Genomic DNA, 288,358 nt, shown 5'->3' with positions numbered 1-288,358 from the left:
TATTACGACAAGATTGATGATTATGGTAGCAATAATAGTGATGACCAGAGGATAATATTTTGCTGTGGCGGACAATAATGATGCACCCTATGAACATAAGGATATATCCTCTGCTATGCCGCCCGCGGTGATGATTTGTTTTATGATGATGACGGTGATAATGACAGTGATGAAGGTGCTGAGATTAATTATGATAATAATCCTAGTTTTTATGATTACAGTGATTATGATTATGGTGATTGTGACGGCATGACAGTGGGGGAAGGGGCATGTTTGTCGAGATTTAATTTCATTTGAAAATTAAAGGTAGGTCCTAGACTGAACAGTATCATCGAGTGTTTCTCACCAAGGCGAACTTCTACTTCAAACTAATTACGGAGCTGCAACTCTCTTCAGTTGGTTCGAGATTCGACCCATGAACCTCATATACAGAGAACGAATGATCAATAACCAGGTAACATAATGGTATACGATGTCAATTATGGACGAATTTTTCTCCTTATGTCTATTTATCGTATGGTTGACATCACAATGAGGGAAAATTTGATTGCATGGTGACTTAAAAAATCCTAGGTTTGGGATTTTTAAGAGGAAGGTAACACTTATGCTGGATTTTCCCAACAAATATGATTTTTGAAACTTGTAAGAATGATGGTTGAGTGAACAGGAATTGTAAATTTAGTAAGTGCTCCCCCCCCCCCCCCGGGGTTACCTGTTACAAGCGAGAGGGCGAGATAAGGTAAGACTTGGTTGAAAGGGCATTCATCTTCTTTTTGTCATTTTACAAATAAAAATTCTTATGTATCTCCACCCCCCTCAATTTCCTAGACCCCTCTCACTTCCTGGATGGTAGCCTATTCAAAACTTATTTCCCACTGAAGTGACCGGTGGCTGATAGTCATTTTTTTTCTTTTTATTGAATGATTACCAAGAAATTGACTTGATTATGATAATTTATGAAATACTTTATTGAAAACTGAATGTTTGATTGATTACGTTGCCCATTGAAATAGTTGATTTATTGATTAATTGTTGATTGATAGGAAAAGTTGATGCCCCAATTATCATAATTAAATAAACATTCTGCTCTGGACTTCACGCGTACATGACAATAAAAGTCAGTCACTCAACAGAAGGGGAGGGCGAGAGAGAGAGAGGGGGGCTAAAATGTTCTGTTGACCCTTATTCCATCAACTTACTTCTCCCACTTACGTCCAATCTCACCCCCTATTTTCTTGACTCCAATGAACACTTTGCTGAGAGCCACATGATAATGTTGAAATGCTGCCCAAAATTTTTGTTCCATTGAATAATTTATGAAACTTGCTTAAACATTCATTACTGGTCACGATTGATCAATAATTCATCACAACGCCCTTAACATTGCAAGTTCCAAAGCCAAATTATTTGCCCCTCAAAAACTGAGAAAAAATGGAAGGCCGCTAATTCCAGCCCAGCCTAATTTTCATATACCCTTTGTTTCAGTAGGCAGTGTTCGCTCAAACGTGATAGTATTTCAACTTTTTGGTGTCATGAGAAAGTTGATTTTAATGGCTTCCATAACATGTCTTTCCCCCCCAAAGTGATATATTTTTTATTTGGCAGCCATTTCAAAAGTGTATAGTTTTTTTTTTGGGGGGGACGCACTGTGGTAGAAGAAGGGAATAGTTACAACGCCCGTAAAAGAAACAAAATAATAAAATAACCAGAGAACCAAATAAACGAAAATCCCTACTCCACAACCCGAGCCTCAAAATAGAGGCTCTTTCAAAAGTCAGGCAAATGTAGAACTTGTTCTTGTACAAGTGACTCGACCCTGGGCCTGGCCTGGTACTTCTCCAGTACCCAGGCAGTAGAGTCGAGACGACGGTTGGCCGTGGATCTACCGGTAGTCAACGGGGGTCAGCGCCTGTGCGGTCGGAGGCAGCCGGACATGCGCAAAACAATTCCACTCACAAAATTTACGATTGGAAGCCAGCATTAAGAGAAATGTAACAAAGTCGGGTACAAATACATATTTCTGATACCGGTAGCTATAAAACTGTAATGCATGACTGCATGATTACGACCCTTTATGTGATAATCGCTTCTCTCCAAGTCGGATCTGACTTTTAGATACAGGATAAACTACTCATTTTCGTTTCACGAGTCTTATTATGGTATCGGCTAAGTGAAAATAAAAGATCAATACAGTCGAGCCATGTAATAGAAAAATTACTAGGAATTAATTACGTGCAAGTCTAATATCTGAGTTCAGAAAATTTTGAATACATTTAGAGCCGGGGGGGGGGGGGGTACTTACGAAATAAGGTATACGGGGATGTGCCGCTGAAATGGGTCGCTCTTTTGGAAGAAACACGGGGTATGGTTTTATGCTGGAAAATCCCTAAACATGCATGGCCCCAATTTTAAGATACTTGTTTTTAGATACATGGGTTCATGCCCCCAATTTTTAGATATTGGCCTTAAACATGGGTCCATATTCTCAAATTTGGGGTGATAACCTTTTTTTGGTCAAGTTTTAAGCCCTAATAATTGATACCTTTTAGCAAAAATGACCCGTAATGGGTATGGGTATTGATCCCGCATCAGCCGCACACCCCCGTCCAAACCAAATCTAAGTACCCCCGGACCTGCCCCCGGCGTGGTCGCCTGGGCGCCATGAGTTGCAGACTGGCGAGTTTGAATTCGCTCCTTGCCCGCTTTCCAGACCATAATGCGCATGCTCGTAACTTCGAGAATTTCTCGGAAGTCTCTTCGGGACGGAATGTATGAATGCGGAAATAATAACACGAATTCTTGTAATGTGATCGAGGCGGTCTGATACGGTTATTATCAATTTCCACTTTACAAATAACTATGGAGCGCAAGTTATCCCGACCTACAACTAGCTACACGGCGGGTCATTGCTTGCTTGTTATTGGTGTTGAACGCGACGATGTTAACATGTGCTTTGTAACCTATGCAATTTTGGTAGAGCATGATGAAAAACACCCACAACCCAAATATGGTGGGAATCGGTCTGTAGGGCCCCAAGACATGACCTCATGATTCAAGATTCAATCTTTATTTCGCAAATAGGATAAAAATGTATAATAATAGTAAATTAGTAATGATGATGATGAAAAAGAAAATGATGATAGTGATGATGATAAGAATGATGATGCATATGATAATGAATGATAATATGAAAATAGTAATGATATTGTGATAATAATTATAAATGTATAATAATAAAGGACATCAGTAATTACAATTTCCTTCAGCAAGAAATTCTTCCACATTGTGCTGCACTCAACCCAGGTGAGGTGAATGGGTACCCGACAAGATTAATTCCTTGAATGCATGAGCGCTGAAATGCAGCTCGAGCCAAAGCCGGGGTAATAATAATAACAACGCGCCTCGGAATAGAATATTTATAGATAGATGGCGCTATATAAATGCCTATTATTATAACAACAATAGTAATAGTAATTGATATTTTGCAATATTTCACTTTAACTCATATCCTTTGTGCACCATCTATGAAGTTTGTCTTTTTGGTTTTTGTCTCACCTGCATAGCAGAGTGAGACTATAGGCGCCGCTTTTCCGACGGCGGCGGCGACGGCGGCGGCGGTGGCGGCGTCAACACCAAATCTTAACCTGAGGTTAAGTTTTTGAAATGACAGCATAACTTAGAAAGTATATGGACCTAGTTCATGAAACTTGGCCATAAGGTTAATCAAGTATTACTGAACATCCTGCCTGAGTTTCATGTCACATGACCAAGGTCAAAGGTCATTTAGGGTCAATGAACTTAGACCATGTTGGGGGAATCAACATCAAAATCTTAACCTAAGGTTAAGTTTTTGAAATGTCATCATAACTTAGAAAATATATGGACCTAGTTCATGAAACTTATACATAAGGTTAATCAAGTATCACTGAACATCCTGCATGAGTTTCACGTCACATGACCAAGGTCAAAGGTCATTTAGGGTCAATGAACTTTGGCCAAATTGGGGGTATCTGTTGAATTACCATCATAACTTTGAAAGTTTATGGATCTGATTCATGAAACTTGGACATAATAGTAATCAAGTATTACTGAACATCCTGTGCAAGTTTCAGGTCACATGATCAAGGTCAAAGGTCATTTAGGGTCAATGAACTTTGGCCAAATTGGGGTATTTGTTGAATTACAGCCATAAATTTGAAAGTGTGTTGGTCTAGTTCATAAAACTTGGACATAAGAGTAATCAGGTATCACTGAACATCCTGTGCGAGTTTCAGGTCACATGATCAAGGTCAAAGGTCATGTAAGGTCAAAGAACTTTGGCCACGTTGCTGGTACATGTATTTGTTGAATTGCCATCATATCTCTTTAAGTGTATTGGTCTAGTTCATAAAACGTGGAAATAAGAGTAACCAAGTATCACTGAACATCTTGTGCGAGTCATAGTATTTTTCAAAATCAGCACTGCTGCTATATTGAATTGCGTGATGCAGGTGAGACGGCCAGAGGCATTCCACTTGTTCCTCTTTCCTTCAATTTCTGTAACCTTCATTTACCCATCCTTCCATTCTTTTGAGCAAAGTATGGTCATATCAATAATCTTTGCTCTATTTCTGTAGATAATCTTGAATGAGCAAGGAAGATTAATGAATAAATTTAATGCTATGGTTGCCTTTTACCAAGCATATTCTCTGAGAAATTGGGAGATAGAAAGAGAGGGAGAAAGAGGTAGAAGAGAGAGAGAAAGAAGTGGTCAAGAGGTGGCGAGTGCAGATGAGGAAAAGAAACTGTGATTTTAAGGGCAAGGAGATTGAGAATGGGAGAGATAACGGTAAGCTAAAAACATGTAATGATATACAGTATGTGTCTATGTGTGTACATGCATGTATGTGTGTTTATTAGAGTACCCCCTTGATGAGAGAGAGAGAGGTGAGTAGATGAGGAACAGTTGGGGGAAAAGGAGATGAAACCAGCAAATTATGGGTGTGAGTCACACTTGATATTATGCATACAGTGCTCTCTCTACATCAGCCATCCTCCACCCTCATTCTCCAATCCTAATAAATCACACATAAGCCAGAATTAATTTAGAGGAACACTATTAAGACAAGCTTCCTGAACTCTATTTAGCTGTATTATCTTATTTTGGAGCTTATTGTTGTCACTTTGCTGGACATATGGTGGACATTCAGAAAGGTTATAGTAGGATCGGACGCTTGTCTGGTGGGCGTACTCCGAAGATGCTTCGAGAAATCAAGGCACCAAAATTGGTGATGGTGAGTGTATTGGGCTACTGCTAGAGCAGATCACATTGAGATACACTGGAAGTATGTGCATACTGTACAAATACACTGTACCTGTTTGACTTGTATACTCTTGATACAGTGCATTATTGATTGTCCATGTTTCTTAGTTCAACAGATGATAATGTTTTCTACCCCCGTCACACTTATTCGGAATCAGCAGGAATCGAGCAGAACCAGCTGGAATGAAGAACTTTCAAAATTCGTGCCACATTCGGGAGGGAATTTGAAATTTTCACTACTTTTGCAAAAATGTCGTTCAAATACTTAGAACGTCCTTTGATCCCGCCTTGAATGATTCTTGCACATTCCGGGTGTATTGACTGTCAAATGCAGCTCGAATACAGTCGGAACACAGGAAGAATATTAAGAATGCTGTTAGAATGTCGTAAGAATATGTAGAATGCAGTCAGAGAGCACGGCACTTCGAATGTCATTCAATATTTCTCCACTTCGAATGCACTTCGACAGTTTTGAACATGAGCAAAACATTCGGGCCGGTCACAAGAATGGACCCGAATGTCTGGAATGCACTCAGAATGCAGTCAGAATTTTTAGAATGCGCTTCGAATATCCAGGAATGTACCAAGAATTTTCATTCCGACGGCATTCCGGCTCATTCCGCCTCTAGTGTGACGGGGGTTTTAATGAAGTAGGCTTGCATGTACATGTATACCAACAACATGAAACAACAGGTGGCTCGTTTCTGTTTTTTAAAGTCACAATCTTGCAGTCCACAGAAATCCTTTAATGACTCATAAGCCGCTAATTAGTATGAAGGGGTAATTAGGTGATCTGTCAATCGACAGATCAACTCTTAATTTCGTACGAATTTTCTTTTTTATTTATTTATTATTAGGTGATCTGTCAATCGAATTTTCTTTTTTATTTATTTATTATTTTTCTTTATTTGCCGCCCTTTTCTTGTTAGCACAAAATCTCCAAATCTACATGATCAATTATCTTCAGAATATCATCAGATATGGGGACGTATCATGTGATGTGTATAAAACAAGTTCAAGGTCAAAAGGTCATCATGACGTCATCTAGACGCCATTTTGTAAAATCACGTTATCAATCATATCTTCATTATCAATTTTAAAAAATTAACAATATTTACATCACATTAACTTCAGGTCAAGGGTCAACTGTCCATGTCATTAAAGGTCATGTAAAGGTCACGATGCGTGCGAATGCGCGCGTCAAAATTTTAAAATGCTCAAAATCACATTTTGACCAAAGTAGAGTACGAATCAGGTCATTTTAAGCATTTCAAAAATTTGTGCGCGCGCACGGTTACACGCGCGTTCTCGCGCGTAACGGCACTATAGAGCATAGGGTCGCCATTTTCTTTATATCAATGCATTGATAATATAATTCTGAATAATTTGATACCTTGATCAACCTTTTACGACAAGTAATAACGGAATAAGCCTCCATCAAAGTTTACAGCACGCACGCGTGCGCGCACTAACCATAGACAATATATGTGCAAAAACATGCCTATACAAAATTCATTATAGCTCTTTAGATAGTCCGTTGACCCCCAATTTTTTTTTTCATATTCCAATAGTGTATAAATGGGAGATATGATTTCATGTCACATTTGACCCTTAATTTTATCATGACGTCATCAAAGTGGCGTCGAAACTCAAAATTCCCACTTTGCTACCTATGACGTCATCATAGTTATGCAAATTTGACACTAACTCCTCAAATATTGGCCAATTTTCGCTCAGTTTTCAATATGTTGTAGCTGAGGACATACTCTTTTTAATTTGATGGCTATATTTTCTTTTAAAGGAATGGATCATCCTGAAAAATGGCAAGTTATAGAGGCATGTCATTTTCGCTCATTTTGTGTGCAATCTCTATGGAAAATGACTTTTTCTCAAAACTTGATTTTACATTCTTCTATTTCGCGAGCCATATCTTCATTTCTTTTTGTCGGTTTTCTCTGAGCTTGAAGTATGTTGTAGGTGAGATTGTAAGCTATCGCAACTGTGGTCTTCATTTTCTGATCAGATGCCGAGATCATGCCCGTATTTCACTTGCAAAATTGGATTTGAGATCCTCTCAATTTGCATATGTGTAAAGTCTATGGGAAATAGTGCTTATGTGTAAAGTCTATGGGAAATAGTGTAGCTCAGTTGATAAGGCATCAGACTTGCGTTCTTAGGGTCAAGGGTTGGAACCCAGGGGTGAACATGAGATTTTTTTTTCTTTTTCTTTTCAACATTTCACAAATGGTCCTTCATGACCATTACAAGGTATATAAGTTAAAACATTGCACAATAAAATAGTTTAAAAAAATCCTTTTAATATAATATGCACATGTACCATGTGTATCATTTACACCTATTTTCCAAAGTTTCTCATTTTTCTCTTTTCAAGAGTATTCATCATGTTCTTTTTCTTATAAAAGTTTAGTTTTCAATATGATCATCGTATTGATGTCAATAAACATGGTAATTGTATTCGCGATCATGTTTTCAAATTACTACTTTTGTGGGCTGGTATCATCTTCAATTTCCTCACTCCCTCATCTTAAGAAAATCAACCAGATACAAGTATGTACATGTATAAAGTACATTTCTTTTGTGATAGGATTTAAATAAAATATTACTTTTTCATCTACTTAAGATTTTGTGGATTTTGATAAGATACATGTTGTCTGATACAGATTACATGTATTAGTTGTTTGATACAGATTCTTTGGATCTTTCAATTTGGCTGACTTACTGCTGCTGCTGCTTCTTCTTCTGCTGCTTATGTTGTAGATGATCATGGTGATGATGATGATGATGATTATGATGATGATGATGTTGATGGTGTTGATGATAATTGTAATGGAGATGATGATGGGACGATATGGCAATGGAATATGTTCATGCATGAAGTGGGTCAGAATTATTAGGACTGAATATAGAGAATAATTTTCATTTGAGTACATGTATGTTAAACATGGTAATTAGCTCGTGATCTATATTTGAAATGAGGCTATTTTTGGATTTTTTTCATGAATTTAATAAATACAACAGGATTTGGAGCACCACATTTTGTGATTTGGCAATGGAAGCCAAATTTCTATGTAACTACATGTATGTATGCATCTTATATCATTAACAGGTCTTAATATATACATTTTGGTATTTTTAAGGCAAGCCTTTTTTCCATAGGGCACACTAGTTAACTTTTCTCAAAGTTCTCAAAGTCAAATATCTCTTTTTATAACAATGTATTAAAGGTGAGGCTTAATGGCAAGTTAGCCCTAGTGTTGGGTTAAGCTGATACCGGTTTAGATCCATCTCTTTCACTGGTGTCATACTAGACAATCATTTGGAGCGAACACAACATGAAATTTTTTATCAAAACACGAGGGGCCATTTAGATCATCTGCGGTAATTGCGAGGTACATCGTCTCCCTATGGACTCGCAAATTGCGTTGTCATGGGAGAAAGCGCACGCTGCACAACGATCGAGGCTATGTGCTCAGATAAAGGACTTCCATTTTCTACATGTATGCCATGTTTACGCTGAGACTGTTTGGATCTACAGTCCAACAGTGGATCACGTAGTGTGATCTCGCGATTGTGCTAGACTGTCTAGGGTGTATTTTCCCTCATGATTACTTCAGATTCGTGCTTTGTCCTTTGTGCCGAGACCTTTTTAGATCAAACGACTTGTCTAGAAAGACCTGCGGTAACCTCCGGAGGCACTCCAGAATTTTGGCAGATCTAAACGGGGTATTAGTCAACGTTCTGTTCATACAATGTTTCCGCAAACTGAATTAACTCCACCAATAGTATGAGACTTTAGTGGGGCAATTAGTGGGGCAATTCCAGTGCTCATGCCTGAAAAAAACAGGCTTAGAGCTCATGAGAATAGAGACCCAGCCAAACCAAGAACAGTGCTCCATGCATGCCCTAGTCATAACAGATCTATCGTGGATGTCCAGTCAAAGATAAGCATTTGTTAAAAGCTTCCACTATACATGTTGTCAAGGCTTTAAAAATTTGTGTAAGAACAAATATTTCTTTTATCAGGGTAAGGCAGGAATTTTGCCTGTGTTAACATGAAAATAATATGGAGTTAAGAAACTGCCATAAGAAAGGGTATTAAGTTACGTTATAATTAGGTGATCCGTCAATCGACAGATCAACTATTAATTTCGTACGAATTTTCTTTTTTATTCATTAGGTGATCTGTCAATCGACAGATCAACTATTAATTTCGTACAAATTTTCTTTTTTATTTCTTTATTTATTTATTATTTATTTTTTTTTTTTCCGCCCTTTTCTTGTTGCCATAAAATCTCAAAATCTACATTATCAATTATCTTCAAAATATCACCAGATATGGGGACTTATCCTGTCATCTGTATGAAACCAGTTCAAGGTCAAAAGGTCATCGTGACGTCATCTACGCGCCATTTTGTAAAATCACATTATCAATCATATCTTCATCATCAATCATAAAAAATTAACAATATTAATATCAAATTAACTTCAGATCTAGGGTCAACTGTCCATGTCATCAAAGGTCATGTACAGGTCACGACGCGCATGTACGCGCGCGTCAAAATTTTAAAATGCTCAAAATCACTTTTTGATCAAAGTAGAGTACGTTTCAGGTCATTTGAAGCATTTCAAGAATTTGCGCGTTCACACGTTTTCACGCGCGTGACGTCGTTACGCATTGTGAAATCGCTGTTTCTTTTACGTCAATGCATTTATTATAAAATTTTGATTAATTTGATACCTCGATCAACCTTCTACGACCAGTAGTAAAGGAATTAGCTTCCATCAAAGTTTGAATCACGCGCCACGCGCGTTCACAATAGGCCAAATATGTGCAAAAACATGCCTTTACAAAATTCAATATAACTCTTCAGATAGTCCATTGACCCCTCAATTTTCTTTTATATTCGGATAGAGTATAAATTGTAGATGTGATTTCATGTCACATTTGACCCTAAATTTTATCATAACGTCATCAAAATGGCGTCGGAACTAAAATTTTCCATTTTTGTGTTATGACGTTTTAATAATTTTGCAAATATGACTATAACTCCGTTAATGTTGGTCATTTTTCGCCCAGATTTCGACATATTGTAGCTAAACCTATACTCTTACTAAATATTTCCTAAAATTGTCATTTATATTAATTATTTATCCTTAAAAATTGATTATTTATAGAGGCATATCACAATGCCAATTGTCACTGTCATAAGGCAATTGGAGATAATATTCATTCTTTGAATGATGAGAGTATGAGAAGCTTTGTGGTCTAATGGATAGCGCACATGCCTTGCAAAGCAAAGGGTCCTTGGTTCGAAACTAACTTAAATTTATTTTTTTTTTGCTCATGTATTTGTGTGTAACCTCTATTAGTACTGATTTTTCTCAAAACTTGATTCTACATTCATGGATTCCGGCAACATTATTTTCACTATTTCGTGTAGTCACTTGCGAAATTGCATTTGGAATTCTCTAATAAAGCAAGATCTTTTACACAACCTAATTTTTTGTCTTTCAGCTGTATTTAATACCCGGTATGTTCTTTCGTTATTAAAAGTCCGTTTATTATCATGATGATCATATTGATCTGCATTGACATGGTTATAATGATCGAAAATTAGATCGTGATCATGAGAATGACAGACAGATCACCTAATTTGTCCTCAAGACGAATTAAAATTCTAGTTTATTTTTCTTTTTCCACCCTTTTCTTGTTCCACCAAAATCAGAAAAAGTGCTCTATCAATTTTCATCAAAATATGATCAGTTATGCAAAGTTATCATGCAATGTGTACGAAACAAGTTCGACGTCAAATAGTCATCGTGACGTCATCTACGCGCCATTTTGTAAAATCACATTATCAATCATATCTTCATCATCAATCATCAAAAATTAACAATATTAACATCAAAATTAACTTCAGATCAAGGGTCAACTGTCCATGTCATCAAAGGTCATGTACACGTCACGACGCGCATGTACGCACGCGTCAAAGTTTTAAAATGCTCATAATCACTTTTTGATCAAAGTAGATTACGGTTCAGGTCATTTAAAGCATTTCAGGAATTTGCGCGCTCACATGTTTTCACGCGCGTGAACGCGCGCGTAACGTCCGTATCCGACGTAGAATCGCACTTTCTTTTACGTCAATGCATTTATTATGAAATTCTAAATAATTTGATACCTTGACCGACCTTCTACGACCAGTAATAAAGGAATTAGCCTCCGTCAAAGTTTGCATTAGGCGCGCAAGCGCGCGTTCACAGTAGGCCAAAAATGTGGAAAAACATGCGTTTACAAAATTCGAAATAACTCTTCTAGTAGTCCGTTGACCCCTAAATTTTCTTTTCTATTCGGATGAAGTATGAATTGTAGATATGATTTCATGTCACATTTGACCCTAAATTTTACCATGACGTCATCAAAAAGGCGTCGGAACTAAAATTTTCATTTTTTGTGTTATGACGTTTTAATAATTTTGCAAATATGACTATAACTCCGTAGTTGTTGGTCGTTTTTCGTCCAGTTTTCGAGATATTGTAGCTGGTTCTATATTCTTACTAATTACTTTATATCCTTATCATTTTCTGAAAGAGATCATCATTAATAAGAACAATGTATAGAAGTATACCATTATGTTAAATTTGCACTTGAAAAATTCAATTTGAGGTTATGTTTTACCGTTGCCTTGCAAATGTATGGCAATTACTATGGTCTGATGGTTAGTGCATCTGCCTTGTAATGCGATGGTCCCTGGTTCGAAACCCTTCAGAATATGTTGTTTTTTTTTTTTTTTGGGGGGGGGGTCTCATTTTGCGTGTAACCCCTATAAGCCAGTTTGGAGTTCTATTCTGGGCATGATAAGAAGAACTTCATTTGTACTAAAGTGATATGATGGTTTTCAATATTTAACGAGATATAAGGACCAACTATGATGTCTTGATTATTCTTTTAAATTGTGTGTTTTATGAGATCAACAAAAAATAACAATGCGTGCACTAGCAACTGGTATTTCACAGTTGGCCAGGTACATTGTAATAACAGCATGCTAACGTATTCAAAATAAGAAATGCAACCTCTACTTTCATCAGTGGTCATTGGTTTGCTATTCAAGTCACCTGGTCTATGCAATTTCTGCATCCGGCTATGTAAGGCAGCTCAAATAACATCTTGCTTTAAAATCTCCGTATCACAATGAAAGAAATGTAGGCAAAAATTGCCCATGAGGGAACTCCGAACTGAAGACTTGCTACTGATTTTATGTTCTCAAAACTGGATTCTAAATCATTGTGTTTTGTCAACATTATGGTCACAATTTCGTGTTGTCACTTGCGAAGTTGGAATTGACATTCTCTAAAGAAACAAGACCTTTTTACACAACCTTCTAAATCCCTGTCTTTCAACAGTAATCAACATGTTCATTCGTTAAAAAAGTACGATTTTTTATCATGAGGATCATATTGATCTGCATTAACATGGTGATCATGATCGAAAATTTGATCATTATCATGAGAATCACAGACAGATCACCTAATTCGTCCTCAAGACGAATTAAAGTTCTAGTTAGATGATATGTCAATCGACAGATCAACTATTAATTTCGTACGAATTTTCTTTTTTATTTCTTTTATTTCTTTATTATTTATTTTTATTTTTCCGCCCTTTTCTTGTGACCATAAAATCTCCAAATCAACATGATCAACTTTCTTCAAAATATCATCAGATATGGGGACTTATCATGTCATCTGTATAAAACAAGGTCAAAAGGTCATCATGACGTCATCTAGACGCCATTTTGTAAAATCACATAATCAATCATATCTTCATTCTTCATATCTTCATCGATTATCAAAAATTAACAATATTTACATCACATTAACTTCAGGTCAAGGGTCAACTGTCCATGTCATCAAAGGTCATGTAAAGGTCACGACGTGTGCGTACACGCGCGTCAAAATTTGAAAATGCTCAAAATCACTTTTTGACCAAAGTAGAGTATGAATCAGGTCATTTTAAGCATTTCAAAAATTTGCGCGCGCGTTCTCGCGCGTAACGGCACTATTCAACATGGGATCGCCATTTTTTTTCATATCAATGCACCGCTAATATAATTCTGAACAACTTGATACCTTGATCAACCTTCTACGACAATTAATAACGGAATTAGCCTCCATCAAAGTTTACAGCACGCACGCGCGCGCGCACTAACCATAGACAATATATGTGCAAAAACATGCCTATACAAAATTCATTATAGCTCTTCAGGTAGTCCGTTGACCACCAATTTTTTTTTCATATTCGAATAGAGTATAGATGGGGGATATGATTTCATGTCACATTTGACCCGAAATTTTATCATGACGTCATCAAAATGGCGTCGGAACTCAAAATTTCCATTTTCCTACTTATGACGTCATCATAATTATGCAAATTTGACTCTAACTCCATAAATATTGGCCAATTTTCGCTCAGTTTTCAATATGTTGTAGCTGCAGGACATACTCTTTCGAATTTGATGGCTATATTTACATTTAAAGGAACGGATTATCCTGAAAAATGGCAAGTTATAGAGACATGTCATTTTCGCTCATTTTGTATGCATTCTCTATGGGAAATGGCTTTTTCTCAAAACTGGATTTTACATTCCTCTATTTCGCGAGCCATATCTCCATTTCTTTCAGTCGGTTTTCTCTGAGCTTGGAGTATGTTGTAGCTGAGATTGCAAGCTATCGCAAGTGTGGTCTCCATTTTCCGATCAGATGCCGGGATCATGCCCGTATTTCACTTGCAAAATTGGATTTGAGATCCTCTCGTTTTGCCTATTTGTAAAGCCTATGGGAAGTGTGTAGCTCAATGGGTAAGGCATGAGACTTGCGTCCTTAGGGTCCAGGGTTCGAGCCCAAGGGGCAGGGGTGAACATGAGAAATTTCTTTTTCTTTGTTTTTTCTTTTCAACATATCACAAATGGTCCTTTATGACCATTACAATGTATATAAAATAAAACATTGGACAATAAAAGATATTAAAATCCCTTTTAATGTACAATGTTCCTGTACAATATGTGTATGACCCACACTTTTTTACACAACTTTTTCATTTCCCTCTTTTTCAAGAGTATTCAACACATTCTTTTCGTAAGAGAAGTTCAGTTTTCATCATGATGATCATATAGATCTCAATAAACATGCTGATTGCCTTCCTGATCATGAAATCAGAGACAGATCACCTAATTCGTCCTCATGACGAATTAAAATTCTAGTTCATTCTCTTTTTTATATTAATTTTAGGATGGGAAGGTAGGTGGTTGAGATAATACTTTGTTCTCTATTTATTTTAGGATGGGAGTCTATTAGAGGTTGTTGAGATCAGTGTGACTGAACAAGAGAAAAGAACAGGAAATGCTGCTATGGGTATAAAAGATGTTTTCACTGTCTATCTGGTGGAAACATGGTAAGTAATCACCTAGTCTTGGTTTTGATTTTTTCAGTGCCATTTTTCCTTGTCTCATTAAAGCTAATTATAAGATTTGTGAAGTCCACCCAAAGTTCATGTCACTATTCCCATCCATACACATACTAGACTTGCCCCAGAACAGTTTTGATAGGAAGATCATCAAGTACCTGATCAAAATACTTTTTATATGAAGCTTTCTCCCAATCATGAAATGGGCTGAAAATTTCAGGATATAATCTTTGTCTGTAGCTTTCCGATATCCAATCACTAAATTTGTAATGTTTCAAAACAAGACTTGAAATAGCATTGCTCACCATCAACATCAAGAACAAAGATAATGACAGTGACTTGTGCCACCACATCAGGTTATTGCATCTGGTCGGGCAATTGCACAACCCAACTATTCGAGAAAAGCCCCCCCCCCCCAATTCCCGAAAGGTCGGGTCTAATTTACCTGATGTTTTGTGAAAATTATAGCAAAATTTTCGAATGGTCGGGTAAGCTAGACCCGATCTTTCCGGAATTAGGGGGCCCTTTTCTTGAATGGTCAGGTTTTGCGATTGCCTGACCCGACACTATAACCCCATGTGATGTCATTCCAACAAATCCTATCTAAAAACCTTGGTGAAGGATAACAGCCATCTCGCGACGAAGTTTTCTTCTTTTTTCTTTAGAAAGGGCAACTGATTTAATAGGTCAACATTTTTGTAGTGTAATTTGCTCTCTTTCAAAGTTCTTTCTGTAACTACAAGATTGGTCTTATTTTTTGTGATCAGTTTTTCTTTACTCAGCCGTGGGTTAGGTAATATAATAATAATAATAGCTGGATTTATAAAGCGCTTTTTGCCTGAGGATACAAAGCGCTGCTATTATTGCCCCGGCTTTAGCTCGAGCTACCATCACCGGCGCTCAGTGCATGCAAGGAATTACTCCTGCCGGGTACCCATTCACCTCATCTGGGTCGAGTGCAGCACAGTTTGGATAAATTTCTTGCTGAAGGAAAATACGCCATGGCTGGGATAATATGGAAATTATTATTAAAAAGTATAAATTGCGGAAAATATTTGATCAATTTCAATAAACTTTTATATAGGTACATGTAACACAGTAGTATGCCTTTTACAATTCTCCTTGATTTAATGTATGACATAAAAATTGATATTTGTATTAATCAACCTGAAAACTCAAATGACATATCTGAATTTTCAAATAATTAGGGGTACATCATGGGCTGGTGGTTATGGGTCCTAATTTCACATAAATGGTAATGGATTTAAATCCCATTCATAATAATCTTGCTCTTCACAGGTGAGGTGAATGGGTACCCGACAGGATTAATTCCTTGAATTTACTAAGCACTGGAAGTGTCACCTTGAGCTAAGGCCTGGCTAATGATAACATTACACCTCAGAGTTGATCATTTGTAGATAGACGGAGCTATATAAGTAAAGGAATCTGTTAAAATGTTCAACTGGAAAAACACTCCTTGAAAATAGAAATACACTCTACATGTGTTTTTCTCAGTTGTTTTTAAATATCAGTATTTTCCCCTCAAATTTATATATTTTTCCATTTTTGTTTTCATTTTCAATTTACATGTATATATGCATACCAGTTTACTTTGTTCTAGTTGTCACCTACATATTTTAAAGTTCAACATTTTTATTGTTCATTTTGTTTTGAGGGACCGTTGTCATCTCGAGAGGTAATGAAAATATTTATGATTCAATCTTGATCTTTTAATGCTTATCCTTTATGAGAAACAATGAAATAAATCAATAATCCCTTTTAATTTCTGTATCATTATTTGCTAATTATGAAAAAAAACTTACATTTTACTTATATTTCTTATAACCAGTTTCATACTCTACTATGAAATACATTATTTTATTAAATCCATTCATCAAAATGGCTTTCCTTTTTTTTCAAAAACTTCAAACTAAGAAATAAAATACATATTTTTGTTAACACTCCATGGTTGCTTAATTCATATGATTTATTGAATAATTGCATGCAATTATTCATACATTTTAATGAAATCAAATATTTTACTACTTTCTTAGAAACAAAATTTGAAATATAAAACTAAGTATCAATTTGTAGCAAGAATATGGGAAATAAACACAGTCTAGTTTGTACAATCAATCTGAGCAAACAATATTCAGTTATCCAAGTTTTACTATTGAGGAGGTTAATACCCCTTTCAAACTGGTCTCTTCTGCGGCGAAATTTGATGGCGAACTTCTCCGGCACGCATTTCTTACTTCCCCGGCGAAGAAAAAAATGTACCCTTTCGCACCGACATCTCTTATCTGGCGAAAATCCAGGAGCGATTTGCTTGGGCGGAAGTAAGTGCAGACCTGGTGTCAATGAAGGCGTGCTTTAAAAAAAAATTCTGATATCGCTCACAATTGTACTCTTTCCTTTAATTAATTGCAGATACCTAATCAATAACATTAGTGAAGTTTTTGAGATGACAGCTGGTAAAGCAGAAAAACGAAAAGAAGATTGTAATATTACTTCTTACTGATTACAAAATGATGTGAAACAATCAAATATTGGTTGAGCATCTTTTGTAGTTATAAAGAACATTGGTATAAGGCAATAAATCATATTAATTGTGAAAATACTATGTTAATTATCTCTATTTCTCCTAATGCTCTTCACAAATTTATTAACTTGACAAGAAATAAAAAAAAAAAAATCATTTATCAAAATTCATTAGACTACAATACAAATGAGATAAATGAAATTTATATACAATTACATTCTACTCACGAAGTCACATATTACTTAAATCATATAACATTATACTTAAGGGATGGTCCGGGCTGAAAATATTTATATCTTAATACATAGAGTAGAATTCACTAAGCAAAATGCCGAAAATTTCATCAAAATCGGATAACAAATGATAAAGTAATTGAAGTTTAAAGTTTAGCAATATTTTGTGAAAACAGTCGTCATGAATATTCATTAGGTGGGCTGATGATGTCACATCCCCACTTTCTGTTTTCTTATGTTATTACATAAAATCATAATTTTTTCATTATTTCATACTTGTTTTAATAATATGTCTCCCTTATAATGAAATAAGTTGCAGCAATAAATATCTAATGCACTAAATCAGTTGTCAATCCAATTTTTCTAGTTCTTGGAGGAAAAAATTTGAATAAACTTAATTTCATATAATAAAATACAAAAGAACAAGTGAGGATGTGACATCATCAGTCCACCTAATGAATATTCATGACGACTGTTTTCTTTTCACAAAATATTGCTAAACTTTAAAATTCAATGACTTTGTTATTTGTCATCCGATGTTGATGGAATTTTCGGCATTTTGCTCAGTGAATTATATTCTATTTATTAAGCTATAAATACTTTCAGCCCGGACCATCCCTTTAAACATTGAGAAAAGGTTCTGAAAGTTTGTGAGGGTTCATGAATTTTTAGTGCTAGATTGTTCTAGAAATGTGATGCAAGGGTGATGGACATGTAGATCTAGTTCATGTCAAAGTGAGTTTTGTTTTTCTTTCCATCAAGATAAGTGAACATTTTGAAGAAAAACAAATCATGTTCATGTCCTTTACCTGTGCTTTGATAAAACAGTTCAAAATCTGCCTCATTTTCTCCTCTTAACTGTACATCGGATCATGACTAATGCTTTGTCATACCTTCTGACTTGGCCACGTAACTCGCATTTCAGCATACCCTAATAAACTGAATTACATGCGTGTTGATTACCCATTACTAACATACTTCTGCCAACATTAAATACATCTTGATTTGCCTTCATTGATCTTTCTAAAAACTTAAATTTATATTGAATCCAGAGGTCAAATTATTGAAAGTAGTGTTTGTACTCTGACTATGTATGGAGTCATAACAAATGGAGAGAAGCTATTAAGACAAGCTCGAGATGATTTCAATTTGATTGATGACCTCTTTCTATCATACTAGATTATCTTTTGATAATCCACATTGCATTATTTATACACATTTGAAAACACCCCTTTTCATTGTAATTTATTGGTAATTGTGATCAAAACGATGAAAGTGCAAATGTACACTATTTATTTGAAAAACATACATTGTAACCCTTCATATTCTAAGATTATTTCAATGATTAATATGTTAACAACATGTAATATATATTAAAGAAAAACCTCATGACAAGTATTTATAAGCTCAACTTGCTGGATAGATAATGGTGGTTATCATAATTTATTAGGTAATCATTGTTCTTGGTCAACACGGTTTGATCAGGGTTTGATAAAAATATACCACCCTTCACCCAGGTGAGGTTAATGACACGAACTTGAAGAAGTGCTATAGAGGGGCATTGGTTTTTATGCTAAACAATAGGGTTTAAAGAGTGCAGAATTTGAAAGTTACAGTACATGTATGTGTATATGTTGAAACCCAAGTACCCATTTTTTAAAGTGTAATTTAGTATGAATTATAATTTCTATGTAGATTTCATTATCATTTATTTAATTCACTGTCAAGATTATGATTATCATTATGTAGTTGTTGTTATTGTCTTCACCATCATCATATTAAACAGCATGAGAAATATTTCATTACTAACTGGAAATTGCATTGTTTTTGTATTATTACAGCCGAGTAAAGGATAACTCTAACAACATTGCTAAGCTTACTATGGATTCATCTTCCCTATGGAGAAGATACAGTGAGTTTGAACTGTTGAGAAACTATCTGGTTGTCACTTTCCCACATGTTGTAGTACCTCCCCTACCAGAGAAAAGGGTAAGTAAGAGAACCCTCTGCGGCTGTGTTTACTCACACTTTTCTACCCTAGAATCATGCTTTTCAAAGATTAAGTCCAAATTACTTGTACGCATGTGGTCAATCAGTTTATTAAAAGGAATACTTTCAACCCACAAATCAGGGTTGGCATGTTTTAAACGGTGTGTTTTAAAACATGTTTTATTAAACATGTTTTAAAACACCAGTTTTTTTAACCAAAAAAACGTGTTTTAAAACACTGCATAGGCTTTTGTGTTGTAAATTTGCATGGATGTGATTTTAGATGAATGTTTTTTTCATACTTTTATTTCTGAAGAGGTGTACTATTTTCTAGATAACTAATTAAAACTCTTTCTCAACACCACTCTTTTTTCTTTTCTTTCTCTTTCCCCCTTCATTCTCCCTTTCTCCATCTCTTTGTCATTTTCCTTTCTTCCCAGTTCAATTTGTGCATCAATCCATATTAATTAAGAATATTCTTATTTTAACAAACATATCTCATTGTTGTGCTCACTTTTTGGACAGGGAAAGAAACACTATTTAAAATAAGCTCAAATACATAGTAGTACTTGAATGAAATGGAAGTGTTGCACAAGCATAATAATTTACAAACCTCCGCCTTGACTCCGACATGATCAAGGTCAAATGTCAATGAACGTAGTATTGTATCATTAAATGAATGGTGTTTTTTTATGAATAATTATTTTATAGTAGTTTTCAAAGTCAGCACTGCTGCTATATTGCATCACGTGATGCAGGTTATACAGCCAGAGGCATTCCACTTGTTTTTGTATGCACTTGATCTAAATTCCTCAATTGCAAAAATAAGCAGTTCAAGGGCTTTATTTATAACATGTGTATGTACATGCAGTATGAGTAATAAACTTATAAAATGTCAACTTTAGTGGGTTTTTTTTTTTGGCATTCAATTTCCATGATTTAGTAATTTTGGGGGAAATATGAACTTTTCGTTTGGAAATTCAGTAACAAAAATTGTAGTTTTCTCTTACTTACTCCAAAAATGTATTTCAAACATCAAGAGCTTAAATCAGACTGTGTATGGTTTAATTGATTAACGAAAATTTGCACCATTCGTAAAAAAAAGACGTTTTAAAACAATAAAAAACGTTTTTTATTACAACCCTGCCGCAAATATGAAATGCCACCATTTTGCGGTGCCTTTTTGAGATAATTATGTAGATTCTTGTAGTTGTACATTAACATAAAAGTGGATTGACTGCAATGGATGTCAATCGTGATTCTATCACGGATCTTCTTTTGAATTGGACCTTTATTACATAAATACCAAGTTTCTTCCTTGGTCAGTGTGGTGGGTGGGCTTTAAAGACAGAAAGGAATACAAGTGTGATGGAACTCTCTCTTGAAATAATCATGTCTACAAATTACAATTATATTTGTGGTTCTTGTTTGTGGTACTAGCCTAAGAATTATGATTCAAATGTATTAAAGTAGAACAATGTTTCCCTCTTTCAGTCTTTTTTATAATGTACCGTACATATTTTACAAATTTAAAATGGCCCCATACTGTAATGATTGAACTGTGACTTGTTTCTTGCCAAGAAATGATGGATCCATTGTCACCCAGTATTTCTTTCAAGGTTTTAGTTCTTGTTTCGATATTGGGAGAAGGTTGATGAGGATTAGACTTAAAGGTTGTAAGAAACTGAGAAGAAGTACAAAGCCGTTCTTGAAGTAATTCTTCTTGAAATGTCATGGAATTTCGATGAGCATTAAGCTAGAGGAGATATATGCACACAATAATGTAGCTTGCATTTTAGAGAATTAAAGTTAATACAGTGCATAAGTATATGATCTGCAATCAAAATCTGTTGAATAATTTTTTATAAATATTTGTAAACATATTTGTAAACATATTTGTAAACATTCTGAATATATGGTGTTGCTTTCCAATATAAATTCAAGCACAGTTTGGTATCAAGACAAATTGTTTACATTGACTATTTATGTTTCTAGTACATGTAGATAGACTGCTTTGAAACAGATCCTCAAATTTTAATGTCACATACTGATACATATGCTGGAGACATGTAAACACACTTCCAAAACTCCTTTGCATGCATATTAAGTTGATATTGAATATTGAATTGAATTTGAACTAATTAAAAAATGATTGTGAGAGTTGAAATCCCAGTTTTAGGCAGGCCTTTGCTCTATAAAAAACCATTTGCTTTCAGTCAAAATCCTAAATGCCAGTCTATCCCTCAACATTGACAAATTACTTTATGGCTCGAGATGATTTCATTAGTAGGCTGTGCAACAGAATTATGGATTACCTATGATTTCGAGCAGGTTTGTTTGATACAATCCCCCCCGGGCACTCGATATATAATGCGTGGTGGGTGTGTGCTGCGGAGAGGACCCCCATTTTTACACTCAAATTTGCGTTCCAAGGTATAGCACTTTTATCTTTTTGAGAAAAAGAACAAAGAAAGCTGCTCCAAAGCATAGCATTTTCTTCTTATCGAGAAAAAAAGAAGAAAGAAATCCATTCCAAGGCTTCGCATATTTTTTGTTATGCCGTTCCAGCCACATTGATCCGCTACAATGAGCTGCATTTTTGGTGAAAAGCGGCCCGCAGAGCGCTGTCTGACCATCGCCTCTGCGTGAGCGCACCCAGCGCCCGTGCCGCCGGGCTAGCTGCATGCACGTAAGCCCTAAGGGGGGGGGGGCACTCAGTATATAATGCGTGGTGGGTATTTGCCGCGGAGGGGACCCCCATTTTTACACTCAAATTTCCGTTCCAAGGCATAGCATTTTTATCTTATTGAGAAAAAAGAGCAAAGAAAGCCGCTCCTAAGCATAGCATTTTCTTCTTAAATCAAGAAAAAGGAAGAACGAAATCTGTTCCAAATCTTCGCATATTTCTCATTACGCCGTTCCGGCCGCATTGATCTGCTACAATGAGCTGCAATTTTGATGAAAAGCGGCCACAGAGCGCTGTCTGACCATCGCCTCTGTGCGAGCACATCCGGCGCCCGTGCCGCCGGGCTAGCTGCATGCATGTATGCCCGTTCCATAGGGATGCATATGCACTCACACGCAGGCGACCCGTTCCAAGGACCCCCGTTTTCACAAAAATTTGTAGTTCCAAAGCCCGTTCTGAGGACCCTCCTTTTTACAAAAAGCCCGCTCCAAGGCCCCCGTTTTTTGTCTCGCCTGCGGCACATACCTACCACTTTTTGGGTACATATTCCAAGTCTTAAACAAGTCTGTTTGTAAAATAATATAATGTTGTTAAATGTTTTTCTTCCCTCCTGCTGCTGTCCATTCTTTTTTTTCTTCTCAAGTTTGATGGGGATGTTTCCTTTTTCATTTGGGTAATCAAAGAATAGAATAGACTAGAACAGGAATGGTTTGTCTCGCCTGCATAGCAGAGCCGGACTATAGCATAGGCGCCGCTTTTCCGACGGTGGCGTCATCAACATGAAATCTTAACCAAGGTTAAATTTTTGAAATGTCATCATAAATTTGAAAGTATATGAACCTAGTTCATGAAACTTGGACATAAGGTTTAATCAAGTATTACTGAATATCCTGCCTAAATTTCAAGTCACATGACCAAGGTCAAAGGTCATTTGGGGTTTATGGACTTAGACCATGTCGGGGGAATCAACATCAAAATCTTAACTGAGGTCAAGTTTTTGAAATTTCATCATAACTTAAACAGTTTATGGAGGTACATGTAGTTCATGAAACTTGGACATAAGAGTACTGAATATCCTGCCTGAGTTTCGAGCCACATGACCAAGGTCAGAGGTCATTTAGGGTCAAACTTTGGTCATATTGGGGGTAATTGCTGAATTGCCATCATAACTTTCAAAGTTTATGGATCTAGTTCATTAAACTAGAACATAAGAGCAATGAAGTATCACTAAACATCCTGTGAGTTCCAGGTCACATGACCAAAGTCAAAGGTCATATAGGGTCAATGAACTTTGGCAATAATGGGAGTATTTGTTGAATTACTATCATAACCTTGAAAGTTTACGAATCTAGTTCATAAAACTTGAATGTAAGAGTAATCAAGCATCATTGAACATCCTGTGTGAGTTTCAGGTCACATAACTAAGTTCAAAGGTCATTTAGGGTCAGTGAACTTTGACCATGTTGGGGTATTGTGGAATTGCCATCATAACTTTGAAAGTTTATGGATCTAGATCATGAAACAAAGACAAAATGGTATTAAATCAAGTATCACTTATTGTTTGGCACAAATCTTAGGTTACATGATCAAGGTCAAAGGTCATTTAGGGTAAATGAATATAGTTTTCTATTATCATAAGAATGTTCTTTTGTGAATAATTATTCATTAGTCGTATTCAAAGTCAGCATAGCTGCTACACACCCTCTCGTAATCTTTGTTCAATCACTGACACATGCAGACTTCGCATTCCCTTGTCAAAACTTTCCTCTGCCGAAAAACGTTTTGCTGTAGCAGCTGCGAAGACTTGGAATGCTATCCCTCTTTCAATAAGAAATCCTTCCAGTGTTCTTGGCTTCAAATCTTCCCATAAGTCATACCTTATTCCTCAATAATTAATTTCCCTTTTTATCTTGAATATTGTGGTAATTATTGCAAATGTTGAATTATTATTCATACATTGTACGCGCTATGGTACTTTTTGTTTTTAGCGCCTCTAAATATCCATTATTATTATTATTATATTGAATTGCATAATGCAGGCGAGATTGCCCGAGGTGTTCCACTTTTTTATGATAACTGGCAGCCAGTGACTGAAATATATACATGTACATGTATGTTTACATAGCACAAGAGCATACAAAAACACAATACAAAGAATAGATAAAATTGAATTAAAAAAATATGATAGGCACTAAATACATGATAGCATTGCCAAGTATTCAACAACCATGCTCGTATTATTTTGTATTCTCTTTTGGAATCACTTCATCTATATGGAATCCACATTGAAGAAAATCAGTGATTTCCTTGAAAGTTTATTGTGATGTATCATGGAATCTCCTTCTCAGATGATGGCAATGTGGCAGCAGTTATCCACAGTAGATAACTTTGATGCAGACTTTGTAGAGCGTCGTCGTATTGCTTTAGAGGGCTTCTTGCAGAGAGTTGCTGCTCATCCATTGCTATGTCAGGATGAGCTGTTTCATGGTTTCTTACAGGATGCAGAAGGTTGGAAAGAAAGGGTTCACTCCACTGGCTTCCAAATAAAGGTCGGAAAGAGTTTTGCAAGTCCTTTTTTCATAAGTTACCATGCAGATTTCACTATGTTAGTCAAGATACACATTCTTGTAGAAACAGTTCTGATGTAATCTATAAATCATTGTGAAAAGGTCTCTTGTAATTGCTGATAAATAATTAAACTAATTATTATATTGAATCCTTGCCATATGAACTTTGATAGTCATGCATTCACTCACACATGATATGATGGATGACCCTCTTTTCTTATTTCATACCAGAATTTGCATAACATGTGTAACATCTTTCACATGAAGACAAACAAGATTTATGCAATCCCAAGATATGACTCAGGCAGACACACCTGTATTTAAATTCTGTATACATGTACATGATTGTATACATGTATTTGAAATTATGATTTGATATTGATTTATACCTTCATGTTTTGAAGCTGTTTTATAACATCATAATCTGTTTCAGATTTTATCCACCTTTAATATTGATATCTTTGCTTAACCCTGTTGACATTTTCCTAATTGGCAAGTTAATGTTGTTAAATGTGCTATTTGTATCATTAACATGATTTTTTAACACTTTTCTTTCTTGTGAGGTTTGTAATAGCATTTTATTTTACTTCATTCATTAACAGCAAGATTCTCGCCTCAAAAGCCTGAGTGCCTCATTTAGACTCAAGAAACCAAACAGGTATACTGTCTATTGGTTCATACAGTAAAATAGGACACTCCAGTCACACATCAAATCAAAACATCAATGTATAGTCTCCACAATGCATGTGAAAAGAATGTGGGATATTATAAGGATCAATGACCTCAGGAGCATTGTTAATGATAATAACCAAAACAAAACATTTATTAGGCACTTAATACAATCTTTTCCAAGTCCATGGCATATATCTTAACATCAGGCATCATATGCCTGCTATCGTATGCAAAACCTACAACTCTCAAATTCAGAATAATTTTTCAATTAACTTAAATGAGGACTGGTCCCGTATGTTCTGTCAAGGACAATAGTTTCCCTGATTACAATTTATTTGATAATATTGACCTTGATGAGTCGAGCATTTAATACTGATTTATTGAAGAAAAAGAGATAGCAAAATACTAGGAGAGTTTATTTATTGGTTAAGGTTCATAGGAAGGAAGGAAGATACAATGGATCGATAAGTTAAATGTAATTTCACAGGAAAAGGAAATTCCTGAGAACCATTTCTTGTATGTGTTTAGTCCTATTTTACTATCACAAGAAGTTCAGTATGAAGGCTGTTTCCTCCATGCCTATTTTGTTAACGCTTGATTTGTTATAAAGCTTAGTCACTCAATTGACCAAATTCTGTGATAATTGGACATTTAATACTTTGGTGAGATTATGAGAGGAGGGAAGTGGAGTAGACAAAGAAATTATAAGAAATATAGATCTTATATGATCCTCCATAGCCAAATACTGAATTATTCAAATGATTGTATCCGGGCCCAGTAATCTAAAACATGCAATCAATTGTACAGTTAAGCATTACTGAAAATCTATGACAAACCTTGTATTAATAACGATCGATTGTAAATGATAATTGTGTCTCATAATGTTACATCCCCAGGTCTAATTCCTAATAGCTAGCCTTGTTAAGTTATCTATTCCCTTTAGAAGCTATCCTTGTAGATGTCAAAAATATATTCTGATGTGATATCAGATGTGAAGAGAAGAAAATAAATTTGCTTTGTAGATATTTTGTTATATTTTGTTATGATCTTCAAGTATTTGGTTCCGCAAAATTGTAAAATAGCCTTAAAAACGTAATGTCCTTAAGCTTTTCAACACGCCCTCATCGGAGTTATATCACACGAACAAAAAGAATGCAAGAACAAAACAATATATAATAGAACAGAAAGAGCTTCAATTAACGGCTGTTACTTCATTGTAAGCCTAATTTGTTTACCTTGATACCCAATCACAGCCCGTCGTTTAGCGTCCATCATCTCTTTCGGTTCTATTACATATTGTTTCTTTCTATCATTCTCTTCATTTATGCGATTTTACTCTGAAGAGTGCATGTTGAAAAGTATGTCCGTTTTTAAGCTATTTTACGATTTATAATCTTCAATGGATTATCTTCATATACAAAGTGTGTTTACAAGATTATACGATATCTATTTTTTTTTTCTATTTCTTTGTCTTGAAACTATATGTTTTATTTAAAGACAATTTGAAGAACTGAAGAGCTATGCCACTGACCTACAGAATAATGTCACATCAATACTGAAAATCAGATCTGTAAGTATTTTAATTACCATGTGGTATAGAAACCCGCCCTTGTTGAAAATTAGTCATTATCCTATCCATGCATCCAGTATCTAGGTTGGACATAAATAAACCATTATTTTCAATTCAGTTGAAGAGCCATCACCATCCCTGAGAGATATCTATGTTTGGGCTTATTATACATGAGAGTGATACAAGTTTATTCCACCTCCACAACTCACATATATAGTTACACATTGTAAATTAGCTAAATTCTTTCTAATTTCAAGAGTATGTTGTAGAATTCAACTCTCTTTCTCAGGAATGATGTTGACAATTTGAAAATGAAGAAATGTTTCTGATATATTAAAGGGATGGTCCAGGCTGGATATGTTTATATCTCAGTAAATAGAGTAAAATTCACAAAGCAAAATGCTGAAAATTTCATCAAAATTTGATAACAAATAACGAAGTTATTGAATTTTTGATATTTGCATTATTCCGGTAAAACAGTTCTAGGTATGTCTTCATGAATATTTATTAGGTGGGCTGATGACGTCATGTCCCCACTTTTTCTTGTGTATTTTTTTATATGAAATTAGGTTTATTCAAGAATTTTATACCAAAAACTAAAACAATTAGATTAAGTGCATTAGTTATTTATTTCCGCAACTTATTTCATCATAATGGAGACACATAATTTACACATGCATAAATAAAATGAAACAATTATGATTTCATCTGATAACATAAGAAAAAGGAAAGTGGGGATATGACATCATCAGCCCACCTAGTGAATATTCATGACGATGTGCAGATAACTGTTTTTTTTTATACAAAATATTGCTAAACTTTAAAATTAAATAACTTTGTTATTTGTTATCCAATTTTGATGAAATTTTCAGCATTTTGCTCTGTGAATTTTACTCTATTTATTTAGATATACATGTATATATTTTCAGCCCGGACCATCCCTTTAAGTCTCTAATGGAGACTTAAGATAATTTTGAGCTTAGATTTTTCATAGTAATGTTAATATGCTTACCAATTGAAACCAATGTTATCCTTTTCTTTCCACAGAGACTATCAGATAGACTATATGGATTACATAAGATCCATGGTAACTATGGGCGTGTCTTCAGTGAATGGAGTGGTATAGAACAAGAGATGGGGGATGGTTTACAGAGTGCTGGTCATCATATGGATGTGTAAGTCTGTATTAGCCTCGCAGTATCATTCAGTACATTATATGATAGCTTGTTTTTACAAAGCACTCAAATTCTGAAGGGGAAAATTTATTCAAGAAAGTTCAAAATAATTAAGGTCAGCTAGCAAAGAAAAATGTTTAAGTTATAAAATTGATAGGACTGTATGTTTATATTGACAACTATCCTGTGGCCATAGACATTATTTTTCCCATAAATATACTTATCTTTACTATGTGGCTTATTAATAGATGATCTCAAATGTTCATTAGAGGCACATTTTGGGGTCATTGTCCAATTTTTTTGTTCAGCTTTTGTTTTCATGATAACTATTTTTTCTTATTTACAGAGTAGTTTCCTATTATTTGTTTTTTTGTTTAAATTTAATTGTATCAGAGTTTTGGGTTGTTTTGGAGGGTCATTTTTGTTGATGTGTATTAAAACTTAACTTTGTTTTTAAATTGTACTTTAATGTTAGGTATCATCTATTCTGATTTTTGTGTTTTCTTCTATTTTAGGATCATGTTTATATTTGCAGTATGAGGGAGCTCCAACTTGCGCTTTAAAGTGATTTTGTTTTTCTTTTTGTTTAAGGTACAAAGATTATATTGATGATTATATGGCAGAAGAGGAACAGATAGCTGATCAGCTTAAAGAATATATCTATTTTGCTGACTCACTGAAGTAAGTACTCCTCAATGCTGTGTTGAATTAAATAATATCATACAAGCTTTGTACACCTTTGACTACCTGTTGGGAGTAAGCAGTGGTTTTAATGTTTATAGTTGACTTTATTCAATCAAATTTCTATCCATGAATAGAAAAGTAATGTTGATAAAGTTGCTGCACCTTTTCCAAAGAATCATAAGAAAAAAAAACCCTGATGTATAAAGAAAATATATTTGTTGTACTTTTTTATTAATTTTCTGATGTTGGCTAAGTGTCTAAGTGCTGAATCAGATTTAAAAGAAATGAGTTTACAAAAGCAGATAAAAAATTGTACAGGTACTTTAGGAACATCTGCAAGACCAACATTTATCAGTTCTTTAATTGTTTAGGTATTTGTTTGTGCCTGATATTAGTGCTTACTGGTTTAAAAAAATGATTTGATCACTTTTCACCTCAAGGGAACTTGACTGCTTCACCATTCCCATTGTCCCTTCTTCTCTCAATTGTCATTCTTTTCATTCACTTCACAGTTTATCAACTTTCAGAGATCATTGTTATCATTTTTTAATCATCTCTAATGTGTTTATGTTTTTTTCTGTATTTTCAGGGCAGTATGTAGGAAACAAGAAATTCTACAGTTTGAACTGGAAAGATGTGAAGATTTATTGAATTCTAAGAAACTGCAGAAAGACCAAATAACTGTAAGAAGGGATTTCAAAAGGGAAAGGGAAGACAAATTTCTTTCTGTTGTGAACACAAACATGGTAACATATTTAGAAAGAGAAAGAGAGGGAAGAGGGAGAGGGCTTTAGTAGTGTTAGTACAAACTGATATCTACATGTATATTACAAAGAAGTAGTAAAACAGAGCAGAGCATAGAGCAGAACATAAAAAAGAGGAACAAGACAAAGAACAATAAATTGAGAATAATAGAAAAGAGAAAAATTGAGCCAATCATTGATTCTTAATACACATATATAGTGCTGGATGGTGTTAATAGCCCAAATGAATCAATAAATTGCATGGCTTGTCTGTATCTTATAGAAGCTTTACATCCATTATAAACTATATTGAACAAAATCTAATGAGAAACATCTAGACTGATGTCATAAGAGATATGAAGAAGTAAATTGAGCCATCCTCTTACGGTGATATCCACATGATAATAGTTTGATACTTTCTTACTGATTGCCAACAATGTGTCATGCATCTCAACAGAGACCTAGAATAAAGATAGAGGAAGGTCCTGGTATGATTAAATTAAAGTCATTGCAAATTATTTTTTTATGTTTCCTAAAATTGAGACTACAGCATTTGACTATTGATCACACAAGCAGACTTGTCATTCATTTATTGGGGGCGAGTGTATATGGTTATGATTATGATGATGTGTGCTTTGTTAGTATAGGATTATTAAACCTCACTAAAAGTTACAGGGAAAGAACAATTAAATAATTCAAACTTTCTGTAAAGTAGGAAATGAAGGTATACGTTTAACTGCTTTCACTTTTTGATTTAAGGTATTTTATTGAGGAGACGATGTTACATTTTATTGTGCATGATAAAACAAAGCAATATCACGGCTGATTGTGAATTCCTTTAAACTTCACAGAATATGTGTAAATTGATGTGAAGAGAATCTGGGAATCCTTGAAAGATTGTAAGCTCCTGAGATATAATGTGATGTATAACCTCTATGCGCTCTCCTTGTAAAGTAATTGAATTTCCTCTCAGCAATACTCTTCAAAGACGGGAAACAAAAACAGTGATGTATTGGCAATATCATACTATGTGAGCTCATTGATTATACTTATTTCAATCAATTCTTCATAGGTGTCATATTAGTCAATGTTCTGTATTAGTTTTAAATTAGAGAGAAAGTTATTGACACAGCTTTTCTTTATTTGCTCATCATCCTGTACAAAACATTTATTTTTAGAAAAAAATGAGAGACCTTTAGATTCTGGAAGCATTTAGCTTTCCTTTACTGTCTTTTCCTATCAAGAAAGTTTTTTTTTAAATTATTTCAGGGTAAAGCACCTCAGAAGGTGTTTTCATTCCGAGGGATGACCTCTAAGCTGTTTGGTCAAGATAATGCAGAGACCAAAGAATCCAGAGCTCAACTCATTTCTGATCAGATAACAGATGCTGAAGACGCTGTAGAGAAAGCAAAACAAAATATACAGTAAGTAATATTGCCCCATGTTAGCCAAGAAAATATATAGTTATTGTCTCACCTGCATAGCAGAGTGAGACTATAGGCACCGCTTTTCCGACGGCGGCTGGCGGCATCAACATAAAATCTTAACCGAAGGTTAAGTTTTTGAAATGACAGCATAAATTACATGGACCTAGTTCATGAAACTTAGACATAAGGTTAATCAATTATTACTGAACATCCTGCCTGAGTTTCAGATGTCATGACCAAGATCAAAGGTCATTTAGGGTCAATGAACTTAGACCAATTTTGGGGAGTCAATATCAAATTAAACTAAGGTTAAGTTTTTGAAATGTCATCATAACTTAGAAAGTATACGGATTTAGTTCATGAAACTTGGCCATGAGGGTAATTAAGTATCACTGAACATCCTGTTTGAGTTTCAGGTCACATGACCTAGGTCAACGGTCATTTATGGTCAATGAACTTTGGCCATGTTGGGGGTATTTGTTGAATTACCATCATAACTCTGTAAGTGTATGCATCTAGTTCATAAAACTTGCACAGAAGAGTAATCAAGTATCACTGAACATCCTGTGCGAGTTTCAGGTCACATGACCAAGGTCAAAAGTCATTTAAGGTCAATGAACTTTTGCTATGTTGGATGTAATTGTTAAATTGCTGTCATAACTTTGAAAGTTTATGGATATAGTTTATGAAATGTGGACGTCTAGGGGTAATCAAGTATCACTGACAAGTCTTTGGTCACATGATCAAGGTCAAATGTCATTTAGGGTCAATGAACATAGTATTAATTATATGAATGGTGTTTTTTTGAATAATTATTTTATAGTAGTTTTCAAGGTCTACATAGCTGCTATATTGAATCGTGTAATGCAGGTGATGCACTCCACTTGTATATTAACTGGCCTTGAGGGGAACATCAAATATATTTCCCCTGACAGAATAATGTTAGCCTGAGTCTTGAGAAGAACCGGGCATATATTTGATGTTCCCTAAAGAGGAGCCAGTCAATATTTTCATTATTACCTACAATTATTGTAATGTCTAATTCAGGCTATTATTTGGAACAATTTAAATGCATGTTTACTTGTCACTACATCTAATTTCAGGTAATTTATGAACTTTATCAAATAATTATGGCTAGATTAAACAGAAAGGAAAGAAAAGGTTCTGAAAAAAGACAAATCACCACCACTTCCTAAAGTGGCATGTTAAGTTAACAGTTTGCCCCCCCCCCCCTTATTCTAATTTCCTCATGATGCCTAAAACACCTTTAACAAAATCTTCCTCTTGCTAGGCTAATACAGAGCTTCTTTTCTGCTTGACTCAAAGTCTCAAAGCTCCTTACACCTTGCTTCCACACTGTCCTCCAGCTATTTATGTTCCCAGCAAATAAATGTACACCCATTATTTCTCAGAGATACCAACATCACATTAGCAGCTGATGCTTCAGCTGATCCTTGAAGCACACTGGGGGTATAATACACAACCTGAGGCAATGAAAACCCACAGGATGAATATTTTCTGTACCATCAAACCTATTTTAATGAAAATCTTGTTTATCAAGTGTCAACAGATCAGGTTATTATAATATATTGTCATGGTTACCTTGCTTTTATTTCAGAGATTTCACTGACAATGCACTGAAAGAGGTTGATAGATTTAAAAGGCAGAAGAGTAGAGATTTGAAGGAGATCTTTATTAGCTATGCTATTCTACAAATCAAGATGGCTAAGAGGGTAAGAGGAGTATAGTTCTAGCCTAAGAAATAGTAGCAATACCCTTTTTTCTACATCAGTGGAAATAGTACTAAGGAACTCAAATCAGTGAGAACAATATTGCCTTAATATCTCTTTGAAATGGTATTTTGAGAACTATTTCCATTTTGTCTTCATTTTATCTCTGTAAGACACGCGTATTACTGAAGCAATATCCAATGAGAAAGTCTTTTTTATAGCACTGTCGTCTTATTCATCCAGTGAAAATCCTCTCCACCAATGTATGCTAGCACAACTGTACATGGATTTTTTTTTTTTTTTATTATTAAAGGTCAAGTCCAACCCAGAATAATGTTGATTTGAATCGAGAGAAAAATCAAACAAGCATAATGCTGAAAATTTCATCAAAATTGGATTTAAAATAAGAAAGTTATGACATTTTAAAGTTTTGCTTATTTTTTCACAAAACAGTTATATGCACAACTCGGTGATATTCAAATGAGAGAGTCGATGATGTTCCTTTGTTTTTTTATTGTTTGAATTATACAATGTTTCAATTTTTAAAGATTTGACCATAAGGACCAACTTTACTGAACCATAAAATGATAAAACGGTAAAACGGTAAAAATTGTATTTCCACATGTTCAGGGAGGAAGAAAACTTTGTGTCACAGGAGAATGAGGAAAAATTAGAATATTTCAAAATATAGGATACAAATGAAATAGTGAGTGGATGACGTCATCAGTCCCGTCATTTGCATACCGACCAGGATGTGCAAATAACTATTTTGTGAAATTAAAGGAAACTTTAAAATGTCATAACTTTCTTATTTTGCATCCAATTTTGATGAAATTTTTAGTGATATGCTCATTGGATTTTTCTCTTTTTATTCAAATCAACTTTTTGTTGGGGTGAACTTGTCCTTTAATGACGAAATTTTAATATTTCGTTTGATTTCAATATCGTATCATTACAATAACCATTTCAAAGACAATATTAGTAAAAAAAAGTCTAAATCTAAATCTTCTAAATCGTAGATTTGAATAGTCAATTAGAACTTTAAATAAATACATACTGTAGGTATTCATTTGATGAATACCACATTCTGTATTAAAAGCAATAAGTGGTTCTTGAAATGATAAAAGTCTAATATAAGGTCCTCTCTTTTTTTCTTTCATATAGGGAATCACAGTATGGACTAATACCAAAGAATGCTTTGACAAGATGTAAACCATCCTGTATTATAAACACATTACTAGTCATTCCTCATGAGTGATAATACATCAGTCAATTAACAGTCATCATTATTCCAGAAAGTCTTTTAAAGAGTCTACCAACTATTCCTACAATTAGGTACCCTTAATCACTTTTATAGAGAAATAATCCTCTACATAGACTTAAGAAGTAATTTGATAAATGATCTTCTATTATTACCCTCAACTGTTTCAATTTTAAATTCTGTTATGATGTGACAACGAATTCATGTGCAAGAACACTGAGTGTATTGATGGTCATATATTTAAGATAATTCATAAAATATTCATGCAAATAGCGACTCAGCAAATAAGAACTAAGACAGAGATATTTAAAATGAAACAATGTACTTCTTAAGAAATGCTTTGCTGGTTCAAAATCAGATGAATTCATCAACAATCTATTACATCTTACCCAGACAACACTTTCAGACCTTTGACACTTACAGCCTGGCACACACTACATTATCCGTTTGAGATAAAATCTTGGGAAATATGTAATATGAGCATGTGATTTGAACATCCCACACTGTAAAATGTTAATAACTTAAATAGTGGTATGAATATTGAAATCCAAATTCAAGTTTCCGTGTAGGACTAAAAGAATTCCATTTCATAGTGATGTCATAGCAATCCTATCATCAGTTGCTATTTGAAGCTGATTTGGACCATACTCAACTTGCAGTAAATCAGAATTTCGGTTTTTGGTATTTCTAGGATTATTCCAACTTTCAAATAATTTTTTTTTTACCTTTCCAAACTTTCATATTTTATGCGAAATAAGATTTGTTAAAAATTAGGTCATAGAAGAGTTCCATAGCCGGCATTACAGTCTGATGTTAACTTAATACATTGTACAATGTACAAAGGAGATAGAAGGGTATTGAATCCAGAGATCAATCAACATTAATATTGACGTTCCACTTAGTTTAAAAAAAAAAAGAAGTGTGAAGAAAATTCATTGTAAAAAGGATGAAATAAAGAAAAGGATTTATTATCATGTTATCATTTGAATAGGACTTGATGATAGCAGTAAAGGAAGGTCCTATTGAACTAGGGTATTGAGCTGTATTATATCAAATAAGATATGTTGTTTGATTGTGAATTATTGGTTCTACATGTGTAGTATCAATGCATTTAAAAGGGGGAAAAATGAAATTGGCAAATAAAGAAAGCTGTAAGAATAACAAGGGTCTTAATACATGCAAAAGATCATTCAGATTTCAACAACAACAACAGAGCAAAGCATTGCATAAGAAGAAGATGATGTCATTGATGTAAGATTATTGTTCTATGTACTTGTTCATTAAGAAAAAATGATGCCCCATTTTGAGGTGGAAAAAATTTACACAAAGATGTGTTTTGCAACAGTTATGATGTTACTTAACAGTGGATATATATATACAATATGCTATCAGTTTTTAGAACAAGCAATGGGCAGAGATTGTATTTAATGCATTATACATACGCAATTACAAATTGATGTTGGATTGTATATAGAAAGAAAGACAGCCCTATGGTGTAAATTGACATGTTTGCAAATGAAATGCAAATGGCGATCATACACATTCTTTGATATTTGTGATATTGGTGGCAATAATTCTTAAAAATTAACATTATTTCATACCTATTATCAGTGAATATGTATGCAAAGCATCTCAATGCTAAGTGATCAAATGATGTTTTTTTAAATGAAAGTCATCAGTACATTGAATTGTAATTTATGGTGTAAAAGTGTACTGTGATGTTTAAAATAAATTAAATTATGGAGGCATTTGTTTCAATGTAAATTGCATCCAGTTTCTATTTTTTTTGCAAGCAATTGGGGAGGTTTTCTTCCCTTATGAAAATGACATTGATGCTTTGCCATTGGGAAACCCTTAAACAAATTTTTACGTAGAACATTTAACAAACTTCTGCATCCATTTTCATATTTTAGGGGTAAGTGACTGTTGCATTCCAGGTTATTTTAGCATGTTAAATACCAAGGGGCCTAACTGGTTTGTGATGCTGTGTTTTTGTATTCAGTTGTTTTATTCAAGTGAGTATGTAATTACTATATAGGTTAATCCAAGTGGACTACATTCAGATTATTGTGACTGATTTTTTTGAATTATTTCATTATGATTATATAGTTTTATGGTGAAACATTCAAGATTTATCTAAGCGGTGGTAGGGATGATATAGAATCTGATTGTGATACTACTACAAAAATGTTTAAGCAAGAAGGATTCAAAATTATTTGGTTTTACTAATCAAAAGTCAAAAGGAATATTTGTTACAAATTAACAGCAACAAATTATTAATTTTGACCTAAGGATTTGAAATATTTGTGTTAAGGCATATTAATGAAAAGTCACACCCTCTGACTGCATAATGTATGACTTTGGCCCAATTTGGTAAAAGAAGATCAACAAAAAAGATGAAAACATATTACTTGATATTAATGGTTAGATGTATTTTTTAGAGTTTATTTTAGTTTTTTCTGAAGAATCTGATAGAGTATATGACAAAAAAGATTCTTCCATACACAGAAGAATTTCATATCTGGATCAGTTTAATTCTAATACAAGTAGTGTTTCATTAGTATGGTCATTGCTTACAGCACTGCATCTTATCAGGAATCAATTTGTATTTACAAGATCTAAAACAGATATCCAAGATTCAACCATTGGATTAACACATTGCTGAGCATGTGAATGGCAAACAGGCTTAGCTTATGTCCAGGTACTAATTTTTTTATATGCAATGATTGTACATATTTTCATATTGTTGTATAATTATTATTATTATATCAATGAGATTTGAAGATGAATAGATATTTTGATCTATTATTCTCAGCTCGTTCTAAACAATCCAAGCAAACATCTTTAGGTTAAGATAGAGGCTTCAGACTACACCAATGAAAAGGATCCCCAAACCCAATGTTTGATGGCCTAATCTTCAGAAGAATGAACAGACAAATCTGTTAGAATGTCCTGTGCCCTGTAACGTCTCTGATGGTATAGAATTATCATGGTAGAATGCACAAGTTGGAAAGTCATGTCAGTGACACACATGAAGAGGGTGCAGTGAATACGGTAATCACCACCAAAACCAGCCTTTTTAGGTTCTGATTGGTGAAAACATTACAATCCATTTTGAGCACACTCCAGTGTTCTTACCAGAATTGAAGCCAAATCAGCATGAGATTGGAAGGATTTCACCTCCTATTGTATACATTTTATTGTTAATGGTAAATGTACCATATTATAACTATCTTGGTAATATTGCTCAATGTTTCCATTAGAGATATTTACACAGTAAAGTTACCCTCAATGGTAAGTTTGTTTGTCCCATGACTGACAATCAGTTCAGCTTCTCTGTGTCCAGATACATCTAGAAATCCTCTGCTTCATGGATTTAGATTATGATGGTAATAATACAAATGAAGCATGAATCCAGTTACCTTGAATTTCAAATTTTCATTTTGATTAAATGATGTAAATTGCTTCACTTTATTGAGTTTTTATTATGGGATGGACTGTACTTGTTTACTTCTTACTTGCAGCATATTTGTATTGTCTCATTCATCCTTTCTCACAAAGTTATATTTTTGAAAGAGTTTTATGTAGATAGCCAGTGGAAGTAGTTATGATTTGAAAATTTATTTTCTATTAGTGTCTCAATATTATTTTCATAATCCTATATGCTTTGTCTCTATATTTCATTGTATATATTAGACCAGTTGGGTCATTTTGTTGTTCAGTTTACCAGATGAAATTACTTGAATAAAATGATGAAATACATAGGGAATAGGGAGGTGAAGGAGAGTAGAGGAAAGAGAGAGAGGGGGGGGGGGAGGGGAATGGAGAGCAAGGCAGGATGAGAGAGATTAAGAAAGAGAGAGAGAGAGAGGGATTACAGTGCTAATTTGTCATCTGATGACATTTATTTCCAGCATCATTTGTATTTTCTATTCAACTTTTCTGTTCATATTGAAGATCATAAAGTGCCTGTTTGATTAAGTGCATAATTTTATGTGTGAATTATCAGTTTTTGATTACACTGGTCATATTTATGTGTCACATTTCACTATAGTTTATGATTATTTTTTTATTCAATTTATGCCACACTAATCACTGTGATGCTTTGTTGTTATTTCTATGTAACGACAAATTTTGACTGAATTTTCAGCTTAGCTTAAATGACATATTGATTGCTTGTTCAAATTCATACATTTTTTTTTTTTTTTTATAAGTTACTATTACTAAATCATTTGTATTGTTGATATAAAATTGCTCAAAATTTTGATTGATGTCGTTGTGGTAAATTTGAGAGAGGTAATCTGGAGTATCTTAACAATTCCATGATGACATTTTCTGTAGAGTTGATCCATATTACATTCAATGTATAAGAGGTCATTTTGATTTATGGCAATTTTACCTTGGATGAATTGTAGGGCAGTGTACTATTCAACCTGGGCTTCATAACACAAAGGTTTGCTATGAATTGCAAATATGAAAGAACCGCACTGATTGGTCCCTGGTCAGTATTTAAAACCTAATTCGCATGTAACATTGATATTGATTGGTCAGTTCATTTAGCGATTGATCGCTAATCTTTGTGTTTCGGAGCCCAAAGAATGCTAGTTTTCTGATTTATAGGGCGTCTTTTTTTTCTTTTTTTTTTGGGGGGGGTAAATAGACACATGGTTCCTAAATGTGCTTTATAATGTAATTGTGATATTACAAAGCTTTTAAAGATTGATATTCTTATGTTCAATATTCCAGACAACGACAAAACAATTCATTATGCTTCTATAGAGAGTGTTTATTCATGGGGTGGGGTAGGGTAAGGTAATCTGTATGTCTATGTGCGTCAATTCAAATAAATGCCACAACTGGTGCAATACCTTAATATAATGTCTTGAATTTTGCCTGATTTTACCCTCTTATTGATAAGGTATATATATATATATATCTATACACACACATACACAGTTAAGGCCAAAAGTTTACGTACACTCGTGGAATTCAGTGAAATTTGTTTGCTTGCCAGACATCGTAAACTTTACTATATCTTCAAAAATATAAATATTACCATGATGAATTTGGTATGAAATGAAAGAGCGTATTAAGTTCTTTCAGATGATTGGGATGCCGTTTCGAGTAAAGCATATTTCAGGTGGAATTTTTTTGAAGAAAAAAATAATATTCATGCCAAATGTATTCTATTGTTATTATGATTTCAAACACCGTTTCATAGAAATATACAAATGTCAAATTTATGATTTATATTACATTTTCTATCATATGTCACCACTGAACAAAAAGTGTAATCTGAAATGTTTGTGTTGCAAAGTAACTAGCACAAGTATGAAATGTTTTTGTCAAGTTTTTATTTTTAATTTGTCTAAAATATGAAGAATTTTTGGGTGAAAAAATGGCACCTAAATATTTTCAGCTCCTGATGACAAATCAATGTGATGAAGGTGCATGACATACTCATTTGTTTGATAACAAATTCGTCATGATAGCACAAATATTTTATAAGATACAGTAAATTGAATGATGGTTGGCAAGTGTCAACTTTTCCTTTGAACTTCCTGGGTGTATGTAAACTGTGTATATATACACACACACACATTTCATCACATAAAACAGAAGCTGAGAACCATCAATGATTTCTTTTAACTAAATCACAAATACAATAGGCAAATGGCCTATCATTACCGATAGAGCATGAGTGAGTAAAAATTATTAGCAGAAAGGATACCAAAAAGTCACTTGTCGTGCAATGTCTGAGTTTCAAAAAGAAATGATGAAAAATTCCAATATCTGCTCTTTAATTCAATGACAGGATATGGTCAAGAATAACAAAGTTCTGTTAATGTGAAATAAGTCTTGAATTCGAAAAATTTGATAAAATGAAGAGGTTTTACAAGCTACTAGCTGTCAGATTGTGTTTTTGTACACTCTGTTTTGTTGAAGATGATCAGCCATTTATAAAGTCTTTTGTTAACGGTGTGAAAACACAAGGAGACTTTAAACTAGGCAAGTCATTTGTCAGTTGTTTCTATAATTAGTGTATGAATGATAAATCATAGATAATTCAATTGATTTTTCCATGCCAAATTTCATATAAAAAACATTAATCCTGCTATGAGATATGACTGGTATTATGCTTGATCATTGGCATGTTTTTATGTTATTGTTAATATTGGAAACATGACTTACTGTCTTACATGAGCTCACTTAGTTAATATGGCAAATATCATTCAAATCAATGCTTACTGTTAGATGTTTAATTAACGATCTACTGATCGACAGTCTGGTATCCTTGACCCCCCCCCCCCTGTGTTGCGTGAATCTTTGTGTTTAATTCTTAAAATTTTTATGTCAGGACCCCCCATTTTTCTTCTCTCAGTTCTAAATTCTGATACATACTCAAAGAATTGCCTATTTAATTAATGTTACTATTGTTAGAATTTTTGTGATATGTAATCGTATTGTATATTGGAATTGATATATTCTCTTTTTCTTCTTATTTATATCAACATGATGTCTTAAGCTTAGAGCTTGATATTGATGGAGGCCTCAAAAGGAAAACCAGACAAACAGTGCAATAAAAGAGACTTATCTTTAGTATTCTTTCTTTTTTTATCTGTCTCTGTATAATATTTTCTTTATCCTCCCTTTACTATTCTTTCAGCATGTGATTTTTTTTAATCTTCCATTTTCTTTACTTCCATTCTGTTGATATTTTTTATATTTTTCTTTCTGTCTTTCTTTTATCTAAAAAAATATTTAGAACAGTTGAACGAAATTCACACCGATAATGTTGATCACAAGTTGTGTATAACTTTATGCCTACTTCCAAGGTAAATTCCACAAAATCACATAGATTAAGCGCTATACACAGATTTTATTTATTTTTTTATTTTTTATAGTATTTATTAAATCCATTCATTTCAAATAATACAAGTAATGATACATTGCAAATATTATAATACGGTATACATCAAACAAAACACAGTTTATAAAGGAAAATAATTATTCTTAATACATACAATATTGTACAGAAATCATATAGTATACCCAGTTGTCGTGTGTCCGGACAGGTTGTGTGTCCGGACGATCAATTTTAGAAAGTCATTTGGAAAAATTTACAAGGAAAGTTTTATCAATTTTTAGTACAAAATGTCAGGAAATATTATAGAGAACAAAATAGAAGATGATTACAACTATTGATTTCGTATTTGTAGTGTAATCCAATGACAAAAAAGAAGGCTTCAAAAATATAAAGTGTCCGGACACCCGATCCCCCATCCTATTTGACATATTCACATTGCAGGCGGTTAATAATACCATCATAAATCAGTCAATTATAGTATACGGTAACTAATGAAAATTTGCTTAATTACTTAATGATGAATGATGAAACTACTAGATGAAAGTTATAACATAAATAAAGAAAGGATCGACTCGCCACGCACCCACAAACACACAAACGAACCCCCAAACACCCGCACCCCCCCCCCCCTGGCCGGCCGCGAAATTATTTTTCCCACCGAGTTCTGGACCGACATATGAATATTCATGACTTGCGTCTTCGGATTGGGAGTACGCATGCGCGTGGACTTTGCCTCGACCAGTGCTGATCGTAAGCATTTACGTTGCTCAGAATGAATTAGCATCGTCAAATTACCGGTACCCTTACATAGTTACATAGGCCTTATAGGCTTAGATCTATATACATCCAATTCTTAAACACTTATCAAACTAGCTACCATTAATGGCAATACATGTGCTAGGGTAGGGCTAGCGCATTAACTTTACCTCAAATCTGGACCTGTCTAATGCCTAATACTAATACTAGGAATAGCCGACTAATGCCATGGTTAACTTCGAACTTGTTAATTCCGAACTTTACGTTTGATTAGGTTTGGACCAATATTAGCTTATTTACCATGGTTTAATATGTCTAGTCCGTATACAGAACCAGTCCTAGATCTAAAATAAATATCTTAGTTCTATAGTCTAGTCTCTAGATCTAGACTCTGATCTACGCGCTATCAGCATGGAACCACTAGTGTACCAAAGGGGGGGGGGCAGACTGCCCCCCTAACGAGTCACAACTGATCCAGGGGACGTGCCCCCCCCCCCTTGAGAAGCCAAATTAATAATTTGAAATGTCAAAATGCAACGAAAAAAGACGTATGTCCCCTCTTTTGAACGTGAAGATCTTTTTTTTCTTGTCAATTTTTTTTCAGCTACGAAATCCTTAATTTTGGGTGAAGACGGGGATCAAGATCACTGAGTTAGTCGGCTATTCAGTGTTGTAGTCAAGGCTCAAACCTCCAAGGCCAAGGCTTTAATACCCAAGGCCAAGGCTTCAATACCAAAGGCCAAGGCATGGAAACCCAAGGCCAAGGCCTGAAAACCTCAAGGCCAAGGCATTTCAAACTTACGATATACAGAACAATGAACTAACAATACTCAGGCGGCAGACATCACACATGGTACAATGTATGTGAGCGAGGGGACTGAGCGATAAAAAAATTAACCTTTGTACATTTAAAACAAAAATAATTTCATGATAGAGACATATTAAAATAATGATATAGTTACCTGTGTACACATAATCCATAATTTTTCTATAGGCGATTTACATTGCAATAATTATTATTACCACGGTCATCTGATCCTGGCATTCTCAACATATGTTTTTCTCCACTCCCTGGGACAGCGGCAGCAGAAAATTATTATGGGGGGGGGATGTCAACGCCAAAAAGGCACCCATTTATCAAAATTAGTTTTTTTTGTGCAAACAGATACATGTATTTTCAAAATGAGATTATGAACTGCGTGAAGTAATTGTGTGTTTTATAGAAATTAAGTTGAGCAAAGGCTTTCTAAAGTGATTTTTAATTATAAGATAGATATTTTGCTTTAGGTTTTACTTCTCAGCGAGAAAGCATAGCGAGCAAGCGGTTTTGAAAAAAAATCAATTCTGATGTTGTAAAACTTGATTTATGGTCAATTATGGGGCTAATCATTGTTGAAATTTCCTTGCGTGATGTTGCCAGCGCGAATCACCAGCTCAAACTTCTTGACATGTCGTGTAATAAGACATGGAAATTATTTTATTCTGAGCTGGTTTTGTAATCATGAAAAAGATGTGTATCTAACTAAAAACTAACTTTGCGCTCGCTAATTCTTTTTATATACTGACCAGTAAAGGAAGCAGTTAATTAAGCAGTTAATTACTGCATTTTAAATAAGATACATAACTCACCAATAAAACATAATGCGAGCGCAAAGCGCGAGCTCAAAAATTTGTGATATTCCAACCTGAAAACTGGACATTCTAAGCATTTTTTGTGAACGGGAAGAGAACGAGTACAATAATTGATGCGAGTGCAGGAAGCGAGCCAAATATTTGTGATATTTCAACCATAAAGCAACATTCTATACATTTTGGTAACCATTAGCAGTTCTGTACTAAACAATAATTGATGCAAGCACGATTCAAAATCTGTGATTTTCGAACCTAAAATGTATTATGTTTTATTATTAAAGAAGGTATTTCTTTTTTAAAAAGGGCATATTTCATTTGGAAAAAAAAATCCTACAGGGATTTTTTTTTATTTGGGGGGGGGGGAGCACAAAGCGCAAGCTAAAATGTTTAAATGCTTAAACTGAAAATGAGTCATTTTTAGGACTCTTGTTAGTTTTCATATTTTTTTCTGCTTACAACCACTTTTATTAAACAGTTAATTAATCATTAATTATTAATACTTATTGATAATATTAATAATTATTAAATTAGTTTTTGTTAATTATTATTTCTTGAAACCATATTGACACAAAAACAAATACGTTGTTTATTTCCTTGAAACTGTAGAGAAATGAGATTCGATGTTGAACGATATATGATTAAAAAGAAGTAAAAATTTTTTCCCTTTGTTTTGTCAATCTGACCCAAAACAAATATAAAATTTAGAAGAGAGATAGAGAGAAGAAGTCCCACCACCAAGAATAAACTTAGACAAGGGGGGAAAGGGAAAGGAAAAGATGGAGTAAATGTGATATTATTTTTTAAACAATCTATTGCAAAATTAGCTTTTCTTATAGAAAGAGGGGGACAAATTTTGTTCACTCGCTCGCTTCAATCGCTTTCTTCTTTTTTTGACAGAAATTTTGCTCTATATATGCCATGCTTGGCCCCTCAAAGTTTCTGGCTCATCATGCCATTGACATAACCCATTTGGATATGACAAAATTGGAGACTGTGTTCAAGTTTACCAAATCTTTTCAGAATATCATTAAGACTTAAAACATTCTTGTTGGCCAAAGAAAATAATACAAGGAAAATCCTAATGGAATAGAAATCAACCTTGTTATCGTTCTTTAGAGTTAGCTATGTTTAAAGTATGAAAATTGTTGTCAAAATTGCAGTCAGATGTAAAAATTATTCTCGTCATCAAAGCACTATTATCTTGATCATGACCATTATTATTTACTGTCATTATCATCATATGATTACAACACATTACCAATACATAATGCTATTTTTCATAACTGATGTATTCTTTGTTTGAATTTCTTGATAATGGTGACAATTACAATTGATGACACTGCTAGTACACTTACTACTGCTGCTGCTACTTTTACTGGTGATTGGTAGTATTGACCATTAGTGTTATTAAATATATATAAAAAAAAAACAATTGAAACATTTATAATTACTTATTTAAAACAAATGAGAGTACAAAATACAAAATGCCTTGAAAAAGCCTTGAAAATGCCTTGAAATTTCAAGGCTCAAAATCCTCAAAGCCAAGGCTTTGAATAAGTAGCTAGGCATTAAGGCGCCTTAAGGCCAAGGCCGAGCATCAAGGCACTACAACACTGATTAGTACTAGGCATTAATTAGACAGGTCCAGATTTGAGGTAAAGTTAATGCGCTAGCCTAAGCTAGTCCTACCCTATCACATGTCTTGCCATTAATGGCAGCTAGTTTATTAAGTGTTTAAGAATTGGATATATATATATATATATAGATCTAAGCATATAAGACCTATGTAACTATGTAAGGGTACCGGTAATTTGACGATGCTAATTCATTCTGAGCAACGTGAATGCTTACGATCGGCACTGGTCGAGGCCAAGTCCACTGCGCATGCGTACTCTCAATCCGAAGACGCAAGTCATGAATATTCATATGTTGGTCCAGAACTCGGTGGGAAAAATAATTTCGCTGGCCGGCCCCGAGCTAGAGATGGCAGTGTTCAACATGGCCACCTCCTGCTGCAATGCCCCACAACTTTCAGAAATTTTTGAAGAATCGAGGAAAGTACAGAAGGAGTTAGAACATTCATCAGGACCATCAAACAGTCAAAGCTATCAGGTTGGGTTTCCCATGATTCTTTCAACTGTTGGTCGAATGTGAAAAACCAGTTAACGGTACCGGTAGGCTTAACGTTAGGCTTAACGTTAACGTTAGATCTTTTTATTTAGACTAATTAGTTTGCCCGAACGTTATCTTGCCAGTCCCATCCATTGTTTTTCTCGTAAAAATAGCCGTAACGTTAACTTAGTCATCTTATTCTTAGTTTTTCTGACTTTTTTTTTTTTGGGGGGGGGGGTACCGTATGGGCACTAGTAGTATTCAACTCTGCATAATTCAAAGATTTTGACATATTCCCCAAAATATTTAGAAATAGGTTAGGGAATTTATCTTAATTTCATATTTCCAGCAGTCTAGAATCCAGGCATGCCAGGCCCAGGGTAATCTGTTGTGTTGTTTGATTAATTCCCTGTGAGTGTTTGGTCTCATCTCAAATGGTCTAGTCCATAGACGGATGGGACAAGGGCAGATTGAGAGACAGGGCCATCTTTCATCGCTAGGTTGAATACTAGTGTAGTGCCGACGGATTGAATACTAGTGCCAAAAACCGTCGCCGTATAATTCAATCGCCCACGCACACATTCAACTGATTGAAGAAAAAAATAACGGAAAAAGAATAACCAGCATTTGCTCTTGGAAATAAGATGGGTCTGAAATTCAGGTAAATTCTATATTTCTATATATTTGAGGAAACTCTCCAAACGGGTTGAATACTAAATTACTACTAGTAGTGCCCTTACGAGTTACGGTAGGATGGGGGATCGGGTGTCCGGACACTTTATATTTTTGAAGCCTTCTTTTTTGTCTTTGGATTACACTAAAAATATGAATTCAATAGTTATAATCATCTTCGATTTTGTTCTCTCTAATATTTCCTAACATTTTGTATGATGGGGGGACCTAAAGCTACGCACTTTGTTTCCAAATGATAAAAACTATGCCAATTGTAATATTTGAACAATTATTTTTCACTAATTTGTAATAAATATTCTAAATATCCTTAACCAAGAAGAAAATATCACAAAACTCACTAATACGAAAATCCCGCCGTGTTTTCCGAACACCTCTTAATTTCGCCGCCCGATGTAGAAGGGGTCCTAAAGCTACGCACTCAATTTATCATGCAAAGAAATAGTATTTCCTGTGCCTCAATTTCTAAAATATGTCCGTATTATTATAGGAAAATATGAAATCAAAGTGAATATAACTCCGAAATTCCAAACATTTGCTGGTTTTCTCTGCATTCAAGGATTTATTGCAGCCTCTGTAGAAAAATTGAATAGGGATCGTTCGTCACAGCTTCACACACAGAGCTAGAGTGCGCATTTATTTTGCCATTGGAATTGCATGCGCGATGAGTGGTGCGTAGCTTTAGGACCCGCGTAGCTTTAGGACCCCCAACCATACTAAAAATTGATGAAACTTCGCTTGTAAATTTTTCCAAATTACTTTCTAAAATTGATCGTCCGGACACACAACCTGTCCGGACACACAACAACTGGGTATACAGTAGTTTGAGGCACATTGTTTAAAAATTCACCATCTACTTTTGTTTTGATAAGTTCAAGTTCAAGCTCTTCATAGGACGATCTCGGTTGGAACTTAGGACTCAGTCATAGGAGCAGATTTTTTAGTCAAAGAGTAATTTCTGACTGGAACAAACTGCCTACAGAAGTAGTGGAGGCAAAATCAGTGGAAATGATTAAACATCTGTTGGATAAATTCTGGTGGGGGGAAAGATTTAAAACCTCCATTTCTCAACGCACGTAAAGTTTCACAAGTTTAAACTGTTTAGACCATCAATTACCAAAGTAAAGATCGGAAAATCTACAGGAGACGTCCTTCATTTCCGTACCTGATGTGATGTGATGTGATGAAGGATTTTTGTTGTCATCCACACACAAAACAAATGGGCTTCTGACCTCAGTGAGACAAAATTTTGGGTGGAAAAAATTACAATTTTGTTGGTGTTTCTTTTGTTCTTTTGCGAAGCAAGTCTCTAATATGGGATATTGTCTCCCCTATTGGAGAGAGTCTCCCATATTGGCCGTGCGCCTCTACTGGTTGGCTCCAGTCACCAAATACAGAGACCGAACTAAGTTCTACTTCTAGCTCGATCCACACACGTACATGACGTATTGCGAGGTTGTACCTCGCACCATGAACCGCGTTTGGCAGTGGATTTCTAACTAGTGGGTTGCGCGTGCTGGGATCTCACTTCTGGAGTCCACAACACACGACTTCAATGGCTTGATTTTTCTGTACGCGGCAGCATGAAATGAACCCTGGGGGGAGCTCGATCTGCACTCACACATGCATGCGAGGTCACTCACACGTATGGTAGGGGGCACTCACACATGTTGCGAGGTTATTATCAGTATACTACTAACCTCGCACTGCGAACCGCGTTTGGCAGTGGATTTCTAACTAGTGAGAGTAGTGGATCGCACGTGCTGCGGATCCCACTTCTGGTGTCCACAACACATGACTTCTATGGCTTGATTTTTCTGTGCACGGCGGCATGTAATAAACCCTGGCCTTGGCTTGGGCACTCATTCAATGAACAAGATTATGATATAATCTCAATTCAATTCAATTCAATTTGCATTTATTTCATTCTCGATAAAAACAATTATAAAGCAAGGTATGAGAAACAATATATTTACAAGCAAGAGTAAAAATGAAAATGAAATGGGGAACTGCATAAATAAAGCCAAGTGGCCTTGTGTAAGCGCAGTTCCCAAAACATTAATAACATGACATGGTATAGAGAAACAATAAGATAAAGAATTAAACATGATGTATAAACAAGAAAAACAAACAATAAAAAGGTGTCAATCTACAAGACAAAAATAACTATACATATTTAAGATATAGGAACTGCTTCAATCTTTTTTTGAATGACCTAACAGACTTGCTTTCAATTACATCTCTAGGGGTGGAGTTCCAAATTACAGGGAAATTATGTCTTACACATTTCATTACGTTATTTGTTTTAACTGGCCATAGGTGAAATGAATCTTTAAAACGAGTATTGTGATTATGTATCCGGTGATTAAGGGTAAACATTTTATGGATATTAAGAGGTAGTTTATTCTGGAAATAAAAGAAACCAATTAATGCAATAGAAAAATAATACAAATCATAAATATTAAGAGACTTTATTTTCCGAAAGAGTGGGGCAGAATGGGCTTGATAATGACATCCCATACATATACGAAGGGCTTTTTTCTGCAATTTAAATAATTTTGCTAATTTCGTGCGACTGCAATTGCCCCAAACAACAACACAATAATTAAGATATGACAACATGAAAGAATTGTATAATAGCAATAATGCAGAAGTTGGAAGGGAGTCTTTTAACCTATATAGAATACCAACACATTTAGATACTTTTGGGGTGACTTTTTGAACATGAGTGTCCCATTGCATATTATAGTCTATATAAACACCTAGAAAATTAACACTATTTACATTTTTAATTGGAACTTTGTCTATTTCAAGCAATAAATCATTAAGTAAATTAGAAATGCAAGACTGCCTATGGAAAAAAGTAATATAATTAGTTTTACTAGGATTTATTAACAACCTGTTTGATTTGAACCATTTTGTAACTTTATCTAATTCAACATTGATATCATTTTGTATATTAAGATTATAAGGTTGGTTGTATATTAAAGTAGTATCATCGGCATACATAATATATTCAAATTTATTTGAGGAATATATGAGATCGTTAATGTAAATTAAAAACAATAGCGGGCCGAGAATAGAACCTTGCGGTACACCATGGGTGATACTGGAAAAGTCTGATGAGCTATTATTAAAAACAACATATTGGGATCTATCAGAAAGATAACTTTTGAACCAAGAAAGTGGCAAGCCCCTAACCCCATAGTGTTCTAATTTAAAAAGAAGTATTTTGTGATCGACAACGTCAAAAGCTTTAGAAAGGTCCATGAAAATTCCTATGCAAAATTTATTAGTATGAATGGATGTCAAAACTTTATCTTGTAATTCTATCAAAGCGTGTGCAGAAGAGTGATTTTTTCTAAACCCGTATTGTGAATCTGTGAGAATTTTATTGTTTAAACAAAATGAATACAGTCTATTATAAATACACTTTTCAAGCAACTTAGAAATAGACGGTAGAATAGATATAGGCCTATAATTATCAAATTTATGAGGGTCTTCTTTTTTAAATACTGTAGTTATCTTAGCTATTTTCAACTTATCAGGGACCGATCCTGTAGAGAGAGAAAGATTAAATATGAATACCAATGGCTGTACAATATAGAAAATAATTTTTTTCAATAAATTAGTACTGAGATTATCAAATCCAGTGGAATTGCTACTACTTAATGAATTACATATTTGAATTACCTCATTTTCTGTTATAGGATTTAAGAAAAAGGATTTGTCAATATGATCAATGAGAAAATCTTTATAAGAAGTGTCATTATGAGAATTAATTATAGATGTGGTTATCCGTCTGGAGGAGTTTATAAAATGTTGATTAAATTCAGTCGCTATGTGTTCTGGGTCACAAACCTTTTCACTCCCACTAAAAAAGAATTCAGGTAAAGACGTTTTAGGTTTGTTTAATAGTGAGTTTATAACTGACCAGGTCTGTTTTGAATTGTCTTTGTATTGCTTTAATTTATTAGAAAAATATTTCTTTTTTGCATGCTTTAACATAGTATTCAATTTATTTCTATATTTTTTGTATTTCCTTTCATTATCTAATGAATTATTTTGGAGAAATTTTTTATAGTAACGATTTTTCTTTTTAATGCATCTGAATAAATACTTTGATATCCATGGTTTATTGAACATCCTTTTGGTAGGTTTAGATTTGAGCAAAGGAAAGTTTTTATCAAACAATTGGATAAAACGAGTTATAAAAAACGAGTATGCATCATTAACATTTGTAATATTATAAAGACTATTCCATTTTTCCTGGTAAAGGTCATACTGAAAATTTCTTATATTATCATCTGAGTATTTACGAGTAAAGCGAGTTGTATTAGGTTGATGGGAATTAGCACTAGAACATTTGGAGATCAGAAAAATTGGTAGATGATCACTTATGTCTGAACATAGACTACCAGAGTCAAAATATGAATCCAAAACATTGGTGAATATATTATCAATAAGTGTAGCTGTGTTTAGTGTAATACGAGTTGGAGTTTTTATAATTGGGAATATACCTAGTACAGAATTCAGTCGGAGGAATTCGTTAACAGTATCATCATCTTTGAATAAGTCAATATTAAAATCACCAGTTATATAAATTTTTCTATGTTCAGTGCATAATTTGTTAATAACACTATCGTAAAATTCAAAAAATAAATCATAATTTGATCCCGGTTTTCTATATATGACACCAATAGTAGACATTTTTTGTTTTTTATCTAGAAAATCAATAAATAAATATTCACAGACTGAGTTGATTTCTTGGTTAAAAACTATATCATTCCTTATAGTGTACTGTATATTTTTTTCACAAAAAGTGCAACGCCCCCACCTCTTCCGGATAATCGGTTAACATTAAGAAAATTAAAGTCATCTATGTGAAAATTGATTAAAGTATTATCATTTATCCAAGTTTCAGAAATTGCTATAAAAGAAAAGGAATGAGTAATCAGTGATAGGAATTGAGAGATATTGTCAAAATTCTTTGGTAAACTGCGAGCATTAAAATGGATAAGACTTAAGGTAGAATTGTTTGAGAATTTCCCATTAAACTCTGAAGGTAGAAAACATGAAGATTCAGAAGAATTAAATACGTGCAAGTCAGGATCAATATCTTCAAGAGGGTCAGACCTAGGTTCCATAAACGTAATTTATAGGGGTAGCATAATAATGGAAATGTATTGATCGGTAAATTTGAAGCAACATTGTAAAAGGATGTATAACTATATGTATACATATCTCAAAAGTAATGCATAAACTATCTTTGCAGAACATCATTTTTAAGTAGAATACACCTATGTAAAAAAAAAACACAATATAGCAACAATAAGCAAAGTTTGATGATAACAAAATTGGGGGGGGGGGGCAACAAGAAAGCAGTTCTATATGCACTCCTATATGTGTATACAACAGGTTAACAGTTGGGGATGACAAATAAAGATAAGTATAAAGCACACTTTTTTGACGAGTTTAAAAGTGCATTGAGGTTTCAATGTCCATTAACTTGGCAGTATATTAAAACAATTAAAGATCAATGACATAACGCATTTTAACTCTAGAAACATCATCAGCATGTACATATAAAATAATTGTTGAGAGAAATAGTTATTCCATATGATTATGATATAGATACCTTCCTTTGTATCTGAATATAATTTGAAAATTCAAATAGTTCATAATATATGATGGACACAAAAAAAGCGTATACATCAATAGTTAGTATCAAGTTTTATATTCAGGCTTGATGATGAAAAAAATCATTAAAACAGTTATATTGAATAACATATTTATGAGTGAAATACTCCATGTCATTAATACAGATATTAATAATGTTTTGTCAAAAATCTTTTACAATGTATGTTAAGCACTATTATGATAGATTATATTGAATGCCAAACGATTTTCAGGGAACAAAATGCATATACTGTATGTACTCATTTCTTAAAAGTCCTTTATCCACTATTGATTCATTGCATCTAGAAAACATGAAGATAACATTAATTGATTCATGATTCTTTAAATGATGAGAGAAAAAACAGATAAAGATGAGATATAAATGTATTTCTATATATACATCTCTTTGCATATCATATTGATAGACTATAAATAAATCTTTAAAAGAAATATTAAGAATGAAAAAGAGTGAATAGTGAGCCATATTTATAAATCATGGTATCAATAATAAATAAACATATCTAGATAATTAAAGAGTGTATTGTGTATGTATTGATTTTAATATAAATGATTATGATTAATATTAAGGAAATATATCTTGATAATAAACGAGTACATTGTGTATGTATTTATGTAAGAGATATGGTTCATAATGAAGTAACATATCTTCATGATTAAATATTGTATTGTGTACATATTTATTTTAAGTTATGAATTATAATGCAGAAATAATATTTTGATGATTAAGTAGTGTATTGTCCATTTATTATAATGTATATGACTCATGATAAAGGAACATATCATTCATGATTAAAGAGGGTATCTTGTACGTATTTATTTTAATGTATATAGATCATAATACAGAAACACATCTCGATGATTGTATGTATTGTGTATGTATTTGTTTTAATGTATAAGAATAAAGGAACATGTCTTGATGATTAAAGAATGTGTTGTGTATGTATATAGCACTATATTCTTTTGAAAAAAAATATATATCACTGCATTTACAATGACATATACCATACAGTAAAGTTATATCATTGAAATATAAATATAGGTGTTATGTTTAGCTTTTTTAATTGATTATTCTTTACTATCAGTGAGATATACGAACAGTGGTAAATGCAATACCTATTAAAAAAAAAACAAGTACAAGGTATATGTACTATTGAAGTATCAATTAAAATAAAAGAACTAGACGTTCAACTTCCGCAACATTATGATACGAAAATACGAAAAGTGATGTCTCAGGGAACAAGTGAATTACACAAGAAAAGTCTCATGGATTATTTAATGTTGAGCATCTATATAATCTTGTTCTCAGTTAGTATCTCTATGTGTGGCAAAGTAAGGTTGGATTGTTTGGATTATTTTCTCTTTTTCTTTTGGACAAATGCTAGATTTTTTTACACTGTCAGTTTCCATTACAGCTTTTCATTATAACTTGGCTCTTAAGTAAATTTGATTCTTAAAATTATTTTTTATTTATGAAACGTAGAGCTTGAAAAATGAAAATTTTCTTGCCATATTACTTTCCACCAATAGAGGGCGTACACAAAAATATGCCCAAAATTCAAATTTGTGAGCACTCTGGTGAATACAAAAAATTATTCCCAAGTGTCTTAGGAAAAATAAATTGCAACTGTATGGAAATCAGTAATTTTGGTCACAAAAGGTCAAAGGTCAACGTTAAAGTTTACATGCAAGACTCTCTTATGACACCTAACTCCACAACCGTCAGTCACTTTTCAACAAAACTTGGATGGTAGATACATGTACTTAGGTGACCTGCATGTTACACTGCAGTCAGAGGTCACATGGTAAGGTCAAAGGTCATTTTCAGGTCAACATTAAAGTTTACATGCAAGGCTCTTATGACAAGTGTTATTCCATCCCAGTCACTTTATTTGAAGTTTCGATACAATTCTGTTGCGTTCCCTCGCAAATCACAATATTTCTGGTTATTTTCAAAAGTGGGCGAGACACAAAATCGCTTTTGCCTTGTATTATTTTACATCCGATTTTGATGAAGTTTTCAGCTTTATCCATGTTTGATTTTTCTCTTTTTATTTAAATCAACTGTTTTCTGGGGTAGACTTAATCTTTAAAGGAGAATGAAACTCTTGGAGCAAGTTAGCTTTTGTGAAAGCAGATAAATCAAAAAATAAGATTAAAAAAAGTTTGAGTAAAATAGGACTAGCAATAGAAGAGTTATGAGCATTTGAATGTCGAGATCACTAATGCTATGGAGATCCTCCCATTTGCAACGCAACCAAGATCTATGATATCACAGATGACCAACTCTCCCCTTTTGGACACTGAAAATATACCCCAAAACATCTCTTTTTGCTCATTCTAATCATATGACAAATGATTCATCAATGATATAATGTTGTGAAACCTCTGTACTTGTCCTCTCATAAAGAGAACACCTCACCTTGTGATAGATTCTATATAAGTGAGAATGTAAGTGAAATAAGTACTAAAGCAATGAGGGAGTTGTACGTGAGTGACATCACAGATCTTGGTCGCATTGCCAATGGAGGATCTACATGGCATTAGTGATCTCAATATTCAAATGCTCATAACTTTCTTATTATTCATTCAATCTTCCTCAAACTTTCAACAATATGTTTCTTTGATTTTTCTCTTTGATATGGATTCAGCTGGTTTCAAGGGTTTCATTCTCCTTTAAGAGCCAGGTTATATGATGAATAACTGTAATGGAAACTGACAGTGTAAAAAAATGAAGCATTTGTCCCAAAGAAAAAGAAAAAAAAATAAGCCAAACATTGCCAACCTTATTTTACCACACATGGAGATGTAACAGAGAACAAGGTTATATCATAACCTTGTTCATTGAATAAAAGTGGCCTAGCCTAACTTAATCAGTTAATTTAAAGAGGCGCTGGTCAGAAAATTGGGACTGTCCCACCCATGGGTGCATTACATGCTGCCGTTTACAGGAAAATTGAAGGCACGGCGCATGCAAAATTGCAACACTTGCATGGCCCTTGTGCAAATTTAAGAATAGCTTTGATAAATTCAAGTCCTTCTACGAAACTTACCGAACTATGTGAAGTCAATTCCCCCTAATATCATAAAGTCAAATAGCATCATTTAAGCGCTGATTTTTCTTGTTGACAAACTATGGAGCTTTCTTCCATTTCCAATTTTTTTTGTCTAATTAGCTAAAGAGGGCGCACGATTTATCTTCATATCAAAGACATTTAAGGGAAAGACTAGGCACAAAAACTATTTTACACATATTGATGCAAAGCGTTATGCGAAGTCGGCAAGGAGTCCAATCTTTTTGGGTGGAACGTTTGTTGATAAACTTCTTCTGTATTGTGACATATTGGCAACCATTCTGCTTGCGATTTGAATTTTCATAGGCAAAAGCTCCTGTTACACAGTCACATTCTTAATATTGTTTTTTTTTCTTTTAAAATGGCCCATTGGGCACTTTGCATTTAGTGTTTGGATATCAAGAAGCTACATGTACAGTCAGAAATTATATCCTGACATTTACAGCACATTCAATGCTCGAGAAAGGGTTTTGTTTAAAAAAGAAATAAAATTCTAGGTCTATGTTTTTTTCTTTTATCAGGCACCTGATTCTTATATAATATCACAAAATTTATCCACTATATTATATTGTAGTTTATATCTTTCACATTAAAACTGTTTAATACAAAGCATTTATATGATCCATTCACAAATTTGAATAGTGATATGCACTTTTGAGGGAATTTATTAAATTTATTATATTGCTGATTACCCTTCATCTGTATTTCTTTGAACTTTGATTTCATGATTTTACCATGGATGGTTTTGCTGGATATTTCAATTCAACTTCATCTGCTTTGTGTTGTGGATTAAGAGAGAATAGTTGAGATAGAAGCAGCCAATGAAAAGGTTCTTTAATCTGCAAACTTTTTTTCAATACAATAAATAAAGTATGCATTCTTTTTGTATTTATTATATTTTTGAAAGATGTATTTATTCTCTCCCTCTATCTTCTTTCTCACTCACACTCACTCACCCCTTATGCACAAATATATTCAACAGGATAACGTGAAGAAAGGAATATCTCAACTTGAACAAGCAACTCACATGGTGAATGAACTTGGTCTTTTTAGCCGTAATGAAGAGATTGAAGAGTGTCCTACTGCTCATATAAGGTACTAGTTAGGTATTAGTTTATCTAACAGCAATTTTAAAATTGATGATGCTCCCCTCCCTCCCCCTTTTCCCATATTATTAGAATGTTGTACTATTTTGTAAGAAGTTTAAGACTAATATAATGTTTGAAGGTCAGAGTAATTATTTCATCCATGATTTGTTTTTATTTTGCTGTTAAAGTCAATGTAACATTTTCATTCTTTAAAAGGGGTAAAAATGCACATTTTTCTTTCTCATTATTTTTCATTTGTAGAGAAAAAAATGTCTACTACTTCTTAGGAATATTCAATGAGTTAGTAATTATCTGGTTCATTATATTTTCAATTATTATTTTAGGTAGTTTTCTATGCAATATGACTGGGATTTATTATTAATTTCATTTAACTTAAGACTTTTGTTTCAAACCCTGTCTAGATATCTACTTCTACCTGCATTCCTTGGTGATATGACTCTCAAGTTTCAAGATGATGATAGACTCAGTATCATTCAGAAAGCCAAGGCTTATTTCAGAGATTACATCAGGAGATGTAGGGATTATGGTGTAACAAAAGAGGTATTTAAAAGTCAGTCTTGGCAAATATTTGTCATTTCACTTTCCTATAATTATTTATTCATTTTGGTATAACAACATTTCGCATGGCAGCCTTAGGGCTAAATTGTGTACAATTTACATGTACATTATTTGCACAATAGTTCAACACAGCATACAAAACTTATTCAATGAATATTGGTGATAGACTAAAGAAAATCAATTTGAAAAAGGTTGTTATTTTAGGAATTTAATCATATTGTCTGTTAATATTAATATAGTATACAGTAGGTCATACAAGTCATGCAAACCAATCAATCACCTTAGCTGTAATCATATGATGACAACCAACTGGCCTGCATGAAAAATGGTAGGGGAAGGCGGGGTAAGTTGTGACACTTTTTGCATTTTGCATGTTAGAACTGATATGACTAATAATATTTTAGAAATAAGAACCTTGCGTTTAAATTTGATTCTTGGGAAATATTTTTCACCTATATACAACGTTCTACCCCCACACTGAAATTCATTGTGACCTTAGAAAAAAACTATGTCAAATGGCTCAACTTGCCCCATATGTGGGATAAGTTGTGCCACAAAAACTATGTACAAAATGTATGCAGGAAGAAGCAGTATGTCAATTTTTTATTTCAAGTCTTTTCACTTGGGAATTCTCTATAAATACTAACATCCTTTAAAAGTAAAAGAACTGTAATGTGAATTTACACCTTTCTCCCTGCATAGCAATGGCTTTTCAAGTTTTTTTTAATTTTTCATTCTTATTACCATATGAATTACCATGGCTCAACTTGCCCCATGTTGGCTGGCTCAAAGAACCCCAGTCCGAAATTAATGCGATATTTTCACATCCACACATTTCTTATGCATCCATCATTTATAAGACTATGACAAGAATGAAGACCCATACCTGGACTAACAATATCGTTCTTATTTCTTTATTATATTTAAAGACATGTGCGGGTAAAAAGCACTCCTTTATTTTAAACCCTTTTTTACTTTTTTGGCTGAAATTTGTATTTTTCCGACTAAAAAAGTACCTTTTGTTTAGTGCTGTAGCCGAACTGCCGAACCGAACGGAAGTTCGCCGAACTTGGCACTTCCGAACCGGACCGAACCGAACCGAACGCAAAGGACTGGTTCGGTAGTTCGGTTATAAAAAAAAAATGTTAACTTACAATGCATAAGTCTGATGACTACATAAATTTAAGTATAAAATAAAATTAAAAAAATTATTGGTTAGTGATTGTGCACAAAAAGAATTCCACTCAATATATTTTTAAAATCCACTATGATAGCTCCCATCTCGTCTTTAATTGAAATGTTATGAACTTAAGAATATTTTATAAACATGAATATATTTTTTCTTGATAAAATGAGGGGGATATTTTGAAGCTAAACTCGGTATAAAAGTGTGGTGTAATTACGTATTGCCGTAATCGATCGTGATCGTAATCGGACCTTATCGTTTTTATTTAATAAAGAAAAAGAACAAGACATAAATTCATTCCTCGTAAATGACAAAGTATGACAGCTTCGGTCTCGTGTTTGATTAAATCTTTATCATTTTCAATATATATCATTTTTTTTATAAACATGAATTTATTTTTTCTTCATAAAATGTGGGGACATTTTAAGCTTAACTCAGTTAAAAAGTGTAGTTGTATAATATTGCTGTAATCGGAGGTACATTTAATTGTTCTGTGTTTAAAAAAGAAAAAGACAAGACATAAATTAATTCCTTGTGACTGACAAAGTAATCGTAAAGTATATATATTCTGAAATTTCCATATTGATATAAAATATAAATAAATAAGAGACGAAGGAATGAGGTTGAAAAAACAGAAAAGATAAAAATTCAAACCAAATGAACGCAAGTTCTCTGATCGATGTTGCGGAAATGGTTGGTAAGGAAAGTTGAAACAAGACGTCCAAACAACCTGCTCTCAGTTGCTATTATACAGGTAAAATTCGTATTCCGAACTTGAAACGTTTTTCCCTTGTCAATATTTTCTAAAAAGTGGTTTAATCTGGTCAATTACTGAAAATGAAATGATAAATTATCAGTTCCGTATTACTATTAGTTCTGACGATCAACGCCGAGTGATTTCACACTAAAATACACAGTACAGTCCCATGTACTCATTTTCGTGTTGGAAATATGTTTGAAGTCACGTAGCGTCGATCTTTCTGGACCAAGAATGGACTGATATTTTATCTTTTTAAAGTAATTGATTGACCAGACTTAACCACTTTTCAGAAAATAGGGACTTTCTAAAACATTTCATATTCTTTGGAATGTGAATTTTACCAATATAATAACAGTTGAGTGGAGGTTGTTTGTCTACTGTTTCAAGACATTCCCGATCAACACTTTCCAATTTGAGAAGCTGCGTTGGCAATGACATTGTAATCGATCATGATCATAGCTACATGAAATAATCGTGAAAAAAAATATTCTGATCTTTGTAATTCTGTTTCTGTCCTGATTCTCTCATTATCAATAGTTTTTTCTTTTGATTTTTTTTTATTTTCATTTTAAAAATGAAAGTAGCAATGACTTATTTTTTGTTTAAAGATTAGAACAAAAGAAAGTTATGCAACATTTTTCATAACTATTCTTTTTAGAAACAAAATTTATTATAAATGCATGACAAATCAGTACCAAGTTAATCTGTTCGTGGTTTGGCGAACTTTTTTTTACATGTTAAATTTAAATTGACATTTATTGCCGAACTCCGAACCGAACCAAAGTTCGGATAAAAATTGCTGAACCTTACTGAACCCGAACATGCCGCCTGACTTGCAGCACTACTTTTGTTTCAAAGTCGAAAACAATATGGTTGGGTAAAGGGTTATGTAATGGGTCATCAATACATGACACTACCACAATGTCTGACTCATTCATTATTGGCCTGGGGGTGGTGGCTCAACTTACCCCTCCTTCCCCTATTGTTTGGGTTACTGTGTACAAACAAGGAAACAAAAATTGTAAACATATATTTCTCACAATATGAGTGGAAAATGAAATAAAGCTAAAGCTAATACTATCTTATACTCACAAAGCAATGATAAATTGCACTATAAGCAGGGTAATATGATTAACACAAATATTTTTTTTTTAAAGTGTAAAAATAAAGTATGTGCCACTAGTACAATCATTTGAGCATATAATATGATATCTAGGGCACTTTTGATGCCTACCATTTCATTTTTAATAAACAGTATTTGAGTAGTCTTTAATGAAGGACAGTGTGCTCTTTGAAGAGTGCTTGTTATTGCATTTTATTTCTGAATAGTTCCTAGCATTCTGCAGCTTACGGGAAGTGCTAGTGAGGAGTCATTGATGAAATGGGGACATTTACTTTGTAAGATTCAACCTGTCCCCCATGGTATCATGGTAGCTTATAATCTTTTGCCTGGGATTTCAAGGGAGCTTTACATAATAGAGATACACTTAATAGTAACAATTGATTTGAACTTTTCACAGGGTTCTTGAGACAACAGTTCACTTACACAATATTGTTACATTTCAAAACATCAACAAAATTCTTTAACAATATTTACTTGGAAAACCATACATGAATTATGACAAGGATACAAATGCCATCCAAAAATGATTAATACAAAATGTATTGTTTTTGCCATGTATTTTTCCATATCATAATAATAATAATACATAGGATTTATATAGCGTCTTTTCCATTTTTGTTAAATGCTCAAGGCGCTTTAGGAGAGCGAAACAAAAGTAAAGAGAACTAGGAGAAGTACAAAAAAAAAAAAAAAAAAAAAAAAAGGTAAATTAAAAATGAGGAAAAATGCCTGTCTTCAAACCTAGTACCTGCTGGTGAACAAATGCAATTTTAGGTTGCCCTTAAAGGATGTTGCAGAGTTTGAGTTCTTCAGCTCCTGTGGTAGTGAATTCCACAGGGCTGGTCCGGCATGAGCAAAGGCTCGATCGCCCCAGGATTTTTTAGATAGTGGGATTTGCAAGAGACTAGATTGGGATGATCGCAGTGTGCGTGCAGGTTGATAGTGGTGTATAAGAGACTTGTTGTAATCGGGTGCGGATCCATCCATTACTTTTCATAGTTGACAAGTTTTATTGAACAATGCTACATGACTTTTACATTTTGCTGTAATTTTTTTTTAAATATTCATGCGTAATGAGGATCTTAGTTCCATCGACTTTTTAATTTTTTTCATTCCCGTAGGTTTTTAGGGACCATTAATTATTATTAAAATTCATCATTATCTTCGTCATCATCAAAATCATACTTATCTTTAAATTCATCATCCTTTAAAGGGATGGTCCGGGCTGAAAATATTCATATCGTAATACATAGAGTAGAATTCACTGAGCAAAATGCCGAAAATTTCATCAAAATCGGATAACAAATAATAAAGTTATTGAAGTTTAAAGTTTAGCAATATTTTGTGAAAACAGTCGTCATGAATATTCATTAGGTGGGCTGATGATGTCACATCTCCACTTTCCATTTTCTTATGTTATTACATAAAATCATAATTTTTTCATTATTTCATACCTGTGTGAATAATATGTCTCCCTTATAATGAAATAAGTTGCAGCAATAAATATCTAATGCACTAAATCAGTTGTCAATCTAATTTTTCTAGTTCTTGGAGGAAAAAATTTGAATAAACCTAATTTCATATAATAAAATACAAAAGAACAAGTGGGGATGTGACATCATCAGCCCACCTAATGAATATTCATGATGACTGTTTTCACAAAAATGTTGCTTAACTTTCAAATTCAATAACTTTGTTATTTGTTATCCGATTTTGATGAAATTTTCAGCATTTTGCTCAGTGAATTCTCCTCTATTTATTAAGCTATAAATACTTTCAGCCCGGACCATCCCTTTGATATCATCATCATCATCTTCATCATCACCATCATCATCAACATCAACATCATCATCACCATCATTATGCTAATCAGCATTAATTTCAGTCTGTCTTGATCATACTGGCCCAGTCTTACAAAGAGTTGAGATTGATAAGATCGATCGCAACTATGGACGGCCAGCAACGTCAACATCTATTATGCATGTTCAAAATATTTTCTAGCTATGATGTATATTCATGAATTCATTGTTTTTTTGAAAATTCACTGTGCTTCTCTTTGTTTATAAAGGACACAGTGCAAATTTCCTGTAGAAAAGATTATGACACCGATGGATTTCCATAGATTGATGATTGATTGGATGAATCGTAGCTCTTTGTAAGATGGGGGCCCTGATCAACCTTACTGCTTTCCTCCCTTAACATTTCTTTCCAGTAATCTTTCTTTTTCATTTTCTGCATAAATGCCATTCACTTCCAGATCCCATGCTCATTTCACAGGTTTCCTCCTCAACATGGGGCCCATCCATCTTCCCTACTTCCACAAAAGCTAAACAGTTTTATATTCTTATAGGAGATACCAGAAGAACCACCTGAGGAATCTGATCCTATACCAAGACCTAGTGGCAGACCTAACCTTGCAGCTATGCAGAGTAATAGAGAAGCAAAGATAAGACGGTATAAGGAAGCCAAGGAATTGAACCAAAAATTGACTGACTTAGGTGACTGGGAAGTAATAGAAAGAAGAGAAGAAGATGTGAAGGTGAGGATAGATAGAATTGGAAACAGATGTATATGTATTGTCTGTGATATGTTTCATGCAGTGATTATTATCATTTTGGCAAACCCATGTACATCTTTTTCATTCAGAGCAATTCATTCACATTGCGCTGCACTCAACTAGTGAGTAGGTACCTGGCTGCTAAAGCTGAGTAAATTAATATAAAGAGATTATTTCTAGGTAGATGGTGTAATACATGTACATGTATTAATGCCTTTTATCATTTTCATATTTATATCTAGAGGGAATTCTTTCTCTTGATGCTCAAGAAGTGGGTATCGACATCTTTGGAGCAGCTAAACAGCATTCAACAAGAAATAGAAATCTTACAGCACATGGCCAAGATGAAGAAAGGAGAGAATCAATGCCAGGATGGTAATTCAACAAAGAGAAAAGAACCACCTCCCAAAGAACATAGGAAGGTAAGTGACCTTGAAACTTTTTTTTTGTCTCACCTGCATAGCAGAGTGAGACTATAGGCGCCGCTTTTCCGTCGGCGGCGGCGCCAACGTCATTTTGAAATGACAGCATAATTAGAAAATGTATGGACCTAGTTCATGAAACTTGGACATAAAGTTAATAAAGTATCACTGAACATCCTGTGCGAGTTTCAGGTCACATGATCAAGGTCAAGGTCATTTAAGGTCAAAAGTTGGGGGTATTTGTTGAATTACCATCATAACTCTAAAAGTTCATTGGTCTAGTTCATAAAACTTGGACATAAGAGTAATCAAGTATCACTGAACATCCTTTGCGCATTTCATGTCACATGACCAAGGTCAAAGGTCAATGAACTTTGGCCATGTTGGGGGTATCTGGTGAATTACCATCATAAGTTTGAAAGTTTATGGATCTGATTCATGAAACTTGGACATAAGAATAATCAAGTAATACAAGTATCACTGAACATCCGGTGCGAGTTTCAATGGACTTTGGCCATGTTGGGGGAATTATTGAATAACCATCATAACTCTGAAAGTGTATGGATCTAGTTCATAAAACTTGGACGTAGAGTAATCAAGTATCACTGAACATCTCATGCCAGTTTTCAGGTCACATGACCGAAATCAAAGGTCATTTAAGGTCATTAAACTTTGGCCATTTTGAAGGTTAGTATTAGATTGCTGTCATAACTTTCAAAGTTTATAGATATAGTTTATAAAATGTGGAAATGGGGGTAATCAAGTATCACTGACAAGTCTTAGGTCGCATGATCAAGGTCCAATGTCATTTATTGTCAATGAACGTAGTATTGTATCATTATATGAATGGTGTTTTTTGTGAATTATTTTATAGTAGTTTTCAAAGTCAGCACTGCTGCTATATTGAATCGCTCAATGCAGATGAGACTGCCAGAGGTGCTCCACTTGTTAATACACATATTCCACTTTACAAAGTTAACTGTTGTACTGTTGATTGTATATAAGTTGATGTTTTTATTTATATTTCAGCCCATGAAACCGTTCATATTAACAAAGGATGCCCTCCAAGCTCAGGTATTTGGTGCTGGTTACCCAAGTATACCAACCATGACAATAGATGATTTCTACCAGAAAGAGATTAGAGAAGGAAAAATACAACTTGGTTCAATGTAAGTTAGAATAGAATTTAGAAACATTTGCTATTGGCAACTCACATTTAGAAATAGATATTAAAGAGGCACCCAACTGAGTAGCCGTGGTGAAAAAGGATACCCATTTTGGAAGAAAAACGGAATTCAATAGTTTGCACTGCTAAGGCTCAATATGAGGATGTTCTATATTAAGTGCTACCATTTATTGCCCTGTGTTTCAATGAGAAGTCCATTGAAGAGCTGAACATATGAAAAAGCAAATACAGTCCGACATCTCTTATCCGGATAAGGGATTTATCCGGATTTTGGAGACCCAATGTTAAATACACGCAGCTGCCTCCCCAGTGGCAGCTACACGTTTTCTATTGTAGTGGGCATACAGACAGTATTCACTGCAGTGTCAGTGCGAATTGTAGGCGATATTTTTACGGAAATGATATTGATCGATGGTTAAAACTCTTGGATAATTTTACCTTCTAAAATGATTGAGGTATATACATCGAGCATACCTCAAAAGAAAGGGAATGACTCAATGAAACTAAGTTCATCGCGGCGGGTATCGCAGCTTCGCTATGTCAGCCATTGTTATACTAACTGTAGGCTCAAACATGAGAGATGGCGCTGTCTGTATTGAGTCCTTGCACTAGCTAGGGAAATGTGTTGTTTTTCCCTGGGAAACAAAAAGAGAACATGATGAAATGTTTGCGCTGCTCCCTGATTTACTGGAAAATTACCCTGTCTAACTTCTTTTGGTGATTTGGGTTAGACATTTTCATGAAAAATAATGTTGTTGGAGGTAGACTATATTGGAAAATATCAGGTTTGGGCGGTAAATACCGGTAAATACCGTCCGGTAAATAAGATGGGCGTCCGGTAAATATGTAAAAAACTGGAAATATGATTTATAATTCTTTTTTTTTCAATAATTTTAGTTGTTTTTAACCTCAAAAAATGAAAATAGTGTTCTGAAATAATTAGAATCACAAAACTCATAGTAGAAACACACATAGGATCTAAGTCCATGCATACGTACACAAACTCAAATTATGTTCCTGGAAATTGAATAATCATATTAAAACATAAACAAATATTTCTCCCGGGTTTTAACTTTTTACATGCCATTGTATCTCATTGCAATATGATTTTTGTTTTTAAATGTGAATAAAGCTCAGTATTCTACTGTATGTAGGGAGTTTTAGTGTGTACTAGTGGTTGCTGGTTTTGAATTTTGATATTGCTTACAGTAAAAGATCTTTTTGTAGCATAAAAAATTACACAACTCGGATTATGCTAATACAAGTTTATGCTCATTAATACATAAACTTGTAGGTATTCATGAATATGGTAATTATTGACTGACTTAATGAAGAACATTCATATCTAAATTAGATGTATATTTGGGATCTTTTTAGTATTTTATTGTATTTTTTCCAGCATTTCATGATAACAGACATAGATAACACCCGAACACAAACATAAACACACACACTAACAAACAAACACACACACTCACACAAATGGTACACACCAGAGCAACCATACTCACCACCTTTGTTTTTATGTTCAAAATTTGACAATCCCTATAGAAAAGTGAGTGGAAAATTATATTTCCCGGTGAAAAGTGGTAAATACCAGAAAAAAGCGGTAAATACCAGTAAATACCGCATGACGAAAAACATCAATTTGAGAACACTATACCCCAGTTTTTCTCAATCAATTCTCTTCTCCAAGTACGACAAACCCTACTGCCCCAAGCATGCTATAAAAACACCAGTTTCTTGACCTCGGTCCGAACATGTCGAAGATAACACAACATGCAGCCCGAGCCAGTCCGTACAGCGAATGCCGCCATTTTTTATTCACTTACTTTCCTTATTTCGAGGTTGATTTTCTTCGTTCGAAATTGAAAATGGACTAACATTGAATTTCTGAATACAATATGCCTTTGAAAACGTGATTAAATATCGGAATACAATAATTTCATTCCGAAGGTCCTTCTACAGGCAGAGAAGTCTTACGTAATAGCACAGCTGTTGTGTATCATTTCGTCCTTGGCTCAACGCTCATAATCTGGCCTGTGGAGGTGAAATTGAGACAGCAGGGATTACCTGGCCAAGCGGGGTTGATCAGGCGGGTGTTTCATAAAGCTGTTCGTAAGTTAAGAGCAATTGGTGATCCTGTCTTGCGGTAAATGGTACAAACCATTGGCGATGATCACCAGTCGTTCTTAAAGTCGCTCTTAACTTACGAACAGCTTTATGAAACGGCCCACAGGGCTTGGAAATGATTTTTTAGATTTCAAATACAAATTGGGGTCTAATACCGCAGTTTGCAATCTGAACTGCGGTGTCTCTGCAAATGGGGTTTTGACGTAATGGCTTATTTCCCGGCGTCCGGGAAATAAGCCTCCGAAGCTGGAAATATGTCAACCCTGGAAAATATATGTAATCAAAGTTGAGTTTGCGTATAGGATTGAGTTTAGATTGAAATCTCAGTTCCTCACATACTAGATTGAATTGAAAAAAATAAAAATAAATAAATCTCAGCAAGTGTGCCTCCGAATAATAGAGAGATCCGGATAAGGGGAGGCCAGATAAGAGAGGTTGGACTGTACGTGATTTAGGAATTATGTCCTGGCATTGAAAACTCTACAAATGGATACATTGTATATTGAAATACTGCAAGAATGCAAACAAATATTTGCTTCACAATGAATGTGATTCATGGAAATAATACTGTGTGTAGCTGTAACAAGTGAACAGAGTATGTTGCTCATCAGCATTTTGATGGTTAGATTGATAGACTCTATCTGTCTGTGTGTACATTTTAAACCCACCTTTGCCTTTTGCTTCAAATTAATAGAATTTTCATATTTTAATGCTTCCAGCAAAGACTGTATGTTTTAAAGAAAACAGAAGAGGAGAGAAACTGTTCTAGAGGAACTGTTACAGAGGAACTGAAATAGTAATTGTATGCTCCTCTTCATTTCTTGAAGGAATCAACCACAGATGAGTGAGAAAGAAGAAGTTGAAGCAATTGATATAAGGAAAGAGAGAGAAATAGAACAAGATGATCCAGAAGCTCTCAGGAAATCAAGAGAATGGGATGAATGGAAAGACGGTAAGGTATTATGGGTAATAGAATTAATGAACCAGGAAGAATGTTTTAAGCTCATCCGGCCCGAAGGGCAAGATGAGCTTATGCCGTGGCGTGGCGTCCGTCGTCCGTCCACAATTTCAAAATGCTACTTCTTCGCCATTTCAAGTCCGATTTCAATTCTGTTTGCTTTATATGATAGCACTAGGTGGGGATTCAAAACTTCTACACAAAATTTTGAAATTCATTAAATATGCTAATTTATGCACATTTTTCAAAATTCACAAAAAATGCTTCTTCTTCTTATTTGTTGACCGATTTTAAATTTTTTGCTTCCATCTGGTAGAGCTTCATGAGGTTCACCAAACTTCTACACAGAATTTTGAAATTTTGACCAGAACAATTTTTATGCTAATTTATGCATATTTTTAAAAATTCACATAAAATGCTTCTTCTTCTTTATTTGTTGACCGATTTTGATTTTTTTTTCTTCCATCTGGTAGAGCTTCATGAGGTTCACCAAACTTCTACACAGAATTTTGAAATTTTGACTAGAACAATTTTTATGCTAATTTATGCGAAATTAATTTATTCATATTTTAAAAAATTCACATAAAATGCTTTTTTTCTTTAATTGTTGACTGATTTTGTTTTTTTTTCTTCCATCTGGTAGAACTTCATGAGGTTCACCAAACTTCTACACAGAATTTTGACATTTTCAGTAGAAAATTACTTATGCTAATTTATGCGAAATTTATTCAGAAATCACAGAAAATGCCTCTTCTTCTTTATTTGTTGACTGATTTTAATTTTTTTTTCTTCCATCTGGTAGAACTTCATGAGGTTCACCAAACTTGTACACAGAATTTTGACATTTTCAGTAGAAAATTATCTATGCTAATTTATGCAAAATTTATTCATAAATCACAGAAAATGGCTCTTCTTCTTTATTTGTTGACAGATTTTTATTTTTTTTCTTCCATCTGGTATAGCTGCATGAGTTTCACCAAACTTGTACATAAAATTTTGTCTGGAAAATTATTGATGATAATTTATGCAAATTTATTCATAAATCACCAAAAAAAAAATTTCTTCTTCATTTGTTGATCAATTTTTTGTTTGCTTTATATGATAGCTCGAGGTGGTGATACAAAATTTCAACACAGAATTTTGAGATTCATTAAATATGCTAATTTATTCATATATTTTCAAAACTCACAAAAATTACTTATTTATTTGTTGATTGATTTTGATTATTTTTGTTCCATCTGAGAGCTACATGAGGTTCACCAAGGTTCTACACAGAGTTAAGAAATTTTGACTAGAAAGTTATTTATGCTTAATTTAAATGAAATTTATTCATAGATAACAAAAAATGCTTCTGTGTCGTTTCTTCATCAATTTCAATTCTATATCCTCAATTTATGTCACCAATATAATTCACTACAGTGTCAACTGGGCTGAAATTAAAAATTGTGTTAAATTTCGTTGCGAGATGCCGGATGAGCTCCTCATCATTGATGTGCTAGAACTTTATTATTATTATGTAAAGGGTAAGGAGTATGCAGAGAATTTAGATAAACAACATGGCCCTGGGTAGTAGGGGTGCTGTGTATGTTTTACACCATAGGCAGCATCCCATGGAAATATGGTTGGTATGCTAAAATGTCAAAATTTGACCAAAATCACCTTCATTTTGGAGGGAAGACCATTTTTTTGTAATTTTTTTTCTTCCAAATCAGCAACAACACTCTTCTTGAAAGAAATTGTTCTCTGGCCCTTGATATTTTGCTTAATCATAGAAGTAAAGAGTATTCTACTCATATATTTCTATACATTGAATGAAATTTTAAATTTTGATTTGTTGTTTTTATTTGAAACTCAGTTTGGTTGTCACATACTAGAACCCCACACCTTTTATATTTTAGAACCCCTTCCCTCTATTGAAAATGTGTTGATCCCCTTTAATTCTCTTTGTGTAGTGTAGTTTGTAAAAAAATTATTGCAGTTTTTTTTCTCATTTATTAAAAAGGTCATTTCACAAATTGATTACACTCTGACAGTTGTATGCTGTGTATATGCAGTATTGTAAGTCATGTAGTATTAAATGTGTATTTTATGATATGTAGTTTGAATTTATCTTTTAATGTCCTCAAGTCAAAAGTAATATGTGTATTTATTTTTCAGACCATAAAAGAGGATGGGGAAACCGTGAGAACAGAAGCTGATTGGAGCCTGACTAGTGGACTAAATCATGGTCTTCATGACTCATAGTTACAGAAGAGAAAAGGACATGAGAGATTATCATCTCATCCAATCAGATCTTCACTGATGGACTACAGACCTTTCTCGGACATCATCCAAAGCCAAATGAGATGTAACATTTGATGTATGGAGTAATAGCTTTGGTTGAGAGTAATTTTGATCGAATGCTATCTGTCCAGTAATGGTTTATGAATGTCACCAGGATAGAATAGAATAGAATGGTAATGCACATGGATTATTTTCAAAATTGTGAATACCAAAATGAATGTGGAATAACAGATTTTCTGTGGAAGAATTAAGAGAAGTGGTATTCTTTTAGAGATGGTTGGATTTTACAGTATTCCAATCATTCTAACGATGGCAAAGCAATGAGATTACATGGGATGTATCTAATGCAGCCTTTCTATGACAAGAAGACAGACATCATTGATGGAGCCCAAGCCCAAATCAATTGCATGCTTCATATGATGTGATATATGATTAATAATGTAATCAAATCTATAAGATCAGATTATGTTCTCAAATTTGATTTAGGAATTGATAATGATGAGTCCTAAACTTTCAATACATTTTGTACAAATCAAAGTTAGATAACAGACTTAGTTTCTGATTTTGTTATATTAAAGGGGGAAAAAACCTGAAATGTATTACTATTCTGTCAACATGATTTTTCATTTTAGATCATAATTTGATTTTTTTTTAAACAAAATAAAACTATTAAAAGTAGCACCCTTATGCTGCCTACATCAAGTCTATGATGATTAACTTTAGCAAAATTGTTTTTCTTAGAATAGGATTAATTATTTTCATTTATTTTCAAAATAATTTAGGTATCCTGTTGAGAGCCCCCCCCCCCCCCCCCCCGCCCTGTCTACATCAGAGAGATTGGATGGTGTCTTTAAAAGTGCATGATTTGGTAAACTGCAGAATACAACTATCTATTCAGACCTGTTATTGGAATATGTCATTTGAAACATTAATTATAAAAAATGAGTTTATGGCATTGAATTTTAAATAGGAATATTGATATATTTGATTATATTTAAAAGTATTAAATTTGAAATAAGAAAACACACACATTCTTGGCCATCTATTCACATGCATGTGATTAGAAGTAAGTTCACACATCCCCTGTGTGAGGTTAAAAGAGGTCATTTCCTGATGATGTATTTGAGGTGAATGTGAATGCTATGTAACTGCTATGTGCTTTGATTAATGCATAATGCTCTCATTTGTTTCAAACATCATCACACGGTGGACCCGCCCAAATTATTTTGTCCAATCTGGCATTTCTCTTTCCTCAGGTTAAGGTGATGTACATAAGTTTATTACTAAGGAATGATTTATTTCTTGCCACCAAACAACTTAAAATTTCAAGCAAAAAAGCACAAGGGGCATGTGTAATAAAGGACTTGTAATTATTACTATTATATTTTAATGGCTGCAGCCAGTTAAAATATAGATCACCATGGTAGTTTTGATTAATGGCGAAAGTTAACATAAGTGTAAGTTTTTTGTTATATTTGGCACACTGTAATCCAGATTCATAAAATTATATTCATCAACCAGTTCCACTCAAATTCAAATACGAGGCTTTAACTGACATGAGAAAACGTTCTTTATTCCACAATCATGAAAATTTACCTGCTTGTTTTATAAGGTTTTATTTGCTATGCTGCAAGCTCCATCATGCCTTCATGATGCTTGTACATGTAGCTATTACAGCTTGTTTTATAAGGTTTTATTTGCTATGCTGCAAGCTCCATCATGCCTTCATGATGCTTGTACATGTAGCTATTACAGCTTGTTTTATAAGGTTTTATTTGCTATGCTGCAAGCTCCATCATGCCTTCATGATGCTTGTACATGTAGCTATTACAGCTTGTTTTATAAGGTTTTATTTGCTATGCTGCAAGCTCCATCATGCCTTCATGATGCTTGTACATGTAGCTATTACAGCTGGCGCTGTTGATGATGCAGAATGTCTACACACCAATCAGATTAACCTTTTCAATTATTTAAGAGGCTTGAACTGTTTGACCACAATAGAACTTTAATATTTATTGTTTATTTTGTGAGAGCCAAAAAAGAGTTCTAAAGTTTTTATTTTACTGGATACATATGGAATATATTGTCATTTGTTAATAGTATTACAATACAATAAATATATGTGACTGAAATATGAAAAGTTCTTTAATTTTCTGTCTTCAGATCATGGAAAATATATTTGCCAAATCCTTATGCCTAGGTCACATTTTACCAATAATGAACCTTTGTAACCTGTAAACACTTACTTTCCATATCATAAGAGCCTCTCTCTAGAGCCAAACTGTTATACAATTATTCTACATTCACAGGTCCGTCTCTGGCCTTGTAGCCTCTACTGTTGTGTTAAGCGTTAAATTTGAAGAAAAAAAAAATCAAAATTTATAAGCCTGCATATCTATTGTAGATGGCATTGCACAATGGTATGGAGGTTGTGATAATTGTACAATGATCAAGTAAAATACATGAATTGCATGATTTTTGTTGATATCGTGATTTAAATTTTTATGTAGAAGCTAAGAGGATCACAAGGCAGCAACACGTCTGCATGATCTCCAAACAGCTTCTAAAAAGCCTACTTTGTTTTTACTCTGAGCAAGAATACTTGTGTATGATGTGAATACATTCATTATTTATGTAACCATCTATGATAGTCTGTATCTTGTGGAATGTGCCCTAAATATTATCATAGGAGAATCCAACCTATATGGAAAGGGTGAATGTTTAAATGAAATCTGCAAGTCATAAAGAAAGTTGTAATCTGTAAACCAAAGGGGTATCAAATTGGCCACTATTGTGATGAAGGGTAGGGACAATATTCCATTTGCACCATAAGATATTCAAATGCAATATTCACCAATTTTAATGAGAATTATATTTTATTTTATGAGATATTACATTATGGTATTTTTTTTACAAAGTAAATAGAAGAGGAGTCCCTGCCATATGTCAATATCTACTGAAATGATAGTTTTCAAAACTGAGTGTTTAAATTCTAACCTTTACATTTCTTGTTTTGCCTTCCACATCAACCCATTTCATTGACTATGTTGGACTCCTCTTTAACTACAATACATATACATGTATACCAAATTTAGATACCATCATCATTGTAAACTTCCAGTAGAGTAAGCTGATCATTCTAGTATTGTGTGTACAGCGCTTTGTAACCAAAAGGAAAAGATGCTATATCAAATGACTACTGTAATGCAGGGCTCCACACTAACCCTTTTTTTCTAATGGCCCCACCTGATCATGTCGGACCAGTAGTCAGTTCTTTCATTTTCTACTAGTCCAAATCTAAAATTTACTGGTCTCTAAAGATAAAGAAAAACATGTAAAAGGCTGGAGTTTATTTTGCTATCGTTTTATTTCTTATTGTTACCCCCAGAAAAACAAAAACTTACAATCAAATGGTACACATACACAACATAATTCATTAAAGCCATTTCTCAATTTTGTAGAGCATTTTTAGTGAGACACCAGAGCCTTAATTTACAAAAGAGATGAAAATATCATTTGTATCAGTAAGAAAAAATATTTACTTGTCATTTCGTTCCACCCTGACATCAGGTTTGAAAGAAAAAGAAAACGCAGATGAATAATGGAAGGATACTAAAGATTTGACGAAAACTGTATATATACAGTTTTTATGTTTTTTACACATTACTTGCTAGAAGCTACCCCATAGGAATACCTCCTAAATCTATAATGCTCCACAATGACTGAAGACATTTTCTCATCTGATCAGGCTTGAAATAATATGTCTGATACATGTTGCATCATAAAATCATTTTTAATTTTTTCAGAAGATTTATATATGACATATGGGGTAGCAGGTGGCATGGGATGTCAAGAAGTTATTAAACACATAATACAATCATAACCGACTCTAATGGATTCGTACCAGACCATTTATGTTTCTTTCCTTTTCTTTTTTAATTAAAAACCAATTTGATGTCTGGGTGAACCTTCCTTTTCAACATGGTACACAACACAATACTTCATAACATAAACAGAAATTCATTCATTCATTGCCTTTAGATATATTTCTTCATTTATTCCTAATTTAAAATACATGATTATCATCCATAGACCTCCATTTATCAGGATACATTTCTTAAAACCTCTACTCATGGCCAAAATTCATAAAGGTTTCAATCATGAGTCTGTGCATCAACCACAATATGGCACAGTGTGTCTGCGCTCTCAGATTCAACTCTCAAAAGATTATATTTTTCATTTAGTTTTGAACACAACATTCTGCAGCACTGGGGCAAACGAATTATCCTAGGTTGGTTAAATGTTTGGAGCCTAGCTCATATCCAATTCATACACAGAAATTTTGTTGGGTGTACTGTCTTTTGCATATGGTTGAACAGGCCTTACAACTATTTGAAATGTTCATGAAGGTGATTGCAACCTGTCTCCTACTAAGATGATCTTATGATGAGGAAGATACCATTACAATTCAGTACCCAACACATTCAATGTACATAACAAATCCTCTTAGCATTGGGTATAAACCAAGGAAGTGTTTAAAAAAAATTATCAACCTACATGTATTGCCATAACATTAAATATGCCACAAATGACAACACAGTATTTGACACATATAGAACAAAGGTCTTCCATGTCTTTCCTCCAAGACCAACATGTATTCACAGTCTGAGGAAGTACAGTAGATTCTGCTCAACCTTTCAAGTCCAAGAATTGTTTTTAAAATCAAAGCATTTTTTTTTTCAAAACAGAATTCATTTACATCTTGTAAATGGAAGTTTGGCTAGGTCAAACAGATTTCCATGGTCCCAAGATCTGTCTGCCTGCCCATCTGCATAGCCTCACACTGATTCATATCTACCCCCTACCCCTTCAAACTTTGTTTGGTAGGAGTATAAAAACCTATAATATATGATCATGACAATAATAATATGTAAACATAACACCAGTGCCATTTGTGAAATGTAAAAGGTTGAAATACTGAACACAAGTTTACTTCAAGTTCAAATAAAAAAAAACCCAGGGTTTCAAAGCATGGTTGCAAACAATCTTCCCACTTTAATTTGGGTCTCTTTGTCTAACAATGCATGTACATCAATAAGTCGTAGTGTGAATGAATTTGGAACCAAAACCCACACCTCAAATATAAACTACCATTCTTTTTACAAAGACAAGATGAGCGTGTGTATTTTTTTTTTTTTTTTTTTGGGGGGGGGGGGTACTTTGCAGTACATTATATGTAAATAAATAAAGTAAGATATATGATTGTAGAATACAGGGAACAAATCAAACTTGAAATCAATAAAGAATTACAGGAAAAAGGATGAATAAGCACACAATGTGAAGTCCTAATAACAAGTCCTTCATCTCCATATTTTCCCACTCTGTTAAATATATACAATACTTCATGATTTTTAAACTAGATTATAATGCTATCCCATCTCTTTTTAATTATTCAGCCATAACTTTCAATAATAAAAATTGAGATACCATAAAGTAAGCATTGTCAACAGGAGTGTTTTTCATGAAAGGATCCGACAATTACCTTAGTAACAGTGCTCAGCCAATTAAGGATGCAATCTATCAAGGGCTTCATCTTATTTCAGAATAGGATAAAAGATACCACATTTTATTTTCAATAGACATAGAGATAATAGGTCCCTTCATTCAGTCCCATTCATGTCTTTTAAAATGTAAACTCTCATTCACATTTAAACTGACACTTTCATTTCAAATAAAAATGCAGATAAAAAGATTGATATTCATTAAAGCAATAGTCTCAGAGTATTTCATATTTCATCTTCAAATACATTTCAAAAGCCATCCAATTGACTACAAGTCCCAAATGTTGAAGTGTTCCTCTTGTTCAATAAATTTGTCGGAAAGGATATCAATTTCAAGACAGTATTTAAATGCATTTGAGAAGTCACCGTGATTCAGTAGTAGTGACGCATTTACTACTGTAGTGCATTTACAACAAGAATAATGATTGTGACAAAGATGGCTGAAAACATTGTCTAATAGTAAAAGCATTCACTTCAATAAACTATCTACTTTTATGAATATCAACCAGTAAACTATGGGTGGTGTTTCATAAAGCTGTTATATAAGACTGGTCACCTGATATTGGTGCTAAATCAGATTCACCTTCATTTTTATTCCCTTGAGCTACAGACGAAATCCAATCTTCACATTAATATTCACATCTTATACAAGCATCTGAATGAACAATTCAAACATTGTCATACAGGTTACAGGAAATGCACTCCCATAACAGGTGAGAATCAGCAGTCATGTATAACAGCTTTATGAAAGCTTGATGACTATGATGAATCCTGCTGCTCCTTGAGAAACTGATAAACTGATGAGAAATCTTTGAGTGAATATCCTTGGTTGCACATAAGACGATATATTTGATTACTAAGTGAACCCAATGGAATAGGTGACTTGGTGTTGATAGCTGCTGCATTGGATAAACCAAGGTCCTGTAAACAAAGAGAATGAACACAATCATTTACAACGACATTTGACAAGTTGCACTCTGTAAACTCACATTTTTTTTTTTTTTATACAAAACAAAGATTTTCAAGCCTCTGTTATAAGTCTGCATAGGGTACCTGCTGCATAAATACAAGAAGACCAAGAGATTTGTTTCTTTGTCTCGAGGGCCATACCAAATATGACTGCACTTCACATTATTTCCGAATCATGATTGAAAACCTTGATGCATTAACAGTTATGTTTGCAATTCATATCAGCTCTAAACAATTATGCTAAAGATAAAAATTGTACAGAATTATATACAATAAAAATATTTCTGTCAAATGCTTTTTCAGGAAAATTTATAATTGCAAAGAGCAAATGAAGATCATAAAAATGACTGAAAAATGCAAGTCAATTTATAGTGTGTTCCCAATTGTTGTTTCTTGTGTGATCTACACCAAGAAAAAAGTATATGGAAATGAAATGAATATAATTTCAATCAAGCCTGAACTATTTTAATGAACCTTGCTCTACATATAAGCATTCTGGTGTATGCTTCTAAGCATTCCTATCGAAACTAGACTTCTATACCAGAACTTGAACTATGCTTTGACAAAGTAGAAGGGTGATTCCTACCTTTGCCATGAGAGCAGTACCAAATCCTCCTTGATAATTATTACTTGATGGAACTCCTTCTATTACCCCTGGAACAGGATTGTAGGTATCTACAGACCAGCAGCGACCAGTGCTTGTACTTAAGATATCGGCTAATATCTTCTTATCTAAACCTAACCTGTAATCATAAGAACAGTATAAAACAAACTTTTTGAAATTGTCCCTTGTTATACTGGGATTAACAATTAAAAAAACTGATAAGCTAATACTCAAATTCAAATCAAACTCAGAGTAATGAGACCCAATCAGATGTCCAAGGATTACTGCAATCCATTTTCTTGCGTACTGAAAATTAGAACTACTTTCAAGAGAACTTGAAAAAATTCAACTCTTACCATCATGTGAAGCAAATAAGGCAAAGCTCTTTGCCAAGACATTGATGCTTTCAGATGGCATTTTTTTCAACTTCCAATTGTCTGTTGCTGTTTCTACATGCATACATGGATTGTCTGACCCCAGAGCATCCGACTTAAAAAACCACCAAGAGCAGGTGAAGGCACCTCAGTGTAACAGGATTGTTGCAGGGAAAATGTTATTGGGGCCATTCTTTACATTTGTTAAGTAAAATATTTCTTTAACCCGAAACTGGAAATATAATCAAGAGAATACAACTCTATATAATCATATATGTTGTCATTATGACACTTGAAGGCCAAACATAATGGGTCTGATGCATAAAAAGTAGCAATTGCTTCAAGCACAAGCAAATGCTAACCAAGCGAAAGATCATGCCTCCGCAATTGCTTTATTTCATATGCATAACCCTTTGCTTTTGCTTAAACCCTTTTCTTGCCTTCAGAAGGCAATCGCTAGTGGTTTCAACAATAGCGATATCAGAAAAGGCAGGACAAAGGAGTGGCAGTGCAAATTACCGCTTCTTTCATAGAACATTTTTGTCTCACCTGCATAGCAGAGTGAGACTATAGGCGCCGCTTTTCCGACGGCAGCGGCGTCTTAACCGAAGGTTAAGTTTTTTAAATGACAGCATAACTTAGAAAGTATACGGACCCAGTTCATGAAACTTGGCCATAAGGTTAATCAAGTATTACTGAACATCCTGCCTGAGTTTCATGTCACATGACCAAGGTCAAAGGTCATTTCGGGTCAATGAACTCAGAACAAGTTGGGGGGATCATCATCAAAATCTTAACCTAAGGTTAAGTTTTTGAAATGTCATCATAACTTAGAAAATATATGGACCTAGTTCATGAAACTTGGACATAAGGTAAATCAAGTATCACTGAACATCCTGCATGAGTTTCACGTCACATGACCAAGGTCAAAGGTCATTTAGGGTCAATGAACTTTGGCCGAATTGGGGGTATCTGTTGAATTACCATCATAACTTTGAAATTTATGGATCTGATTCATGAACCTTGGCCATAAGGTTAATCAAGTATTACTGAACATCCTGCCTGAGTTTCATGTCACATGACCAAGGTCAGAGGTCATTTCGGGTCAATGAACTCGGACCATGTTGGGGGAATCATCATCAAAATCTTAACCTAAGGTTAAGTTTTTGAAATGTCATCATAACTTAGAAAATATATGGACCTAGTTCATGAAACTTGGACATAAGGTAAATCAAGTATCACTGAACATCCTGCATGAGTTTCACGTCACATGACCAAGGTCAAAGGTCATTTAGGGTCAATGAACTTTGGCCGAATTGGGGGTATCTGTTGAATTACCATCATAACTTTGAAAGTTTATGGATCTGATTCATGAGACTTGGACATAATAGTAATCAAGTATCACTGAACATCCTTTGCAAGTTTCATGCCACATGACCAAGGTCAAAGGTCACTTAGGGTCAATGAACTTTGGCCAAATTGGGGGTATTTGTTGAATTACCATCATAACTTTGAAAGTATATTGGTCTAGTTAAAAAAAAACTTGGACATAAGAGTAATCAGGTATCACTGAACATCCTGTGAGAGTTTCAGGTCACATGTTCAAGGTCAAAGGTCAATGAATTTTGGCCATGTTGGGGGTATTTGGTGAATTACCATCATACATGTATCTCTCTAAGTGTATTAGTCTAGTTCATAAAACGTGGATATAAGAGTAACCAAGTATCACTGAACATCTTGTGCGAGTTATAGTAGTTGTCAAAGTCAGCACTGCTGCTATATTGAATCGCATGATGCAGGTTAGACCGCCAGAGGCATTCCACTTGTTTCCTTACATGTGGCGTCAAACTAACTTGTTTCTATTTAATAAATTTATGTTTTGACATTTTGTTTGCATCTACTAAGAAGAAAACATGTTCATGTAGGCTACTGGACACCATTGGGTTCTCTCTCGGGTGCATAAACATGATTAAAAAGCACGTACGCCTTGATGAAAGCTGCTCTGACGGAGCTTGAAAAAAACCCAAGCTAAATGTGCGCTTAATGCATACACTTTTTAGCAATAGCTTAATCGCCAAGGAAATGCTAGCAGTCAGCGACTACTTGAACTTACTAGCAAAAGCATTTGCTCGCTCATTTTTATGCATATGGAATTAAGCAAAAGCAAATGCTACTTTTTATGCATCTGACCCAGTAACAGAGGTAATAAGAAATACTGTACCTTGTACCAAGATTCATGACTTCAGATACACCAATCATGGAGATGGCCAGTAACATGTTATTGCATATCTTTGCTGCCTGCATCATAAAGAAAATTAACATCTCAATATATATAACCATTGTTGAAGTAATGATATCATAATCTCAAAACACGGTCAATACATGTAATTCAAAACGCTTTTATAAGTTCATATAATTTTGGTGTGTTATCGTTAAGTGGTTCTGACTCTGGTCTTTCAAACAGAGGGTCATTTTTCAAATCCCAGCCCTGGCACGTTTTCCATCAGCAAGATATTCATCCACATTGTGTTACACTACAGCTAGAAGAGGTAAATGGGTACCTGGTAGGATTAATTCCTTGAATGCACCGAGTGCTGTTGATAGAGCGGAAGTTCAACCTTAAGCCTGGGTAATAATTGCTGCACTTTGTAACCTCTAACAAAAAGTGCTATATAAATCCCAATATTATTGTTGTTATAAAGCTTTCTAAGATTTAGTAATCAACTATATGTACAATAGTATATTTTCTTTTGCTTTAGACTTTGCTTCAGAGATTCAGTCGATGTACATGACATCATCATTACAACCACCATCACCACCACTAATTCCAATTTGTGGAAAAGGACAAGTACCAAACAAATGTAAAAAAGAAAGGCAATAAATCCTCATACCACTCTCAACATACCTCTCCTGTACCTACTGCTCCTGTATGCCACACCTTTTTACCCATATTGAGTAATAGTTCCTCAGCAGCAACAAACTCTTCAGTCTTACCTCCAACCATGAATGTCAACATACCATCTCGAGCAGCATTCACACCTATGATTACCAACAAAAAATAAAATTTCACACTTCAAGAATCCTTTCACAATAACATACGCGAGCGTCGCGTAACGTTGAGGAAGTACAATAAGAAACAAGATGGCGGCGTAAACATCGGGCAAGTCTCTTCCGTCTTTTCACAATATTTTTTCATTTTTTTGATGAATTCTTGTTTTAAAAATAACAACGAGAGCGTAGAAATGTCGGAAATGAAGTTTTATCCCATGTACATGATTTAGAGCTAGATCTTTTAGAAGGATAGTAGAACTGAAATATATTACACTCGGGTTGTTCTGTGAAAAAACAAGATATGTATATAGCTTGAAAATCATTTACAGTATGCTACAAAATTGTTCATTCAATAGTTATACAGAATGTTAATCTTTTCATATAAATGGTAAATACATAAGTCATAACTCACTCTGACAAATAAAATACTACATTGAGGAAATCCTAGTGAAGCTAATCAAGTGCATTGGTCATGCACCTACTTTACTACACCTCTATCTGTATGTATCTAATATTTTCAGGTTATCATGTTGGCACAAATATACATACCACCTGACACAGGTGCATCCATGAATGTAGCTCCTTTCTTCTCTGCTATTGCTGCTACATCTTTAGATACCTGAGGGTCAATCGTACTGCTATCTATCAATAATGTACCTGGCTTTACTGACCTGTACATGAAGAAAACAAATTATCCTCAATAAATAAGGAGTGGGTAACAAGAACAACAATAGTCTGCTTCCTTTAGACTTTTGAAGATGTGGTTGACAAAACCAAAGAGATTACCTTCAAATGCTGTACTTAGTCATACAATGTAAAGAGTAATGTCATTCCCATTTCATGGTAAAAAAAATAATGCTTTTTTGTGCCAGATGCGGAAATGAATTTGAATTGAATTAAACTGGCCTTTCAGTTCTAAATAACCTACTTGGCAGATGATGAGCGATATCAGTTGTCTAGGTTCACAGCTGAACAAGATATAACTTCCTTGACCCTCAATCACATAAACAAATTTTGGTCAAATTTCCATAACATATCAATAATCAAACTTAAGTATAGTAATCGGAAAGGTGTAAAATATGTTGTTGTTTTTTCTTTGTGCAGTGCATAATGAACCAATCCACTTTATCTTTTTTTTGTGATTTCATAATACAGTAAACAAAATATCCCTTAGGTACATTTTATAATCATTATTTTCATATCAGATTTGGACAGTCTCTTAAATAAATAAATCTTTATGATCATGAAAGAATGATAGGACCTTGTTTACTTAAAGGGGAATCCAGCCTTGGTCATAAAATGTTGTGTTGCAAAGGAGAAAGTTTGAAAGAAATCCGAAAAAAAAAAGATCCCTAAGACTATGTAGATTTCAAATTGGCAACTGGCTAAGTAAATTATGACAAGTCATAACTTTGACTTTCCCATAAGCCATGTACTTAATTATCAGGAGGCAGTAATCTAAATATATCCAGGCCCCAGGTAGTAGGCCGATATTGTTTTATGTCCTTATGAAAGAAGAATATAATTTAAAATGAAACTTTTGAAAAAGTGACATTTTAGCCATTTTAAGTATTGAGTACATGGAAGAGTAGTCCTTGCCTCACATCACTATGACATAACATATGCAGCCAATTTAAAGTCTCCATGGGCATAGTGATTACTAATTTTTACAATTCATAACTTCATTATTTATTGCTCGATATTGTTCAAACTTTCACCTCTCAATTTGTCTGAGTTTTCTGTGTAAACAACAAAACAAGTTATGATGTTATTGTCAAGCCTTTAAAAGGGAACAAGTGCCTTACGATAAAATTCCATTTTCTCCAGTATAAACTTCCAAGACATTTGGACTAGAAGGCAGCATGGTGATGATACGATCAGCTTTCTGAGCTACATCAGCTGGAGTATCTCCAACCTGGGCACCAAGGTCAGCTAGATCAGCTACAGCTTCAGGATAAACATCATTGACAACAACTGGATAGCCCTTGTTGATAAGATTCTTAGCCATGTGAGCCCCCATGTTGCCTAAACCTATGAAGCCTACAGGTGCCATGGATGCCTTTCAAGTGAGATAACGGGAAAATGAAAATTAGATATGATAATCTACCTTTGATAAATGTCAGCAATGATACATATAAAGCTCGTAGTAGCCAACTCTAAATTAATTGTAATATCAGAGTCAATTTGCAATTATCTTTAATTTTGTGCTCATTAGAACACATCTTATTTTATTTTATTTTTACAATGTACTCTCATATAATGAAAATACACACTAAAAACAAAAATACTTTTTATAAGAGTAAATAAAGTATAAGAATATAAAGGCAACGTACTGCATCTCAACAAAATGTCTTGTTTTTCTTCTTTACAAGTACCTTGGTAAAAAAAAATAATAAAAAAATCTTGAGCAAATAAATTACTTACCATACTCTTGGCTGGTACCATCACAACGATTGGAATAGCAAATAAAAGGGGAAAAAGAAGAAGAGAGAACTAAAGATTATATGAAATATGCAACTTAAAGGACATCTACAGGCCTATCTTTGAAAGCCACCAATTTCCTTTATTTAGATTGTTAGGGGGGAGGGCAAGAAAAATTGGCATATGCAAAGGAGAAACACAGTTGTTGTTTCAACAATCAAGCAATTAATTAAGTGTTTAAGTGATTTCAACTGCTGAAATTGATCATTGTCTGGTGTGTCAGTATCTGTCTGGTTACAGCAATTTGCCATATTAAATCTAGATCTATTAAAATACTATGAACTATATTCTGAACTTTGGTTTAACTTAATCTTTTGTCTCAGTTTGGGTTGAAATCAAGGGATGCAAACTAAAACTGATTAAAATTTGTTTACAGTGTAATAATAATTATTTATAATTAAAATTTAAATGTAATTTGTTAAATAATAATTTTTATCTATAAATTGTTCTTCAAAATGGCATTTTGTAAGATTGCTCATCGAAGCTACGTCATAACGAAGCGGTTCAAGGGTCAAGCCTATTGTATTTGTGGTGTTTACGAATGGATTGAGGGATCTACACCAGATTGGTCTGGTAAGAAACCTCAAATTTTTCATATTTAGAATTAACAGATATTTCGTACCTTCATATGCATTAGGCGTATAAAGGTGTATAGATAAATAAAATCCAACAAATTTTCTACAAGAGTTCTAATTATAGAAAGAGTAACATAAGGGAAATTGTGGCTTCATATCATTCGGTAAGTTTCATAGGAAACATTAATGTCTATAACAGGTCGTAATCTAGTGTCTACATGTAAATAATAAAAAAATACCATGGAAGTTTTGCGGGTGTTGTGCCTTGTACTTTCCTGTGCACGACGCCCGAGTTGGAGTCTTCAGGGGCGTAACAGGGGTCGGTGGCCAGGGGGGGGGGGGGGGGGGGCAAGAGCCAAAAATTTCCCGGTAGTATCATGGTATGAACAGGATTTTTTCTGATTGTACCTCAAGCATTAGGGCGAAGCTCAATGCATGATAAGTACAAAAAAGAGGGGGCACAGCATGGCGCGTGCAACAAAAAGTTGCTTAATATAATTCCTGAGCGAGCGAGAAAAAAAATCACCTTTTCATGAGAATCTAACTTTGAGATTGATTTTGACATGGTATTCAGAAAATAACATATCTTTACTTCCATTCCTTTTCTTTCAATTCATCTGTTCTTCGTTCTCGGTTGTGGAACTTTTGGGGGCCAGTGCTATGCGGATCGGGTCCGGGGCAATTGCGGCACCAGGATTTTAACCTCGGGGAGGCAAACGAACATTTGGAGGGCGGGGCAACACACAAATATTTTGCCTATGTCTCAAAATCGAGCAAGAAGTGCAAGGTATTATGTAGAACCTACTGACTTGAAAAGGGACCTGTTAAGGACTAGACAGGAATAACCGTCGTTTCTGGGGATTATTTAACAATTTCTGACATTTTACTATAATCCCCATTCACCTATGAATGGGTGAGTGGAGCCAATAACGCAGTTCAGCGGAACAACCAAAATACAGAGACTGAAGCTTTTGGTCTAGTTAAGGACTAGCTGTTTGCATTGGGTCATGAAGATGATATCTCACCAAATAAATAATGCGAGCGCGAAGCACAAGCTGAAAATTTTTGGTATCCTGAGATGATAACTACACATTCTACAAGCACTTTTTGTAATCATGAACGGGATGGCTATCTATTGATGTGAGCGCGTAGCGCAAGCTGAACATTTTTTATTTATGAAAATTATGAATACGCAGGATGTGTACCTCGCTAAAACGTAAAAGTAAAACGAATAATGAAAACTCTAGTCTCTAACTTAGTCTAATTGCGAGAAACATATCGACTTGAACATTGGATTTTTAAGCGCCATGTGAACAGATAATTTACTTATCTCAGTCAACAGTGCGAGCGTGTTGGGAGCCAACACAGTGAATGGACATGATGGATGAGAAAGTTTTCAAAACTTAAAGAACGAAAGAGCTGTTTTGCTTTTGGAGCACTTTCCAGCTTTTTTCTTGTCTTGTTGGGTTAAGTCGGCCTTGCTTGGCTTGACATATATGGGCAAGTCCAAGAATTCGCGCGCGTTACGTATGGGACATTTCAGAGGCTTTAATGACCTGAAAAATAGTGTTAAATGACTTTGATTAAATTGAATACCCTCATGATGGTAGACATCTAGGAGAAGAATAATCATGCAAAAAATTGTGTCATATGGCCTTGACCTTTTAGAGAGAAAAGATGTGCCGTTACGTATGGGACGCAGAAAAAAGACAATTTTTATAACCTTTTTTTTAAGTTGAGAATTCTCTGAAAGTATTTCATTTGACAGCTTGTAACTTAGTGTGATAGAAGTCTGTACACTCTAGTATATCTATGGCAAGTTTCATGTCATAAGCCAAAACCCTCTAATTACAGACTCTAATTAATGACATGTTACGTATGGGACAGTTACGTATGGGACATTTTGTCCCCATAGAGAATGTACATAATTTTCCCCATAATTTCAAAAATCCAAATAATCAAAAATAGGGAAATATCAAGAGTTTTTTTCTTTTAAAATGTCCTATTGGGACATATTTGATATGACTGAAAAGAAAATTAGCCATTTCAACATTTTTTTTTCTTGTTTTTCATGGTTTCATGAATTTCTTATGTATTTCTATTGTTTTTTATTTTTTTCATATTGTTCCATTTTCACAGTTTTTTCACTTTGATTGTTTTCATCAATCAGTATTCATAACAAATTAGTCTTTAAACACTAAAGAAAAGGTAAATAATCACTTTTTAGAGCACTCTTGAAATTGGTTTTTCTCCATTCACTTCGTACACAAATCTCCCCATTGACATTGTGTGTAAATGTCCCATACGTAACATGTTGTCCCATACGTAACAATTTTTTAATTAAGTTTTAATTAAAAAGTAAACTTTATTTTTGAAATTTTTTATGATATAACAATTTCCTACTTAATGAATTAGAACTTCCCAGAGATACAACAATACAAGTATTGTATTATGAGAAATAACTTAAAAAAACATCCTCAAAATGTTACGTATGGGACATTCCATCCTTGGACAAGACCTAATTTGCATATTTAATTAGATGACACCACTTTTTTCCCCAAAAAGTAATAAGATGTTATGGGGTCCATGTCCCACCTATGACTAAATCTTACAAGTTTTGTTTTGATTTTCTATGAGTTTTTATAATTGTCCCATACGTAACGCCCATTTTACCAATTATGCAAATTAGGTGCCCCAAATTAGCATAAATATGTATATTATCAAATTTTTCTTTATGAAATTTAAAAATTCAACATTTGGGCTTTCTTACCCCACCAAAGATAACTTCTTAAATTAAAGATGAAATTTTGCCTTCTCGGTAGCCAGGCGGCTTCTAGAGAGTAAAAATCATTTACTAACGTAAGGTTACTCTCATAGTCATACGAAGCCAGGCTCGCGTCCGTAACGTTGGGGAAGTACAATAAGAAACAAGATGGCGGCGTAAACATCGGGCAAGTCTCCTCCGTCTTTTCACAATATTTTTTCATTTTTTTGATGAATTCTTGTTTTAAAAATAACAACGAGAGCGTAGAAATGTCGGAAATGAAGTTTTATCCCATGTACATGATTTAGAGCTAGATCTTATAGAAGGAAAGTAGAAATCTCGGGGGTGAAAGTTTCAGGTTTTGGCTGGCTTTGTGTGGGTCTATGAGATAGAAGGCCTGGCTTCGTATGAGAGTAACCTTACGTTAGTAAATGATTTTTACTCTCTAGAAGCCGCCTGGCTACTTCTACTAACTGAGTTCTAGGTAGACCAAAAGCTTCGGTCTCTGTTATGTTGGTTGTTCAGCTGAACTCCGTTGGCTTCACTCAACCAAATACAGAGGAGAATTAAAAAAAAAAAAATGTTAAAAAACTCCTCGAAACAGACGGCTGCCAGCTGTACTCTAAGTTCTAGGGTGACCTTTTCTTGGACTTGCCCACATGCAGACTTGCTGTACTCCGCCAACACTGCTTTAGTAGGATGTTTATGACAAAATTTATATGATGGTGGGCCCCAAGTCTGCGCACCTAACAATTTGAGTTAAGATTTAACATGAATTTCTTCTTATTTCACAAAATCTTTTGGTTAATAATATTCCTTATATTATTATTAGTAAGTGTACCAAATTTCTCATTAAAAAATGAAAGAAAATATAGGATTTTCTTGAAAAAACCTCGGGCTGTCATTTTCAGATTAAAAAAAAAAAGGTTCCCCATGTCTGCGCACTCATTCACTTTGCACACGATTCGGGGATTTTGATGAGAAAGGCTGCATTTTGAGGCCTTTATATGAAATGCCCTAAATTCATTATTTTCCATCATTTTGAGTCGAATTTTTTTATGAATACCTGTCTAAGTATTGCATGTGTAGAGTTCGTGCTCGTTGCGTATCTAGTTTTACTAGAATAGAAAAGTAGAATCGCGCAGAAACGCGTGTGCGCTGATATTGATAAGGGGGACTGCGCAGACTTGTTGGGGGAACTTGCCATACTACACAGTTTTCTTTCTCGAAATTTCAACACCTGGACACCCAGATTCTGATTCAGAAACCATGGAACTTTGGAAGTGGACCAAGAAGGAAGGCCAAGCCCAAGAAACCGCGAAATATGGCCATTCTCTACACAAAAAGCAAGGGATGGGACCAAAGCAAAGAGTTCGCGAATAATCGGGAATATTTCCCAAAACTTTGGTAGATCTAACTCTAAGTTAGAGTGTTAGACCCTAATTTTCAGAGATCAAAATTCTCACCTGATGTTTCTCTGTGGTTGCAGCATTCCAGTAATCTAGATGATACCAATGGAAAAAGTCTGGAACTTCGAAATACAGTAGAAGTTGCGGATAACATTTTGTTTCTCTCAATTCAACTCAACTCTCGAAGGGGTATACCAACGAACGTAGAGGGCAGCAACACACAAGCGTGTTGCATGCTCTAAGGCAAAGGCCAAGGAAGGTCAACTCCGCTCGAATTTTGTGACCACTCTAAAAATAAGGTGGGGTTTTGGGAAATTTGTCGAGTTGATTTTTTTTCATTTGTTAATTTCAAATATTTTTTAAGGAACAATTATTAGATCGGTGATTCTGGCAATAAATATTAATAATATTACTTTGATATTTAAAGAAAATATTTAGCTTGAATTATCATGATTTTGACGTTTTTCTTCATTTTGGAATATTAAGTCTATGACGAGGATACCTCTTATTTCTTATTTTCTTCTGCTGAACTTCGCTGCACCACTAATAAATGCATACAGGCTTCACGGGCCTAATCACTAGAGGCAGGCCATAGATATTCATTCGAGCCAACCCATTGCTATTTTTTTTTATTTTGATATGGCTGATTAACAAAGTGTATGCATATGATTGTCCATCTAACACTGATTCTATTTTAGGTAATTATTGAACTTCCTTTTCCCAAATTGGGAAGAAATATCACCAATTTTGGACTATATTTTGACTGGCGGAAGGATTAGGGCTATTTTGCTGTTTGAGGTGATGAATCTGCTCCCCCCGACGGTGTCTTCAAACACGCCAATTTATTTTTAAAATGAGCCGGTCGAGGGACCCTTTTCTGGTCAGATATGGATTGCCAGATATATATCCTATCCACTGGTAGTAAACATTCGACCCCCGAATTTCACCCTTATTTTTTATGAATTTTTTAAAGTGCCAATTTAACACACGAGTCTATGGGGAATGATTTAGGCCTGTGATACCTCTACACCTTGACCATAGCCTATTACAAGGGGAATTCCCTAGTGGATGAAATACCTGCCCAAACTCTTCAGTAGCAGATTGCTTTCACTAGTATACATGTTTCAATCATCAAGAGGTCCAAAAAATGAACTTCATGGCTATATACAAGGCTACATAGGGGGTATAACAGGTAACAAATTGTGATTAGTAACTCTGTGTTTGTGTACCTAGGCTAGGCCGTGTAGGCTGTGTGTTTGTCTCTGTGATTCGTGTTGTCGTGTGTTTTCGTATACCGACGAGCGCTGATGTAAATCGTGTATAGCACCCATCACAAGATATAGTACACATTAGATAGGCCTTGCATCAATACTTGTGAAATTGGTTCATGGGGAAGGGAAGGAGAAGAGAAAACTTTATAATTTGGCTGAAGAGTGGTGGGTGGATTCAATAGGGAGGGGGGGGGGTAGAGAAAAGCATAGTTAGTATGTTGGGGGGGGGGGCTGAGAATGAGTGCTACTGCTATCTTGTTCAACTTTTACTGACTTCTAGCCAGACTAGCCCCCATCCATTTAGAATACAAGCCATCTAACCCCCCTCTCTCCCTGTCTCTCTCTCTCTTACATCCCTTGGCTTGGGCCCTTGTCATAGGAAGATGTGAATGTATATAGTGTAATAAACATAGCAGGCAAATTGTATCAGAAAAGAGACGTAATCCGAACTCATGCAAAAATAAAATTATAAAAACTTATGTATGCAGCTATAAAGCAAATAATAAAACAAAGACGTAACAATTAACTACGCAAATTTAAAGAATGAATGTATATGAGCATTCTCCCGTCCCATGAGCCCCCCCCCCCCCTATCAGACCCCAAAGCTGAACAAACTAACACACCAACAACAACAAACGGGAGAAATAGACAGAAAAAAAAACACCATATATACACATAACGGAGAGATAGAGAGAGAAAAAAAAAAAAAAAGCAAAGGACAGGAACAATTCAAAGGATTAAAAAAAAAAAAAAAAAAACACGAACCAATAACAGACAGGACAGAGGTCAGTTTACAGCGACAGTGATCGATCGATTCCATGCACGGGCAGACGAGGGGCACCCCTCCCTTCCCCATCCTTTTTATTTTGGTTAATGTTTATAAAACCTTTAATATTCCCATTTTTTATAGTGTCGCGTTAACGTATTACGCTCTAATGCAATTTTCTTTTCTTCTTCTTTGCTAATAAGTAACTTTTCCTTTATCTCTTCAGGAGTTGGTGGTTTACCCTTCTCTCTCCCTTGATATATTAAATATTTGATTAGCAAAATGATATGATTAAGTAATTGTATGTTTTCGGTTGTTTCCTCGAGACCAATATGGATTTCCATCCAGCTTAGTTTTTTGAGAATTGGAAGGCCAAACAAATTACTACTCCGTTCCCACAAATCTCCTACTTTTTCACATTCAAAAAATAAATGCTTATATGTTTCTTCGTATTTTACAGAAGGAACATTTTTCACTTGCTATAAAATGAAACCTGTATAAGTGATGATTCAGAAAGATGATATTGTATAACATTTTAAATTGAAATTCTCTCAATTTGTTATCCAACGTACTAAATCTAGGACGATAAAATGTTTTCTCAATTTCTTTATTTGACAGATTATATAATAATGCTAAGTTATGAAAACTAACTGGTTGTTCAGCAATTTGTTTTATACACCCTCTATATAGATTTTTGGAAGTAACTGAGTCGAATTGAATTTTTTTCTCATAAAAGACAAATTCAACATTCAAGCCGTCCACTGAAGTATTCCTTTTTAATCTGTCTTTCCATTCTCTGGGGGTATGTGCAAATATTTCTTGAATAACTGATACTTCCTCCTCGTCCAATCCCATACATCTGAAATAATTATCCGGCTTAAGTGCTCCCTTAACATCTGTAATGTGATGAAATTTAAAAATATTTTTGAGGAACAGATTTTCATAAAAAAACGTTTTTCCTTTCTTCAAAATACACTTATTATTAAAGAAAATTTCATTTCTTTTACTATTTGTATCTTTTTTAATAAAAATATTCATATCAGACCAAATACATAACATTTCTCGGTAATATTTTGGTAATTTAACATCGACCATATCAGGGGAAAAATTGCAGTAAAATATTAAAAGACCACCAAATGTTCCCAGGAGAAATTTAAAATATATTTTCCACTTTGCTCTCTGGTCACCAGTAACTAATCTTTTAATCCACATCACTCTTTGTACCATTATAAATAGTTTGAAATTGAGCATTTTTAGCCCACCTTGTCGGTAATCCAGATATAAAGTATTTATTTTTATTTTGTCTTTCCCCCGCCATAAAAAGTCAAAACATGTATCATCAATTTCTTTGAAAACCCAGTCTGGAACTGAAGATAGGGAGCTCACATAAGTCAATTTGGAAAACGCATACGTTTTAAGCAAATGAATTTTTCCTATCAAAGTGAGATCTCGTTGTTTCCACCAATTTAATAACTTTTTGATTTTGCTCAAAATTTCTTTGAAATTCATTTCTTCAGCGACATCAGGATTGAGTGAAAAGTAAATACCCAGTATTTTCACAATATCAACTCTTTTACCGAATGGAAAGCTGTTCCCCGGTGGAACAGGAGGCCCTAGAGGCAAAATGAAAGTTTTATTTTTATTAATTTTCAGTCCAGATATTTTCTTGAACTTCTCAAGGATTATGTCTAATCTATCTATAGAGTCTAAATCTTGCACAAATATTGTCATGTCATCAGCATAAAGAACCTGCTTAATTTCTGTATCGCCAAAGCAAATACCCCTTACTGAATTATCGTTTCGAATAGAGTGAGTTAAACACTCTATACACAATATAAAAAGATATGGGGACAGGGGGTCCCCCTGCCTTAGCCCCCGCTCAACATCGAAATAGCCAGTTGATCTCCCTCCATTGAAAACGCAGCAAAGTGTGTTTGTGTAAATTACTTTGACCCAATCCCTAAACATCGTTCCAAAACCGAATGAACAAAGTGCCTTTTGAAGAAAAGCGTGTGAAATTGAATCGAAAGCCTTTTCAAAATCGATTGCTAATAATAATAATAATAATAATAATAATATAGAGTATTTCTAAAGCGCCAAATCCACATTGATTATGTGCTCAAGGCGCTGAAATATACTTGGTATATTATTATTACCCCGGCTGTAGCTGAGCGGCCAAATAGGCGCTAAAGCATTCAAGGAATAAATCCTACCGGGTACCCATTCACCTCACCTGGGTCGAGTGCAGCACAATGTGAATAAATTTCTTGCCGAAGGAAATTACGCCATGGCTGGGATTCGAACCCACGACCCTCTGTTTCAAAGTCCGAAGACTAATCCACTAGGCCACAACGCTCCTATTTTAATAAATAACCCGATTTATTAAAATGTGAGGTATGAAATATCATGTCTTTAATTAATCTTACTGCTTCACCAATATTTCTGTCATTTAAATACCCTACCTGGTCAACTGAAATAATGTTACTCAGAATCGCTTTTATTCTTTTAGAAAGTATCTTAGTGAGAATTTTATAATCTACATTGAGAAGTGAAATGGGTCTGTAATTGCTAATGACTGTAGGGTCTTTATCCCCCTTGTGTATTAGTGTATAAATTACTGCTTGCCTCTGAGAGGGCGATAATTCTTTATGAATCAAACTATCATTAAGCCCGTTAATAACTATAAATCACCTACAACATGCCAAAATGTAATGTAAAACTCGACGCTCAGTCCATCATTCCCCGGAGATTTATTAAGTTGCATTTCTTTTAAGATTTCAATACAATCACCTTGGTTTATTTTTCCTCCACAGTGATTACTCTGATTTTTTGTTAGTTTGGGTAAGCTATTGGGAAAAAACGTATTATCGTCGCATAATCCTGCCTCAGATTTAGCGTATAATGATGAATAAAACTTTCGGATTTCATTTAAAATTTTAATTTCATCACTAATTATATTTTCATTCACCTTAAGTTTTTTAATTACACATTTTTTCCCATTAGAATCTGTCAATTGTTTAAAATATGCGGTTTCCCTTTCCCCACTTTCAAACCACGGCGCTCGAGATCTGATTTTTATACCTTCATTAACATAAGTATAAATTGCTTTTAATTCATTTCTTTTCCTGGTTAAAATGTCAATTGAATCCTTATTTTTATTACTTGGTCTTTGTTGCAGTTCTTCTTCTAATTTTACAATTTCCTTTTCCAACTTTGTAATCTTTTCTCTTCTTTCTTTTGCCTTTTTCTTTGAGTACTTCCTAGTAAAACTTCGGATTTCCATTTTAACATAATCCCATAAAATTCTGCTGTCCATAATCTCTATTGATAACATCTGTTTCAAACGAATAATTTCCCCCTTCATACTTTTAACATATTCTTCGTCCTTACATAAACTGTTATTAAATTTCCAATAACCAGTCTTAATCGTTGATTTGACCATATGATTAAAATTAATATTCTGTTAATATTGAGTTATATTGCTGAGTGATCAGGTGATAATGAAGGTATTATTTTACAATTCAACACTTTCTCTTCTAAAATATCTGAAACCACCCAGTAATCCAATCGACTTTGCATATACGGATTTCCTTGATGATAGGTATATTGTTTCTTGGAATCATTTTTAACACGCCATATATCTAAGGCCTTATAATCCGTAAGAAAATTTTCGAACATTGAACTAAGTTTAGATTACTTCTTGTTTACGTTTTTTCCATCATAATCTAAATAAATATCCCTAACCATATTGAAGTCTCCTCCTATAATAAAAGGTTTATTTTGGAACTCCTTTCTTCCTAAAATCTTAATAATAGAATCCAAAAACTCAAGTTGCTCGTGCACTTTACTACTAACAGGGAAATAAACATTTCCCAATATTACTTCCTGATTTTGCAAAGATCCAATAATAAAAATGTATCTACCTCCTGTATCGATGATTGTATGTTTTATTGAGATATCAAACCCTTTATCTACTAAAATCATAACACCTTTACCGTGGTTTGTACCGTGACTAAAAATACAAAAGCCATCCCACATGGAACTCCAATTACTAACAATATCTTGAGTGCTAAAAGTTTCCTGGAGAAAAATAATATGCCCTTTTTTATCCGTACACCATTTAAATATATTTTGCCTCTTATGACGTTCTCGAATTCCCTTAACAATTAAAGATATGAAATTGCAGATTAAAGAATTAAACACGGGGGTATGGACAAGATAATAAATCGTGGGATGAGAAGTGGAAGAGCGCCGCACCCTGTCCGCCCGGCCTATATACATGTAAATCTGATCATGATCAAAATGCCACTGCCAACTGACCCTGAAAGGAAAAAGGAAACGAAAAACAAAGTGCACATAAAACAAACATCAACAAGCAAGACTATCAAGGGAGAGTGTCTAAAACGAAAACCCTCTTACATGTCTTAGACATCTTCATGATGTCTCGCCAACCCCTCTCCCTAACTTGAGATTTATTTTGAAGGTAAGTCAATAATGAGCAAAGGAAAATAAAGAGAAAAAAAAAACATGTGGACTACAACATTATCCTGAGGAAATTGCCTCTCGACTATATTCATGCCCTAAATACCGGCGACCCACATACAAAGATATGGATTAAAAGTTCAATGTTTACCCAATTGATTCGCAACTTCTATATCTACATTCTTTTGAAAACCTTCTCCTTTAGACCGAAAAGGATAATACAAAAGGACCACTATTGGAACCTTAAACCTTTTCGAAATTTGCATCTAAGATTTTTTTTTTTTCTTTTCCTCGTGTCAGAGGTATTTATTCATTCAATTGCCAAATCAACATGTATTTACATCCAGGGTCTTAGAGACAACATCCGAGATGTTGTCTAAAAGAATTTCATATTTAAACACATGCCATATAGAATAACTGTTATATGGTTTACCTTGGAAATAGTTAATCATATACATCAAATAGATTGCATATTGAGCATACACAAGGACTGTATTTATATCTGTTGCTTTTTCATGTGTGAAATCAAAACCAACTATTAATAATTTTTCGTTTAATATAATTTTTTCTTTAAACATTAAATTAATCAAATTCACAATACGTTTCCAGAAAAGCTTTACGCTTGGGCATTCTAAAACGACATGATAAAAAGATTCTGTTGTTTTACAGAAAATACATAAGTTGTCTGTTACAATTTTCCACCTCCACAAGTTGTATCTAAACGGTAAAATCCTGTGAAGAGTTTTGAAGTTGAGTTGCTTTATTTTATTATTTTTCAACGTCTTAAACTTAAATTTCAATGTGTCTTTCCAGTCAAAATCAACTGCAAGGTTCAATTTACCTTCCCAGAATGTTAAAGCAGCCGGTTCTCTTTTCTTAAATTCACACAATAAACTATAGAAATTGCGAGACTTCATTGATCGTAGTCTAATAAAATCAAGCGTTCTAATTTCGAATACGTCGCTTCCGTATTGTGAATTTGATTCATCGTTATCTGCATAACTTATGTCTAGAATTCTTTCGATCCAAATTTTTGGTATCGCATTTTTCAGTTTCGAATACATAAAGTCAATTAACAAAGAATTTAAGCCAAGCACTCGACAAATATGTTCTCTTGGCCGAAATCGTCCATTTTCTACAATGTCATTAATCGTTATAATGCCTTTTTCAAACCATCTTTTAAAAAATAAAGGTTTTCTATCATGTGTGATATTACTATTGTACCACAAAACTTGATTTTTAACATTTACAATATCTGGAAACTGAATATATTTAAGTTCACTCCAAGTTATGAGACAGTCTATATAAAAGTCGGGTACCTTTTGTTTTACGCACAACTTCAACATATCTTTACTGAAACAATTTGTTTTCAAAATTAATAAAATAGGACATATTTTTTCAATCCAATATCTAAACATAAACTTCCACGGTGCATCATTATCATTTTCAAAGAATCTACTCAACCATGATAAATGTAAGGATTGGAATTTAGATTTCAGATCTATCATTCGCAGTCCTCCCCTTATAATATCATTAATTAAGACTGCTCTCTTGACTTTTTCTCGTTTTGAATTCCATAAAAAATTATACATCAGTTTATTGAGATCAACAATTAGTTTCTGGGGGATGGGTAATACAGAGGCAACGTAAACAAATTGAGAAATTACTAATGATTTAAGAATCAAAACTTTACCATAGTAAGTTAAATTTCTCATTTTCCAAAAATTTAAAATTGATTTAACTTTTTGAAGTTTCATAAACCAGTTTAGTCGTTCAGACTCTTTTTTATCACTTGTTATATATATTCCTAAGTACTTGACAGGTTCATCATTCCATTGAATACCTTCAATGAATGCATGTTGTTGTTGCATAGTGACAGCATTTGTTTTCATTACATTTAGGCTTGGCCCAGCAAAGAAACCAAAACGTTTTACTTCTCCAAGACATAAGTTGGCAGACTGAATGTTGTTTAAAAAGAGAACAGTGTCATCTGCAAGTTGAGATATCTTAAATTCTTTTGAAATACCAGTTACAGTAGATTCTACAGTGATACCACTGATATCAATATTCTGCTTTATTTTTAATGCCATAATTTCTACAACAAGAATAAACAATATAGCCGACAGAGGGCAACCCTGTCTAATTCCTCTTTTTATTTCAAATTTTTTCGAAATCCAACCATTATTCATGACACTCCCTCCAACATTTGCATAGAGGACCTTAATCCATGTAATAAAAGATTCTTTGAATTTAAGTTTGTATAATATTTGAAATAAAAACTGATGGGTAACCGTATCGAAAGCTTTTCGAAAATCAAGAAAAAGAAAAATGCCTGGGTGATTATTATATTCACAATATTTAATAATATCTTTAACCAAACGTAGATTTTGCATAGCAGAGCGCTGTTTTAAATAACCTGATTGATCAAAAGAAATCAATTTATCTATAACACCTCTTAATCTTGTACACAATACTTTTGCTGCAATCTTATAGTCTGTGTTGAGCAATGATATAGGTCTCCAATTATCTAGACATTGTTTATCACCTTTCTTGTACAGCAAAGTTAATATAGCTAATTTCTGAGTTTCTGATAACTGTTTTTTAATAAAACCTTCATTAACACTATCTATTATAAGGGATTTAACATCGTCCCAAAAATATTTTAAAAATTCAACAGATAAACCGTCACTACCTGGTGACTTATTGTTTTTCATAGAAAATAAAGCATTACGACATTCTTCCTCAGTAAGTATACCTTCGCATGACAATGCTTCTTGTTCTGTTAACGTAGGTAATACAGTTGAATCTAAATAGTCATCAATATCAGACGATTCAACTTCATTGTTTGTTTTAGAGTACAAATGTTTATAATATTGAAATATTTCTCCAAGAACAGATTCCTGGTTTGTAATAACCCTTCCATTCTTTTTAATAGAATTAATTTCTTTTCTCTTTCCGTTTCTCTTTTCACTTTCAAAAAAATATTTGGTTGACTTTTCACCATGCTCTATCCATTTTTGTCTGGATCTGATGAAAGCTCCTTTGCATTTATATGTTAACCATTGGTCTAGTTTAATTTTTGTTCGTTCTAATTCAGCTTTATTTTCATTAGATGAGTTTTCATCAGTCTTATAACTCATTGAATCAAATTCAGATTGCAATTGGTTGAAAGTTTCATTATTTTCTTTCTGTTTTTGTTTCGAATACTTGATAGTGTATTCTTTAATTTTTATTTTACACATATCCCATTTCATTTGAGGATTCATAATAACATTTTCCAATATAAATTTTTTAATCAAACTTTTCACATTTTTTGTATAATAATCGTCTTTTAATAACGAATTATTCATTTTCCATAAGCCACATCCTTTTCGAGGACTATTAGTTGTCAATTTTAAAGTAATTGCACAATGATCACAATTTGGAGCAGGTTTAATTTCAACCGTTTGCACACAGCAGCATAAAGAATCTATTAACAGCCAATAGTCAAGACGGGAAAATATGTTTAATGACAATTGACGCCAGGTGAATTGCTTTTTGTAAGGAAACATTTTCCTCCAAACATCAATCAGATGGAAATTTTTAATTAGTTTCTTAAACACCTTATTTTCTTTATAAGCATAAGACACACCTCGCGTATCTAGTTGGGCATTTTGAACGCAATTCCAATCTCCGCCTAGCACCAATGAATCATTGACTTGTAACACTCTTCGTAACCATTCTGTTAAATGACTATAAAAAAATTCTTTTTCATTATTTTTTGTTGGTGCGTAGACATTTACAACAAGATAAGAGTTTTTATCATCTTTCAATCTTATCGCAAGAACTCGACCATCAAGGTGCAAAAACTTTTCGATCTGTTCAAAGTAACCTTTACGCACAAAAATAGCCACACCTCTAGAGTGGTTTGTGCCATGATTGAAGAAACATTGGTAATGTAATTCTCGACTCACTATCGATTCCATTTCAAAGGTCAAAAAAGTTTCTTGTAACATTATTACATCTGTTTTCTGTTTAATTATCCACAACATAATTTTGCTTCGTTTCAGTTTATTTCTGATCCCTCTTACATTGAGGGATAAAAAAGACATATTCTGTTTTCGTTCACTCGTACCGAGGATTTTTTTTTTTCCATGTCCGTGTTTGGTGATCTGAGTTTCAGTTTACTCACTTTGCTTTGGTCAATTTCTTTCTTTCCGATTTCCTCTTTTGAACTTTCTGCTGGGGTGTGCTTTTTTGTGGAGAAGCTATCCGTTCTTCCTGGGTATTCTGACCTGATGAGAGTGTGCTGGAGTCATCAGTGGCGTAGTCGGAGCTTGATGGCGATGTTGATTTTGGACGTAGAAATTGTGAAAGAATTGGTTGGCGAGTAATCTTCGGTCGAACAGTAGTTGCGTCATCGCTACGATGAGTCATCACCGCTGGTGTCCCGGGGATTTCCCGCTCATCCGTTTTGTTTTGTGTTGCGTGCTGTGTTGATGTGCTTACGTGTTGATGATTGCTTGAAGTGGTTGGTTGTGTTGAAAGGTGGTCGATGAGTGGTTGATCTCTTGTGTTGGTCTGAGCATCGTTTGATGTAGCTTCGTTGTTAGCATCGACGGTATGACAGCTAGTGCTCTTATGCCCAGGTTGTTTGCAAATTCTACACTTGATATCATTTGTGCAATGCGATGAGTGGTGGCCATTTTCTAGGCATTTTGAACATTTCTTTGTTTGCTCGGGCTGACCGGCGTGGAAAGCTCTGCCCCGAAATATATTTGCGACGTTGATCATTCTCGGCAGAGGTTGTGATGGTGGCTCTATATAACATACACGGTCTCCATTCAAACAGTTAATGAGTTGCCCATTTACTCGTAACTTCTGTCTGATCACTTGACTCTTTACGTTACATTTCAATTTTTCAAGGGATAATTTCACGAGGTCATCCCCGACAGATAAGGGAATATCCTTGATCGTTACCCTGGTTAACTCCTCATTATTTGTTTTTGTGAATGGGTTCGTATCGTACACTGGTAGACTTGTTTGCCTCATTTGCAGACCACTAGTGATGAGCTTAACCCTGTCTTCTTGCGTACCAAGGTAGATTCTCCATAACGATCCTATTCGTTGTATTCCTAAAATTGCGTCACTAGCAACAGACTTAGACAAGGCATGATAGAATTCCTCACCTGTAGGCATGTTGTTGTTAGCCGGGATGTCACGGGCTTGGATGAAGACGGGTTTCGGCCCATTGGGTACGTAAGCGTCCCGGCTGCGAAATTATTTTTCCCACCGAGTTCTGGACCAACATATGAATATTCATGACTTGCGTCTTCGGATTGAGAGTACGCATGCGCAGTGGACTTGGCCTCGACCAGTGCCGATCGTAAGCATTCACGTTGCTCAGAATGAATTAGCATCGTCAAATTACCGGTACCCTTACATAGTTACATAGGTCTTATATGCTTAGATCTATATATATATATATATATCCAATTCTTAAACACTTAATAAACTAGCTGCCATTAATGGCAAGACATGTGATAGGGTAGGACTAGCTTAGGCTAGCGCATTAACTTTACCTCAAATCTGGACCTGTCTAATTAATGCCTAGTACTAATCAGTGTTGTAGTGCCTTGATGCTCGGCCTTGGCCTTAAGGCGCCTTAATGCCTAGCTACTTATTCAAAGCCTTGGCTTTGAGGATTTTGAGCCTTGAAATTTCAAGGCATTTTCAAGGCTTTTTCAAGGCATTTTGTATTTTGTACTCTCATTTGTTTTAAATAAGTAATTATAAATGTTTCAATTGTTTTTTTTTTATATATATTTAATAACACTAATGGTCAATACTACCAATCACCAGTAAAAGTAGCAGCAGCAGTAGTAAGTGTACTAGCAGTGTCATCAATTGTAATTGTCACCATTATCAAGAAATTCAAACAAAGAATACATCAGTTATGAAAAATAGCATTATGTATTGGTAATGTGTTGTAATCATATGATGATAATGACAGTAAATAATAATGGTCATGATCAAGATAATAGTGCTTTGATGACGAGAATAATTTTTACATCTGACTGCAATTTTGACAACAATTTTCATACTTTAAACATAGCTAACTCTAAAGAACGATAACAAGGTTGATTTCTATTCCATTAGGATTTTCCTTGTATTATTTTCTTTGGCCAACAAGAATGTTTTAAGTCTTAATGATATTCTGAAAAGATTTGGTAAACTTGAACACAGTCTCCAATTTTGTCATATCCAAATGGGTTATGTCAATGGCATGATGAGCCAGAAACTTTGAGGGGCCAAGCATGGCATATATAGAGCAAAATTTCTGTCAAAAAAAGAAGAAAGCGATTGAAGCGAGCGAGTGAACAAAATTTGTCCCCCTCTTTCTATAAGAAAAGCTAATTTTGCAATAGATTGTTTAAAAAATAATATCACATTTACTCCATCTTTTCCTTTCCCTTTCCCCCCTTGTCTAAGTTTATTCTTGGTGGTGGGACTTCTTCTCTCTATCTCTCTTCTAAATTTTATATTTGTTTTGGGTCAGATTGACAAAACAAAGGGAAAAAATTTTTACTTCTTTTTAATCATATATCGTTCAACATCGAATCTCATTTCTCTACAGTTTCAAGGAAATAAACAACGTATTTGTTTTTGTGTCAATATGGTTTCAAGAAATAATAATTAACAAAAACTAATTTAATAATTATTAATATTATCAATAAGTATTAATAATTAATGATTAATTAACTGTTTAATAAAAGTGGTTGTAAGCAGAAAAAAATATGAAAACTAACAAGAGTCCTAAAAATGACTCATTTTCAGTTTAAGCATTTAAACATTTTAGCTTGCGCTTTGTGCTCCCCCCCCCCCAAATAAAAAAAAATCCCTGTAGGATTTTTTTTTCCAAATGAAATATGCCCTTTTTAAAAAAGAAATACCTTCTTTAATAATAAAACATAATACATTTTAGGTTCGAAAATCACAGATTTTGAATCGTGCTTGCATCAATTATTGTTTAGTACAGAACTGCTAATGGTTACCAAAATGTATAGAATGTTGCTTTATGGTTGAAATATCACAAATATTTGGCTCGCTTCCTGCACTCGCATCAATTATTGTACTCGTTCTCTTCCCGTTCACAAAAAAATGCTTAGAATGTCCAGTTTTCAGGTTGGAATATCACAAATTTTTGAGCTCGCGCTTTGCGCTCGCATTATGTTTTATTGGTGAGTTATGTATCTTATTTAAAATGCAGTAATTAACTGCTTAATTAACTGCTTCCTTTACTGGTCAGTATATAAAAAGAATTAGCGAGCGCAAAGTTAGTTTTTAGTTAGATACACATCTTTTTCATGATTACAAAACCAGCTCAGAATAAAATAATTTCCATGTCTTATTACACGACATGTCAAGAAGTTTGAGCTGGTGATTCGCGCTGGCAACATCACGCAAGGAAATTTCAACAATGATTAGCCCCATAATTGACCATAAATCAAGTTTTACAACATCAGAATTGATTTTTTTTCAAAACCGCTTGCTCGCTATGCTTTCTCGCTGAGAAGTAAAACCTAAAGCAAAATATCTATCTTATAATTAAAAATCACTTTAGAAAGCCTTTGCTCAACTTAATTTCTATAAAACACACAATTACTTCACGCAGTTCATAATCTCATTTTGAAAATACATGTATCTGTTTGCACAAAAAAAACTAATTTTGATAAATGGGTGCCTTTTTGGCGTTGACATCCCCCCCCCCATAATAATTTTCTGCTGCCGCTGTCCCAGGGAGTGGAGAAAAACATATGTTGAGAATGCCAGGATCAGATGACCGTGGTAATAATAATTATTGCAATGTAAATCGCCTATAGAAAAATTATGGATTATGTGTACACAGGTAACTATATCATTATTTTAATATGTCTCTATCATGAAATTATTTTTGTTTTAAATGTACAAAGGTTAATTTTTTTATCGCTCAGTCCCCTCGCTCACATACATTGTACCATGTGTGATGTCTGCCGCCTGAGTATTGTTAGTTCATTGTTCTGTATATCGTAAGTTTGAAATGCCTTGGCCTTGAGGTTTTCAGGCCTTGGCCTTGGGTTTCCATGCCTTGGCCTTTGGTATTGAAGCCTTGGCCTTGGGTATTAAAGCCTTGGCCTTGGAGGTTTGAGCCTTGACTACAACACTGAATAGCCGACTAACTCAGTGATCTTGATCCCCGTCTTCACCCAAAATTAAGGATTTCGTAGCTGAAAAAAAATTGACAAGAAAAAAAAGATCTTCACGTTCAAAAGAGGGGACATACGTCTTTTTTCGTTGCATTTTGACATTTCAAATTATTAATTTGGCTTCTCAAGGGGGGGGGGGCACGTCCCCTGGATCAGTTGTGACTCGTTAGGGGGGCAGTCTGCCCCCCCCCCCTTTGGTACACTAGTGGTTCCATGCTGATAGCGCGTAGATCAGAGTCTAGATCTAGAGACTAGACTATAGAACTAAGATATTTATTTTAGATCTAGGACTGGTTCTGTATACGGACTAGACATATTAAACCATGGTAAATAAGCTAATATTGGTCCAAACCTAATCAAACGTAAAGTTCGGAATTAACAAGTTCGAAGTTAACCATGGCATTAGTCGGCTATTCCTAGTATTAGTATTAGGCATTAGACAGGTCCAGATTTGAGGTAAAGTTAATGCGCTAGCCCTACCCTAGCACATGTATTGCCATTAATGGTAGCTAGTTTGATAAGTGTTTAAGAATTGGATGTATATAGATCTAAGCCTATAAGGCCTATGTAACTATGTAAGGGTACCGGTAATTTGACGATGCTAATTCATTCTGAGCAACGTAAATGCTTACGATCAGCACTGGTCGAGGCAAAGTCCACGCGCATGCGTACTCCCAATCCGAAGACGCAAGTCATGAATATTCATATGTCGGTCCAGAACTCGGTGGGAAAAATAATTTCGCGTCCCGGCTGGGCGTAGCAGATTGGGCATACATTGCGTGTACTCTTCTGGCAAAAAAAAAAAATCGTCAAATATCTGTTGAATCGTTGAATGTTCCAAAAAAGATCTCAACACAGTAGAACAATAATTCCTTCAATGGTAATATAATCGTATTCTCATGAACTTCGGTAGTTTACTTTCTTCGTAAAAAGATAAGAAAACACGAGCTATCTTGGAAGTCTTCGGTTCGTCTTGACGTGACCTTTGACCTTTTTTTTGCATCTAAGATACATTCATTCTAATTCAGTTTGATTTTAAAAGAGTATATGAGATGATTGAGATCCCACCAACGATTCAATTAAGATTTTCAAACCATGATCAGTAAGGTTATGTAATCATGGTTACCTATTATCCCCGGGGGGGCCACTTACATTGACGAGTGGATACCATGCGCGACCAGAAAAACACGTAAAAAGGATGTCTTTTTCAAGATAGGGCACGTTACGTACGTAACGTGATAAGGGTGTCAAAAACACAAAAATAATGCAAAAAGGGTATCTATTTCGCTAGGAAAGCTACGTGTTTAGGGTCAAATTTGCGGGGATGATAAAACAAAATTGTAATGTTTTATAAAGGATGTCCTTTTTGCCCCAACACTACGTGTTTAGAGTCCGATTAGCGCAAGGTGTGAAAGCTGGGGCCGTACTAAACCAAATGGTGTGTAAACTAAAGGTAAAATACCGACGGAACAAACAAAAAAATATCGCTGTACTTGTTTAGGGGTTCATTTTAGGGAATACTTGCCAATTAAGAGTATTGTTTTGTTTCCATACTTGTTAAGGGTAGGGTTTCACAGGGACTCGATTTTAAGGCGCGCGAGAGCGATCGCGCGCTACATGCGCGCCTTAATCCATTTTAGGTAGCGCGATTAATAGCGCGCCTCGCGATCGCTGAGCTGTGCGGAAATGCCTAAAGTCGCCCTCGAAATCACCCAAAATCATTGCCGAGGGATAACAACTCAACGGCCCACTAACGCCATATGTTCGAGCTCCGCTTACCATTTAAGAATCATCCAATATCCACACTCAAACTCATGAATAAGCCTTGAAAATAGCGAGGAGCGCAGTTTCAAATTCCGAAGTTGCGTCTTTTTTTCTGTACCACGTATTTCCATACACATGGTACCAGGTATGGGAAAAAAAAATCAACGCAACGGTCGGGAAACAGTTGCATGTATAGGGGTCCATTATGACTACCACGCACCATGTGCAATTTCTAATGCACATGTTTCCCCTACACTACAGATATGATAATCACAATTCAGAGTCTAGTAACCTAGCATTGGTGAGTTGTCATTCGGCTTTGCTTTTCAAAACGGCCTATTAATATCCAAAATAAGTTACCTTATTTATTAATTATAACTAAAAAACCATTTATTTTCTTTTTCTAGGGGATGAGGTTAATATCAGAAAATAAATCATCAAACAAAGCTCCATCTATTTTACAAGGCCGGCGGCAGGCTCACGCACGAACGCATTGGCGCATGTAGCCAGTCGGAGCTCTGTCTCTCTGCCAGAGCTCTGGGGGACAATTCGCTCAGTAAAGGCCTCAATGATGGTGATTTTCTGTTTCAGACAGAGTTTACATTTCAGGTATATTATTCAAAACTGCCAATAAAGTTTGATGATTTCTTCATTGTCATGTATATTTAAGTTCTTAATGAATACATTCTCACCGAATTTAGACTCCCCCATAGAGAAATGCAATTTTCGTGGAGATCTGCGTTTTCAAAGAACTTCAGGAAAAGTTAGGGTATGTGGGCCTTTATTACATGTACATGGCTTAGTACGGGGTATTGTACTGGAATAGACAGAGTAGAAATTAGATATTGAATTCATTTATATCCAAGTCCAACTCACAGTCACACACACACGCACAGTGCCACACACCCACACACACCCACATCCAAGATTCTAAGCATGAAAAAATAACTTAAAAAATCATACAATATTTAACAAAAAGTAATAATTCATTAATAAGTGAACAGGTATTCCTGAAAGTACAAAAAAGTAGCATTTAAAAAGAGCCCCCAAAATGCAAAATTAGCCCCAAAATTTGACCAAAAAATTAAAATGGAGCCCCCGAAAAAAAAAATTGTCAGTGACTTAACTTCTAGCCAAAGTCAAAACCTCACTCAAACAGGTTTTACAATCTAATTACAATACATTGTAAAACAATTATAAATATTGCATATTCGATTGTTTCCTTCCTTTGGTTGTTGATTGTAACTTAGTACATATATTTCCACCATCTGTTTTGTTAATTGGACAAAAAGCTCCCCTTGTATGTTGAAGAAGAGCTTTTTGCAGTGCTCCTCTACCGCTCTCCTTAAAAGTTCTAGGAGAGCTTTTTATTGCTCCCCTCATAATTATAAAACTGAGTCCCTGGTTTCAGACGCCAATACTTGTTAAGGGGTGCATTTTCAGAATATGGAAAATACGTGTTTAGGGTGCTTTTCGAGACCACATGGTCGCGCATGGTATCCACTCGTCAATGGAAGTGGCCCCCCCGGGCTATTATCTAATCAAATATACCACTGAATCTTTAAGCAGACATTGCATTCACCTAAAAGGTGTAGGAAGAGAAAAGGAATATTCGTATACTTGTTTCGAATTAAATTAAACGCATGCTTGACGAGATTCTCCCCCACCTCATTTGCATTATACAGACTTATCATTTGCATTATGTTTTAACAATCTATTGAATACACGTGAGGCGTATTATAACACACCCTCGAGAATTATTGTGTTTTGTCTCTGAAATATTTGCTTTTCACTCGACCATATATCATTATTTCTTATAATACACTGTCGGATTATATTGAACATGCTGAATCATTTGGAATCTTTCATCTTAAACATTTACAAGGAATAAAGGAAATTGCAGTCGTTTTTAAATGACATTAACAAGAATAATCAATCGCGTAAAAGAACATACCAGAGGACTATTGTTTACTGTACGACGCCTTTAAAGTATTAGCGTCTTATCAACATTCATTCCAGACGTCCAGTTCAAAATTAGATTCTAAAGTTCTGAAGAATGTCTCTTTAAGTAAGCGCAAGTTGAATTTTTCAAATCAACAGAATGGAATTTACACATTACACCAATTGCCACTCTAACCATTGGATCTTTCTTTAAAATATGCATGTCAATCGCACAACATATCTTGCAGAAAAGGGAAAGAGGGGGAGAGAGAAGAAAGAAAGGAGTCATGCTGTAGCAATTGACATTAACAATTATATACTCCAGCGATTCCTCCTTCCATTCCTCTCCTTACCCTATCAAAATATTTTCTACCAATTACGTTGATTACATATAATAATCAAACCTATACGATGCAATTAAAAAGAAGAAGAAGAACAAGATTCCTCTTGAGTTGTATCATCTCTTTTTCCTACGACCCATACTATAGAATTCATTCTTTTGAACTGGGTGTGTCCATATATACGCTTCATTTGAAACATGACTGTGATGAGGTCATTGATTTCAAACTACATGGTATCAACATACAAATAGGTTATTGCTGTATCAGAGGCGCTTCTTCAATATATAACAAGATATGCAAATCAACCGCAACCTCTTATCAACTACAATCTATAACTGACCTAGTTTCTTTTGTTATTTATCAACGAATGTAGTATTAGATTTACACAAATATGTCTTTAATTGCTGATAAATACCATGCAGTTTGATATCAATGACTATACGCTGCAATTAAAAAGAGCAATTAAGATTCCTCTTAAGTTGTATCATCTTTTTTTCCTATGGCCTATAGAATTCATTCTTTTGAACTGGGTGTGTCCATATATACGCTTCATTTGAAACATGTAAATGTGATGAGGTCATTGATATCAAACTACATGGCATTAACCTACAATATATAATATATATGGACACACACATATTAGGTTATTGCTGTATCAGAGGCGCTTCTTCAATAAATAACAAGATATGCAAATCACCCGCAACCTCTTATCAACTACAATCTATAATTGACCTAGTTTCTTTTGTTATTTATCAACGAATGTAGTATTAGAATTACACTAATCTGTCTTTAATTGCTGATAATTTACATGCAGTTTGATTGCCAACATAAATAACATAAATTATATTCCATCAAACTAGATAATGTGAAACAGAATTAATATATTTCATATTTTACACGAAAGTGTCGTCTCTCGTCTCAAGTGTGACATGATGAGCGGAAAAGACCCCCACAAATTTTGGGAATGAGTTTTTCTTCATTTCCCTCCTTCATTTTCTACATGTACTTCCTATTACCTTTTTCTTTTTCTAAAAATCATGAGTCAATATTTCATAAAAGTATCAAAAATCGAAATAGTCATCAATGGCATTTTTTTTCTTCCATTCCTCTCATCCTTTATTTCCATTTTACACGTAGTATTATGATCAAATAAACTTTAGATGAAGGTTTTCTATTCATTATTTTTCAACATTAACCTAGTTTGAAAAAAAAAACAGCAACAAAATTCCAATCAGTTACAATCTGTCGTCTTAAAAAAAAAACGTTATGAATCAATAACTTTCCTATGTAGTGTGTGTGTGTGTTTAAAATATAAGCTTAAGCTTCAGTTTGTTTGCAGGTTTAAATAAAGAAAAAGGGCTTCATCCAGCTTAAATAACATGCCTTACATGCATGTATGACCTAAACTGATCTATTAATGATTATGTATGAAACAAGTAAATATATTTCATATTTACTTCAACTCTTCTTAAAGGCGTGACATGATGAAAAAAAAACACCACACACACACACATAGGCCTATACACAGAGGAATGTGTTTTCACGCTAATTAATAAACTTCTTGAAAGTCACTACATCGACCAATATATAGATCAAGAAATTTAAACTTCAAATTCTTCTTCTCTGTCCATTCTTGTCCTCTAAATACATTCGTCATTATTATTATTTTTCCGAATAACGTACAAACAGCAAAATTCCATCCGATGTGGTATGATCAATTATAACTGACATGACATTCAATTTTCCCCTCATTTTTATTTATTTACAAGAACCAAAGATTGTGTCAAAATTATACTCCAGTCTGTTTCTTGTTGTATTTCATATATTTTTTTTTCTCTGATTAATAATAATTAAAGTGCTTCCTTTCTTCACACCCATTATTATTTTTTTATCATTACTTTTTTGTGTGCATAATTCCTTGAGAGTATATCGTGTTCTTCCTCATGGACAAGTGACTTATTCTTATTCAATCAATAACTACCTCGCCAAAATTTTTAAACAAATTAAAAATCATTATTTTGTTTGACTAATTCTTATAGCTTTGAATTAGATGGCATTGCCTTGAATCCAGATGGTTCCGATTAAAAACGATATCGGCCATTTAGAACGATATCTGCCGGCGGATACGGTATCCGCCGGTGGAACCGAATCCGCCGCTACACCGGCCGTGGATGTAGCCTCTTGTCGAGGCCCTGGCGGCTGCTTCCCGAGCGAAGCGAGGGATTCCCTAATTCACGAAGCGAATTAGGCCTGGCGCTCTGCTTCGCTCTCTCCCTAGCCTCTTGTCGAGGCCCTGTCGGCTGCCGAGCGAACATTGCGAAGCTCAATATTGTGGCGGCCCTCCTTCTTGGAACGGGTCCTGGATGCTGGGGGGCCGGCCTGTCCCTTGCCTCTATCACCTTCATCCGTTGATGAATTACTAGCCATTCTTAATGCGAGCGGTTTCCTTATATCTGTATATATGGCGTAATGTAGAGACCCGGGCGTGTTCCGTTTTCCCAAAATATATGGGGGTGGAGTGTTGAGGGGTAGTGTGAACAGGTGAAATATAGAATAACAGGGGATTTCTATTGGGGCTGTATAATCTCTATGGGATTCCATAGATCACACAGGTTGGAGACGATGATTACATTTGGTGTATGACAACGGTCATATTTTAATTATACATCATTGTTCAGCAATTGTACAGGTTATCACCATTAACACCGTCACCAATTATCCAGAATTGTATTTGCAGTAGTAGAAATTAAGCGAGCAATGTTCATTTTCAAACCTTTTCTTGATTCAGCCCAGTTTGAGAGGAGCGCAGGGAGTTCTTCGTCCGACTCCGACCTCCGCCAGCGTCGAAGTGACGAACTCACTGCGAAACTCCGCTATTTATAGTCTCCGAGAGCTGCCTTACGCAGTGCGTTGCGTAAGTCGATCATTGAGTTCTAACGCACCAAATGCTATAGCGCCATCTACGTTTACTGCATTATAACTAAAAACCGTAGCGGACTGGTTCGCTACACAGCCCCCCTCTTCAAGGAATGTGTCCTCACATTTGTTTTATCCTCACATTAAAAGAGGGATTCCAAACAATTTGACAAAGCAACCAAAATGTATTGAATTATATGCATCGCTGTATTAATCATACTGAGAGTTATGTCCTCTTACATGCACTCCTTATATGGATACTATGTACAATCAATCTCTCTGCAGCTTCCATAACTTATTTCTGTAAGCTCTCATTGATAGCAACATTATCATCATTCTCATTAGCTGTATGAAACGTGTTCACTCTGTGGACATTAACTCTGAATATAAACATTACAGCGAGTGCTTCTATGCAAAATTATTTTCATAAATATCTGTGAGTCGAGGACACCTCCTTGAACAATATCATCCGAAAAGATAATGGTGTGGTGTTTCACAAAACAAATAAATGACTTATACTACGACATAAATATGGCGAAACATATATATACAAGTCCAGTATAGATTGGGTTGTTTTCCACATTGGTTCAACAGTTCGTGTGGATTAATGCTTCTATCTGATTAGTTCATTCTTCAACCGTCAGAATCCTTGCGTCTTCTGTTATGCCACGCAGTAGATCCATAGATCGATTTATATTAACAGTTTGTCAGTTTTAGAATACAGCTAGAATACAGTTCCACGTCTGTCTTCAGATGGAAAGTTATGAGTGTTCAATAGAAATAGTCTGGAGGTCTTCTCCGCCTTCTTGGATAGCGTGAAGGGTTGACGTCTGAGTCACTAGAATCATCAGGTAATGGAATTCCTGGTTCTACTGTAGTCTCAGTAGAAGCCTGAGTAGGTTGTCCATCGTCCACAACATCTGGTTCACGATTGGTAGTCACCTCGTCTGTTAGGTCGGCTGGCTGAGTCCTCCAGGCCTCCGGTACATCAGATCCGTTGTAGAGCTTCAGTCGGTCAAAGTGGACCACTCTCAGTTTGCTCCTGGGGGATCTCTGGATACGATAGGTCACGTCGGAAAGTCTGGACACCACTCGATAGGGACCTTCCCATTTGGGTGCTAATTTGGGGCTGACTCCCTTCTTCCTGGCATTGTTGCGGAGCCATACGAACTGTCCAGCTTCATAGAGTTTCCCATCTAATTTCCGATCATAGTTCCTCTTCTGGCGTCGCAGTTCAACACCCTTACGTACCTGGGCCCTTTGGTACGTCTCTTCCATTCTCTCCCTCAGCTGCTGAGCATAGTCAGTCCACTCACTTCCATCCTGTTTGGAGAACTGCAAATCGATAGGCAGTGAAACCTCTCGGCCAAACATCATCATGTTTGGAGTCTCCTTGATTGTGTTGTGCGTGGAGCTTCTGTATGCAGCTGTGGCGTAGGGTATGTACCTGTCCCAGTCCCGCTGGTGCTTCTCTGGATCCAGTAGGGTTGCAAGAATGTTGATCAGTGTCCGGTTGAACCTTTCAACCATCCCATCACTCTTTGGGTTGTACGGTGTCGTCCTTGTCTTTCTGACACCCAGTAAATGACAAACTTCTTGGAAGATGTTGGACTCAAAGTTCCTGCCCTGGTCACTATGTATCTCATTAGGAACTCCATAGCGGCAGATGAATTCGTCCAGAAGCTTCCGTGCCACTGTTTCAGCCTTTTCATCTGGTATTGCATATGCCTCGACATACTTGGTATAGTAGTCAGCTACCACAAGAATGTACTTGTTCCCGTCATCAGTAACTGGCAATGGTCCCATAATGTCCAGGGCGATCCTCTCCATCGGATATCCACTCTGCCTCTGCTGTAGCGGAGCTCTTTTCCCTGGTGCTGCCTTCTGTCGGCGAGCGCAGTCTGGACATTGCCTAATGAAGGATCTGACATCTTCCTTCATTCCTACCCAGTAGAAGCGTTCCTGTACCTTGTGAAGAGTCTTTGTCATACCAAGATGTCCTGCCATGGGAGAAGAGTGTAGGTCCTGTAGCACCTCCGGTATCAGAGATTTAGGTAGTACATAACGCCACCTGACATCACGTCCATCTCCTGATTTCATTTTCATTTCATTTCATTTCATTTCATTTATTTCCACAAAATTAAAATATATACAAAGCAATATAAAAATACATTTTGAAATAGTGGTGGACCAAATTAAAGCTCATCAGGCTTGTTTGGATGGCCCAAAATAAGATTCATAAGCGCATACATAATACATAAAACATAATACATACATAATCATAAAAATACATTCATATGGCATAAGACAGGACAGGAAAGAAGGAGGAAAGAAACAGAGAGGCTATGATTATTTGTCAAGAGAAAGGGGTTGGTCAGTGTAAAGTAAGTGTCGTTTGTAGTTAAAGTTGAAAAGTTTACATGTCTTAGCTGTCTGAAGATTAACAGAGAGATTGTTCCACAGTATAGGGCCCTGATAAAAAATGGTTGATTTGGCTAGCTCTGTGCGACACAGAGGAGGATGAAATTTACACCTATTTCGTGTATTATGGGAATGAATGGATCGATTCAATATAAAATAATTCAAAAGTGACGGTGGTATATTACCATGATAACAGTTATTCATGAATGAACCAGTTTGTAAAGAAATAATACTATGAATTGAAAGAATATTCATTTTGGAAAATAAAGGGGAAGAAGGGTGTAAATGATGAGAATGAGTTATAACTCTTAGTGCCCTTTTCTGTAGACGAAATATACGATTAAGATTATATTTTGATGAAAAGCCCCACACTGTGGAACAATAACTTAAATGAGAAGATATTAAAGAATGATACAATAATTTAAGAACATTTCTGGGCAAAAATGATAATTTCCTAAGAATTCCAATATTTCTAGATATGGTACCACATAGATGACTTATATGATTATTCCAAGACAACTTATCATCAATAATAACACCTAAGAACTTCGTACTTGACACTCTATTAATAATACGATCATTATAATGAATATTTGGGATGTTATTACTAATTTTACGTGTACCAAATATTACATAGTTAGTTTTATCTACATTTAAAATCAACTTATTGGCACACATCCATTGATGTAATTTTATTAATTGGGTGTTCATGGTATTGATAAGTTGAGTTGGATCAGGATTGGAAAGAAAAATACTGGTGTCGTCTGCAAATAATATGTAATTTAATAAGGTTGAACATTTTGGCAAGTCATTTATGTAAATCAAAAACAGAAGGGGACCAAGTATAGAGCCTTGGGGCACTCCACATCTTACTGTTTTGTATTTTGATTCCACACCATCTATAACTGTATACTGTTGTCGTTCATTCAAATAACTTCGAAACCAGTTTAAAACAATACCTCTGATCCCATAGTAATGTAATTTATGAAATAAAATTGAGTGATCTATAATGTCAAAAGCTTTTGACAAATCAATAAAAACTGTTAATGTATATTCTTTCCTTTCTATTGCTTGTGTAATTTTATGAATCAATTCCAATATTGCAGAAGATGTGGAGTGCCCACATCTAAAACCAAACTGAGTACAGAAAAGAACTTGGAGTTTATCAAAAAAAGAAACAACTCTATTATACATACATCTTTCGAGTATTTTAGCAAATATTGAGAGTACAGAGATTGGTCTATAATTATTAAGTTCACTCGTATCACCTTTTTTGTAAACTGGGGTTACTCTGGCTATTTTCATTAAATCAGGATATTTGCCAGTAGATATACTACAGTTAAAAATATGACTAAGATTTTCACAAATGACTGGTAAACGAATTATTTTCTTTACAACTTTGATACCTATAGAATCTTGACCAGAACTTGTATTGCTTTTCATTTTTAAAACTATATCAATAATTTCACTTGGTTTTATTGGTTTGAGATATAGCGATTGCAAATTGGGGTCATCTAGATAAGAAGCAAAATTAGTGTTAGAATTATTAGTGTGTTGAGAAGACAATTTAATACCAATTGTAGCAAAAAAATCATTAAAGGCATTTGCAATTGTTTCTTTATTAGTTACAATTTCACCATTCAGTTTTATAGCATTAATACTTGAAGATGAGCTTTTATTTTTTTCCAGAATTGTATTAATACATTGCCAAGTCTTTCTTGTATTGTCTTTGAAATCATTGAATTTCTTGAAATAAAAATTACTCTTAGCTTGCCTAAGCTTTAAGGTTACATAATTTCTGAATCTTTTATATGTTTTCTCACGATACTGTGTAGGATATTGTAAAAACTTTTTATAGAGTTCTGATTTTTTCTGGCAGAGCTTTTTTAAATTATGCGTCATCCATACTCTTTTATTGCATATCTTTTTCTGTTGACGTTCTTTTTTCATAAAGCATTTATTATATAAATTGGTAAAATTTGTGAGAAATGAATTGTACGAACTATTTACATCATCAGTTAAATTAAATGACAGATTTTGAACTTCACTATAAAACATATTAATTGTGTCATCATTGATACAGCGTACAGTATAAATAGATTCATGTGGCACACTTGTTAACGAACCAGTAATTGCAAAAACAGGTAAATGGTCGCTTATATCAGATATGAGAATACCAGCATTGATAAATAAATCTGAGTTAACAAAAATATTATCCAACAAAGTGGCAGACGAAGTTGTAACACGAGTTGGTGCACCAATAAGCGGCTGAAAAGAATAACTAAGCATCAAATCGAAAAAAGCATCGATTTTAATATTTTGTGAAACTTTTAACATATCTAAGTTGAAATCACCCATGATGTAACATTCATAATTATTCATAATATTGTTTTGAAAAACATTTGTAAAATCTTCTAAAAAACCATCAACAGATTTGTCAGGAGGGCGATAAATGACACCAATCAATTTATTTTTACCCTTTTGTGGAATTTCAATGAATAACGATTCAAAAGTACTGTATTGTGTAGCTAAATCATTAATTTTGTAATGCACAGACTTATTGATATACATTCCAATTCCACCACCTTTTTTACCAACTCGGTGTTTATGTTCAAATAAATAATCTTCTAATTGAAACATTGATAAAGGAGATGAATCATTTAGCCAAGTCTCGGATATTCCAATAATATCAAAGTGATGTTCAATTTCATTTAAAAATATGTCTAAATTTTCAAAATTTTTATTAAGACTTCTGCAATTGAGATGTATAATAGAATATGTTTTACCTAATGATCTGTTATTTTCGTTAAATGTTTTTACAGTAAAATACTGGTCTGACAAATTAATAGGATCAAAAGGCTCATCATTATTCAAGGATAACTTTGGTGTGCCATTATTAATCATTTCATGTAGGAATGAATCTGAAAACTTATTTCTACGGTCATTAAGAGACATATGGCATGTATCATAGAATTGTTCATCATTAACATTATTAAAAGGAAAAATTTCACTTAAGCATTTATTACATAAAAAGTTATTGTTTGTTACATCATTTCCGAAGCTAAGCAAATCATGTTTCAAATCATAAATGTTTTCTGTAATGCTACAATTTGAACATTTTACCCAATAATTATCAAGATTCACTGGAGAGGAATCACAGTTAATTACTGACAGAGACATGTACGAATAAAGTTTTGAAACAAGCCAAGTAATTGGAGAGAGGAAAGACAGAAGAGAAAAACTTGAGAAAAGAGAGGAAATGAAGAAAGATACAACATTATAAAAAGCATATCACAACATATAAAATCAATCTTTGTAGTAACAGAGCAAGCTTGTGAGAAATACATGGAAATGTGAAAAAAGTTCAGTATCAGTTCAATAGCAGTCAACATATAGGAGTCCACCAGGGTACATATAAATAATGCATTTCCCATGTGTATGATTCAGTTGGAAGTGTTTGATTCATGCATGTATTTCCTTTTCATTTGTTTACATTCACTTTGATATGTTTATAGTTTATTCAAGTCTTCTTCGCAGGTAATCAGCTTAGTCATGGTCTTCCCTCCTTGGGCTGGTAGCAGGGCGATGATACGACCATCTGATGACCAACACTGTACAACTTTTCTGTGTTCACGTGTTTTCTTCAACAATTTCTGATTTCTTGCAGTAAGATCTTCTACGATGATGATACCCGATCCCTTCAGGAGTTTTCTTTTTTGCAGAATTTCTTTCCTTTTCCTATAGGAAGTCAGTTTGACGATAATTGGGCGTGGTGGCAATGGATTGTCTGAGGACTGGGACCTTAATCTCCCTGTTCGATGCGATCTATCGATATCTTTGCTTATGTCAATCTGTACTCCTAGTTTAGACTGGCAAATGTCAGACACAACAGTGTCAGTATTTTCACCATTTATTTCATTTTTCCCTAGGATCCTGATACATGACCTACGAGAATATTGTTCCATATTGTTTATACTTCGATCAAGCATTTCGATTTTGGATTTTTGTGTTGTGTTGGTTTTTGTTAGATTCTGAATTTCTCTATTCTTGATATCCATATCTGTTTGCAGATCATAAATGGAGCTCTGCATTTTGTCCAAGCGCTCAATTAACTCTGACATTTTTTTATCAACAGCTCTACTGACAGCGGAATCAAGAATCTTAAGGAACTCTTCATTCTGTAGGAGGTCTTTAATCACTTGACACGTTACAGCTGCAGTTTGTCTAGTGTTCATTGAGCTTGAAGATGGGGATGGACCGGCCATTGTTTAGAATAAAAAGCCTAAGCTTGTTATATTGGAATGCGATTAAGTAGGCTTTCACTCTCAACTAATCTTGTTCAGTACAATATAAGGTGAACAATGGTTATTACATGCAGTAGTCAAATTCAAATGTAGGGAAGTGCAATGAACTTGAAGGTCACTTTCAGTGTTTATAAACAAGAAGAAGAGTTCGAGATCACTGGAACATCACTGTATCATATGCATGGGACTGTAGATCAAATTCAGACACACAGAAGGTTCCACATCAACATGATTTTTCCTGGCTTATACTCCAATAATAAAGAAAAAATGTTCACATTGTTAATTAGATCAATCTTACAAAGGTGATACTCACAGTCCATTTGTCTATATGGTAAATCAATATGGTAAATCAATTCCAAGATTTAGTCGAAAAAAGGGAGAAACTCCAGCAGGATTCAACACAACACTCAACACTCATCACACTATATAATGTTCCCACCTCCTGTAGAGAACACCATCTTTGACATCTAGCTGGTCCCAGTGATCCAGGAGAACCTTGACCTTAAAAGGATATGCCGTCGCCTCTTCCCGGGATGGCTTCCTCCCTTCCACCAGTGCATTCCTGACTGGATTTATGTTAGGATCTTCCTGTTGGGCCTCTTGGATGTCAGCTAGGTTATCATTCCTCAACGTGATGACGTTGATATTCCTAGTGTCTCCTCCGTAGATGCAGCCTCCTTCTCGCTTACACTGCCTGCATGGTCTTCGTGATAGAGCGTCAGCGTTGCTGTGAATCCTTCCAGCTCTGTGTATAATCTCAATGTCGTAGCTTGATATGACTTCCAGCCATCTTGCCAGCTGACCTTCAGGTTGCCGGAAATTCATCAGCCATCTCAGAGCTCCATGATCAGTCCTCACCTGGACGTGGCGACCATACAAATACTGCTTGTAATGTTTGAGGTACACTACTACAGCAAGTAGTTCCTTACGGGTTACACAGTAGTTTCTTTCTGGTTTGCTTAGGACTCGGCTTCCATAGGCAATGACCAGTTCCTGGCCATTCTGTATCTGGGAGAGTACACCACCGATACCATCATTGCTGGCGTCTGTGTCCAGAATGAACCTTCCCTCCTCGGTAGGGTATACCAGTATTGGAGCCGTGACTAGTCTATGCTTCAGTTTCTCGAAGGCTTCTTGGCAGTCCTGGTTCCACTCAAACTTCCGTCCTTTCTCTGTCAGTTGATGCATAGGGCTAGCAATTCTGGCAAAGCCTTCAACAAAGCGACGATAGTAAGATGCAAGGCCTAAGAATCCACGGACCTCCCTCACTGACTCGGGTCTGGGCCATGTCCTGATGGTTTCTGTTTTGTCCTTCTCAGTCGATATACCTTCTGCAGAGACGACGTGCCCGAGGTATGAAACAGAAGTCTTGAACAAGTTGCACTTCTTTGGCTTCAACTTCAGCCCTGTCTGTCTTAGACGTTCAAACACCTGCTGCAGCCTCGCCATCTCCTCATCAATGGATTTCCCGAACACGATCACGTCATCCAAGTAGACCAATAGCGTCTCCCAGTGCAGTCCTCTTAGTACCTGGTCCATGAGTCTTTCAAACGTTGCTGGGGCGTTGCACATGCCAAAAGGCATAACCTTCCAGGCATACAGTCCCCCATCTGCTAGGAAAGCTGACTTCTTCTGTGCATCCGTGTCAAGCTCTACCTGCCAGTACCCACTAGCAAGGTCCAACGTTGAAAACCATTTGGCTCCAGAGAGTGCGTCAAGGGTCTCGTCGATCCGAGGAAGAGGATATGCATCCTTGATGGTAACATTATTTAGTTGCCTGTAATCAACACAGAAGCGTTGGGAGCCATCTTTCTTCCTGACTAAGACGATGTTGGCTGCCCATGGACTGTCTGAAGGCTCGATGAGTTCCCTGTCCAGAAGATCGTTGACCTGCTTCCTGATTTCATCTCGCTGTCCAAATGGATGTTTCCGTGGCCTCTGTTTGATTGGTCTGGTCTGCCCGGTGTCAACTGTATGCTTCACCAGGTTGGTTTTCCCCAGATCATAGTCTCCCTTAGAAAAGACATCCTGGTATGTAGTCAGTAGCTTAGCAATAGGTGCATGGTACTGCTCTGGCACCTCTTGTATACTCCGCTCGTACAAATCAGTCAGGTACTCTGGTAGATCAATCTCCTCACTGGAAAGATGAGATGCTCGGATATCTAGTTCTGATACTGCCGACAAATATCCTAGCTCTGTCCCCTTCTTTATCACACGTTGTGATCCTGTAGGGTTGTATACTCTAACTGGGACTGCTCCATTACTAGTTCTGACGAGGGTCCTGGCCAAGATGATGCCTTTCTGTGTAAGTTGACGTCTATCATTTGATGCTTCAACCATGCCTGTAACGTCATCTGAAACCCCGTCCAGTACTTTTCCTGTAATGATGCCTTCTCGGCCTGCCGGTATGGTGTACATCTCAGTAGCTATGATGCGAAAGCAAGTTCTAGTGTTGTCTTCATGGCGACACTGAACTGAACCCCACTTGGTTTCCATTGTAGCAGTCTCCAAGTTAAGCCTTGCTCCTAACTGCAGAAGATTATCCATGCCCAAGACTCCATCGCTACAGATATCAGCGACAATCAGGGTGATCCTTGCCTTCCCCTGGCCTATTATCACTTCTGTGTGGATATTTCCATCCACCTCTAGTTGTGAGCCATCTGCAAGCATAACCTTCTCTGTAGTAGTTTGAATTGTAGGCTTCTCTTGTAGTTTCGCATAGCCTGACTTGGAGATGTATGTATCTGTTGCTCCTGTGTCTACCAGAAAACTCAACTGTGTCCCACTGATAGTGACTGGCACATACATGCCCTTCAGAATTCCTTTGTTGATTTCTCCATTGTACCTGGTTGTAACTATTGGCTGTGTGGCATTTGGTATTGAGGGGCTGGTGCTTCCAGGTTCCACGGCCGCGCCATGCCCCCCTGGGGCGACCTTACTTCGTTTGTTGAGCTCTGATATTGTTGCTCGGCTTGATGAATCTGAGCCTCGTCTCTTATCCTCTTTTTGCACTTCCTCTTCATGTGGCCTTTCTTTCCACAATAGTAGCAGCTACCATCAAACTTGTCTGAATTTCCCTGCTTCTGCTGTTGCTTGTCACTAGGTACCACAGTCTGAGGTTGTGGCTGTAGTGCAGTCCTGATGGCCTCTACCAATTCTTCCTTCAAGGTAGCTACCATAGCTTTCACTTCTGAAATTGGTTCGGAGGTTGATTCATCTTCCTCATTCTCCTTTGTCATTGCCCTGCTGTACTTAGGTTTCCTGCTGCTCCGCTGGTCTTCAGAATGATGGAAGGCCTCAGCTACCACTGCAGCATGTACCATATCATCCAATGTCTTACACTGGTTGTTGAACACTGCCTCTCTGAGCTTAGGTTTCACAAGGGCATCCATGAATTGTCCCTTCGCCAATCTGTCACGGACATCAAAATCCAGCTCTGGGTAGGCCAATGCAGTGAGCTCTCTGATGCTTTGTGCAAGCTCCTTGAGTGTCTCGCCCTCCTGTCTCTGTCTTTGCTTCAGCTCTAGTAGATGATTCTCAGCCTGTTTATTGTCTGAGAACCGATTGGCCAGCATTCTCTTCAGATCATTGAAGCCTACCATATGCCTTTGTTCCCGTAGCAGCCTTAGTGCCTGACCTCTTAAGCATGATGCCAGGATCCTCCCCGCTTCTTCATCATCCCAGCCATTCACTGCTCGGCATGAGTTGAAATGTTGGCTGTAATCAATCCATGATGAACATCCATCATATTTGTCTGGCTTGATAAAGTGGGTACCCCTAGGCTTCTGTTGGGCATCCTGTGATGACCTTGGTTTTGACGTATGCCCATGTTGGAGTGTATCTTCCAATGCTTGCTGGATTATGGCCTGGAGCCTACTGTCATAAATTGGAGGGTCTCGCACAGCAGTTGGTTGCACCGCTGGTGATGCCGTCTCCCTGGCAGCATTTTGTACTGGCGAATTAATAGGAATGCCTCTCCTATTCTGCCACGTAGTGTTGGATTGGACTTCCTCCTCCTCAGTTGATGATGCTGTTTGTGTAGACCTATCTGTGCTCCCCCGAGTGGTCAGTTTTCTTCGTCTTCGCCTTATAGGTTTACTCTGCTCATTAGAGGATGATAAAAGCAGCTTCTCCATCTGTGCTTGCATAGATTTAGCCTGTTGCATCATCATAACATATGCCTTGGCTTGCTGTTTCATTTCGTCATTAGCATTGGCTTGATGCTTCATCATTTCCTCCTGAGCCGTGGCTTGATGTTTCATCATCTCTTCCTGAGCCTTCGATTGGTATTTCATCATTTCCTCCTGGGCTTTGGCTTGATGTTTCATCATCTCGACGATCTCCATTAGAGCCTCGGTCTTCTGCCTTCTTCCCCTACTGGTAGATAACTTGATTCCGGAATGGGTAGAAACTGATTCATCCCCTGAAGTATTGCTGCCATCTGTTCCGGATGTCCTCACATTCTCCATCCCACTTCTGACACCATTTGTGTGGCGGCCCTCCTTCTTGGAACGGGTCCTGGATGCTGGGGGGCCGGCCTGTCCCTTGCCTCTATCACCTTCATCCGTTGATGAATTACTAGCCATTCTTAATGCGAGCGGTTTCCTTATATCTGTATATATGGCGTAATGTAGAGACCCGGGCGTGTTCCGTTTTCCCAAAATATATGGGGGTGGAGTGTTGAGGGGTAGTGTGAACAGGTGAAATATAGAATAACAGGGGATTTCTATTGGGGCTGTATAATCTCTATGGGAAGGCTTATACTGTATAAGTCAATCGGATTCCATAGATCACACAGGTTGGAGACGATGATTACATTTGGTGTATGACAACGGTCATATTTTAATTATACATCATTGTTCAGCAATTGTACAGGTTATCACCATTAACACCGTCACCAATTATCCAGAATTGTATTTGCAGTAGTAGAAATTAAGCGAGCAATGTTCATTTTCAAACCTTTTCTTGATTCAGCCCAGTTTGAGAGGAGCGCAGGGAGTTCTTCGTCCGACTCCGACCTCCGCCAGCGTCGAAGTGACGAACTCACTGCGAAACTCCGCTATTTATAGTCTCCGAGAGCTGCCTTACGCAGTGCGTTGCGTAAGTCGATCATTGAGTTCTAACGCACCAAATGCTATAGCGCCATCTACGTTTACTGCATTATAACTAAAAACCGTAGCGGACTGGTTCGCTACAATATTCTGTATTTTTATAGAATACTTGTATATAATGATAATTTTGTAAATTATGCGTAAAATCAACAGTGTCTGATTGTATGAGACTAAAAAGGAAAATATGAGAGGCTGCGTGTGAAAAATCTAATTTATTTATTTTATTTGCCAGATATAACGCAAGAAATACAAATGTGAGTGTTTAGAGTATAAACATACCTCAGTTGCATGATGAGTAACAGAAGAAAATGAAAATATGAAAATTGCTGCAAACATGTCCAAGTGGATAAAGTATATAGTACTTTGCAATAATAATAACATAGAAAAAGGTGTGAATCAATTCGCAATGGAAAAAATACTTTTACAGAAATAATGCTAAATATGACAACGATCATAAACGCTGGTCATATTTAAAGATGATCACTTAATTTATGGAAGTTTATATAAGAATATAAGGTTTAAGAAATAACATAAAAATATATATGTTCAACATTTCAAAGTTAAGGAGTATAGAGATTATATGCTATGACATAAGGGCCGAAAGGGGCCTACCCTAAGATTTAAAATGCGCCTCTTCGTATATGACTTTCCATAATCTTTTCTTTAATGAACTTATCTTCATTTGTAATGGTTGTGATGGATTCGTAAGCTATAGGCTTGATCTGTATCTTAAATTCAATATTAGCTGCAGGTTTTTTGTTTTGTTTCACTGTTTCAAATCCAACAATTAATTTTCATTGATTAACTGATAAATCTCAGCAAAAAAAAATAATTATAATGAAAATAAAATAAAAATAAATAAATGATTTAGCATGTTTAACATCTTAGTTTAGTTTGTCTTGTTTTTTTTTGCTGAATGTTATTGAACACGTTTTTTACCTTACATAATTTCTTTTAAAGAAATTTGTTGTTTATCTATAATGAGAAAGCATGAGGGGTCGGCTAAAGAGATATAGTGCCGCCCATTTCAAGTATTTCAAGTTTATTTTTTTAATAGAAAAGGGGTGGGGATAAGACGGAGGGAGAATAGAAGAAAACATATTAAAAAAAATATTTGGCCCTATACATTACCCACGGGAATAATACATGTACCCCGGAGAAGTTAAAATGACATCCGTTTTTGGTCGTCCTGCCGTGCAAAAAGATGACCTGAAATTGATGACAACTAGCCCCCATATAAAAAATAACTTGGCGCCATCCCAGATAAAATGCATCAGAGTGCAACCAAAAAAATGTTTAGAGGTGATATGTCAGTGTGGCTTGCCGTAAATGCATTTTCTCTCAATGCCGACGGTGGCGGGCGGTGTGCAAAGAAGATCATGCCTACGTAGGACATGTCTGGAGGTGTCTTTCCAAGGACCATTCTTCGTATCGCCCAAATCGGCTTTGTGAAACAGTTGAGCGATATGGTTCTACCAAAGACCCTTTCATGCAACAGGCCCAGGGCCTCGACATCGACAAGAGGCTAAGCGCTACCGTGGATGGAGCGTGAATAGCACATTGGGTGATTTCAAGTACGGTGTCGTGCGAAGTCTTGTGAAAATTACATGGATTTTATTTTAACGCAATTGCTGTGGACAATTTTAGCCAGATCAGTCATATTATGGCCGCCCATATTATCATGCCCGACATGTTATCTTTAGTGAGATCCTTTAAGTTATCTTCAGTTTGTGAACGGACATTTTCAGCTGTATTTTCAGTTCAGTATTCTCGTGCAGTTGAATCAACAGTCCCACGCGTAACCAACTGCGTCGGCATGTGCCTGCAGCAGCAGGGCCAGCGTGATCGTGACGAGTTAAACGCAAATAGACTTGGACTCAAGCGTCAACTTGTACTTGCGAGATCGCAAACGTCGTTTATCCATACATCTTCATTTAATTTTTTTTGGGATGCTAAAAACAAAGTAATTTATCCTCCTCAAAACTCTGGAGAAGGAAGACATCATGCTGTAACTAGTGTAAGTTAGTAGCTAAATTACCCCCAATTTCCCAAATTAAGAATAAGAATGCGGTCGGGACTAGCCAGGCGGCTTCTTGAGAGTAAAAATCATTTACTAACGTAGGCTTACTCTCAATGAAGCCAGGTCTTCCTTCTCATTGACCCACACAAAGGAAGCCAAAACCTGAAACTTTCACCCCCGAGATTTCTACTTTAAGATCTAACGTTAGCCTAACCCAGAGAGCTCCCGCCCGCGCAGCGGGCGGGAGCCCAGAAGCTTACCGTGTATTTTACCATTGTCACCGGACTAGGGTGATTTATGGTCTAAATATTTCTCCAAATGAATTGTGAAAACAGAAAGTATACAATTACCACGATTATATGGATGAAGGTCTAACGAGTGGCAGATTCCTGACATCTGGGCACAGTCTGGAACCTCAAAAAAACGAAAAGTTCTCTCCTTCTACCCCGTCTCGATCGGCCATTTTTGTTAAAAATCGTAACAAAATGGCCGATCGAGACTGGGTAGAAGGAGAGAACTTTTCGTTTTTTTGAGGTTCCAGACTGTGCCCAGATGTCAGGAATCTGCCACTCGTTAGACCTTCATCCATATAATCGTGGTAATTGTATACTTTCCGTTTTCACAATTCATTTGGAGAAATATTTAGACCATAAATCACCCTAGTCCGGTGACAATGGTAAAATACACGGTAAGCTTCTGGGCTCCCGCCCGCTGTGCGGGCGGGAGCTCTCTGGGTTAACGTTAGCCCTAATAATCATGTAACCTACATGTCATGGCGTCATGACATGGGATAAAACTTCATTTCCGACATTTCTACACTCTCGTTGTTATTTTTTAACAAGAATTCGTCAAAAAATTGAGATAAATATTGTGAAAAGACAGAAGAGACTTGCCCGATGTTTACGCCGCCATCTTGTTTCCTATTGAACTTCGCCAACATTACCCGACGCACGCGTCTGTAACGTTGGCGAAGAACAACGGTCAATAGGAAACAAGATGGCGGCGTAAACATCGGGCAATTCTGTTCCGTCTTTTCACAATATTTATCTCATTTTTTTGATGAATTCTTGTTAAAAAATAACAACGAGAGCGTAGAAATGTTGCAAATGAAGTTTTATCCCATGGATGTACATGATTATTAGGGCTAGATCTTTTTTAGAAGGAAAGTAGAAATCTCGGGGGTGAAAGTTTCAGGTTTTGGCTTCCGAGAAAGATAAATCTTCCCATCTTCTCCATTCCCTTTATTATCTCCATCCCTCCCACCATCTCCTTCCCAATATCTCCATTCCTCCCACCATCTCCTCATCCCTCTCATCATATCTACCCCTCCCACCATCTCCTTCTCATCATCTCCATCCCTCTCATCTCCAGCCCTCTCATCATCTCCATTCCTCCCACCATCTCATTATCTCCTCCCCTCCTCCCACCATCTCCTCATCATCTCCATCCCTCTCATCATCTCCACCCCTCCTCTCAGGCGAGTTCAGGTCACATGATCAAAGTCAAAGGTTATTTAAGGTCAATGAGCTTTGGCAAAGGCCTTTGGCCATATTGGAGGTAATTATTAAATTTTATGGATATAGTTTATGAAAAAACAGCATTACTCCAAAGTTTCATAAGGAACTGCAAAAATTATTTGATAAAAACAAAACCCTCTTCATAATCTGTTATTTGCAATATTGTATTGACCACCCTTCTGTTTTTAAAACCCAAACAAGCATGGTTTGTTGTTAATCTCCCCCCCCCCCCATGTACCTGGCAATTCTTTGTATTTCCCCCTCTTTTTCTTTGTTTTTTTATTGATTGATGTGTCAGTGTTTAGTATTGTCTTTTTTTTAATACCAGTAATAGAATATAGATTTAATTGAAATGAGAGTGATGAAGATAAAGAGAAAAGGAGACAATGAGAAGATAAGGATGGAGATAAAATATGATTTGAAAATATTACAATTTACAGTATGTAATATCTACATGTTTTTTTTATTTATTCAAAGTTCACAATTCATTTTTATTCATGTGTACATTTCAAATTTAAACAAGTTAATTATAAAGTGATGCATTTTATATTGAATAAACAATAGTTGGTAAAAATACAAAACACAAAACTGGTTACTCTATTCTTTCCTCTGTAACCGGAGACCGGGGATAGTTGGAACATTTTGACAAAAATGGCTGTAAAATCCAGATAGATTTTATTCGAGAAACAATCAATATATCAGCTTGAAGCATATATCTAAGGGCTTCAAATTTTTAACTCTATTAGTCTAGGTGATTGGTGAAAAAAATGTTCAGAAAATGGTACAAGCATGAAAATCGGCACAAAGGTAGAGTAAGATATTCTAAACATTTTTAGCAGGGGGTGCCAACGTGAGTTCACCAAACATAGCAACGGTTGCTAGGTAACATAGTTACCTTAGTAATGAGCTTAATTGGGCTTGAGTAACATTGTCACAAATTTTAATCTTAAGCATGTTACTTTGTATCACAACAGTTTTGATCCATTTATTCATAGCAACGGTTGCTAAGTGACCCTCTTCCGTAGCAACAAATTCTTTATCTTAGTTCAGATCATTATAATTTACTCAGAATAGCTCAGAAATTAAATCTGGCCCATAGATTCCTCACGTGATGAATGTTTCCATAGGTAGACCCAATGAGCACCATAGCAACCGTTGCTAAGTAACATTTTCCACGGTAACCAATTCTTATAGAGTATCTTTTTTATGAGTATAATTTCTATGAATCGCATCTTTTCTATTAAAGCATTGATACATTAATCACAACAACCCAAGAACAATTATACCATGTATACAAGCCCATGCGAAGTACCAGTTGCTATGTAATATGTTTTCTGTGGCAACCAATGGTTAAATGCCGCATGGTAAGATTATTGATGTGTAAATCATAGAGGTATTAATAGATGCTTAAAAAGTAAAACCTTGCACAGATTAAAATACCTCATAATAAGGTTCATATTTCCAAAGACGGTGTCTATGGGTTCCATATTATTGGTATAATAATACTCATTGCATGTTAAAAGAACCTCAATCTTTATCCATTTGGAAACCATATTATATTAACCTAAACATATGTAAAAGATCAACCCTTGGATCAGAATTCCACAATATCAACATTTAGCAAGAGGTCACTCTTGGAGAGGAATGGTTACAAGAGCTCCCCAGGAGGCCACGGTTACTTACAACCTAAATATCTCTGATCTTGGAGAGATAACCACAAAGAGATGACCACCAAGAATTGATTGAGTCAACTAAGTTTAAAATTATTTCAAACACCAAAATCTTGCCAGAAGTCAATTTTAAAATGAGTGCTTGAATACCATTTAATTTTTATCCCTTGCTAACAGTAGTCGTTCGCTTGAAAGCCAACACACTTTGCCTTGGTTTACCCACTCCCTTCCGTAGCCTGTAATGAAATCGAATTAGTTCTCCGTGCCTTTCCCAAACCGAATGTCACGGGCAGGAGTTGATTTTGACCAGGCGTTTTGACTTAATCAATCCTGCGCAACTGCGGGATCTATCATGACGTGAAAGATCTGTTAGAATTGACCATTCAGTTCCGTTTCAAGGATCCTGCGGCTACATGATCTATCATGACTTCTGCAGAAATTGATTTAGACCTGTTAGTTCTGATTCCAGGTGTTTTGACCTGGAACAATCCTGCAGCTCCACGATCTATCATGACGTGACAGATCTTGCTAGAGTGGATTTGGACCCGTCAGTTCCGTTTCTATATAGGCATGCTGGCCTGGATCCTGGAGCTATATGACTTGATCCTGCTGAAGTTGATATGGACCTGTCCATTCTTTTTCCAGGTGTTTTGACCTGGAACAATACTGCAGCTCCTAGATGTGTCATCACATGAAAGATTTTGCAACTGTTGATTTGGACCAGCCAGTTCTTTTTTCAGGCATGCTGGCCTGGATCCTGCAGCTCAGGGACCTATCATGACTTGAAAGCTTGCAGAAGTTGATTTGGACCTGTCCGTTATTTTTTTAGGTGTTTTGACCTAAATCAATCCTGCAGTTCCAGGAATTTCAAGCATCACTTGAAAGATCTGTTAGATTCGATTTGGACCATTTAGTTCCGTTTCCAGGCGTGTTGGTCTGGATCCTGCAGCTACATGCATGATCTATCATGACTCGATCCTGCAGAAGTTGATTTGGACCTGTCCTTTCTGTTTCCAGGTGTTTTGACCTGGATCAATCCTGCAGCTCCAGGATCCATGACTTGAAAGCTCGTGCAGAAGTTGATTTGACCTGTTAGTTCCAATTGCAGGTATCTTGCAGCTTCAAGATCGATCATGACTTGATAGATCTTGCAGGACTATGCGCATCTGACTTTGTCACCTACGTATATGAAGCAATTGTGAATATCAGGTTGGCTCGACGCGATTCATACTCGGCCACAGAACAGTAGCATGAAGTTCTGATATGCTTCTTCCTTCCATATACATCTAATAATTCTTGGCATGTCCAAATCAGATAGAAATGACTCTGCTGATGGCACTACCACCTTGTCTCGCAATATAATTTCCTTATGGAGAGAAATGTTTCTTACACTTTCTTGATATATTTCTCTGTTGCATCTGATATTCTTTGTCGAGCATACTGCATGTTTCAAAGTGGTCTTGCTTTTCCGTTCTCATGATTAACACAGACAGTCTTAACTTAAATTTTGGACTAATATACCCTACTTTGAGAAGGCATGTGCGACACATAAAATGTACGTTCGATTAATTCGCTAGAATTGTACCCGAAGTCCCAAGCTATTGGAAACTTACAGTGTAAATATTAGTAATTTATTTCCTTCATCATCTAGAAAATATTGCAAAATATCATATAAATTATGTAAATGACTCGAGCGCCCAGCATTATGATCCGAAAAAACAGATACATACAGACACAGTGGCAATTGCTCTAGTAAACTTGGGATTAGAATCATTTTTTTTTAAGATGCTGAAATATAATGGGCAAGAATGATGAAAGAAGTCATCCTAAGGAGGTTTGAAAGCTCTGTACCAACACCTTTACATTGCTTTCCATTTTCCAACCATACTTTTTGATGACCTGGTACAACATACAATATATTGCATATTACCGCTTCATCTTCATGATTTGTAGGATGCGGCGTTAATGATTGATGTCAATTACAGAGATAACCATTCCTCTTAAAATATGTTGTTGTACAATCGACAATTGTACTGCTTCGTGACATATTCACAAGTGGTACATGTACAGTCGATGCTTGAAGCTGTTTCAGGTCTACTGTTCATGCTATACAGTGAACAAACAGTCAATGATGCTTGAGGCTGTTTCAGGTCTACTGTGCATGGTATTTACAGTGCACATACAGTCAATGATGCTTGAGGCTGTTTCAGGTCTACTTTATAAGCTATACAGTGAACATACAGTCAATGATGCTTGAGGCCGTTCCAGGTCTACTGTATGTATGCTCTTCAAGTCAGTCAAAAATGTCAAAACTTTACTGACAAGTAAGTGTGTGGGCATTAATCGTCATTGCTTCCCAATGATGCTTTTTCATTTGGCAGCGATTAGTTCATATCAATCAAATTTCAGCTTCCCTTTGCCCTAAAAGTTCATTGTCTTTTCCATTGTTCCATGTACATCCACTGCAATACCCTGTCTCATTTTCATATCAGGCGAGATCCTATATGATCATTAAATAGTAAGCACATTCAATGACCCAGTGATGATTTTTGTCGGTGTGTTTGCTGTGTCATGTATGAATAAATAGTATGAAGAAAAATATTCAAATCATGTATATCAAAAACTAGGTTTGTTACCTAGATACAATTATTATGCAGATATTATATTATTTGGACTGCTCTGTATTTTTCAGGCTTATGAGATATTTTTTACTCCCAGGTTTTATATTTTGACCAATTTTCTAACCATTTTCATTCAAATATTATGATCAGATGTTGTATTTAGGAATATTATCTATAATTGCTATGGAAAATGTGTTGCTTAGCAACTGTTGCTGTACATGGTTGGAACGTTGCTTGATATGTGATTGTAAAATTGGCACTTAGAAGTCAAAATAATGTTTTTAAAATGTAGATAACACCCCAAAATGGTGGTTACTAAGGTAAATTGTTACCTAGCAACTGTTGCTATACAAGGAGAGATCAGGTTGGCACCCCCCGCTAAAAATGTTCAGCACTGTTTACTCTACCTGTCAGCCAAATTTCATGCTTGTACAATAATTTGAACAATTCTTGCTATTTTTTGCACCAATCATCCAGACTATTATGGTGACTGAAAAAATCCACCTTGAACAAGACCATCGCAAATGTTCCAACTTACCCCAATACGGGGTAAGTTGGAACATGGTATGGGGTAAATTGGAACACTGCATGGTCAATTAGGAATTATACTAAAACTACTTAAAACTGTAATATTAAATGGTTTTAGCCTATTTGCTTTATTTTTTCAAGTTCAAAATGTTTAAAGTGTGGATTTGTTGAACTTTATGTTTTCTATTATAGAGCCACTCACGCAGGCAGACTGTGTGGTAGAATTCTGCGTATCTGTGTGCGTTTGATAAATACATGCAATTAAGTGTACTACCAGCAATTTCATGTACTTCTGCATCAAATTTACAAGACAAAAAATTAATTGTTTATATTTTTTTCATTAATTAATTTTGCAAATAACTTAATAAGCATATGAAATTTGCCCTAAATTTGTTTTTTGTGTATGTTTTTGCCTTTAACTCTATTTATTAAGCTAGTAGAATGCTAATTTTTGGTGAGAGTATCAATTTTCAAATTTATAACGAATATCCACCAAAATTTTTTCAAAAATATTATTTCTTATGTATTTTTTTACATTTTTGTCTCGCCTGCGTAGCGGAGCGAGAAATAGGTATCACTATTTCCGGCGTCGTCGTCGTCAACAATTGTGTTGTACACCCAATAACTTTCTATAGCTTTGAGGTGGGATCACCAAATTCATACCACAGGTCCATCTTCTAAAGGCACAGGTCAAGTTCGAATATGAGTCAAATTTGAATAAGGTCAAAGGTCAATGAACTTTCCATGACTGGCACTGTGCTATGTTGTACACCCAATAACTTTCTATAGCTTTGAGGTGGGATCACCAAATTCATACCAGAGGTCCATCTCCTGAAGGCACAGGTCAAGTTCGAATATGAGTCCAATTTGAATAAGGTCAAAGGTCAATGAACTTTCCATGACTGGCACTGTGCTCTGTTGTACACATAATAACTTTCTATAGCTTCGAGGTGAGATCGCCAAATTCATAACAGAGGTCCATCTCCTGAAGGCACAGGTCAAGTTTGAATATGAGTCGAATTTGAATAAGGTCAAAGGTCAATGAACTTTCCATGACTGGCACTGTGCTATGTTGTACACATAATAACTTTCTATATCTTCGAGGTGGGATCACCAAATTCATACCAGAGGTCCATCTCCTGAAGGCACAGGTCAAGTTAGAATATGAGTCGAATTTGATTAAGGTCAAAGGTCAATGAACTTTCCATGATTGGCACTGTGCTGTGTTGTACACATAATAACTTTTTATATCTTCGAGGTAGGATTGCCAAATTCATACAAGAGGCCCATCTCTTGAAGGTGCAGGTCAAGTTCGAATGTGAGTTGAATATGATTAAGGTCAAAGGTCAATGAACATTCCATGACTGGCACTGTGCTGTGTTGTACACACAATAACTTTCTATAGCTTCGAGGTGGGATCGCCAAACTTGTAACAGAGGTCCATCTCTTGAAGGTGCAGGTCAGGTTCGAATGTGAGTTGAATTTGATTAAGGTCAAAGGTCAATGAACTTTCACACCACTTTGTTCCTCTAATGACATGAACTTTATAATTTTATACTTTTTAACACTAACATTTTACTCAGAACTCAGTACTCTCTATACCTGAACCAGATTTTGTATTTTACTTGTTTATTCTTTAAAAACTGTTGTTATTTAATTAATGAGCTATAATTCTTGGCACCATTTATAATATTCACACAAATTTGCCAATGGTACAATAGAAAAGCTGTCAAAGTTTCTTAAATGTTACCCTTCAGATTTGCTGTATGTGCATGTTCTGGTAATACTGTAGACTGTACAAAACAAATTGAGAAAAGTTATGCCCCTACCATCATCCAACATAATGCTAAAGATTGGCATTTCATTACACCTTAGTAATTAATTTAATTTTACAATTTTACTCACATTATTATCAAGTACATTCTTTTTCACTATCATTCATTTCCTTACTTGCATGGAAATAATTATAGCTTCATATTATTAACAGCATTCTTAGTGTTATCTGATTTTCTAGGGATAAAGTAGGCCTATACAATTAATACATATGTAAACTGTCAGAACCACAATTCACCCCCTAAACTGCTGACAGCCTCAGAAGTCATATAGCATAGTTTTGACATGCAGTTTCTTCATGACTGCAATTTGCAGGCGAGACAACGCTTGGCGTTTGCCTTGTTTATTTGTATTTCTTTGTTTTTTCGAACCTTTGTTTTTTCTGATGAACTTTGCAGGGACTCTTTTGCGATCATAAATAGCATAAAATAAATCTATTTGAACCAACAAAAGTAAAAAATAATCATACATTTATGACTTTTGGTTGAAAAGCACAATTTGCTTTGACCTTGTACATGGAATCATGTTTTTGAGCAATTTTGGGTCCGACATGCACATACAAAATGTTGCGTAATTTCGAAACTGCGCACATACTTGAAAGTAAAAAGTCAGCGAGCAGTGTAGTAAAAAATTTTGCGCGACGGCGTAGCGACCAAATTCCAAATATGACCTTGCATGTCATTGGAAGTTAATTTACAACAAGGGGAAAAATTAATTGTATATGTACTTACCCTTCTCATTTTGATTTGTCTCTTGCAGGAATTTTACTATGCAAAGAAAGATATCAAACACAGCTATAGAAAGATGTGGTATATCACAACTTTTGTAAGTTACTCCTCTTCTTTTGAATTATGAAAATGATGAATAAAAATAGTGAACTTGTTCACTTTACTCGAGAAACTCCTACATGTATCTCTTCAGTGAAAAAATTACTAAATATGTCATGTCCATGTATAATGCAATTGAAAATGTGACGAGGAATAGATTGAACACAGTAAATAGAGTTATAACTACTATTATTTACATGAACATTGCTGATTCAAGTGAATTTAAGTCTGCATGAGGTCACTTCATACTTGTATTAAGTAAAGCATATTTTAGACAAGACTGCAAAGTATGAGTTATTTAGCTGTTTGACGTCATCAAAACAGAATTGTGTTGTCCCTGTAATTATATATGGTATGCTTTAATATGTTGTATGCCTGATCATTTTTTCCTGTGACTTCTTATTCTCAATGATGTGCAATAAGTCAATTTTGTATGTTGTTAACATTGCACATTGTTTCGACAATATACATGTAACATTTCTTGTTTTATTTATTTTACTAGATAAAAGGAATGATGATTGATGATGCCATCGTCCAGCTTGAACATGTGAACAAGAAGGCAGCAAAGATAGCAAGAGAGGTATATCTGCATATAGTGCATCCCAGAAAGAAAAAAAAAATCTGGGGCCACATTTCATAAAAATTGTTTTAAAAAAAAATTTAATAACAGAAGGACGTTACTGATATCATTAACTTTGGTTGGCTGTTAGTAAAGTTGATGAGAGATTGTAACTTGTTCTTATAACATATCTTTAGGAGTGGTACCCTGATTTCAGAAAATTATATCATTCTATCACTTCTATTTTACACTCATCAGTGAATTATTTTCCTAGCATTGCATTGCAATTTGCTTCAGTTTCTTTAATCGACGTCTTTAACGCTAAAATTGAAAAGTTTGTTTTCCCATTTATGGTGATGTTTAATTTGCAATAACTGTTTATTCTTGGACTAAGCAATAAATTAATCTTTTGTTGTAGTTTACTCTTCATGGATAATGAATTCTGATGATGGTGGTTGTGATGATAATATTGATGATCACGATTACAGTAATAAATAGAAATGAAATTTGTCATGATGATGAATAAGATTGTCTGGTGTTGATTCTTTTGATAATTTCGTCCTAATGATGACCTTGAAGATTCATGTCCAAGTATATGTTTGAAGGTATGAACAATCCCAGTATTGGTTTACAGTTCACCCGAAGTTCGTTAAGCGCTGGGTAGTGAAGTGTCTTTATGACCGTGAAGTGTCTTCACGCATCGTTATTAAACCCCACTGCACAGCTACAGAGAAGCAACACATCCCCTCGTCTCTTTCGTTAACTGCGTCGCTAAGAAGAAGAGCGCTACGTCCAAACAGCCTGCGCAATTTAAGTCCGCTATAGTAAGTTTACATGCAAGACTCTCTTATGACACCTAACTCCGCAACCGTAAGTCGTTTTTCAACCAAACTTGGATGGTAGATGTACTTAGGTGATCTGCATGTTATGTTGCAGTCAGAGGTCACATGGTAAGGTCAAAGGTTATTTTCAGGTCAACATTAAAGTTTTCGTGCAAGTTTACAAGTGTCATTCCATCCCAGTCATTTCAGAATGAAGTTTTGATACAATTCTGTTGTGTGCCTTCGAAAATCACAATATTTCTGGTTATTTTCATAAGTGGGCGAGACACAAAATCGCTTTTGCCTTGTTAATGCTTTGAATTTGATACCCAATTCCATCATGAAAATTCTTGTCAATAATTTTCTGTAAACTTTTCAGAAATTTTGTGGAAGTGAACATTTACAAAAATTACACATAAAACTTTTTTTACATCATTTTTTTTTAAAGAATCAACAATGAATTTTTAAGTAGATGCTTTGGAATTGGCAACCACTGGCATTGTTAAAATTCTCGCTGAACCTTATATAAAATTTAGCTCAAAAATTGTGGGAATTTTATAGAAATTTTACAAAAAATTTGCACGAAAATTTTTCACATGAATTTTGTAAATAAAAAACATCAACGATGAACTGTCTAGTAAAAGCTATGCTGTGAAATTTAAGTCGCCGGTGCACAATTTTGAGGGAGCCCATTTCGGTAAAATCGTCTGAAACTTTTGAGGAATTTTTCAATGTTTATTACGCTCCTCAAACTTCACTTTCGTAATTCCTGTCTTTTATGAGAATTATCACTATCATCATCATCATTGATAATCATCCAATCACAATTATTATCACCTTTGTAATAACCATTTTGGTCATGGTCAAAATTTGTTCTTGTGTAATCTATGATCAAGATTATCAAGGAGATCACATCTCAATCTGTTTAAATAGGTCTATTTATCCATCTATTTATCTACGACAGACCATCTAATTCGTCATCATGACAAATTAAAATCTAGTTCTATTATTGTTTTATTCTTTTCTGTTATCATGGAGTTCCCATTATCCTCACCATAGTGGATATTCTACGGCTTTGCCAATTAGATCCATGCAACAAAAGATCAAATTTAAAATAATAGTCAACCATAACAACACTCGGAAATAAATACTGAAAAATGGCATGCCCAGTTTGACAATTGCTTTCCTGCTAAACAAAAATTACAATATCAAGCCAGCTGCAAATCGTAATTTCACCTCTGTAAAAATTAAGTATAAACAGCACTTCCGAATCACGTTTGATCAGCGTTTTATAACACAGTTTGAAAATGCTGATTCTGTCTTTGAATTGGAAGAGTAAATACACCCTATTAACAATAATGGACATAGTCTATGAAATGTTCCTCTTCTGTTGTGTGTAACTCTCCAAAATCTCATCTTCATGCTCTAAATTTAGAGAAATCTTCCGTCTTATATCTAATGTGATATTGAGCTTGAACTGAAATGGGACAGGTGCACGTGCAGAAAATAATTATTAATATAATATTCATAAATAAAATGAAGGAAATTAGGAGCTTGTAAGGTTTTGATTGTTATAATACGATTTGGCAATTTCATTTTTGCTTTGGGCTTTTTAAGATTTAACATGTTGGAATATGTGGCAAAAATGTGACGTTTCAAAAAACACGTATGGTGAGTTGGTGCATTTGCACCATATTTTGCCCGATTTCATCATAAGGTTCCTGATGAAAAGTGATCCCAAATATTTTGCTTTCAATGATATCATTTTCATTTGTCCAGGCCCTTCTGGAAGCCCAAGAAGAAGCAGTGAAAAATCACAATGTTGAATTCAAGTCCAATCTACACATAGGTGAGTTTATAACAGTGTTGGAAATACTTTTTGATTGGATTTATTGTTTTCTTCTGCATCCATAACATTTGTATAATACATTTTTCACAACATAATAAACATGATATGTTAGCATTTTTGGCATGAATCATAAATAAAGAGTACTAAAAAGATAATTCCAGACAAAAATGATTAACTATATGGGCATTTTCACCACAGATGGACACAGAGGCAAAAAAATAAAGTTGATATTCATGTCAAATGCTTTATGTTTTTTAATAAAACAAGACCTGAAGTTTCTGAGACAAAATTTTTTTCCGACTCTGGCAGCCATTTTTTATTTCAAAATGGCTGCCAAAGTATGGATACAAATTAGTGTTGAAAATAGTATATTGATACATATTTTGTTTTGACAGATTTTTAAAGAACAGGTTTGATCATGATGTTTTCGCCTTTGATTTAGCTTGCTATTATAACACTTTTTAAAATCCCACAGAAAGAAACACCAGTAATTCATTCATCTGATAAAAAAACATTGATGAAGTATGTGATATGGTATGTAATGTCAGTTACCGAAAACATGAACTTTTTTTTCTCATTTCCTGGAAAAGAGGATATATTATATGAAACTTGGTAGATTTCCTCTCTAGGTAACACCCCTCCCTTCTACACCAAAATTAAAGATTACCAATTAACAATGAAGCAATAGGGTACCATTAAATATATGTAATGTCAGTTACCGAGATGTAATGTCAGTTACCATGATAAAACGTTGGTAACCAATATTGAAATGCAAATATGTGGTCAATTTTATGGTGATGAAATATTGTATACCGGTACTTGTTATTTAACCCTAAGAAGACTGGGGGGGGCTGATTCAGCCCCCCCTCGACATTTTTCGCGATAAATCCACTGCTCGAATGTTTTTGACCGCGTCGCTAGCTGACTTTTTACCTTCAAGTCTCGAGCAACTTTTGAGACCAAAATTACGCAACATTTTGTAAGTGCATGCAGACCCAAAATTACTCAAAAACGTGAATTTGTGTACAAATCCAATGCAAATAGTGTTTTCAGCCAAAATTCATAAGATGTATAATTATTTTTCCTTTTACTGCTAAAATCAATTAATTTTATCTTGTATAGAGCCAAAATAAAGTCCCTGACAATTTCCATTGAAAAAACAATAAAAAACAAAAAGTCAAAAAAACAAAGAAATACATAAGAAATTTAGAAAATAGAATACAAAAGAAAATAAATGTGATGTTGAAATTTTTGAAAAATAAATTTGATCAGATGCCTATCTAGAGTATGTGAAACAAAAATTAGCATTTTAGGGTCATTATTTTATTAATTAGATCAAACTTATGATTTTACGCATAAATTAGCATAATTAATCAGCAATGCAATTTTCTGCAGAATTTGATTTTATAGTTTTGTAGATAATGCCATGGGTAATGCGCGTGCCAATTTTCATTGCGATCGCGCGATCGACGGCCGAGATCATAAAGGGGGGCTGAATCAGTTGCATTCCCATCGTGCAAAAAAAAATTACTATGAAATTGTTTTGTACATGCACTTTACCAAGTACCTAATTGTTTGTATCAGACAATTTTTTGTTTGGTTTTCGGGGGGGGGGGGGGGTAGGGGGTACTTTTCCCAACCTATTGCCTAAATCTGCAACATTTTTTAAGCTTAACACTGTGATGAAGGGGATTTCCAGGGTCCCTTTTTTAGTTTTTAGGATTCTTTTGAGCATTGCCTCGCTAAAAGTAAATTCCTGGATTTTATACCTGTTAGTAGTGTGGATGTGTGATACAATTTTCTTTTTGGTTTACAAGTATAGATGAAAAGTGAAATTTGACAGTTCTGATCAATGTTGCATGGATCTACTAAGACGGTGGTGTTTTTTTTTCTAATTTACAAATAGTTCAGTTTCAGTTTAGAAGCTGGAGTTTATTTTTTGTTGACAGCTTGTAAAAGAAATTAGCAAAGAAAATTATTAAACAAATTATAAAGAGAATTGAAATCCAACAGATATGAACAAGCATTGCTTGCACTGACCAGAATAGAAATCACTAAAACTACATGGCTGCATGAGATTCGGGGGAGGGGTACATGTAGCCTAGGGGAGGAGACCCTTATTCATTTTGCCTTTTTTGAGGGGAGGGGGAGGTTGGAGAAGGAAAAGGTTTAAAAAGTCAATATAAAACTGATGAATATATTATGGGTGTATAGTAAGAAAAATCCATGTGTACAGTCAATGCAATATTAAATTACTATAGGAAAACATGTAGCTGCTATGACCCCCCACCCCCCCCCCCCCCCCGGTAAGTAAAACATACATTTTTTATCTTTTGATAATTAAAAATGTGAAGTATTATGAAACTCTTATGATTTTAAAAAGCCTTACATATAAGTACCAAGAAAATTATGCCTTTGAAAATCATATAGCACTGGATAATGTCAATGTGTATCGTCAGTTACCGACAAGTAATGATAAAAATGTTCAAATCGAAGAAAGGAATTAAGAAAAAGAAAAAGTTTTTTCATTGAAATGTTCCTAAAAACTCGGGTATACTTCCACATCAAGCTCACTTTCATGTGAAGCCCTGCACAGAAGATACAATGCCATGATTACACACATTTGACTTCCATGTGTTATCTCTATGGCAAATTAAGTGTAATGTCAGTTACCGTAATGTCAGTTACCAGTATGGTTGTGGAAAAATTATCATAGTCCCCAAAAGACAAAAACGAATTGTTTAATATTTTGACACATCTTAACCTAGTAACGGAGGTATATTTACATATTCAAATTATTTCTCAGACTACTCAGGGACATGAGATATTTCAACTTTAATGAACACCCTGAAATTGCATGTCCTTTTGCGTAATGTCAGTTACCGACACATTTTTGCTTGCTGATGCGTAAAAAAATGTGGTTACATAGGAAAACTTAGTATCAGAGTATACAGCAAGGTTCACTTTATTAACTCTATCAAAAGCAAGCTCCCATCATTTGTTGTTTTAGAGATACACACAATGGAAGGTGTGAAAACATTGTGCCGTGTAATGTCAGTTACTGTGAAAATGCCCATATGATATTCACAATTTGCAGGATAAGGATTGTCATCATAAGCAGATTGCTTGAAAAAAATGACAATCCCAAACTTATACTAATTGAATTAATTAATACATTTATAAAGCAGAATGGGCATATATTTTCAAATACGAAACATGAACTCATGTAATATTATAGTATGAAGATGAAGATGATAAAGCTGAGGGTGACGGTGATATGATGATGTTGATGATGATGATGATGAGAGCGACTTGAGAGCGACATGTGATTTTAGCCTAATCACAAGCCCAGATCATCTCTAAAATTCCTCAAATGGAGTAATTTAATTATAGATGATAGATGTAGACTGGGAGCAAAATCTCATAGGGGCCCTATTTAATGCATTTTTTCAACTCACACAACAGAAAAGGTTTGACACCACATTACGTCAAACCCTCGTTGGAGAGGCGACCGCACTAGCTCAGGGCTTTGGTGCGGTTGTATACCCCGATAACAAATCCTCGGAGGAGGAACCATGGACTAGGCGGAACCTCCCAGGCCCCCCCCCCCCCTTGAGATCTTGGCCGTTGATGGCACAATTGCGCCGAAATTTGGCTTGCAGGTTTCTGGGACCTAATCTATAAAATTGTATAGTAATTTATTTCATGCACATTGACATTAAGTGATTATACTAATTTATGCATAATTAGTACAGTGTGTGAAATCACATTTTCCCTCTAACTCCCTAAATAAGGCTCCAAATGTACTCATTTTTGGTATGAAAACTTTTTGTGGTGTTCTTAGCAAGTGTACATGAAAAAAATGCAATATCAGATCAATTTCTTAAGTATTACAATATTTTTTGGCAATTTCTTATGTGTTTCTTTGTTTTTTGACCTTTTGTTTTACTTTTTTTTCAATAAAATTTGTTTGGGACTCTTCTAAGATCATAAACAGTATAAAATAAATACATTTAGACCAAAAGTAAAAATGATCATACATTATGATTTTTGGTTGAAAACACAATTTGCGTTGACTTTGTACACGAAATCACGTTTTTGAGCAATTTTTGGTCTGACATGCATAAAGTTGCGTGATTTTGGAACCTCGAACCCGGGTGACACAAAACTGGTCTAAAAAATTACGGAAGACTTGAAAGTAAAAAGTCAGCAAGCAGTGCGTTAAAAAAAAATTTGCAGTGAAAATATTGCGTGAATCGTTGCAAGGCTCTTATGACAAGTGTTATTCCATCCCAGTCATTTCACAATGAAGTTTCGATACAATTCTGTTGCGTGCTCTCGCAAATCACATTATTTCTGGTTATTTTCATAAGTGGGCAAGACACAGAATCGCTTTTGCCTTGTTGTGGAAATAGCAGAGATGTCCTTGTGAGCACTCTACCAGCTGCATTTCTTCTCTGATCATCTTCAAATGTGGCATGAAGGTCCATTATGGGAAAGCAAAGCCGCCTATTAATTTTGGTGTGGGCAGAGATATCGTTGCCATGGTAACAGAGTTTTTGTGGAAATAGAAGAGATTTCCTTGTGAGTGCTGTACTAGCTGCATTTCTTCTCCAATTATCTTCAAATTTGTCATGAAGGTCCGCCTAATGATTTTGGAGTGGGTGGAGACATGGTTGCCATGGTAACCATATTTTTGTGGAAAATTTGGTACATGTAAAACCTGCAACATCTGTTTTTTTGGCACACAGAAGCAATATTAAAAGGTGAAGCGAAGATGCCTGTCATTTTTGGTGGGGGGTCTTAGGGTTAGGTTTACAAACTATATCCAGATTACTCTATAATTTTATTCCCCCACATGTGATACTGGACAATACTTTAGGTTCTGCAGAGTCACGCTGCTACGTCATATTATTGTCATCAAATTTGGTAGCCACAGGCGAAATGTGGGCAGGGTCATTGTCGCCATGATGATTGCATTTATTTGTCAAATTTCTGTGTGATCTCTATATATCGCAATGACGGATGACACGGTGGGTTCGGGGGATACATGTGCTCGGCTGCGCGACCCGCCGGGCATCTCTAGTTTGCTTGTCCGGCTATTGGTTGAATAAATCCTGTGGACTGCGGACTATGAAGACAAAATCAAAGAAAGGAATGGAAAAATTCTGAGCTCTTATTGGCTGTCAGAAGTTAATGGTGTGCCAGTCACTTTTATTTGTAAATCATTAAAAGTAATACAAGCATGCATACAAAGTATTAATGTTGGTAAAGAGTCATGGTTACGAGTTATGCGAATGTCACTTCAAGCATGCTCAGATGGGTAAAGTTTCTTGCAAGACTGAGAGCTTTTAATACAACTATACAAGACCTAACAAAATAAATTCTCTTAACTTGGAGAAAAGGAATATATTGGGTGAGAGTTGTTATTAGTACATGTATTCACACTTTACTTTTCCTCTTTTATTTATTTATTTTTTCTCAACAGCGGAAGCTCTGGTGGGTAAGGGTAAATACCAGCATGCTATCAGATATCATGCAAAGGGTAGAGCCAGTATGTTAGACCTGGTCTACTGTCATCTCTTCATCAAACTCAAGGAAGGAACACCACCTGACAAGCCAAAGTTGACTGGATATGATCAAGCCCAGCATTACATTGAATGTAAGAGGAACAGAACTATCATCTCAGGGCTGTGAATTCTTATAACCAAAATCCAGTTACACCAATAAATGCTATACACATACTTACTGAATCGATGACTACACAGTCTAAAAGAGAGGGAATCTTAAGAATCTGAACATTGGCATGTTTTCCTTCAGCAAGAAATTTACCGGTATCCACACTTGCTGCACTCGACCCAGGTGAGGTGAATGGGTACCCGGCAGGAGTAATTCCTTGCATGCACTGAGCGCCGGTGATGGCAGCTCGAGCTAAAGCCGGGGTAATAATGGCAGCGCTTTGTATCCTCAGGCAAAAAGCGCTTTATAAATCCAGCTATTATTATTATTATTATTACATGTGCCTGTTCTTGAAACTTTAGGTAGAACTTCTGTAAGTGAAATACAATGTCACATGTTACGATTAATCCAAGCATTACATGGAAATAAAAGGTAACAATTGTACTTTTTAAAGGGACTGTCATTGTACGATCATGAAGAATGGTTTCTAGTCTTATTTTCTTCAGCTTCAGATTCCCTCTGCACAGAAATATTTATTACAGGAGAGCCAATGAGTCTGAAAGGAATTTTCTACATACTGAGTGGTACAGTACCAATCTTATGTGAACCATACATGCTGATACAATCTTAATTAATGTAGTTTGACCAATACTCCCCCCCTAAGAAAGTTGTATTCAAGTTTGTCATTTACTCCCCCAAGAAAGATGTATGTAATTTGACCACTAATTCCCCCAAGAAAGATGTAATTTGTATTTGTATTTTGTATCTTATTTATTTAATCGCGGTTAAAAAGCCTGCTTTCAGCTAGAAGCTGCTTTTCAGCAAGGCCGTGGACATTTTCTTCAATATTATTCATTGATTTTTGCAATACCCAATGAATGGAAACATTTTCGTCAACATCTTGTTGAGAGTAGAACAACTCAAGAAGATTTGTTGTATAATTTAAATGTTTTTAAGGTATGCAAGTTTATCCATAGAATTTCTGTTGATAAAATCTTAAAGTCCCCTACTTCGCAAACAAAATGGGCATCCATTTTAAATGAACCGGTTAATAATTGGAATAGATTGTATATGATTCCCTTTAAATGCTGTCTTTCAACAAAACTCCGCTACTTTTAATATAAACTTTTCAATCGGATAATGGGGGTGAACAAACATCTTTACTACGATATTGGCTTGTCTGAATCTAATTTACGGTATGTACATTTTGTTCTTCCTCTGTTGAAAGCATTTCACATCCGTTTTGGGACTGCCCTGTAACTCAACAATTTATTCAAAACTTCCAAACCTCTTATTTGAACAATGACGTGTATTTGAAAAAGAATTTTTTTTTTTTTGGTTGCCCTGACGCTCAATACTTTACTGTAAACCGTTATATTCTTTACGCTAAATATTTTATTTTTTCGACACGTAAGGGAGATCGGTTGTGTTTTAGTTCTTTTAAGAGCGTATTGAAACGCTATTGTGAAATTGAAAGGGTTCTCAGTCAAAACATCATAATTTTTTTATCAATAGATAATAGTACGCATGTACAGTTGTTGTAAACTTGTTCGCTTCATGATTTTCCTGTAAATTGAATTACTTTCGTGTTTGATTTTGAATAAAATCTTTCTATGAAAAAAGTTTTATGCATTTTCAGATCACGCATTTAATTTTCTTCACTTCCATCACATAGAGATTTCTTTCCCTGCAAGCTTGAATTGACAAAATTTGCAGCTTTGGACTATTTTTTTTCTTCATATTTTACTTCATCCTTATTCGGCGAAGTTTTCCATTTCTCTCTGCATTCAGATTAAGTTTTCTTGACAGAGCAATCAAGGTCCAATAAGAGCCAAAGAAATAAATCAGAAAAAAAAAACAAAGTGAAGAGTTGTGTATTTCCATCCATTGGAGCACTGCATAATCCCCAGTTACATTTTCGTCTTCTAATTAAAAAAAAAAAAACAAGAATTAAAATTAAATTCATAAATCTAGAAATGAAAAAAAAAAAAAAAACTTTTATAATAGAAACCTAGTAACAGATTCAACCTTCCTGACACAGTTCTCTTGGAATCTATGGGGACAGAGCCCCCCCAATACAAACCTAGTAGCAGATTCAAAACCTTCCTGACACAGTTCTCTTGGAATCTATGGGGACAGCCCCCCCCCCCCCCACTCAAAAAAAGGGGGGGGGAGGGGGAAAGGAAGAGAATGAAAAAGAAAAGGAGTAGGAAATGGGGAGAAGAATAAAAAAACAGAGGAAGAGAAGAAAAAAAGGGAGAGGGGAGGAAGAAAAGAGAGGAAGAGGAGTAAAAAAAGGAGAGGAAGAGGGGAAAGAAGAGAAAAAAAGAGGGGGTAAGGAGAGAAGAAAAAGAGAGGAGGGGAAGGAAGAAAAAAAGAGGGAAGGGGGAAAAGGAAAAGAGAAAGAAAAGGAGAGGGGAAAAGAGAATGAGGGGGGGGGGGGGGGGGGAAATGACTAGTCGGGTCCAGTCCCTAAATATTTATAGTGATCTACGCCACCTCAATATCAAGTTTCAAAATGATGCTCGATATGACAAAAATTTTCAAGCATTTTAAGACTAAAATATAGATACAATAAAAATCTTTGAACAAAGATTACGTTGCAACTACTGATGATCAAGTTCTCTTATATTTGTTGCTACAAGTCCTTTTCTCTAATAATAATAATATAGGGTATTTATATTGCGCACATATCCACCTTGTTAGGTGCTCAAGGCGCTCCTATATTACCCGGCTAAGCTAGGCGTTCATAGCGCACACAGTTTTTTAAGGAATAACTTCCTACCGGTACCCATTTACCTAACCTGGGTTGAGTGCAGCACACTGTGGATCGGTTTCTTGCTGAAGGAAATTACGCCATGGCTGGGATTCGATAAGCTCATATAAAAAAAAATAAGATGACTTGCTTGCAAGTGAACTAGTAGAATGTGATTTTGTTGAATTCAATATATTGATTTCTCGGACTTCTCCTCCATACTCTCTATGCCTATCTGTATCCCTTTCACTCATTTTCTTTAACCCTAAATAGACTGGGCTATTTCGACGCCTAAGAAGACTGGGGGGAGGGGGGGGGGGCTGATTCAGCCCCCCTTATGATATCGGCCGTCAATCGCGACGAAAATTAGTATGGGCGTTACCCATGGCATTATCTACAAAACTGTAATATCAAATTCTGCGAAAAATCTCATTGCTCATTAATAAATGCCAATTTATGCGTAAAATCATAAGTTTGCTCTAATTGATAAAATAATGCCCCTAAAATGCTAATTTTCGTTTCACATACTGTAGATAGGCATCTCATCAAATTTATTTTTCAAAAATTTCAAAAAAACATTTTTTTTCTTATGTATTCTATTGTTTTCGAAATTTCTTATGTATTTCGTTGTTTTTAGACTTTTTGTTTTTTATTGTTTTTTTCAATGGAAATTGTCGGGGTCTTTATTTTGACCATGAAAAATATAAAATTGATTGATTTTAAGCAGCTAAAGGAAAAATAATGATACATTTACGAATTTTAGCTAAAAACACTATTTGCATTAGATTTGTACACAAATTCACATTTTTGAGTAATTTTGGGTCTGCATGCACTTACGAAATGTTGCATAGTTTCAGAACCGCGTACCTTGGGGTCACAATTTTGGTCTCAAAAGTTGCGCGAGACTTGAAATTAAAAAGTCAGCGAGCGACACGGTCAAAAAATTTCGAGCAGCGGATTTATCGCGAAAAATGTCGAGGGGGGGGGCTGATTTAGTCTTCTTAGGGTTAAGTCACATCATTTATAAATGTAAGATCTCTTTCTCTTCTCTACACTGGTCAGTTTGTCTAGGGAGATATAGACACATGTATAAAGAAAAACCACGAATTCATGAATTTATTATGCACTTTATTCACTTTATTATTTTTCATGAAGATAATCTGATCCTTCAAAAGATCAGATAATCTGATTACATGCAGATACTTATAAATAGTAAAAGCAAAACATGTAGATAAAAAGTGAATGTATGACATCAACTCGCTTCATCAATATATTATTATCAACCGTTCTAGTACTGAATACATTCATGACATCAACCATCCTACCTTTAACAAGTTATTACTTGTTAAAGTCAGAACAAAGACTTTTCAACTGTCCCCACTTTTCGTCTAAACTCTGATGTTTGGAGAAGGATCCATGAGCTTGTTAAAGTGTAAAACCAAGGAGCTTTTGTAAAACTAATCGTGGATCTAAAGGTCGCAAGAAATTAACTTTGAAGCACAGTATATTATCAATGTCTTCACAGCTTCCATTTGAACTTCCTATACCAGTTTTGATTCAACAAAAAAAGTATACCCAACATTTTAAGATAAGAAATGGAGACATTTACAATCTTGAGAAAATTGTACTGGCGAACAAAAATTTTCATTATGACTTTACATGGTTTGTTTGTTGAATGATAGAGGTCAATCGATAATAAACTTGTAATTGTTGTACCTAAAAATAAATTGATACTTTTGATTGACAGAGACATGGATTAAAGGAACAACACCTATAGAATGTCTAAATTTGCAAAGATTATACTTATTTTTAAAACCAAGGATTGGAAGAAAAGAAGGAAGGCCAATTAATAGTTGTGTACATACGAAAACCAAAAAAAGGAAATATAATTGAAAATAACCTGTCCTTTACAATGACGTTTATTCGGCCAATGGTTCACTCAGTAGTCTTGGGATACAACTACAAGATCCTTCTGAAAATGTTACCCATCTTGTTTGATTTACATTTGATATGTACAGCACGTCCCACAAAAAGGAAACCCGTTTTCAGGGAAAGATTTCACAAAATGTTTTTACTATAAATTTGATACTCATGGCAAGACTAACATCCTAGCAAATCATTCATGCATGGCAGATTACAGCCAATAAATTCTGAGGCATGTCAGAAATTATTTGCGAAGAAACTCACGTGTGAATCTGAATCCACACTCATTTGAGGAATCAGTGAGAGAATCTTAATAAAGAATACAAAAGAAATACTAATGAGCCAATTGTCGAATAAGCAGATGGTTGTATCATGAACCAATCCTGTCCAATTTTTTCTGCGCAACCTGATTTTGACATTAAAATTTCAAACTCGTGAAGCTCATTAATACGTGAAGTGTTCGACCCCTATAAAGAGGAATAATTGAATCATATGATCATGTAAATGAAATATCATAATCATTTGCATTTGAAGAATAAAGACATGGGATGGATTCCTGGTCTTCTTTTTTTCTGGGAAGCACTGTACATAGCTGGATTTATAGAATTATACAGTGCATCCAAGAAAACAGGCAATCGAGATTCCCATGTCTTTATTTCTTCAAAGGAAAATAAATCATGATATTTCATTTACATAATCATACAATTAAATTATTCTTCTATATTTTGATACCTACATGTAATAAGAGACGAACACGTAACACATTAATGAGCAAGATGAATTTGAAATTTTAACATCAAAATCAGGTTGCGCAGAAGAGTTGAACAAGATTGGTTTGTGATACGGCGACCGTGCTTATTTGACGATTGGCTCATTAGCATTTCTTTAGTATTCATTGTTAAATATCTCTGATTCCTGAAATTAGAGTGGATTCAGATTCACACGCGAGTTTCTGCGCAAATAATTTCTGACATGCCTCAGTATTTATTGGCTGTAATCTGCCATGCACAAACGATTATGCTAGGATGTTGGCTCATGTTATAATTTGATCTCAAAAGTTGCGCGAGACTTAAAAGTAAAAAGTCAGCGAGTGGCACAGTAAAAAAAATTTGTGCGGCCGATTTATGGTTAACATTTTTCACTTTCCTCTTGCCTTTTTTTAACCTTTTTGAATAATTTTCCCTTTTCTTTTCTTACTCACCTTCTAATAAATGAAGCAAATAATGAAGTCACTGTGACTTGTACAATATTTTACTTAGTTACTGTGACTGTTTTACTTAATTATACTCGCAATGTTTCTGAACTTGTATTTTTTCTTTGAAATCCATTGATCTGCATATTTTGAACTATATGAACAAATGAATAAAACAGCAGACTTGTTAAATTTGAATATTGAACTCTTTGTGACTTATTGTTCTGCAATATTTTAATTAGTTAACGCCATATCTTACCTAATAATGTTTGTAATATCTTATGCTTCCGAACCAGCTGGTATTATTATTTTTTCTAATATCCATTTATCTGCATCTTTCTATCTGTCACCGCTCCAACCTATTACTCTTTTGACTGGTTTCCACATTACCTTATGTTCAAATTAACATTATCACACTTTTAGATGTTTGTACGTGCTTCATTGATCAACATATTACTTTCTAAATTTTTCTTTCACTTTTCCTCGTACATCTTTCATGTTTAATAAGTAACTGATTTAACATCTTATTTTGTTTATAATAATCTTATGATTATTGTACTCTCCTGTTACATTCATGTACACTGGTTTTACAGTCTTCAGACTATTTTTCTGTTTTTCTTGTTACAATAAATACCAAACATCCAGATTGTCCTGCTGAAGTTCCCATGAGGGTTGTTAATTATAAAGCTAAGAGATGTTTTAGATCACCCAGTCCATCAACATCGGATCGCATTTTCTTCCACAGCACAGTGAAATCATTGGCAGCGCTGGTGGGAAAGCACAAGAAGGATTATAATCAATGGACAATGTGTAGATGATGTATCTTGGACAGGTTGAATACAAACATTTACATAATCATAATAAAATGCATAAATCTTCTACAGTGGATTGTCCAAAATTAAAATGAGTAGTAGCTCAGAGGTAAAGAGTTCAGCTCATCAACAAAAATTGTGGAATGGATCCCAGCTGAGTCAGACCAAAGACCCTTTAACAAGGTTTTTTTTTCGGTTGGCTGCTATGACTTATAAGCATGATTTCACTTGTGATTTTATTGGCCTCTGAATTTTCTTCATTACTGTATTTTGTGCTTACAATATCATATTCAAATGTCCAAACTCTGTTATAACTCTTCTATAATAAATAATTGTCAAAAGAAAATGTACTTTATTATTTCATGTTAGGCCAAGTGTCTTGAACTTGCCCCACAGAAAGGTTTCTCATTTGGTTTATGAGAATGAGAAACTACATGTAGGCTTCTAAAAAGAAGAGCTCCGGTGAAGTGAATCGCTTTCATGAAGGGACTCATCCACAGTCGGCCCGAGAGACAGCGGGTCACAATGATTGGGGTAGACAGACATAAATATATATATACATTAAAAAAAATTTATTTTGAAAATGCTGTTAGCTAAAATTTGGTTCAAAGAAAACACAAATATTTAACACTGCGTTAACGAGAGGTTAAGTTTGGATTGACGATGGCTGCACTTTTTCTAGCAGACGCAAACGTCAATATGAACTTACACGGGATTGTAGCTATCGTATGGCAGAACTTCCTGGAATTTTCTTTCATTATTCCAGCTTTATTTTTCCATCTACCTTTCTCTCTATTAACAATTATTAAACAACAATTTCTTTAGAAATTTATGTGAAAATGCATATCAAATGCATCTTTAATTTGGATAAATTAAAATTGTCATATATGATCATGAGTTATTCATTTGGTTACTTTTTGCCATAACGTAAAAAAGACATAAAGGAGAGGAAGAAAACTAAAAACGTCTAAAAAAAAAAAAAAAATAGGACAAACAGCAATTAAAAAGAATTGATTTGGGGATGGATTGGGGAACTCTTCTATAATACTCACAATTTTTTCCCCCTTTTTAAATGGCTATAGTTCCCATGATTACAATTGTCAACTCTCAATGCTTCTAGGTTATCCTTATCCTGCCATTCAATATATAATAGATACAGAGTGGGAGGGGCTGAAGATAACACGAAATGAGATAACACAGTTTTAAGAATAGGGGAAGGCAGGGTAAGTTGTGAAACTTTTTTGCATTTTGCATGTTAGAATTGAAATGACTAGTAATATTGTAGAAATAAGTACCTTGCCTTTGAATTTGATTCTTGGGAAATATTTTTCACCTATAAATAACTTTCTACCCCCACACTGAAAATCGTTGTGACCTTTGAAACAAGTGGAATGCCTCTGGCCGTCTCACCTGCATCACGCGATTCAATATAGCAGCAGTGCTGATTTTAAAAACTACTATAACTCGCAAAAGATGTTCAGTGATACTTGGTTACTCTTATTTCCACATTTTATGAACTAGACCAATACAATTACAGAGATATGATGGCAATTCAACAAATACCCCCAACGTGGCCAAAGTTCTTTGACCTTACATGACCTTTGACCTTGATCATGTGACCTGAAACTCGCACAGGATGTTCAGTGATACTTGATAAGTCTTATGTCCAAGTTTCAAGAGTCAGATCCATCAACTTTCAAAGTTATGATGGTAATTCAACAGATACCCCCATTATGGCCAAAGTTCATTGACCTTTGACCTTGGTCATGTGACCTAAAATGTGCACAGGATGTTCAGTGATACTTGATTACTCTTATGTCCAAGTTTTATGAACTAGACCAACACACTTTCAAAGTTATGGCGGTAATTCAACAAATACCCCAATTTGGCCAAAGTTCATTGACCCTAAATGACCTTTGACCTTGATCATGTGACCTGAAACTTGCACAGGTCTTGCACTATTATGTCCAAGTTTCATGAATCAGATCCATAAACTTTCAAAGTTATGATGGTAATTCAACAGATACCCCCAATTCGGCCAAAGTTCATTGACCCTAAATGACCTTTGACCTTGATCATGTGACGTGAAACTCATGCAGGATATTCAGTGATACTTGATTAACCTTATGTATAAGTTTCAAGAACTAGGTCCATATATTTTCTAAGTTATGATGACATTTCAAAAACTTAACCTTAGGTTAAGATTTTGATGTTGATTCCCCCAACATGGTCTAAGTTCATTGACCCTAAATGACCTTTGACCTTGGTCATGTGACATGAAACTCAGGCAGGATGTTCAGTAATACTTGATTAACCTTATGGCCAAGTTTCATGAACTAGGTCAAAAACTTTCTAAGTTATGCTGTCATTTCAAAAACTTAACCTTCGGTTAAGATTTGGTGTTGACGCCGCCGCAGTCGGAAAAGCGGCGCCTATAGTCTCACTCTGCTATGCAGGTGAGACAAAAACTGATGTCAAATGGCTCAACTTGCCCCATCTGTGGGGTAAGTTGAGCCACAAAAACTATGTACAAAATGTATGCGGGAGAACCTGGGGCAGTATTCTGAACATTGTCTTTTCTCCATATTTTATCATTACTCAGAGATATGACAAAATCGGTATTCTGGTGGATGTCATAACTTTTGTCACAAAAATTGTCATAAATTTTGTCTCATCTCTATAGCGCGCACCAAAAAATATGCGGCTTTAGATGTGCGTAATCCTTTTATACAAGCAAAAGATATGACAAAAGTTATGACAGGGGGGTAGCAGTCATAACTTTTGTCATATCTTTTAGTACCAAATATCCCGATACCCTGCCGACTGAATGTCAAGCATATAATGATATTATTTAGATTAGATTGTGGTATTAGTTTCATTCATCATCCATGACAATTCTCAAAATTATTTTTTCATGTTACCATTAGTTAGGCCCTTAATATTAATTCCTGGTTTTCTTCTCTGTTTTCCTTCTTTTTCTACTTCTCCTCTAAAATCCTACACAGCTCCCTGTCTCTCTTTGTAATTAGGCGTATCAATATTCGTGTAGTTGCGCGATGCCAGCAACTGTATTGGGGATACGCCCTACCTGTCACGGGGCCTTCCTATTGGCTAGAAGGGCTCCAACTGGGAACTAACGATGATTTTGATTGGATTGCTTCCGGAAAGATGGGCGGGGACTTTGAGAGATATGACAGGGAAAAGACAATGTTCAGAATACCGATTTGTGACAATCATAGCGGTGTCACATCTCAGAGAGAAATGACAAAATTTATGACAAAAGTTATGACATTGTTCTAGAATACCACCCCAGGATGTCAATTTTTCATTTAAAGTCTTTTCACTTGCTAATTCTCTATAAATACTAACATCTTCTAAAAGTAAAAGAACTGTCATGTGAATTTGCTCCTTTATGCTTGCATATCAATGGCTTTTTATGTTTTTTAATTTTTTTTATTATATATTACCATAAGAGTTACCATGGCTCAACTTGCCCCATGTTGGTTGGCTTAAATTAGCCCCGTCCGAACTTTTTGCGATATTTTCACATCCACACATTTCTTATGCATCCATCATGTAAAAGACTGACAAAAGTGAGAATCCATACCTGGTCTAACAATATTGCTCTTATTTCTATAATATATTTAAAGATATGTGTGGGTAAAAAGCACTTATCTATTTCACACCCTTTTTTACTTTTTTGGCTGAAATTTGTATTTTCCCTCTAAAAAAGTACTTTTTTTTTCAAAGTTGAAAACAATGTGGTGGGGTTGAGGGTTATGCAATGGGTCATCAATAAATGACACCACCACAATGTCTGACTCATTCATTATTAGCCTGGGGGTGGTGGCTCAACTTGCCCCTATGCTCAACATACCCCGCCTTCCCCTACTGATTTGGGGGTATGTTAGGGGCGTGTTTAATCGGAGAGATAACACAATATTTAATACCAAAGTTAACACGATTTTCAGAATAAAGCCCCAGATGCATATAGGTAATCCAAGTCACTACAAGTAAGCACGACAATCTCCTTACTTAATCATAGTAACAGACTTTTCAAGGTCACGTGACTTGCTTGATGCCTTGTATAAGATGGTGTCCGGTATACCTGCCAGCCTAGCAACATTGAGTCCATAGCTACAAGATGCTACACCTTCAACCAGCTGATAAAGGAAGGTTAACCTCTCTACATGATATCCAGCATCATCTGTAATGTGTAGAGAAAATTTGGCAATAATGTATCAAAAATATTACCTGTAAAACAATGTTTGAACAGTGGGAAATCATTTGCTCCTTTGATATTTGCTTGGGTCTTCATATCTCACACGGCACATGGTTGGAATGAAGATTGTAATTGAGTTATTGGTTCAGAATAATTATGTTAAAATAGTGATTAGGGCTTATTTAGTTTTGGAGGTTAGATTTTATGTTCAGCTTTACATGCATGATTTCCATCGGAGCAATTGTCGCCGCAACAAATGTCATGGAACAGTTTGAACATCACTCGATGACAAGCATATCAACCCGCAAAAATTGTTGGTATGGAACAAAGGTTAAAACCTGTAGTATAAAATAGTACAAAATATTACAAACAAGGAAGAGCTAGCGTCTCTGCATTAAGTAGAGTACGGAAAGAGTTTAAGGCATGTTTTTATAGCATTCTGGATGGCACTTGAATATATATTGAGATTTATATTTGCCATGGCACAGAGGGACGAGACGACAATATCCCATACAAGATGAAAACATGATAATGAGAGATTTCCAGCTTATTTTTTTAATGACAGATTTTTTTCTCAAAAATATCAGCTTTTGTCTGGTCCCGTATGTCACAGCGCATATTAATGAAAATATTACATCATTAATGGAATTGTGGATCTCTAATTTTTTTACTGAATAAAGAGGGCATAACTGGCCTTCCAAAATTGAAAATCCAAAAAAGATTCTCTGTTGTGCATTTATTTTTTATGTTACACAACTTTAAAGTCTATAAATGTCCCGTACGTCACAAGTCAAATAGCTTGGACCTGCCCACTTAATGATATAATTTAACAAATGATGTATCCAATTCATTCCATTTGTCCCAAATATGTGATTTTTTTTAGGGAAAACGATTATTTGTACACTTAATGTTTTTTTCTACTCTAAAGGAGAAATATATTGATTTTGAACGTATGGCCTTATTACATATCAATGGAAAGGTAATAATTTGGGGATTATCATTAGGCCATTTGAAAATCTCCTTGGCATACTGTCGACCAGTTTCTCACATTCGCAAGATCCAGGGTGCTCCATGCTTACTGAAGCATAACTTTCAGGGCTTCTTTGTTGCTCAGGGGATTTGATGGCCGATATCCCTCCATTCCATCCCAGATATGCTCTATGGTGTTCAAATCAGGACTTTTTGGGTGCCATTTGAGCACATACATGTATACTTTCTCAGCCAAGAATGCTGTCACACGGTTTGTCATATGGGCATTTTCACGGTAACTGACATTACACGGCACAATGTTTTCACACCTTTCATTTTGTGTATCTCTAAAACAACAAATGATGGGAGTTTGCTTTTGATAGAGTTAATAAAGTGAACCTTGCTGTATACTCTGATACTAAGTTTTCCTATGTAACCACATTTTTTTACGCATCAGCAAGCAAAAATGTGTCGGTAACTGACATTACGCAAAAGGACATGCAATTTCAGGGTGTTCATTAAAATTGAAATATTTCATGTCCCTGAGTAGATAGAGTAATAATTTGAATATGTAAATATACCTCAGTTACTAGGTTAAGATGTGTCAAAATATTAAACAATTATTTTTTGTCTTTTGGGGGCTATGATAATTTTTCCACAACCATGCTGGTAACTGACATTACGGTAACTGACATTACACTTAATTTGCCATAGAGATAACACATGGAAGTCAAATGTGTGGAATCATTGCATTGTATCTTCTGTGCAGGGCTTCACATGAAAGTGAGCTTGATGTGGAAGTATACCCGAGTTTCTAGGAACATTTCAATGAAAAAACTATTTCTTTTTCTTAATTCCTTTCTTTGATTTGAACATTTTTATCATTACTTGTCGGTAACTGACAATACACATTAACATTTACCAGTGCTACATGATTTTCAAAGGCATAATTTTCTTGGTACTTATATGTAAGGCTATTTAAAATCATAAAAGTTTCATAATACTTCACATTTTTAATTATCAAAAGATAAGAAATGTATGTTTTACTTACTCGGGGGGGGGGGGGGGGGGGGGGGGGGTCGGGTCATAGCAGCTACATGTTTTCCTATAGTAATTTAATATTGCATTGACTGTACAGATGGATTTTTCTTACTATACACCCATAATATATTCATCAGTTTTATATTGACTTTTTAAACCTTTTCCTTCTCCAACCTCCCCCTCCCCTCAAAAAAGGCAAAATGAATAAGGGTCTCCTCCCCTAGGCTACACGTACCCCTCCCCCTAATCTCATGCAGCCATGTAGTTTTATTGATTTCTATTCTGGTCAGTGCAGGCAATGCTTGTTCATATCTGTCGGATTTCAATTCTCTTCATAATTTGTTAAATCATTTTCTTTGCTAATTTCTTTTTTAAGCTGTCAACAAAAAATAAACTCCAGCTTCTAAACTGAAACTGAACTTTTTGTAAATTAGAAAAAAAAAAACAGTTTTAGTAGATCCATGCAACATTGATCAGAACTGTCAAATTTCACCTTTCATCTATATTTGTAAACCAAAAACAAAATTGTATCACACATCCACACTACTAACAGGTATAAAAACCAGGAATTTACTTTTAGCGAGGCAATGCTCAAAAGAATCCTAGAAAGTAAAAAAGGGACCCTGGAAATCCCCTTCATCACAATGTTAAAGGTAAATTCCAGTTCTGGTAACGATCTCAAAATGACTTTTTACAGAATCTAATATAATGACCACCCAAGTGTCTGTTTGTATGAATAAAAAATATGTGCCAAAGGATTCTGGAAGAAATTGTGTAATTGCTGAGAAATAAGCAAAATAAGCGCGGATTCGGTCACTTCCGTCGGGTCTTTATTCCAGCAATAATAATACACTGTCCCACGTCTGCATATCTGTGTTGGTGATCTTCAGTGTGATCGTATTTCAGCTTAGATTTTATGATTTCACAAAGTTCAGTTTATGTAACTGTACCAGATCTAGATCCACGATGATATAGTCATACTTAACCTTGGTTTTAAAGACTTTCTCACAAAATTAGTGTTTTACTGCAACTACTTTCATTTAGCTTTAAGCTTAAAAAATGTTGCAGATTTAGGCAATAATTTGGGAAAAGTACCCCCTACCCCCCAAAAAAAAAAAACCAAACAAAAAATTGTCTGATACAAACAATTTGGTACTTGGTAAGTGCATGTACAAAACAATTTCATATTAATTTTTTTTTGCACGATGGGAATGCAACTTCCTTCATAATTTCATATAGTATTCCTTGTGAACTATATCTTTTAAAAGTCAATAGCAAGCTCCTTCTGGTGTGACTTATAAAGTGAAAGACTTGAATAACAAGTATAAAATATTTCTTCACCATATAATTGACCACATATTTGCATTTCAATATTGGTAACCAACGTTTTATCATGGTAACTGACATTACATCTCGGTAACTGACATTACATTTTCCACTTGGTAACTGACATTACATATATTTAATGGTACCCTATGGCTTCATTGTTAATAATTGGTAATCCTTAATTTTGGTGTAGAAGGGAGGGGTGTTACCTAGAGAGGAAATCTACCAAGTTTCATATAATATATCCTCTTTTCCAGGAAATGAGAAAAAAAAGTTCATGTTTTCGGTAACTGACATTACATACCATATCACATACTTCATCAATGTTTTTTTATCAGATGAATGAATTACTGGTGTTTCTTTCTGTTGGATTTTAAAAAGTGTTATAATAGCAAGCTAAATCACAGGCGAAAACATCATGATCAAACCTGTTCTTTGAAAATCTGTCGAAACAAAATATGTATCAATATACTATTTTCAACACTAATTTGTATCCATACTTTGGCAGCCATTTTGAAATAAAAATGGCTGCCAGAGTCTGAAAAAAAAAATTGTCTCAGAAACTTCAGGTCTTGTTTTATTAAAAAACATAAAGCATTTGACATGAATATCGACTTGATTTTTTTGCCTCTGTGTCCATCTGTGGTGAAAATGCCCATATATGTTTTGGATAAATATCATGTTGGAAGACAAAATGGCTTCCTAGCAGTTTGGCAGCAGACGGTATCATCTCTTGTGACAGGATACAGGTCGGCATTCATGATTCCATCAACAAAGTAGAGATCCTCTCTTGAAGCAGTTCAACGTCGATTCACACGCTTCTGCTTTCCTTATGATCAGGCAAATTCACTCTGACTCTTATGATGAAAGATTACACAGCTTACACCATTGTATAACAGACTGATCTACCTACATGTATCTACCGCCTTTGTTGTAAAATCCTTGTTTAGAACTTACGACATACCTACTCATATCTTACCCAGGCCAAGAACTCGGAACTCTCACGAGTTACTCTTTATCCATGAATTTGCATGATGTAATACCCTGAAATCTTCTTGTTTCTTTTCTTCCCCCAGATTCTGGGAATCTATCCCTTCAGAGATCAGAGATCTTTGCCTTGGTGTATCTGTCACTCCTTTCTTTAATGCTCTACGTGAACACTTATTCTCCATGCCTCCAATTGAAAATGCGTTTTAATGAGACATGCAGAGTATTGTTTTCGCCTTGTCTCCGTTTAGACCTCTAATTTCTCTCTCTTTCCCCTTCTTCCTTCGTCTTACTTTTCTCTGTTTTTCTCATTCTGTGCAGGCTAAAGGGCCATGTATTTAGCCTTATATTCTTAGCTTAAATATTGTGCCCATTGTTATACATTTTGTTAATTACTGTTATGCAATTATTTGCTCTTGTACTGTTCATGTTTATTCCTGTATGCTAGTTTATCAACTCACTGTATACATGGTAGTAGAATTTGCATTTTTGTATGTCATGCTTCGTCTCTTTTATTGCCTCTCTCTCTTTCTCTTCATTTTACCCCAGTTCTCTAAACTTTTTTCTCCTTCTCCTTCTCCTTCTTCTTCTTCTTCTTCTTCTTCTCTTTCCCTACCCATTCTCTCTCTGAGTATTGTATACATGTACATGCATATGACAATCATGTTGATACTATATTTTTACTGTTGTGTTACTTTGTAGCATGATCATTGTTGTCACGTTCGACTATATTGCGTATTCTCTGCTTATGGTAACATTTAAGTTCTCACAATATATGCAACTCAATCTCCTCAGGCTTTACTACATGTACATGCATCTGATAATACATGTAGCATAACGTTGTTTATTTAAATACATTAACACTTCATATTAATAAAATAAAATAAATAAAGAGTCATATCTGTCTACTTCGGCTACGCATTAACATTAAAGATGACATACATGACCCAACAAGAGCTACATATAATTTACTTACAAGTATTGTACGAGTGGTGTCCTTACATACTATATTATTTACATGACGGAAAAGATCTTAATCTGTTCTTTGTTTTCTTTTATTAATGCCTGGACTACAAACTTCAAAACACATCAACCATGTTTCACGATGTTTGGGACAAAAAGTGACAATTATAGCAAACTTTAAAGTCAGTTTTCTCTGGAATGGGTTTCGCAATGTCGTATCATGATATGACGGTTCAGATGACTGCCAACCCTAGAGATCATTGCATTATATGAATTTGATAATATTAAGCTTAATTCTTCTTAAAATAGCTTTAAATACAACATACACATTTTCTAAATACAATTTTTCCTGTAACCTATATATCCAAGTTAAGACATTCAATTAAGTATTTGTGTGGTATTTTGTTGAAAATTTTTGACATACTATATCTTTTCAAAGTTAAGGATCTGTTTATTTTTAGAATTAAAAATAGTCTGGAAAAATTGGCACATTTAAGCTTTTCATGGATGAAAGTCTTGCTTTTGTAATTTGCAAAGTCAATGTGTATGAAATATTTTTTACTTACAACAGAAAAGTGATAAATGGTCTAGGCTTAATCTAATAAGGGGGGGGGGGGTCAGATTAAATACATGATGGGCAATATAATAATAATAATAATAATAATAATAATAATAATAATAATAATAATGATGATAATAATAATAATAATAATAATAATAATAATAATAATAATAATAATAATAATAATAATAATGTAGGTATATTTACCCAGGGAAGCCACTTCAGTTCTGAAAACTGTTCTCCCAGCGGGCCCTGCTACATGTATTATTACCCCGGCTTTAGCTGGGCTGCATAGGTGCTCAAAGCATACTTGTGTAAAACTTAAAATATAAAACTTTTGGATTATTCCAAGTATACGGTAAGTGCATCATAAATTGCTGATATTTTTTAAACAATGTACCACATGTTGTATACAGATTTTGAAAAAAATACAAAGATCTAAAAAAAATACCTTGTCTATCATGCAAGAGAAAGGACATGTGATAGTTGCCAACATGGGAAGGGAAGTGATCACTCAATTCAGCAAGAGGTTGGTAGTGAGTCACAAACAGAGTCAAGCATTTCACCTAGAGAAGAGATACAATATAAGGCTAGTTATTATAACATAAATTTAGTCTTGCAAATTATTTCAATTCAATTCAATTTTTATTTCCATCATAAGATCATCAAATATATACATGTATGTATATACAAAGTAACATGAAACAATAGAGATTTAATCTAATGAATGAAACTGGAGACTAATATGAAAGTAAAAAAAAGTCATAGTCCCCCAAAACAGGGAAAGAAACACATGGTTGTACATGTTACAATATAATACAAACACACACACACACACCCTCACCTCACACACCATGACACGCATGATACAAGGTACTTAAAATAGAGAGTCACAAGGAATAGGAAGAGACAAGCTGTCTCTTCAATAAAACCTTAAAAGATGACAAAGTAGTGCATGACATAAAATTATTGGGTAAATTGTTCCAAATACGGGGACCGTTGTGTCTAAAAGAGTTGAGTAGGGACTGAGACGAAACCTTTGGGTAATGGTATTTTATACATGTGTGGGTATTATGGGAATGGATAGATTTATTGAGAGTAAACATTTGACAAATTATTTAGGCGCAATACTATTATTAACATTAAACATCATTATGGCAAATTGGAATGTATATATACATGTATCATAAATCGTAAGTGTTCGTAACCTAAAAAATAAAGGACGAGAGTGAGCTTGAAAATGAGAATTTGTACATATTCCAAGGGCTTTCTTTTGCAGTTTGTATAAAGATTCTAATTTAGTTTTCCCCACTGCTGCCCAGCTAATGGTAAAATAATATTTATAAGTATGGTAAAATAAAACAGTTATACAACTTAAATAATATATTTTGAGGTAGGGATACACATAATTTACCAATGTTTTTAGATATTTTGTTTGCAATATAATGTCGTTGGTCCTGGAAAGATAGAGCATCATCAAGAATTATTCCTAAAAATTTAACTGAAGTCTGTACACACATTCAAATTAACATGGTTTATTAGTATTCTAATATTATTACAATTATATGGGTGGGATTTTCTAGTGAAATATAATACACACGTTTTGTCATTGTTTATAATTAATTCATTGGCATCAAACCATTGTACAACATTTTCTAACTCTCTATTTACCTGTAATAATAATCTATTGAAATCTTTATGACATGCAATTAAGTTGGTGTTGTCAGCAAACAGTATAAAACGAGAAAAGGATGAAGAAGAGCTCAGATCATTTATATAGATCAAGAAAAGGAGAGGACCCAGTATAGAGCCCTGTGGGACTCCACACTGGATCCTTTTTCTATCAGAAACAAAATTATTATAACATGTGAAATGGAAACGATTACTCAAATAATTTCTTAAACCGCTGTAAGGCAACACCACTGTATACCAAAAAATGGTAATTTACAGAGAATATCATGGTTGATGACATCGAACGCTTTAGATAGATCAAGAAATAAGCCTAATGTATGAACTTTGTTTGTTAATTTATTTTGGATGTAATCATGAAGGTCAATTAAAGCATGTGCACAGGAGGATTGTTTTCTAAAACCGTACTGAGAGTCATCAAGGAGATTTTATTTCTTAGTATGATTGAGTCTGCTGTTCCAGTAATCATTCAATTAGTTCCATAAATTGAAATTTTCGATGGTTCATGATGACTGGAAAAAGTTCTCTTGGATATCAATACATTTCTGTTATTCTTTTCCTTTTCATACAACCAACAAGTCATCAATGTGAATGTAACCTCATGATCTTGCTTACCTCATTGATAAGATGTCTTGCAGTAGCAAAGGCAATAGCACTACCATCATGTGTACTGGTCCCCCTACCTAGTTCATCCATGATAACCAGACTTCTAGATGTGGCCTTGGCCATGATGTTTGATGCTTCCTGAAGTTCAGACATGAAGGTACTTTGATTTTTGAATATATTGTCAGAAGCTCCCATTCTAAATCAGAATAAAAAAGAATTGAACTCAATTATTACATGTACCTACTGCTCCATTTCATTTTTTTGTCAAATTTCGGGGGCTCCATTTCCATTTACTGTTAACATATGTCCAAAATATTTTCGGATTCACCTTTGATTGAGTTGCAACATGCTGTTCAAAGTTACTACAGAGTTGCCTGTTCATGGACCCTAAATTGTCTCGTACATGCATATAAGGAATGTAGTCCCAAACACTATTATAATTCTGGTATTTATTCCATAGTCTGTGTTTCCTTTTTGACAGAGAAACCGCCTTATGAGCAATATAAAAGTGTCTTTTCATGTGTCTTTTACCAGATCTTTTAGGAATATGTCTCTTGACAGATGTATGCAGCATATCTGAAAATAGCTTCCAAGAGTCAATACATGACATGTCAGCAAAAAGATCATCCAGTTTTGGAAAGCAAAATCTTCTCTCATAGTGTTATAATGTCCTTTGTCAAAACAATGTACACTTGATTCAGCATCCGTGACAGTACTATCAAACATCAATTCAGCTGACAAACATAAATGGTCACTTTTACCAAGAGGTGGTAAAAATTCAACATTATTTACTGTATTCAGTTCATTTGTAAACATCAAATCCTAGACATTCTTTTTCTGTCCGTCCCTATGTCGAGTCGGATACAGGACATGTTGAGCTTAGAAAACATCTTGGACTGTTGTCAGGAAATGCTGAGCTGGATGGCCATCAGGACAGTTAGCATACCAGTTAGACCAGTCAATTTCTGGGTACCGGTAATTGAAGTCTCCACTGAAGAATATATGCTGTTCATTTCTCAAAGATATATTACATAACAATTCACAAAGTTTGTCATTGTTTGATTGGCTGGACGATGGACTACGGTATATACCTCCGAGCAAAAAAAGACGTACCATCAGGTAAAATCACCGAGCACCAGATGGACTCACAAAAATCTGAATTCAAATTAACGTCCGTAGCTGATAGTGTTGTTTTAACATACATGTAGATAATAACACCACATATTCCTAATTTGTCAAAGTTACAAAAAGTATCATATCCTTGAATATACACAGATACAGGTGACAATGAAAAAGAAGAATTTTTTTAGCAAGCTTCAGTTACTATAATGCAGTCAGGATCAAGGTCACAAACAAGTATATTAAGTTCAGACATTTTATTCATTAAGGAGTCAGCATTTGTATACAATATCTTGAATGCTGTTTTCTTATCCATAACATTCGTACATGTAGAATCAGCTTGTAGTCAATTGGTTGAAGACAAGGATGACTCATCCATATGAGACTGAGATGCTGATGGACTACCAGCAACTGGCACATGCTCATCAGGAGAACCAGGAATGGATACCAGTATGAAACTTCCAAGCTTCAAATCCCTGTTATGGCAAGACAAAGGGTGACATTATAATAATGTTACAGAGGTTGCATTGCTAGTCTACAGCTGCCTAATATAATGTAACACATAACTCATCAACTAAATCACATTACCTGGCATATATAGCATCTATGGCACCTATAGATGCATTCTCAGCAGGAACATAACAACCAAGCTGTGCCATGATAGTAATGAGTGCTATCTGTTTGATATAACAGCTCTTCCCTCCCATGTTAGGACCAGTGATGATCATACAACGTAATCCATCAACCTGTAACAGTTTAAAATCAATCAAATGCAGTCAGTCATTTTCTCTTGGATCAATCAAACAAATAATCGAATAACCAGAATGTTGCAGAAGTACATGTAGATAAGTCTGACAAGCTAAACTACAGGATAAAATCATGTTCCAACAAAAACTTATTGTAAAGCAATGCTAAATATAAGGTAAACTGTAAGTTATGTGAATCATACATATACTTGAGCATCATCTAACATTCCAATTATGATGGAAATCAATAAATATCCCCAACATGGCCAAAGTTCATTGACCCTAAATTACCTTTGACCTTGGTCATGTGACTTTAAACTCAGGCAGGATTTTCAGCAATACTTGATAATAATTATGTCGAAGTTTCATGAACTAGGCCCATACACATGTACATGTACTTTCCAAGTTATGATGACATTTCAGAAACCTAACCTTTGGTTAAGATTTTGATGTTGATTCCCCCAACATGGTCGAAGTTCATTGACCCTAAATGACCTTTGACCTTGATAATATGACCTCAAACTCTGGCAGGATATTCAGTAACACTTGATAACCATTATGTCTAAGCTTCTTGAACCACATGTAGGTCTATGTACTTTCTAATTAATGATGACATTTCAAAACCTTAACCTTGGTTAAGATTTCATGTTGACGAGGCCAACGCCGCCATCGCCCTCTGAAAAGCAGCGCCTATAGTCAACAAGTGGAGTGCTGACTTTGAAATCTACTATAAAATAATTATTCACAAAAAACACCATTCATATACATGTAATGATACAATACTACGTTCATTGACCCTAAATGATATTTGACCTTGATCATGTGATCTTAGACTTGTCAGTGATACTTGACTACCCCTATGTCCACATTTTATAAACTCAGACGAGAGTTCAGAAGTCTAACTAAATACAGGGTACATGGAAGGAAAAGTTATACTCTTCCTTAAAAGTTAAAACCATATAGATAAAAAAAATATACAAATCCAAATCTTTGGCACTGTTTCAAATTTGGGTATGAACTACAAACATTTGTAAATAGCAGGTCCATTTATAAAATGCTCAAGGCACTGAACGTGAACTTACATTAATGGAAGTATCATTATGAACATACTGCTCAGCTTTCAGTGTGCTGACTATGGGATGACGCCCACCTTTAATTTCAATTTTGCAGGGGGCTTCATGGATGACTGGCCTAATTGAGAAACAAAGAACACATTAAATATTATAATGAAACAATAATTAAGAATTTGGAACTTCTTCAATATACTGAGATACATGTATACTCCACACAATTCAATTCAATTCACTTTTTTATTCATTTTCAACTCTAACATAAAGAAAAGAAGTAGCTGCAGTTATAATTATACAGTGTATGAGTAATAAACAAAAAGAAAATGACTTTACAACAGAATGGAATTGGATAATATTGAAAATGGTTTTACTGAGGCAATAATCCTTTGAGAGAAAGTAGTCTATAATATTGAAAAACCATCACACAAATTGTAGACTTGCCCATAAAAACAAGTTGTAGTTTTTATTTTTGCTGATCACTCATATGCTTTGATCTACAATGAGTATAGAGTGTCAGTGAATGTATCATTATATACAGTATGTGCAATACAAAGTGTATTGTACTATTTAATATCTTGGGTAATAATAATGGTGTTGTGCTAGAGAGCAATGAAGATGATGTTAAAATGCCACCTGTTCCAGCGGCATAGCAAGTTTGGAGGCTTCGCTGAACTGGATAAGCAGGCGCGAGATCCTCTAACAGTTATTCGTTAATATTTGATCATTTTGCAGTATTTCACATCAAATAATTCATTTTTACAATCAAAAGAAGTGACACAAATTCTAATCCACAATGCATGAAAAGTATAAAAAAAAAAAAGTGGAGCGCCTCTGGCGGTCTCACCTGCATTGCACGATTCAATATAGCACCAGTGCTGACTTTGAAAACTACATGAACTGTAAAGTAATTATTCACAAAAAACACCATTTATATAACGATACAATACTACGTTCATTGACAATAAATGACATTTGATCTTGATCATGTGACCTACATGTAATACCTAATCAGCGATACTTGATTACCCCTACATGTATATCTGCATTTTATAAACTATATTTATAAACTTTATAAGTTATGACAGCAATCTAATCATTACCTCCAAAATGGCCAAAGTTCATTGACCTTTAAATGACTTTTGACTTTGGTCATGTGACCTAAAACTCGCATGAGATGTTCAGTGATACTCTTGTGTCCAAGTTTTATGAACTAGACCAATACACTTACAGAGTTATGATAGTAATTCAACAACAACAACAAAAAAACCCAACATAGCCAAAGTTTATTGACCTTAAAGACCTTTGACCTTATTCAGGTGACCTAAAACTTGCACAGGATGTTCAGTGATACTTCACTACTCTTACGTCCAAGTTTCATGAATCAGATCCATAAACTGTCAAAGTTATGATGGTAATTCAACAAATACCCCCAAATTGGCCAAAGTTTGTTGACCTTAAATGACCTTTGACCTTGATCATGTGACCTGAAACTCGCACAGGATGTTCAGTGATACTTGATTACTCTTATGTACAAGCTTCATGAATTAGATCCACAAACTTTCAGAGTTACATGTATGCTAGTAATTCAACAGATACCCCAAACTTGGCCAAAGTTCATTGACCCTAAATGACATTTGACCTTGGTCATGTGACTTAAAACTCAGGCAGGATGTTCAGTAATTCTTGATTAACCTTATGGCTAAGTTTCATGAACTAAGTCCATATACTTTTTAAGTTATGCTGTCATTTCAAAAACTTAATCTTCGGTTAAGATTTGGTGTTGACGCTGCCGCCGTCGGAAAAGCAGCCCTCCCACTTTTTTCCTAAACCGTGTGCAAAAACATAAAAATGACCATATGATTAAGATTTTTTGCATGGTCGGCCTCCCCACTTTTGGCTACCCCCCCCCCCCCCCCCCACTTTGAAAACCATTCCCTGACAAAACTGATCAGCACCTATTGTAACAATTCTCATATACCGGTAAAGTGATGTCTTTGTTGCATTTGGTAACACGGAAAGATAACTTCTTGTTTCTACGCATGTGCCTGTATATGGATTCATGCAAGAATTTTCCATAGGCAATGCACGCAATCTACAGTACGAACATTCGCCGCTGCCCAGCTACGGCCTAGGCAATCATCACATGCGCAGCAATATAAACAAAGCAAAGAGTTCGCCACTGCACAATGTACATGTAGTATCTGTGTATTGAAATTTTGTACATAGTTACATGCATTGGTGCTAAAAAGCGTAGTCAAAAACGCAGTGGCATAATTAGGTGTGAAAATCGTAAAAATTACTCCTTTTTCCTAATAGTTGTCAGCTCTGGACATGCAAGAATAGATATAGAATGTACCTGCAATATCCTTCTTGCTTAGAAACCGTTGCCATGGAAAGAAGACAATCAAATTGCGCTAGATACTGTACTGCTCTGCGATATGAGGAATATTTCTCACCAAAGTCCCTGATAAAGAATACATTTATTTCAACAATATGAATATAAAACAAGTTAAGTTTTACTGTAATACAAGGGGTATTGATAAGCTTTCAAATAATTCATTAGATGTACCTGGAATTCTTACAAATTCTTTCGTCAGATATAGAGCTTATGTTTAACAACCATATCTTCTGAATACTCTCCTAATATAACAAATATATCAAATGCTATAAAACGCTGACAGGTTTGAAGAATGTCAGTGAGTGACTAAAGTATGTAGACTATTCATACATGTATATACTGTATATTTTAAACTAATTTCTAAAAATGTAGACAGTATTTCCTTAAAAAACAGAAAAAAAAAACAGATACAGAAAAAAAAGCAATCAAGTCATAACACATACATGTATGCTTCTATCTTGGGGCGCTTGAAATCACTGAGGATACATGTACATGTATATACATATTGAACACCTAACTACATGTACAGTACTACCAAGACACTTTGAAATAAACTTACTCTAAGAATTCTAACCAAGCATTCTGGCATTCTGCTGCTAGCTGCTCTCTTAGTTGACAAAGACGTTTGAAACTTTCTTCAATGTATGGTGGTCGGTATCTTGATACTTGCTTGGTACTGAAACAATGAAACAATGCTATTTTAAAAGTGAGAAATAAATTTATCAAAAGATCTGAATGAGATGGAGAAGACAAGTGTGGTAAAGAAAGCAAAGAACAATAAAGCCTAAAGGAAACAGACCGAGAGGAATATCAAAAGCTAGAAATTCAGAATAAATTCAAAATTGAAAGCTAGTCTCGAAAACTTCAGTTAATAGATCACTGATGAATATTCCACCTTGAAGAGCCTTTCTCTTTCAACTTGAGAACTACATTTACTCCCTGTACAACAATTTTGGTAGACAACACCTCTATCCTTAGGCTTCAGTGGCTAGGATACTGCGGCGAGCTTTGAAGACAGGAGGGAGATCCATTTCATGGCTCAACTTACCCAAGTCAGAACTTCATGGAATACTTTCACATCAGCACATTTTTTATGAATCCATCATGTAAAAGACTATGACAAGAATGAGGATCTATACATGGACTAACAATAATTTCATGTGTCAAATTTAAAGATGCATGTGGGTAACATGAACTTATATATTTCACATTTTCTTACTTTCTTGGCTGAAAATTGTGTTTTTCCCTCTGAAAAACTACTTTCTGTTTCAATGTTGAAAACAAAGTGGCAGGGTAAAGGGTTATGCAATGGGTCAATAATATATCGCATCACCACAATGTCTGACTCATTCAAAATTCATTGGCCTATGGGTGGTGGCTCAACTTACCCTGCCTTCCCATACTCTGATTTTCACGTCTACTTTAAGCTCACAATTTGGGCAAGGTAATCTCAGTACATGAACATGTACCATTGCAAATTTACATCTTTATCACTCACTTGCACAAAAAAATCTCTTACCTCCATACTTTAAAATTATGTATGGTTTGGTTGACTTTCTGGTCTCGAAAGTTTTTCTGCCCCTTTTTCATTTTTTATCAAAATTAATTTGGTTATTAAACACTTAAGGAAGGGGAGAATAATAAATTTGCCATACCTACTGATTTGAAGCCAGTCTTTGGGTACTTTCTTCACTTGACTCTTTTTTATTTCAATCATATACTAGAAATAAAAACACAATTTTAATAAGAATCACCAATGATAAACATTAAAAGACCAAGTGATAACCCTGGCATTGGGTAAAAGCCAATAGAGCAATTAAGCATGTTTAAGCATAAGAACAATAATACTAGATTTATATTATGTACATTGCCTTAAAGCACATACCAGAAAAAAAGCACAATTAGCTAAGAATGAACATTAAACTAAAACGTGATAATAATAAAATAACATTAATATTTACATTCATATGTTGCTTACATGTACATGTAATAGATTATGTTTCTAAGCACTTTAAATTGCAATTATCATTACCCTGGTCATCAGATTCTAGCATGCCCGCACACAATATAAGAAGAATTGTATAAAAGAGTTCCAATTCTCAATTGCTAGGCATACTACATAGGCTTTTGCTTCCAACCAGGTACTCATTTAACATCTAAAGGAGAGTGGTACAGCATGGACTGATGCCTTGCCAAAGGACGCTAGGCCGCAGTGGGATTTCAACACACGACCCTCTGATTACAAGGCAAATGTCACGTGGTAGTGACTTTTAAAAATAATTTACCTACATGGGCTGCTGCTTGACACCAAATAAGGAATATGTAAAACTGATAAATACAGTTATTATAAGATTCAATCAAATCTCTTCATTCATTCTGTTGTTTTCCTTTGATTTGTTTTACAATAATTGTACATGAAAACATACATGAATATTGATAACAAAATATGAATTCACAATAATAGTTGACTCAATCTCTTTTGGCCTGACATGCCCCACTCGGCCCTGGTAGTTGGTCAAGTTCCTGGCCTCTGCAGACAGTGTTGCCCCTTGATGAGTAGCCCCCAGATCAGAGAGATGTGGCTTCGACGAGTTAGTGGACGAGATCGAGCCCCCAATGACATGAATTTTGACGAAACATGTCGATGGAGAACCACCTAAGCTAGAATAGACCACAGATGTTAGTGTGGTTCTCCATCGACATGATTCGTCAAAATTCATGTCGATGGAGAACCACCTAAGCTAGAATAGACCACAGATGTTAGTGTGGTTCTCCATCGACATGATTCGTCAAAATTCATGTCATTGGGGGCTCGATTTCATCCACTAACTCGTCGAAGCCACATCTCTCTGATCTGGGGGCTACTCATCAAGGGGCAACACTGTCTGCAGAGGCCGAGTGGAAGAGACATCGCAAGCTGCGAATCTATGCTTGTTTTATCACGGAGACTCCACTTCCTCATTCACTCCTACCTCTATCCAGTTTTTTTTCTACATTGTAGGACTTAAAACTTTGCGTATTGTAAATCATTTCTGCGATTGTCAATACCACCATGCAAATATTCAATCATCATCAGAAAATAAGAAAAGTGGGAGAAAATCACAAAATGAAAGCTTGTAATACTCCCTTTAATAATCTATTGCTTTCAATCTGAGGAAATTAAGTCTTAGTCAATTCATTTCATAAATTCTGGTAATCTATCAATTTGAAAGCAGATCAAAAGCCTGAGAGTATGAGGGTACAGTATAGTTTCCATACAAACCTCATTTCCTGAAACTGACACAAACTCAGCGGTTGGCATGGTAACTTCTTTCCGTAATCTCTTCTTATGCTCCATCATCTCATTCTTGACTATTTCTATCTCCTGCATGCATTTGTGAACAGCTGGGAATTGAGATGGGTCAGCAAAAAGCTTGGTTTTATCTGCATCCCTCATAAAACAAAAAAGTAGGTTGAAATGACAGGAAGGATATCAATGTCATTAGGATAGATGCTTTATTTAGAGTCTAGTATCGCTTTGAATTAATACAAAATTTATCGGAATACATATTTTGATGTCCAAAAAAGTGGTTAAATAGTTAAAAAAAAACATTAAAGACTCAGTTCGAGTCTCTAAAAATTCTCTCTACATTAAAAACAGAATCAAGAATAACTAGAGGTAAGGAACACAGTCAGACAGTTCTGTAGAAGGGTAAAAGAGGAAATGGACGCCTATTTGCGTGATGATCTTGGGATAGTGCGTGCGCAGGAAAAATTGTGTACTTTTATTCGGCGTGCAAGTTAATCGTAATGAACTAGCAAATCAAATGAATATATCCCAGTTATTGACAGTAAATTAAACAACCATTCTTTTTTGCAACCCCAGCTTTCTCAATTCTTACTTCTATTTATGTACTGCTCCGATCATAAATTGAGAGCAGAACAGTGCAAATTTACATATGAACCTCACTGTATATAACTTCAAAGGGGTCCATTATACAAGGGGTCAGATGCACATGTACTTAATATAGAATTGCCCAGATTAGAATGACTCTCATTTACTCTGAGATCAATGTATTAATATGGAGCCTTGCAAGACTATGTATCTCTATAAATAACCAATACTAACATATTAGGAGAGAAATAAAGTATTAATAGCTTCAAATATGGTTGATTTATTGTGAAAGTATGAAACTTCAATATATTGCTAACACTGACATTTTGATGCAGTCTTGAAGAGATCAGATGGTGAAGGTGTACGAAGTACGTTCATATGGACTCGTAGTGAGGAGGGATGTTCTGAGACGTGTGTATGAGTTTGAGATTGCCGGTTAGAGGGAATTCGGTGACTGAATAATATTATAGGATTTGTATAGCGCACGTATCCACCTTGCTACATGCTCAAGACGTTCCTATATTACCCCGGCTAAGCTACATGTACATGTAGTCTACCGATTTTGGTGTGCACAGCTTTCTGAGGAATTACTTCCTGCCGGTACCCATTTACATGTACCTCACCTGGGTCGAGTGCAGCACAATGTGGATAAATTGACTGAAGAAGATATGGAAGAAGCAAGTGGTGGAGGAAAGAAGGGGGGGGGTGATTTTTTTAGATTGTGAGGTGAATATAGCCTACCCTATTTTCAGGGAGTAAACCACATTTAAAACCTGGTTTTCCACAAATTCTAGCAAATGCCAGTAAAGATGATCTGTCAATGAAGGGGAGGGAGGTTGTAAGAACTAAACTTACTTGACAGCTGTTTCATTGATGGCAACTAAGAAAGATTCAATTCCTTCTAGGAGAGATGGAACCCGAGTGAAGATATCTTTGAGAAGACCTGATTTGATGTTAATGGTCTCATGTACAGTCTTTACAGCCAGGCTTAATCTAGACAGTGATCTTGTCACGATCACAAACTGGGAGGCTGAACACTAAATAAAAAACAACAAATATTGAAATAATACCAGAATATATCCAAGGATTGGTTCACAAACATTTAAATTTGTCTTACAGTACTACTGAAGCCCAACGTGAATACAATCCCATTCCCCCAATGATTAATACACAGAACAAGGCATCCCATGAAAACAGACCTGCCAACTTCTGGGAATGAAAAAATGTATTTTTCCCCAAAAAACTGTATTTCATAATAAAATGCATGGCACGCATGCTCATCGTGGCGCTGCATGTAAGCGAAAATGCGTACTGCTCTTACAGATGAAAAAAAAAAACAAGTTACCTGAAATTACATTGATCCAATAACCATATTTGTGTAAGTTTTATGAAAAAGAGACATACAGAGATATTTTTTCTCAATAAATTACGATTTTGTAAAAAATCACAAAATCACATTTTTTAAAGAAAAAACGTACAGCTGTATTTTGGTTGCAAAAAATGTACTAAATATGCCAAAAACATACAGGTTGGCAGCTCTGTGAAAAACGTCATGTGCTACATGTATAAATCACATGCAACAGTGACTATCAGTGAAAGTTTTAGTCAGGCTTTCTCTTTGTAAAATACCTAAAATGTATTTTTTTGCAATACAAGACATAATGAAGTAATATTGCACAGTAAACAGCCAAATTATTTAGTATGCACAATTACAAAAACTGAAGGTATCTTTAAAATTTAGCATGCTAGGTCTCACATCTAGGAGTCAACAAGGGTCCACAATGATAAAGACCCTAAACCTCAATTCAAATCCCCCCCCCCAAAAAAAAAAAAAAAAATAAATAAATAATAATAATAAAATAATAAAATAAAATAAAAAATAAAAACAAATCAATCAATCAATCAATCAATCAAATATATAAATAAATAAATGAAATTTAAAAAAATGATTAAAATAAAGACCTGAAATGCATGTAGGCATGGGAATCAAGCCTGCTCCACGCCTCTCCCAACCAATATGTCCGGGTGTAATGCACAAGCACGCAAAGAACTACGCCTCATCGCAATAATAAAGGCTGTTGTGATGGATAAATCTAAAGACGCCTTAGCCATCGGCTCAAAAGGAGGTTTAGCCAAAGCGACAAGTACATGTACATGAACAACCAATGGGCTCCATGACAAGCTAAACTTTATTTGTGGGCGTTTGAGAAAGAAAGATATCAAGAGTCTTGTAAGAAGATTCGGATGGAGACATTTGAACCATCAGGAACACCGACATGAATAGCTGCAATGGCTGAGCGATAGCCACTGATGGTCAATAACGATCTACATGTACCTTTGTTGAAAAGCCCAACAAGGAAATCTGCGATTGGAGACATGGAGCCTTGGGTGGCTCAGCAGAATGATCGCTACACCAATCCGAAAAAAAGACTAAGTAAAGAATTGTATAAGCCTAGAGTCGAGTCTCTCCAGCTTTCAGCTACGAATTGAGCTGCTCGCCCGGAGAACCCCAAGACCCCAGCATCCTCCCCGAGAGCGGCCAAGCAGTTACATGTAAATGAAGAACCACTGGCCGTGGATGCTTGATTCCCAAGAGGGGTTGAAGCACCAGGTCCGACCTCACGGGAAGGGAGAGAGATTCCCTCTCCAGTAGAGAGAGTAGTTGGGGGAACCACTGTCTGCTGAGTCACATGGGAGTTATAAGGAGTACCCATGCCTTGTCCACCTTGACTTTGTGTAATCCTAGTGGTATTAATGCAAATGGAGGGAATGTGTACAGTAGCATCTCAGATGCCCCCAGTAAAGGGAGAAGGCATCGAGGAAGCAGACGAGAACAGAACACCGGCAGCTTCTGGTTGAGAGCTGTGGCAAACCGGTCTACATTCCAGCGGCCCTGAAAGGGCTTGGATCGACCGAGAAACCTCTGGGTGGAGAGACCACTCGGAAGCAGGCAAGCGTGTCGAGGAAGGTCAACTGGATGTCATCCTACCAGTTTGAGTAAGCAGCAACAGACTTGTTGTCTGTGCGGATTAACACAGTCCAGCCAACTAGCTTGTGCAGGAAGTATCAGGGAGAGTTATGTGCACAGCTTGCATCTCCAGCACATTTATACATGTATGTGGCAGTGTGTGCGGCTGGGATCAGACCCCGACCCCATTTCCCCGGCACAGTGACCGTCCCAGCCCGATAGCGAGGCATTCGTGGCCACCGAAGCAAGCGGGAGAGAAGTGTGAAGTGGCATGCCCCCAAGCCACAAACAACATGCAGGTCCATGGGGCTAGGATCCTTAACCGCAGCGAGTCTACGCTTGGGTTCTATTGTTTTGGTGTGCGAGTTGATTAGCATAAACTAGAATAATCAAGTAGATGTATCCTAGTTATTGAAGTAAATCACTAGTAAAATAAAATTAATTCTACCCTGGAAATATCATAATCTATTATTTGTAAAAAGAAAAAAATACTGTATGGCAAACAAACCTTTTTGTGAAAGATGGAAGATAAACCTCTTTCTACATCTGGAGATCTTGATAGAACTTGATATAGTTTGTTTAGTGATGGATAATCAGATTCTAGTAGTTCACTTACAGCATCAAGTCTGCATTCAATCCCCCTGGGAACATAAATGAAACAAGTGGAATGCCTCTGGCGGTCTCACCTGCATTACGCATTTCAATATAGCAGCAGTGCTGACTTTGAAAACTACTATAACTCGCACAAGATGTTCAGTGATACTTGGTTACTCTTATGTCCACGTTTTATGAACTAGACCAATACACTTACAGAGATATGATGGTAATTCAACAAATACCCCCAACATGGCCAAAGTTCATTGACCTTACATGACCTTTGACCTTGATCATGTGACCTGAAACTCGCACAGGATGTTCAGTGCTACTTGATTACTCTTATGTCCAAGTTTCATGAATCGGATCCATAAACTTTCAAAGTTATGATGGTAATTCAACAGATACCCCCATTCGGCCAAAGTTCATTGACCTTTGACCTTGGTCATGTGACCTGAAATGCGCACAGGATGTTTAGTGATACTTGATTACTCTTATGTCCAAGTTTAATGAACTAGACCAATATACTTTCAAAGTTATGATGGTACAGTAATTCAACAAGTACCCCCAATTTGGCCAAAGTTCATTGACCCTAAATGACCTTTGACCTTGGTCATGTGACCTGAAATGCGCACAGGATGTTTAGTGATACTTGATTACTCTTATGTCCAAGTTTCATGAATCAGATCCATAAACTTTAAAAGTTATGATGGTAATTCAACAAATACCCCCAATTCGGCCAAAGTTCATTGACCCTAAATGACCTTTGACCTTGGTCATGTGACGTGAAACTCATGCAGGATATTCAGTGATACTTGATTAACCTTATGTCCAAGTTTCACGAACTAGGTCCATATATTTTTTAAGTTATGATGACATTTCAAAAACTTAACCTTAGGTTAAGATTTTGATGTTGATTCCCCCAACATGGTCTAAGTTCATTGACCCTAAATGACCTTTGAACTTGGTCATGTGACATGAAACTCAGGTAGGATGTTCAGTAATACTTGATTAATCTTATGGCCAAGTTTCATGAACTAGGTCAAAAACTTTCTAAGTTATGCTGTCATTTCAAAAACTTAACCTTCGGTTAAGATTTGGTGTTGACGCCGCCGTCGGAAAAGCGGCGCCTATAGTCTCACACTGCTACAGTATGCAGATGAGACCAAAAAAAAAATGGCAAGTCTCTTATATATGAAAGAGATGACTATAACTGTTCAACTGATAATTGTAAACCTTGTCTGCTGATATTTTATGTAACTGTATCCATAATTATGTTTATATTTGCATTATTATGTTATTATTATGACTGTAAATTCATACTTGTATTTATTGAGCAGGGTCCACAATGATAGCAGATTTTTTTATCCGACAGTGCTCCCCTACTGCCGGGAAATATTTTGATATCATCAACATTATGCGATATTGAAAAAAATATTGAATTCTTGAAAATGGTCTGATCATGATTTTGGTGATGTGTCGCAGAAACACATTACGTCTGAAATATTGTTGATTATGAAAAATAATCATTATTTACTGACCACAAATGATGCTCTGTGTTGCTTTAAACCAACTCAGAAGTTCATAAGTTAGTACCTAAAACCCTCTTTTCAAGGACAAGCATCAATGAAAGTTTAAAGGACAAGTCCACCTCAACAAAAAGTTGATTTGAATAAAAAGAGAAAAATCCAACAAGCATAACACTGAAAATTTCATCAAAATCAGATGTAAAATAAGAAAGTTATGGCATTTTAAAGTTTTGCTTAAAGTTGAATTAAGAAGGGGGTGAGTTTCCATAAATATAGGTTCTACACACAATATATAGTATATATAAGTTGTTCAAACAGATAGCATGTCACAAAAATCCTCTGCCTTCTCGATATTTTGCTTTGAAAGTCTATGAAATTAGCCACCTGTCAGAGCCCGAGAGACGAGTGTACAGAAAAGCCACTCGGAGTGTGACGTCACCGGGGGGAATTTAGTATAAGAGGTGCCTGAATGTCATACAGAAATGCTATGCAGAGAGAGAAAGATATTTTACAATTTTTTTTCAAAGCAACTCAAATCAAACAAATAGGACTGATATGTACAAATCTTTACTTTCCCTGTATAAAAAACAGTATGAATAACCATCATGAACTCTTCAATCATGATGTAAGATAGCAAACAGTGAGTTATTGAATGATATTTTCACTATTTCTCATTTATTTTATCACGATGTTCAATCAAGTGAATAGCTGGAAAGTAATTCCGGCGGCTAGCTCAGCTCTCGCTCAGCGCGCGCTGAACGCATAATACTAGTAGACACAACACCCAGGCATTGAGTGTACTGTTATGGTCTGGTACGTCGACTTAGTTCATGGCCGTGCAGCGATCCCCTGGCGTTTTTTCTTCTTTTCTTTTGTCTTTGACTCCACTTTTATATCCTCTGGATCATTTCCACTCATAGCTCATTCCACAGAACAATCTTGAACCAAACGTATTATTCTTTCTCGGCCTTCTGAGTTGTTTTCTATATTTAATTACGCTAGGGGTCACCGTCACACATACAAACGCAATTCGCAAGTGAGTTGAAGACAGAGGGATATTATAGTAATTAGTATACATATCTATGGTTGAAGACAACAAGAAAGGTATGCGGTACGGTAGCTCGACAGCTAGCTGCGCCGGAGCGGGCGGCCGGTCGGCACAAAGCAATTCCGCAACCAACTGTGTTTTTTTGCAAGAGCCGCGTCACACGCGGATAAATATGTCATAATAACACGTCTGCTACGTTATCGACTGGTGAGAAGATCTCGATCAAATTTCATATTATTCACCTTGAAATTATTCCTTTAGGGTCTATGGTATCATTCTGAGGGAATTTACATATTTGGAATAATAGTACGGCCACAAATATTTTAATCATTTCCTCTTTGCAAGTTCTATGGCTCGCAGATACAACTTCAACTGCAGTTATTCCATATGAAGGCGTACGTGCATAGTACACAAAGCGGCACTGCCTTGTTTACTACACCGAGACCGAATACCCCCCGGTGACGTCACACTCAAAGAACACCCGTCTCGGTAGGCATTGCAGGAGCGAACTCAGGGAAAATGGATAGGGATAAATCGTTCAAATTCACTATTTTGAAAAAAGAAAATGGGGGGTCGAATCACCTCTTAGTGTTTGGGGGGTTGTAAGGTTGCTATTAATGTAAATATCTCAATATTTGGAATCGTCTTCTTAATTCAACTTTAAATTCACAAAACACTTATATGCACATCCTGGTCAGTATGCAAATGAGAAGACTGATGACGTAATCCACTCACTATTTCTTTTGTATTTCATTGTGAGACATACATGTACTGTATATACACTACTCAAAAAAAGTTAAGGACCACTTTTTAAAACGTACATAAAGATTTTATACAAGGTGTTTTATTTCTGGAAATACCTCAGTACAACTGTCCTAAATGTCCTTAAACACGCTGTAATCAATTTCACGCATGGGTGGTTTCAGTTGTTGCACAATGTCTCTCGCATCACTGCACATCCTGAAAAGTGGGCCCCGAGGGGTATCAGCTACCGACATGAAGTGGTAAAAACGAATGTCTGAGTGTCTTTCAGGCAGTTCAGTAACGAGTGTGACCACCTCCTGCAGCAATAACGGCTTCACAGCGCTGTCTCATGGAGCTGATGAGGCGATTGATGTCTCTGACGTCCAGTGCATCCCATGCAGCCTCCAGAGCCACACCCAGCTGCTGCAGTCCAAGTGGATGGGCTTCGAGCTGCTCGAGACTCCTCCCCATCATGTCCCAGACGTGCTCTATCGGGTTTAAGTCCGGGGACCTCGCTGGCCACTCCATACGCTCAATCCCCTGGCCCTCAAGGAACTCGGTCACCACCCTAGCTCGGTGGGCACGGGCATTGTCATCCATGAAAATGATGTTTTGTCCCACATTTTCTGCAAATGGCACCACTATAGGTTCAAGGACCTCATCCCTGTACCTCACTCCTGTCATTGCTCCCCCTGGGACCACGTAGAGACGAGTACGGTTGGCGTAGGTGATGCCTCCCCACACCATGACGCTGCCTCCCCCATAACGGTCATGTTCTGCAATACAGGGGTCTGCAAATCTCTCTCCTGGTCGCCTCCAGACTCTCGAACGTCCATCATTGTGGTCAAGGGAAAATCTGCTCTCATCTGTGAACAGAACTCTACGCCATTGCTGTCTGGTCCATCTGACATGCTCCCGGGCCCAGTTGAGACGAATTCTTCTGTGAGCAGGGGTGAGTGGGACACACTGAGCTGGCCGTCTGGCATGCATATTGGCTCTGTGAAGTCGGTTACGGATTGTTTGAGTGGAAACAATCACTCCAGTTGCTGCAGCGAAGTCATTGTTGAGGCGGCGTGCACTGTGAAAGCGGTTGCGGAGGCTGAGATTCGTCAAGTAGCGATCATCTCTAGGGGTTGTCGAAACTGGTCGGCCACTGCGGGGTCTCTCGGAGTATAGCCCTGTCTCTCGGTGTCTTTGATTTGCTCTGCTAATGACACTGTGTGACACGCCCATCATTCTGGCTACTCTTCGCTGACTGAGGCCAGCTTCCAGCATCCCTAGGGCTCTGGCTACATCTGTTTCACTTAGGTGGTGTCTTGGCATTGCTGTTGTAGGCAAGTTGTTGATTGTACAGACTAAAGACGGAAAATGCTTTGGAAGACACTTGTCTTATGGCCCACTGCAATGATGCCAGAGACATCATGAAAGAACTGCATGTGTGAAATTGATGTCATTGTGTTTGATGGCATTCTGGACAGCTGTATCTTGGCATTGCTATTGTCAGCAAGTTGTTGATTGTAGAGACTAAAGACAGAAAATGCTTTGGAAGCCACTTTTGTACGGGCACATTGCAATGATGCAAGAGACATGAAAGAACTGCATGTGTGAAATTGATTTCATTGTGTTTGATGGCATCCTGGACAGCTGTATCTTGGCATTGCTGTTGTCAGCAATTTGTTGATTGTAGAGACTAAAGACAGAAAATGCATTTGAATCCACATTTGTACCACTTCACAATGGGCCCACTTTTCAGGATATGCAATAATGCGAGAGACATCATGCAACAACTGAAACCACCCATGTGTGAAATTGTTACAGGGTGTTTGAGGAGATTCAAGACAGCCATATTCGGGTATTTCTAGAAATACAACATCCGGTTTGAAAATTGTATACACACATTAAAAAGTGGTCCTTAACTTTTTTTGAGTAGTGTATAAAATATTTTAATTTTTTCCTCATTGTCAAGTGAAAACGATTAATTCCTCCATGAACATGTGGAATTAGCATTTCAGTTCAGTTTCAGTTTGGTTTATTTTCATATCTCATAAAATATCAAATACATTGTACAATGTAACGTCCATCGAAAGACAGTAAATCATTGATAATAACATAATACAATACATCACCATAATTCATAATAAATCAGACAAATGTTATACAATTGAACGTTTGGATTGGAGACAGATATATCAATAAGATGAGAATATGAAGGGCAAACTATTTAAAAAGCAGAGCTTGTAATTTATAGTTTCCCTAATAATTAAATATAAGTAATTGTCAACTTGTTTTAATATCAATATGTGAAAAAAAAATAATAATAAAAAACGAGAAAAAGAAGGAGACAAAAAGAAAAAAAATACAATTGTTTAATACTACATGTATATGGTTCAGCCAAGTTGGTCCTTATTGTCAAATCTGTAAAAATAAATATTGTATAATCAAAACAATTAAAAACTAAAGAAAAAGTGAGTGAGGAACATCATTGACTGTCTCATTTGCATGTCACTGATTTGTGCATATCACTGTTTCGTGAAAAATAAGTGAAACTTTAAAATATCATAACTTTCTTATTTTACATGTACATTCAATTTTGATGAAATTTTCAGTTTCAGCGTTATGCTAGTTTGATTTTTCTCTACATATTCAAATCAACATTTTTCTGGGGTGGACTTGATTTTTAACTTATATTGTTGTCCCTTAAATCCTACTTTCATAAGGTCAAATTTATCCTCTTTTGCTCCTCAAAATGCCATCAATCAATATATTATTCATTTTAATGCTTTGAAAAATAAGTCTATATCAAGCATAATTAAATGAATTTACTGAAAAGTTGCCAATTTAAATTTCTAACAATGATTTGTTTGTAGTTTTCATTGTGTTGTCAATGTAGAGTGCATAATGATGATCTCAAACAGCTTTTATTTAGGAACTGCACCACATACTGTATTTGGAATGGTTTAACATCTGAAGTAAATTTTTTTTTATTCTAATCATATTCCATACTATTATGTAATTTTTAGCATCCAGGATAATGAGGAAGTGTCTCATGTATCTATGTAGGATAATGACTTACTGTATATCTGTAAGAGGTTGAGATAACCACTGAATGAATTGTCTTTTTCCATACTGCGTCTTGGTGTGGTTTAGCACCCAGAGTAGAGAACCCTTTTCACTGCCATCAACCTAAAATAAAATAAAATAATCATTAGTCTGGGGGCAGTTTCACAAAAACAGGATAAGGGATGAATAACACCTTATTTCACATTATATTTCACATAATAAAAAATGAAAGTTGGTTACATGATTGATTCCCTCATACACATGTGTATGACTGTTTTAACCCTTTGGGTGCAAACAGAAGCCCAGCGAGTCGTTCATTTAGCTACGACGGGCTTCTACAAAAGCCGAGATTCGTTTGATTTAATTCAAAGTTTATCAGCTTTTTCATAATTGTTATGCACTAAAACCTCTGCCACTCTTTCCTTTATAATTTTTTTGATAACAGAATGAAACAAGGCAAAAGCAATTTTGTGTCTCGCCCACTTATGAAAATGACCAGAAATATCGTGATTTGCGAGGGCACGCAAGAGAATTATATCGAAACTTCATTGTGAAATGACTGGAATGGAATAACACTTGTCATAAGAGCCTTGCACCGTTGCACGTAAACTTTAATGTTGACCTGAAAATGACCTTTGACCTAACCATGTAACCTCCGACTGCAGCATAACATGCATGTCCCCCAAGTCTATCTACCATCCAAGTTTGGTTGAAAAGTGACTTACGGTTGGGGAGTTAGACGTCATAAGAGAGTCTTGCATGTAAACTTTAACGTTGACCTGAAAATGACCTTTGACCTTACCATGTGACCTCCGACTGCAGCATAACATGCAGGTCCCCCAAGTCCATCTACCATCCAAGTTTGGTTGAAAAGCGACTTACGGTTGCGGAGTTAGGTGTCATAAGAGAGTCTTGCATGTAAACTTTAACGTTGACCTGAAAATGACCTTTGACCTTGCCATGTGACCTCCGACTGCAGCATAACATGCATGTCCCCCAAGTCTATCTACCATCCAAGTTTGGTTGAATAGTGACTTACGGTTGGGAAGTTAGACGTCATAAGAGAGTCTTGCATGTAAACTTTAACGTTGACCTGAAAATGACCTTTGACCTTACCATGTAACCTCCGACTGCAGCATAACATGCATGTCCCCCAAGTCTATCTACCATCCAAGTTTGGTTGAAAAGTGACTTACGGTTGGGGAGTTAGACGTCATAAGAGAGTCTTGCATGTAAACTTTAACGTTGACCTGAAAATGACCTTTGACCTTACCATGTGACCTCCGACTGCAGCATAACATGCAGGTCCCCCAAGTCCATCTACCATCCAAGTTTGGTTGAAAAGCGACTTACGGTTGCGGAGTTAGGTGTCATAAGAGAGTCTTGCATGTAAACTTTAACGTTGACCTGAAAATGACCTTTGACCTTGCCATGTGACCTCCGACTGCAGCATAACATGCAGCTCCCCCAAGTCCATCTACCATCCAAGTTTGGTTGAAAAGCGATTTACGGTTGCGGAGTTAGGTGTCCTAAGAGAGTCTTGCATGTAAACTTTAACGTTGACCTGAAAATGACCTTTGACCTTACCATGTGACCTCTGACTGCAGCATAACATGCAGGTCCCCCAAGTCCATCTACCATCCAAGTTTGGTTGAAAATCGACCTTACGGTTGTGGAGTTATGTGTCATTGGGTTTGTGACGGACGGACGACGGACGACATTTGGATCCCTAAGTCTCGCCTTCACCTCCGGTGGGCGAGACAAAAAGTATACAGCTACGTGGAAAAAAAGTGCGAAAATAGGATATCATTTCAACTATACCCAATATTTTTGTTGGAGTCAGATGGGGAGGACAAATTATGTGACGCATGAAGAAAATTCTTGTTTTAAAATATAAAACCCCAATTTCGAGTTCCTAATTATTCTCACCACTCCCCCCCCCCCCCCCCCCCCAATCCCAATATCAGGGATTGTAATCCTTAAGTAAACAAATACACACTACCCAGATGTAATCCACCCCTTCATTGCCTTACAGCACTGGCAGGGAGAGAGAGGAAGAGAGAGAGGTGTTATAAACATGCAAGAGTCCTGAACTATTTTTTTTATACTTATTCTAATTTCGCCAATTGTGGGTCATTTGCATCGCTCAAACTTCCATGTTTTTGGATATGCCAATGTCCCAAAACAAATAGAATACAAATTTATTTTTCCTAGATTTCTGTCAGCCAGGAAGCTCCATAACAGTTTGTTTATAATACATGTACATGTACTGTACACATGTACATGTATTACATATATGTAATGTGCGTTTATGCGCCACTTTTTTAACCTAGAATCATGATCTGAATCATGATTCAAATCATGATTCTGCAGAATCACGATTGCGTTTAGTCAAAAGTGAAAATAAACGTCTTTCAAATCACAAACATGAAACATGGAAAAATTGGTGTTTGGAAAGATGTTTCTGTAGAATCACAAACGAACAAGGTCGTATAAACGCAATTGTGATTTGAATCATTATTCACTGTGTCGGGCTATTTTCGGTTTGACTATTGTCAAGCTCAAGGCGCTCTATATGCTCAGTGAATGTACAATTATGTGCTATGCATGCATTTCTTGTCATGTTCAAGTTCTTTGTTGGTCATCACATCGTCCACTACTTTCCATATTTTGGTAATGTCTTCAACTTCAAGTTCTAGTAAATGAATTAACTGGACAATGATCTCAGTTGTTGAGTTAACAGTGTCAATATTAAATTGGATCTAGTCTGAAATTCACTTCCGAACACCATTTTCGATAAAACCAAAATGATGAATAATAGAAGCATGGACCCTATGATAGAAGTAGACAAAATGAGGTATAATAGACTGAATTCTGGAAGTAAAAGATTTTTCAAGAGCCGATACACATACGAAAAACTTCCTCTATCAAACTGCGCATTAGTGATGCGCACAAAAGATTGGCCCTAATCTGAGGAGAAACGGCACTGGAAGATTTGACAAAATAACATTAACACAACTTTTTCCTCATAAATTTCTTAACTATTCTGTTGATTTGAAGAGTAAAACCTTTATTTCTAGAAAGAAAAATGTCTGATCTTTCATCTTTACATTTACTAAAAATCCTGAAAGCACATCAGTTTGGCTCAGCAGGCAATTGATCGGAAAACACCGCCACAGATCCAAATACCAGCAATGTACCAAAAACGGCTCCGCCGCAGGGAGAACTGTCCGGAATTCGCGGGCCCGCACCCAAAGGGTTAATAGTGAAATTAAACAAAATTTTAAAATATCAGCACTTTCTTATTTTACATGTACATCCAAATTTGATGAAATTGTCAGTGTTAAGCTTGTTATATTTCTTTAGGTTGTTATACACTACATGTACACGGCAGCAGAGTATGAGACGATGAAAGCTTACATGATTATTGAATATTTCTAGGTTCCTCAAAGCACACGCATCTAATCTCAGTGCATCATGTGAAGTGGTGAAGGCTCTCATATTACTGAATGAAATTTAAAAAAAAGATGTTTCAATTAATGAACATTGATTCATTAATATGTCATTGAGGTATGCTGACAATGAACAAAACATGACTTGTTGCCCTAAGGAACTTTGCTATCCAATGTAAATACATGTACCATGGTAACAATGATTAACAGCCAATCAAAATCAAGGATTCTGTTAAGAGATTCATCTCATTGGTTATGTCCTACTTAACAGATTTTCATACTTTCACATTCAATTTTACTTTGTTAGCTGTTGCCTACTGGTCTCAGTAGACCTGCTCCTTCAGACTAGTGCTGACTTGCTGTAGATGGGGGTATATCCAGTATTGGCAGTGCAACAGTGCGAGAGAATTGGCAATGTACATAAGATAAATCAATGATTCCATGGAAATTATTATACAGATACTGTACTGCCTACCTACATGTAGAGTTTGAAAATAACATTTCATTTCCCAGATGGAGTTATATTTTTCCAAAAGGATTATATTTCGCCCTATCCCGAGGGAAAAAAATAGCTTTGAAGGAGAGTTGAAATGTTATTTATTAAAAAGATAGACCAGGCAATATCTGTTACAGTACATGTATATTATATAGTACATGTAGATTGGCCATGATCACCATTGGTCTCCTATCTGAAGTGGATAATACATTGTAGTCTGCTTCTCAAATCTCTATTCTTTCTTCAGAAAATTCATGACTACCGCTCGAACTTTTTTACATGTATGACGTCACAAATCTAATAATTAAAATTCCAATCATTTTTTTAATTCTTTGATAGATTTCTCTCAAACCTTTGGCAATATATTTTCTGCCATTTTTTTTACATAAACTTCTTGCCTGGGTGAACTTCTCCTTCATAATGAAGTAGGTTGCTACTCTATGTTGATTTTTGTGTGTGTTGATAAGGAAAACTTGGTTGAAATATCTCCATATTTTCACTTGTAGGGCCTATAATAAGATTATAAGTGGAATTGCCAACAATTTTGACATTCCATGACTTCTCAAAGAGAGGCCTTAATGGCTTTCTATGAACCGTACAAAACCTGACTACACAAATATCCTATATTACATGTATTATCATAAAACACATCTCTTACTCTCTCTCAATATGTATCTACACACATGATGTGAATGAGCTTTGTCAAAGCAGACCATTGTGATAATCAAAGAGGTTAACATATACCTTGCTACTTGCAGAATCCTATGAAGACTGAATTCCGCTAAGTATTTCACTAAAGCAGCTATACAACAGATCACAGGCTTTGGTAAACTCAGTACAGTCTGAAGTACTGCAAATAAAATCAAAGAAACAAATTTACAAATAACTTCAATTTTCAATTATTTTCTAAATATTCTTTCCCAAGTAACATCATACTACTATCTACGAAACAGTTGGAAAAAGTGGACAGATGGGGCAAAATAACTCATTAATGTACAAATGATTACATATCTTTATGAAATCACCAGTCAGATGAACCTTATTTACAAAGAAGTTTTAAAGTGGTATTCCTGGCTAAAAATAATATCTAAACAAACACCTCTGGCAGTCTCGCCTGCATTACGCGATTCATTACAGCAGCAGTGCTGACTTTGAAAACAAATATTGAATAATTAACAACAGAAAAAACTCCAATCTTGTAATAATAAGACACTATATTCATTGACTCTAAATGACATTTGATCTTGATCATATGACCTACGACTAATGGAAACAATAAATGATACTTGACATTACCCTTATGTCCTTGTTTCATGAACTAGATCCATAAGTTTTCACAGAACTGATGGCAATTGAACAATAACCCCAACAGGGCCAAAGTTCACTTGCCTTAAATGACCTTTGATATTAGTCATGCGACCTGAAACTTCAATGATACTTGCTTACTCTTACATGTATGTCTAAGTTTCATGAACTAGATACATAAACTTTCGAGGTTATGATCAGCAATTCATTAAATACTCACAATATGGCCAAAGTTCATTGACCCTAAATGACCTTTGACCTTGATCATGTGACTCAAAACATATGCAGGATTTTTAGTGATATACCACTACCCTTATATCCATGTTTCATGAACAAGATCTATAAACTTTTAACGTTATGGCAACATTTCAAAAACTTAACCTTGGTTAAGAATTTGATTTTGATTCCCCCAACATGGTCTAAGTCAATGACCCTAAATGACCTTTGACCTTGGTCATGTAACCTGAAACTCAGGCAGGATATTCAGTAATACTTTAATACTCTTATTAGGCCCGTTTTGAAAGTCCATTTTTGAAGCACATATACACGGCATGTTTTTCGATCGTCTACACATTGTAAACACAAACAGCCAGCTACATGTATGTATGTATGTATCATGACTTGCGTTGTCTAAATTTCAACCAATAATTCATGAACAGATGATTCCACTACTCACATGATTTTTCTTTCTTATAAGCAAATATAAATTGTTGAATAATAATTGTAGATTGCTTTGATATCATAAAATCACCAATCTCACACGAAAGTTTGTGTGGGGGATCGGAGATGACACCAACATAACCGCCACTCGATCGCTATCAATTTGATTGTACCATGAATTTATTGTGCAAGCCACAACTGGAGTTGAATCATATTTGTAGTACATGTAGGTCAATGACTAGATGCACTTCGAACATTGACCCCTATTTGAACCCTGAATAAGGGCATGTGCTTTGTGGAATATTGATAAACAATCCACAACCGATATTAAAGAAGAAGAAGGGGGCAACAATGGAGAGAGAGGTTGGAGGAAGAAGAGAGAGAGGAGAAAGATAGTTGATCGAGAGAAGGGAGAGACGGAAAGACACATGTACATGTATATGTATTGGAGGGGGGGGGCTAGATTGAGCAAAAGAGTTGGAGACAAGTGGAATGCCTCTGGCTGTCTCACCTGCATCACGCGATTCAATATAGCTGCAGTGCTGACTTTGAAAACTGCTATAAAATAATTATTCAGAAAAAACACCATTAATATAATGATACAATACTACCTGTACATTCATTGACATTTGACCTTGATCATGTGACCTAAAGCTTGTCAGTGATACTTGATTACCCCTATATCCACATTTTATACACTATATCTATAAACTTTGAAAGTTATGACAGCAATCTAATAATTACTTCTAAAATGGCCAAAGTTCATTGACCTTACATGACCTTTGACCTTGATCATGTGACCTGCAACTCACACAGGATGTTCAGTGATACTTGATTACTCTTATGTCAAAGTTTCATGAATCAGATCCATAAACTTTCGAAGTTATGATGGTAATTCAACAGATGCCCCATTATGGCCAAAGTTCATTGACCTTTGACCTTGGTCATGTGACCTGAAATGCGCACAGGGCATTCAGTGATGCTTGATTACTCTTATGTCCAAGTTTTATGAACAAGATCAATAAACTTTAAAAGTTACATGTATGATGGTAATTCAACAAATACCCCCAATTTGGCCAAAGTTCATTGACCCTAAATGACCTTTGACCTTGGTCATGTGACCTGAGACTTGCACAGGATATTCAGTGATACATGATTACTATTATGTCCAAGTTTCATGAATCAGATCCATAAACTATCAAAGTTATGATGGTAATTATACAGATACCCCCAATTTGGCCAAAGTTCATTGACCCTAAATGACCTTTGACCTTGGTCATGTGACGTGAAACTCAAGCAGGATATTTAGTAATACTTGATTAACCCTATGTCCAAGTTTCATGAACTAGGTCCATATAAATTATGATGACATTTCAAAAACTTAACCTTAGGTTAAGATTTTGATGTTGATTCCCCCAACATGGTCTAAGTCCATTGACCCTAAATGACCTTTGACCTTGGTCATGTGACCTGAAACTCAGGCAGAATGTTCAGTAATACTTAATTAACCTTATGGCCAAGTTTCATGAACTAGGTCCACATACTTTCTAAGTTATGCTGTCATTTCAAAAACTTAACCTTCGGTTATGATTTGGTGTTGACGCCGCCGCCGCCGTCAGAAAAGCAGCACCTATAGTCTCACTCTGCTATGCAGGTGAGACAAAAATCGGGCCAACTTTATTATTTTAATCTTTTCATTTTATTCCTTTATTTCTAATCATTAATGTAACGTACAGTATATGTTCACAACCAGAATAATTACATTTTGTATAGGGCATTATTTGCCCACATAATTTCGCAGTTATTATGCATAAGGGATAGTAAACTGAACCCACTCTGAACAAAGGTCGTGTCTACAGACCATACCATGTGCTTTCTGAGAGTTCATCAGGAGGAGGAGAGAGTGAAAGAGACATGAGAGAGAGAGAGAGAGGGTACAGACAGACAATATATAGAGACACAGTCAGAGACAGGAGAGAGAGACGGAGAAAAGTGTAGACGATTTGTCTTCTTGAATTAAAACTCGATCTAACTTGTAACTTTTCAATTTCTGAACGATTCGTTTTTATTTGTGTATCGCCATATACAACACTTTCCTCTACATATCTTTGACACTATGCATGTTTTCATGAATATTCAATGAGTAAATTGATGATGTCATGTCCCCACCTGTTAAATACAAAATTATGTTTAATCAAAATTTGTTCTCCAAGAATAAAATAAACGGATTAATTGACAACTCAATAACGCATTTGATATTCATTGCTGCAACTTACAGTACTTTATCAAATTAGGGAGACATACTGTACATGTACATGTACCAATCTCAATGTATGAAAATATGAAATGATTATGATTTCATATAATAAATTAAGAAAAACGAAAGTGGGGAGATGACTTCATCAGCTAACCTAATGAATATTCATGATGACATACATTTGAACTGTTTTCACCAAATATTGCTTGACTTTAAATTAAATAACTTTTTTTAATGTTTTGTTATCAAATTTCAAGCATAAACACACCCTAAGACAAACCGTTTATCTCACCTGTAGCCTTATCCAATGAGGTATTGGTTTGGTTGCAATAAAGAGACAAACTGATTATCTCACCTGTAGCCTTATTGGGGGTATTAGTCTGGTTGCAATAAAAAGATGAGACTTCCTCTACTGCCTTGGTAAACTGGAAAACATCCGCTGGTAATCGTTCTATTCTGATGGAATCTTCAGTCAGACAGCTTTATAAAACAAAAATATTCACATTAAAATGCACACCGTTTTTGGTGTACATTTCTACATTGTAAGTCTAGAGTAGGGCAAGTTCTAGTATTTGTGTGCTTTACATGTACGTATGGGACATTTCATTGTTGATTGGCTCTTCATTAACATGATGAAGTGAACAGCGGCCAGGCGCTCGCTCGATCGATAAGTCAAGGAGACAGCTTCGGAAAGAAACATCACGCTCCAAAGGTATTTTGAAAAGCGTGCTTTTTGTCAAACAAGTGGAATGCCTCTGGCCGTCTCACCTGCATCACGCGATTCAATATAGCAGCAGTGCTGATTTTGAAAACTACTATAACTCGCACAAAATGTTCAGTGATACTTGGTTACTCTTATTTCCACGTTTTATGAACTAGACCAATACACTTATAGAGATATGATGGTAATTCAACAAATACCCCAACGTGGCCAAAGTTCATTGACCTTACATGACCTTTGACCTTGATAATGTGACCTGAAACTCGCACAGGATGTTCAGTGATACTTGATTACTCTTTATGTCCAAGTTTCAAGAGTAAAATCCATCAACTTTCCAAGTTATGATGGTAATTCAACAGATACCCCCATTATGGCCAAAGTTCATTGACCTTTGACCTTGGTCATGTGACCTAAAATGTGCACAGGATGTTCAGTGATACTTGATTACTCTTATGTCCAAGTTTTATGAACTAGACCAACACACTTTCAAATTTATGGCTGTAATTCAACAAATACCCCAATTTGGCCAAAGTTCATTGACCCTAAATGACCTTTGACCTTGATCATGTGACCTGAAACTTGCACAGGATGTTCAGTAATACTTGATTACTATTATGTCCAAGTTTCATGAATCAGATCCATAAACTTTCAAAGTTATGATGGTAATAATTCAACAGATACCCCCAATTCGGCCAAAGTTCATTGACCCTAAATGACCTTTGACCTTGGTCATGTGACGTGAAACTCATGCAGGATGTTCAGTGATACTTGATTAACCTTATGTATAAGTTTCATGAACTAGGTCCATATATTTTTTAAGTTATGATGACATTTCAAAAACTTAACCTTAGGTTAAGATTTTGATGTTGATTCCCCCAACATGGTCTAAGTTTATTGACCCTAAATGACCTTTGACCTTGGTCATGTGACATGAAACTCAGGCAGGATGTTCAGTAATACTTGATTAACCTTATGGCCAAGTTTCATGAACTAGGTCCATATACTTTCTAAGTTATGCTGTCATTTCAAAAACTTAACCTCAGGTTAAGATTTGGTGTTGACGCCGCCGCCGCCGCCGTCGGAAAAGCGGTGCCTATAGTCTCACTCTGCTATGCAGGTGAGACAAAAATTATTAACGGGACCAGGAGATGGAATAATACCTAATCTAGATTATTTAGCCAAGCTATAATCGCGAAATAAAAGCAAAGAACACAAAGTATTCGAAACGACTGTGTGTTTGTGAGGATTATTTCCCCCCGGTCATTTTCATTGAAAATAACAAACACATGTTTAAGATTCTCTTCATCATAGGCCCATGATGAGGATGTTTTCATTAAGAGAATTATTAGATGGCATTTTCAAAAGAAAGTATTGACCGTTATGAATGTGAGTTGATCTAGAGTATTGTTTTTAAAAAGAAACAAAATGTATTATAGGTTTGGGGGTGGGGGTGTCCGGTAGCTGAAACATTTAATTATTTATAATTATTTGATAAAAGGAAGCAGGATTTAAAAACAAGTGGAATGCCTCTAGCAGTCTTGCCTGCATTATGCAATTCGATACAGCAGCAGTGCTTCCTTTGAAAACAGCTTATGAATAATTATTCACAGAACAAAACACTATTATGATACTGTAATAAAATATTATGTCCATTGATCCAAAATGACATTTGATCATGATCATGTGACCTAAGACATGTGCAACACAATCATTCATACTTGGTTACCCTTCTGTCGATGTTTCATGAGTTAGATCCATAAACTTCCTTAAGTTATGATGCCAATTCAACACATACTCCCAACATGGCCAAAGTTTGTTGACCTTAAATGACCTTTGACCTTGATCATGTGACCTGAAACTCGCACAGGATGTTCAGTGATACTTGATCACTCTTATGTCCAATTTTCATCTTCATCAATCAGATCCATAAACTTTCAAAGTTATGATGCTAATTCAGCAGATACTCCCAACTTGGCCAAAGTTCATTGACCCTAAATGACCTTTGACCTTGGTCATGTGACCTGAAACTCAGTCAGGATGTTCAGTAATACCTGGTTAACCTTATGTCCAAGTTTCGTGAACTAGGTCCATATATTATGATGACATTTCAAAAAGTTAACCTTGGGTTAAGATTTTGATGTTAATTCCCCCAACATGGTCTATAAAGTTCAATGACCCTAAATGACCTTTGACCTTGGTCATGTGACCTGAAACTCGGGCAGGATGTTCAGCAATACTTGATTAACCTTATGGCCAGGTTCTAAGTTATGCTGTCATTTCAAAAAATTAACCTTCGGTTAAAATTTGGTGTTGACGCAGCCGCTGCCGGAAAAGCGGCGCCTACATGTATAGTCTCACTCTGCTTCCCAGGTGAGACAAAAATGATGACTACATGTACATGTATCTTCCTATTCCTCTTCCTAATTGCGAGATGAAACTTGTTGATATTCATTTCTGAAAATTAGGAATTCATGAAAATATTATCTTATTAATTAATATAGGAAAGCATAATGAGAGCGTGAAATTTGTTGATATTGAGGAGTGAAAGCTGGACATTGTAAGCACTTTTGTTATTGTGAATAGGATACATGGGTTAATATATCTTTAACAATTACATGTAATTTGAGCGCAAATCGCAATCCAAATTTTGTGATAAACTTACATGTAAAAAGGGGATTTTAAGTAGTTTGTTATATAGAAACATAGAACAAATCAAAATGTGAACGCACAGCGCAAACTAAAATGTGGATATTCACACCATAAAACAGACATTTTACAGAGCATTTAAAAAAGTCAATTTGTAAATCAAACAAAATAATGAAATTCCGATATCCTAATTGAAATATGTTTTGCATATTGATTTCAAAACTTAATATTTTAAGCAACGTATATGTATCAGCCTATTGAGCAAGATATATATCTTATTGAACAGGCAATGCAAGAGTGAATACAGTGATGTGAACAAGCTTTTTATTAACTGGGTGCCGGGTGCAATTTTGCTCCTTGTTCCTCCGAAAATTACATGTACACCCGGGCGCCAGAAAAAATCACACAAATTGGTGCCGGTGAAAATGACCAGTTGAACCTGGCGTATACATGTACATGTACTGTGCTAGTATGCTGCACACCCCAGCTACAAAGTTTGTTCCTGTAACTTCGCCTAAAGGACTGTACAATTTCACATTTTAAACCTATGAAATCTCTTATTATGCCCATATTTCCTAAAAAATGGTGCAACTCTATCATTTGTAAGTAATAAAAAATGAAATTATTACTCTTTTTTTAAGCTGCACACTCTTAGACATTAGTTTATTTTAGACCCCTCATCTGAGACACTGTACATATATTGCACCTGCACAACAGTACGCCAGACGGTGGCCTGTACTTGTAGAGAAGAAGAGAAGAAGAGGCCCCAAACGATCGGATTTTGGGTGACATCGTCTGCATCAACACAAACTGTTTTTCCTCCTCTCTTCTTTCCCCCTATTTTTCTTTTGTTAGCGACGCCAATGGGGGTATGAGGAGAGGGGGTGGGCCCGTCGGCCCCCTCGATCCACCTATGCAAACAGCTGCATTAAATGATTTGTTGTGTATGGCTGATACACATTACAGAAAACTATCATTGAAAGATTAAATATCAATTAAGTTCCCTTTCAAAGTTCAAAGACTGTCTTTATATGGCAACAAAAGAAAAAGAAACAAAATAATCCCTGTGATTTTCCCTTTCATTCTCGTGAAGCAGGATTTTGATAGTGACCAGGGCTAGGTTGATTTCAACCTGACTCCATTGTCAAAAAGGGCTCAGCTTGTGGGGGATTTTAATGTGAGAGATTACCCCATTGTCAAGGGTGACTAACAGGGATATTTTGATGTCTTGTTCCAATTGAACATCTTTTCTCAATAAACCGTATCCTAATCTTTGTAAGGTACATGTATCAAAAGAAAGCTTATGCATCCATGGTGTTGGTTTGGTGATGACATTTCAAGGGAGGAAAAGTCACAATAAATATAGAATAAAATTATGTTTATTATTGTTTTAAATATTTTAACTCAATGTATTAAAAATGAAGTGTCATGACAATATTTTATACCCTACAATATCATAATATTTTTGTTATTATCAAGTATTTAAGAGTTATAGTGACTCGCTTCATAGATTATACGCAATTGACATTCAACGTTAACATAACAAAACCATCGGAATCCCCCCTATGGGTTTAGATCCGAAATATTTTTTTTTTTACAATAACTAGGTAGAACATGCATAACATTTTCATTTCTATGATGAATATATAAATCCCTTGTAAAATCAAGAAGTTTCTATAAACTCCTTGGTATAATCACGAAAAATTAAAACCAAAGTCAACATCACTGTTGCTTTGCCCCAAACGCACATGTCCTAATTGACTATTGTTCTCAGCGCAGCAGTTGAAGTCTCCTCATTGGTCAATCGTTTCACCTTTTTGGCAAGCGGTTGCTAGAGCATCTTGGTCAGCATAGCGGTGACAAAGTAATTTTTTCCTGGCGCGGAGTCAAAACGGAAGTCAAACTTCAAACATGTTTTTCTCTTGATTTTGATTTCCAAGAGCCCAGTTCTTCTCGCATTCAAAAGCTTATATTTACTCTTACGGGTCAAGTATCATATTAAAGATAATGAAATGGGGAACAATAATCATTCATAAAAGTGGATTTGAAAAATTCTGACTTGTCTCTCATTTTGGTGTGATGCATCACTTATTATTAATATAGGTTGCCCTGCTGGCAACCAAAGAAAAAATTAAGTGAGAGTCCTGACTGCATAGTGGTAAAAAAATAAATGAATATTTGGAATTACTGTATACAAGCTGTTATTTTCGAGTACAGAATTTTTCGTGAATCGCGAGGGTCCCAACATTTTCGCGGGTTATTAAATTCGCGATTGGAAGATGAACAAGACATTTCCAAAGCATCTCAAAGAAGCAAAACAGTGCAAATCATGTGCAAAACTATGCTCCTCAAAGTCCTTATGCTGATGTGTCTTTTGTACATGAATATGTCCTTGTAAAAACAATTACAAAATGTGGAAAAATGTGGCTTAAATTTCACTTTTTTGTACCTTTAGATCTGAAAATTCATCATGTCACAGTTTGATCTGTAAGAGTAATCTATTAAAGTTGTGTTTTGTTGTCAGATGACAATAAAATCAAAATATTTCATGGAAAATACATTTTAATATTACAGTGAGTTAATAAATATCAACAGAATTATGTGAGAAAATAGTTTAGGCATTGATTTTGTTTGAGAAACCAAAAAAAAAAGTGAAATTCTAGCTAACTTTTTGAATCACTAACTGTACTTTCTAAACCTTATTTTTTGTACATATAGAGGTGCATATCTCAATTTTTTCACTACACATGATTTTTTTAATAGCAAAGCTTTGCTGTTGGGAATATTGGCACTGACTAAGAAATGTGTCAATATTTTCGCGTGTTGTTAAATTCGCGGCTGATCGGCAATTCGCAAAATCCGTGAAAATAAAACCCCTGCGAAAATAACAGCTTATACCAGGGGTTCTCAAACTACAGCCCGCGGGCCGGATCCGGCCCGTGGAGCTTCTCAATCCGGCCCGAGAGACTCTGCTGGGTTTTTTTAATCATTTTTAAGTCACAATATGAAACACAGCTCAATATGATTACATTGTGCATCCATGTTAAACCTTACCATAATAAAAGTAATGACAGTCAAAAAAATTTGACTTTTAAACAAAGTTTAGTGGAGTCTTTCATGTCTGTTCGATCTACATGTACTTTCTTATGAGATGACCAACGCTGTTCTCACCATGTTTGGATCTGTACATACAGGTGCGAAAGAGCGTTTTCCACAATGAACGTTTTAAAGAACTAACTCCCTTACACCTTTTGTGCCAAGGTTCAAGCAACATGTTGCTGACAGACAGTGTCACTTTTCCCATATTAAAAGCGACTAGGAGACTGACACCCTTATTAGATTCTACAACAGACATGCTCTATTATTCAATCAACTTAGACTACAAAAATTTTAAGACATTATCTGTCTCCCCAATACCAGGTATGTATAGGTACAATCTAGATTCCTTTTAACAAAGTACAGTCCAACCTCTCTTATCCCGACACGTTGGGACCAGCACCAATCCGGATAAGGGATTTATCCGGATCTGGATGACCCAATAAGGCAATATTAAATACACGCAGCTGCACTGTTGGCTGCCTCCCCAAGCCAACGGTGGTAGCTACACGTTATCTACTGTAGTGGGCGCACAGACAGTATTCCCTGCAGTGTCAGTGCAAACTATAGGTGGTATTTTTACAGAAATGAAATCGATCGATGGCTAAAACTGTTGGATAATTTACCTGCTAAAATGTTTGAGGTATACATCAAGCATACCTCGAAAGAAAGAAAATGACTCAATGAAACTTAGTTTAACAATTAGATCATCGCGGCGGGTATTGCAGCTTCGCAATGTCAGCCATTGTTACACTGACTGTAAGCTCAAACATGATAGATGGCGCTGTCCGTATTGAGGCCTAACTTTAGCTAGCGAGACATGGGTTGTTTTTCTCGGGAAGCAAATGAGAAACGTGATGACATTTTTGCGCTGCGCCCTGATTTACTGGAAATTATCATGCCTAAGTTCTTTCGGTGATTTAGGTGAGATATTTTCATGAAAAATAATTTTGTTGTAGGTAGACTATATTGGAAAATATATGTAGGGGATGGCGGGGTAAGTTGAGCATAGGGGCAAGTTGAGCCACCACCCCCAGGCCAATAATGAATGAGTCAGACATTAAGGCGGTGTCATGTATTGATGACCCATTACATAACCCTTATGCCCACCACATTGTTTTCAACTTAGAAACAAAAAGTACTTTTTTAGAGGGAAAAATACAAATTTCTGCCAAAAAAGTAAAAAAGGGTGTGAAATAGATCATTTCTTTTTACACACACACGTCTTTAAATAAAATAAAGAAATAAGACAAATATTGTTAGTCCAGGTATAGATTCTCATTCTTGTCATGGTCTTTTTCAAGATGGATGCATAAAAAATGTGCGGATGTGAAAATATTGCATGAAGTTCAGAGTGGGGTAAGTTGAGCCAACCAACATGGGGCAAGTTGACCCATGGTAATTCTTATGGTAATGTATAAGAAAAACAAACAAACCTCAGTTAAAAAAGCCATTGATATGCAGGCAGAAAGGAGCAAATTCATATGACAGTTCTTTTACTTATAGAGGATGTTAGTATTTACAGCGAATTAGCAAGTGAAAAGACTTTAAATTAAAAAAATGGCATGCTGGTTCTTCCTGCATACATTTTGTACATAGTTTTTGTGGCTCAATTTACCCCAGAGGGGGGGCACAACTTACCCCATATATGGGGCAAGTTGAGCCATTTGACATCGTTTTTTTCAAAGGTCACATTGACTTTAAGTGTGGGGGTAGAAAGTTATATATAGGTGGAAAATATTTCCCAAGAATCAAATTTAACCCTAATTCTCCCGGGGGGGGGGGGGGGGCCATTATGGCCCCCCCTCGACAATTTTCGCAATATATCTGCTGCGCAAAATTTTTTGACCTCGCCGCTCACTGACTTTTTACTTTCAAGTCTCGCCCAAATTTTGAGACCAAATTTGTGATGCCCAGGTACGCGGTTACGACATCACGCAACATTATGTAAGTGCATGTCAGACCCAAAATTGCTCATAAACGTGATTTCATGTACAAATCCAATGCAAATTGTGTATTTGGCCAAAATTCATAAATGTATCATTATTTCTACTTCTAATGATTAAACTTAATTGATTTTGCCTTGTTTATGATCAGAATTAAGTCTGGAACGATTTCCATCGAAAAAACAATAAAAAACAAAAAGTAAAAAAACAAAGAAATACATAAGAAATTAAAAAAACAATAAAATACATAAGAAATCGGTCTTGGTACCAGAATTTTTTTCATTCACAATTGTTAGGAATGCTATAAAGAATATTTCACCAAAAAATAGCATTCTAGGAGCTTTATTTAGTGAATCAGAGCAAAAAGTATGATTTAATGAATAAATTAGCATAATTAATTCATATAAAATAAAAATATATGAATTCAGTGAAATTTACCAATGCAACTGCGTAGATTACGTCATTCTCAACCATCATGCAAATTTTCGTTGTGATCGCGCAATCCACGGCTGAGATCTTAAGGGGGCTTAATGGCCCCCCCCCCCCCCCCCCCCCGGGAATGACAAGAATCAAAATACCCCGGGAGATTGAGGGTTAAAGGCAAGGTACTTATTTCTACAATATTATTGGTCATATCAATTCTAACATGCAAAATGCAAAAAGTGTCACAACTTACCCCGCCTTCCCCTAATCAAAGTGAGTTTGCATATAGGATTGAGTTTAGATTGAAATCTCATTTCCTCACGTACTAGATTGAATTTAAAAAAAAAAAAAACTTGGCGAGTGTGCGTCCGGATAATAGAGAGATCCGGATAAGGGGAGGCCGGATAAGAGAGGTCAGACTTTACTGCAATTTTGTTATCATTAATATTGTCTCTCGCTGTATTTTGAAATCTTTTCTAATTTTGCCTGCGTTCCATATCACTGTTATAAATTTGTTGGATTAAATGCTCCCAAAATAAGGGCAAGATTGCGCATCTAGGGCCCCGACCGCAAGGGTCTTTGCACTTTGCGTACATTTTTTTCTTCTAAGTATCCACTTCACCCTGGTTTCAGGTTTACTCTGAGTCTAATCTGGCCCTTCAAAGAAAAAGTTTGAGAAAAAAAAAAAATAATAATAATAATTCTGCATTTATATAGCGCTTAATACATCGGAACGACGTCTCTGAGCGCTTTATAGACATATTATTACCCCGGTCATCGGATCCTTGCATGCCCGCATACAATGTATGCACCTTCTCCACTCCCTGGGGAGCATTCCAACAAGAGTTCCAAGACTCAATTGCTTGGCATACTACATATAGGCTTTCACATCCTACCGGGTACCCATTTAACACCTGGGTGGAGAGTGGCAAAGTGTGGATTAACGCCTTGCCAAAGGACGCTAGGCCATGGTGGGATTCGAACACACGACCCTCTGATTACAAGGCGAGAGTCAGAACTGCTACACCACGACGCTTATACCCCTGGCTTATACAGTACCCTCAACTCACATCAGGGCAATATTGTCCAGATTTGTTTTCAGTGTAGAATAGAGCCTGTATACATGTATATTCTCCATGTTTTAATCATAAATTTATGATTTCTTCTATGAAAATCATGGTAATTCTTTATTATTGATCATTGTTTTATTTTGGCATATAACATTATGAATGTATGCAAAGCAGCCCAATTCAATTGAATGGGACCAGAAAAATTTTAAGAAAAATATAAACCATCTTAACCAAAATATAAATGAATTATAATAATACATTTTAATTGCCCATTATCCATATACATTTAAGATCAGTTCAATATTAGACACACTAAAAGAAATGTATACCTGTACCTCATTCTAAAATCCTTGATAAGTTTCTCCGTTCTATCTGACAATGTTTCTGGTAGGAGAAGTTCTACTGGCTGAATGTGGTGCAGTCTGGTATCAAGCTCACTGAGATTAATGTTATCATGGAAACAATCATAGATGACATCTCCTGTAGCTGGTTGAACTGCCTGTAAAGAGAGGAAAGTAGATTCATTACAGTAAAATAAATTATTTCAATTCATTTTACACCTTAAAACAATCTTAAAACTTTTCCCGACAGATATCAATTTGAGATGGCAACTTTTATTCCATTTTATTAATAATAATAATAATAATAATAATAATAATAATAACGGTATATTTACCAAGGGTAGCCACTTCAGTTCCGAAAACTGTTTTCCCAACGGGCCCTGCTGTTATCAATACCCGACTAAGCTTGGCTACCGATTCAGGTGCACACAGCGTTTTGAGAAAATTATTTCCTGCCGGTACCCATTTACCTCACCTGGGTTGAGTGAACCACAGTGTGGATAAATTTCTTGCTGAAGGAAAACATGCCATGGCTAGGTTTCGAACCCACGACCCTCTGTTTGAAAGGCGAGAGTCAGGAGCACTATACCACGACGTGCCCACTTTAATTTGCCATTCCATCTTTATCAGGAACAATTTGTCATTTACATTTCTTCTCGGACGACAAGGATTATTTGCTAGAGATATATGAAATTTATTAAAGCCATTAGCACTTTGAAACAAATTTTCAAAAAGTCCCTATCGATCATGCATTAATCTGTGATTTTGGTGACTTTTTTTCTATTTTTCGGACATTGTCGACAAAATGCATTTTTTTATATTTCTTCTTGGAGAACATAGATTCATTCCTAAATGTAAATGAAATTCATTTTAGATCGTTAAGAAGTTAAAACAATCTTAAAACATGTCCCGCTGAATAATCATAAACAAAAAGGTTTCTTCTTAAAAAAAAAATGCTTTTAGGATATGCTATGAACAATCAATTGTTGGAAATACATAAGGCCGCTGAAACTCGATATTGAGTTTCCCCGTCGCCCGCCCACATTATGAAATTTGGCCCGCGTTTGAAAATCAAATTCTGAAAATAATTCATTATTTTACTATTTTGACATAGATCTAGATTCAAAACTGATATAAAACATTTATATAAGCTTTTCACTCACACAATTACTTGTATATCTTGTAAATACCTGTAAATCTTTTTCTTTTTTTTTTTCCTTGTGAATGGAATGATGCTGCATGCTCAACCATAGTCAAACTCGTAGAATCAACCAAGCCATGGCCATGCAACAATGTGCCCGCGCCGCGCTCCAGTAAGTACATGTATGCACGAAGATTTATGTGGTCAGTGTTTTGAACAAATTACGCATGCAACAGCGATAGTACGCATGTACGTACATGTACAGTGTACGGTGCAGGCAGAATCTCAATATGATCTGATCACCGAGCAAGGACACGGCCAAGGCCAAGGGCCTAGGATTTTTAATATTTGACGATGTTCTTGTCAGTCACTATTCAAAATCATCAAAATGGCAACACCCTGTTGCCATACACGATCACAAACATCGGTCAGACGGAAACTTTTTTGTGACATTTTTAGGGCGATCCTCGCGAAGGAAAACTTAGATCATGTAGATGAGAATGCAAAAATGACCGCGGTGTACGTTGGTGAGTCATCTCTCAAAATGTCCAAGCTAGGTGTCGATATTGATAGTTGCATAGCACACGAAATATGTACTCACTTCAGAAAATTTGTGAAATTCGAGTGCACCGTCAGCATCCCTGAGGCTCAGGTTGATGTACCTGACGCTGGCCCTGCATTTAGATCTAGATCAATTACGGATGTGTTGTTAAGAGTGTATCAGTAGGGAAAAAGTTTTGTTAATCTGCTGGAGAAAAGCCGACCAAATTAACCTTTGAATAATTTATTGATAAAATATAAATGGATTTATTAATGTTTAGATCCATGTTTGTCTGATTTAAATTTCCTATTTCATTTTTTGTACTATACTTAACAATATTTTACAAAATGCCAAAAATTTAATATATTTATTTGTGTATTTAAACCCTGCTCCAATCTCTCATTGCAGTGTGTCCAGTCCATGTCAATAAGGTAGGGAGGCTTCTCAGTGAGAAGGAATATTAAAGGGACATCCAAGTAAAGAATCGGTGTTATGTGTTAATATGTGACATATCCCCTACCACTACCAAGCCACCTTTAATAGATCTATAATTATGAAACAGCAATACAATCCACTCCATTTCAAACATAACTCAAATGAAGAAATAAACAGTGTATATGTTGAGATATTACATACTTATTGAGTGTATTGCAGAAAATGTCCAAATTAACAAATAAAAGTGCGTTAAAAGGTTACAAAAGGTCAAACTTTGATCTTCTGGAAAATAATGAATAAAATGAAATCGGTTCCTCATTATGAGCTGGAAAAAATGGGACGGGAAACATCGAGTTTCATTGGCCTAATGTCAATCATACTATATTATTAAGATTAGTTGTTGTATAAGTTTCACTCTTCATCCACGACTACTTTCAGAACTTTTTTTTAAGGCTGCAATTAATAGGCCCAATTCCTCCTTTTTTCTATCTCTCTTTTAAGAATCCATCACAGCTCCTTGTCTCTCTTTGTAATTTAGCACATCAATATACGCGCAGTTGCACAATAATATTGAGGATACGCCCACATGCCACTGAGCCTTCCTATTGGTTAGAGGGCTCCCACTGGGAACTAGTGGTGATTTTTATTGGTTTGCCTCTGAAAAGAGATACTGTATGACAGGGAAAAGACAATGTTCAGAAGACTGATTTGTGACAATCATAGCAGTGTCACATCTTAGAGAGACATGACAAAGTTTAGGATAAAAGTTATGACAGTGTTCCAGAATACCATCCCTGGAGATAAAGCATTGAGCTGATGTTCATTAAAGTGATTGGGATAATAGGATCTTAAAGAAAACTTACTGCAAGTCCAAACTGTATTTGATCATTCTTAGTGCTCTTGGCTTCTTTGTCGGAGAACTCACATACACAGAGGAGATAACTTGTAGGTGATGATGAGAAAATGATCTGATCGCTTGTATACTCCTCAGTCTGAAAAGATGGCTCCAGATGTAATGAGGGGTCAAGAAACAATAAAATCATGTAACTACATTAGTTATATTCAGGTATAAGACTATTAAACTGTTTATTTTTTGTGAACCCTTGTCATATTTTTAAAGATACACATGAAGTACTTCAAACTCAATGTAGACTAAGTACTGCGTAGTCATCGATTACATTTTTACGCACATACATGTACATGTAGGTACTGTAAAAATTGACATATTCGCGGATTTTGCGGAAAAATCGGCAAGCGCGAATTTATGAGCATCTTTTTTAATGCAAGTTTTGAACGGCTGTTCAATTGCATGTATCATTTTGGCAAAGAGATTGAATAATTTGACCTATAGATGGCGACATTTAAACAAGCAAGCTTGAGCTCCAAAATCATATGCATGGCGAGAATTTGTTTCAAAGCAATGCGATCATTTTTTTAACAATCACAGATCGGTATGTAAATTATGATTTTGGTTAAAATATAAATTGCTTTTGCTGTTTGATTGGTGAGAGTTTAGATCTGTTTAGTTTTGAAGAAGATGTTGGAAACTGTTGATTGTCCAGGTTTGTTGATTTATCCCATGCACTTTTAATAGCCGTAATCCCCCCGGTCCTTACCCGGTGCTCGGCCGTCCATACCAGGACAGTGGTGCCTCCGTTTTGCATTCCCCGATGTCTGCCCGCAAAGAAAAGTTGCGCTAAATGCCACAAAATCTCATGATTGGATCAAAACAATGGTGAAATACGCTGCTTTAGAGCTAGAATTATGATCAGAAAATACAATTTTGTCGCTGAAATGTTAATTAAAACCATTCACAGATGGAGAAGAAGGAAGTGACTTCGTGACTATGGAGTGTGCAGCGCGAATTCAAGAAGCCGCGAATATGTTTTGAAGCCGCCAAGCGCAAAATTTTAATCCCGCGAAAATAACAGCATTTACAGTACTAGACATTTACTCCAGGTCACACTAAACTCTTTAATAATTTAAAGTGATCACTTTACTTTGTTCTGATTTTTAAAAAATATCTCAATTTGGTTCTCGAAAATGGGCTAAACTATGCTTATGGTGTAAAAATACCATCCCTAAAGGCCTGGTCACACCGCCCGAGCATTGTTGGAGCGGTCGTGGAGCGAAGAGAAAATATCATCACCGCTCGCTACCATTCACCATTTTCGATTTCGATTGTTTGTTTTTTTGTTTTCGATTTTTGTTTTCGATTTTTTGCCCAATTTTGTGAGCGAAATTCGACCCTCTCTCCCTACCGCTCCACGACCGCTCCAACAACGCTCGGGCGGTGTGACCAGGCCTTTATATACAGGAACTATTTCAAAACTTTGGAGATATAAACCAAAGTTTGAAGAAAATCAAGGATTGGTTTCAATGACTATGTGTGTACACATAATCTCTGGATGAGCCTGATATGACCTGCACAATGAGTGCATAGGAGATACACACAGCAGAAGGTAGTCAACACAGCCAACAGACTTTTTGAATTTGAGAAAACTGGTCATAAGCTGAATGCGTCTCACAGATGGTTCTCAAAATCAGGCTAATAAATTTCTTCTTGTGTCTAAATTGTTTTTCATCCTATATTGTGGTCTGTTTCTGTGTTTTTGAGGACAATATACAAGCACTAATACACATGTTTCATCCCGTTATTAAAAAGCCCAAATGTCAAGGGGCGCTCAATTTTATAGCTAGAAGGCACATAAAGGATATCTTCACCAATCAATGTTGACTTGGTGTAGAGAGCGGTCAGTTTCCTCTCAAATGGTTGACCCTTGTTATCACTGGCAGCTTTAAGGGCAGCAGTTTCCATCTGTTTGACCACACCGACTTTGTATCCCTTGGCAACCAATCGACGGACATGGACAAAGAGACGATGTGTCGGTATGCTGGCTGTCATGTAGTTGTGATCATGATGACAAAAGATGTTCAATTCTTTGGCTGCAATCTATAAAATTGAAAGACTGTAACTAAAAATTGACAACATCCATTTTAATACTCACCTGAGCAGAGATTTCATGAAGGAAAATGTATCATAAAAAGAGGAATTGCCATACTACTACTGTATGACCTGAACACTTCATTGCAGAAAGAGTTGCGTTTAAACGTAAGTCCCAAATGCGCGCTGTTGATTGGTTGAAAATCAAGGTGTGTATAATTTTTAGAGTTGCAATTGATTGCAACTCTTTCTGCAACGGGCCCCTGAACACTTAAAGGACAAGTCCACCCCAACAAGAACTTGATTTGAATAAAAAGAGAAAAATTCAACAAGCATAACACTGAAAATTTCATCAAAATCGGATGTAAAATAAGAAAGTTATGGCATTTTAAAGTTTCGCTTCATTTCACAAAACAGTTATATGCACATCTCCGTCGGTATGCAAATAAGGAACTGATGACATCACTCACTTACTATTTCTTTTGTATTTTATTGTATGAAATATTTTTATTTTCTCCTCATTGTCATGTGAAATGAAGTTTCATTCCTCCCTGAACACGTGTAATTCCATTATTTTAACATTTTGTGCTTCAGGCAAGGAGGTCCTAATCGTCAAATTGGTAAAAATAGAAATATTGTATAATTCAAACAATAAAAAACAAAAGAAATAGTGAGTGAGTGACATCATCGACTCTCTCATTTGAATGTAACTGGCTCGTTCATATAACTATTTTGTTAAAAATAAGCAAAACTTTGAAATGTCATAACTTTCTTATTTTACATCCGATTTTGATGAAATTTTCAGCATTGAGCTTGTCTGATTTTTCTCTATTGATTCAAATCAACATTTTTCTGAGGTGGACTTGACCTTTAATATTAGGATTCTCCACTTCTGCCTTGATTTTTGTGGTACTGAAATATCAATATATATCAACAAGTTAGGAGGGGAAAGGTAGTGGAACGTAGCATGACTTGTGACTGTGGATGGAGTATGCACAGACACTCAACTATCACTCAGAAATGAGTTAACAGAATGACTACATGTACTTTAGTCCCCAAAGTCCTAATACAGGGATCCCCAAATTCCAAGATGCAATAAGGTAACCTGTCAACTACTTAGAACATTTGGGCCCCATTGAGTTACAATTGACCCAATCAATCGCAACTATGGAAAGCCAGCAAAGTCAACATATGAAATGTATGTTTGTTAAAAAAAAAAATTCTAGATATGAATCCATATCCATAAATTCATTGATTTCTTGACAATTTGGAGTGTTCTCCTTTGATTACAAAGGACATTTTGCAAATTTCCTGTAGAAAAAATTATGTCACTGATGGATTTTCATAGAGCTACGATTGATCGGATCAATCGTAACTCTTTGTACAACGGGGCCCTGTAATCCCCAAAGACTTTATACAGGGACCATCCAACCCAGTTCCAGTAAGCAACAAGTTCAAACCATTACCTCTGCATCTTGTCCAAAGAAACGATATCGATATCCACATTCCACGAGAAGGAGAGAATCTGCATAGTTCTCCTTGATCTTCATGAACTGCTGCTCAAGAGGGGTATACTGTGACTTCTTTACTCTTGCATTTTTACCAAAGACATTATCTGATGATCCAGGTGACATCATCCTAGCAGATACCGAGGTTGTTGCACTACCTGAGTGGGAGTTGTTCTCAAGAGCTTTAACTCTGGGTGATTCAGCACACTGAGAGACTTTAGCAATACTTGCTGGAGTACCACACTCACAGTCCACTGAGGGTCTAAGGTTTGATGCCAAAGATTCTTCTTTGATTGTTTCTGAATTTGAATCTTGGGATGACCGTGAGCCTTTTGTCTCTTCAGTAATGCTTGGAAAGTTTGAAGCATTTGCAGGTGAAGATGATGAAGGGGTTTTGCTGGTATTCTGATATATTTCATTGCTTTCTGACTCTGCTTGGCTAGAAAAGGCAAAAGCATGCAGCTTCTTAAGGGTACCGGCTGAAAGTGGAGGAATACCATATTGGGAATCTAGGAGACATAGAAATAAGTAGAAATATCACTGCAGGTGATTAATACCCTGTCCTATGTCTTTAACATGGCAGCACAGTTTGCATTACATTTGGAAAAACTTCTTGTATGTCTTTACCACATTTGAGTGTTTGTGCCAAACTTCAAGATCAACATAACATGCAGGTCCCCCAAGTCCATCTACCATCCAAGTTTGGTTGAAAAGCAACTTACAGTTGTGGAGTTATGTGTCATAAGGTTTGTGACGGACGGACGACATTTGGATCCCTATGTCTCGCCTCCACCTCTGGTGGGCGAGACAAAAATGTCTGAACACAATCTTTCGTGAAAAGCTCCCCCGGTTGTCCCGAAAAGGTGCATTTGTTTGACTCCCCTCCCTCAACCCACCCTTTCGCGAAAAGCTCCCCTGGTTCTCTCGAAAGGATGCGGCCATCCCCACTCCGCGACCACAGACGATCGTAACAAGCTTTTTGAATTGGTAGTTTTTGCATACATGTAAGTTTAAAAACATAATGTTTTTAATGTAACACCGTGTCACAATCCATGATAATAAAAGAAATGTTCACTGAAGCCATAACGCATGGCAAAATTTAACCTTTGATGGACAAGTCATGTCATTCAACCCTAAAACAATGAAAACAAGTTAAAACTTTCACTTCTGTTCTAAAATTTATCTACGTAAACTCATTAATTTCAATGTATTTTTGTCACATATTTGATTGAAAATGAATTATGTTAATTTATGCCATATTGAGACATCAATTTTCAATAAGCTGGTCAAACTTCGAAAATCCATTCCTTTAACTTTATACTAAACTCATTATGATTTGACCATGTTGAAAATTTGATGATCATGTCCACTTTATGTCCACTTTATCATAGAATTGCCCAAGGGTAAATCATGGTTCGATACACAGAAGAACAATATGATGTATCACTCAAAACAATTGGGGAATTTTAAAAAATTGACCCCTAACATGGTCAAAATGACCATTATAAATTTGTCACCTAGTTGAAAATGGTTCCTTATGTGTCACCAATCACAAAAAGTGAAAAACTAGACTTGGCCAATTTGTTGAAGTAGATGACATACAGTACATGCTGCCTGACAATACAAAAAGGCTTGTATGAGATACAGAAGTATTGTTAAGATCGTTAATTTTAGATTAAGATTGTTAATTTTACCTGAATTACAGAGGATTTTGCCATCTAATTTAAGCTGTTTAGGAGATTTCTGGTGGAAGTGTTCATCCTCCCCGAAAGACCGACATCGCTTTCTTGGGAACGTATCGCCTGATAATGTGCACTGTAAATTCTTTAATAAAGGGGAATAAAGAATGAAAATAAACAACCTATCATTCATTGATTTCTGTCTTGCATATATACAATACCCACGATCTTTGTAAACACTGAAGCTTCTTCTAATACCACTAACATGTATGAACATTTATAATTCTATTCTTATTTGTAATCCATCAATATCATCCTGCTATAAGTAAAGTATTTTCTGAAGAGAACTCATTTCACTAGGGCTTTCCCCTAGTAGTCCAGGATAGGCACCAGATAATAGGGACCCAGAGCTGCCAAATTTTTAAAAGTAAAAAGTAGTAATCCAGCAGCTCAAAAGTCATAATTTTGAGAGAAAAGCCATGGTTAAATATGTGCCATGCAGTACTATAAATTTGTTAGAAGAGGTAACAGATGCACAATGCTCATAAATGCCAAGTTTGCCAACCCTACATAATGGCTGTCAGGTATCGAGGGGAATACATGTACATGTACATAAGTACATAACCTTTGTGAACAGAGGCGTCGATCCTGAGGAGACAGGGGGGGGGGGGCGATCGCCTCACCAATGAAAATATTGGGGGGGGGGACATATTGTTTTGCCCCCTCAATAATTCCGCATGTGCAAAAATAAAATAAGATTGTAATGTTACACAAAAAGCAGCCAGCTAGATTGAGATACCAACTCGTTCTTTAATTTGAAATTGTGCTCAAAATGATTTCTTTTCAGATTGGAATATAACAATTTTCAGCTCACTCTTTGTGCTAGCATCATTTCTGTAGCAAAAACCCATACTTTTCGTGATTAAATAGGTTAATAGAATGTCCCGTTTTCACTTTTCAGTTCTAAACCTCAAAAGAACTCCCGTTTCGATTTGCAATAATCTTTTGTTGGATATATATCTTGTTCTGTATAAAAAAACGTCTATTAAACCGTCATTTTTTTCAGATCAAAATTTTCAGCTTGCGCTTTGCGCTCGCATCTATTGTTCTTCTAGATACCCATCTTAATAATTGGTACCAAAAATGTTTAGAATATAAAGCTTTCAGGTCAGAATATGAAGAAATTTCAGCTCGCTTTCAGCATTCGCATTATCTGTGTAGTGACATACATGCATCTATCCTCCTCATGAGTTACTACAAACAGTCGGGCAAACAGTTCTAAACAAAGTAACCTTTTTCCTGTTTTCATGTCAGTATACTAAATAATTTCAGCTCACGCTTCGTGCTCGCATTAATTTGTTATTGAGGGTGAGATATGTGTCTCTTTCTCATGAGTCATGTATATATGCAAATATATAATATAGGCCTATGTGTGTGTGTGTGTGTGTGTAGGGGTGTGTGTGGGTGAGTTTGTTCGTTTTGTGTGATCGAGCGCCTTTGAAACGTTGATAAATGATTTTGCCCCCCTCCCCATTTAGAAAAATGGATCAACGCCCCTGTTTGTGAAGCATAAAGCATAAGTCAGGCAAATAACTTTTACAACAGTGCAGTTTATTACTATGACTGTAGGCCTATTTAAATGTGTACAGATCTATTCTACCTCAAAAGCATAATAATTATGGTCAAAAGCATAATGGCATAATTTGGCATAAAAATGATAAAACTTTTTCTTAAAAGTTGGCAGCTCTGGGGATAGACGAGAGCCATTCTTGAAAAAGAGGCCTATACAAACTAGAGGCATTTTGGGGTAAAAGTTGGGAACCAGACTATTTCACACAATTCAAATATGCTGAATTTGATTAGACCGGTCCCCAAGCTGATTTATCATGTTTTGACCACCTAATTTGCATAAACAAAATGGCCATTCAGAATATTATTTCTACAATGTTCTTCACTTATATTCGTTTTCAAAGACTGCAATACTGCAAAATATTGCATACATAACATGCCATATGGGAAAATATGTTATTTCCGTTTGCAGCTAATTAATTAAGCAAATTTATGCATATTTTGGAAAATTATGCTAAGATGTAATAATTTCAGCTGAAATGTTTTATAATTTTTGGTACATATAACATATTTACGTCATCATGAATAACTGTACGGCCAATTTAATATCAAAGTCAATAATAATGTATTTTATTGCTTTTTTTAATTTCTTATGTATTCCTTAGTATTTTGTACCATTTGTTTTGTACATGTTTTGTTATGGGATCTGCCAAAGTATTGATTGATCAAAGACAGAAATAATTAGTTTCAATGATTTGATTATGCAATGAGGTTTTTTTTCTTCAACTTTTTAATTCATATACAGTGCGTCCCCCCCCCCCCCCACACACACACACACACACAAAATACACTTTTGAAATGGCTGCCAAATAAAAAATATATCACTTTTGGGGAAAACACTTACATATATGGAAGCCAATAAAGTCAACTTTCAAATGACACCAAAAAGTTGGAAAACTATTCATGCTTGAGTGAGCATTGCCCACGGAAACAAAGGGTATGAAAATTAGGCTGGACCGGAATTAGCCTTCCAATTTCTGTCAGTTTTTGAGAGGCAAATCCTTTGGCACTTGCAAAGTTAAGGGTTTTGTGATAAATAATGATCAACCATGACCAGTTTTTGTTGTTTAAGCAAGTCTAATAAATTATTAAATAGAACTTTAATGCATGAGTGAACACAAATTACACTTTAGGGGTGGCATTTCAACTCTATCACGTGGATCTTAGCAATGTGTTCATGGGAGACAAGAGAATAGGGGTGAGATGGGACTTAAGTGGGAGAAGTAGGTTGAAGTAGGTTGAAGTAGGTTGAAGGCTTCGGTGAAGTATAAACATTTTTACATGTATGTAAAAAGTATAAAGAGACCTAGTTCTAGTCATAAAAACAAATATTTAGAGTATAAAAATAAGTTAACAAATATCATCAGAACATAAAAAATGAAATATTATGAATCTTTATTTTATAACTTTAAAAAATGATGTGAAAAAACATGGTCTCAAATTAATATAATACTTGGTCGAAATAAACATAATAAACTACCTCAAAACATGTATGATAGAAATGTGAAAATAAGTGGTAAGAAAAATATTGCACATCATTTTAACAGCTTTTTTATTAGTGTAGGTAAGAAACTTACCTCATCGTTCCCAAATCAAAGTTACTCTTTTGAAAAATACATGTACCTGTCAAAACCAAACTTAAGTTCACTTTTTGCTAGGTCAACAACTACTCATGAAATTGAATATTTTGTTTGTCAATGGATGATTTGTATGATACTTATTTATGTTCATGTACTATGTTGAGTTTAAATGGTCATATAAATGAAATGAAATGATGGAATAAGAGTCAACAGAACATTTAGCCCCCCCCCCCCCCCTCACTCCCTCCTGCTGAGCGACTGATTGTTATTGTCATGTAGAGCAAAATGTTGTTTTAATGATAAATTCTGAACTGGGGCATCAACTTTTTCCTATTAATCATTTAATCAACAATTTATCAATAAATCAACTATTTCAATGTGTAATGTAATCTATCAAATATTCAATTTTTTTATAAATTACTTCATTAATCATCAAAATCAGTCAATTTTTTGGTAATCATTCAATAAAAAATGTGACCATCAACCACCGGTCACTTGGCATTTAAGTTTTGAATAGGCTGCAATCCAGGAAGTGAGAAAGAGAGAGAGGGGGAGTCTGGGAAATGGAGGTGGAGGGGGATACATATGACTTTTGATTTGTATAAGGACAAAAAGAAGAGGAATGCCCTTTTAACCAAGTCTTACCATATCTCGCCCTCTTGCTTGTAACAGGTACCATCAAACAGGTCCACAAGATGACTATGCTACACTAAAATTACAATTCCTGTTCACTCATGCATTAAATTTAAATTTTCAATTCAATTTGCCTAAATTTTTTTTTTATCTCACTCATTAATTTAGCATAACACCCCTAGCTTTGCAAGTTCCAAATGACTAACCACTCACAAAAATGGAAGGCTAATAATTCCTGCCCAGCCTAGCCGAGCTAAGTTTCTCAGGAGGAGAGAAGTGGGGGGGGGGGGGTAGAGATTGAGGGAGGGGTTGCTAAATGTTCTGTTGACCTTTATCCTATCAATGTACATGTACTTCACCTACTTGAGTCCTATCTTACCCCCTATTCTCCTGACTCTCATGAACACATTGCTGAGATCCACATGATAAAGTCAAAATGCTGCACTAAAAATTGCGATTCATGATCACTCATGCATTGAATTTCAATTTAATAACGCATGAAAATTTCTGAAACAACAAACTGATCACAACTGACACTCAACTTTGCAAGTTTCAAACTAAAAGACCTGAAAGAAATTGGATGGCTAGTTCCAGCCCACCTAATTTTCATACCCTTTGTTTCAGTGGGCAGTGCTTGCTCAAGCATGAATAGTTTTCCAACTTTTTTGTGTCATTTGAAAGTTGACTTTATTTCCTTTCTATATAAGTCTTTCCCCTCGAAGTGATATATTTTTTTATTTGGCAGCCATTTCAAAAGTGTATAGTGTTTTGGGGGATGCACTGTATATCCATGGGCATGCACACATGCACCCACACCCACACCCCACATCTACATACAAAGGAAAATGCTTGCAAGGAGGGCTTCCCATTTAAAAGCACACTGGTGGTGATCCAACAAATTTCATTAACCTGCCGTATTCAAAGCGAATGTGTTTATTGATTGCTTCAATTTCAATTATTTACAAAATGATTTCTTGAATTATGAGAGTAATCAATTTCATAAATGGGGTTGGGGCAAGTATTGTGACATCAGGGTAAACAAATAGAATAATGAATAATGTAATAATGTAAAAGATGAAATGTTTTATTTCTTATAAGTTTCATGGGACAATTCTTCAATTAAATCCACTTAGAGGTATTTCATATCACCCTGCATATTTGAGTAAACTGAGAAACAAGATTTGACAAAATACCACTGCTACACAAACATCATTTATCATCCTTACAAATACTAAGACTATACTCTCCCATTGTCAAAATAAAGGGGTTGATCTCTATTACTCTTAGTAAATATTTTGCTTACAACATTGTATAGTCACTTTATTCCACACTTTCCTACATGGTGTATATATATATATATATATATATATATATATATATATATATATATATATTGAAAGATTTAGCATCAATAAATGGAAGTTGATGCTCTGTGTGTATACCAGTGCCATGTTCCGTGTCGTTCTTTATTTCTCACCAGTCAAGAAATTCAATTTATGATGGCATGTAGAACTAAATAGTTGAGAGAAATCATGCCTTTTAATAACAGAATGGAATATTCTCTTTGGAAATACTCAACTACCAATACTGGCCTAACCTTCCATTTTTGGTGTTACCACCGTTACATGGACATCATGCCTCTGCAACAGATGTACAATTTGGAGCATTATCATTAAGTTAAGGTCCATTAATGGTCATTACACACCAATTACACTTTCGGCCTTAGAATATTTGCACAAGACCAATTGATTGTACTAGAAGAAAAACACTTTGCATGTCAAATTCTTTGCAAATAAAAGCAATTTAAATTAGAGTTTAAACAAGGAAAATGTACAAAATTATTGACAAATGATATTTAAAATCATACTAATCCTCAAGGTTCTACTTCTGTCTGTCTCTGGAAACATTTATGTCTCTGTCTAAAAGAAAAAAAAACCCAGAGCTATCTTATGATCTCCAAATCTTTTATTACTTAACAATGTGAATATCTCATTCAAGATATTACTTTGAAATGTACATACCTCTGTTAAACAGCCATCATGTCCTTGTAATGGTCATATTGAATAGTATTACTTAGATATTTGACATATTTGACATATTTTTCTAGTATCAATACACTATGCAAGTTTACTCATCCTATTCAAGTCTAAAAATACATTACGATACTGCAACAAAGAACTATGAAAATTTAGTTTTAAATTTGATTTCCCTTGTGTTTTTAGTTACAGGAAATAACAATCATAAACTAACAAAACATAAATAAATATTGATCTTACATCTCTTGAAGTGTCCGATGTGCAATCCAAAGTTATGATAGTATATATATCCAAATGAAATCCAAGTTGGTTGGCAAAGATTCCTTAAATTAAAGTTCACAATGATGGCGATGATGATTTTTATGTTGAAGCATGATGAATAACAAGAGTCACCGTAATGAGTTGAAATGTCTGTGAAGACGATGTTGATGACGATTAATAGTCAATTTCAGCAATCTATGGGTTGAAAAGCGTTCATTGAAACAGGTTGATGATCTCAATGAGAACTAAGAATTCCTCTCTCAAAATAACTGCAAACAGTTCATTGATGGCATGCAAAAAATTCCACAGAAGATAAATGTTGTATTCCAGTTGGAAATAAACTATGCTCTGACATAAAGTCTGGCGTGAAACTCTGAGTTCTGATCTGATATGATGCGATCCTTGAAGAAACTGCCAGCTTAAAAATAAATTATTCACTTCTAGTAAATTCTATTCTGGAAGTTTCTAGTATTATCTACAAAAAGAACATTCTGCCAATTTCTAGAGCGGTCTAATTTTAGAAGACTCTTGAATGACCTCAGTGAAATTAACAATGTAAACAACATAGCTAAAGCTAATCATATTGTCATTTTCACTGCCACTAGGAATCTATTGTCTACATTGCCTATTGTTTGTAAATTCCAGAAATAACAAAGATTATTCAGCCTATTAAATAGCATGCCTAACGCAGCTTAAAACATACATTCTGGAATATTCTTAATCATTATATGCTAGGAATATCCTTAAAGAGAAAATAAATAAACAAATGAATGTAATTGCTCTTACACCTTACAATTCTACTTATATATATATAACACCTCCCCTACCGGGGAAAACAAACCTTTACCGTAGTAAAGGTTTCTTTAAGATTACTTTTCTTCTTTAATTTTTCAAAGTCATCTTGATAAATCATTTACATTTATCGTGTACAAAGGTTTAGTCCTAACAAACATGTTTAATCAAATAAATGAACATCAAAGACATTTTCTTCAAATGACACACTTGGACAAAAGCATGAATAATTTCACTTTTTATACTCTTGAAACATCAGCAATTACATTATTCTTTCCTTTTATGTGTACAATTTTCAATGGAATGGTTGGAATTCATGAAGCTAATAAACTGGAATTATTCCATGGACCATTTTTTTTATTCCTCTACAATTTCAAAATACTTTCTCTGTAGTGCTGCAAAGTGTGATGAATATCACCCCGAGTCTGAATAATTAGTAGAGTGGTTCGGAATTTTTCCTCACATAGATCCGAAGCTTTTGGTGCGTTTTGGGGTGTTTTAAGAAGCACATTTGCTCTAAGAGTGCTGATAGTTTGAAAACAAGCACATGAACCCATATTTTTTTAATGTTTGCACCTCTTGGGTATACCTTCCTCTACAACTTTGCAAAGTTTGGTGAAAATGCAGCATTCTTTTACTTCTCAAGTTTGTTTTTGAAATTTGACATTTTTGAGGTTGAGTATTTGTAATTTTTCCCGCAATTTCTAAGAACTGAGAGTGCTGTTAGACATTTTAAATGAACAAACAATTGAAAGCAATATAAATATATTATCCATCTCGGATACAATTATTAATCATATTGCAAAATTTAATGAAATTCTCATGGATTTTGACTGAGTATTTATAGAGCTTTAAACTCGTTGTGATCTCGTGAGGTCTAAAAATGCCAAACTCTTATACGCAATTCTTAAGAACATCCATTTGGGTTAAATTTGAAGCTCTATAGCAAAAAATCAAGCACATGGTCCCATGTTAATTTTTGCATATAAAATATTCAGGTGCTAAAGTATATATATGCAAAGTATGATGAAAATTATTTTCAGCACATTTTAGGTGGATTTCAATATTTTCAAGTCAACTCGCAACACTTTAAGCACTGATAGTTTAAAAACGAGCACATGGACCCTATATTTTTTAATATTTTAATTAGGGCTGGGACAAAAACCCGGGTACCTGGGTCCCGCCCAGAAGCCTTGGGTACCCGGGTAGAAAAATCAATACCCGAAAATTGCTCACCAGTATAACATACATTTGATTTGTATTGCGTAGTGTAAGACATGATTGTAACTCATCACAAAAGTATACAAGTCTCATTTTGAATCTCACCAATTACCCTCGAAATATCCATAAATATACTAGTTTTTCAAGTGATGATGATGTGACTGAGATCGTTCAATCGTCGTCATGTTTCTTTTGCAGTGACGTCGTCCAGCCACTGCGACGCAAGCCAATTTATGAATGAAAATATAATGAGCACATGGACCCTATATTTTTAACTTCCCTACACCTTCGATATGCATTCCTCTACAATTTAGCAGAATTTGATGAAAATGACATGGATTTTGAAAAAAGTGCAGCTTACAAAATCCTTTTTTAATTTTTGAGTAGATTCACGTCTTTGAAGATTTGCTTTTTCCGAGTTTTTGCACCATTCTTGCCAAATGAGGGTGCTACTGACTCCAAATAGATATAGTTTTACCAATTAAAAGACTTTCTCTTACTTTGGTCATGGACCTTTTACGAATGGACATTCAACGAGAGCATTTTATGGCCACCCCCTGTTTCCAGCTGTCAAAATTGCTGTCTCACAGTTAACTTTCTCAATTTTGGTACGAGGTGACAGATAATTGCAGACTTGTTTCGATGGAATACTGCGTGGGGCACGGGAGGCTTGCAATGCGCAGGCTTACTATATTTTCATTCATAAATTGGCTTGATGACGTCACCTACATGGGGTTTTTCCACCAGTCATATTTCGAGCGACATGATTTTCGGGTACCTGCCCGAAAATTACCACGGGTACCCGAAGAGAAAAAAACCCGAAAGTCCCAGGCCTAATTTTAATGCCTTTATAATATATTCCTCTACAAATCTAGAGTATAATGAAAATGACATGAATTTAGAAAGTTTGGGAGCGAAATATGGAACCATTAATGCATTTTAGAGGGTATTAAAAGACTTTAGCATGTTTTCGGCGCTTTTTAGGCGATTTTCAAGCCAACTTGCAACACTTGGGACACCAATAGTTTAAAAATGAGCACATGGACCCATATTTTTAATATTTTAATGTCTTCAGAATATATTCTTCTACAAATCTAGAGAGTATGATGAAAATGACATGGATTTTGAATGTTTGGGGCAAAACTACGGAACCATTCGCTTTTAGACGGTATAATTATACTTTTGCACGTTTTGGTTGCATTTTCTGCGATTTTCATGCCAACTCGCATCACTTTGGACACTCATAGTTAAAAAATGAGCACATGGACCCTATATTTTTAACTTCCCTACACCTTCGATATGCATTCCTCTACAATTTAGCAGAATTTGATGAAAATGACATGGATTTTGAAAAAAGTGCAGCTTACAAAATCCTTTTTTAATTTTTGAGTAGATTCACGTCTTTGAAGATTTGCTTTTTCCGAGTTTTTGCACCATTCTTGCCAAATGAGGGTGCTACTGACTCCAAATAGATATAGTTTTACCAATTAAAAGACTTTCTCTTACTTTGGTCATGGACCTTTTACGAATGGACATTCAACGAGAGCATTTTATGGCCACCCCCTGTTTCCAGCTGTCAAAATTGCTGTCTCACAGTTAACTTTCTCAATTTTGGTACGAGGTGACAGATAATTGCAGACTTGTTTCGATGGAATACTGCGTGGGGCACGGGAGGCTTGCAATGCGCAGGCTTACTATATTTTCATTCATAAATTGGCTTGATGACGTCACCTACATGGGGTTTTTCCACCAGTCATATTTCGAGCGACATGATTTTCGGGTACCTGCCCGAAAATTACCACGGGTACCCGAAGAGAAAAAAACCCGAAAGTCCCAGGCCTAATTTTAATGCCTTTATAATATATTCCTCTACAAATCTAGAGTATAATGAAAATGACATGAATTTAGAAAGTTTGGGAGCGAAATATGGAACCATTAATGCATTTTAGAGGGTATTAAAAGACTTTAGCATGTTTTCGGCGCTTTTTAGGCGATTTTCAAGCCAACTTGCAACACTTGGGACACCAATAGTTTAAAAATGAGCACATGGACCCATATTTTTAATATTTTAATGTCTTCAGAATATATTCTTCTACAAATCTAGAGAGTATGATGAAAATGACATGGATTTTGAATGTTTGGGGCAAAACTACGGAACCATTCGCTTTTAGACGGTATAATTATACTTTTGCACGTTTTGGTTGCATTTTCTGCGATTTTCATGCCAACTCGCATCACTTTGGACACTCATAGTTAAACAAGTGGAATGCCTCTGGCCGTCTCACCTGCATCACGCGATTCAATATAGCAGCAGTGCTGATTTTGAAAACTACTATAACTCGCACAAGATGTTCAGTGATACTTGGTTACTCTTATTTCCACGTTTTATGAACTAGACCAATACACTTATAGAGATATGATGGCAATTCAACAAATACCCCCAACGTGGCCAAAGTTCTTTGACCTTACATGACCTTTGACCTTGATCATGTGACCTGAAACTCGCACAGGATGTTCAGTGATACTTGATTACTATTATGTCCAAGTTTTATGAACTAGACCAACACACTTTCAAATTTATGGCTGTAATTCAACAAATACCCCAATTTGGCCAAAGTTCATTGACCCTAAATGACCTTTGACCTTGATCATGTGACCTGAAACTTGCACAGGATGTTCAGTAATACTTGATTACTATTATTTCCAAGTTTCATGAATCAGATCCATAAACTTTCAAAGTTATGATGGTAATTCAACAGATACCCCCAATTCGGCCAAAGTTCATTGACCCTAAATGACCTTTGACCTTGGTCATGTGATGTGAAACTCATGCAGGATGTTCAGTGATACTTGATTAACCTTATGTATAAGTTTCATGAACTAGGTCCATATATTTTCTAAGTTATGATGACATTTCAAAAACTTAACCTTAGGTTAAGATTTTGATGTTGATTCCCCCAACATGGTCTAAGTTCATTGACCCTAAATGACCTTTGACCTTGGTCATGTGACATGAAACTCAGGCAGGATGTTCAGTAATACTTGATTAACCTTATGGCCAAGTTTCATGAACTAGGTCCATATACTTTCTAAGTTATGCTGTCATTTCAAAAACTTAACCTCAGGTTAAGATTTGGTGTTGACGCCGCCGTCGCCGCCGCCGCCGCCGCCGCCGCCGCCGCCGCCGTCGCCGTCGGAAAAGCGGCGCCTATAGTCTCACTCTGCTATGCAGGTGAGACAAAAATGAGCACATGGACCCTATATTTTTAACTTCCCTACACCTTCGATATGCATTCCTCTACAATTTAGCAGAATTTGATGAAAATGACATGGATTTTGAAAAAAGTGCAGCTTACAAAATCCTTTTTTAATTTTTGAGTAGATTCACGTCTTTGAAGATTTGCTTTTTCCGAGTTTTTACACCATTCTTGCCAAATGAGGGTGCTGCTGACTCCAAATAGATATAGTTTTACCAATTAAAAGACTTTCTCTTACTTTGGTCATGGACCTATTACGAATGGACATTCAACGAGAGCATTTTATGGCCACCACCTGTTTCCAGCTGTCAAAATTGCTGTCTCACAGTTAACTTTCTCTTTGCGCTTTTTTTACGATGAGCGCCCGAGGCAGTTGTTTATTCAATCCCTTCTGGGACAATGATCGTCACCGCCCGATCTCTGGCCCTCTTTCGACCAGATGCGGTCATGTAAGCTTGATTGCTACGATCAGGGGGAAAGTCCCTGCATTACCTATAATGCAATGCGCAATTTATTTCTGGTTTTCAATATATTATTTCACGCTGTCAATACTGTGCAATTGTCGTCTGATCATCACAAAAAAATCCTGTTAAATTTCGCCAATCCTCTGGAATTTTACGCCTAAATGAAAATCAACTTGTGACCGAAGGTAAGCGCTACTATCGACATCAATACTATCCGAAAAAGATGCATTTTTAATGTTTTTCCGCACATTTCCCCGTCAAATTTCAACTGCTTTTTTGTTGTAGATATACTGATCTGCAAGGTGATGTCAATGCATTTCATTTGCGGTTGTTTCCGATGTACGTTAAAAATACCTTTGTTTTCTTTTTTTTGCAATCATTTTCAAAGCGCTAACGTTCGCTGCTGTGCGTTGCTTTTGATAAAGTGAATGAAGAACATCGCAATGGGTAGGAGCAGCGTACAATTGATTTCCGCTGTCCATCAGTGATAGCGTGTTTTACGACCGGCTTGATGGGCGTCAGCTGCCAGCACTCTGTTTATAAAAGGATTAGCGGTGACGGTCTTTGGCCCAAAGGAGGGGATTCGTTGAATGTCCATTTGTGATAGGTCCATGCTTTGGTATACACTTTGTTATATATCTTGAAAATTTGATGAAGTTTGATGCGGTATCCACTCGGTGAAGATGATTTAAACTCATTTGTTTAATTCGTGCGGTCTAAGAGAGGCATAATTCTCTTGATTGCGCAAGATTGCATATCATTCAAATATCTGCAAAATTTGGTAAAAATGACATGGACTTCATTCTAACTGTGGAACGCCCTTAAGACCACATACCCGAGCATCATAAATTTGGACTCAAAAGTTGCGCAAGACTTGAGGGAAAATATTCTTGGAATGACGTGGAGCAATTTTCAAACATGAATGCATGTTTATCGCAAAAATTTTGAGGCATCACAAATATGCCGCAGAATGCGTTTTAAAAATTTGATCTTTAATTTACCCATAACTCCCTAACGAATGGCAGAATTTTCTTTATTTTTTTTGGATGTATTTCTAATGCAAAGACCTTTCATTTGATGTATCATTTGCCAATATTATTTATACTTCATAGCTAAAATTTGATATGCGCGACAACATGTACGACAAGGTTCATTTCAGGGTGACCAGATTTCACAAAATGAAATACGGGACAATTGACAAAGGACGCTGCATGAGCGGATCGACCAAGCCAGGTCTTAATAAAAAAAAAAAGATCAACAAAATACACGGTGTTAGACTTGTGAAAAAAAATATACAGAATTGGAAGGGAGGAAGAACGAAAGAATGAAAAGGCGAAAGAAAAGGGATGAATTGAGAACGGAAAGAAAGAAAAAGATGAAGGGAAAAAAAAATTCAAAATGTTAAAATAAAATGATGAAAGAAAGAATAAAAGAAGAAAAAAAAACGTTTCTGTCAGTCATTTGAAATGAATTAAGAAAGAAAAAAATAAAAGAAGGAAAAGAAGATGTGTGAGAGAAAAAATAAGGGAGAGAAAGGAAAAAAGAAGCAATAAAAAAGGTGGAGGAAAGAAAGAACGAATAAAAGTAAAATGTTTCCTTCATTCTTTGAAAAAAAGAAACAAACAAAGAAGAACAACAGGAAGGGAGGAAGGAAGGAAGGAAGGAAGAAAGAAAGAAAGAAAGAATAAAGGACACAATTAGAAGAAAAAAATAAAATAAAGAATGAAAGAAAGGGAGGAAAAAGAATGAAAAGAAAAGGGAGAGGAAGGGAGAAGGAAGCAAAGAAAAGCTTAAGGAAAGAAAAAATGAAGGGGAAATAATACGAAATTAAAAAAAAAGAAGGAAAGAAAGACAAAGAAGGAAAGAAAGAAATATTAACAGAGAGAGAAAGGATCAGAAAAGACAGATAAGAAATAAAAATAGATGGAACAAAAAGGGGGCAAAGAGGAAGGATAGAATGATGAAGGAAAAGGGATATGAAAGAAAGAAAGAAAGAAAGAAAGAAAGAAAGAAAGAAAGAAAGAAAGAAAGAAAGAAAGAAAGAAAGAAAGAAAGAAAGAAAGAAAGAAAGAAAGAAAGAAAGAAAGAAAGAAAGAAAGAAAGAAAGAAAGAAAGAAAGAAAGAAATAAAGAAAGAAAGAAAGAAAAGTACAAATTTAAAACAAATAAAAAATCCCATAATCTAACAAAAATCATAATGATATTTGGTGTTTATAAACATATTTACATGTAGAATAGAAATAGAATGTTTTAGAAATGAATAAAATTTAATAGTGAAACATTGTAATTAACTTAAAAATTAGATGAAACATCGCGGCATCATTCACAGGCATCTCTCCCATCCTATTTCAAGTTCGCACCGATCAAAATAAGACTAAAAAGGAAAGCTGAAACAACTAGATCTAACATTAGTTATGAAAACTCAACAGCTTGTTCCACCGATTACATCATCAAATCAGTAATACAGTATGCCTAATCTGAGAATCCATAATATACTTACAAACATTTCCCACCGATTTTGTGATTATTTTGGTGGAAAAACTGTTTATCACGTGAGATTGTTTGCACCATTGAGAATCTGCTCCGTCCTATTGCTAGAAGCCTGCCACACACAGAAAGGAGGCCATTTTAGCAAGAAAATCACAGCAGAACTTGCAAAAGTTTACGATTATCGATTTTATTGTTGCCTCTGCTTCGTCATCTGTTGCACTCATCCTACGTACGAGGTTATAATATAACCTCCTTCTCGGCAGCATACAGTGCAGTTGAGCAAAAATACATTGCTCATTTCCCCCCATCCGTCATTCTAAGTATCACAAACTCATGCAATTTTATAAATGTGATACTTAGCCCAACATCTTTTCATAAGAAGATCATTCTTGCTGACCTTACAACATTAAAAAAATGAATAAAAACTCACCGAAATTTATGCGTGATGGCGATTGATCCTCTTGGTTGCTGCTATGGTGTTCAACAGTGACAAATCGAAAAAGAAAAAAAATCTCACGAAACCAGAGAGGTTTATCCACCCGTTTGGACGAAACTCAGCTCGTGATGCATTCTGGTAAGGAAGTCTCGATAGCCTCTATCAAGACAAATTGGCAATCTTGTTTCGTCTCGATAAACATATTAAAAGAATAAAACAGTGTAAATGACATTATTTCCTGAGGATATATAAATTAATCATCATAGGTCCTTTCACCATACAATATATAGTTTAGAAGTACGCTGATGGTGCTACAACTATTCATTCGAGGCGGACGAAGCATCAAAATAGGGGGGGGGGATATCTACACCCTCATTTTTAAAAAATCATTCAGGAGGGGAAGTCCATACTGCATTAAGTCTGAAGTTTTAAGCATATTTAGTTTTATTCTTATAAACAATAAATATATTATATTAACAAATAAGGCTTAAGTTAATGATAGCGAGTGCGCCAATCGCAAGATTTTTTTTTCTTAGATTAAAACGGACATTCTATAGAATTTTTGTAATCCTGAAAATGATTGTATTGTCTTGTCTTCCAATTGTTGCCCACAATCATAAAAGTTGATTATATGGGGAATCTTTTTCACGACCTCTGCTTTCTCAAGGTTTCCTCCACATGACATATTTTTTTAAGTTACATGATCATTATTACATGTATTTTGCTACTTTCACGAAAATTATTGTATCCTTTCCATAATTATGTTGAGATGAAAATATGTATTTACTTTGCTTGCTGTTATTTTGGAAATAAATGAAATGAAATGAAAAAGGAAGATCAGTATCATCCCCCTAATCTGCTTTTTTTTTGTCCGTCACCACTTCTTGCTAACACTCAACACATTGGAATCTTGCTAAATAAATCTTGCGAGCGCAGATGGGCAAGATGAATTATATATAAATATATATATATATATATATATATATATATATATATATATATATTTTGCCAAGAAAAAAAATGGAAAGGGGGAAAAGGAGAAGAGAGAAAGGGAAAGAATGAGAAGGAAAATAACTTAAGGGGGGGCAAGCCGAAGGAAAATGGAAAGGGTAAAAGAGAAAAGTAGATGAAGGAAAGAAAGAATATAGATACAAAAAAAGTCACTGAACGCGAGGAAAGAGTGAAAATTAGGAAGGAAAGGAGAAACTCGTCCCGAAATGCTAATAAAAGAGTGAGAAAGGGGAAAGAATTAAGAGATAGCAAAATGGAATCTATAATTTAAAAAAACAAGACGAGAAACGGGAAATAATGGTAAAATGGATAGGCTATAGGATACGACCAAGAAATAAAACAAGTGGAACGCCTCTGGCAGTCTCGCCTGCATTACGCGATTTAATATAGCAGCAGTGCTAACTTTGAAAACTACTAATAAAATAATCATTCACAAAAACACCATTCATATAATGACATAATACCACGTTCATTGACCATAAATGACATTTGAACGGTGACTTAAGACTTGTCAACTACACCCATGTCCACATTTCATTCACTCTATCCATAAACTTTCAAAGTTATGATGGCAATTCAACAATTACCCCAACATGGCCTAAGTTTATTGACCTTAACTGACCTTTGACCTTTGTTTTGTGACCTGAAACTCACAGGGGATGTTCAGTGATACTTGATTACTCTTATGTCCAAGTTTTATGAACTAGATCCATAAACTTTCAGAGTTAGGATGGTAATTTAAAAAATACCCCCAACACGGCCAAAGTTCATTGACCTTAAATGACCATTGACCATGGTCATGTGACCTGAAACTCGCACAGGATATTCAGTGGTACTTGATTAACCTAATGTCCAAGTTTCATGAACTAGATCCATAAATTTTCAAAGTTATGATGGTAATTCAACAAATACCCCCAACACGGCCAAAGTTCATTGACCCTAAATGACCTTTGACCTTGGTCATGTGACCTGAAACTCAGGCAGGATGTTCACTCATACTTGATTAACCTTATGCCCAAGTTTCATGAACTAGGTCCATATACTTTCTAAGTTATGATGTCATTTCAAAAACTTAACCTTCGGTTAAGATTTTGAAAATAATTCTCCCAACATGGTCTAAGTTCATTGACCCTAAATGACCTTTGACCTTGGTCATGTGACCTAAAACTCAGGTAGAATGTTCAGTAATACTTGATTATTCTTATGGCCAAGTTTCATGAACTAGGTCCATATACTTTCTAAGTTATGATGTCATTTCAAAAACTTAACCTTAGGTTAAGATTTGATGTTGACGCCGCCGCCGTCGCCGTCGGAAAAGCGGCGCCTATAGTCTCGCTCTGCTATGCAGGCGAGACAAAAAATTGTGAAAGAAAGAAAAGGAAGGAAAAGTGTAATATATAGCTATGTTCTATTACTATTTAAGATTCTTATGAAAAGGGAACAAAATTTTCTTGATCTTGAATTTTACTAAGAAATATTTGGCGTAGTTGAAAGGCTCTGTCCTTCTGGTTCTTTTTTTTCTTTGCTTTTCAAATTTCTCGGGAATAATTTGTTCTCCATTTTTGTTGTGAAAACCTTTTTTGGGGCTTTGCATATTTAATTCAGCGCCCCCATTCAAAAAATAGTTCCCACCCTAGTAGTTTTTTGCTGCGAGAAAATATATTTTTCCCCTATTTTCTCTCTATTTTTTTTACTATTTTTAGTAAAAGGGGACTATTTTTTTACTATTTTTACAAATAAATAGAAAAAAAATAGTCTATCTTTTCCCTATTTTTTACTCACCATCTATTTTTTTGCTATTTTTACAGGTGAAATAGAAAAAAATAGGCTATTTTATTTCTATTTTTTAACGCGCATGCTATTTTTTGGCTATTTTCACAAGTGAAATAGAAAAAAAATAGGCTATTTTATTTCTATTTTAAAGGCACATGCTATTTTTTTGCTATTTTAACAGGTGAAATAGAAAAAAAATAGACTATTTTATTCCTATTTTTAAGGCGCATGCTATTTTTTTGCTATTTTTACAGGTGAAATAGAAAAAAAAATGCTATTTTTATTTCTATTTTTAAAGTGCATGCTATTATTTTGCTATTTTTACAAGTGAAATAGAAAAAAAATAGGATGAAATAGTTATATTTTTAACGCGCAGACTATTTTTTGCTATTTTTCAACCTTGCCACGTTGGCAAGGCTATTTTCTATCTATTTTATTCTAATCAAACAAGTTTGTATCTAGTTTTAAGCTATTTTTCTTACTTCGTGTCAAAAAGGCCCGGCTATTTTTTACCTAATTTATTATTTTTAATCTATTTTTCATACTTCGTGTCATGATGGCAGACTATTTTACATCTATTTTTTTTTCATATTACAAAAGAATTCCATCTATTTTTAAACTATTTTTCTTACTTGCCATATGATGCCAGGCAATTTTGTATCTATTTTTTTCAAATGGTAAGAACTATATTTTTGTAATTATTTTTCTTGATTGATGTCATGTCAGGTGATTTTTTTTACTATATAATTTTTTTTAAGAACTTTGTATCCAACTTCAATATTAATTTTTTCTAACTTTAATGCAAGGCTATTTTTTATATTTTTTTTTGAAAATTTGTAAGAAGTTTGTATCTATTTCCAATCTATTTTCCTTGCTTAAATTAAGTGTCACGATGTTGGTCAGGTTTTTTTTTACCAGTAATATTTTTCAATGCCTGTAATATTATTTCTTTCAGACTATTTTTTTCTTACTGGTGTAGACAAATAATAAAGTGAACAAGTATTGGTCATTTCTTTAAAAAAGGAAATCACTGTTTGCTCGTCTGAATTTCTCATCCACTGCCTATCAAAATTCCTCACCCCCGCGGCGCTACCTTCATCTAAGTTTTTAATATTTTCTTTTTCTCTAATTATTTATGTGAAAATTATAAAGGGTGAAGGGACTTTAAAAAAAAGGGGGATCGCTGCGGCCGCGCGGAACTTTTAAGCACATTCATGATTGCTGCATGCGCCAGACCAGTAAATAAAAAATAAAATAAATAATAGATAAATAAATAAAAATGGGCAAGCACGGAGCGCATGCGCATGAGATGAAGCAGCTAGATACGCATGCGCACTTCGACCGCCATAAAATATTTGAAAAAGATCGCCGTTTCTACGTCAACGAGAAGCTGAAGATGGCCGCCAAGAATTCCCTAACAACTAACAGAATACGGGTCACATTCGGACAACAAATTTGCAGACATACGCAGTAGGCTGAACAGTAAGTCAGATAAACATTTTATATGATTTTCTTCTCGTTGTTTGTTAATCGATCGACGGCATTCAGATTTCTTCGTACTGCCTCTGGCTCTGCCGCCCGAGCCAAACTCCCCATCCTCTTGTTCCTAACCCGCTCACCGGCCGTGCGCCGCGCCAGCGGCTCGTGGACTGCAGGCTATGCCTGGCGTCGGGGCTGAGGCGAGCACTAATGCTAACCGACGTGCTTGTGCAGCACCTCGCACATAACGAGTGATAATTTTAGCCATGCATACTAGTATTAATGTTTTACGAAGATCTCTGAATATGAATGATTTTTTAATGCTGCTGGTAATATTTCATGTATTTGTAGGCCTAGATTCTAGGCCCTTTTTAAAAATAATATTCTGATAAAAAAAAATTGCTGAAAACAAACCTGCCATGGCCCATGCCCAGCATATGATATTCGTCGATAATTTATGCATTGTGACTTGTATAGAAAAAATGACAAGGAATTTGAAGTATAATTCAGATGAAACATGCACATTTATCTTATATGAACTAAGCTGAATGAAATTACATTTCCTGAATTTTTCCTGAAAATCGTAAGGACTTGATATGGCTTTTTTATCTTTGAAATTAGACCTCTATTTGGTTCTCTGAGTCTGACACTTTTTTTAAAATCTCGATCTGATTTAAACGTTAGATCGTTCAAGGCCGTGGTACAGTTGCCTATTCTCTGTAGTGATTATTCTCCTTTCCATTGTTTTTTCTTTTAAATCTTCAGATACATCGCATCTACCAGCAAAGGACAAGTGCCTTGCTAGAAGTACAGAGAATGAAGGTACCGTCACAGGCCAACTCTTTAGACGCAGTGATCGAGGGCCCCAGGATCTCAATTACGTGAAAATATACAGTAGAATTATTAGTTAAAAACAGGCCTATACTCTATCACTGCTTCAAAAAAACTGAATAGGTCTAGATCTACACATTTTATTTATCGAATACAAAATAATAGACAGGGTATGCTATCAGTTTTCACATACGTACAAACAAAAGGGGCACAGGTGCGAAACAAAAAGGAATTGTACTAAGATTAAGATTAATATGGATTAACTGAAAAACCCTCCAGGTTATCGACAGTATTTTACAAGTATGCCAAAAATTGAGCCAAATATAATAATGATCTTGGAAAACCCAGGGTTAGGGAATTCTAAGTCATTTTGATTATAAAAAAAAAGGTGCCTCCATCATATCTGCTGTGCAGCCTTTCACTTTACACAGGGGGGGGGGGGGTTCCTGTTCCCTCTGTCTGAATCTTTCTTTATAGATCTCTTTGGACCATTTTACATAGTAAAATAAATGTTTATATAACCGGTTGTCTCACTCATTTGGTTGATGGGCCTGGTATTGATCCTTAAGGGTACTCTAAGACTGAAAGTTATGTGATTTGAACATACATGTATTGAGTACATCAGATCCCCCCCCCAAAAAAAAAATGAAAATTTCATAATTGAATGAGGAATTACAAAGTTATGACAATTCAAAAAATTTTCCTTTATTGGTGAGACAGTTTAGTGCTTATCCTCATGAATGTTCGTTTTTGTTGCATTGCGTTGCATTATATTAAAATTTTATCCCCCAAGCTAGCTTGTAAAAATTCGATTGACTACCTTCTTACTGTGTAAGATAATCATTGACACATAAGACAAGAATAATACACAGCTTGTTATGTCTCAAACATAGTTTGTAACAATTTTAATTCATTAAATTCCAATGCAATACAAAATTTATATAATTTTGTCACTCTGATATTTTTTTGGAACAGATATCAAAAGGCTGAGAGACTGATTTTCTAGGGCAAGTTTTGTCAATTCCTGTTGTATTGTTGTGCATGTGGCAATTAACAACAATGTTTCAATACAATGAGGCAAATTTCCTTGATTCTTCAATCCTATGTGCAAGGATAATTACTTCACTTTTCCCTGCACCTTGTTATAACAGGAGTGGACATTCATTGTAAAGATACTTAATTCAAGTAACAGCCAAGGGGAGGGGAGTGTTACCAATTTTCTTATGTGTGTGTGTGCAAGGAAAACAAAAGAAGTGATACAAAAAGTGTGAAAGATCAGGAACATATCCATATGATTTTGACACAACAAAAATAGAGGAAACAGTTCTTCCTTGAAAATAGGGAAAATATATATATTTTAGGTTATATTTTTAAAATTATTAGAAAATAGCGAAAAATAGCTGTGCAACTAAGAATTATAATTTTTATATATTTTGCAAAATATAAAAAAAATATATTTTGCAGACGGTATCTATTTTTTATCTATTTTTGTTCCAAATTGAATAGCCTAAAAATATATTTTTTCCCTATTTTTTTTTCTATTATAATCCTATTTTTAACCTATTTTTTGTTTAATTTCAGGAGAAAAAAATAGCTGTAAAATATATTTTTTTCTCTATTTTTATTGTATTTCTTTGATAACTTTTACATATTTTTACACTATTGTATTTGGGGAAAAAATAGCATAAAAATATATTTTTGTTATATTTTTGGCTATTTTTTGTTTGTTCCAAATGGAATATCAAAAAATTTATTTTTTCCCTATTTTTTCTTCTATTTTTTTACTATTTTATTTCGACTAGGGCAGGGCCCTGTCAATTATAGCCAAGATTTTTCTGGAAATAAGGTTAAAATATTTGACCCCAATTCCCTTCATTTGGGTGCGATTTTTTTTTTTTTTGCTTGTATTTTTTTTTCTGATGAAAATCGCTTTCTTCCTTACTTCCCTCCATTCTTTTTTCTTTCTTTCTTCCTCAGTCTGTTTTTCTTTTTCTTTTTTAAGGGGAACTATTCCCTCTTCCTCCCCCCCCCCCCTTTTGCTTCCCCCACCTGTGACAAAAATATAATTTTGATGTACAAAAATAGTGAAAAAAATATTTTGTGTCAGGTGATAAAAAGACTACCTTCGCAGGAACGGGCTTCACCGGAAACGGGTATAGGTCAGAAGCATGAATAATCCAGCTCTGTGGTCGCGCTCCCATTAGCTTTCTTTTATTTACCACAAGAGGGCGTTATGGCACTCTACATAGGAATCTATGGACAGACGAGGACAACAAAGAATTTCCTTACCATTTTACACGATTTAGAAAACAATCATTGAATAAAGGATAATATTTCTTGGATGTGAAGTTACAACAGAGCTACAGTGGAACCACAATCTTCGTTTGGTTCCTTGACAATCATTGGTAAGTCCAACTCTTTTACTCTTTTCTTCATAAGTGAAAAAATTGTCTGGAAGCAGGCCTGAACACCGTGCAGTCCCATCCCCTACCTTTTGGCAACTCATTATGTATGGCGAATGGTCGGGGAGTACGAGTGATCTGTTGGTTATTTGATGAAAATATGTTAATTTCAAATGTTTTAACTATATTTTGTTCAAAATTCTGAAATACGGGACAAATAGGCGTCCCGGGAAAGGTTTGTCGGGACGCCGGGACAAAGTCTAAGAAGCCAAATATGGGACGATCCCGGGAAATACGGGACGTCTGGTCACCCTGGTTCATTTTGTTTCATTGAAATAACTTTATAATTCCTTTATGAAAATTAGAGTTCTTGATATCACTTAAAAGATCTTGGAGTAACTTTAGAATCCAATGTCATGTTATAATCGATTATGAGACCAATTTACCTCCTAATCGCTGCTGCATGCTGCCGGTGTGCGATAGCCAGAGGCTTGGTGATAGCAGTTTTGTCGCCCTCTACGTTCGTGAGCTAATGAAGAAGCCCCGGCGTCAAGCAGGAGATCGATCGGGAAATGGATAAAGGATGGGAGGGGGAAGGGGATGGTCCCATAGGGGGGTACACGACTTGTCCAATATGGTTGATGTAGTGAAAGGGGTGAAGTAATGTCAGGTTATATGATAATCAGAGGAGTTTTAAAGGGAAGATATATGAAGGAATGAAAGAGGGGGCGCGTGATCGAGGATACGTGCATTGGTATATAATTATGTTGATAATGTTTAAATGTTATTTAAGGAATGATAGTCGTTGATATGTATACATGGATACATGTATACAAAGATACTTGGATACTATTATATTACATACATGTTTGGATATGGATACTTAGAAACATGGATACGGGGATACTCGGATACTATTGGATACTTGGATACTATTGGATACTTGGATACATGGATACGCGGATACGTGGATACTATTGGATACTTGGATACTTGGATACATGGATACGCGGATACGTGGATACTTTGATACTATTGGATACTTGGATACATGGATACGTGGATACTATTGGATACTTGGATACATGGATACGCGGATACGTGGATACTTGGATACTATTGGATACGTGGATACTTGGATACTTGGATACATGGATACGCGGATACGTGGATACTTGGATACTTGGATACGTGGATACTTGGATACATGGATACATGGATACACGGATACGTGGATACTTGGATACTTGGATACGTGGATACGTGGATACTTGGATACTTGGATACTTGGATACTTGGATACTTGGATACATGGCTACGCGGATACGTGGATACTTGGATACTATTGGATAGTTGGATACTTGGATACATGGATACGTGGATACTATTGGAAACTTGGATACGCGGATACGGGCTTATGCCTACAGGAAAACTTGAATAAATAGATACTTGGATAAGAACATCAAGGAGTTTTTGATACTCTGGAACATGAAAACACATGAAGAAGTGCATGATACTAACTGTACTTTTAGAACGAAGCATCACACACCCTAATTACCTTATTTTCAGTTATTATTGACATCATTTTTAATCTGTATTTAATCTAGAAATAGAAAAGGCTACTTTAATCAGAAGATCATTTAAAGTTGGCTGCTCTCTTTATAATTGTAACGAGACATATATCACTTCCCTAAGCCCATATGATTACAATTTGACCAATTAATCTTAATCCCTTTTAGGATTGATTTTATTTAATTGAGTTGATTTCAGTAAAAAAAAATCCAAATAAACTATTTGGATTATTATAGATTTTTCAGTCAAAAGAAGGCTAATATAATAACATGTACAAATATGCAGCTTAAAGGTCAAGTCTACCCAGAAAATCATTGATTTGGACATTTTGAAGTTTTTCGCTTATATTTCGCAAAACAATTACAATAATGTACAACTCAGTGATATGCAATAAGTCAAGAGAAACAGAGAACAAACAAAATAGTTCAGGGGATAATAAGAACGATATACCACACCGAGACGTTTTGTTATATTAAAATGACCAATCAATTTCAAAACATGTCGTATAGAGACATATTTTACATGGTTACAATTCGACAAATTAATTTCACTCCCTCCTGTTTGTGATTGCAACGAGACACATCATAGGGCCTATATCACAATCCTTTTTTAAACAAATTAATTTCATTTTTATGTCTTGTTGCAATTATCTCGTTATGTACAAAGCGCTAAAGAACCAATTGTACTTATGTAAACGCTTACAAATTCGGTCATCGGATTTATTTTGTAAGCAATCATTTCCGCAGACAACGTATGCAAATCCTCCACTCCCTGAGAGTATCTCAGCCAGTCGCATATGAGGCGCACACAGTGCTGGACAATGTATAATGAGTAATGACATGAAGCATAAATTGGATTTGATTTTAATTAGTGGGTTGTTATGTGAATGTCTCGTTCTGATTTTAAATTCGAATAAGTATTCTCTAATATGATTCGTTCTGTTCTTAATTTTCAATTAAAGACTGAAGTTTTAATATTTCAAAATTGACATGATAATTGAATATTTTGGCCGTTTTTGGAAATACAAATTAGAATTTGTATTAAAAAGGTCTTAATTTTTGCTTGTTCGCTTTGCACCCTAGTAGCTTTTACGATCGCTTCATATTATTTCATCATGATAAACGCTGCACATAAAAGCAACGGTTTTAAGCTATCATATTGAAAATAAAATGTGGAAGACGATATCAATAGAAATATATAGATGTACGTATCAATTTACACTAAAAAATATATCTATTTAAAAAAAGAGTACTGTAAAATGGCATACAGATGCAAAATGTACATGTATGACATCAATAAAAATAAAAAATAAGTACTATATAACAAAAATAATGGAAATAAATTCTAACATGACAAAAGAAATCTCCACATACAGGAAATACATGTATATGTCGGTGTCGAAATATCTATAAAATGTTTACATTTACGTATCAATAAACACTTACAAAAATATTTATCTAATGTAGAAAAAAAGTACTATAAAATGGCATACAGATGCAAAGTGTACATAATAACATCAAACAAAAATAAAAAGTACTACATAACAGAATATAATGAAAATAAATTCTACCATGACAAAAGAAATCTTCACATACAGGTAATATATCATGATAGAACCACCTGGGACCGGCAAATACTGGAGCAACGGAGCCCTTGATAAAACTATATAGCTAAAGAAAGAGGAGATAAACAAATCATAATCGGGAAAAGTACATCGGCTGGACTTTTTAAACAAATTGCAGCTAATGGCAAGGCAATGATAGTTTCAGGAGAGATATATGATATCTCGTTCAAGCTTAGTAGGAATGACAATGATTCAGGATCTGGGAATACAACATTACTAAGTGAAGTCTTTAGTGGAGAAGTTTCCAAATTCTACTCAAAACAATAAAACAATTCAAGCAAATACACCTTTCTGCATCTTAGGTGGATCACAACCAAGACCAGCATTTAAATTATTAAGCTTGATAAGAGCATATTACATCATCGCTTTGGCACTTAATGTTTTCAGAACCTTATACACAGTAAAAACGCTGTTTAAGATGAAATATAACGCTGTTTCCTATTTACCTTCAATAATTGTTTAACATTTCAAACAAAAAAGTTTAATTTATTGAAGATTAAATGTTGAAAATTAAACTCTGTTCTTTAAGATTTTAAACACTTGTTTCAACTGTTTAAACAATTACTGTAAGTTATAGTAAACAGCGTTGTATAAATTATTAAAGAGCGTCTTTATTGTGTACAATATTGACTTTAAAAAGTTTGATTTTTGGTAAATATAAGTATTCATCCGAATATTCTAAATATTTGTTAATGTTATGTTGAGAAGAAGTTATAATTATGCTTATTCAAAGTATGAAATAACGTATCGAACATTTGATGAAGGGGTCCTCGATGTTTCAGATGATCAATAAGTAAAGAGTTTGTAATATGACTACAGACGCTATCCAAAAATACACTTGAACGGAAGACTGGAGTGTCCATCCAAAACGGTCAGATAACAAATGAATAGGGCTAATTATTTGACCATTGTAAAGAGTTGTATGTAATATTTATTGTTGAGTGAAAGGAATTAAATTAGGTTTATTACAGGTATGACGATATAACCTCTAGAACATTTAGAGAAATACATAACAAAACAAAATATATATGCTCTTTCGATTTTAGTAAAAAATAGTAAGAATTTCTATGTTAACTGGTTTTAGAATAACATAACATTTCTTGATTTTAGAAAGTGGAATAATTTAAAAGAAAACAGAAAGCAATATGTACATTCGAATGCTTTCTCATAAATGACACAATCTGATAAACTTGATATATTTAGTTTTTCTAAGAAATTAAGTTTAAGTATTTCATTTTTATGCAGTTTCTCAGTAAATAATAGAACTTAGATTAATGATATTTTTCGAAAAAAAAAATAATGTAATGAATATTATATGAAATAACAACCTCTCTCCATTTCTTACGTCGACTTTCTTTGACAATGTTATTAGGTTATTAAGTTTATCTCTATACCATAATGTTTATACATTGTATTATGTAATAGATGCAATTAATGTTTAAATGTTGTGTGATGAGGTTGTAATAAGAAAGATTGTTAATAACGTATTTGGAAAAAAAAAATTAATATTTTTCGATAAATTAAAACTATGTTGAGGACGTATGTCACCATCGAAGTAGGGAACAAAGAAAGATGTTCGGTAAATAGCCAGAAGACAGTTAGTCAATATCTTTTCCCAATAAGCTGAGGAAGTCAATGCATAGTTATTAATTTCTCAGAGTCAATAGTAACAGCGCTTTCTTTGTACAAATTGTTCTTTATAAAGAAACATGTTTCATCTATAATAGCGGAGAGTTAGTCGTTCTCAACCGTATTATACGTTATATTAAATTAGAAATTAGTATTGTTTTATATTTTTATGTGATATGAAAACTATTAATGAAATAAATGAAATAGGTCTATCAACAAAATTGTCGTATCATTGACATAATGCTCAAATGTTTTGAAATGTCATTACCAAACTGTATTAATTTCTTTTGATTTTATATATTAACATTACCCCATTCAACTTTTTAAGAAGTAAAATTAGCCTTTTTGTTCAAGTTATGAAATGATAATTTTCATAGTATGAATCCAATTGTTAACAGAATGCTTAATTGAAAGATACAATTTCCAAAGTTAACTCTGATGTAATGCATATAACATTTTATCTGGTATAGTCGATAGTCTTCCGAAGTATATAGCCTGAGTTTATATGTATATTATGCAGCCTCAAGAAATGTTCATGTACAATGAACGAATGTCTTGGCATAAAAAAGATATTATCAATTGATAATATTAATTATTATTGTGGATATATCATAAAATACAATGTACACGCTTTTAGATTATATTTTTGTTGTATTGATACTTTCTTTGGCTCTCCCTTTCTTTTTTTTCATAGTGTTTAATTTGCCCACCCCCAAACAAAATAATAACAAAAAACCGAGAAGAAAAAAATAGGCAATTAAAAAACACATACATCTTAAAATAAAAAAAGATGTATAGACATAAACCAAAGAAATAAAAAGAAATAGAGAGAACAAAAGAAGAAGTGAATGAAAGTGTGGAGAGTGAAAGAAATTAAATGTTAACAAATTACAATAACAAGAAAACCATCAAGAAAAATTCATTTATCTATTCTTTAATCCTTCCTTCTTTTTTGTTTCTAATCTCAGTGCTCCTCCTATTTTCTCTGAGTTTCTTTTTCTCTCTCTTTTTCAATATCAACCTCCTTTTATTTTGTATTGAAATCTTATAGATCTCTGTCTGCCATTTCCCACTTTCTCTATGTTTACATATTTACATTATAAAAATGAATTACTAATTTAGCACCAAAAAAGCTTATAGGTGACAGCAAATCTGAGTATTTAATAAATTAAAATACAAATAAAAACACAGCACTTAGAAATGCAGTCATTATACAAGCTGTGCGAGTCCTAAATTAGCACTTTATTTTTTTACTGAGTATAATAAGTTAAAGTTATGATAATATATGAATAATTATATTGTAAAAAAAAAAAAAAAAAAAAAAAAGAGGAGAGATATAGAAAGAAAGAGAAAGAGAGAGAGAGGGAGAGAGGCAAAGAGAGAAATGGGGTGGGGAAGTATGTAAAAATCTTTTTTTTTTTTAAATCAAGATTACAGAAAAAGGAAAAGCATTATTGTTTTGGTTTTTAATGTTTTTTTTTTAATCCTTCTTTGATTTATATTTCCTGTTTTACTGTTGCTCTTTTCTTTGTCTCTCCCTCATAAACCCATTTTATCTCGTAATGAAAGCTTCTTTATATATGTCCTTTCTCCATTTTTTCTTCTCTCTTTTCACAGACATACATTCTACAAAACGAATTAAAAATTTAGCACTCAAATTAAAGGGATGGCCCGGGCTGAAAATACTTATAGCTTAATACATAGAGTAGAATTCACTAAGAAAATGCTGAAAAAATAATCGAAATCGGATAAGAAATAATAAAGTTATTGAAGTTTAAAGTTTAGCAATATTTTGTGAAACAGTCGTCATGAATATTAATTAGGTGGGCTGATGATGTCACATCTCCACTTTCCGTTTCCTTATATTAATACATAAAATCATTATTTCTTCATTATTTCATACTTGTGTGAATAATATGTCTCCCTTATAATTAAATAAGTTGCAGCAATAAATAACTATCGCACTATATCAGTTGTCAATCCAATTTTTCAGGTTCTTGGAGAAAAAATTTGAATAAACCTAATTTCATAAAATAAAATACAAAAGAACAAGTGGAGATTATAACATCATCAGTCCACCTAACCCATATTCATGCAGCTGTTTTCACAAAATATTGCTTAACTTAAAAATTCAATAACTTCGTTATTTGTTATCCGATTTTGATGTAATTTTCGGCATTTTGCTCAATGAATTCTACTTTATTTATTAAGCTATTCATACTTTCAGCCCGGACCATCCCTTTAAATACATGTACATGTATAAACTGACAGCAGTTCGGATTAAGAAAGAAAAAAGGAGGGCATACATTGGAAACGAATTATTCAAATGAGAAGAGAAAAATATTAATCAAGAAGTAAAGCATTTTTAAAGGCGCATGCAATAATTTGATCCCTATAAGGAAACCGCCACTGTGTCCTTTTCGAAAAAAAGCGCTCCCCACCCACCCCACCCAGCAAACGAGTTTAAATCATCTTCACTCTGTCCATACCGTATATTAAACTTCATCAATCTTTCCGAATTTGTAACAAGGTGCCGATACTGAATAGGGTAAAACTAAATTATTATACCTGTTTTGGAACAAGCGCGCCCTCAGTAGACAACAATGGTGTATAAAGTGACAAAAACAATTGTTACAAACATGGAATATACCAGAAAATAATACAAGTACATTTTGTGCTGCGCTTTAAAAAAAAAATCCATGTCATTTTCACAAAAGAAATGTGAAATTGTAGACGAATGCATATCTAAAGAGTAAACAAAATTAAAATAAGGGTCCATGTGCTCATTTTAAAGGTACCAGCTGGTGTTAAAAAACTTGCGAATTGGCTTAAAACCACACAAAATGGGCCAAAAAAATCGCAAAAGTCTCAAATCTCGTCTAAAATAATTTTCTGAATGGCTCCGTATTTATTTCCCCAAAGATTCAAAATCCACGCCATATTCAGCAAAATCTCTAGAGTAGAAGACGATTTATACGGAAGAGAATAAAACATTAAAAATATAGGGATCATGTACTCATTTTCAAACTCATTGTCCAAACAGTTGCGAAATGACTTGAAAGTATTTAATGCGCCACAAAATTGCAAAATCTGGAAATGCCGTCTAAAACACGATCAGTTTCATATTTATCCTCCCAATATTCAAAATCCATGTTTATTCATCATAATCTCTAGATTTATAGATGAAAACCAGAAAAAATGAAAAAAGAAACAAAATTAGAAGGTACAAGAAAAGAAGAATAAAAAAGAGAAAAGAAAAACAAAACAACGTAAGGAAAAAAAAAAGAATATATACATATTTTTTTAATTTACAAACCACAACTCCAGTTTATCTCTTAAAAGTTTACTGTGAAAATCACCAGAATTTAATTAATACAAAAATACAATAGGTAAGCCTATACAAAAGAACAAAAGAAAAAAACATGGAAAAAAGGAAACAAAAAAAGAAGTGAAAAGAAAAGAAGAATAAAAAAGAGAAAAGAAAAAAGAAATAAATAAACAACATAAAAAAAGGAAAGTATTTAAACATTACAAGGACAGAAAATGAGCTATGCCTATATATAATATACGAATTGCTTCATATTTATCCTCCCAAACATTCAAAAGCCAAGTCATATTCATTATAATGTCTAAATTTATAGAGGAAAAACCAGCAATACATTAGTGTACAATACAAAAAAAAGGGTATATATATTTTTTAATTAACAAACCACAACTCCAGTTTTCTCTCTTATAGTTTACTGTGAAAATCACAAGAATTTAAGAAATAAATAATTCAATAGGTAAGCCTATACAAAAAATAAAAGAATAAAAATGAAAAGAAACACCGCTGCCCGTATACTCGTATCCGTTATCCTCGTATCCACTTATCAGTACGTATCCAAGTGTCCAATAGTATCCACGTATCCGCGTATCCACGTATCCAAGTATCCAATAGTATCCACGTATCCGCGTATCTACGTATCCATGTATCCACTTCTATCGCAAGGACCTAAGACAAGTTAAAAAAAAGTATCCACGTATCCATGTATCCACGTATCTAGTATCCAAGTATCCAATAGTATCCACGTATCCGCGTATCTACGTATCCAATAGTATCCACGTATCCGCGTATCTACGTATCCACTTCTTTCGCTAGGACATAAGTTTTAAAAAAATGGTTAGTAAAACAAGGACGTCGTATCCGTTGTTTTCTCGTTTTAAAATCTAGAGATTTTTGTAATCGATTCATGACATTGGATTCTAAAGGTAAGCCAAGATCTTTTCAAGAGCTTTCAAATGACACCAACTTGACCAAGTTTATTGATATGCATGATATGTGATGACTTTCATTTTTTTTTTTTTTTTTTGGTCACATAGGCCTACCTTTCCAGACTGAGTGAGAGAACAAGTGAAAAAAACTCACACATGGGACTGAGGATTGAACTGAAGTCGAGAGTCAGGAGAGTACTGCCATATCATCATGATCATTAACCCAGGGAGCTCCCGCCCGCTGCGCGGGCGGGAGCTCCCTGGGACTCACTCACACAACATGCGAGGTTAGTAGTATACTAACGCCTGGGACTGGGTTACATGATCATATGGCTAGCAAAGAGATAGATTACAAATACAGGCGTTATAAAGTTATTTCAATAAAAATTTACTGGCATGCCAATGTACTCACATCATGCCGATTCAAGTTCGATGTGTCACCGCTTTTCTTGGCAGACTTTTTTGCAAAGAAACGCGAGATCGTCGTCTGTGCTTTTGACATGGTCGCCAATGCAGTATTTTGAGAGCTCCGTCTATCTATTATATCTCCTCCCGGCCGGTGTAGCGGCGGATTTGGTTCCACCGGCGGATACCGTATCCGCCGGCAGATATCGTTCTAAATGGCCGATATCGTTTTTAATCGGAACCATATCCGCCGGGTTTGACGCGGCTTGATGTTTGCAGATTTGGTTCCTCGGCGGATTTGGTTCTATTGATTATACGTGTAATATTGATTTGGACAGACAACCCGATCGGCAGCGCGCGCATGCGCGGCTCGGCAATGTCGATCGCAATGGGGGGGGGGGGGGGGGGATTTTCGTCCGCCTTTAGTGAATTTTTATTCATGGGCAGATCCATACAGCTTTTGACAAAGGGCTCGATGGGGGTGAGGATTTATAGGAGAAACAATGTCTCGATATGTATTACGTAGACCTAGCTGACACATACGCAAAACTATTTATCATTATAAGATTTTGATGAAATTTTCATCATTTTGTTTTGTGAATTTTTATACTATTTTCAGTCCGCAGTATGCATCGATATCTTTAACTGTGCTTTTTCACACCATGTTTAGTGTCAGTTTGCCAGACTGTTTGGCGAAAATTTGCACCCCCATATAGGCCTATAGGTTTTTGAAACTACAAATGTTTAGAAAATTTTCAACAAGTTAAAATTTTCATATTTCAAATAAATGATGCAAATTAGTGTATGAAAATATGTTTTGCTGTTAACTCATATTATTGCTTGTAGAATGCTAATTTTTGGTGAAAACATAATTTTTTTATTTCTAACAAACATAAAAAAGGAATGTCAGAATATTTAATCTAATATCTTGTGAAATGTATTTTATTGTAATTTTTATACGGTAAATAAAACCAAACCAAACCAAAAAAGAACATGATTAATTTCTTATGTAGTTTATTGAAGGCCTATTTTTAAATTTTCATGTATTTTTTTGAATTTGTTTTTTTTTTATTCTTTTTTTTTCAATGTTAAGGAATCTGAATTAATTAATTTGATTTGATTTGATTTATTGTTTTTTTCTGCATCCATGGAACATTCGTATGATACATTTTCCATAACATAATAAACATAATATTCTGTTAGCATTTTTGGCATGAATCATAAATAAAGTGTACTAAAAAAATTATTCCAGACAAAAATGATTAACTACCAAATTATTATATGATATTCACAATTTGCAGGAGAAGGATTGTCATCATAAGCAGATTGCTTGAAGAAAAATGACAAACCCAAACTAAAACTAATTAAATTAATTAATACATTTATAAAGCAGAATGGGCATATATTTTTAAATACGAAACATCAATTCATGCAATATTTTTAGTATGAAGATGAAGATGATAAAGGTAAGGGTGACGGTGATATGATTATTGAAGGGGACCGGAAGATCACCCTGACAAAAGTTAGATACGCCACGTACTGTTTGGTGCTCCCTAATTTACCTCTCAGTCATCTAATTTTAAGATCAATATGGGATCTTTAGTGAAATATAATTTCTCCTTTATATCTTTTGTTTCTTTTACTTTACCCCCTCCTGGCTTTCATCTCTTATTTGTTTGCCTTTCTTTCTGTCCCTGCTCATTTCGCCCCTTTTGCCTCTTTTCCAGTTTCCTATATCTGGGGCGTATACGCGTGGGTGATATAGCACCAAAAAGGAGAAATAGAAAGAGGAAGGGGAGGGAGAGAAAAATAGAAAAAATATACGAGAAAATGTGGAGGAAATAATAGTAATACATTGGAATTTCGTAAATCAAGAATTTCATTTGCAGTGATCATTATTTATACTTGCCTTTAGAAAGCTTATTACAAATACTGATTTTAATTATCGAAACTGCCATTGTTTCTCTTTATTTAATACTCTGTATTAATCATAATTGATGCATATTGTGCCCAATTTATCCCCAAAATTGTGATAAGAAGGAGTTTTCATACTGCAATAAATTAATAGGTATAAAATAAATTAACAAATGCATGTTATTTGATTACAAGCATTATCATATCTTGGGGTAAATTCTTTGTATACTTGTAGTGCGGTAGACATTGAAAGTTTAATGAAGACTAAATGTGGACTATTTAAAGGGCTTATTATATTCACTCGCGTTCGTAATCACTCGCGTCGCGCTGGTAATCACACGCGTTTTTTATTTTTGGCGATTTTTTTTCATTTCGGTGCGATTTTTTTTCTAACGGTGTCTTCAATGGGACAAACACGCTGGGAAAATAAAATGAAATTGAAATTCGAGTTTCGTTTTAAGCCGGCAAGTGCCTTAAATAAGATGTACTCGACTACTGTTTTAACATAACAAACAAGCAAATCAGCCATGTGGCTCAACTAACTTAGAAAGATCCGGACTTCTACTGTGTCTTATACGAGGACTCCGAGTCGGAACTTGCCATATCTGCCACATCGATATTACATCGTATCATTCCCATATGCGGACATGCCTGCATGCAATGGCCCCAAGGCGGCCGGACCCGGCCGCGGTCGGACATCGGTGCATCGTGCATCGGTAGCATGGAGCAAGCTAACGTGAGTCAAGCTGAGTTAGATCCCACGTTATATATGAGGCGCCGATTGTACCAATATTATATAGAACAATTATTTGTTATATAATCATTATTCATTAAATAATAACTATTATTTATATATAATTTACATTCTATTTGTAAATAATTACTATTATATAAAATAACATTTCTAATTATTTATATATAATTCCAAGTAATACTTCATTATTTGTAAATAATAATAGTTCGACATTCTATTATTTATAAATAATGATTATTTGTTTTTCATTATTTGTAAATACTGATTATTTGTTTTTCATTATTTATAAATAATGATTATTTGTTTTTCATTATTTATAAATACTGATTGTTTGTTTTTCATTATTTATAAATAATGATTATTTCTTTTTAATTATTTGTAAATAATGATTTTTTTTCTTCATTATTTATGAATAATGATAATTTGTTTTTCATTATTTATGAATAATGATAATTTGTTTTTCATTATTTATAAATAATGATTATTTGTTTTTCATTATTTATAAATAATGATTATTTGTTTTTCATTATTTATAAATAATGGTTATTTGTATATGAATAACGATTATTTGTATGTAATGGCAAACTGTAAAAATCGTTTATAAATAATGATTATTTATAAATAATGGGATATTCAAACAAAAATTTTATTTATAAATAATGAAACACGATGAATTTTCATTATTTATAAATAATGGGAAACTCAACAAATTATTTATAAATAAAGAAATGTGCACTGGCATTGTTAATAGATAATTATCATTTACAAATAATAGAAAACTCGACAAACTTATTTATGAATAATAAAAAAACGAATTGCAATTATTCATAAATAATGAAGTATGCAGTGTCATTATTTATAAATAATGAAACACAAAAATTATTATTTATAGATAATGAAAAACAAATAATCATTATTTATAAATAATGGAATGTCGAACTATTATTATTTACAAGTAATGAAGTATTACTTGGAATTATATATAAATAATTAGAAATGTTATTTTATATAATAGTAATTATTTACAAATAGAATGTAAATTATATATAAATAATAGTTATTATTTAATGAATAATGATTATATAACAAATAATTGTTCTATATAATATTGGTACAATCGGCGCCTCATATATAACGTGGGATCTAACTCAGCTCGACTCACGTTAGCTTGCTCCATGCTACCGATGCACGTCGTGTCCGACCGCGGCCGGGTCCGGCCGCCTTGGGGCCATTGCATACAGGCATGTCCGCATATGGGAATGATACGATGTAATATCGATGTGGCAGATATGGCAAGTTCCGACTCGGAGTCCTCGTATATAAGACACAGTAGAAGTCCGGATCTATTCTAAGTTAGTTGAGCCACATGGCTGATTTGCTTGTTTGTTATGTTAAAACAGTAGTCGAGTACATTTTATTTTAAGGCACTTAATTGCCGGCTTAAAACGAAACTCGAACTTCAATTTCATTTTATTTTCCCTGCATGTCTGTCCCATTGAAGATACCGTTAAAAAAAAATCGCACCGAAATAAAAAAAATCGCCAAAAATTCAAAACGCGAGTGATTACGAGCCCGCACGCGACGCGAGTGATTATAAACTGCCATTTAAAGACCCAGACCAGACCCCAAAAGTTGACAAATCAGTCAAATCGAAAGCTATTAATTCAAACTAAAAACAGAAATGCAAGTTTTATGCAGTCATCGCTTACAGCTGAATATTTTGCTTAAGAATAGCTCCAATTATCGGGTTTCGAAAATATACTTTCTTGTAAATATGCTTTCACCGGCCTCCGTCGCACCGAGACCGTGACGTCATGTAGTGTTAGAAGTGGTGTAATTCCATAGAGTTGTAACAAGACAAGTGGAATGCCTCTGGCCGTCTCACCTGCATCACGCGATTCAATATAGCAGCAGTGCTGATTTTGAAAACTACTATAACTCGCACAAGATGTTCAGTGATACTTGGTTACTCTTACATGTATTTCCACGTTTTATGAACTACGTTAGACCAATACACTTACATGTATAGAGATATGATGGCAATTCAACAAATACCCCCAACGTGGCCAAAGTTCTTTGACCTTACATGACCTTTGACCTTGATCATGTGACCTGAAACTCGCACAGGATGTTCATGATACTTGATTACTATTATGTCCAAGTTTTATGAACTAGACCAACACACTTTCAAATTTATGGCTGTAATTCAACAAATACCCCAATTTGGCCAAAGTTCATTGACCCTAAATGACCTTTGACCTTGATCATGTGACCTGAAACTTGCACAGGATGTTCAGTAATACTTGATTACTATTATGTCCAAGTTTCATGAATCAGATCCATAAACTTTCAAAGTTATGATGGTAATAATTCAACAGATACCCCCAATTCGGCCAAAGTTCATTGACCCTAAATGACCTTTGACCTTGGTCATGTGACGTGAAACTCATGCAGGATGTTCAGTGATACTTGATTAACCTTATGTATAAGTTTCATGAACTAGGTCCATATATTTTCTAAGTTATGATGACATTTCAAAAACTTAACCTTAGGTTAAGATTTTGATGTTGATTCCCCCAACATGGTCTAAGTTCATTGACCCTAAATGACCTTTGACCTTGGTCATGTGACATGAAACTCAGGCAGGATGTTCAGTAATACTTGATTAACCTTATGGCCAAGTTTCATGAACTAGGTCCATATACTTTCTAAGTTATGCTGTCATTTCAAAAACTTAACCTCAGGTTAAGATTTGGTGTTGACGCCGCCGCCGCCGTCGCCGTCGCCGCCGCCGTCGCCGTCGGAAAAGCGGCGCCTATAGTCTCACTCTGCTATGCAGGTGAGACAAAAATGGGTTATTTTCCCCTTTCAGATTACGCATTTTATTTCTTCACTTTCACATAGAGATATCATAAATATATTTTTCTGCAAGCTTTAATTGATGAAATCTACCGCTTTTGACTAGTTTTCTCGTACCACGTGACGTATGTGAATGAAGGATATCGCGATAGCGCAAGAACGATATCTTCCGAAGAGAGTGGCCTTTTTTGGTACTGAATCCGCCGGAGTAGAACACGATCCGCCGGCGGATTTGGTGCCTAGAACAGTATCTGCCAGGCGCAGGATCTGCCGGTACACCGGCCTCCGGGGCGGCCGCGAATTTTTGAACCGAAGGATGGCCACTGCATGAAGAATCGTGAATTATTCATGAGCGATTCGCTTTGCAATCCGCCTCGCTCAATACACTAGTCTGTAATAGAGGTCGTTTTATTGTGAGCGTTTAAATGCTGCTTATGTTATGACAGTTCTTTGGTCTTGAATTATATATTTTTCCTCACCTTGATAAAAAAAAAGTGTAGTTATTAATCCAAGATTAAATCTAGATCTACTACGAAATATCTCGCCGCACAAAATATGAATTAATATTTTAAGGACTAGAAAGCAAAGACTGTATAGATAAATCGAGTTTACGCAGGTTTACACGGTGGGCACTTATGAACCAACGAACGTAGAGGGCAGCAACACACAAGCGTGTTGCTCTAAGGAAGGTCAACTCCGCTCGAATTTTGTGACCACTTTAAAAAATAAGGTGGGGTTTTGGGAAATTTGTCGAGTTGATTTTTTTTCATTTGTTAATTTCAAATATTTTTTAATGAACAATTATTAGATTGGTTATTCTGGGTATAAATATTAAAAATATTACTTACATTTTTAAAGAAAATATTTAGCTCATGATTTTGACATTTTTCCTCATTTTGGAATATTAAGCCTGTGACGAGGATACCTCATATCTCTTATTTTCTTCTGCTGAATTTCGCTGCACCACTAATAAATGCATAGACAACCACCGTAATAATCGAGGTCATTTTTCTGGCCTGGGTGCGCCCAGTCTGGCCCGGTCGCGCAGCTAGCTAGTGACGTTGATGATGCGCTGGGGCTTCAGGCGACTCGTCATAGATCTAGCAACTAAGACAATGGCGTCTAATTTGCCTGGCCTGATTTGAAGTGTAATGGCTTCAGGGCTGATGTTTATCAACGATGATTGTTCAAGGTTAGATTTCAAATTTTAAATGTCATTTGACTTTTAAGTCTATAAATCTGAAATAAAGGCGCTGTATCCCCGAAATCCGGGTCTAAATTTCAACTCTGAGTCCGAGACCATGGCATGGACGGCGAAAAAACAACCCATGCATCGGATGCATATTGCATTGGCTGCGCGCTGCGCTGCAGCTGCACTGTGATGATGGGTTCAGCGAAGAGCTCGGAGAAAATAAGGTGGTTATACTCAATCCCGAAATACTTTGCGAGTGGTCACAAAATCGTCTCGACGCAAATCACCTATAATACAGCCGTCTGGTGAAATCGCTGATAACAACAATCACCGATTTGGTAATGATTTTAGTTTCCTGAAACTTATATTTGTAAAGTTTTAAATATCAAAGTATGTTTTTATATGTATGTATATTCCTCAACATATTTATCTTTGATATTGTTGTAGTCATATTCTTTCATATTCGTTTTTTGATCGCTACTAATTTGTTGTTGTATTGGATCGGCATTTGATTTCGTTGGCATGAACAATAAAATACGCGCGCAGCTCAGCTGCATGCGCGTATCGAGTTGACCTTCCTTATAGCAACACGCTTGTGTGTTGCTGCCCTCTACGTTCGTTGTTATGAACCAAGTTTGAAAGGATACTCGTAAAATGACGTCACTCTCGCCGATGAATATTCATTAGATCGTGGTCGTGCGTGTTCAATACACATATTACGAAGCAAAACATAGAACATGACCATTATATATATATATATATATATATATATAGGTAGGTATAGGGTAGTCGAACGAAGGGCAAGGCCTGTGTACGTACATGTGTGGGGCCGGCCGGGGGGGGGGGGGGGGGAGGGGGGAGGGGTAGGGGCAAGTGGTGAACGGGTGGGTCATCATAAGGAATGCGTAATGTTGGGTGCCAGGTAAAAATGGCAGAGGTAAAAATAGCAGAGGTAATAATGGCAGAGGTAAAAATGGCAGAGGTAATAATGGCAGAGGTAATAATGGCAGAGGTAATAACCTAGCTGGCACCGTTCTACCTCTGCCATTTTTACCTCTGCCATTATTACCTCTGCCTTTTTTACCTCTGCCATTATTACCTCTGCCTTTTTTACCTCTGCCATTATTACCTCTGCCATTATTACCTCTGCCTTTTTTACCTCTGCCATTATTACCTCTGCCATTATTACCTCTGCCATTTTTACCTCTGCCATTTTTACCTCTGCCATTATTACCTCTGCCTTTTTTACCTCTGCCATTTTTACCTCTGCCATTTTTACCTCTGCCATTTTTACCTCTGCCATTTTTACCTCTGCCATTTTTACCTCTGCCATTATTACCTCTGCCATTTTTACCTCTGCCATTTTTACCTTTGCCATTTTTACCTCTGCCATTTTTACCTCTGCCATTTTTACCTCTGCCATTTTTACCTTTGCCATTTTATTTCAAATTCTTGGTAACATTTTATGATGCTAATGATGCGAAATTACACACCAATTGAAAGAGGTTTTGGACATTTTTGTCATCCAACTACTGAAAATTTGCTCGCTCGCATATTGATGTTAACTGTCATTCATTAATTTACATCACTACAAATCCATTAGGCCTACAATATAGCCATTGTTCCCCCACTTCTCGGACGGGATTTACGCCAGTGCCGGTCTCCCCCCCCCCCCGGCCCCGGCAGGGGCCAGTCAAATATATTGCTGTACACATGCATGACCAAAAAAAATGTGTTTAAAGGGGATTTTTTTTCAGTTTCGGACATGGGCCGCGCGTGCACTTAAGGGTATCAAAAAAAGACTAGCTGGTCATTGGTCAATCGCAAGGTCAAACGTAATTTTCTTCCAAAACTGTTTTTTTTAATATAGCCAAATGTGTTTAGGGTATGTTTTTTTTTCCCCGGGGTCATATTCTGGCGACAACTTGTTTAGGGGCCAAAATGTGTAAACAAAGCCCGCGAAAAACGTGTTTAGTGGGTCATTTTCCACACAGATAAAAACTCGTTAAGGGGTGTTGGGAAATAATTTGGCCACGCATGTGTACAGCAATACATTTGACTGCCCCCTCCCCCCCCCCGCGAGTGCCCCCTCCCATTCTCTCTCTCTCTCTTTCGCCCCATCTCTCTCTAAGATAGCTGGAAGGATAAACTGATAATGGATCGGATGGACTAGGAGATGGAGATAGAAAGATGAATACAATAAGAAAGACAGTTTGAGGATCGAGACTACTACTACTACTACTTCTAATAATAATAATAATTAGTACCGTATGTGTACCCAGGGTAGCCACATAATCCCAAACTCTGGTCTCCCAGCGAGCTTTGCAAATCTTTGTGAGTTCAGTTCATTATTACTTTAGCTCCAAGTGTATAAAAAGTTTCCAGTAATATCAGACAAGAAAAAATATGTGTCATGTGAGCAGAAGACATGGAAGTCAGTCAAACATTTCAACAAAGCATACTCTCTCATGACCAGAAAGATTAAAATGGAAATACAACAATAAGTTTGCACTTTATTTATTGCAACCATATTCAGCCAATCTGTACATACTTAATGTTCAGCCATTACTTACGCATAACATTTACAACATGTATACAAAAAAAAAAAACTTTTCAAATATGAAATCTATCAGGATGGTTCTTAACTATTTATCAATTAGGATGATTACTATTTTTCTTTAGTTTTGAACCCAAACTTTTATACCTTGCAAACTCACATGTGCTACTATGGAACCTTCCTAAACTGTAAGCCCAATAAAAGCTATATAGATTGTCAACTGCACACATTCAACATTTATGCCTCTGCCTTTGCCAGATCTGAATTGTACTACAAGGGCGGATCCAGGATTTTCCGAAAGAGGGGAACATTTTCCGGATGAAAATTAAAATTTGACAAGTAAAAAAAAAAGGTTTTCACCTAAAATTGAAGGTCAATTCGTCCACGGGATATTTGACAAGCCCCTCCAAGGCCCTCACTTGGGTAATAACAGCATATTTACATTAAATTTTTGTATGATGGCTCTCAATAGGGGGGAGCACGGGCCAGATGTGCACCCCCCCCCCCCTGGATCCGTTACTAGTATACTATATTCTGATAATGTGAAAAATCATCAAAGAGATCTCCAATTTTCAATCTTTGAAATCTAATAATAAAGATAATCTCAGTCATTAAACATAATCATTTCTTACATATTCCATACATTCTTATTCATTGGAAATTTAGAGGCCTTTCATGGATTCAACAAAAAAAAGGTTGGTCTTAAACCTTGACATCACAAACTATTGAAACCATTGTCACTCTTTATGCATTCCTGATTCAGAGTTATAGATTTACAAACAGATTTCTATTTCTAGTATTAGTATCAGAATAGAATTCAATTTTGGATAATACAACTTATTGGAAATAAACATTCAGTAAGAAGATTCACAAAGAAATAGTACTTTAGACAAGGATGAAGATGCATATATTGAATAAAAAATAATTATAGGCTTGATGGAATTCACTATTCCAGACTGAAACTAGATGTTAATATTTGGGGTGGAAAGAAAGGCATAACTTTACATGGGTTGGAAGAGGGGCCCATATAAATTATTTGTGCTTGAGGTATGAGTATAGGCTTATTTGGTATGGAGTTCATAAGAGATTACATTATATCATGAACTAGCCACCCCCCCCCCAACAAAGACCATTCCTATATGCTTGCATACATCAGGCAAGTTTTGAAGTCCGTCTTTCGAACAGTCCTTGAATCGTTACTAGAGAATATCAGGTACAATTCTTTGGCATTCATTATTTTACTTCGATTAAATAGAACCCCCCCAAAAAAAAAAAAAAAAAAAAAAAAAAAAAAAAATGATATTCACTTGTTATATAAACTGAGATTGCTCTATCATATCTAAAAATTATTAAAAATATCAAGATATTTGGTGGTTTTCTGGGAAGAGGGGCTCTGCTGTGAAGAATTTTTTGCACATGTAATTGTATTTTCTTAAACATTTAGTTTACACAAACAAGCCTCTTGGATTGTAGAAGACCATGATCATGGTATATAAAGCAAGATAAACCTACAAACAGAAGATACCTAATTTCTCCAAAACAAATACATACTTTGATCATATCTGGCTTGTACAACAGTTGATTTTCAAAAATCAAATATACAACAAGGAAATATAATGATGAACATCATATATACGTTTAGCAATTTTTAAAATGCTTTACAATTGTACTCACTTTGAACATATTGGCAATAAAAATATACTATTTGATAAAGCAATAAAGTACTTCAAAACTCTGACACCTGCATAGATTTCAAATTAAACAAATATACATTAACAAAAATATACAAATCTCTCTTAACATGTGTATCAAATCATATGACATAAGAAAATAACAAGAGATATGCACTCATTTCAAAATGACATGCAATAGAAAGTGCCCATTGACCTTCCACTGTATAGGCCTACTGTGACATTTCAAATAATAAATATATTTTGCTCTTATAATTGAGGATTAATTTACGGGTAGAATTAAAATATTTCTTACATGTAGGTTAAATGGATATTCAAATTTTAATCATTCAAGTTTATGAATTGCGTCATCATTTCATATTCAGTGCTATCTTTAAAAAAAAGATGACTGAAGAGGTTAGTATTCTACTGACTGAACAGAAATTAGGAACGATCAATATTTAAAAGAAGTGCTTCATTGTGATGACTGTAGACAAAACTGCATGTTTATTGATTTACAACAATCATACGATGTTACCATAGTAACTTTAATGATCACCTGCTTGGCTCATGAGTTTTGAACTAGTCTCTCAATTTTCATTTAGTCTGGCCAGCAGGTTTCAAAATTACAAAGTACCATGAAAATGAAATTCTTGAACCTGTAAACATCGTATCCATACATCTAAGCCAAATGAGAACTTGTATTTTGACAATTCCTCAGAGAACCTACACCATCAACACAGGTATATGTCATTCACCATTACAGGTACTGATCTAATTGTGGAATAAACAGAATCCCAATTCTGAATTCCTTAGAGATTTATACAGGATAATGATAGAAAGTTATAGAAAGTCTTAATGACTTTCTTTATGTCAGGCACTGTAGGCAATCAAATATATCTCTAGAGTGAATTAATCCATTACATATTAGTAAAAATGTAAATAAGCAACAAATGTTATGAACTAAGATGATATCATACAACACTGCTATTAATTTACAAATAAACACCTTTACCAAAGGTAGAATGCATTCATCACAGTGTATAAAAAGCAATACAATGTAATATCAACAATAAGCATCATTATCTGTGAGGCTTTTGTTTAATAATGGTAAATCAATGGATGGACAGACAAGGAGTTTTATTTGAGGTACGGAGGTTGATTACAGAAAAAAGGGTCTAAGATTAACGTTCTCATAGGAACCTTCAAAGAACCTTAAGAGTTATAATCAATATACATGTATACTACAGGGAAATAATTATCGAAGCTTATACCTCAAAATAGATTATAAATATAGGCCTAAGATTTGCAATTGGAGGAACACAACCATCATGGGACAGATCATGAATATTATAGTACAAAAGTATAAATAATGAGTGTTACATACATTCATACAGAATCCATTTACAAACTAGAATTCAACACTGAGTATTGAATGTTATAATAAAAAGACCCTGACTACAGTATTGTCTGTCACGAAAATTGCAATGTATAGATTATCAAAAACAAAATATGGAGTTTTGTCTGAGTTTGTTCTACAACAGAAGTTTTCTTGACAAAATTATCAATTATGTCTGGATGCAGACAATAAAAATGTGGCAACTCCCAAAGAACACACAATGTTTCTCAAATACTTCAGTCTATTCATCATCTATAGCATGAAAGACCTCATATTCAATACTCACTTTAGTAGAAAAAAAATCATCAATATCAAATTCATATTCTTCAACTGATGATCATAATGTATTAATATTATTTCATTGTTGATGTCTGCTCAAGGAAGAATACGAATGACATTGAATAAGATTCAAATCTGTTTCTCCTTGATGAAATGAAATTTGATGTTTCAAAGACAAATCTCAGGAAAGTTGCATAACAGACAAAATATGAAGCATATTTAAGAAGATGAAGACTATGCAATGTTGGTATTATATCAGAAGAGATTGCGAAGATGGTGGGCTTGTGATTGCAAGCAGGTAGGATAGAAAAAGAGATGATTGTAAATAAGTTCATTTCATCTAATTGTTTATTTCAGCGGATCCAAGTCCATTATTGAAAAGCTATTTGATGAAGCACCAGTGTTTGAAGTAGATACATTCTGAAAGAAGAAAGTGAAAGTGAATTAAGAGATTATAATTGGCATAAATATGAAATGGTATAGTCCTTTTACCACTTTTGCACACAAAAAAAAGCTTGACAAGATTTACACAATGAGCATGATCCTACCATACTGAAGAATACATATTCAATTTAGGCTTTGCAATAGGGACAAAAGGTTGATTTTTCTCATTAGATTATTTCCTAGTTTTTGTCTCACCTGCATAGCAGAGTGAGACTATAGGCGCCGCTTTTCCGACGGCGACGGCGGCGGCGGCGTCAACACCAAATCTTAACCTGAGGTTAAGTTTTTGAAATGACAGCATAACTTAGAAAGTATATGGACCTAGTTCATGAAACTTGGCCATAAGGTTAATCAAGTATTACTGAACATCCTGCCTGAGTTTCATGTCACATGACCAAGGTCAAAGGTCATTTAGGGTCAATGAACTTAGACCATGTTGGGGGAATCAACATCAAAATCTTAACCTAAGGTTAAGTTTTTGAAATGTCATCATAACTTAGAAAATATATGGACCTAGTTCATGAAACTTATACATAAGGTTAATCAAGTATCACTGAACATCCTGCATGAGTTTCACGTCACATGACCAAGGTCAAAGGTCATTTAGGGTCAATGAACTTTGGCCGAATTGGGGGTATCTGTTGAATTACCATCATAACTTTGAAAGTTTATGGATCTGATTCATGAAACTTGGACATAATAGTAATCAAGTATTACTGAACATCCTGTGCAAGTTTCAGGTCACATGATCAAGGTCAAAGGTCATTTAGGGTCAATGAACTTTGGCCAAATTGGGGTATTTGTTGAATTACAGCCATAAATTTGAAAGTGTGTTGGTCTAGTTCATAAAACTTGGACATAATAGTAATCAAGTATCACTGAACATCCTGTGCGAGTTTCAGGTCACATGATCAAGGTCAAAGGTCATGTAAGGTCAAAGAACTTTGGCCACGTTGGGGGTATTTGTTGAATTGCCATCATATCTCTAAAAGTGTATTGGTCTAGTTCATAAAACGTGGAAATAAGAGTAACCAAGTATCACTGAACATCTTGTGCGAGTTATAGTAGTTTTCAAAATCAGCACTGCTGCTATATTGAATCGCGTGATGCAGGTGAGACGGCCAGAGGCATTCCACTTGTTTTATGTTACATTGCTTTGAGTTGCTTCATAGGCCTATATATTTTCCCTCAATACAAAATCAGCAGGATTTAGAATAAAACTACAAGGATTCCTGACTGCATCAATCCAATTTATGCCTCTGTCATTGCAACACCCAAGATACATTTATACAGTTTTCCAATAATGACCTTTCCAATTATGACCTTTATACTGTTACTTAGTTACTCCAAAACCTACAACAATATACTTTCAGATACACAATGACCTATGTGACTATACTGACCTTGATTACCCCAAAATACCAAATCATTGTCACTCCGATATGCCTACTTAGACCAACTTGTATTTGATCCATCTAATAGTTCTTTTGATTATTCACAAGGAAGGGAGGGACGGACAATCTGACAACGTCTCCCACAACAACCTACAGTGGGCACAGTCATGAAATACTGATTGAGAAATTACATCACTTATGCAAGACATTTGTCTACCAGGCTAAACTAAAACATTGATCTTGTTCTTTGATTACGCTTTCATACTATATTAATATGGATTACACTTTTATAGAACATAAATATGGATAAAATATGGATTTTACATGGTGCAACAACAAGAGTAAAAATAAACAACAAAGGTAATGTCGTGAAAACAACACAAAGATTATAATGCTGACAATTTGATGATGATGATGATGATGATGATAATGGTGATGACAAATGATGATGATGACAATGATGATGAGTTGATGATGATGGTGATAATGTTGATAGTCATGATTATGTTGATGATGATTATGACGATGATGATGATGGCGATAATTGTGGAATAAAATGATTAACATGAATAGGCAAAGGAATGCTTCCCTACTGTTGAAATTTAGAAACATGGCTGCACTCTATATGATATTTTCCTTGTCAAAAATTTACATAGTCAATCACATATTAGGAAATGGATATGTACCTTCAAATCTTTCAATAATTAATAGGGTAATGACATATTTGAGTTAAGTTTTTTTTTAATAAACATAAATAAATAAGTAAATAATAAATGAAAATGAAACATCAACAAATAAATAAATGAATATACAGTGCGTCCCACAAAAAAACGAAACCGAGATTTATCGATGATTTATCATAACTTAATCACAAATACAATAGACAAATGACCTACCATTTTAAAGCTTAGAATCTCCTCTTTCATCTGGTATTACTTAGATAATTCCTCATTCACGCATGAGTGAGCAAAAAAATTTGAAGAAAGGATACCAAAAACTCATTTGGCGGGCCATATCTGGGTTTTAAAAAGAAAACCACATGACTAAAAAGTAAAGTTCAATATCTGCTCTTTAATTTGATACCTCAATTACAGAAAATGGTCCAGAAATAACAAAGTTCTGGTTATATGAAATAAGGCTTGAATTTCAATAATTTCATAAAATGAAGAGGTTTTACAGGCTAGCGTTCAAACTCACTCGACATTCCGTTTTGTTGACGATCAGCCATGCATTAAGTCTTTTGTTACCGTGCGATAGCTTCTGTGGGTAACCAGTGAAAAACACGTTTATTTAATGAAATTATGGAAATACAAGCATTGTTTCGAGGGATCATAACTTTTTTACTTCTTGACCATTTTCTGTGATTAAGGTATCAAAGAAAAGAGCAGATATTGAACTTTTTAGTCATGTGATTTTCTTTTTGAAATTCAGATACCCCCCGCCTAATGAATTTTTGGTATCCTTTCTTCAAATTGTTTTTGCTCACTCATGCGTGAATGAGGAATTATCTAAGTAATATCAGATGAAAGAGGAGATTCTAAGCTTTACATTGGTAGGTCATTTGTCTATTTTATTTATGATTAAGTTATGATAAATCATTGCTAAATCTCGGTTTCGTTTTTTCTGGGATGCACTGTATATATATATATATATATATATATATATATATATATATATATAAATAAATGAATAAAACAAAAGAATAACATAATGTAAAACAAAACACCTTATGTAAAATATAACAAATTTTCTGTTTCCAATTAAATACTACACTGTAGTTTAGCTTACTGATGAGCCTTTGTTGCTTAAAAAGTCCAAATCATCTCCAAATTTGAATTCTGTGTTTGATGAAGCAGCAAATGGATTAGGAGATGTTGTGGCTGCTCCACTTCCATTCATTTTAGATGCTTTAGATACAGCAGCATACAGATCATCAAGGCCTACACCTACAACAACAAAAGAAAATTCATGACGAAAAACTTCCATTTGAGAACACTATAGCCCAGTTCCCCTTCTCATCAATTCTCTTCTCCAAGTACGACAAACTGTAACTGCCCCAAGCAAGCAATTTAAGTATCAAAACACCTGTTTCTTGACCGTCGGCCCGAAGATAACACAACAGCCCGGCATATACAGTCACAGCAGGGGGCCACACACGATGGGATGCATGCGCAGCGCTGAGTGCGGTCCCTGTAAGCATGCCGTCATTTTTATTTGCTTACTTTCCTTATTTCGAGGTCGATTTTCTTCGTTCGAAATTGAAAATGGACTTACATTGGATTACAGAATACAATATGCCTTTGAAAACGTGATTAAATATGGAATACAATAATTTCATTCCGAAGGTCCTACTACAGGCAGAGAAGTCTTACGTAATAGCACAGCTGTTGTTTATCTTTTCGTCCTTTGCTCAACGCTCATATACTGGCCTGTGGAGGTGAAATTGAGACAGCGGGGATTACCCCTGGATTACCTGGCCAAGCGCGGTTGATAAGGGCTTGGAAATGATTTTTAAGAGATCCAAATGGAAAATGGGGTATAACACCGCAGTTTGCAATCTGAACTGCGGTCTTTCTACAAATGGGGGTTTGACGTAATGTTACACTCATCAATGAAGATTTGTGAATACATCAACATATTAAAGTCATCAAGGACTACACCTAAAATGAAAGAAGACTCTTACACTCATCAGAAGGCAGAAGTAAAGCAACTAAATACTACTCATTTTAAATCATAAACTGTTCTCCCTAGATGACACCCCCCCCCATTTATCTTGAAATAAAGTTTTAAATAAAAGGCCAGCTGGTCAGTTAGATTTTCCTAGAGTGGCCATTATATAGAAAGGTTTGATTGTGCATACCCTGTTTTATTTCACACAATTCAGTTTGAAAATACGTGACATAATGAAGTGCTCTATTTTGTATATGTTTTGATAAAATGAGGTCTGTTGAATATATAATTATGTCATCTTTGCCATCCAATAGTTAACTTCGATGAAATTCTTGCTTTTAATTGATTCAATTTTTTTCAATTCAAATTCAATTTATTCTTGATAATAATAAAAACATCATCAAATTGTACATTCGTATATAGAAATATTATTACAAGAAAAGGAGGGCAACAAAAAGTTTACACTTGAAAATAAGAAGCCTCCAAAGAATACATTAATTAATATATGTACCCATCAGATGAAGAGGGGGGGGGGAAGCGAAACATGCTCATTCACACACAGACACATCCACCGAGAAACATCGTCATCACGCACAAAAGCACACCCGAACATCCATCATCTTGGTTCATTCATTAACAAAAATAATACATATATAAATGAGGTGAGTTTGAATTCAAATTAGGAATAGGTACTAATAATGATCTTTTTGAGTTTGCATTTAAATAAAAAAAAGTTGAACATGAAAAAAGGCATACATTGAGATTATTCCAGATTCGTGGTCCGGTAAAAATTGATGTTTGTGCATCATGGTAGTTACCATTATAGCAATGTTCTATAACTTACTAGGTGATACCATTATAGCAATGTTCTATAACTTACTAGGTGATACCATTATAGCAATGTTCTATAACTTACTAGGTGATACCATTATAGCAATGTTCTATAACTTACTAGGTGATACCATTATAGCAATGTTCTATAACTTACTAGGTGATACCATTATAGCAATGTTCTATAACTTACTAGGTGATACCATTATAGCAATGTTCTATAACTTACTAGGTGATACCATTATAGCAATGTTCTATAAGTTACTAGGTGATACTATTATAGCAATGTTCTATAACTTACTACGTGATACCATTATAGCAATGTTCTATAACTTACTACGTGATACCATTATAGCAATGTTCTATAACTTACTAGGTGATACCATTATAGCAATATTCTATAACTTACTAGGTGATACCATTATAGCAATGTTCTATAACTTACTAGGTGATACCATTATAGCAATGTTCTATAACTTACTAGGTGATACCATTATAGCAATGTTCTATAACTTACTAGGTGATACCATTATAGCAATGTTCTATAACTTACTAGGTGATATCATTATTTATAGCAATGTTCTATAACTTACTAGGTGATACCATTATAGCAATGTTCTATAACTTACTAGGTGATACCATTATAGCAATGTTCTATAACTTACTAGGTGATACCATTATAGCAATGTTCTATAACTTACTAGGTGATACCATTATAGCAATGTTCTATAACTTACTAGGTGATACCATTATAGCAATGTTCTATAACTTACTAGGTGATATCATTATTTATAGCAATGTTCTATAACTTACTAGGTGATACCATTATAGCAATGTTCTATAACTTACTAGGTGATACCATTATAGCAATGTTCTATAACTTACTAGGTGATACCATTATAGCAATGTTCTATAACTTACTAGGTGATACCATTATAGCAATGTTCTATAACTTACTAGGTGATACCATTATAGCAATGCTCTTTAACTTACTAGGTGATACCATTATAGCAATGTTCTATAACTTACTAGGTGATACCATTATAGCAATGTTCTATAACTTACTAGGTGATACCATTATAGCAATGTTCTATAACTTACTAGGTGATACCATTATAGCAATGTTCTATAACTTACTAGGTGATACCATTATAGCAATGTTCTATAACTTACTAGGTGATACCATTATAGCAATGTTCTATAACTTACTAGGTGATACCATTATAGCAATGTTCTATAACTTACTAGGTGATACCATTATAGCAATGTTCTATAACTTACTAGGTGATACCATTATAGCAATGTTCTATAACTTACTAGGTGATACCATTATAGCAATGCTCTATAACTTACTAGGTGATACCATTATAGCAATGTTCTATAACTTACTAGGTGATACCATTATAGCAATGTTCTATAACTTACTAGGTGATACCATTATAGCAATGTTCTATAACTTACTAGGTGATACCATTATAGCAATGTTCTATAACTTACTAGGTGATACCATTATAGCAATGTTCTATAACTTACTAGGTGATACCATTATAGCAATGTTCTATAACTTACTAGGTGATGTAGGAGGAGGAGATGTTACTGAATCTCCTCTTCTCAGTGTCCGAGGGGGAGGAGCCAGAACTACCCATAATGAAAGCAAAGAATAAATAAAGTAAAAGTAAAGAGTGAAGTAAAATTAATGAAACATGCATGCATATAACATCTTTCAATTGCTATCAGTATTTCAAACAGCCTTAAGGACAAAATGATAGGAGCGGTCAACTTTTTTCAAAAGTACATGATGAACTTTACAAGCCAACATTGCAAGAAGTGCCCTAAATGTGACATCACTAATTCCTGTTAATCCTGAGATATTTGTTGACTGACCAGTGTATTCAACACCATGATTTTATAACAGATTTTCTGTTTTCAAAGTGATTTTAAACCTCATTTTAACATTCCAGTTTTCATAGTCTGATCTCACTGATTCTGATTACCTACAAAAGTGATTGCAAGTTCATTGCAATCCCCAAGTGCATCACCTTCCTTGACAATGAAGTAATCTCTTATCAGATTCAGATATTTTTATTGTCCAATTGCAATCTGGTACAAATGGAAATTCAATTTGTTTAGAATATCACATGATAAACACAAAGATTACACGATACATTATAGTAAACATACAAATCAACAATCAAAGATAAGAGAAATTAAGACAAAAGCAGAAAGGGGGGGGGGGTAATATAATTTCAAGTATGGCTATTAAATGCACAGATTGAAACTGGAACCAAAGAATTTACAAAACGTGATGTTCTGCCAGGAAGGGATCTCAGACGTTTGCCTGACATCATCAAATTATGATATTTATGGTTCTCATTGGTCAGGATCTCTTTGGCTTTTTCAAGGACTCTACCTTCATTCTCATCTACAAAGCACCCTTTTCTTTTGTTATTTTAGAGGCTTGCTTTTCAATTCTGTTTCAGTTTGAGAAATTTCTGTATGTCCTCTTTCCTACTTGCATGTATCCAAAAATTGAATTAAAGAGAAGTGCACTTTCCACCATTGCCTTATAAAAGACCTGCAGTATCCTCTCTTGAACATGCGTGGTCCTAAGCTTTCGAAGGAAGAACATTCTACTTCGAGCTTTTGAAGTAGAAGTGTGATCTTGGCTTGGGGTATCCAATTACATTATTTCATCAATGGTTGTCCCTAGAAACTTAAAACTATCTACTACTTCAATGGTAACACCATCTAATGCAATTGAATCTGGTTGTGGGGAAGCAATTCTGAAATAAAAAAGATGAAAGGTATAAACAGGGTGGGGGGTTCCCCTGAAAGAAGGGTAAGCCAGAACAAAGGAACAAAAGACCCCCTATTGATTTTGTCATTTATTGAGAAAGATGCAGCTGAGCTTCCATTCCATTCAGATTTCATCTCTTTGAGTATCAAGCCTAGTACAATGAGTCGATCATTGTTGATGTTTAGAGTCTCCAATTGCATAAAACCTGATTGAACCACCATTAACACAGCCCTAATACAAAACCTCACTTTGCCACTATGTGTACATTATTCCTCTATTCATGGATGCTCTGATAATCTGAGACAAAGGAACCCCCTATGGAAGTCACACTCTTTCATTAAACCTAATCTTTTTTATTGTATGAATCTTCACTGAAAAGGGAGGATATAGTCTACCAATTACAAGTTAATTGGTTATTTGTAATCAAACAAAAGCAATGTACTGCAAGTGTCATGTATCAACAAGGAGAAGAGAAAGAAGTTTAGATTTCATTCAACATTCCAGTAGGAATTTCTTTTAGAGCTTCTCTTAGTTTGCATTATCATGTTGCTACCAAGATTACTATGTTAAGATTACTATGTAGATCATTACCTCCTGTTCCTTGTGATAATGGTTGAGGTCTTGGTCTACTTCTGGCTATAGCTGGATCAACTGAAAACAACCATAAATTTTTTTTTTTTAAATCTCACTAAAAAACTGGCTGTATAGATATGATTCAATTTTAATGTAAGTCCCTTCCTTTGTTTCCTTAGTATACTGCATATGTTTACACATTTTTTTTTTTACCATGATCAGCTACCGGCTGAATGAAAATACCAGCACATTACAAATTTTCATATTATCTAATTTCAAATCTTAAAAGTGAAGACAAGAAGAAAATAGAGGAATACATATTCTACATAATACATTTTAGGAAAACATTGATGGTCCTCTTTCTTGGATTATAAAGTAATCATTGAAAACAAGCGACAACATTTAAAACCACATACGTACATGTATTTTAGAGTACATGTACATTAGAGCTCTTGTGACTTTGAATTTAAACCTTGATAATGTCAAAACAAAACAGGTCATCATGACTCCTACATGCATACATGTACATCCATGATCCAAGTTTGAAATTGATCCATCAATCATGAGAATTGTGATACTTAATTAAGTCTCACCTGAGGGTTGTGAAGGAGGAACTGTAGAAATAGATGACTGAAGGTCAGTAGGAGGTGGCTGTTTGAAAAGAGGAGAGGGTGCTTCCTTTGTTCTTTGAATAGGTGCAGGAGGTGGTGGTAAGAATGGCTCTATAGTCTTTGGAGCTGGTGGTGCTGATGGTACCAGTGCTAATGTAATGGGTGGGGCAAAGGCATCATCAAATGCAGAGGAAGAAGAGGTGGAGTTTGTTCTGGTGGATTTGTATGCTGCTGCCTGCATAGCAAGGGTATCCTTGGTAGTAGAATGGTCTTGAGAAACTCCTGATGGCGATGAGGGCTGAGATACCTGCCATAGAGAGGAAGCTAACAAAGTTAGTCAGATGACATCCACACAAACAGACAGAGGGGGTGTGGTATTAAAAAAGTCTGGAAAATATTGTGATATCAAGACACTCTAAAGTTCTCAAAAACGAATGCACCATCATGCATTTGGGATGCATGGATGCAAACAAATTGCATGCTGTTTGACTTAATGCATTTAATTCATTAGTTTGATGCATGAAAAAGAAAAATATGGAATGGTATGTAAGTCATAGATCAGGATAAAAACACAATATTGCTGATTGAATAAAATAAGTTTGAGCTCCTTGGTTTGATTTTACACTGGAAGCAAGAATACTACTGGAATAGTTCCTGAATATTTCAACTTGTCATCTATATTGAGCCTTCACATATGCAGGGCTTTTTTTACAGGCTGGATTCTATGAAAAAAAATTGCAAAAATGCAAAAGGTTGAATCATGCTGATTGAAATTATTGTTGATAGAAAATTACAAGCAATCATTGAGACTTGGAAGTGATTATTCAAGTTGAAAAAAAAAAACAAATGATTGGGGAGTCTAGAAAAATGAACAGTGTATTTCAAGCACTTTGCCTTTTAAACACCACTGATTCAATTTGAAACACAATAATAGGCTTCCACCAAAGATCAAAAGTTAGTATGAAGAGTCATTTCTGACAAAATTATTTGTTTCACCTCATCAAATCTAATAGTGATATTTTTTCATTAGAAGATGCTTTGACCTATGAAACACATACACACAAAACAAACATCACATTTTGATGGCAAAGGACTTAAATCCACTGTCCCACTATACCTGGGACCCCTAGGATATGGTGTATAATAAAATCAAGACAGAGCATTTAGTGGTAATAAACATGTGATTTGAGCTGAGAAAGAAAACATGCAAAAATTGTAAACAAATAAGAAAATATGTACCACCAAAATTCAGGTGCCATGGAAACAATTACACGGTTACAATGTTTGAATAAATAATTAACTGTTGAATAGAAAAAGATGTACCATTTAAGGTACAAGTTAATAATTATGGTTCAATGGTTTTAGACTGATGAAGAGGATGCAGCATGATTAGCTATGACATGCTACATAAATATTGCATAATAAATACTGGTAACCTTTAAGTCAACTAGAAGATTGATTGCAGTAACAGGCTCAGATGAAGATTGAAACTGTCCAAAAGTTGAATCGGACCGCTGATTAAATGGATTATATTTAACAAATCCATTGTTGAAGCTCTGTTGGGGTGATGTGCAATACACATTAAAGAGGATTTTTCTCAAAAGATATACATTTCAGAAAGCATAATACCATTACAACAAAATCAAGTACACATGAAATTTTTAATCCTTTTTTTTTGTTAAATCCATACCATAATTCTTCATCAAAAGGTCCAAACTGAGAACAGAATCAGGAATATGGTAAGCACAAAGTTAATCTCCGATAAGCTTCACGTCTCCGAGGTACATGTCGTCATATACATACAACAGTGCAGACCCATTTTAGAGAAAATCAACTTCAAAGTTTACTATAATTTCCACACTTTTGTCCCCAGCCTTGCAAGATTTTCAATGATAGAAAAATACATGGCAAGAAAAACCAAGACAATTGCTTGACATTGGTATCTTCATATTTACAAAAACACCATAGGGTATACAGCAACCCTGACCATGCACATTTAAAAAACGCGCGATTAGCAAAACCTTGTATCAATCTTTTCTCATGCATTGCAGATATATCAGTTCTGACCACACTTAATGCATATTAAGTGCACGCAGTTTGTTTTGCTACATTACATGTTTCCTATAGGATTTGTGATTTAATAAAAAATATATATGGCATTGCCCTGAAATCCCCACATATCTCAAAAACTAAAATAAACTGCTGCCTTGAAATTCAATTATGTATAGAGTAGGACTTGTAATTTAATTTTCCACAAAAATCTAAAAACTATATTTTTAACCAAAATTGACTGATAGAACAGTTGAACGGATGAATGCCAATGATGTATCTAAATTTGCATGTGTGGGGATAACCAGTTCCAGTCCTAAATGAAAAAAAAGTATAAAGAATAGATTTTTGTCATCCACCTTACCTGTTCTCCATTGACTGGCAGCGTATATGATGGTTTCAGACCTTGTTGTATTTCTAATTCATTTATTCTTTGCTTTAACTTCTTATTCTCATCTTCTAGTTCATCAACCTAAGGACAAAATGAAGAAAAACAAACATAAGGACAGGATTTACATGCACATGTACCTTCACTCAATATATTTGAACATACCTTTATGGCATGTTGAATAAGGGAAAACAAACCCTGATCTCAATTGTTTTTTACCAGAAAGGTACTCTCAGCAACATCTTCACCCCTCTAACACAAAGACTGATGATCATTTGCAAATTTCAAATGGTGATTCTGATTGGATAATAGTGGGTCTATTGAACATAACGCTCATTCCCATTTGGCAGGTGCCATTTTGTGATTATTGTATAACTTTGTGTAACATACTGGGACTTGATTAAAGTTCAGTATTGTAATGAAATAAATGCTACTTGGCAACTCTTGAATTCATCTTGTGAGCATAGCAAACTTATTCAAAACAAAAAGTGAAAGAAGTAGTTTCCCCTTCATAAAACCCATGTATGGACAAATATTATTTCATCCCTGAGAATTCACATCGACTGTACCGATCAAATGGAGATGATTGGTTGCTACCTTAACATTCTTGTGAAAGTTGTACAGATGGAAACCTTATCCACTCCACTCCCACCCCCCACCCTCCCCCATGGAGTAAAGTAAGTATCCTTTCTAAATTCCCCAAAACTGAATTGGATTTCAACATGAATATAAATGTTAGACAATCATTAGCCCTAAGCCTGTAGCAATTAAGGTAGTAAATCATCACACAACTACTTCAAAAATAAACCCATGATTGATCTTTTCTATTTAAGAGATACGAGTGCATAACAAGCCATGCACTTAAAATAAGTCAAATTTAACAATGCAAGGATGTTCTAAAATATAATCTCATGACTTCCTAAGAAATTATCTCTCAACCATAGTTTACTGATTGAAAATGACAATGAGTTGATTGTCATAGGAAACTGTCAAGGGTAGGATTTGGCAATTTGCCTGAAAGATGAATCTAAGGAATACAGTTAGTCTCTTTCCTTGATAGTGAGTTTGGTTGGGTGGTGATCCTGCGGACCTATAGTCTTTGTTTTCTTTTGGGTGGTAGCTTGTTTGGTTACACCCTTATGGACAAATTGATATTGATGTAAATAGGAAACCACTCCAGACAGGCAGCTCCTATTATAGTTCATAATAAAACAGACCACAAGGCAACCTAATCAAGAAGTGAGGTATAGTGGGGGGGGGGGGGGGCAGACAGATATAAAGATAAAGAAACACAGATAGACAGAAAATCCTCTAAAAATCAGACAACAAATATTATTGAATTCTAAATTTTAGAAATATTTTGGGAAAACAGATGCAATAGGTGAGGTGATGAGGTTTTGATGAAATTTTCAGTTTTTCAATTGTTTGTATGACATTATGTCTTCTATTCAAATCATATTATTTTCAACCAGGAGCACCCCTTTATATCTGTCTGTCTCTCTTTGAAATGTATCAGTAGAGTAAAGAATAATTTTAGAATGTTAAAGGAAAGATCCTAGAGTTGAGATAAAGGGACATTGTTTGTACCCTACAAACATTTGTATTGATTGCCATGCCAGTCCTTATTACCATCAATTTTGTCTTCTCAGAAATAAGATAATATCATAAGAGACTAATATGATTCTCTGAAATTAAAGAAAGATGAGGTTATATGCTTGTTACAAACATTTTAAGGCACCTGACACTGATAGGAATTACAGCAAAATATATTTTGCCCAACTTTGTATAATTTCAGTATAAAAGAATGGGATTTAAAAGAAACAGTGATCATAAAGCAGCCAGGATGAGGAACATTTCCTACAGGAAGCCAATAAAAACCAAACCAGAAGTTACCACACATAAAGGGGTACAGCAAAGGGATAACACAACATGAATCGTCACTATTACATACAAAGTGTTACCCTTTCAGCACAAAAAGTAAAAAGTCCTCTTTGAAGCAAACAATCACAATTAGATATTAGAAAAATAAGTAAATTACTATGGTTAGCTTTAAAGTGCATCACAGGAAAAATGGAACAAAGAATTCTAATGATTTATCATACCTTAATCACAAATATAATAGACACAGCACATACCATTGTATAGCTTAGAGTCTTCTCTTTTATCTGGTATAACTGAGAAGATTCCTAATTCATGCATGAGTGAATAAAAAAAATTGTAGAAAGGATACCAACACTTCACTTGGTGGCCATAAATCTGAATTTCAAAGAGAAAATCACTTATATACAAGTTTAATATCTGCTTTTTGATTTGATACCTCCTCAATCAAAAAATAATAATAAATGGTCAAGAACTAACAAATTTGTGTTTCTTCGAGATAATGCTTGTATTTCTATAACTTTATTGAAAACAATGAATTATCATGGAATCCCTGTCTTAGCTATTGCAAGGTTAATAAATGATTTTATGCATGGCTGATCATGAACAAAACATTGCTGAGTACATGTAAATCCAATAGCTAGACTGCAAAAATTCTTTATCAAAGTTATAAAATTACTTGAATTCAAGCATTATTCTGGACTATTTTCTTCAATTGGGATATCAACTCAAAGAGAAGATATTGAACTTTTAAGTAATGTGATTTTCTTTTTGAAATTCAGATACTGCCTGCCAAGTAACATTTTGGCATCCTTTCTTCAAATTGCTTCTATTCACTCATGCGTGAATGAGAAATCATAATCAAAGTGTATATCACATGCAAGAAGTGATTATAAGCTTTCCAAGATTGGGCCATTTGTTTATTGCACTCATGATTAAAAATTATAAATTATCAATAATTCTTGGTTCCATTTTTTTGTGGGACACATTGTAGGCCTATATATATATCTCTCCTACTTGATTAAAGTTCTGAATTAGGAGTGAATTCAACTAATATAGTTATACACCATAAAGTGTTATAACCATAAAGTTGTACTTGCATGATCAAAGGTTTTTAGAACCATCCATTTTGACTGTGAAAAAAGTTATACTTTATTCATGTAATTTAAATGGAAAAGTCTTACCTCGAAAAAGTGTGAACCATGAAACACAGCCCTAATCAAATGATTCGTTGTCACAAAAAGTCTTGACTAAAATGGCCCATGTGATACCAGAAGGGTTTGACAAACTCAGAAACAGCTTTAGTTGATATAGTGGCTTCTATTATTATTTTTTTTATTTTTTTGTATATTATATTATATATTTTATATTATATTATTTTTTTATAACATAATATTCGCATTTTGGCACCCTAAATACATAACAAAAAAACTATGTTCTTTAAGCATTTTTTCTGGTCACATGCGTGTAGGAAGGAATACTTAACAAAATTATGAGGACTTTTTCTTCAAAATTGCAGGATATTTTAATTGACAAAACATATTAAACTATATCCCATCAGAGTAGTGAGTCAAGTAGAAGAGAAATTCTTCTCTATATACAAATAGGAACATGCACATAAACAGGCTTTAAAGCTTTTGTAATCCCCTTTAAGTGGCAGTCACTATTTCAGTTTGTGGAAACCTATTACTTGCTATGGTGCGGATACATAATTTACAGGTGTGAACATTTCAGGATGTGATCTCTGTATGTAATTTTCTAATAACAAATTAGATGAGAAAGATCCTTGTTATAGAAAAAATTACAGAAAGACAGTGCTAGATAACCCCAAAAATAAGAATTCAATTTTTCACAGAGAATCAATGGTTGAACAAAAAATTCCATGATGACGACACTTTGGTAAGTTCAGAATATTAGATATTACTTTCTATGAGAATAAATAATATTGTTGACCCTTTGTCCCATTACCAAAGCATCATGTGGGCCTTAAAGAACTTAGTCAGGTTCAGTCTAAACAAGTTCTCGTAATAAAAATATACCTTGAGACAGTGATTAGTACATATTTGTTTTCAACAAAACTTTTTAACCCTAAAAGGCCCCGGGGGGGGGGGGGGGGGGGTGGATTCCGCCCCCTCTACATTTTTCACGATAAATCCGCCACACAAAATTTTTCTTTCAAATCTCGTACAACTTTTGAGACCAAATTTGCGATGCCCAAGTACGCAGTTACGAAATTACGCAACATTGTGTAAGTGCATGTCAGACTCAAAACTGCTGAAAAATGTGAATTCATGTACAAATCCAATGCAAACTGTGTATTAAGCCAAAATTCATAAATGTATCATTATTTCTAATTTTACTGATTAAACTTAATCAATTTTGTCTTGTTTATGATCAGAATTAAGTCTGCAACAATTTCAATTGAAAAAAAAAAAAAAAAAAAAAGTCGGAAAACAAGGAAATACATAACAAATTAAAAAAACAATAAAATACATAAGAAAAAATTTGCGATACAATTTTTTCTTTTATTGAGATCCTACAAAGAGTTTGTGAATAAAAAATTAGCAGGTTTGCGGCCATATGATTTTATTTCACGCATAAATTAGTATTAAATAAAAAATCTCATTATTTCAAAAAAATTAACCATACAGCCTTGTAGGTTTTATCGCACACTGCCACCATGCAAATTTTACGCGGAGCTCGCGCGAATGAAGGCCGAGATTTCTGGCTCTTTTAGGGTTAAAGGCCTGAGCAGATGGAATTTAACAATTCTATTTCAAATTAAAAATCTCCAGATAAAGTCAAATTTGTTTCCTTGCAGTAAAATGCCTCATGGTCCTCTTACAACCTGGAGATGACCTAAGATTGTTGATGAATCAGAACTTTGGACTCAAACCTTTCTCAGGAAGTTAGTCTTCACATTGGTTGATTTGATAAAGACTGACACTCAGTCAGATGACTAAAGCCTACGTGAGCACAAATATGTAACTATAACAAGACAGGTTTTTAAAGGGAAACAACACTTTAATTTAAGTGCATGAAATGAATCTGTTATAGGAGAGATAGAGTATCCTTCAGTGGTGAAAAATGTCCTTCTGTATAATCACAAGAAGTCATAAACATTGTTATTCATGTTGTCTGAGATAAAATGAGTCAATTTTCCACTGTTTCAAATATCAGAAGTTATCATAAAATTTCAGAAAATCAACAGGAGTAACATGTTGATTTCTTTGCACTATCCCCAACAATCTACCTTGAAAGTATTTTTCATTTGATAGATTATAATATATTTACTAACACAAAAATTGTGTGCTTGTATTCTTCTGTGCTGTAAGAACCCCTGGAATGATTGGATTCAACAAAATAAAAGGAAAAGTAAAAATAAATTTGGAAATTAATTAAAAAGATATCCAGTAAGTCTTTAGTTTAGGTTTATATGTTATGCTAATGAAAATTCAAATGGCAAGTTATTCCACAAGTTGGGGCTGCACAGGCAAATGCTTGATCTTCTAGAGTAATTTTTGTTTTACAGGTGGGGATTCACAGAAGCAAACTATTATCAGAACTGTGCAGGTTGTAGGTGCAGACTTTGCATTGTAAAAGCTCAGAAATACATGTATAACTGGGGATTGGGCCAATTAGTGCCTTGTATACTTTTAACAAAATTTTGAATATTTGTTGGCAAGTGAGAACACAAATACACAATTTACTCTTCAATACTAGTTTAAAGGTCAAGTCCACCCCAGTAAAATGTTGATTTGAATAAATAGAGAAAAATCGAACAAGCATAACGCTGAAAATTTCATCAAAATCGGATGTAAAATAAGAAAGTTATGACATTTCAAAGTTTTGCTTATTTTCACAAAACAGTGATATGCACAACTCGGTGACATGCAAATGAGACAGTCGATGATGTCCCTCACTCACTAATTGTTTTGTTTTCTATTGTTTGAATTATACAATATTTCAATTTTTACAAATTTGGCAATAAGGACCAACTTGACTGAACCATAGGCATATAGTATTAAACAATGCTAATTCCACATGTTCATGGAGGAAATACCCATTATTTCACTTGTCAAGGAGGAGAAAATGAGAATATTTCATATAATAAAATACAAAAGAAATAGTGAGCGGATGACGTCATCAGTCTCCTCATTTGCATACCGACCAGGATGTGATTATAACTGTTTTGTGAAATCAAGCGAAACTTTAAAATGTCATAACTTTCTTATTTCACATCCGATTTTGATGAAATTTTCTCTTTTAAAATTCAAATCAACTTTTTGTTGGGGTGGACTTGTCCTTTAATCATTCTATACCCCTTCCTTATTACTCTAGAAATGGATATCCTCTATCTTTTCACTGGTTTTTAGACTCTAAAAAGCCTGTCTAATCTACGACCAGTGCTGGCCGCACAAAAATGTTGTTAGCCTAACAGAGCATTAACAGTAAGCCCAGTCACATCTTTTGGATTGTGAAGTCAAAACCACGGGGGGGAGGGCTTATTATATTCACTCGCGTTCGTAATCACTCGCGTCGGGTTGGTAATCACACGCGTTTTTTATTTTTGGCGATTTTTTTTTTTTCGGTGCGATTTTTTTCTAACGGTGTCTTCAATGGGACAAACGTACTGGAAAAATAAAATGAAATTGAAATTCGAGTTTCGTTTTATTTTAAGCTGGTAAGTGCCTTAAATAAAACGTTCTCGACCACTGTTTTAAGATAACAAGCAAATTTTGACTACTGTTTTAACATAATCACATTCCACATCTTAAATCTTAGAGCCATAGGCGGCGGAAGCGGGGGGGGGGGGCTCCCCCTAAAAAAAGAGAGAGGGGGGAGAAAGGAATGGAAAGAGGGAGAAAAGAGAAAGAAAAAAAAAAGACAGACAGAAAGAAAGAAGCAAGGAAAAAAGGAGAAAGAAAGGAGAAAAGGAATAAAGAAGAAAAAGGAGGAAAGGACTCTCGATTTAGCTTTGCCTTTGGAGGATTTTCCTGAAGTCTGTGGTATTCTTTATAAAGCATAGCGAGGTGCTACAATTTCATAATATCACTATTTATTTGCTTCTCCCTTTCTTTGTGAATTATTCTACACTAACGTAAAAATCAGGGAGGAAAAAAGTGCTGAAGAAGAAAAGCAAGAAGGAAGGAGGAGGAGAAGTAGAAGAAAAAAAAAGAAGATGGAGGACATAAGGGGGTAAAAATGAAACTAAAAAGAGAAAATTGAGGGGAGGATGTAGAAGAAGAGAAAGAGAAGATAAAATAAGGGGAAGACTGAGAAGAGAAAAGGAAGAAGTGAGAAGGGAGATGAACAATAAGGAGAAAGGGAAGAAATTGAGAAGTAGAAGAACAGGGAGAAGAATAAGATGACATAATAATGGGAATAAAAAGAAGACTGAGAAGAAAGAGAAGTAGGAGGGGGAGTAAAGTGCACTCTGGTTATAAAGAAGTCCGAGGGACCAACAAAATTGTTCCTTTATACAAATAATTGTGTGTGTGTGTGATATAAGTTTTTTTTATATAATGATGGTGCACTGAACAAAATTTAAAAATGGTAAAATGGATTTTCATTAATCTTGCAGGACGTTGCAGGGTGAAAAATATGAAAGAATTTGGGGGTTATCAAGGACAAGAAATCTACACTGTATTGTAATTTGTATTGTAATGTATTTACAAGTGTATATTTGTTGTTGATCACAATGTTTTATTTATGTTTATGTATCCAGCCTACTGTGACTCCCTGAAGCCATGTCTTCTGTTTTCCAATCCATTATTTCTGACTCAATCTGAGTTACCTCGTGCTTGGAGTTGTTTAAGGGGCCTGGATAAATGACGTAGCCGACAACTTCTGTTTTCAGGAAGGCACCGGGACGGTACGGTACCTTGGCGTTGATCGTCGCGCGAATTTTTACCGTGAGAGCGCGCACAGCCACAGGGGCGGATCTTGACCAAAAGCTTCGGTCTTTGTGTCTATTAATTATTATGTTGGTTGTTCCGCTGAACTCCGTTGGCTCCACTCACCAAATACAGAGAAATTTTTAAAAAAATTAAAAATGTTTGAAAAAAACTCCTCGAAACAGACTGCTGCCAGCTGTCTGGGGCGGATCAAGCTTGTTTTCTATTCTTTAATTGCCGGCTTAAAACGAAACTCAAATTTCCCTGCATGTCTGTCCCATTGAAGACACCGTTAAAAAAAAATCGCACCGAAATAAAAAAAATCGCCAAAAATTCAAAACGCGAGTGATTACGAACCAGAACGCGACGCGAGTGATTATAAACTGCCGGGGGGAGGGGGCAGTTCCATTGATGAGTTCTGAAAATGCACCCCTTAAAGGACAAGTCCACCCCAACACAAAGGTGATTTGAATCAAAAGAGAAAATCCAACATGCATAACACTGAAAATTTCATCAAAATCGGATGTAAAATAAATAAGTTATGACATTTTTAAGTTTCACTTAATTTCACAATATAGTTATATGCACATCCTGGTTGGTATGCAAATGAGGAGACTGATGACATTATCCACTCACTATTTCTTTTGTATTTTATCATATGAAATATTAAATATTCTTAATTTCTCCTCTTTGTCCAGTGAAACAATGATTAATTCCTCCTGAACATGTGGAATTAGCATTGTTTAATACTATATGGTTCAGTCAAGTTGGGACTTATTGTCAACTCTCTAAAAAAATGAAATATTGTATAATTCAAACAATAAAAACAAAAGAAATAGTGAGTGAGGGACATCATCGACTGTCTCATTTGCATGTCACCTAGTTGTGCATATCACTGTTTTGCAAAAAAAACCTAAAACTTTAAAATGTCATAACTTTCTTATTTTACATCCGATTTTGATGAAATTTTCAGCGTTGTGCTAGTTTGATTTTTCTCTATTTGTTCAAATCAATATTTTTCTGAGGTGGACTTGACCTTTAACAAGCATTGGCGTGTGGAATCCTACCCATAATAAGTATTGGAAACAAAATGGTACCCTTGACAAGTATCCCATGAATTGACCCCCTAAACAAGTGCAGCGATATTTTAATTGTTATGTCACGGACATGTGCACAGGTGGTCGGCTTTACCTGTAATTACATTGGGTTTAGTACCACCCCACCTCCCACACCAAGCTCAAATCGGACCCTTAACATGTAGTGCTGGGGCAAAAAGTACATCCTTTATAGAGCATTTGTCTTCTTTATACCCTCGCAAATCCGACCATAAACACGTAGCTTTCCTCGCAAAATATATACCCTTTTTCAGTTTTTTAGCGTTTTTGACACCCTTATCACGTTATGTACCCAATTTTATTATTTTATTTTACATGATCTAACATTCTTATTGTGTGGTGACCGTTATATTTTTTTCACAGATTGACATTTTGTGGAAATTTGAGTTTTGTTACAATAGTTAGGGACCTTTTGCTGTACCTTACACTTTTAGGAACTGTATACCAGAATACCTAATATTAAGAGATGATATCCTCAAATCGTCAAACCCTTTTATGCTAAAATTCAAACTTATAACTCATTTTGATCAGGATCACAATTTTGTTTGACATTTCCAAAATAAATATTACTCATAAATATAACATTTTATGTCATAACAATGTTTTTTATTAGATAGCCAAGACAGATAGCCAAGCGCGATTGGTCAATTGCGCGTCACGTGATATGATCGAAATCGGTGTATTTTCCCAGCTGGTCCACCTTCGATGAATATATTGACCAGCCGGTCCGTGAATATATTTTCTACGTGTAGGGCGCCCTCTTGTGGATTAGATGTTACAAATTACACGGAAATAACATACGTGGGACTATAGTAGCGATCGTTTGCAATCGATCAACACTCTTCGAACGTACCGGACCGCGGAATTTTAAGTGAGTCTGACGACGACGAGGAGCCTACTACAAGTTAGGTATAGATCTAACTTAAGGCCTTCTCCAGTTATTTGTGTAACGTTAGACAGAAATAACCGTCATTTCTGAAATTCTGGGGATTTATTTAACAATTTCTGGATATGAGTGCAGCCAAAGAATGAACAGTTAGTTTGCAGATAGAGAGTGAAGCTTAGCTTACTTTTAACTTTTAGTTTTGGATTTGGTCTAACGTCAAAGATTTGTGGTGATGTCTCATGAGCAATGAGGAATAAGATCAGCTTTTGGACGATAAAATTTGGTAAGTGATCTAGATTTAGGCCTAGGCCAAGATCTAAGTTAGGTCTAAGTTTTTACCGTGTTAGTTCAAGGCTAAGTTAGAGTCTAAAAGTAACGTTAAATCTTGCTTAAATCAACGACAACGTAAGAAGTGTTACTGTTAGCCAAACATTAGTTAGATTTGGTCCTGGACCTGGTTCGACAACAAAAAGATCAGGACCACCACCAACAGAAGTCTGACATAGATCTAGATCTAACTTAGACATGTTTATCTCATCCCCAATTAGATCAAAATCTGTACCTGATCATGGCTCAACATGCATTCTCGATCTCGATCTGACTTGGGTCCTGGACCTGGACTCAAAATTAGATCTAATAAGTTAGGCCTAAACAACTTGATTTTGATTAGAAAATGGGCATTCAATGCGTTAGACTAACATTACTTTTATCAGTTCCATCAGTCACTGTGAATATCATACATAACTAATCTACTGCACGCACCGTACGTAGACCTAATTTTAAGTTTAGATTTAACGTTAGATCTATCTTCATCATTCAAGGCTATCTAATATAACAGATATTGACTGATGGGTGTTGTAAAAAAACATTCTTTGGACCGCCTAAAGGATTGATATTTTCCCTCAGCGCTGCGCGCTTCGGGAAAATATAACCCCTCGGGAAAATACAAATCCGGCGGTCCAAAGAATGTTTATATTACACACCCCTTCAGTCAATATCTGTATAATATAAAACTTATTTTTATCTTACGATGAAATAAAACTGAAAAGTTTAAAAAAATACACATTTTAAATAAAGCTTTACACACTATACTCAAGTAAAAATATAAATGAAAATTGGATCAGAAATGTTGAAGGTGTAGCTTTATATTAAAATTCAATAATTTTTTCCCAAAATGCAGATGTAACTGTATTAGATGATTTTTCCCTAATCAAAATGCAAGCATGAGACAGATGATACTATAGCCCAAAAATTCACCAGAAGTTCCAAAAATCAAATAAAGGAAAAAAAATGAATAAATAAATTAGCCCCACTTTGTTGATGGGCAGAAGTCTGCATGAAATATTAATGCCTTCATCCAAGTGGGTAAATAAAAATTATCATTTCACACAAAGTTGGTTATTTCTATTAACAAGTTTCCATAGATATGTCATTGGATCAATTTCCTAATCTGCATTAATTATTTAATCAAGAAATATTCTTTGTCATTAAATATCTTAATTAATTTTAATTCAAAATTATTTTTACTTGTGCAGCTTTTTTATGTTTTGTATGAGCCATGAAAAAGAATTAAAAAAAATAATTCCAGTTCCACTGCCATACACCATACCACTACACATACTCAGAATATGTGATTTAACATTGCTTGACACACTACAGTAACATTTTAAATGATGCTTGTGAATTATTTTATGAAACTCATAAAACACAAAAATAAAATTAGACAGTAAAACAATTCATAAGTATTTTGCGAAATTAATTTATTAAAATGGAAACAAAAATACAAAGCATTAATGTTTTGGGATGATTATATCATGCATGAAAAGCAAGCATTATGATTATAAATTGCAATTATTTCAACAACTTTCTAGAATGAATTAATACAAACGTAGCACACATATTCTGGATATGGAGTGTGAATGGTTGCAATCAAACATGTAATTTATTTTTTAAAATGCTGAATTTCAAAAGTAACTGCCATGAACATGAATAAACTTCAATAATTAAAAAACAAAATAAGTGTTACAAGCTAGTCAATTCAACATGCAAAATTATCTATGATGTCAAGTATTAAAACATAAAACCAAGAAGAATCTTTTCCTTTAACCCATAGAGATTGGGAGTCTCCTTTATGAAACAATTACAATATCTAAATTGGTAATTGAAAATGATGAATTCACTGTTTAGAAATGCAGATTGGTTTAATCTTACAATTTGTTTATTTTAACATGCTTTTACCCTTATTTGATTCTGTTTCACATCAAGTAACTGGGTAAATTTCAAAAATATATATAATAAGAGATGTAAGTGTTTAGCCAAAAATAATCCTGAAATTACAAATGATGTGAGGAACAAAGCAACCAAGTTGGACCAAGTACAGGTATCCCCCCCCTAACAGTGTGGATTAAAAAACTATATTTGGCAGAGTCAAATTGTGCAATATAGTGCAATATAGAGCAGAAAGCAGGAAGGATAGAAAAAATTGGCATATTTGTTTCTGTCCAAAAAATATTCCTCATTTATCCTGAAGACTTACATCCCTGTATTATAAGTTTCACCAATTTGAGGATTGAAAGTACATCTATTCCAAATTTAGACGATTGAACCTCTATGGATTATTGAAAATGAAACACACATTTTAAATGTATCATATCAAGGGGATTGGTACAAGGAAATATCAAGACAAGCATTGTACATTTGGGATGTCATATGCCAGGTGCTTAAAGGACTGAACAAAATATTTTGGTATCCATTTTTAACACATACATGTATACATTTCATTTCAACTTAAGTTTATCAAGGTAACATGCTTGAAATTTTCCAGTTGATCATGACACTGCATCTATTATTTTGTTTTCCAAAACAATTGTTAAAAAAAAGGACAAGTGATAAACCGTAAGTGAAAATACCATTATTTTGCAAAAATTCAGAATTTCTTCACCTTCTCCAATAGCAGTAAATACATTGTCATTGTATCTTAATATAGACAATTAATGCCCACAATATGTCAGAAAATGTTTGTATAAAATCAATTGCACGTATCAAACAGAAACAACCATGACACACAATGATACTTCTGAATTTTACAAAAATACAGGAAGAATTGTAATATCATTAATGGATAACTTGTAAATGAAATTTGATTTCATCATGAGTTTGTTCTGTTCTCAAAACCTAGCCTTTATGTTTCATGGCATGCAAATACCAAACCTCATCAGAATTATGCTCATTTTTTTTATTACTTTCAAACAAAACGATGGGTATAAAAATAAATTTAACTAATCATCTACACTTTGTCCTTTCAATGAGTTATTCAAGAGTACTTTTCAACTTAATATTCATACTGAAAAACAGAATTTTACAGACTCCAAAAGAATGATATTTTGTTCCATACAATGAAACAAACCCTATTCTAAAGGTACCTGAAAGTGGATTGCATCAGTTGAAAGTACATAATGTTGCATAACTAAAATATCATTCGAAAATTAGATGTTGCAAAAAATGGTCTTCAAATATATTTAGCAATCACGTTTTTGTATTAAATATAGGGTACTTTTCTTAAATATAGACAAATTAATAAATGCTCATTTGCTAAAGGGATTTTTAAGATAAGAGCAAACAAACTTGCTTTGAAAGTACCTCAACAAAAGTTAATGCCATTCTTTCATCAGGAATCTATCTTCTTTCATAGCTGCATTCCCTATTGTTTTATCTATGATGATATGTGAAGATTACAGCTGAAAAGAGGCTTGCATGATTCCTGCTAATACACGAGGCTCTGACTTATTATGTTTTATTCTCATGAAAATTGCTTTCTCACTTTATATTCACCATTTCAATTTTTATCCATTTAAACTACATGTATAATGAAATTTCACATAAATGATAATTGATACTAAGGGTACAATCTATTCTAGGGGTGATGTACTACAGGTGAAATACTACGGGTGACTGAAATCTATGCAAGGGTTGATCAGTACGCATGGCAGTTCCACTTTCAATACAAGTACATTGATAATATCAACAACAAAAATGGGTATTAGATTTCTACTTACCATATACATGTATGATAATTAGTCTGATAAAATACAAATAAATAAAGGCAGAAGGCAATGACATTAGAATGCAGAAGTTGGTTAGTAATCAGGGCACAGTATAACATAAAGCTTAGCAATTGATTTTAGGGTTGATTTTATAACAGATCATACACAATAATCAATGCAATTACTTTGTATAAAGCAGCCATGTGATCAATTCCTAAGTGTTATGTTACAGGGGCCAAGAAATGAAAGAGAAGTTAGCATGATGTTGTTTGGAATAAACAGAAACAGAATAAACACTTTCTGGTTAATAGCCAAGCCTCTTAATGCTTTATAGAACCTTGATGAAATATTAACATGTGCATGTAGCAATATTCATCTAAATAGCTTTTGATTTTTGTTTCATCAAATTATTAAAAATGAAAGACAATGTGGTCTTCCTTATAAGTGCTATTTCAAAAAGATAATTTATACCACTATTAGCATCAATATCTGTTTTCACAAAGAAATTACTGCAGTACTGAATTTGGGTAAGTACTTTAAGAGCACTTCAATAAAAAAAATACAAATCATTAAGATGAAAATATTTGCTTCAAAATGTCAAGTATGAAGTTTAAAAATAAAGGACCTCTGTTTTAGCTGTTTGGCTACAGAGAGCCTGCTCTCTTTGGAAAATGATTTTGTAATAAAGTATAGTAATAAAAATAAAAAATAAAATAATAATTAAACAATAATCAATATAAAATGTACATGCATAAACCACATATTCAAGACAAAATTTTATGAATGGAAATAACAAAAACAGAATGATGAAGCTGAAAATTCAAGTACAATTACAAACTCCAAATCTATGATAAAGGTTATATTGCAGCATGCTCATAAACACATTATCAACAGGAAAGACATTTGATAGAAATATAAAGAAAGAAAAGACCACAAAACAAAAACAACAAACTAAAAAATAAAAAATATATATTATATCTCCTTTTCACCAATATAAATATCCAGCTTGTCTATCTCCCCCCTCTCTCTCTCTCTCTTTGGTTTACAATTAAATATACCAAATTACAAATAACATATCTCATTTTGTATTATACAGTATGCTTAAGTTTATTATTAAGTCTATCTCATTTGGTCATAATAATGTAGTAAAATATCTAATATTCAATTGGACAAGTTGGAATTTTAAAGATTTTTTTGGAGGGGGTGTTGCGCATAAAATATTTTGACATCATACACAAAAAAAATGTTGTCTACATGTACTTTCCTTACCAACTCAAAAATATGATACATTATTGATATTTTGAATTATAAAATATATCTACTAAAATAAATTAGTTGTAATTTTTATTTGAAGTTACTAACTAAACATTCATAAAGAAAATCATCATGAAATTCAGCTAAAATTACATCATCATTATGATTTAGCAATATCTTTGGTTAGAAAGCTAGCACACTGAATGCTGTATAAAAACATGAGCAAATTGAAATTCATAATTTAGTTGTTAGAATGTCACCAGGTACATAAAGTTCATTAGGTCTGTCATGCAAATCCTCTTCAGGATGAGGAGTATTTTGGATTTGATCTTGCGGTGAGATGGTATTATGAAGGGTGTCACAAGTGGGATTAGGATTAGTGGTAGGATGAGTAATGTAAGATGGTGGTGCTCCTTGCGGAGGAGGAGGAGGTGTGGGTGGAGAAGGGTGGAGTATAGGGGTTGTATTGTCAGTAAAATCAGGAGGTGGAGGAGGAAGAGATGCTCCTATAGATGGATCGGGTGTGACTGAAATAATGGGAGTTGCTTGAGGAGCCCTAGTAATCCTAGGAGATACACCCTGTTTGGATGTAGGAGGGGTAACCACCCGAGGAGGAGTACCAATACCAGGGGGTGTGGCTCCTCGACTTGGGGGAGAATCGGTCCTGAATGTACCATGAGAATACATGCGACCCATCTGGGGAGTGTGGGCAGGGCTGCGGCCTATCCGGGGGGAGTGGGAGGGGCTAGGGCTCACCCTTTTTCTTAGATTGTCATTCTGTTCCTGCTGTTCCTGCGTCTTGTTAGCATTTGAAAGAAATTTCTGATATGCTAGGTCAAAGGCTTGACCGACTGTCAATGTGATTTCCTCTGCCTGCCAAAACAAACATACAAATATAGTCATATCTTCTATGTCTAATATTTATGAAAAAATAGAAAATAGAGCTACATATATGAAAATAAAGATTTACAGAAATTTAAATGATTTATTGCTGACAGAATTCCTTGGTTTGGTTAACAAATCGGTAACACTTCGTAATTACGAAGGTTCATAATTCCAAAGGTTCGTTATTCCGAAGGTTCGTAATTCCGAAACACGTAAATTGCCTATACCTCGATGTTTGTTAATCCCAAAATGAAAAAGGGTTCGTTAATCTGAACATTTGTGGCGTTATTCCAAATGTTCGTTAATTTCTGCGTTGGACCTGTTATGTGATACCTTATACTTATATGGACAATGAATTAATAAAAAAAAATTCTGATAGAAGACAAAGATTTCCTTAATCTAGTGGAGCAAATAGAGTAAAGATAAAACTAGTCAAACAATGTTTAATGCAAAGTTGAGTATTGTATTGTAATATCTTACATTTTTGTCACTTTCCATGACATGGCATACATTCCTGTTTTCTTGGGAAACTTTGGCAATGAAGGCACATATCTTCTTGTCAGACTTATCATCAGCACAGTAGGATATGTGATGCAATGGATAGGTGAACTGTTTCTCCTGTAAAAAGTAATATGAACAAGGCAATAATCAGATTGCGTCTCACCCACCCAAGAGTCTTGCAGGTAAAAATCAATACATGACCTCAAATGACCTTTGACCTTCCCATGTGACATCCGATGCCACTATAACATAATGATACCTCTAATGCATGTACCACCCGAGATTGGTTGTATTTGGACCAGCAGATGTCAAGTTAAGCATCATACATTTGTGACGGACACCCACTACTGTGTATTAAAGCTGTTATTTTCGTGGGGGGGGGGGTTCATTTTCGCGAAGTTTGCGAATTGCTGATTGGCCGCGAATTCAACAACATGCAAAAAATATTGACACATTTATTAATCAGTGCCAATATCCCCAACAGCAAAGCTTTGCTATTGAAAAAGTCCTATGTAGAGAAAAAATTGAGATATGCACCTCTATATGTACAAAAAATAAGGTTTAGAAAGTACAGTTAGTGATTCAAAAAGTTAGCTAGAATTTCACTTTTTTTTTTCTCAAACTATTTTTTCACATAATTCTATCGATATTTATTCACTCACTGTATTACTAAAATGTATTTTCCATGAAATAATTTCGTTTTATTGTCATCTAATTCACTATATACACACGTATTGGCAGCTATTTGCATACTCATTAATATTCATAAGTCACATGACCACAGCTTTTTTTAGAGGTGTAAGATTTTGTTCACAAAATTCAACATATTTGCATTGAAATCAACTTTTTAAAAAGTGAATCTAATAAAACACAATTTCAAAAGATTACTCTTACAGATCAAACTGTGACATGATGAATTCTGAGATCTAAAGGTACAAAAAAGGTGAAATTTAAGCCACTTTTTCCCACATTTTTTAACTGTCTTTACAGGGACATATTTATGTACAAAAGACACATCAGCATTGGGACTTTGAGGAGCATAGTTTTGAACATGATATGCACTAGTTTTGCTTCTTTGAAATGCTGTGGAACTGTTTCGTACATCTCCGGTCGCGAATTTAACAACCCGTGAAACTGTCAGGATCCCCGCGATTCGCGAAAAATTCTGTACGTGAAAATAACAGCTTGTACAGTATTTGGCTCTGGAAGTATCGCCTTCACCTCCAGTGGGTGAGACCGTGGGACAAAATGAAATAAGTTTCACTCTTTAATAATGGAAATGGTAGGTGAATGAAACTAAAGTTTGATATCAGATATTCAATTGCAGCTTGCATGGCATTTTTTCATAATTCAAACTTTCAAGGTTACATGTGTTTTAGCAAATTTAAAGTAGACTTAATATCTTCATAACTTAATATAAACCAGTATGAGACATTGATAATAATGACAACAGGATACATAAGCCGACCTTACAGAGAGGAAAGGTCAAATTAACTATTCAGACAATGCTACTTCCTCTTTTACTACAAACCCAATTTGCAAAAGGACTGCATGAGAGATTTTTATGAAAAACAATTTTCACTACATCCATATATACCCAATAACATACACTAAATCATACGTGTAGATTATAAAAATAAGAAAAGAAAAAGTTCAAAAAATCAAATCTTATCTCCTCAAAACTACACTAGTTCAAGTGAGCATGTAAAAAACAGGGAAATCCTGGGGAAGTAAATGGGGGCCACTAGTGTCCCAACAAGTCTGAAGAATCTTAGATTCGTGAAATTTCTCTCTCATCACAAAATCATCTAAGACTTACCTTGGTTTATCTATCTTGTATTGTGATACCATCTACAGATATACAGTGCATCTAAAAATAACAATACACTTTTTAAATAACAAGTGGAATGCCTCTGGCCGTCTCACCTGCATCACGCGATTCAATATAGCAGCAGTGCTGATTTTGAAAACTACTATAACTCGCACAAGATGTTCAGTGATACTTGGTTACTCTTATTTCCACGTTTTATGAACTAGACCAATACACTTATAGAGATATGATGGCAATTAAAAAAATACCCCCAACGTGGCCAAAGTTCTTTGACCTTACATGACCTTTGACCTTGATCATGTGACCTGAAACTCGCACAGGATGTTCAGTGATACTTGATTACTATTATGTCCAAGTTTTATGAACTAGACCAACACACTTTCAAATTTATGGCTGTAATTCAACAAATACCCCAATTTGGCCAAAGTTCATTGACCCTAAATGATCTTTGACCTTGATCATGTGACCTGAAACTTGCACAGGATATTCAGTAATACTTGATTACTATTATGTCCAAGTTTCATGAATCAGATCCATAAACTTTCAAAGTTATGATGGTAATTCAACAGATACCCCCAATTCGGCCAAAGTTCATTGACCCTAAATGACCTTTGACCTTAGTCATGTGACATGAAACTCAGGCAGGATGTTCAGTAATACTTGATTAACCTTATGGCCAAGTTTCATGAACTAGGTCCATATACTTTCTAAGTTATGCTGTCATTTCAAAAACTTAACCTCAGGTTAAGATTTGGTGTTGACGCCGCCGTCGCCGTCGGAAAAGCGGCGCCTATAGTCTCACTCTGCTATGCAGGTGAGACAAAAACTATTATCACTTTGGGTGGAGAGACATATGGAAAGCCAATAAAGTCAAATTTCACATGGCACCAGAAAGCTGGAAAACTAATCATGCTTATAAGTGAGCACTACCAACTTAAACAAAGGGTATAACAATTAGGCTGGGCAGGAATTAAACTTCCAATTTCTTTCAGTTTTTGAGAGGTACATGTAAGTCCTTTGGAACATGCAAAGTTGAGGGTGTTGTGATGAATAAATGATCATATTTGGATGTTTGAGAAAATTTCATGAATTATTAAATTGAAATTAATGCATTCTCGAATGAACATGAATTGCTATTTTTAGTGCAGCATTTTAACTTTATCAAATGGATCTCAGCATGGGGTTCATGAGAGTCGAGAGAATAGGAGCGAGATAAGATTTAAGTGGGTGAAGTAGGTTGATGGAATAAGGGTCAACAGAACATTAAGCCCCCCCCCCCCTTACCTCCCTCTCCTCCCCCACCCATTATGTTCAGATTGAGACTAATTGCTATTACATGTATGTCCAGAGTGGACTAGCTGTCAATTTTATAATAAATTCTGAAAATTAGGGCATCAACTTTTACCTTAATGTAATCATTTAATCATCAATTTATCATTCAGTAAATCAACTCAATCATTGTGATCAATCAAATATTCAGCTTATTCAATAAATTATTTCATAAGTCATCATAATCAGTCAATTTCTTAGTAATCATTCAATGAAAAAAATGACATGTCAACAATCGGTCACTTGGTAGTTAAAGGGATGGTCCGGGCTGAAAATATTTATATCTAAATAAATAGAGTAAAATTCACAGAGCAAAATGCTGAAAATTTCATCAAAATCGGAGAGCAAATAACAAAGTTATAGAATTCTAAAGTTTATCAATATTTTGTGAAAACAGTTATATGCACATCGTCATGAATATTCATTAGGTGGGTTGATGATGTCGCATCTCCACTTTCCTTTTTCTTATGTTATTACATGAAATCATAAATGTTTCGTTTTTTCATACATGTGTAAATGATGTGTCTCCATTATGATGAAATAAGTTGCGGCAATAAATAACTCAGTTGTCAATCCAATTGTTTTAGCTCTTGGTAGAAAATTTTTGAATAAACCTGATTTCCTATAATAAAATACAAAAGAACAAGTGGGGACATGACATCATCAGTCCACCTAATGAATATTCATAAAGACATGCCTAGAATTGTTTCACCGGAATAATGCAAATCTTTAAAATTCAATAACTTTGTTATTTGTTATCCGATTTTGATCAAATTTTCAGCATTTTGCTCTGTGAATTTTACTCTATTTGATATATAAATATTTCCAGCCTGGACCATCCCTTTAAGTTTTGAATACCATCCAGGAAGTGAGATAGAGACAGAGAGAGAGGGGAGATGGAGGTTGGGGGGGGGGGGGTACATGACTTGATACATATGTAAAAGAACACGAAGAAGAGGAATGCCCTCTTAACCAAATCATACCCAATCTCGCCCCCTTCCTTGCAACCGGTACCATCACATACTCTGACTATCACCAACAAACTGCTGAGGTCCATAAGATAAAGTTTAAGTGCTACATGTACACTAAAAATACTTCCTGTTCATTCATGAATTAAATTTCAACTTATTTACTCAGTAATTCATAATTAAGCACAACACCCTTTAACTTTGCAAGTTCCAAAGGACTAACCTCTCAAAAAACTGGAAGGCTAAATCCTGCCCAGCCTAGCCTAGCATAGTCTCTCAGGAGGGGAGGAGGGGGGGGGGGGGGGGTAAAAAGGAGGGGGGGGGGGAGGTAAAAAGGAGGGAAGGGGTGGCTAAATGTCCTGTTGACCTTTATCCCATCAACCCACTTAAGTTCTATCTCACCCCCTATTCTCCCACCTCTCATAAACAAACTGCAGAGATCCACACAAAAAAAGTTAAAATGCTGCACTAAAAATTGCAATTCATGTTTACTTATGCATTAAAATTTCAATTTAATAACTCATGAAAATTTATCAAACAACAAAATGATCATGGTTGATCATTAATTCATCACGAACCCCTCAACTTTGCAAGTTCTGAAAGGACTTGCCTCTAAAAGAACTGAAAGAATTGGAAGGCTAATTTCTGTCCAGCCTAATTTTCATACTCTTGGCAGTGTTCACTCAAGCATGAATACTTTTCCAACTTTTTTGTGTCATATGAAAGTTGACTTTATTGGCTTTCCATATATTTAGAACTTTTCCACCAAAGTGATACATTTTTTGTTTGGCAGCCATTTCAAAAGTGTATAGTTTTCTTTGGGATGCACTGTAGTGAGTTCAGATTTACCTTGGTTTGTCTATCTTGTATTGTGATTTACCATCTACAGATATTACCTTAAGTGGATGAGCCTGCGCCTATGAATATGGCACAATATATCATAAATGCTGTGGATCATCATCATCATCATAGCGAGTTCAGACTTACCTTGGTTTGTCTATCTTGTATTGTGATACCATCTACTGATATAGTGAGTTCCATCTTAGGAGGTTTAGCACCTTCTGATCTCTTTACTTGTTTATTGAACTGGAAGAAAAGAATTTAGACATTTTGTGTAACAAGTGGAATGCCTCTGGCCGTCTCACCTGCATCACGCGATTCAATATAGCAGCAGTGCTGATTTTGAAAACTACTATAACTCGCACAAGATGTTCAGTGATACTTGGTTACTCTTATTTCCACGTTTTATGAACTAGACCAATACACTTATAGAGATATGATGGCAATTCAACAAATACCCCCAACGTGGCCAAAGTTCTTTGACCTTACATGACCTTTGACCTTGATCATGTGACCTGAAACTCGCACAGGATGTTCAGTGATACTTGATTACTATTATGTCCAAGTTTTATGAACTAGACCAACACACTTTCAAATTTATGGCTGTAATTCAACAAATACCCCAATTTGGCCAAAGTTCATTGACCCTAAATGACCTTTGACCTTGATCATGTGACCTGAAACTTGCACAGGATGTTCAGTAATACTTGATTACTATTATGTCCAAGTTTCATGAATCAGATCCATAAACTTTCAAAGTTATGATGGTAATTCAACAGATACCCCCAATTCGGCCAAAGTTCATTGACCCTAAATGACCTTTGACCTTGGTCATGTGATGTGAAACTCATGCAGGATGTTCAGTGATACTTGATTAACCTTATGTATAAGTTTCATGAACTAGGTCCATATATTTTCTAAGTTATGATGACATTTCAAAAACTTAACCTTAGGTTAAGATTTTGATGTTGATTCCCCCAACATGGTCTAAGTTCATTGACCCTAAATGACCTTTGACCTTGGTCATGTGACATGAAACTCAGGCAGGATGTTCAGTAATACTTGATTAACCTTATGGCCAAGTTTCATGAACTAGGTCCATATACTTTCTAAGTTATGCTGTCATTTCAAAAACTTGACCTCAGGTTAAGATTTGGTGTTGACGCCGCCGCCGCCGCCGTCGGAAAAGCGGCGCCTATAGTCTCACTCTGCTATGCAGGTGAGACAAAAATCAAAGGATCAAATCGTCAAGTTCACTGGGAAAAAAAAAGCAGGAACTAGGTACAAACTTGAAGGTTTGTACTGTTCCATGGCATAATACAACTTTAACTTCCATGGACCAGCATGAAGATTTAAAAAAAAAATCAAGCAGGTTGATAATCTAAGAGCTTGCACAAAAAGTGGACTGTGTAGAATCAAGTCAATTATCATGCATGTTTGTATATTAGAATTATTATTTTATTTCGAAAATGAAAATTATATCATATTGGTAGAATGTAATACAACAGAGTATAGATTGAGCATACACTGGACTACCAGGGTCAAATAAAGCTGTAGTCAAAGACTATTTGACCCTATCTGATACCAGTGAGTGCCTAAATAAAAAGAGAAAGTAGATAATCATGAAGAATGAAAAAAAAAAAAATTTCAGAGGTTCATCATGATGACTTCTAACTTTAAGACCAACTTTTACTGCATAAGTGTACAGTAAAGCAAATGAAATTTGCATATATATATTTTTTTTAATTTGAATAATTCCCCCTTGAATTGCCTTTTTTCAGGTTTAGCTCTATTTGCATTGTATCTGGAATTATTCTGGATTGGATTGGATTGGGAAAAGGGTAAGAAAATCACAAACACGAATACGAAAGTGATATGGTACAGGACTTAAAATGTAGTATAATTAAACCTTTACTGAAGACTCTGAAAAAAGTCCTACTTAAATTACATTCTAAATCACAGAGTTCTGTACACATGTACATACACCCCCCCCCCTGCCAAAAGAAAAAAACAGTCAATGGGTGATTCCATACGTGTCGTATGGGACATTTAGAGAACATTTGACAGTTTTTTGACAAGAAAAACAAAAAATATTCCAGTAACTAAAGGTGATCATCAAGTACTACCAGGATGTTAGAAAAACCAAGACTTAAAATGACTTGAATTCACATCCTGTATAATACAGATTTAAAATAGTAATGTGTCGTACGGACGCAGAAAAAGTGTTTTTTTCGAAACCTCAAGTTTGTACTCTAAAGTCTGTGAGTTGGACAGATAATTTTCATAGAAACTGAACTAAAATTGATATTCAATTACCCAAGAATAAACACATCTATGAAAGAAAGCAAAATAAACATCCATGAATAAATAAAGCAAATTACAATTTTCGAGAACATTGTGGCGTACGGGACACTCAAAATGTGTCGTACGGGACATCTCTAAATTGAAGCCAAACTTTCTTACTTTATGTCTCTTTGACTTCTTCAATTACTTTATTTGGCTGATGATAATGATAATCCTATCAAACTAAAGACATTCATTATGTTAGAAACCGCTATTGGCTGAATATTTCTGTCAATATATCATAAACAAAATAATGTGTCGTACGGGACACTTGTGTGTCGTACAGGACACTTCTGTGTCGTACGGGACACTTGTGTGTCGTACGGGACACTTGTGTGTTGTACAGGCACTTGCGTGTTGTACTGGGCAGCCTGAATAAAACAATGAACTTTTTATCAATCAGTAGGGGAACATTGCCCCTAAATTCTTCCTTTTTAATGAAAAGTCTTTTAATAAGTAGTCATTCAGGACAATATAATTAAGTAACCTCAATATATACAATCGGGAGCAATATGTTATCATTATTTTTTCATGATGGGAAATGTACAAGGGTTCACAGCATTTTTACGAGCTGACAAACCTGAGGTTTTGTGTGAAGTTATATTTTAGTGAATTAATTGATGACTTCCAATACACTATTTAAACAATGAATGAATGAAACTGTTTGTGTAAATTATGGGGCTAAAATGTTATAATTTTTCATATAAAATGTATATATACATGATATATGTCACAACTTTCACTTGTAATTCCACAAAATATTTTTTTTTCTAAAGAAATGCGGTTCTACTTTTTCAAACCTTTCTGCATTTCATGAAACCATATGGTTTGTCTTATTTTCCAGATTTTGTTTTGAACAACATGGTTTGTCTTATTTTCCAGATTTTTTTTTTTACAACTTGAAAAAAGTAAGGAGTTTCAATACTGTATATAAAAAATTGTGATCATCCAGGGAAGACCAAACAGTTGATTGATATGTAATTTTGTTTTACATCTTATAATAATTCCTAATTAGCATGCAAGAGGAAGACATCGTCCAGGTTAGGGTGAATCAATTATAAAGGTATTCTTTTCATGCTCAGTGACAAAGAAATTAACCTGCTCTGACGAGTGAAAATCACCAGTTTAGTTGAAGGGATTCACAAAAGAATACACCTACATGAAATCAATTAAAATGGTTAGAATCACCTATTTCATGTTCTATGGAGATAAAAAAAGTGTTTTTTTTTTCAGTTCACTTTATGTCAAATCAATTACTTGAATCAAAATAGGCCTACTACTTATAGTTTCTGAATCCAAATCTTGCAATTAAATGCATTATATATTGTGTGTCGTACGACACAGTGTGTGTCGTACGGGACAACTTTTAATAGGACAATTATTGAAAAATGAAGGGCAGTAATTAGATCTTTATGGGATAAATTGATCACCCATGGGTCAAAGAAAGAGAAACTGATATTATGAAATTGCATCATCAAAATTAAATTGTAGGAAAACTTTTGCATTTTCATGTGTCGTACGGGACATTGCCAAAAATAGGTTCGGAAAAATCAGGGCTGCCCCTATTATGGATCATGAAAATGTTGTAGACATTATTTGGAACCATCAATGATATATTTTTCCATTGACCTGCAATATTTTCAATCTTCTCATGCTTTGCCAATAATTGTTTCAGGCAGTGTTTGTATGTGACTATTTAATTAGCAAAGTTATTTAAAATTGAAAATTCCATTGTTCCCCCCAAAAAAAAACTATATCTGACTTCACTTTTGGTTAAAACTCATAATTTTCATAAAATTTAGGTATCATAGAAAAATATTACACTACTTATGACTTATTGAAAGCATGTTTAAATTTATGATATTTTTGAAATTCTTGTGTGGAATCACCCCAATGTGCATTACAATAACAAATGGTTTCCTTCACAACTTCCTTATTCAAATTCCTAACAATACCTTTCAATTCAATAAAAGTTTTAGTCTTTTATCTGTTTGCATCATTTCAATACATGTCGGTTTGTGTTCCAGTAGACTGCATTAATCCAATACTACATGTAGCCTACAGTAGCTGAGCATTCAGGCCCTACTCTTTGAGAAGAAACCTTCCCTTTCAATACACATTGTATCTTGTGTAAAGATTGTATTTCAGAGAGAGTTTTGTAATTGGAAGAAAACTAAAAACTAATTTGGTGGAAAAAGTGTAATGAATGAGGTGACTGGGTTTAGGCCTACATGTACATCACTATAGGGAAGATTGCTAGCAGGACTAATTTAACTCATCAAAAATCCAAAACTGAAAAAAACCACCCATTTATACGGTTTTTTTGGTCATGCCTGTGTACAGCAATATATATATTTGACTGGCCCCCCAGGGTCCTACACATATATATTCAAAGTTTCCTACAATGTAGGCTACAATCAGTGTCATCAAATGTAAACAATTTAGTTATATCATTCACCTATAGCAAATAGGTCCATGTTATTCCATCAAGCATGTTTTCAGATTGTAAAACAAATTTGAACTTCCTCTACATGCCTAGTCACCCAAGTGGTATAGTGTAATCTACTGGCCAAAACAAATATACACTGCATGTACTTTACAGGACCTAGCCTGGGATATTTCATGAAAGATGTCAGCACTGAAAAGTTGTCATTATCTGACAATGATAATAATAATCGCTAGAGGGTATTCATTTGTCTCGCAATCTACTATGGTCAACAAGGAAATTCGTGATCACTCTCGCAAAAAGTGTTCACTAGCTTTCTAGGAAATTCGTGATCACTCTCGCAAAAAGTGTTCACTAGCTTACAAGTTCACGAGCTTTCGAGTGCCGCTGCAACTCTTTATCAAGTGACGAAAATTATCTGATAACGAAGTCTATTTATACCAATCCCCAGGACCGTACGCACGAACGCGGGAACAATAGGTGGGCACTGATCCGTTATGTGATTGGTCGGGCGTATATGCAAATAAGCCGGAGGTATATGCAAATACGCCGTGAGTCGGCAATATGCAAATAAGACAAAATTGGCGGGCTCCCTAGTTTTCCGTGGGTGGGGGTTGACTAGCTGAGCGGTCCCTGGATCGGGGCCAGGAACGATCGGGTCGGCGTGCACTGCCAGGTAAGGGGGTATTGTGCTGTCGGATGGTTCGC

The 288,358-nt window shown here is 35.0% G+C and overlaps 7 protein-coding genes across 12 annotated transcripts; 3 read left to right on the top strand and 4 right to left on the bottom strand.

Moving 5' to 3' along the window:
• The first annotated feature begins 4,748 nt into the window (after positions 1–4,748).
• LOC129256626 (sorting nexin-4-like) lies at positions 4,749–38,940 on the top strand. Of its 2 annotated transcripts, none has more exons than XM_064097805.1 (12): positions 4,749–4,828; positions 14,659–14,771; positions 19,400–19,547; positions 24,582–24,782; positions 25,403–25,458; positions 26,970–27,042; positions 28,090–28,217; positions 28,809–28,898; positions 29,491–29,584; positions 30,914–31,068; positions 32,690–32,804; positions 33,966–38,940. In XM_064097805.1, exons 1-12 carry the CDS (start codon positions 4,814–4,816, stop codon positions 34,011–34,013), a joined length of 1,236 nt encoding a protein of 411 aa, XP_063953875.1. In that variant the 5' UTR covers positions 4,749–4,813; the 3' UTR covers positions 34,014–38,940. The 2 variants fall into 2 exon arrangements, with proteins under 2 accessions (XP_063953875.1, XP_054750758.1); XM_054894783.2 differs by lacking the exon at positions 4,749–4,828 and adding an exon at positions 4,960–5,273.
• Positions 38,941–46,016: 7,076 nt separating this feature from the next.
• LOC129257997 (immunoglobulin-binding protein 1-like) lies at positions 46,017–73,928 on the top strand. 2 transcript variants are annotated; one of them, XR_010293221.1, is made up of 8 exons: positions 46,017–46,091; positions 55,874–55,986; positions 56,402–56,540; positions 61,978–62,166; positions 62,427–62,606; positions 63,636–63,775; positions 66,645–66,877; positions 69,041–71,637. XR_010293221.1 is itself a non-coding variant. In XM_064097804.1 (8 exons), exons 2-8 carry the CDS (start codon positions 55,919–55,921, stop codon positions 69,079–69,081), a joined length of 882 nt encoding a protein of 293 aa, XP_063953874.1. In that variant the 5' UTR covers positions 46,025–46,091; positions 55,874–55,918; the 3' UTR covers positions 69,082–73,928. The 2 variants fall into 2 exon arrangements, 1 of the variants encoding a protein (XP_063953874.1); XM_064097804.1 differs by having other exon boundaries at positions 46,025–46,091; positions 66,753–66,877; positions 69,041–73,928.
• Positions 73,198–87,162, bottom strand: LOC129256627 (3-hydroxyisobutyrate dehydrogenase, mitochondrial-like). Its single transcript, XM_054894784.2, has 8 exons — positions 87,012–87,162; positions 82,150–82,160; positions 81,531–81,784; positions 80,275–80,396; positions 79,580–79,713; positions 78,896–78,972; positions 76,283–76,439; positions 73,198–75,648 (listed from the first exon to the last, which is right to left on the bottom strand). Exons 1-8 carry the CDS (start codon positions 87,106–87,108, stop codon positions 75,487–75,489), a joined length of 1,014 nt encoding a protein of 337 aa, XP_054750759.1. The 5' UTR covers positions 87,109–87,162; the 3' UTR covers positions 73,198–75,486.
• Positions 87,163–121,640: 34,478 nt separating this feature from the next.
• On the top strand, positions 121,641–142,787 carry LOC129257998 (large ribosomal subunit protein uL22m-like). Its single transcript, XM_064097803.1, has 5 exons — positions 121,641–122,513; positions 131,445–131,510; positions 132,015–132,092; positions 134,672–134,741; positions 140,230–142,787. The coding sequence occupies exons 1-5, from the start codon at positions 122,160–122,162 to the stop codon at positions 140,436–140,438; spliced, it is 777 nt and encodes a 258-aa protein (XP_063953873.1). The 5' UTR covers positions 121,641–122,159; the 3' UTR covers positions 140,439–142,787.
• Positions 142,788–144,291: 1,504 nt separating this feature from the next.
• On the bottom strand, positions 144,292–237,374 carry LOC129257999 (DNA mismatch repair protein Msh3-like). Of its 4 annotated transcripts, none has more exons than XM_064097800.1 (22): positions 237,061–237,374; positions 205,294–205,423; positions 203,558–204,108; positions 201,866–202,100; positions 200,011–200,159; positions 197,025–197,188; positions 187,143–187,267; positions 183,310–183,415; positions 182,038–182,122; positions 178,631–178,740; positions 172,151–172,283; positions 169,530–169,711; positions 168,063–168,231; positions 166,456–166,520; positions 165,360–165,476; positions 164,759–164,866; positions 162,415–162,523; positions 161,175–161,332; positions 159,477–159,663; positions 157,624–157,738; positions 151,138–151,309; positions 144,292–147,057 (listed from the first exon to the last, which is right to left on the bottom strand). In XM_064097800.1, the coding sequence occupies exons 1-22, from the start codon at positions 237,148–237,150 to the stop codon at positions 146,970–146,972; spliced, it is 3,348 nt and encodes a 1,115-aa protein (XP_063953870.1). In that variant the 5' UTR covers positions 237,151–237,374; the 3' UTR covers positions 144,292–146,969. The 4 variants fall into 4 exon arrangements, with proteins under 4 accessions (XP_063953870.1, XP_063953869.1, XP_063953871.1 ...); XM_064097799.1 differs by having other exon boundaries at positions 187,080–187,267; positions 237,061–237,264; XM_064097801.1 differs by lacking the exon at positions 237,061–237,374 and adding an exon at positions 211,397–211,612 and having other exon boundaries at positions 187,080–187,267.
• An 8,899-nt stretch (positions 237,375–246,273) lies between these two features.
• On the bottom strand, positions 246,274–271,737 carry LOC129258000 (uncharacterized). The gene is made up of 8 exons (XM_054896457.2): positions 271,630–271,737; positions 261,411–261,518; positions 260,434–260,553; positions 258,980–259,304; positions 258,405–258,464; positions 256,586–256,654; positions 253,304–253,461; positions 246,274–250,097 (listed from the first exon to the last, which is right to left on the bottom strand). Exons 1-8 carry the CDS (start codon positions 271,735–271,737, stop codon positions 250,026–250,028), a joined length of 1,020 nt encoding a protein of 339 aa, XP_054752432.1. The 3' UTR covers positions 246,274–250,025.
• A 1,216-nt stretch (positions 271,738–272,953) lies between these two features.
• LOC129256629 (PTB domain-containing engulfment adapter protein 1-like) lies at positions 272,954–283,130 on the bottom strand. Its single transcript, XM_054894787.2, has 3 exons — positions 283,009–283,130; positions 277,873–278,010; positions 272,954–277,380 (listed from the first exon to the last, which is right to left on the bottom strand). The coding sequence occupies exons 1-3, from the start codon at positions 283,060–283,062 to the stop codon at positions 276,742–276,744; spliced, it is 831 nt and encodes a 276-aa protein (XP_054750762.1). The 5' UTR covers positions 283,063–283,130; the 3' UTR covers positions 272,954–276,741.
• Positions 283,131–288,358: the final 5,228 nt, after the last annotated feature.

Source organism: Lytechinus pictus, chromosome 3 (genome assembly GCF_037042905.1).
Source record: "Lytechinus pictus isolate F3 Inbred chromosome 3, Lp3.0, whole genome shotgun sequence".
Lineage (NCBI taxonomy): Eukaryota > Metazoa > Echinodermata > Echinoidea > Temnopleuroida > Toxopneustidae > Lytechinus > Lytechinus pictus.
This window is presented reverse-complemented; position numbering and strand designations above follow the sequence as displayed.

Coding starts and splice junctions, on each gene's coding strand:
- LOC129256626 (XM_054894783.2), top strand. CDS start 5,175: ATGGTGGACATTCAGAAAGGTTATAGTAGGATCGGACGCTTGTCTGGT. Junction 28,218..28,808: donor GCTGGTCATCATATGGATGT/GTAAGTCTGTAT, acceptor TTTTTGTTTAAG/GTACAAAGATTATATTGATG. Junction 31,069..32,689: donor AAAGCAAAACAAAATATACA/GTAAGTAATATT, acceptor CTTTTATTTCAG/AGATTTCACTGACAATGCAC.
- LOC129257997 (XM_064097804.1), top strand. CDS start 55,919: ATGGTGAATGAACTTGGTCTTTTTAGCCGTAATGAAGAGATTGAAGAG. Junction 55,987..56,401: donor TGTCCTACTGCTCATATAAG/GTACTAGTTAGG, acceptor AACCCTGTCTAG/ATATCTACTTCTACCTGCAT. Junction 62,607..63,635: donor CTCCCAAAGAACATAGGAAG/GTAAGTGACCTT, acceptor TTTATATTTCAG/CCCATGAAACCGTTCATATT.
- LOC129256627 (XM_054894784.2), bottom strand. CDS start 87,108: ATGTTATCCGCAACTTCTACTGTATTTCGAAGTTCCAGACTTTTTCCA. Junction 78,973..79,579: donor GAGCAGTAGGTACAGGAGAG/GTATGTTGAGAG, acceptor TTTATGATGCAG/GCAGCAAAGATATGCAATAA. Junction 75,649..76,282: donor GTACTGCTCTCATGGCAAAG/GTAGGAATCACC, acceptor CTTTGTTTACAG/GACCTTGGTTTATCCAATGC.
- LOC129257998 (XM_064097803.1), top strand. CDS start 122,160: ATGGCCGCCCATATTATCATGCCCGACATGTTATCTTTAGTGAGATCC. Junction 122,514..131,444: donor GACATCATGCTGTAACTAGT/GTAAGTTAGTAG, acceptor TGTCTCTTGCAG/GAATTTTACTATGCAAAGAA. Junction 132,093..134,671: donor CAGCAAAGATAGCAAGAGAG/GTATATCTGCAT, acceptor TCATTTGTCCAG/GCCCTTCTGGAAGCCCAAGA.
- LOC129257999 (XM_064097799.1), bottom strand. CDS start 237,150: ATGTCAAAAGCACAGACGACGATCTCGCGTTTCTTTGCAAAAAAGTCT. Junction 205,424..237,060: donor CGAACTTGAATCGGCATGAT/GTGAGTACATTG, acceptor CCTTTATTAAAG/AATTTACAGTGCACATTATC. Junction 164,867..165,359: donor GCTTGGTTAGAATTCTTAGA/GTAAGTTTATTT, acceptor ATTCTTTATCAG/GGACTTTGGTGAGAAATATT.
- LOC129258000 (XM_054896457.2), bottom strand. CDS start 271,737: ATGTCTAAGTTAGATCTAGATCTATGTCAGACTTCTGTTGGTGGTGGT. Junction 259,305..260,433: donor ATCTTCTAGTTGACTTAAAG/GTTACCAGTATT, acceptor TCTCTATGGCAG/GTATCTCAGCCCTCATCGCC. Junction 250,098..253,303: donor TAAGCAACAAAGGCTCATCA/GTAAGCTAAACT, acceptor TTCTTCTTTCAG/AATGTATCTACTTCAAACAC.
- LOC129256629 (XM_054894787.2), bottom strand. CDS start 283,062: ATGGAACTCACTATATCAGTAGATGGTATCACAATACAAGATAGACAA. Junction 278,011..283,008: donor TACAAGATAGACAAACCAAG/GTAAGTCTGAAC, acceptor TACTTTTTACAG/GAGAAACAGTTCACCTATCC. Junction 277,381..277,872: donor TCATGGAAAGTGACAAAAAT/GTAAGATATTAC, acceptor TTGTTTTGGCAG/GCAGAGGAAATCACATTGAC.